At 43.6% G+C, this 243,793-nt stretch overlaps 3 protein-coding genes and 2 long non-coding RNA genes across 21 annotated transcripts; 2 read left to right on the top strand and 3 right to left on the bottom strand.

The window, feature by feature from the left end:
* The first annotated feature begins 687 nt into the window (after positions 1-687).
* LAMB4 (laminin subunit beta 4) lies at positions 688-91,408 on the top strand. Its single transcript, XM_045864899.3, is given in 34 exon segments — positions 688-721; positions 5,227-5,384; positions 8,304-8,439; positions 11,113-11,186; positions 12,269-12,457; positions 13,447-13,510; positions 13,678-13,892; positions 15,036-15,156; positions 16,786-16,974; positions 22,840-23,019; positions 25,427-25,536; positions 27,557-27,636; positions 28,211-28,306; positions 28,308-28,344; positions 42,379-42,564; positions 43,970-44,085; positions 44,881-45,001; positions 51,876-52,053; positions 53,198-53,341; positions 54,558-54,789; positions 55,192-55,349; positions 56,801-57,025; positions 57,627-57,847; positions 62,742-62,838; positions 65,618-65,993; positions 69,091-69,251; positions 70,992-71,197; positions 72,009-72,170; positions 75,657-75,801; positions 79,112-79,319; positions 81,992-82,130; positions 84,732-84,905; positions 86,192-86,345; positions 91,005-91,408. Coding segments are annotated over 34 exon segments (5,226 nt in total). The 3' UTR covers positions 91,145-91,408.
* On the bottom strand, positions 69,245-110,717 carry LOC123835708 (uncharacterized). Of its 16 annotated transcripts, none has more exons than XR_010406614.1 (8): positions 94,095-98,548; positions 84,973-90,279; positions 82,592-83,493; positions 81,352-81,430; positions 80,294-80,399; positions 70,967-72,203; positions 70,401-70,479; positions 69,245-69,953 (listed from the first exon to the last, which is right to left on the bottom strand). It is a non-coding gene; the product is annotated as an uncharacterized LOC123835708 (long non-coding RNA). The 16 variants fall into 16 exon arrangements; XR_010406615.1 differs by having other exon boundaries at positions 70,972-72,203; XR_010406612.1 differs by having other exon boundaries at positions 69,245-70,479; positions 70,967-71,036; positions 71,850-72,203.
* Positions 110,718-111,059: 342 nt separating this feature from the next.
* Positions 111,060-180,991, top strand: LAMB1 (laminin subunit beta 1). Its single transcript, XM_045864898.3, has 33 exons — positions 111,060-111,183; positions 112,308-112,483; positions 114,966-115,101; positions 118,366-118,439; positions 124,759-124,947; positions 125,036-125,099; positions 128,766-128,968; positions 131,386-131,506; positions 132,978-133,166; positions 133,415-133,594; positions 133,729-133,841; positions 135,317-135,396; positions 143,122-143,257; positions 144,556-144,714; positions 145,569-145,696; positions 145,928-146,051; positions 146,493-146,697; positions 149,249-149,392; positions 149,581-149,812; positions 152,780-152,943; positions 153,591-153,815; positions 155,087-155,301; positions 155,874-155,970; positions 165,841-166,210; positions 168,730-168,914; positions 169,785-170,026; positions 172,623-172,826; positions 173,445-173,589; positions 175,643-175,850; positions 176,060-176,201; positions 178,736-178,912; positions 180,346-180,505; positions 180,680-180,991. The coding sequence occupies exons 1-33, from the start codon at positions 111,147-111,149 to the stop codon at positions 180,814-180,816; spliced, it is 5,361 nt and encodes a 1,786-aa protein (XP_045720854.1). The 5' UTR covers positions 111,060-111,146; the 3' UTR covers positions 180,817-180,991.
* On the bottom strand, positions 167,989-169,790 carry LOC135362130 (uncharacterized). Its single transcript, XR_010406620.1, has 2 exons — positions 169,040-169,790; positions 167,989-168,526 (listed from the first exon to the last, which is right to left on the bottom strand). It is a non-coding gene; the product is annotated as an uncharacterized LOC135362130 (long non-coding RNA).
* Positions 180,992-183,782: 2,791 nt separating the features above from the next.
* DLD (dihydrolipoamide dehydrogenase) lies at positions 183,783-222,201 on the bottom strand. 2 transcript variants are annotated; one of them, XM_045864900.3, is made up of 14 exons: positions 222,046-222,201; positions 220,099-220,177; positions 203,952-204,031; positions 203,397-203,465; positions 202,767-202,836; positions 201,290-201,390; positions 200,775-200,918; positions 200,259-200,360; positions 187,351-187,541; positions 186,627-186,797; positions 186,148-186,337; positions 185,584-185,721; positions 184,610-184,699; positions 183,783-184,515 (listed from the first exon to the last, which is right to left on the bottom strand). In XM_045864900.3, the coding sequence occupies exons 1-14, from the start codon at positions 222,082-222,084 to the stop codon at positions 184,450-184,452; spliced, it is 1,530 nt and encodes a 509-aa protein (XP_045720856.1). In that variant the 5' UTR covers positions 222,085-222,201; the 3' UTR covers positions 183,783-184,449. The 2 variants fall into 2 exon arrangements, with proteins under 2 accessions (XP_045720856.1, XP_064431495.1); XM_064575425.1 differs by lacking the exon at positions 220,099-220,177 and having other exon boundaries at positions 222,046-222,179.
* Positions 222,202-243,793: the final 21,592 nt, after the last annotated feature.

Genomic DNA, 243,793 nt, shown 5'->3' with positions numbered 1-243,793 from the left:
ATCAGGCTTCCCCACACAGGGACTTGGGGGCGCCCTCCATCTAGGGGGATATAGCTGAATCTGCAAACGGGGACACAAGTTTGGTTTGTGGAAGCCCCCAGGTGATCCTGATGTCCCTCACTAGGTTGAAAAATTACTGATGTAAAATTCTATTTGCTGGTACGGAGAGATGTCTGGGATGCATTGATTGAAACAAGCATACAATATGCTATCGTTTTTGGAAAATACTTACATGGAAGGGAAGCACTATGGAAAAACATACAGCAAGATATTTACCGCTTGTCTCTGGGTGGTAGTACTACGGATAATAATTCCCTCGCTTTGCCTGTCTGATTTTTCTGTTTTTTCAATAATGAGTACATACTGATTGCATAATTAAAAAATTTTTTCTAAACAATAAGAGGACAAAAATAGGTTAAAATAAAAATATGCAAATGAAATTGTCTTTGTTTCATATAGTTCCTACAAACTATTGCATTCTTTGATTTCAAGAAAATAGAGAACAAATATTGGTAAAAATTTTATGCACTCTTACTTTTTAAGAAATTGGGCGCTGTACATATTTTGGGTCCCTAAAGAATCACTGAAAGTTGATGGCAATTATTGATTCTATCAGTGACTGACTTTAACCTCCTTTTTTTTTTTTTAACCTAGCAAAACTGAATTTAATCAGTTCCTGACAAAAGAATGCAGTTTATGCTGGGGGTTTTTTTGCACCTTGGTGAGTATTAGTTGTCAAAATTCATTTTCTGCTTTTACTGAATTGTTCTAAAATATTTAGTAAAAATGTTTTTTAAACATACCCACCTCTTTTTTTCTGTTCTATATATTATCATGGTTCTTCTGTTGTATAATTGTGTCCAGCAACTAGAAAATTCCACTCCAATATGTTTTCTATCCACACATAGCTATTTCAATCATCTTTAATGGAATATTACTATCAGCAGATAAGTAAGTTAAGATACCGAGGAAAGTAGAAATACTTTCAGATTCTTAATTTACAAGTAGAATGCATTTTAATTTTGAAATAGAGGCCTGTTTGAATGTGGCCCTTGTTCCAGTAATGAGGTCTTGTGAAGAACTTACAGGCAAAATGTCCTCTTCTGAGTAAGCCGCAGCTCCTTTCCACTAAAGGGCCAAATCCTCCATGCCTCTGCCATCTTTAATAAACTGAGAATAATTTACATTAGTCATAGAGAGGATGTTTCCAACAATTATTCTCTTTGATCCTGACTTTTCTATAACAGTCCTGCTTTTAGTTATTACGTACTGACTAAATTGCTTAGAATCTTCTCTTCAAAGATTCATGCTGAATTTCTTCATGGCAGCAAACTTTCAGAATTTCATTTTTTAATGTTGTTAGCCTCAAACCCTGAGGCAGTCTCCCAGTTAGATTTGCTGGTGGTAGAGGAAAGAAGAGCTCAAAGTAGGAAATGCTCATTTGTTCTCTGTTGAAAATTCTCTGCCTTGGAGAGGTGAGCCGCAAGTCACTGGGAGCAGAGACTCGTTACTTGCCTCCCCCAGGACAATGAAACTTAGATCTGGCCTCAGATGGCCAGAGAAGAGCTGTTTCCTTCTACATCTGCCTCAGATGCTCTCTTTGGGACTAAACTCGTGTTCAAAATCAGAAGCAACCACTGAGGATCCCTGAACCTCTGTGTAGGATAACTTCCTCACACCTTGCCAAAATTCTAAATGACAGCAAGGTTGCTCAGGGACCCCTCTTCAATCAGGAGACCTTTCTCTCAGGATGAAAGATCTTCAAAATCAAATTAGCTTGGGCAGAAAAGGACCTCAGGGCGCCTGGCTGGCTCTGTGGGTGGAGCGTGCAGCTCTTGATCTCGGGGTTGTAAGTTTGAGCCCCAAGTTGGGTATAGAGATTACTTTTTAAAAAATTTAAAGAAAAAGAAAAAGACCTCACTACAGTAGATCCTGGGTTTCCAACCGTAAGCTTACCCTGATCTAACCCAAGTCTCTAGGGTTGCCTATGGTCAAACTACCAACCAGGTTAATCCTACATATCAGCTTGGGCATTTTCTGGTTTGTAGTTCAACCACAGGTATTTATATAAAAACTGGAGCCTATTTAAGCCCTTAGACTTACCTTCTGACTAAGGAAGATTAGGAAAAATAATCCTAATATGTGTATTGGCCAGGTTTTAGGAACTACACACAATGTACAAACCCTACCTAACATGCATTCTTTATAAGTTTTCTTACCCATAATAAGTAATGTGTGTATGTTTACAGCCTCTAAACTCCAACATGATCTCTAAAGTATATGAAAACATCCCACGTGTTTAAGAAAATGAAAACAATATACAAAATGAGAGATTATATAATAACGGTTATTTCTACAAAATGATCTTTCACTTTACAGAACATTTGCCGTGCATTTTCTTTAAATGACCAGATCTCCTAACTTCGTGTTTAATCAGATCCTATCTTCAAGATGCATGTTGTTTTTGAGGAATGCATTGATTCTCTAAAGACATAAGCATCTTTATTCTCTGAATCAATTCCAGCCTGTTGCTAATGTGATAATCTGGCAGTTGAAAACTCTAACCCAAGAAGGGTATTGCTAAGGCTATCTGTGTTTGGGCATGAAGCTTTAACTGCTTATGTTGCTAGCCACTTTTTGCCAAGTATTTGAGGCCGGAAATTCATATTCTCATTTAGACTATTACATGAATAATAATAGTTCGATTTCCCTAAGTCCTCGGATACTTTTATTTCTGAAAAGTACACATCTGATCAAAACAAGTTAGGCCAAGTCAGGTTATAAAAACATGTTAAATCTCTAAGGCAGCAATTCCAATAAAAGAATTCAGGATGGAACTTGTCTAGAAGACTAAATCCCTGGAAGGGAAGTCTTAGCTAATCCACACATAGCAGCATTAGCAGAGATTTTTATACCTGACCTTGTCTTTAAAAGCCTCTGTCTTTGGGAGTCCAAACTTCTGATTGGTTATTTATCCTAGAGGTCAAGTCGAGGAAATAAAAGGAGATCTGGGTTTGGATTGTTGGGTGAATAAAAGGAAAAATCCATGTTAACCAATGTAGGATCATTTATTATACAGTGAAATGAAAGTATGCAATGGTGCTAACTTTTTTCACTTGTCTATCTTCAAGAAGGAGAAAGCACTGTTGTGCCTCTGTTTTGGAATAATAGTAATCTTTGCGATGAGAGTGAAGACAGAAAATTCCTCGTCCAAACGAGTATTTGGTAACCTGCGTAGAAGGAGACCTTATGTATCATATTCTTAGCTGTAGAACTATGATCTATGTATTAATGCCTGATAATAATCACAAAATGACCAGATGACTAGAATAGTTCATGTGGGGAATGTGGACATAAGAGAAAAAACATTGCTTTTCAATAGCTTCTATTTTTGGACAAGTTGAAGGAAAGAAATCCATTAAATGCAAAACAAGACCATAAAAAAATTCTTATTGTTTTACAATTGAGAAAGCTGGAGAGAAACCAATCTTATTCTATAGTATGGGAATAGTTTTCCATTTTATGCCCATCCCTCTCACTCCCATCTGCTGGAATCAGGGCTTGGCATAAATCTTCAAGTCTCAAGGGAAAAGTATATAAGAGCAGCTAGAGAAGGCCATGTATGTGCATATTATCTTAGAGTGTAGGGTTTACTTGATTCACCGTCCAGAGGCTGATGGGGTGATTTTGAAGGGGCAGAGGATTCTGTGGGGTTTTTTCACTTTTTATTTTGAGATTATTGCAGGTTCTCATGCAGTTGTAAGAAATAATACAGAGAGATCCCATACACCTTTCACCTAGTTTCCCCCAATGGTAACTTCTCGTGTGAAGATAGTGGGGTATCACAACCGGGCAATTGACAAGGTTATAGTCCTTGACCTTGTTCAGCTTGTATCAGTTTGACCTGTGCTCGTGTGTGTGTATTTAATTCTATGCAATTTTATTAATGTGTCCATCACCAAAGTTAAGATACCGAACAGCTCCATTACCCTCAAGGAGCCCTAGTACAACCCTTTTCTATCCACACCCTCCTTCCTACCTCCCTAATCCCTGACAACCACAAATCTGTTCTCCATCTCTATAATTCTGTCATTCAAGAAATGGAGCCATGCAGTGCATAACCTTTTAATTGGCTTTTTTCACTCAGTGTAATTTGCAAAGTTTTAATTTTGATGAGGTCCAATTTCCCGATTTTTCCTTGGACAGATCATGTTCTTGTAGTCAATCCTAAAATGTCTTCACCTAGTCTTAAGTCTCAAAGTCTTTCTCCCATGCGTTATAGGAGTATTATAGCTTTACAGTTTTATATGTGCACTGAAGTCCAGGATCCGTTTTGTGTTAATACTTGTATAAGGTGTAAGGTTTTGGTTACAGTTCATTTCCTTGCCTGTGGATGTCCAGTTCCTCCAGCCGTATTTGTTGAAAAGGCTACCCTTCCTCCATTGAACTGCCTTGGTGCCCCAAAAATCAGTTGGGCCTATTTGTGTAGGTCTGGAACTCCATCTCTCACAATATCCCAAAGGGGCATGATTTGTTCCATGGTGAATCCAAACCCAACAGTCCAGGTTATAAACGGGGTCAATTGAATTTACATGTTTTAAGAGAAAGTCGTTTCCCAAGGATTTCTTAAATTCTCCGATTGGTTTTGTACAGGTTGGAACAATAAGTATAAGAGGCTGGATTAAGATTTTCCTTCCTTGTGTCTATGCACTTTATTTGCCCTAAAATGACACATAGAGAATTTCTAGTACATACAGGCTGTCTCAAGTCAGGTTTCCTAGACGCAGAGCCTGAGACAGGGATTTGTGTGTCCGTGATTTAGTGAGGGAGGGCTCTGAGGAGTAAGAGAGTGAGGAGAGGGGAGGCAGGATGTGGTGCCAGCTGGAGGGGGGCTTCAACCTCCTCCTGTGAAAGGTTCTGAGCACAAACCACACCACAGAGTTGCTCCCAGCCTGAGGCAATGGTGCCAGCCTTTTGAACTGTGTATCCATCAGTCACTGACTACAGGCTGGCCCAGGTGGGGACATGAACGCAGATGGTATAGCCTGGCAGGCTAAGAGATTTCCATTAGGCCAAGGGCACCAACAGTATCCAATGACCAGAAAACCAGAGAACTGGTTTTGAAAATAAATGGGACTATTAACTTTCCAACTTAACCGCTTGCTTCTTTAAGCCTTCTGCTACCCTTTGACTGCCTTCTGTGCAGCCATGTCTGTTGTGTTCAAGGGTTGCTCGGTTACACGAAAGCCCAAGATGAATGCAAAAAGGGCTCCTGTCACCCCACCACCGGTGATCTCCTGGTGGGTCGCAGCGCACAGCTCACGGCTTCTTCTACCTGTGGGCTGGATGGAGCCCAGAAATACTGCATTCTCAGCTACCTCGAGGTGTGTTTGTTCTTTGTTTATTTGTTGGGACATTATTGAGTCGATGACATAGATTTTTCTAAGTGTATCGGGGGCCAGCCAGGCAACATGAAAGGAGGACACGTCACCCTTTCCTGAACGTCAGAGGCACAGGTGATATGATTCCAAGTCCAGAAGCCCTTGACTGATCAGAAAAAAGGGAAGATCTGCTTCATCTCTTTCTTTTTACCTTTAGAATTAGAAAAGCCTCCTTGGTTCAGCCTTCGAAGGGAATTACTATGCAATGTACTGTTCTATTTAACTGCATTAGTGACTCCTAGAGAGTAAATTTAATTGACCCATCAGTGAAGATTGAAGATCCCTCAGGGTCTCAAGGCCATTACACTGAATGTGAGTTCTCATTGTCCTGCCTTGGGTGGGGGGGTGGGGGGTAGAATGTTGAATTGATGGCATGCCAGCCTCACGATGCCACTTGGAAATTGTCTAATAGGCCAAAAGATCCCAATATGAACATATTTTCGTGCCTTTTTTTTTTCCCCCTTAAAGACCAGTTCTATAAAAGGACCAGCTGCTTTACGGTTTTTTCCTTCTCCACGCTCTGGGAGCAGAACAAGCATCCAAGGTCATCTGAGTATCCTACCTGCCGAGGAGCCTGGGGCAATCACGTCAACCCCTTATTTAAGAGGATGTGCAGGAAGGAAGTTGGACATAAGCCTAATGATTGCGGCCCAGGCTTTTCCATGTATTGTTCATTGAAAGCAGCTCCTGGAGGTCTCTGGGAAATGCTTTGTATTCTAATTGGTTTCTAGTAAAAGAGGATGATTATAAATAAGTGGAGACAATACCGGAGTGCTTAGCACTGTTCTAAGTTTGGGGAGGACTTGTGTCAGAAAGAAAATTCACTACCTATGCAAGGAAATGACACTGTAGAAGTTTTGTTCAGGTGGGATGGATGGCCCTTCCAGTGACTTCACTAATTCCAGGCCCTCTGGACAAAGAAATGGTTCTCAGCTCTAATCTTAGAAACTCTCCAACCCTGACATCACACATCTTGTTCTACAAACACTGACATTTTGCTTACTGTTGCCTTGGCCAACTCATGCCATACCCTGACAATAATTAGGACTTGATACTCCTATCTTTCAAAGTCACACCACCAAAAGTAGAAGTAAATCAGACTTCAAGGTTTCTTTTGTCTCGAGAATGCCAGAAATCTTAAAATCTTAGAGCTGGAAAAAAAATCTCAAAATGTCTTCAGGCTGACCAAGTATTCTGGGTGGGGCTACAAGAACTGGTCTACTTAAACATTTGTGCAGCCCAGAGGATGGTTTTTTTCCCCATCCATTGTCTAACAAATCGCTACCAAGCCAAACATTCTTCTCGGAAGCTTCAAATCAACATTGACCCATAGCGTTACCCAAGTTGGGACTCCCCCATCCGGTTCCTGCAACTAAGCATCCTGTGTAGCCAGGTCCATCAAGGGTATGCTCCTAAAATGTTTACAGAATAAGCCCCAAAGTTAAACATTTTCCCTAATAATTTCCATAGTCTTACTGGAAATCTTTTGAAGTCTTGACATCTTTTGATGGAATCATAAAGCTTCCACTCTCCTTTCAGGACAGGTCTGGGGCAAGCCTCCCCATATGCAGAATAGATCTCACTTCCATCGCTTCTTAATTTCCAAAAGGCATTTTGGTGTTTTTTGCAAGTATAAGGCTGATGGTGGCCAGTGATTCTAAAGAGATTATATGGACCTCTTGAAAGGCTGGTTTACTTTGACAGACATTAGCTGAAATAGTCATTAAAATCACCATGCAATCAGTCAACAAATTTTATTGAGCATCTACTATGTGCCAGACACTGGTGTAGGTAAGGAGGATACAACCTTATATGAAACAAAGTCCTCACCCTCATTCGGCTTAAATTCTAATGATGGAGACAGACAATAATCCAACAACTATCCAATACAGTCTCAAGTGGTGTTATAGGCTTAGAAAATATCGCAAAGCAGAGGAAGAAACAGAGAGTGGCAGAGGCCGTAAGGGTGGGGAGGTGGCGGTATTTTAGATAGAAATCTGAGAGGAGGGCAGTTAAACAGAGCCCCAGAGAAGGGAAGGAGCAAGAGATGGGGCTATTTGAGGGCTGGAGGAAAGGGGAGCAAGGAACAGCTTGTGTCAAGATTGTAAGGCGGTGGAGTTCCTGGTGAACTCCAGGAAGAGCAAGAAGTGAGTGCAGCCAGAGTTGAGGGAATCGAGGGACGACTCAATTTTTAAATGTGGCTGCTAGATGCATTAAGTTAGGCAAACTCAAAGGCCAGTCTTGGCTGTTGCAACCTTTGGAAGTCCGTTCCAAGTAAAGTAGTGCCAGTTGACTAATGAGGCCTTCTAGTCTGCAAGACAAGGGGGCAGGCCTCTCTGTTACGAGTTCAGTGAGAATCTTTTACAAAATCCACATATTACAAAATCCACAAACGTAGAGGTTTTGATCATGGAAGTTTTTCTGCCAAAAACTAAGTCTGAGAGAGAAAGGAGGATGGTTGCAGATAACTTGGTGGCCAAGTGTTTCATTAATTTCTTGCCAAATATTCGTTTTCTGACTAAAGAGAGTAATCCCTCAAGGAATGTATCCTGTTTATTTCTCTACAGTTTAACATAAGTTCCAGATCATCTGCCTCTTGTGTAAGACAAAAATTAGTTCCACATAAATTTGCATTTTTACCCCAAATATATCAATTTATCAAATTTCTGGGTCATATTTTTATTGCATTTGTCATTGTTAAGTACCTATTGATGGAAAAATTGATGTCTCGTTATTTCCTCTGCTTTTTATTTTTAGCCAGATTGAAAGATAAATATAGCAAGTACAGCTTGTTTTCAAATTCAGATCAACAATAAGTAATTCTGACTCTCTATTTTTTATCTAAATGATGGGCTTTTCCAGGGGGAGCAGAAATGCTTCATCTGCGACTCGAGATTCCCATACGACCCATACACCCAATCCCACAGCCACACCATTGAGAACATAATTACAAGTTTTGAACCAGAGAGAGAAAAGAAATGGTGGCAATCTGAAAATGGTATGATTGAGTTCCTTTCCAGTTTTTCATTTCTTTACATTTTTAATAAGCTGTCTTTCGCTCTGTATGATTATAACAATTTCACAGCAAGTAGCCCTGTTGGAATGGAACAGCCTCCACCGAGAATGTAAAACCCCGTATAAGAACAAACTTGATTTTCATTTCAGGAAAGGTTATTTTCCTCCAGAGAACTCAGTGTATTTTAAGCACCTAACTCTGGGTGCTTCACTCTTTCCATGTGCGGGAAGAAAATATCTGTGCCTTCTTTTGTTCTTTGTAAAAAAAAGAAAAAAAATAGGCCACTTACAAGGTGCTGGTGAATGAAGGCTAATATAAAACACCCTGATGTAAATGGAATTAAGGATGCCCCGGGGGAAATCTGAGAGTTATCACCACATACTTCTTCCTTCTGCAGTACATGCAGGGAGAGAGAAAAAGAACATGTCATTTCTTGCTGCAAGCCAAATATTTTCATGTAAAAATTGAATTGAAAGGATAGTTGGTACTAACTAAAGGTCTTTCCTTCTTGGATTTGTGCTTTTCTCTGTTCATGAACAACTGTGGTATTGAAGCTTATATTGGCCCTGACCATCCGTATTTCCGAGGTGCCCCTATCAGGACCCGACTGGGGTTCCTCCCGTCCCACCCCAGCCTTGGGCCTTACGTGCTTGAATGAATGTAGCTGGCTCACTCATGATGGCTCCTCTTCACCCATCTGGGACCCTCAGCCCACAAAATGATTCCATTTGCCCATCTCTATATGTTGTCCTGGGGCTACAATCCCTCTATCCTCTTCAGACGCCTAAGCCTACTTCCCACAGGGGATCCTAGACCATTAGGGGAACATGGGAATAATCATAATGTATAGGATCATAATATAAAGGGCAAGCATAATATGAGGCTGTTTTTCTCTGCTGCCCATTCGACAAGTATGTGATTGGTGTCTACTAAATGCCAGCCCATTTTGGACCCCAGTTACTCATCTCTAGTTGGGCTCTCCTTAGTGCATGGGAAGGCCTCTGCCACAGCCACCTGCCTTCACTGATGCCATTTTTGCATAACAGCTGTTTTCCTTCTTGTTTCTGTTTTTGGTTTTTTTGAGAGAGAGTGCAAGCAGGGGGAGGGCCGGAGGGAGAAGCAGACTACCTGCTGAGCAGGGAGCCCGATGTGGGGCTCGATCCCAGGACTCTGGGATCATGACCTGAACCCAACCAACTGAGCCAACCAGGTGCCCCACTTAATAGCTGTTTTAAACCACGTGCCCAGCATTTGTCCCACATCTCCTCACAGACGGAGTGCCCCTCTTCAGAGTTGTTTGCATAGAACAAGGGTTCTCAGCCAAGAACTTTCGAGAGGGGAAAGGAGATCTCCTTTCTAGAAAGGATGAGGAGCCCTTGACCCGGGAATGGGGCTGCCCTCTGAGCTGCAAACCTTCCTGAGTGGTTCACCCTCTAAGAAGACTGCTTCCCGGGCGCCTGGGTGGCTCAGTTGGTTAAGCGACTGCCTTCGGCTCAGGTCATGATCCTGGAGTCCCGGGATCGAGTCCCATATCGGGCTCCTTGCTCAGCAGGGGGTCTGCTTCTCCCTCTGACCCTCCCCCCTCTCATGTGCTCTCTCTCTCTCATTCTCTCTCTCAAATAAATAAATAAAATCTTTAAAAAAAAAAAAAGAAGAAGAAGAAGACTGCTTCCCATTTGCTGCAGCCCAGTTAGTGCTCTCAGAGCTGTTTTGTCTGGTCCCGGAGCCCCTTGCCCTGGGCACTCCTGGGCATTAACAACATGGCCGATCCAAACTGAGATGTGCTCTTGGTGTAAAACCATTCCAGATTTCTAAGACCTCGTTTGGAGAAAATGAAACATTGTTAATAGTTAAAAGAAAGCATTATTAGTTTTTTTTAAAAATGTTGACCACATGTTGAAATGAGATGCTTTTAATATATTGGGTTCAATAGATTAAAATTAGTTTCACCTGCTTATTCGTACTTTTTAAAGTGTGGCTGCTAGAAAATCTTAAATGACATGGGTGACTCCTATTCCAACTGGACAGGGCTACTCTAGAGAGATCAGGGCTTCTGTTCCGTCCAGGCTGGGGCCCATCCTCCACGTCCAGGCAGAAGGTGAATGGCCGCTCACTATCTCAGTGCAAAGTCCGGGCCGGGCTACTTCTTTCTTCTTCTCAGTCACGGAGGAGCCGCAGATCCTTACTCCAAGGGGACTATTTCAGGCTGTCTTTTATGCTAGGTGAGAATAAAACTAGTCCAAGTGATCGTTAAGCAGCTGCTGGAAGAATAGGGTGTGTCGATTTTTACCAGAATCTGGCTTGCTAGCCCACGGTTACGCACAGTCAAGAGGTGAGTTCAAGGACATGAGTCCACCTATGGGAACATCCCGGAAGTCCCTTGGTGGGACGTGATACTGCCACCCAGTGGCCGTGTGCACAGCCACCATAACATGAATGTGGGCACGGTCTGGGTAAACTCTATATTGCTCTCAAGTAGACCTTCTGCACGTGGAGTGTCATGGGAAACCACTGGACAAGACCAGGAAAGAGTGTGGATCCCCAGCCATGCGATTTCAAAGGGCTTTATTACAGACACGCCACAGGGAGGGATTAATGTGATAAATAGGGGTCTCTCGAAATCACTGATCTTCTTCTTTCTGGATTTTTCTTTAGGTCTTGACCATGTCAGCATCAGATTGGACCTAGAGGCATTATTTCAGTTCAGCCACCTCATTCTGACCTTCAAGGTACAGATGTGTGGGCTTGCCGCCCCCTCTATCTACCTACAAGATGCTGGGCTTGCCTGGGATTTCACTTCCTTTCTTCCTGGCAGAGCACAGAAGGCTTTGTAAATCTCTGCTCAAGCTTTGTCATTTGGGTTTTGGTTCCTGAGTGGAAAACAAAACAAAACAAAACAAACAAACAAAACGAACAAGAACCCCACTGCTCATTAATTAATCACTTAGATGGTCAACCAAAAAGAAAAGAAAAGAAAGACAGAAATCTTACAAGATAGAGCAGAAAGGAAAACTCCAAGCACTGGGGTGATAGGGACTGTAAGAACTAGAAAAATATTTTTAAGGAGAAAAAGGCAGGAAGTGGAAATTATTCAGGGAAATACAGAAAGGTTGCGATCAGAAGAGGCAGAAAAACGAAAGGGTCTTTACTAAGGATAGTTAGATGTCAGAGAAATCCTGTGCTGTAGTCATTCCCAAATCATTCATCAAAATTCTAATTTTGTCATCAGGCTGGAAGCTGACTTATAGTAATAAAAAATGAAAATAAAAAATGAAAAAAAGCGCCCCACAAGTGTTTGCCCTCAGAGGGCTCACCGCCTAGTAAAGGATACAAACATACATAGAGATTTAAAATCATAATACAAAATGGTAAGTGCAGGAACTGACATATGTTCAGAATGCTGGTGGGCTCCTTAAGGAGGTGAACTCTGAGGAATCAGAAAAGTTTTCTGGTAGATCTTAAAGGAGTTTGCCAGAGAAAAGTGTTCTTGTCAAAGAAAACCACATGCAAATCGCTATAAAATATCAATCACGTTGTTTTTTAAAAATTGACATGCTCTCCTTCTTCAATGAGTAATTCACACAGCCCATACACATCTTTTATACAGAACCAGATTCGAGGCAAAGTATATGTTCATGAAAGCTTGCCCACTGATTGGAAAGAGATTTCTGTGTGTTCATTATATGAGAGATTTTCAAAGATACAAATAAAGTTTGAAAAATGGAGATTAGGAAATATAAATGTTCAGTCTGAAGCGGATAATGAAATCTGCCTTTGTGAACCATTACAAGTTTACCTCTTGTTTTTCTAGACTTTTCGGCCTGCTGCGATGTTAGTTGAACGCTCTGCAGACTATGGACACACCTGGAAAGTACTCAAATATTTTGCAAAAGACTGTGCTGCTTCCTTTCCTAATATCACATCGGGCCAGGCCCAGGGAGTGGGAGACCTTGTTTGTGACTCCAAATATTCGGATATTGAACCCTCCACTGGTGGCGAGGTAGCCTTTCCTTTCTTGGATTTCTCTGATAGAAATTAAACCTTTTTTTTTTTTTTTTTGCTACTGTGGTTCATTTAAATGAAAACAATTTAGGTAGTGTTTACTGAAATAGAACTTAAGCTGTTGTTGGTTTTTTTTTAAGAATGAACATGTCTAAATTGAAATGAGTCCTGCATTCATTTTGAACTCGGATAAATAGTAAATAACTTATAGGAAATAACTGCACTGGGCACCTGGATGGCTCTATCAGTTGAGCGTCTGACTCTTGATCTCAGCTCAGGTCTGGATCTCAGAGTCATGAGTTCAAGTCCCTTGTTGGGCTCCATGCTGGGCATGGAGCCTACTTAAGAAAGAAAAGAAAAATAATTCTGCACACGAGTGCCCAGCTGAGGGTGAGCAGGGACTGAGACCCCAGGCTGGGTGCCGGGGCACAGGGCCCCCAGAGGAAGGAGCATCTGCTTCTAACCCTTGCTATAGGCTAGTGGCAGCCCTGGCTTAGCTGTGTTCTCTCCATGCTCTGTAAACCACCATCCAGCTGGAATCTGCCAGGAGCTTCCTCTGAGCAAAGCTGGTGACTGGCAGAGGGTCAGGGTAGGAGTGGGGTTGGGCGGTATTATTTTATCATGTAGAATGAAAGAATTGGCAGCAGAAGTCGGCTCTAGAATTCCCTGCCAGATCCAGATGGATGATGACCTGCTGAACTGTGACCCCATCGCTCCACCCCAACCCCAGGCAGGAGCTATCAGAGCTTCTGCCTTCACGGACCACTTGGGCATAAAGAGCCAGAATGACTGTTTAAGATCTTTCATTCATTTTCATTCTTGGGACTTTTATTCATGTGCGAACCCAAATAATAATCTGCATCCTACACCACTGAGGGAGGCAGTGACTCAGCCCTTTTGTAAGGTCAGGATCTCTTCTTTGAGACTATATTTAACAACACTGTTTTGGGTAGGATGCTTATACATTTACCTATATTTGTTTTACAGGTCGTTTTAAAAGTTCTGGATCCCAGCTTTGAAATAGAAAACCCTTACAGCCCCTACATCCAGGGTATGAGTCGCTCTCGTCTGCGCACCAATTCCTTTTCTAAAATTTCATGTTAGGAGTGTTCCTCATCACTGCAGGTCCATAGTCCATTAAGGGGATGTCAGTCCGGGAGAGCGCCTTGACCTGATGCCTCCTAAGTGTGCTTTGCTTTGCTCTTTTCCTTTCTCTAGACCTTGTGACATTAACAAACCTGAGGATAAACTTCACCAAACTCCATACCCTGGGGGATACTTTGCTGGGAAGGAGGGAAAAGGAGTCCCTTGATAACTACTACTATGCTCTGTATACGATGGTGGTGCGGGGCAGATGTTTTTGTAACGGCCACGCCAGCGAGTGCGGCCCTGTGCAGAAGGTGCGGGGAGACGCGTTCGGCCCCCCCGGAATGGTGAGTTACTGAGCAACCCCAAGGGGCACCTGGCTCCCTTACCTTTCCTGTGCCGTGCTGCTGTTGGTTGTAGACCAGACTCTCTACAGGGGGGTCCACCATCGAAGTGACAGCTTTATGTGGGGCAGGCGTCATTCAACCTGGCCTGACGGACCAGCTGGAGGAGCTGGGGGGCCGGGGGGGCTTTGATATTAATTAATGAGTAGCATTTATCATTTATGGTTTCACGGGAGCCCATCTTGCTCCCTTTTTGTTTTATTTGGCTTTTCAGGGAATGGAGCTTTGGTGGCGAGGACCCGTGGTCCCACAAAAATGCCTTGAAGGTCTCTTGTGTGAGACAGCCTGACTCCGTGCCAGGGTGTTGGACTAAAATCTGTCACTGTCAAAATGGCCACTCCAAGTAACATTCTTGCCCTGGGAACGACTGTTCCTAGCACGATCTCTTCCATGCTTTGGGACGAGGCTTCAAAGAGTGATGTAGTAGAAGAATTGTGTTTTAACGCCGAGTCCCAAGGGTGTGTCCGCGAAATAATTTTAAACTATTAGCCACAATCAGACAGGGCGGGATACTTCCCTGTCAGCCACCTCATATTTCCCTAGAAATAGAACTTCTCTCTTTGAACTTGGACATACGGGGCATTTTGTGGAAAAGCCAAGAGAATCACACATTTTTCTCCAGTTTCTTTCTGTTTTCTAATTCCCTCTTTTCCCTTACACTCCTCAACCACCCCCTGTGCGCACGCACACACACACGTACACACACGCATGTGCACACACATGCACGCACACACGTACACACGCACGTACACACATGCGCACACATGTGCATACACACACGTGCACGCGTACACACACATACACACACAGGTACACACACTCCCCATTCTGTCTGTCCTTGTGCTGCGGGCTGCAATATGTTGTTTTAAAAGTAGAACTCAGAAATGCCAAAAAATGTGTGTCCCAAACACCTTAAATTTTTTCAAAATTTTAGGGCTGGTTAAGCAATAACAAAAGCTAGTCAAGGTTGGTGCCGTCACTAGCCAGGAACCCTGAGACCCAGAGAGGCGCCCGGCCTGCTAGTTCACTTTCCACGTAACGAAGCCCAGCATCCTCCAAGCAAAGCCCCCTTTCCACACCACGCAGGTTCACGGTCGCTGCATCTGTCAGCACCATACAGACGGCCCGAACTGTGAGAGGTGCAGGGACTTCTTCTACGACGCTCCGTGGAGGCCAGGAGCAGGCCACCAGGACAGCACGTGCAGAGGTACGCGGGGAACACCCTCAGCCTGGACCCAATGTGCTCTGCACCGCCTAAAAGATCATTGAGTTCATTTCGGTGGGGCTGCAGGCGACGGGGGTGATGGACCTGTGGCTCCGGCTCCGGCATATCCTGATGTTGCCCATGACCTCCAACTTCTCAAGTCTTCACACCAAACATGAACATTAATTTACACACTGAAACAATATGCATGTCGTGTGGTCGCTTTCTGGAGGAGGGGCAGAGCCATGTCACGGTACTATCACTGGGGACAGGGCTGGTCCAGGATCTGGTGAATACCAGGTTTGGTACGGAGATCCCTACCGTTTTCCTGAATACTCATACATTCCATGACCTGGATCTTTTTTTTTTTTTTAAGATTTTATTTATTTATTTGACAGAGAGAGAGCACAAGCAGGGGGAGCAGCAGAGAGAGAGGGAGAGGGAGAAACAGACTCCCTGCTGAACAAAGATCCTGACATGGGGCTTGATCTTAGAACCCCGGGATCATGACCTGAGCAGAAGGCAGATGCTTAACCGATGCCACCCAGGCATCCCCTCATGAACTGGATCCTAAACACATATGTCAGGAGAGATGAAGATAAGGACCAAGTCTGACAGGCTATTGTATTTTTTGTAAAATATTTAGGCTAATAAAGTAGAGAGTTTTCTTGTAAGGTGTTCACGGCCTCTGAATTTTGATGAACTTCCATACAAACTTGTCACTCAGTTTCTTTTCCCAGACGGGGAGGGGGGATAGGATGTGAGGGAAGAGTTCTCATGAAAACGTCCCATCCATGAGAGTCACAGTGGGCAGACCCAGCAAAATGGAGCCTGAGATTTTGCTGTTTACAGGGAAACCCCAGCAAGGCACACAGCACAGACTTTACCACCAAGACAAACAAAGTCCTTTCCCTCTGGTGCTCTGACTGAGCCCCAGATGGGATGGGAATGACCTATAGCCGCCCTTCTGGCTCTTCTGCCCATGGAGATGGAGAAGCAGGCGGGGGCCCAGCTCGGACATCTTATCTGAGGATCCCTGAACCTGCAGAACATGGGATATAAAAATTCAAGTTTACAAAGCCTGAGTCAGTAAAAGTATTCTTTACTGGAAAACAACAAAATTGCACCCTAGGCCTTCTGGATCACCCAAATGATTTACTTTTGTTTATTTGATATAAAAAAAAACACAAATATTAAACACAGGGAGCACATTTTACAGAGAATAGGGGCAGAATCAGAGCACTAGGAAGATCCTCTGAAAGCACCTGTTTTAATCTGTGTGTACTGGGGGCGCCACTGTGGCTCAGTGCGTTAAGGGTCTGCCTTGGGCTCAGGTCACGATCCCAGGGTCCTGGGATTGAGTCCCCCATCTGGATCCTTGCTCAGGGGGGAGTCGTCTTCTCCCTCCCCCTCTGCCTCTCCCCGCAGCTTGTGCTCTCTCTAGTGCTCACTCTCAAATAAATAAATAAATACAATCTTTAAAAAAACTGATCTGTGCATACTTGGTGTATCTACAAGACGGGGTAGTGGCAGGAGATGGCGGGGCAGGAGGGCTGCGGTGATTGGCGCGGCCCAGCGGCTCGGGGTCCCCCAGACCTCGGCCAACCTCTCATAGCCCGTCTCCTTCCTCAGCTTGTCGCTGCAACAGCCACGCTGACCGCTGTCACTTCGACATAACGGCGTACGTGCGGAGCGGCGGCCGCAGCGGGGGCGTGTGCGAGGACTGCCGCCACCACACCGAGGGGCAGCACTGTGACCGCTGCAGGCCCCTCTTCTACAGGGACGCGCTCAAGGCCATGTCCGATCCTCACGCGTGCATCCGTGAGTCCCCGGCCGCGGGCCTGTCTGTCCCACGCGTGTGAGCAGAGGCTGACGGAGAGGCCTCCCTTGCGCCGCCAGCCCCCGCTCGGTTGCGCGGCATGCCCAGAGCGCCCGGGTTAGGGGCCGGGGGCGGCGGGGGGCGGGGGGGGGCTCGCCCAAGCGCTGCGGCTCTAAGAGCTTCCGTTCTCAGCGCAGTTTGGGTCGGATGATCCGGGTCCGTCCTGGTAGCCCCTGGTGAGTGGGGAACTATGCTGGGTTGAGCCAGGGGCGGGCGCGTGTTTCAGAGGAGGCTGCGGACACCGGGTGCCCTGGAGGTCGGCGGGGGCAAGCGGCCGAACGCAGTCGCCCGGCTCACCGTGGCCGGCTGGCTCCACCGTGCCGGAGCAACAGGCAGGCCGTAGAAACGTACTTGGGATTTTGAACTTGGATCTTTCCCCAGCCTAGCCGAGAGGGGACGACCCCTCTCCCATGCTGGGCGGGGCAGCTCCCAGTCAGTGGCGCTGGTCCAGAGGGTCCGCAACCAGTAAGCCGCCCACAGCCATTCTGTTCCCACACAGCCACTCTGCCACTTTCAGGACGGTAGTCAGTAAATTACACGGGCAGGCAACGCTCCGTTATACAACAGGCTGTGTGTCGGATGATTTTGCCCAACTGTCAGCCAATGTGAGTGTTGTCAGCATGCTAAGGCAGGCTAGACTAAGCCGTGATGGTTGGTCGGTTAGATGTAGTAAATATATTTTTGACTTAAGAAATTTTCGGCTTGGGGCGCCTGGGTGGCTCAGTTGGTTAAGCGACTGCCTTCGGCTCAGGTCATGATCCTGGAGTCCCGGGATCGAGTCCCGCATCGGGCTCCCTGCTCGGCAGGGAGTCTGCTTCTCCCTCTCCCACTCCCCGTTTGTGTTCCCTCTCTCGCTGTGTTTTTCTCTGTCAAATAAATAAATAAAATCTTAAAAAAAAAAAAAAAGAAAGAAATTTTCGGCTTATGATGGGTTTATCAGACAGAGCCCTGCCTTAAGTCGAGGAAGATCCATAGTGAAATTGGCTGCAACATTTCTTTGGCTGTAGACAATTCAGTTTTGCTGATAAGCTAACATTATCTTGCTGCTGCTGCAGCTTTTTAAGATTTATTTATTTACGTTAGAGAGAGAGAGAGAGAGAGCCCGAGCAAGAGGGGTGGAGGGAGAGAATCTTAAGCAGACTCCATGCTGAGCACGGAGCCTGATGCTGGGCTCAATCTCACAACCCTGAGACCATGACCTGAGCTGAAACCAAGAGTCGGTGGCTTACCTGACTGAGCCGCCCAGGCAGCCTACCTTGCTTCTTTTATTTACTTTTTTTTAATCTTTAAAAATCTTTCATTTTGTCCTTAATCTCAGCTTTTAAAAATGGAATATCTTATGCATATACAAATAATAGAGAATAATATAATAAGCAACCTTATGCCCACCAGCAGCCGTGTCAAAACATATCTATCTTATGCTATCATCTTTAGGACCTTAATAAGCACTACAGACGCTGCTGGGGACCCAGGCGCACACTTGCCCCATTTGTTACCCTCTTTCCTGGGGATAAACTCACATATTTGGCAATTATTATTGCAATGCCAGCTTTTACACTTTCATATGTTCTTGTATACAAACAATATATGTTGGCATTTTTTCAAATTTCAGATAAATGGTATCCCACTGTATGTATCCTTCATTATTTTGTCCATTATATTTTTGAAATTTGTCCATATCAGGCAGCCCTCAGTCTCCAGTTTTAATATCTGTAGGTAATATCTGTATAGAGCTCTTTCTTCCTCTAAGTGTGACAAAATCTATTTGGCCATTTTTCTTTTGATCCTTCAAAAAACATTCTTGTATATGTGGCCTTGTGCACATGCACAAATCCTGTCCCTAAGACCCATACCGAGAAGTGGAATTACTGGACCATAGGGTATGAACTTTGTCAAGCCAATTACGTGGTACTGCTTTGTTCCCTAAGTGGGGGTACCAGTTAACACCCACACCAGCAGCGTGTGAGTGTTCCCATTGCTCTGTGTCTTGGCCAACCCTGGGTTTTGTCACACTTCAATTTTTGCTAATGAAAAGTTACCTCATCATTATTTTCATTTGAATGTCCCTGCAGGAATGAGACTAGAGCGAGACAAGCCAAGCACCCAGGTCCCAATGCTTCAGGAAGGTCTCTCTGTCTCTCTCTGAGTGACGTAAACGTGGGGTTGACACCTAGCATTTGCACTAAGCTGGCAGTGAGCAGCTCCTTAAGTTTTATATGCTAGGCACCTTGCTTGTCTCACTCCAGTCCCAGCACTGCTGTCAATTACTGCATAGATAAATACTCCAACTTGATTTCCAATACCACGTGCCAGTTCCTGGGTCTGAGGTTTTACTCTACTCACAGACTGACAAGGAGCTTGTTACTGTTTCATGGATGCTGGTGGAAGACCTGAAACTCCCGGGTGAAAGACAAAGGACTTCATTACCCATGACACAGCAAGCAACAAGATGCTTGTATTGGTGTTTGTTCCCATGTCCCTAAGCCCTGAGTCCCATGGGGCAATTCAAAGGATGCCAGGTGGATCCGCATACCGAATGAGTTTATGCTACAGCCAAGAAACACTGAGCTTGGGGGATTCATTGCTTTTATAGCAAGGAGAAGCATGCCTGTTCTTTGTCCAGGGGAAGAGGTTACCTCATGCCTCAAGGTAGCTTGCTGGAAGCACAACCTTGAGAAATGGCCCTGGTGAAGAGCAGTCAGGGCCTTGCATTGTTGGCATACTCAGCAAAAAACGTTCGGAGGCCCAGAGCCCGTGGAAGTTTGCCTCTCCCAAGACCCAGAAATCCTGCTTCTTAGGTGATATCATCAATATCTTGTTATTTTGGGGGGAGGGGTTTGCTATAAAACTACAACTTCAAACTTTATATAATCATAACACATAAAATAAAGTCATATACAGAAGTAATTCATAGCCACCTGAATGTATACAACATCCTAGATTTCACTTTAAATCCTCACAATGTAGGAAAAGCATAAATGAAGTTTTTGTTCAGATTAGTGGGGGGGTGTAGAGATGGGGTAACTGGGTGATGGACATTAAGGAGGGCATGTGATGTAATGAGCATTGGATATTATATAAGACTGATGAATTACAGGCCTGTACCTCTGAAACCAATAATATATGTTAATTAATTGAATTTAAATTTAAAAATGTTTAAAAAAAGATAACTTAGTAGGTACCTGACTGCATAACATTTTCCCTTACATGACCTGTTTAAAATTGATACAAAGAACTGAATTCTTAGAAAAAACATTTCTTTAAATCAGTGTCCTAAGTGTCCTACATTTTTTTTATCAGAATCTATAATCCACCCCCACTGCCTTACACACACACACAACACACACACACGCACACACACATGCAAAATATTTTATTAATATTTTAAACCCTATTCATTTATAAAAGAAGAAGAAATTGCTCTCTTAGGTAGAATCAGAGGGAAATATAATGTTTTGAAACAGATAATCTAGGAATCTGGAAAGAGACTGGAAGTAACTAAGCCAGATAGTCACGTCAACCAAAGTCTTGTTCCTTAAAAACCACTTAGTATTGGGGCACCTGGGTGGCTCAGTCAGTTAAGCGTCTGCCTTCAGCTCAGGTCATGATCCCGGGCTCCCTGCTCAGCAGTGAGTTGGCTTCTCCCTCAGCCCCTCCCCCTGCTTGTGCTCTCTCTTACTTGCTCTTGCTCGCTCTCTCACTCAAATAAATAAATAAAATCTTTAAAAAAAAAAAACTGCTTAGAATTAATGATGGCACTTCTGAAGGAAACTAAGAAAACTAGTACCCAGACATGAAATTAAGAAGTCGTTCTTTATAAACAAGGAGCTGTTTTTTGTTTTTTTTTTAAGGAAAGGCAAATGAGGAGCTTGTAAAACAATCTCCATGAGGCTCCCCAGTTTCCCTAAACACATGTTTATGTGTGTGGGATTATGTGTGTACAAATGGCATTTATTAAGACGGACCAGCAGTCTCATAAATTTTCTCTGAATTGTCCTTGTTTGAGCCTAAATATTTACATAATCAGATTCCAGGCCTAAGGGATGACTAATTTTAAGTCTTCTGTGATTAAAACACAGTCAAATGTGATACAGGAAAACACACAAAGATTTGGTAGATTCAACCACTCATAACGTGATTTTGCTGGAGTTAAATTGTGTGATGCTGAGAAATTTTATTGCGCTTCTTCTGGTTTTCCCCAAACTAAACAGAACCAAATGCTGTTTTTCTGTAATAAGATTTTATTACCAGTCACAATCCAATAACAGTTGAAAATCGAAAGATTCTGTCAGACAAACCACATATTTGCTTCAATACCCCAAACAACTAGGTTTTTTCCATCAAACTCACTAACCTAAATGGGTGTTATATAAACATACATAACACGGCTTTAGATGGAAGGGGTTTGTTTTTATTCCTCCAAAGTAAACCTGTATAAATGTGAATATAATTATTTCATAGAATCAGGATATTCATTTTTTTCAATCTTTATTGCATTCCTTAAAAGTGGCATCCCTTGGAAACCCAGCCCCACGAGGCTACGAGAGACGCTGGTGGTCATCTGATTATCTACCTGCAGACTTGTCCTCTCTACCAAAGCCACATCAACTGCGTTTTCAAGTTCTCCTGGACACTACCCCTCAAAAATGTGGGGGTCACTGCTCTACAGGGCAGCTCTAACTGTCAGAGAGCTCTTCCTTATAGTCAAATCACTCTCTGCCTTTTATCACTTCTCCCCTCTGGAATTAGTTGTACGATCAGCATCCTTTTTCATAGCGTGCTCCTTCCTGTAGTCGTTCAAGTTTCCGCTGAACAGAAAAGGGGGTGGGGGGGGTGCTTTTGTTACTCCTTTTGCTATAGGTGACCATCTCATTTTGCAGAATCTCTTCATCCCAGCTTTTGCTGTGCCAGCAGATTTCCAAAAAGGAAACGGTGATATAAGCCCTTCTTGCTATTCTCCCCCTTTCTTTCTTGAAGGTGCTTCTTCCAGGACGAATTAAAGAGAATGCTAGCATTTATCCTTATTTTTCTGTGATGGGTAAGAGCAGACTTACTTTCTTAACCAGATTTCAGAGATTTGGTAGATATTTTATGTAATGTTTTTTTCTCTTCTTACTCTCTCACGACCCTTGATTATATATACATATATATGTATATTTGTGTATTTATATATATAAATATATTTTATATTATATATAAATAATATATGTAAATATTTGTATATATATAAATATACACGTTATATATATAAATATATATTGTGTATTTCCTTACAACATCCCATGCTTACTTGCCTCTAGACTTCATTCTCACCTTTGGAGTCTTATTTTCTTCTCTTAATCTTTCTTTCATTGAGGTGAAATTGACATAACATAAAATTAACCATTTTAAAATGAGCGACAATTTAGTAGCACAAAGTTGTACGATCAGCATCTCTACCTAGCTCCAAAATGTTTTCATCACCCTGCAAACTAATCAATGTACTCTTCACATCCAGTTTTCATAATAGCAGTCTTCCTCTGATCCTCTTACTTTAGAATCACTTAAAAGCCTTAAAATATATATATATATGTATATATATACATATATGCATACACATATGTATGTATGGAATCGTTCAACATTTTCCAGAGGCCTAGATCTGGGAGACATTTCTGAACAGCCTTCGCCCACTGGTCTAGTTGTTTAAGCGTATTTAATTATTTAAACAAAATAAAATAGTTATAACGTGAGTAAAATGCTGTGTTTATATCTCAGGTTTCCTGCAATTTGCAATTAACTAAGATAATGCGTGTCTGTGTCCCCAGCTTGTGAATGTGACCCAGATGGGACTTTATCGGGTGGCATGTGTGTGAGCCACTCTGATCCTGCTTTGGGGACTGTGGCCGGCCAGTGCTTGTGCAAGGAGAACGTGGAAGGAGCCAAGTGCGATCAGTGCAAGCCCAACCACCACGGGCTGAGCGCCGCAGACCCCGCGGGCTGTCAGCGTAAGTCAGCAGCGGCTGTCCACCAGCCCGGATGCGTTTTAAAGCTTGGGGCTGTCTCTTTCAGCCCTAAAATTCGGTCATTGTAAAACACGCAAGGTATTGACATCCTCTGGGTTTTCTAAAGTGATGCAAACAAACCTCCCACAAATTTTAGTAAATGGGTGATTTTTCTCTTGGTGGTTAGCTGAGATTATCATAAGGGACCAGCAGGGGGCGCTCACATTTCCTCACTGGGGCAAACATGGGACAATGCCAAGAAATTTAATGCCAAGTTGCGAAACCTTTAGAAAAATGGTCTGGACTTGGACTCTCTTATACAAATCCGTTAAATTAAATTATGCATTTATGCATAGATTGAGGACTTCTTAAGCAATCTTCAAGTGGTTGTTTCTTTTCTTTTTCCTTCTTTAAAATTACTTTTCCCCTTTCTTCTCATACCCCTTCTGGAATTGGTCCTATATTCTCTAATGAAGAGAAGACAAAAATTAAAGAGCCAAGGGAGAGGTTGTGGGGAAATAGGAAGAGTTTTCTGGGGCCAAATGGGGAATTTTCTGGGGCCAAATGGGGAGACCTTTGGCCCTGGGATCACAGAAATTTAGAGTTGCCTGGGGTCTCATAGAGCTGCAGATTCCCCAGGGAATCCTGGGGAAATAATTTCCCTCTGGTCACAGCATCATGCTCTATGTTTTTGCTCATATAAGGAACTATAGATTATTTGCATGTTTAGAGAACAGCATGCAGAATCCTACATTCTTCTGGAGTTTAATGGCAACATTAAATTCCAGGATCGTGAATTATATCATCAAGCCAATCCCCATCACACCCAGGTGTTTCCCCTGGTTCAGTATTGACCTGATGCCCTCCCAGAATAGGGCAAATGTTGTGGGTTTTTTTTTTTCTTTTGTAACAGCTTCAGTGAGATATAATTCATATACCATAAAATTCACCCTTTGAGGTACAATTCAGTGATTTCTAGTCTATTCAGAGTTGTGTCACCACCACTATAATCAATTTTAGAACATTTTCATTACCCCAGAAAGAAGTCCGATAGCCTACTTCTGGCTGTCTACCCAAAAGATTGGAGAGATGTGTACACTCTTGTTCATAGCAGCATTATTCACAATAGCCAAAAAGTAGAAGCGATCCAAGTGTCCATCCATGGATGAGTGGGCAAGCAGAACGTGGCATATACATACAACAGAACATTCTTCAGCCTTAAAAAGGAAGCTCTGACACATGCAACAGTATGGACGGACTTTGAGGAGGTTCAGCTCAGTGAAATAAGCCGGTGACAAAAGGACAACTACTGTATGATCAATCCACTTCCATGAGGTACCTAGAGCAGTCAAGTCCATGGAAGCACAAAGTAGTGGTTGCCAAGGGCTTGGGGGAGGGAGGAAGGGGTGGAGATGGTGTTTAAAGGGCATAGAGTTTCAGTTTTGCAAGATGACGGAAGAGTCCTGGAGATGAGTTGCAAAACAGTGTGGGTGTATTTAAAATGGTAAATTTTATGTCACATGTATTTTACCATAAGAAAAGTAAAGAAGCCCCATGGCCTTTAGCTACCATCTCCCCATCCCCCATTCCCCCAGCCCTGGGCAAGCATGAATCCACTTTCTGTCTCTGTAGATTTGCCCACTGTGGACATTTCAGGCAAATGAAATCATCCAATATGTGGTCCTTTGTGACTGGCTTCTTTCCCTTAGCATCATGTTTTCAAGGTTCGTCCATGTTGCAGTGTGTGTCAGTGTTTCGTTCCTTTTTATGGCTTAACAATATTCCATTGTGTGGATACTCCACATATGACCTATCCATTCATCATTCGATGGACATTTGGGTTGTTTCTACAAGCAGTGGTTTTTCCTGCAGGGGAAATGTGTATCTTGCTCTTAGCAAATTTCTTAGCCTCACAACAAAGGCAGAACTCAGGGATGCCTGTGCATGGCAGAGAAAGAGGAGGGAGATGATGAAAAGAAAACGTAACAAGGCAGTAAGGAGAGAGAGGAGAGAGAGAAACGTTAGATGCATCTGCCAAAAAAGGAGCCATTGCTAACAGCCACGAGCCTCAGAAACCCTTGCCCTGCGTTAAGCGAGCTGATCCCCCCGACCCCCCACCCCGTGGCATCACTCAGGGTGACTGTCCCAGCTGCGCCCTCTTGCACAACTTCTTTTCCTTTGTCTCCTCCTAAGTGCCATCCGGCAGAACTGCATGGGGCCTCTGGAAGTGTCTGGGCCTGGCTTTCCTGGGTGGGGTTGCGCGCACTACGATAATCGTGCGGACCAGACACTAGGCAGGGCTGGCGGGGGCTCTGTGTTCTTGAGACCACGCGTTTTGCTCCGTGTGAGCTCTTCAGGACAAGAGTGGGGTCAACAAAAACGAGAATAATTGTGTTTGCCGCGCTTTCAGCCTGTGACTGTAACCCCTGGGGGAGTCTGCCCCTCTCAGCCTGCGATGTGGACACGGGGCGCTGTTTGTGCCAGCCATTCGCCACGGGACCACACTGTGAAGAGTGCACCGTAGGTATTTGCCTAGGATTGCCCTCGTAGGTCGTCGGTCCGATCTCTGCTGCCATTGCCCAGAAGAGAGCCGGTCTTGTTAATTGCTTTCCTGTCCTGATGTATTTCAGGCCTCCCTGGGAAAGGTTGTATACGCTACAGAAATCCGCAAACACTAGAAATCAGCCCCCACCCTTCTAGAGAGAGCCGGCTGTTAGACATTCACCAGCACACCAACTTTTACCAAATTGGCCTGAACCCACCCAGGCACCGACGTCGGAAGTGTTAATGCGCTGTTCTCCCGAAAGTGCCAAGCAGTAGAATGTGACGATTTATCTCCGCCCCTCTCTCCGCCCACCAGATCACGGAGCCTTTTCTTCTGTCTGTCGCATACAGTCCCTTTATCACCCCTACTACTCCTTGCCTAAAAAATATTTTGGATGAGCTCATTAAAAAAAAAAAAAAATAAAACCCCCAAACCACAGGATTACATGTATTATAGATTCTTGTGGGAAATAAACTCCCGGATTTTTCACAGTCTCCTCTAAACATACGAGCACGTATGTCTAAAAATTAGTAACAGAAAACCTTTTTTTACGCCATAAGAAATGTATCATGCAGTTAGGGAGTTCAAATCCAACTCGTCCCGTGACATTTTACAAAGAAAGAAAGAAAAAAAAAAAAAGCTGAATCTAATAAAAGAACAGTGACCTTGATGTGTCTGAAGAAATGTAGCTGATAAATAAGAAACATATGCCTATTACAACATAGTTTTGTGGTAATATTTTAAGTCATTTTACTGAAAACATATGAGGATGGGGCGCAGGAGGTGGGGAAAGAAAGCCAGGAAATATGTACAAAGAGGGAGCTCTCTAAGACAGGGCAGGTGACCTAGAAATTATGAAGGAAGGTGAGCCAAGCCAACTCCAGGGCCATGTGGGGGCAACACGGAGAGGATGCAGGAAAATAACTGAGCAGGGGCCACCCTGTGGGGGCTCGTCCATTGTGGCTGAGCCCACGCATCCTGTGTCCGGTGGTGCCTGGGACCTGTGCGGAGCCCCCCACCTCCCCCCATGCCAGCACGCCCGGCCCAGGGGGAGTTTTAACAACCACATCCTGAGTGAGGCCGGTCATGGCACGTTGTTTTGCCTGAACTGAAGTTTAGTTTTGGGAAAAATATCAAAATTCCTTTCCTGTGTTTTGTAACAAGTTAGGTCAACTTTTAATGTTTAAAATAAATCTTTTTGAGTAAAATCAGGCATAAAATTTTACCAAGCTAATAAAAAAAAAGTATATTGATACTTAACAGACCTGTTTCCAACAAGAGCGCCATGCCTATTAAGACCTTAATTTTTTAATTGTCTGAGCATGTTAACTTGAGATCTGAGGGGGAAGCATTTTTTTTTTTAGCATTTTATAGTAAATGTTATCAGATTTAAGAACTAGTTGTTTGTATCTCACCAGCTGCTTATATTGAATAAAGGTCAAGATGTTGCAATGATGAAAAAAGTCTCAAACAAAGTTGACTCTCACGCAGAGTTTATTATGCCAAAACAACTTATTTATAAACAAGAGAGCCTGCTGAACTGTAATATTCAACTAAGATCTCAAAAGCAGCTTGATTGATTTTTTTTTTTTTTTTACCCCAAACATTTTAGGGTTGTGAAGGTAAAAATCCCTAGGGATTCTGTGGTAAGGGAACTTATTGGTTTTGCAAAAGCAGTTGCAAATCAGCTAAAGACCTTCTCCCCAGATTGGCCTTAGGTGACCTAGTGGGAGACGGAATTGATACTCTTAGAGAACCCAGTAGTTTCCACCACATCTGAGCTTGGAGTCATCCACAGACAACCCGCCTGTCCCCCTCATTTCAAGTCCCAGAAATGGGAGATACGTGTCCTCGAAGATCACTACCAAGTGCACAGGCAAGAAATGCTGGGTGGCTATTTGGCATGAGTCAACTGAATCATACTGGTTTTAATAGTACACTTAGAGCAGCAAATCTCTTCATAGCTGGAAGCGGCTGAGCATTTTCTCTTTGTAGGCTGGATACTGGGGACTGAAAGATCACCTCCATGGCTGTTCTCCCTGCGACTGTGATATTGGAGGTGCTTATTCCAATATGTAAGTCAATCAAATGAATGACAAAGTTCTGTGGCTATAGTCTTCACTCACGTTTCCACATAAAAGCACATTTTATTCTGATATGCTCTTAGTCATCGGCGATGGGCTTTATTCCATGACAAGAAAAGGGCGTTGAAAAGCGATGATCTTGAAACATTAACTACAGCTCAGTTGATTTATTTTGCTTGAAATATGTCTAAGGAAGAGAGAAACAGTTCTACTCCCTGGGTATCCCAGGAGGTGGTAAGATGGATGCCTCGTGTGACTTGACCTGCCTAAAACACCAACTTTTTGCCACCCTATAAAGAGAGATCCTACACTCCTGTTTGCAGTCTTTAGAGCAGAATCAGAGGAAAGAAATGGCTACTTGGGTTTCATAGATCTGGACTGGCTTTTCAAGACCAGACACGTAGAGCCCACGGCCTCCTAACCTCCTCCTCAAGACAACTGATTGATAGATTCAAAGAGTGGGTCCAAACTCAGAAGGCATTGAGCTCAGCACCCCCATGCCTTCATTTTATACCTGCCCCCCCCCATCACCACGTTTGTGCATGATGGATTTGTTTTTCCCCAGGTGCTCACCCAAGGATGGGCAGTGTGAATGCCGCCTGCACATCACGGGCCGCCGCTGCACTGAGCCAGCCCCTGGCTACTTCTTTGCTCCTTTGAAGGAAGGAAGCCACCCCATTGCAAGGACTTGCGCCTTTGGTGCGTATTTCATTTAGTTGCCTTACAGATTTGATTTGATGGCGTGTCAGTCCATTCATATAACACACCCTTGAGATCATGGGTAAGGTACCCGGAAAAGAATGGTTTTGCCCACATATGCAGATCAGAGTAGACCTTAATTTATCATAGAACTGAAGATTATAGAAATTCTTGAGGGCAGAGTCTGCATTTTATTTAATCTTTGTAGTCCAAGTCTAGTGCAGAGCCTGGCACATAAGGGGGAATTGGATTAAGTTGTGATTTCACTTTTGCTCTTTAAATGTGCCCCTCAGATAGCACGTGTTTATTGAGCATCTACTTGTCTGCCTTCCCCACGACACTACAAACCATGAGAGGGAAGAAATAGATGTGTATCCCATTCACCACTGTTGCCCTAGGGCCTACCACAGTTCCTGACCCATGGTAGGAATGTCACAGACCTCTGCTAATGAGTGAACGAATAAGGTTCCTAACAGACGAGGATGCTGTGTTCTCTGGCCTCCTGAAGCTGATCTCAGATTAGCAGTTCTCACCGAAGGCAGCCATGTTCACTGGAGTGTGTGACTGCAAACATCACTTAGCGTGCTACTTTGTCTCCTACAAGTCACAGTCCCGTGGGAGCTTTTCCCTAAACATATTTTTCTAAAAGTCTCGTTAGCGGAGCAGACACATACGTGCAGAATGGTTAGAGAAAACATGAGTTGGACTCCTGTGACATTCTCAAGCACGTGGTGCCAGCCACAGGCAGGAATGTGACAGGAAACGGTAATGTGAGGTGGACGTCTCAAGGAGAGAAAGCATGGGAAGGTCGGTTCTGAAGACAGGATTTGGATAGAAGACAGGGGAGCTCATCCAGGTTCCAGCGACGAAGTCATTTCCTGAGACCTCTTCTTTATCTGGACACTGTTGGTGGGAGGGATGAAAATGCCCCTTAGGAGGATTGGAATGTTCTCTTTTACTGACTGGAATTGGGGAAGGGGGCAGGAGGCTTTTCCTGTCCCTACTTAGACTTACAGCCGTGGTGGGTGGAATCAAATGAAACAATTCTTTTTTTTTTTTAATATTTTTTTAAAATTTATTTATTTGAGAGAGAGAATGAGAGAGAGAGTGAGCATGAGACGGGGGAGGGTCAGAGGGAGAAGCAGACTCCCCGCCGAGCAGGGAGCCCGATGCGGGACTCGATTCCGGGACTCCAGGATCATGACCTGAGCCGAAGGCAGTCGCTTAACCAGCTGAGCCACCGAGGCGCCCCTCAAATGAAACAATTCTATGTCCGCATTCTTCGCGGGTTTTAATTTTGTCTTTATGATGGAGAGTGGAAAAAAAAAAACAACTTTGGGAAAGTAATAAAGTAATATTAGTATTTATAGTTAGGCTGTAACTATTGTTAAGTAATAGAAAATGTGTATTGGCCCCGCCCCCTGGTTCTTGGTACAGAGCTCCTAAAGCCCGGGTAATTTTCTGAGTGATAAGAACACTAGGAACATCTTTTGTTCTAATATTTGGTCTTTGACCCTGGCTCGGGACACAGAGCTCCTAAATCCTTTGGAATTTCCTGGGTGATAGGAGTGTCTTTTGTTCTAATCGGTGACTCTTGATGGGCTTCTGGATGGGGGCTGGTCACCAGAAAGACCCAGCCATGATTGGAAGCTTGGAATTTTCAGTCCCACCCCTTCCCATTCTCTGGGAAGGGGAGAGGGACTAGAGATCAGGTTAATGATTGATCATGCCTATGTGATTAAAGCCTCCATAAAAATCTCCAAAAGTATGGGGTTCAGAGAGCGTCCAGGTTGGTGAGTGCATCCACATGCCAGGAGGGTGGTGCACCCCAAATCCAGGGCCCAGAAGCTCCTGCTTCCAGAACCATCCCAGTCCGGTCCATGCCCTATGTATCTCTTCATCTGGCTGTTTATCTGTATCCTTTACGGATCCTTTATTGTATAATAAACCGCTAAACATAAGTGTTCCCCTGAGTTTTGTCAGCGACTCTAGCAAGTTATCGAGCCCAAGTCCCAGTTTATAGCTGGTCGGACAGACGTACCAGTAACAACCTGGATTTTCTACTGGCTTCTGAAGTTGGGCAGGGCAGTCTGGTGGGACTGAGCTCTTAACCTGTGGCATCCGACACTAAACCCAGGGAGATGGTGTCAGGACTGAATTAAGTTGTAAGACACCCTGCTGGTGTCAGAGACTTGGTGGGTGTGGGAATAAACCCACATATTGGCGTCCGAAGTGTTGTGAACGTGGTAACTACCACTGTCACAGCGGAGGGGACACTCAGTGGTGTCTCTCCTATACAACTGTAAATATAATCGTTCCCATTGTTTTCGATAAGAAAACACAAAACAGATGTAATTGCCTAGTAGATGGACTGATACTTAACATTTACTCGCTGTGCACCACTGGTAGGTGCTGACAAGCCATTAAGTAGGATCATATCCTGTGTGGATGCGGCTCCCAACTGTGAGGAGTGTCTGACATGAAGCCCTACTCCTCTCTCTAAAGCTTTACGGGGGAAAAAAAAGTCAAGGCTATAGAACAGGCTTAAAGGATCAGGAAAATTGCTTAAAAAACTGGAAAGTCATATGTATGACAAAGGAAAGTAAATTCAAGGTGGGATTGATGTTAAACATTTAAAAAAATAACAGCATGAATAATTTCCTCTCCACTAAAAACATGCTCCTCAATTGTAGAAAGGATTTAAGTTAGACACTAATTATTTGTGCGTTCATTTAACAAATACGTATTGTGTGCTTGCTATGCTGTTGCTGTTGGTATTAATAAAACTTCCAGGGGCACTGGGCTGGCTCAGTCAGTAGAGCATGCGATTCTTGATCTTGGGGTCAGGAGTAGAGTTTACTTTAAAAAAAATTTTTTTTTTTTTTAAAGATTTTATTTATTTTTTAGAGAGCGAGCGAGAGAGAAACAGCATGAGAGGGGAGAGGGTCAGAGGGAGAAGCAGACTCCCCGCCGAGCAGGGAGCCCGATGTGGGACTCGATCCCAGGACCCTGGGATCATGACCTGAGCCGAAGGCAGACGCTTAACCATCTGAGCCACCCAGGCGCCCTAAAAAAATTTTTTTTAAACCCCACAAATTTCCACTTAGTTAGTGCCTTGTGCTTTGCCCTTTATATGCATTATCTCTTTTAACTTTCCAAACAACCTAAGTATTAGCATCTTTAATTTCCAGATGAGGGAAACATTAGAGAGGTTGTGCAACGTGCCCAAAGTCACACGGCTGGTGGGCTGTGGGCCCTGGATTGAAACCCAGGTGCATCTGGCTCCATAAGGCTGCTCTCACCCCAGCAATATGTGCCACCCAGTGCCTAACACTGACCTCTAGGCCAAGGGCAGCATTGAAAATGATTAGTTAGGGTCTCTGCCCTCCAGGAATTTTTAACTATAGCAAATACACTTCCATAGATGGCTCAGGATGGGCGCAGAGCCTTATGACAAGGAGAGTGGATACATGCAATGTGTTAAAATTTCAGAGTGAGTGATCCTTTATGAACAGGCTTAATGCACAGGTAGAATAATATGGCCTGAGACTTGAAAACAGTAAGCATTTCAGTTGGTGGCCTTGGTGAGGAGACAGTCCAGCCAGAAACGTTGTAAGTAATGGCTCAGAGGAGAGACAGTGCAAATGTATTCAGAGAACAGGAAGTTCATATAGGGAAGAAGTATTGGAAAAGAACATTAGATTCTCTTATTAAAGAGACTATATTTTATTCTCTGGGCAATGAGAACTCACTGAAGCTTTCTGAGCAAGGGACTGACCCGATGAAGACTGTCCTCGGTGTTCTGCCAGGGCAGTCTAATACAAGTGAGGCCTGGGATGGAGGGAGAGCGGTCTGCAGTAGTCTGGCAGGAATAAGGAAGGGTCTAAGTTAATGGGAAGCAGAGAGAAGAGAAAGGATGCTGGACACATGAAAGGATGTGAATCCAAGACCACAACTTATGAATTTGAGAACAAAGAAAAACAACGATTTCTTGGTGGGTCTTCAAAAGGTGTGTGTGTTTGTATGTGTGTATCTTAATTTATCCAGGTCTCTATAACAAAAGCACCATAGACTGGGTGGCTTATAAACAACATAAATTTATTTCTCACAGTCCTAGAAGCTGGGAAGTCCAAGATCAAGGTTGCAGCAGATTCATGTCTGGCAAGAGCCCACTTCCTGGTTCATTGACCGCCATCTTCTTACTGAATCCTCACATGGTTGTAGGGGCAAAGAAGCTCTCTGGGGTTTCTTTCATCAGGATGCTAATCCTATTCATGAGGATGTGCCCTCATGACCCAGTCACCTCGCAAAGGCCCCCCCCCCTTTAAATATCATCACCGTGGGGATTGGGCTTCTATATATGGATTTTTCAGGGACACAAACATTCAGTCTGTGGCAATACCCTTGCAACTCAAAACGTCTACAGACCAACAAGATTGGTACTGCCTGTGAGTTCACTGCACTTGGAGAATCTCTGACCCCACCTCACACCTATTGAATCATGTCTACCTGTTAACAAGATCCCTAGGTGATTCATAGGTGGTTTGGGAAGCACTGGTCTGTTTTCTTATAGAAATGACCTGTGGTCACAAAAAGTTAATGTTGATTGAATTTAACATAGTATAGAATTTAATACAGTATAGAATAAAGCTAATTCTATAATGTACGTCTGTATAAAATTAATAAAATAGTCTCTAATTTTGTGTTACACGAACTCAATTGGTAAGAGAAAAAGAAAAAAAAGAGGACAAATTGGCATAATCCAGGGTAGCCTGTCCATGGGTCCTCATCACAGAGGTCGGGCAGCTGGTCAGAGAGTGTGGCTGAGAATCAGAGCAGTAAACACTGGAGTAAGAGAGTTCCGGAAGCAGGCCACACAGCTGACCCTAGGGCTGTGCACTCGTGACGAACAACCAGGGCACCTGTGAAATTAAAAATCATGTTTGTAACACCAACAATGAAACATCAACCAAGGAAACACCCATGTCCAGAGTCCAGCGACAATCTGGAAACAAGCAATTGGAGATTCTGACTGGGTCACCGCTGAGGACATGGTAGCAAAGAGAAGCCTGCGAAACCAGGATTTTAAGGAAACTGGAGCTGCATGAATGCAATTCCTCTGCTTCAGTTTGACTGCTGGGATTTGGCTCTCCTGCTCGAACCTCTCATGGAAACCCAAAAGGCCAACTCCCACAAACTGTGAGAACTGCCAGGAATTGGTCTAGGGAGTGGCCAGAGTGACAATAAGCTAATAAATCTGCCTCGCCACCATGTCTGTTGTTGATTTTCTACAACTTTCTTCTTGAGATTTCACATTAAAAACATAACATTTGTGCTTTTTTTTTAATACCATAAAACTAATAGATAAAAATAAATGTTTCCCCAGTTTCAAATTTTACCGGTACACAGCATCCTCTAAAAAGAAAACCAAATACATGCTCATCGGACTACCAAAAATTTCCCATTTTCACAGAGGAACAGAAAATTATAAACTGCTTCGTAACTCCTTCCTGAGGCTATGAAATGAGGCTCGGGATTACCTTAAATTATCGGATAATCTGAAACTCTTGCCCCGTGGTATAATTGGAACTTTCGTCGGTTGCTTACACTGTCATTTCTTTTCTTGTTAAGATATCAGCCACAGCTCTGCCTACATGTGATGTGTACTTCCAGCAACAAGGGAGCGATTTCGTAGTTGACAAAGGCAATATAATACTGAAGAGCAATCAGAAGCAGAGTGTACATGCTGACGAGTGGAATGAGGTAAACCATTTCTTCGCCGTTGTCTGTCCTGCCGTAAGGGAACAACCCAGGACTGCCCTCAGAACCGTGTGGGGCCCGGGTAAGTGCTCAGGCCATGTAAGCTCCCAGTGTCCTCAAGGATGGGATAGACGAAAGGAGGACACAAGCTCAAAGTAATTAGAGCCTCTGGGCAAAACCTTAGTAGCTTTCTTTCTTTCAAGACAGAAGTTTCTGGAAAGCTGGATTCTGGAGTTCGAGAGTCAGGTATTATGAATTCACAATTTTTTGTTATTTTAGTAAGGAAAGGTACAGTGCTGAGGAATGGTTCTCCCCCTCATTGGAGGGAAAAGGACATGTGGACATCCCTGGAGATAGTGCATGGCTCTGCCCTGGAACCAGGCCGTGGGAGTCGGCCAGTGCTGGCCTGAGTGCAGGATGATGCCCCCTCCACGGGACCCCGCCTCCGATGGCTTCAGAAGGCCCAAGGAGACCTGAGGACCTTGTAGCCATCCAACTATATTAGCCAAAGTTGGGGGTATTTTAGGCCCATTCATTTGTTCGTTCATTCATACACTGGGATCTTTACTCACTGGGTGTTCCCGTGTGTGTAACGCATGATTGGCGTGTTAGAAAGCAAATGAAATCAGCCGCTCACTGTCTTGTTCACGAACCTAACACCTAAGTCAGTTCCTTCCATTTAAGAGACCTCCTTGAGTGAATGAAATGCTTGGATCAATAACAAAAATATGTAGGCATGAAGCCTGCCCTTGAGATTGTTGTTGTGGAAATGAGCCATGTATACAAACAACTAATGGTGGCTGGGTGGGGTGAGTCTCATAGAAGAGGTGCACGTAATGTGATAGGGACTCTCATCTCCAGCTGAGAGGAGCAGAGAAGGCTTCCTGGCCGGTGTTCTTCCTCCCGGATCCGTGCACACCAGTATGGCGGCCTCACTCTTTGTCTGGTTTCTGTTCCCACACCGCATGCCCATGGAGCCTTCTCTGACTCTCTGGACTTCTCATTCTGAGTCCATCTGAAAGAGAAGAGTGGGGGATGAGTGGCTCCTCCCCTCCCCTGGCTCTCTGCGGTGCAGGTCAGTGAACCTCAAATTTTACTGTGTGTCAGTATTGCCTGGGGAGTTCATTCAGAATGCAGATTCCGAGCCTTTCCCTCAAGATGCTGAATCAGGGAATCTGGGACCGGTCAGGAAATCGGCCAAGCACCCCGAGGTGATTCTGATACAGGTGGTCCCTGACTGCACTTCGAGAAACACAGCTCTGAGCTTCCACAGACTATTCTCCTGACTCTTGCCTGAAACAACCACCTCTGTATGATTGATTTGTAAAACTTCTACTCATCCCTGAAGGCCCAACGCAGATTTATCTTCCTCTGACATTCCCTACCCTGCCATCTGGACATTGTTCATTGTTTCCGTCTCTGGGGTCCCACAGATCAGTAATTTTCAAGGCGAAATCAATTGGCTGGGCCAGCTTGGTGCAACAGAATAATACAAAACAAGGGCATTTTTTTTTGTGAAAATTTTGTATCAGTTTTCTATACATGTGTATGTGTGGGCTGAGTCACTGTCTTGGGTTGGGTTCCCCCAAAACAGATATGACAGCAGAGATTCGGGTGCACGTGCTTTACTGGGGGGACGCTCATCAGGAGAAGCCTGTATGGGGAGCAAGGGCAGGAGGCAGGGAGGGGAAAGCAAGGCAAGGACGCGTCTAGGGCAGAGTCTAGCCTTGGCCTGGCCCCTGGGCAAGGTCGGAAGCATAAACGGCACAACAGAATTGTCCCCCATGGAGGCCCAAGGGCAGGCCTCTTGTGTTCATCGGTCAGTCATTGTTGTGGGCGGCCAGGGCAAGTGCAGGCGGCCTCCCTCATGGGAGCTCCCATCCAAGGACAATTCTCAAGAGAAGGGAGCTGTGTGAGACAGCAAACAACAGTCACAGCAGCTGGTAGCTGGGGAGAGCAGCCCAGCAAAGGGCAGTGCACGGAAGCATCAGCTCCTTGAGTGCTCAGACTCCCAAGCATGGCCATTTGTTCGGAAATCAGGGAAAAAGAACATTGAAGGTACTGAAATATCCAGCTTCTTAGTTTCTTATGTAGTCTCTCTTGTGACTTGTTAGTGGTTTTTTATTTGCTGTTTAATGTCACTTGAAGAAAAGGAATGTTTTTTTTTAAAATATTTTATTTATTTATTTGACAGAGAGATAGATAGCAAGAGAGGGAACACAAGCAGGGGGGAGAGGGAGAGGGAGAAGCAGGCTTCCTGTTGAGCAGGGAGCCTGATGCGGGGCTCGATCCCAGGACCCTGAGCTGAAGGCAGATGCTTAACGACTGAGCCACCTAGGTGCCCCAAAAACGAATATTAAAAAGTTAAATTATTAGCGTGAATTGGGCCATTCATCTTTATGTCATGCGATGCCAGTTTTCACTGCAAACATAAGAGCATTTGGCTCCTGTGTAATCACTGAAATTACACAGTTTGTATTTTGTAGTCACATTTGCATCTCTATCTTGTTCTTCCCAGAACAATGGAACGCTGCACAAAACTAACTCAACTTAGTTTTCGTTCCACTTCTCGGTTTGTGTCCCGCCACCGCTCCTGCCTTCAGCGTACTAATGAGTAAGGGAGGGCTGCAAAAAGGGCACCTGGGAGTCACCTTATCTTTTATTCCTCCTAGGCATCCTTCGGTGCAAGCAGCTGGCTGATACACGGAAGCCACATGAATAATGTCTTTCTTAGAATGCCTTTGCCTTCTTTCTACTTTCAAAGCAAGTTCTGGTTGGAACAGAAAGCCTGGCTTCCTGGAGCTGTCAGCACCCTGCTTACTCAGTCATAAATGTAACACATTTACCTTGTACGCACGCTTAGTCTCACTGACGCATGCGCATAGTAGATCCACTCGAATGCTATGCTCACCGGCATCATGTGAGCTATTTGCAAATGGGAGCAAGCAAGCGAGCACATGGTGGGCATATCTCTTCTGCTCACATGTGCCCTCCATTATCCCAAGAGACGTCAACTTACAAAACATCTTCAAAGATAAAATTATTATTTCAAGATGGTGACAGCAGAGCATGAAACCAAACATGGGGCCCTTCTGAGTGTGGGACCCCCTACAAGTACGCATGTTGCACGCCTATGAAGCTGACCATGCTCATTTGCTTCTTACATTAAGTTCATTCCATGCAAGCACAGGTTCTCCAGGATTCTCATTGATCACCATTCCTGGGGAGATTTACAAAAGGAGATTAGTGGGACAGACTGCAACCTTCAGCTGTGACAGTTGGTCCTAAGGTTGTAAATGATACTATCTTCCCCCTCCTTGCCACCCATTCTAGATTCCCCTCATCCTCAACTAGCACTTCTGTTGGTAGGATGACCTAGGCCCTCATCCCTCCAGGGTCTGAGCCCCTGGTTTCCATGGTTTCATCAGGCTACATGTAGGGCAGCGCCACGTGTGTCTTAGTGGGCCCCTCAGTGCCATGCATATTCCTCACGTCCTGACTGTACAGCATCAGCCCTTCCAGTTATGGTCATTTCTTCCCTGGCCTCCTGGTCTACTGGCATGAGGAGCCTGAGTGACCATGCAGCAGCCATAGCTTTAAGTTTAGTGGAGTTCTTTGTTCCTGCCCAAGAATCAAGACATCGAAACCCACAGAGCCTAAAGTTGTAAGCACAAGAAGCCCAAATTCCCATGATCACCGTCAGTGACAGTGAGCTTGGCTACTCCTACTTGATTTCCAAACCCATGTTTTCTCCCTGTTGGGGACACTGCATTACATAAGGCCTTCGCCCTAAGGAGTAAACAACCTCCAGAAGACCACTGTCCCACCTCACAGGGTGTCATTTCCAAGCTAGCTGAAGCTGATGCATCTTTGGGAGACCCCATTCCACCCCCCCATCTGAGGTTAGCGTCTTCTGGACGGTTTGGTTTGTGTAGGAGCAGGGGCTTTCAAAGTCACATGATTGCTGCTATATTTCTTTTGCTGCAAAGTGGGTCCCTTGAGCTGAGGAGGTATTCTGGTTTTCCTCACTGGTGAATCAGACACTCTGTGAGCCCTCAGACAGTGGTGCTGACCAAGGCCACAGAATGTCTGATTCTCTCTATGGGAGACCGCATAACATCGCCTTGGACTAAGGGACCCAACTTCACTATCCTTTAATATAGGAAATCAGTGTGCTATTTTGTGGAATATCTGGATGGTCCAAACCCTTTGGGGCTATACTGTCGTAGAGAGTGGGAGAATGTGAATGGCCTTGGGGCAAGACTGAATACACACTGCCGCTCACCCCAAGTCAATACAAATTGCTCTGTTCCTTCTTCTGTCCGGGGATGGAGAAGAACACATTTTGCGTTTCAGTAGCTGTATATCACATATGAAGGTGGTGTTCATCTGCTCTGGTAAAGATACTCCAGCAAGCACAACCGCTGCAAGTGGGGCTACCAGCTGGTTAGGTTTGTGTTAAGTTTGTGATGAGGATATGATGGGAACCACCACCAAGTCCTGAGAGTGGTACCTTGAGGATACTGCTGATTTGCAATATTGTTTTGTATTTACTGTATTGGCTTGGTGGGGAGAAAGTGGAGGCGGATGGGCATTTCACAAGCTTTTACTTGGCATTCCCTACTATAAGACCTCTCATGTTACCTCACAGGTCAAAGAGTCAATGTCCACTGCTAAGCAGGTCTATGGCAATTACATACTCCGGAATTGGAGGAAGTAATCAATGGGTGGTTCATAAGTGCAGTGAACGCATTGCAAAAAGAACTTAGGCCAGGACTCCATATATTACCTCTCCTTTATATGCCCCTCTTCTAACAAGGGGACCATGATGGCACTTTGGGTACCTGGTTTACACTTGCCAGGGTGTTGAAGAGTCTTTCTTCATTGGGATCTGGCCTCTTTTCAGTCACTGGGTTCTGGATCTGAGAAGTGGCTCAGATCTAGGAACTTGACAAAGCAAAATGTCTTGCCATGGGGGCAGCTGACCTCAGCCTTTTGCTAACTCATACCGGATCACTTTTGATTATATATATGAAGCAATACCTTTGTTGTCTGCTCATCTCTCTTGCTCCGAGGAACACCATGTTCTATTAATCATCTCCATTAAAGATTCCTACGGGTCAGGCCCCCTTGTCTCCTACTCCAACCTTGCTGCCCACTTTAATAATTGTACCCATCTTGCTTTTCAGAGTTAAGTGATACCCAGCCTTTGGTAGTCTGTGATTCTGTCCTCCACAGTGATACTAAGGAGCTCAGTTTTGTAATGATGTATCCTACCAGCCTACAGAGGTTACTCAACACTCAGCTTTTCAGTGATGCTGGTGCCCTTCTCACCAGCTCATTACTTACTGTCTTGATATATAGAGTGTCCTCTAGGCCTTCAAGGAACATAATCAGTTGGTGTGTTTTCTGTTCTTGCATTTTAGATCCATTCTAGCACGCCTACTACTCTGAGCCTTGAATCCCTTCCTCCACAGCCTGATACAGCTGTTCTGGAACCTCTGCTTCCTTTCCTCAGGGCCACAGCTTTTGCCAAGCTTCCAAGAGCTGTTCCAGCAATATATTGGATCCATCTCCCAAGATTCCAGGGCTCTTGCCAGGCTATTAAGTCCTACATTGCTGGTGGCCCCAAATCAACAAACTCTCTTTATCCAGTTTCATATTCTGCCTCGTTGGTCTAGCAACCTCAGGACCCAGAGTCAGCCATTCTTTCCCAGTTGCTACTGGTCTGTGTTAGCCAGGTCCCTCTCAGAGATCCAGCCCTTTCCCAGTCAGATCATGCTGAAACTTGACCCTAATTATCAGGCAAGTGGTCAGGAGGGATAGTATAGGCAGGTCCTGAGGAAGGTACACATTTTCTTCCAAGACACCTGCATCATTTGAGGTTTCTGCATTGTCCTCAAATGTGGCAGGGGTGGAGTGGAGGGGCTCTATTTTCCAGCAAGAGTGAGTGGATTACTTCTGTAGTCCGAGAGCGCTCAGGGGAACCTCAGGGTTCAAGGTTCTCGTGTGCATCACCCATGTCTTAAAAGCCCTCTTCTTCCCTGTGAGGGGCTTGACTTTGTCATAGGTGACTTACCTCGGCTGAGAACTCAGGCTTCTCTGAAGTTCCGCAAGTCTTACAACTAAGTCCTGTGCCTGGACTTCAGCTCTTCCTGCCATCTAGCTAAAGGAGAGGAGTCTGTAAATACCTCCAGGGAGGCCTCGGATTCTCACACTGGGCTTGGAATTCCTGGGTGATCGCCCTGAGCCTGTCATCTCTCATCGAAGCTTCGGTGGCATTCAACAACTACCCCCCATTTCCACAGTCCACAGTCCTTATCATTATGGCTCCCCCACATCTCTTGGTGCCAGAAATATCCAGTGGGCGCCCCCCTCCCCGCTTTATCCTGTCCCAGTTCTCCACAGGTGACAGCTTTAGCAATTGCTCTGCTAACCACGGTCCAGGGATCCTCGATACATGTTACACACGGGGATCCTCATTGCCAGCTGAACCCAAAACGATCCTCCTCCCAATTGCATCTGGGAGTCTGCTTCTGGTCGTGCATTTTAGATCCATTCTAGCACGCCTAGGGAACGTGCTAGCACATTTCTAGGGAAACGGTCTGGCGCCGACTGTCTCAGGTCAAGTGCCCTAGAAACAGAGCCCAAGACTGGATTCAGGTGCATGTGATTTATTAAGGATGTATTATTCGGGAAAATTCCATAAGAGAAAGACAGAAACAAGACAAGGGGAAAGAGTAAGATGTGGTCTCAGGTAAAACAAACTTTGGATTGATCCACGAAGGAGCTCAGAAGCATAAACCGCAGACAAAGTTGTCCTGTCGGCTGAGAAGCCAGGGTCAGCTTTTAATACCCTTGTATTAAGAAGCCATTGGCCGCAGCTACCCCGGGGGCAGGGCTGGAGGTGGGGAGGAGGTATTTAGGAGGGCAATTCTCTGGAGAAGGAGGCAACTGTGAGCCCTTAGAAGCCACACACACAGCAACTCGGGGCTGGGTGCGCCAACCAGGTAAGGGGATCCCCGAGGGGCATCTGCAGTGTCTATGGCAGTTGTGAGGGTATATAGACACGTTTACATAGATCTGTCCGTTGGGACCTAATCTGGTTGATACAGTTTCTTATTTACATTTTGGTTTCCAATGCAAGATTCTAAACTCTTCCGCAGCAAGGACTCTGTGCTATTCATCTTTGCATTCCTAACGCAGGGACTGGCAATGAGTTGTTACTAGTCAAACTCTTACCAGATAAAGAGGAACTTGGGGTCGATCACAGAGCAACTTTAACTCCAGATGAAGTAATTTGGGCGTGATTCTGTTGGCGGTTGGAAAGAGTGTGGAGCACTTACTGGCCGCAGTGGACCCTGCGCATTGGGCTAGGGAAAGGACGGGGAGAGCGGCCGAGGCACTGTTGTAGTGATGCAGGCAAGAAGCCACAAGAGGCAGAGTTCTGGTAGAGGCTGCGAGCCGAGGGAGGCAGATGCAAAAGTCATTCAAGTATTATCTACAGGATCCAGATGGCCCCAGGCTGACAGCCAGTAGAGAGACCATCAGCAAGGCTAATTAATCAAGTGTGTTACAAGTTTTATTCTTCTATGCCTGCACGCAGAAAGAAGAGCATGCCTCATATTTGCATGGAAGAAATAGCCAAAAAAATAAATCCATGTGGGTTTTCTTAGTGTCATGCATAATTAGACAAAGCCCATGAAGTAAGCATGGGAATATTTGCTTTCCCTCCATATTTTGGCCAGAGTTCCACAGTCAGATCTGAGAAAACCCAAGGTCATCAGTGTGGAATTCGTTCAATTCATTAGCACGTGGGGTACTTAAGTTTAAAGTGGTTTCCAGGGGCGCCTGGGTGGCTCAGTCGTTAAGTGTCTGCCTCCGGCGCAGGTCATGATCCCAGGGTCCTGGGATTGAGCCCCGCATTGGGCTCCCTGCTCGGCGGGTAGCCTGCTTCTCCCTCTCCCACTCCCCCTGCTTTATTCCCTCTCTCACTGTGTCTCTCTGTCAAATAAAAAAAAAAAAATCTTAAAGTGGTTTCCAGTGACATTGCTTTCAAATCAATCATTCTATACCGTAACATATGTTCTGAAAGCTGCTGATTCAGCACATTATCCTCAGCTGCATTCTGGACCGGATCCTGGCTGGGATAATTTATCTGTGACTCAGATGGATCATATACACATCAAGAAATACATACTTTTTTTTTTTTTTTCTGAGTTCTTCCAGGACTGGACTCTAGGCAAAGCTGTGTGCATTCCTCTCCAATTTTAGGGCTCAGTGACTTTTGGCCAGGTGCCTGCCCTTCACGTTGTTTTCCGAGAACCGGTTCCTGGGACCCTTGTTGCGTGGACTGGACCTGGATTTGCCAGGGTTCTCCCTGGGGCTGGCTTGAGATTTGCCGTCAACAACATTTCCTTTCCCATGAACTTCACCATTGCCCTTCGCTACGAAATTCAGGTACCCAACTTCTTTTTCAGGGGTAAAGGGCTGACTGAAGTGCATTCTCAAACTACGAGTTTCCATTCCAGTCTTGCTAGATTAGGGTCATCAGAAAATGATTTGCAAAAAGTAGAACATCTGGAGAGCATTAGAAATCAAAGAATTTCCTAGCAATATTAAAATAACACAGTGAGCCAGAGAGATACATGCTTTATTCCGTGGAGAGAAGCTGAATTTGAAGTTATATATCTAAGGTACAGGGTCTAAGGAAGTGGTGATGGAATGTTTGTATAAGAACAATGAAAAACTAAACTAACACAAATTCTGCCCTTCTGGGACTTTTTTCTAAAAATCTTCTAAAAATTTAATAAGCTAACCTATGTGCAGAGATTCAGATTCACGCAGAAGAGGCATTTATTTTGCACTTGGAATTTACCCTGAAACAAGAAAAAAACTAAAGGCAGACAGCTCCTCTTGCATCCTCCCCCTGCCTTTTGAGAAATATCTAAGGCAGAATAGAAACCAAATCAGAAAAACACTCCATCTAGAGTGATAGCCCCTAACCTTTTCTCTGCATAATCTTTTCTTTGATAATCTGAAACCCCACAGACCATTTCACCTGAAAAATACTTTATAAGGCTAAGGATGGTCTCAGAGCCCCCAGGGTTCCTCTGGGGACCACATTCTGGAAATGTTCATGTTATGTTGTATGAGCAGAACTGCTGATCCACTTTGAAACTCTTGATACGACATAATTCTCTATTGCTCACTTATAAATGAAAGCCAAGGGACTTCAGTGAACTTGGACCTGGGGAGTATGATGAATCATTAAAAATAGGATATATATTTTAATTTTTCCATAGAGAGGACACATCTGTGGCATCTTTAAAAAGCATTTCCAAATTGCATGGCTTTCAGAGTACAGCTGATTAGCATGTACTATAAATATATATGCATATTTAGACACATATAAATAGATTTAGCAATATAATCATCAAATATCACATAACAAAATCTATGTAATGATACATTTATATAATAATATTTATGCAATAGCATGAAAAAAAGGATATAAGCTTTTGTGAAGGATTCCAAATTTCCATTTTTGTTCTGTAATACAGGGACAGGTACATTAATTGACTCTCTGGGAGACAGAGGTTAAAGACGAGGCCTGTCAGGAGCGCCAGGGCTTTTCCAGCCCATGAACTAGAGCCACGGCCAGAAACAATATTCTTGGGTCTACCTGGCTCACCATTAAGACCCCAGCGAGTTAGAGCTGAGAGTGAGCCTCTCAGACTTTGCTCGTAAATTCCATTTTCCGAGAGGGCTGGGGGCTGTGGATTCGAGTCCAAGTGCTGTCCTTGAGGTGTGTGTTGTACCTGCATCCTCACAAGGACGTGCTTTTTATGTCCTGTCCATCTAGCCCGCAGCCGATTGGACTGTCCAGGTCCTGGCTAACCCCCGTGGAGGGAGTGAGCACTGTCCGCGCGAGAGTCCATGGCCACGGCCTCCGTCTTTCCCTTTACCAGCGGCTTCCAGGTATGCTTGGGACCTGTCCTCAAACATGGAAGGCTTCTTAGAATTTTGTTCATCTATCAGTAATTTGTATCAAAGAACTAAGCAGGAGAAGAGGTGACATTTATTAAGTGCTTGCTGTGGGCTACACTAAACTTCACATTTAAGATCGTATTTTATCTTGCTAACAACTCACTGAGGTAGACTTTCTCTTCATCAGGCGAGGAGGGAATTGAGAATGAGAATACTTGGAGACCTGCCCAGTCTCATAGCTAACATATTGCAGAACCAGGATTCTAGCCCGGATCTCCTGATTCTCAGTCTGGAAATTTCCTTTCCCTTTCCCCACATGGCCTGGAGAGGTGAGAAAGTGAAATGATACAAGAGTAAGAGTCAAATATTTAGCTGGCATTATCTCAACAGCTGAGAGTCTATCAGGTAAAAAAAAGCTACTAACTCTGAGGCCACTAATTTTGCATCAGAGATTTGTGGCAAAATAAAACAAAAGACCCTGTTGAGATTAACATGGTAGAAAGGACGAAGGACATTTGTTCTATCCTTTTCCCAGAGCAGTCATGACAACCCATGGCTAATAGTTCCTAAGCTTTGCTATTTGGCACAATCCTATGCAAGAGCCACAGAGAGAATCTGAGAGTGAATTTGCTGTCCACCCAACACGCCTGAACTGGTCTAGACCTGGCCTCTACCCCACGGTCAAACCCACGTCCGCGCAGGTGGGATACCACCAAATACCCTGGCCGCTTAGGTTATTTGACTGTACTTTGTCACTGAATTGTTGCTTTATTTCTCTTCATACAGAATCGTGCTGCTTCCCACACCCATCTGTTTAGAACCAGATGTACAATATTTCATAGATGTCTATTTTTCCCAGCCTTTGGAAGGAGGGTCCCACGCTTATTCGCACATCCTGGTTGATTCGGTAAGTATCCCAGAGCGACGGCATGCTGCCTTCCAAACTGAGCCCCGTTATCATTCTGCTTTTAGACTGCATGGTGCAATGTTTCTTTAGAAGTATAAATGAGTTTGTTCCTTTGGAAAAATCACTGATTCTCTATAAATGTCACCTAAGACCAATTGCAAACCTTACAGAACAGCACGCACCAGCAACAGGTTGAAGTGTTTTACCTATTCTATTGTTTAGTCTTCACGACAACTCTGAGGGAGGCACTGTTGTTGTCCCCATTTTATAGACGACAGAACTGAGGCACAGGGTCACAGAGCCAGTGAGAGAGGAGTCTGCCATCAGAGCCAGACTCCCTGATGCCAGAGCCCCCACTCTGAGCCACCACGGTGTCCTGGCATTGCAGAAAGTTGGGGGAGAAATTCTACCACTTTAATTGTCAGTGTCTTGTAAGTTCCGCTCTATACATATTGTGTTTTTATATTGCTGTGATCAGAGCACTCATACATAGACAGATATTTTTTAGTTCCCGTTATATCATAAGCATTTTCTTATGGTGCTTATGTAGTCTTCTTATCATTTTTAGGAACGATGCATAATATTTCCTCAAATGACTTCTTTCAACGCCTTTCCCCCACAAAGCTGGGCCACAGATATTCCTTCCAAACCTCTCACTCTGTACAGAACTTCAGGCCCAGGCTAGTCCCTGGGCAGAGTTTGGGCACTGAGGAAATTTAAGCCTTCACTTACCAGTATCTATTCCCTACTCGTCAAGGTTTATGGCTCTTGAAATAGCCTGTCAAATTAATTTCTGGGAAGTATCCTCCAATTAACTCTCACGATCATCAGAAATATGTGAAAGTATCGGGTTCATTCCACCTTCAGCAGAATTGTATAGAATTGTGTGGAATTTTTTTAAAGTAATTTTGTGGATAAAAATCAAATTCATTTGTTACAGCTGCATTTTTAAAATATTCATGAGAGGGGTGCCTGAGAGGCTCAGTTGGTTAAGCGTCTGCCTTCGGCCTTTGGCTCAGGTCATAATCCCGGGATCCTGGGGTCCAGCCAGCGTTGGGCTCCCTGCTTGGTGGCGAGTCTGCTTCTTCCTCTCCCTCTGCCCCTCCCCTTTGCTTATGCTCTCTCTCTCTCTCACTCACTCTCTCTTTCTCAAAATAAATAAATAAAATCTTAAAAAAAAAACAAAATAAAGTATTTGTGAGAATCTTCTAATATCATGATTTAATTGGCAAACTACTGTCCTACAAGGTTTTATTTGAACACAGCTATGGCCAGTTGTTTAAAGATTTATTTATTTTTGTGGGAGGAGGGGCAGACAGAGAGGAAGAGAGAATCCAAGAAGACTCTGCACTCAGCACAGAGCCTGACACGGGGCTCCATCTCACGACCCTGAGACCATGACCTGAGCCGGAACCAAGAGTCAGACACTTAACTGACTGAACCCCCCAGGCGCCCCTGGCCAGTTGTTTATATATTATCTACCACTGTTTTCAAGCTACAAAGGCAGAGCTGAGTACTTGCCACAGAGGCCTTATGACCCACAAAGCCAAAAATATTTACTGTCTAGCATTTTATAGGAAGCTTGACAATCCCTGCTTTAATTAGTTGTATGTCCATATTTCATGAATTGTGTCTTTTAAGGTTTAATTTTGAAGCATCGAACATTTTAAATTTATAACCTGGAACTTTGCTGTTTCATCATTTACTATAGAACTCAGTATGAGGCAGGTGTATCTTGGAATTTATTCAACAAGTTCAGGTATTGTAACATCTAGAAAAAGCCATTATATAAGATTATTTTACCAGAGATAGGATTGCGAAATTTAGAAAACAGGGAGGGAGGGAGGGAGGGAGGGAGGGAGGGAGGGAGGGAGGGAAGGAAGGAAAGAAGGAAGCAGGGAGGGAGGGGAAGAGCAAGGGAAGGAGGGAGGAAGGAAGGAAGGAAAGAAGGAGAGAAGAAACGGGACACTCAGATTTGAATATTGTATAAATATGTCCAAAATATTGCCCTCGAATGCTGCATGAGACATACTAAAAAATTATTCATTGCTTTTCCGAAATTCAGTTTCAACTGGGTGATTTGTATTTTATCTGGCAACCTTACCCAAAGGTGGTCTAAATCTTGCACCTGGAGGGCCGTCTGATATTGTGGTGAGATTCTACCATGTTACAGTAGAAATGAGGTGGAAAGTGGAAATAAACTCTTGAATGAGAGTTTAAACTATCGTGATTTCCCTACCCATGTTAAGTCCTATTCTCTGCCCAGGAACTTCAAATAGAACTGCACTCACAGACCAACACATGAGTTACAAAGAAAGAAAATCAAATCCAACAGATTTAATTTAGGGGGAAAAAGCTAAAAGTTGGAAACCCACGCAGAGTAGAGAAAGGAAAAGGAAGAAATTAAGGAATTGATACATCATGGAGAGATTTTATTATTATAATGATAGTCATGAAACTCAAATTTATAAGAGCCAAGATACTCCTCATCTTAAATCCATATCCTGAATATTTTATATTCACTATTTATAATTTTATTTATAATAGTTTATGACTTGATGCTGTATTTCATGCATCCATGCAAATTATCCATTCATCACCCATTCGCTGAGCATACATGGGCTGATATTGTGGTCCCTTCCCTCAAATAATTCTCAGTCTGATACAGAAGACGGACGTGTAAATAAAATCATTGCAGTGATATTTGGTAGATACATAATACAAATGGGTAATTTGAAATTAACTGAAAAATATTTCCATTTGATCAGTTTTCAAGCAATCATCCCTTACATATAGCTACAAAAACCATGAAACCTGAGTGAAAATTAGGACAGGAGCCTGATCTTCACGAAGTGTCAGAACCTCAGAGGAGAGGCTAGATCCCTCTTTCGGGTCAGATTCCCCAGAAGCCGGAGCAGAGACAGGGACTTAGGTCCCCCTGATTTATTGAGGGTGTGCTTGTGGGAGAAGAGGCGTGGGGGACAGGGGAAGGAACAGAGCAAGGATGTGATCTGCGCTGAAGTGTAGCTGATCCCACAGGGGGCTTGGGAACCTCCTTGTACCACCGAGCTGGCTGCACCTCGAGGCCAAGTGGTGGAGCCTGTGTGCACCCAAGTCATCCACCCCACCCGGCCCCCAGGGAGTATGTTCACTTCCGGGCAAGTTGGCTGAGTCCAAGTTTTCTGGAGAAGGGGACAGCTGTGAGACTTTAGCGCCAATACCACAGCAGCTGGTGAACGGGGCGATCCGGGCAGGGCACCTACAGTGTCCCTTTGAGTCCCTGACCCCGGATGTCCATAGGAGAAAGCCAATGCACATTTTCTGATTACAGACTAATGCAGTTATTTCCACACCACCAATATTGTGGCTCTGGGAAGATGCTTGACTGCTTGAGCCCTGGCCCTTTCAAAGTTCATTTTTCTCCTACAGCCAGATTAACATTTATATCTAAGACCAGGATGCACTACCAAGAAGCCCGGATGAAAGCTTTGGTCAACCCTGGATGCTCCGTCTGCAGAAATAGCTTTTGTTTGGCAAGCCTAGTGAGACAGTCACAAATTTCCTTCAGTCACCCTATTTCATGATATATGCTTCCATGAAAATGTGTTTAGAGTCAAAAGTATATTAGCCATTCTAGAATATAAAACTGCCATTCTTTTAAACCATGGGATGGACTACACTTGGTAAACAAAGTCTTTAGAAGTTTCTAGAAGAAGTGAGTTACAAAATCCTATAGCTTGACAGGGACTCTTACCATCTGGCCCATCAGTTTGGTGCCAGGACTGGCCTCCTTGAAACTGCCTCAGACCAGTAACTGTAGATAACGAACCCCTGGTTGGCTGCCTTCATCCCCAACCCTAGCCTGTCCGGCTTCCTTCTGCATCTCTCTTCACTTGGTATGTGTTTGGAGAACGCAGTCATTTTGGTATCAACTTGAAGAGACCACACTAGACAGGTGTGTATACGTCTTCATTGAGCAAATATTTATGAAGCAGCTACTGTGAATTAGACACTGTGGTAGGCACAGGTGTGAACGAGACAAGCACCGACATGCCGGGGCTTCCTCTCTAAAGGGGGGATAAAGACAGTTACACGGGAAATGGCAGCGTGGTCTGAGAGCTACCGGAAGCCGTGGCAGGTCACCGAACAGAAAAGCTCGGGGTGCCTGGAGCAGTGATCCTCAGCATCACCTGACCCAACCTCCTCTTTTTATTGCAAATGTTTTGTAACACTCTTTACTGATTTGAAACGCAATTCATGGGCATCATAGCCTACCTTCATACATACCTTCCAAAGAATGTTGATGTAATGTGCGAATACAAAGATACATAAAAGGAAAGTAATTTATGGAGGAACATTATGTACTTCAATATGTTTGCGCACTGGCATGAATACGCCGCAGACACAGGAGGCAGGGACATGCTCAAAGGTGTAGAATCCCTCAGTGTGAGACAGCCATGAAAGGAGGAGTGTTGCAAACATGTTGCAGTCATGTTTTTAAAACAGAGAATAAGGCTTTCTCACCTTCTAATCATAAACAAAGATTTCTCCTGCATGGGTGTTCGGTGAAACATGGGCTGATTTTCCTTTGTGTCAAAACATCAGGGATTTCTGATCCGCACCTGCTAAAAGCCAGTAACACACCTCATCTGATGGCCATGACAACCAAAACTACCCCTTGGAATTCCAAAATGCCCCTTAGGGGATGGCACCTCCCATATTGAGAACCACTGAGCCAGGAGGTTGGGGGGGAGGGGAACACGGGGGTAAGAGAAAGAAGCCACTGAAGGTTTGAAGGAGGGGTTATCTGAACAAACTGCCTTTTAAGGAATCACTGTGACTACAGGGTAGAAAACTGACGGGGGAAGGAGAAAAAGGGTGGAAGATGGGACATCTGTTGGGCTGCCACCGTGGTGATCTGGATGGCCTCCATTAGAGCAGTGACAGGGGGGTGAAGAGACATAAATGCATCCTAGACACATTTGAGAGCTTAGATGGACCAGGCTTGTGACTGACTTGATGTGTGGGGCAGTGGGCAGTGTTGATGGCGAAGAGGCAAGTATCAAAGATGACCTTCTTCAGTCTTCTACACTGAGTAGCTTGGCAGATGCTGACACTCTCCTGCCAACAGGCTCAGGGAGGAAAGCGGGTCTCAGGTGTGTTGGTTTGCAGTGCCTGTGGGATGACCAGTAAGCTTGTCTGTGCAGATCTGGAGCCCGTAACTGAGACGTGGGCAGGAGGCCTGGGTCGAGATGTCGGCAATCTATACTGACGGTAACTGAAGGCACAAGGTCGCCTAGAAGGGGGGTGTGGAGTAAGGGAGGGGCTGATGAGAGAACCCCGAGGAACCCAACACTGAGGGATGGGTGGAAGGAGAGGCGCAGCATTGGCGTGAAGAGTAAATGCAGGAGGAGGCAGTGAAGGTAGCAAGGAAACAGCGTTTCAAGAAACGTGGCTATCGAGGAGTCAAAGGGCACAGACGGGGGCAGTGGCAGGAGGAATATATGAGATCAAGGAGGTGATTTTACGGACGGGAGAGATTTCAGCACATTTAAATGCCATTTGAAAGGAAGAGATTAAAGAAAGAAAGTATAATCCACAGAGAAGTTTCCTGAGGGCAGAGGGCACGGTGGCAGACATCCCTTCCCCTGGGACACTTCTTCGTAAGCGCCGAGCCAGGGACAGGGGTGGTACCTGTGCGCCCGGAGTTTGGGAGGCAGGAAGCGGGAGGCTCCATTTCCTCTGGGAAGCCAGAGGAGGAAGGGGCAGTGAGTGAGTGGTCCATCCGGGAGGGCAGGGAGAATGAGGATAGTGGTTTGAGGCATGGAGACACTGTGAAATGGGCATCTGGGGCTGAGATTCCACCCCTGGCGTGTCAGAGGGCAAAGAGAGAAGGACCAGGGGTGTGGATGGGCGTGGGGGGAGGGGATGGTTGAAAGGGTCCTTGAAGCAAAGGACCATGGGAACAAGGTTCAGTATGGACAAAACAAGAAGGCCAGGGGAGATTTATCTGGGCCCCCTGGTTCTCTCTTTTAACTTGACCTGCTGAATTAAATCTTAATTTCAGTGCTGACCAACTTGGTGTGACCGATTCTCTTATACCAACATGTTCTCCACTGCATCAGCCATGCCACTGAAAAACATTTAAAATGGTAATAGGTTATAACATAGGTAAAATCTTCTCAAGAAATATAACTGCATGGCTTTTCTTCACATAGGTTATCAAACTGTAGATGATCCCTCTTTGAGAATAAGCTTAGAACAATGCATTTGCCCCTCTAATAGCTGTATGCTCTAAGCCAGCAATTCACAGAATACATCTGTGAGATATTGAGTTTGTGGGATGTTAGTGTTACTTGAATATAGGACCAAGTAGTTAAATAAGCATGAAAGCACTGAGTTTAAAAATATCTTTCTTGCAGGACTTCTCAGAGCTTTATATGGTAATCTACACTGTGACTCCCCAAGAGGCAGATAGTTTGATGTAGGACACTACTGTTCATATGGAATTGAAAAGGACAAAACATTTAAAAGGAGAGTTTTGTGGATTTAGAGTTCCACAATAATACTATGGAATGTGCTAAGCCATAATTCCTGAATTTATCACAAGTAGCCTAGTTAAAAGTCTTTGAAATCTAAGACAAATTTATGAGCAAGCTAAAAATATAATAAGGATGGTAAAAAAAAAAAAAAAGTCTTATTTTCTTTGTCCCAAGTCAATAAATGTAAATATTTAAAGATTTCTTAAATACGATGAAAATCCTAAAGTCTTCAGTTGTAAGCATTTTCTCATAGATCTAATTGTTTATACAACTAGAATCTTGAACAGGAGACGGTTATGAATCTGAGTCTTCTTTTTGCATTATTTCAAAAGCTTGGTCTGATTCCCCAAATCAATTCATTGGAGAACTTCTGCAGCAAGCAGGATTTAGATGAGTATCAGCTGCACAACTGTGTTGAAATTGCCTCGAAGGCAGGACCTCAGGTGCTCCCCGGGGTGTGTGAGAGGCTGATAGTCAGCATGTCCGCCAGGCTACACGATGGGGCAGTAGGTGAGTATTGGCCCAGTGGGCTCTACCAACGCACAGCTTTTTAGAATGTGAATGAATCGTTTTAATTTATTTGAGCATCTACTCCAAACAATCAATGTCAATGACAATTTCCCAGTGTTTAGATATACAACAGTGTGTTGATGTGTTGGAATCCCAATGCACAGTACGGTAAGTGTATAAAAAAGGAGCCTTGTGGTAGCATTTGGCTGCTAGGATACCGGAACTATGGTCCTAAAATACTTACTTGGAATCCTGGAATTTTAGGGCTGGAATGAACTCTAAACAACTTCTTTCATCCTCAGACTTCCATTCAGTGAACGAGACTCTTGGGGTCCAAACCCATTAGGTAACTTGTCCATTTCACTAAGCCTTAGGGCTGTGTTTCTCATCCTGCAATTTGGGGCTGAATAATGCTTTGTTGTGGGGGGCCGTCATGGGGGGCTATTCTGTGCATTATAGGAAGTTTAGCAGCATCTCTATCCTCTGCCCACCCGATGCCGTAGCACCTTCCCTCCAGCTATGACATTCAAAAATGTCTTCAAACTTTGTCATATGTTCCGGGAGGCGGGGGTTTACAAAGTCTCCCCCCAGCTGAGAACCGCTGCTATAGAGTGACAACTCCAGTGAGACCTCGGGGTTCCTGAGTTCTGGGCACAGGCTTCTCCCATTACACTGCAGGACTCCGGCTTCAGGGTGCCCACAACCCCATGAAGGAGACGGAAGAAGGGAAATCAAACGGATGGTCCAGCACCAACATAGATCATCAGGATCTGAAGGAATAATATCAGTAATACTACATGTACTAATGTATCAATTAGTACAATACTAATGTATCAGAAATACAATTTCTTTTAAGCCTTTCATTAACTTGTTAAGTAACATTTATTGCTAAGCTATGTGTATTAAGTCATGTTTATTGAGCACTTACTACCTGCCACACAGTTCTAAGTACTTCATGGGCGTTCTTGTCTTTAATCCTTATAATCCCCTGGGGTAGATCCTATATTTTTCCCATTTCACAGATGAAGGAGTCGAGGATGAGAGAAGTACCAAGCAAAAGAGAAGTGAACTAAAGCTCCCAACAGGACCGGGTGCTTCTCTGTCGCTTCCTTCACCTCTAACTGCCCTCTCTGGCTCCCCACAGCCTGCAAGTGTCACCCTCAGGGCTCGGGGGGGCCCAGCTGTAGCCGACTTGGGGGCCAGTGCCAGTGCAAGCCTCACGTGGCCGGGCGCTGCTGTGACAGGTGCTCACCAGGAAGCTACGGTTTGGGACATCATGGCTGTCACCGTACGTAGCAACAAACAGATGGGGGAAGACCGGCATGGTCACAACCTTGGCGTCTCAAAGGCAGGAAAATCAGTGTGGGTCTTTCAAAGAGGAGGGGACTGGGAATTTGACGACATGACTCAGGCTGTCTGTCTATGTAGATAAAATGTATGGGAAAATTTTTCCATCGTATTTCATTCATCCGCTCAGAGGGCGCCAAATGGATACAGAGCTCCATTAGTAATCATGAGGGATGGTGCTCGCTTCAACGGCACATATCCTAACATTGGAATGATACAGAGATTAGCGTGGCCCAGGTGCAAGGAGGGCACACAAATTTGACTTTGAGAAGTCAAAGAAGGGGACAGCTCTGCCACCCGGATATCAGCCTCTCTGATGCTGGGGCCGCAAACAGCCATGGAACTGATTTTGTAAGTGGCACATTAATATGGGCTTAGATGGGTCTTTGTCCGTACGTGGTGGCAATCCAGTCCATGACTCCCATGTTCAGGGGATATAGTTCTCTGTTCACGCTGTAAGCCATTAGTGAAAATACTGTTGCCCACAGAAACCTGTCTTTGGTGGTTATCTCCAGATAGGTTAATTCTTTCAGGTAAAGGAACAACATATCTTTTTAGTCATGATTCAGAGAGATGGCATACCTTCCTGGTTATTGTCAACCCAGCACACAGTGCTTAGGTCCATGATCATTTTTGTGTCCCTTTCTTAAAAAAAGAAAAAAGAATGAAGTGCTTGAGATTCACAAAGGGGTATACACAAAGGAGCAAGCCTATCTTCCGCCTCCCACCTTTGTGTAGGGCAGATTGCCTCCAAGGATTCAACAATTTTCTAGAGAAGGATTGAGCCTCTATGATCTCACTGAGGAAAAAGAAAAATCCAACCACCCTGAGAGGGGTTTTTATATTTTTTTAGAATCTTGAAGTTTGACTTGATAATTAGAAGTTCGAGTCACTAAGAACACGCTACTTGTTCAGGTCCTGTGTATAAACAACGCTTATAAGCCCCGATGGCTCACAGCGTATTGTTTATTGGGTGAATGAGGGAATTGTGTGACAAACGTTGACCCAGTACTCAGTGCATGCCAGCTTCTCAGACTCACTTTATGTACCTGATCGGGATGCAACAGTAAGTTCAGCTGCTACAAAATCAGGACCGTCACTCATTCCCCCAGCACACCACTTGCCCCCCACTCAGCATGTCCTCTTTCTTTGTCTAGAATGTCACTGTCACCCTCAAGGCTCAAAGAGCCCCATATGTGACCAAATAACGGGACAGTGCTCCTGCCAGGGGGAGGTGGCCGGCCGCCGTTGTGATCGGTGCCTGCAAGGCTACTTTGGATTCCCCAGCTGCCGCCCTTGCCTTTGTAATGGGTTCACCGAACTTTGTGATCCAGAGACAGGCTTGTGTTTCAATTGCGGGGGTTTTACAACTGGAAGACACTGTGAAAGGTACAGAATCCACACGTAGTTTAATTTTGTTTCTTTTGTTCCGATGTCACAACACTCTCTGAAGGACCACTGAGTAGAAACTCAATGGTATTTCAGTGTAAAATGATTGCTATGTCCTTCAAGATCTTGTGATGAGCCAGACCATGTCTGATTAATTGGCCTGGCACCTTGCTTTTTATGTCCCTGAAATATGACATGTAAATTCACTGCTACTATATTGAGTGTAATGACTATACACCTTGGGACTTTCAATGTAAAGCAAAAAATTACTTCACAGAGTAAGCGAGCATCTTCTAAAATACGGAGTTTTGAGAGTTGCACTGTCCTCAAGCATAGCAAATCCACATTGGCTAATGTGAGCTTTTCCTGGGAACGTTTGGTAAAAAGAAATTGTCTTGCCAGATGCATCGACGGTTACTATGGGAATCCTCCTTCAGGACGGTCCTGCCGCCCTTGCCGATGTCCAGACGTTCCCTCAAGTAGCCAATATTTTGCCCATGCCTGTTATCAGCATCCTTGGAGCTCAGATGTGATCTGCAATTGTCTTCAAGGTTATGCAGGTACGCCGTCTAGTTCATGATGCCTTTTTGCTCCTATCCCATAGTGCTATCTAAAAAATGATCCCATGTTCATAATTTATCTGCTCTGAACAATTGAGTGGTCCTGAATAGAAGTTAATGGTAAGAAGACACAATCTGGTACCTTGCTGCTTTACTGAACAAAGGATTTGAATGATTGAGAAACCAATGACAATGAAGAGCTCATTCCTCAGAGCTATTACTGTTTTTAAATAGTTCTGGAAAACTAACGGACCAAATGAGTTCAAATCAAAATAATTTATTTAAAATAAAACCATCACATGTTAAGTAAGATACATAGGTGATTAAGTAATATGTATGTCTTATGTAACATATAACATAAGCAATTTAAAGTAAAAAATTTTAATCAAATGCTTTCTTCATATAATCCCAACCAGTCAATTTGACTGATATTTAATAAATACAACTTATTTTTTCAGATGTCTTGAAGCACTGATTTGGGCCTCATACAGACACCATAGAAGTCAATTCAATATTTGTGTCTGTCGCTCTACCAAAAATGTTATTTTGAAGAGTTTAAGCATGAGTGTAAACATATAAGGCAAACAGGAAACAACATGAATTCACCTTGATTTAATCATATTTTGAAAATATGGTGCTGCTGTTTTCTTCAATGATAGTTACCATCATGATAATAAATGACATGGCTAATTTTTTCTTTTTTGCTACCTATGTCTCTACTTCATTCTGATGTCTTCCCATGTCCACTCTGGCTTGGTTGGTCAGTGTTTAATAACTGAGACCATGATTGGCTGACGAGAGCATTCCTAAATGGGATGAACCAAAATGTGGGGGGTAGACCCACAGTTTGAGCACCTAGCTGACCACCGTTCCCCGGTGGTTGGAAGGATAGCAGGTGGAGGCGTGAAGGGATGGTTTCTCCACACCGTGCTTGATAAAAACACTCTCCAGGCTGCGCACATCAAGAAAACCACTATCACCATCTTCACTGCTAGACCCCCATCTCAGGGTGCTGCTGGTTCGCCTCCAGAACCAGGTGAGGGTGGGGGTACCCCAGAGAGAACTGGGGCTGAGATCGGCTTTGGGTCCTGAGGCACACTTGGGTGACCCCAGTTATAGAAAGTTCCAGAATCCTGTGCCTACCACTCTGTAGTTTTTTTTAAGGACTAGAATGCATTCCTCACCAAGGGCTTTTTAGTTCTGAATAATCGTTGTATTCTCTGACTGGATAATAAATTAAAATGAATGTTTTAATTCAGAACATTTTTTCCTTCTTCATCCCCAGTATGTGACATCTCATTATCTCTTGAAGATCCTAATTATTCTCTGTATCCGTCTCCATTCCCTGCTCCCCCAACACCCATCCCCCCACCACACACAGACACAGAGACAGACAGACACACACACACATACTTCTCATCTCTTTCCCATGTCCTCTCCCCTCCATTCAGGTAAGCAGTGTGGAGAATGCTCCGCGGGTTTCTACGGAAATCCCAGAATTTTGGGAGCGTCTTGCCAGCCATGTGCCTGCAACAAGAACACGGATGTGACGGACCCCGAGTCCTGCAGCCGGCTGACAGGGGAGTGCCTGAAGTGTTTGCACAACACACAGGGGCCCCACTGCCAGTTCTGCAAACCGGGTTACTTTGGATCGGCCGTCAATCAGACCTGCAGGAGTAAGTCTGCCTGGCCCCCGGCGGGGAAAGTGGCGGCAGAGCGAGGCCCTGTGTGCATGTGCCCGGATTGCCTGCGGATAGGGCTGGGATATTAACAGGCCGATTCCTAGACTATACCTCCGACCCACTGAGTGCAATCTCCAGGAATTTGGGACCAGTTCATCCAGTGTCTTTAATGTATCAGTTGGGGAACCACTGATGCAGGAGAGGGCAAGGGGTTGAGTCTATGATCTTAAAAAAAAAAAAGGAGGAGGAGTAAACTGCTCATTTTTAGGAGATATTTAACTATTTCAGTTGACTCAAGTCAACGTAGTAAACTGTTTTCAGACTGTGAGTGGCAGGGGGAAAACGTGAGGCTTTCAGTCACCCTCATTGTGAGCTCTCGGAACATAGTCGGCAGAACCACATGAAATCGCTATGTGAGGCGATCAGAAAGAGTTGAATGTGTTCAACCTACTTAGATTCTTTGATGAGTCTGAAATATCGTAAGGTGTCTCTTCCTTGAGCCCTTTGGAGAAGCGATTCATACAATGTTTGTGTGGTTTGTGGAATGCCAGGGTCGTCCCTGAATTTACCTGCAGCAATGGCTCTGTTATCCCAGGGTGCTCCTGCCATCCTTCCGGGGTGAATCCTGCTGAGTGTCCCCCTGGACGGGGAGCTTGCCTCTGTGACCCTGACACTGGAACATGCCCTTGTCTGCCCAATGTCACGGGCCAGGCCTGTGACCGTTGTGCAGACGGATACTGGAACCTGGTCCCCGGCAGAGGATGCCAGCCATGTGACTGTGAGCCCCGGACCTCTCACGGCAGCCACTGTGACCAGGCAAGATGCTCTGAGCTTACCTAGGGCGCTAGAGTGGGAAGGGAGGGGGAGACGTGGTTTCCAAATTTGTAAATAATGTCTTCTTTATGTACTGTTGTTAATTAGTGTTTTTGGACAGGATTGGCCTCATACAGGGATGGAGTCTGCATTTATAAGGAATGAAAAGCACTAAAAAAGAAAACGAGGGTCTCAAGGTCAAGTTTGTCCTCCTTCGGCTTTCTCCAAGCTTCTCTGTGACTGGGGAAGTCAGAATTCATGCATAGCGAAACAGAGACAACTTCTCTTTCCCTACCCTGTATGTATGATCACAGGCAAGCTCCAAGAAATTGATCATTAATCAGAATTGATGATTAACCAAAACGAAAATCAATGGGTGCATGCAGAACCCACAGTTCCATTTTTTTTAAAAGATTTTATTTATTTATTTGAGACAGAGAGAATGAGAGAAAGAGAGCATGAGAGGGAGGAGGGTCGGAGGGAGAAGCAGACTCCCCGCCGAGCAGGGAGCCCGATGCGGGACTTGATCCCGGGACTCTAGGATCACGACCTGAGCCGAAGGCAGTCGCTTAACCAACTGAGCCACCCAGGCACCCCCACAGTTCCATTTTCAGAAATTGAGCTGTCATTCCCTACAGCTCACCAATCGCTTTACGTATGGGCAAAATAAGATGTCCCTTTACTTGCCAGACCAGCATCAGTGGTTTCTAAAGGATGCAGTGTAGTGTACCAGGAGCAAATCTGCATTGTGTAATATACAGTTAATGCTACCTCACTGCACATGCGATTTTTAGTCAATAAAATAACGAGCATGGAATTTTTGAAACGAATATAATAACATCTATATGAAAAAAATCTATTCATGTCATGATCAGGGTATTTGGCTTAATAAATATATTCTTTGAAACACTTTCCACGTTAATAGAGATTGGAGGGAAGGGTAAAACAATGACAAGAAATTTTAGAGTCAGTCCATACTACAGGGACCAGGGTTTAATTGGAATCAAAATGCTAATTTAAGAAGCTGGGCTTTTCCCAACTACTACTAATAATAAGCATGGCTCACCTCCAATTTCAGCTCCACTATTCAACTGATTCAAAGGTCAAATCTTATGCAAGTCAACTTTTGAAGGTAGTTCTCATATACTGAATGTGTTTTCCTTTCTCCTTTTTTTCTTTTTCTTTCTCTCCAACCCTCCTGCTCCAACACACACACACACACACACAAACACACACTCACTACACCCTTTTTTCCCTTAATAAATTTTTTATTTTGGAATAGATTTCCAGAAAAGTTGTGAAGATAGTACAGAGAAGATGAACCCCACACCCAGCTTCCTCTGCTTTCAACATCTTACATTAATATGGTAGATTTGTCACATTTAATGAACAAATATTGATACATTATCACTAACTAATGTCCATAATTTTTTCAGATTTCCTTAGTTGTTTACCTGTTGTCCTTTTTCCATTACAAGACCCCATCCAAGACGCCACCTTACATTTAGTGATCTTGTCTCTTTAGGTTCTTCTTCGTTGTAACGTTTCTCAGACTTCTCTTATTTTTGATGACTTTAACAATTCTGAGGAGGATTTTGGAAAATGTCCCCTGATTCAAATTTGTCTGACATTTTCTCCTGATTGGACTTGGACTATGGGTTTGAGGAAGAAGCCCGCAGAGGGAAAGTGCTGTTCTCATCACATCATGTCAAGGCTACACACTATTTACATGACTTATCACTGTTGACACTAATCCCAATCACCTGGCTGAGGTAGTGTTTGTCATGGTTCTGTTTTGTAAAGTTACTTTTTTTCCTCCTTTCCATACCGTGCTCCTTGGAAGAAAGTCACTATGCACAATCTATACTTGAGGAGTGGGGAGTTTCACACTTCTTCCTTGAGGGCAGAGTAGCCCCATAAATTATTTGGAATTCTTCCGCACTGGAGATTTATCTGTTGTCCCCCATGTCTTCATTTATTAAGCATTTTTTAATACCTATACGGAGTCATGGGTATTTATATTATACTTTAAGTTATAATCTGATACTACTTTATTTTGCTGTTCAAGTTAGTCCAGCTTTGGTCATTGGGAGCTATTTCAGTGGGTTTCAATACCTCATTATTGTTGGGTTTTGGGGTTTTTTTAAGCACTTTCTGCATGACAAGATATTCTAAGCTCATCTGGTGTATTTCCTGCCCCTATCCTAAGCCTAGGAAAAGCCATTTTCTTTTTCTTTCTTACTTTTCTTTTTTTTTTCTTTTTTTTTGTGAGAGAGAAGTGGGAGGAGGGGCAGAGGGAAAGGAAGAAAGAGAATCTTAAGCAGACTCCACGCCCAGCACGTAGCCTGATGCAGGGCTTGATCCCATGACGCTGAGATCATGACTGAGCCAAAATCAAGAGTCAGACACTTAACCAACTGAGCCACCCAGGAGCCCTGAATCAGCCATTTCTTTATGGAGCACTGGTTCCTTTTACTGGAGAATGGTTTCTGAGCACTAGATGACCATACCTGTCTTATATCCCCCCATCCACTCCTCGTACCTGTTGCCACTGACCATGGAACAAATGGTAGATCTCCACATGACTGCTTGGCTTCCTAATTCAAGAGGAACTCCCAAGGTTCATGACATCACTGTCTGGCATGCTTCTTAGACCTGTTAGCTTCTTCTTCTTCTTCTTCTTCTTCTTCTTCTTTTTTTTTAAGTAGGCTCCACACCCAGTATGGAGCCAAACACAGGGCTTGAATTCACAACCCTGAGATTAAGACCTGAGCTGAGATCAAGAGTTGGCTCTTTAGCCAACTGAGTCACCCAGGTGCCCAGTAGACCTTTTACGAAGCATATTTGTAGCAGGACTCAACAAAGACCACAGTCCAGTCATGGAGGCAAAGGGAAGCCTATGAAGCTAACAGTCAGATGGCATTGGTTTAACCAGAGAGCCCCCTGATGACAAGGGTATTTGGGGTGGTCTGGTCCACTGGGGATTCCTTGGGGAAGATTGATCTTTAAAATCAGGTAACACTTTCGGGGCGCCTGGGTGGCTCAGTCATTAAGCGTCTGCCTTCGGCTCAGGTCCTGGGATCGAGCCCCGCATCGGGCTCCCGGCTCGGCGGGAAGCCTGCTTCTCTCTCCCACTTTCCCTGCTCGTGTTCTCTCTCTGGCTGTCTCTCCCTGTCAAATAAATAAATAAAATCTTTTAAAAAAAAAATCAGGTAACACTTTCATTGGAGTATAGAAGAGACAGGTGGATATTTAGATTCCCAGCTGTTTAAACCACCACTGGTAAGTGTCTCTGTGTCAGCCAGTTGGCCATCCCTGGTGCATTATTACAGAGAGGTCCAAATGTGCCATCCAATATTTTCATCAACATTTGAGATGGAGGTGGAGAAACATGCTTCCCAAATATCAAATTTGCACATACGGCAAAGTTGTAAGCTCCTGGGATAAAGACAGAACAAGAGACAAGATATCCCAACAGCCTGTCCTGTTGGCTGGAAAGAAGAATGTGAAATGTTACCAGGATAAAAGTGAAAGTTTTGCAATTGGGTTTTTAAAATCCATTGCATCAATACAGGGTAGGAGTAATAACCTGCACCGGCTCGTGTGAAAAACATCTGCGGATTTTCGCTGTGTGTTTCCAGGGAGCCAGCAGTGGTTGCCAGGCTGCCAAAGACCCAGTGTCCGTTCAGGCTGGACTAGTGGGAATGCCATGCTCGGGTTCAGGCCAGTCACCATCCCATGGTCCTCTGTACTGGTCAGACAGCTGTAGGAGCATTGTTGTTATTTCTGAGTACCACCTTTTAAACATTATATTGACAAACTAGTATGTGTCTAAAGGAAGACAATCAGGAGAGTGGGCAGAACCATCGCTATTCTGTGATGAAGGCTTGAAGGAATTAAAGGTGATCAGCCCAAAGAAAAGAAACAAATGCAAATTGAGAATGGTCATCTCTAGTTGGGAGAGGGACTGTCCGAGGGAAGGAGGAGGCTGCCTGTTTTGTGCAACAGGGCTCAGAACAACAGGAACAAGTTACAAAGGAGCAGACTCTGCACCCATGGAAGAAAAGATTGTGTGACAGTTAAGGACAACCAGCAGTGTGCCAGGCCTCAGGGACAGCCCGCTCCCCACAACTCCTTATGTGTGAGCAGAAGCTAATGCAAACGCCAAAGATGGGCAGAAGCTGCATAGATCCAGTCATTTTATAAATCAAGCTACTTATGGAGCTGCTGTTTAAGCAGATTTGGTCATGTATAACCTAGGACCATGAAAATAATGATTTGCTTCTGTATTTTTCTCCTGTGAATTTTCTAACCTCCCCAGGTTTCAGAAAAGTTGGTCAAGGATCCAGTTGGGAGGATGCACAAAAGATCAGCCCTCTCCCCCAAAACACAGTTAAATAACTGTCATTAAATGATTAAGCTTCAACTGCAAAAAAAAAAAAAAAAAAAATGTTGTTTTCTTGAGTAAAATTGGGAGAAACTCCATTGTATGTTCCATAATGGAAACATTATTTTCCAAATCAGTTGATGAATATTCGTTCAGGTCTTTGGCTGTGTCATGCATTAAATCCAATAACTGTAGAGGAAAAGAATGTGGCCCATTTCCCATGATGTGTTTTGTTTTCATTTACATCTGTGTATATTTCCCAGTTTGGGGCCACCTGTCCTCGAACAGCAGGAAGCAGGTGGTATATTCAGGGGCCCTAAGCCAAAACACATTAGCTCCTGAGCCTTGGTCTTGCCAAGGGTGTTTGCTGGCCGTGGGAATCATCTTTCCTCTGCCTTTGCACAGCTGTATGTTCTAAACCACTGGAGGGAAGACTGTTTTGTATTAAGATGCATTGTTTGTTTTAGATCATAAATCTTGTCAATTTGTCACCCGTGACTGTTCTTACAGCTTACAGGCCAGTGTCTGTGTAAATTCGGCTATGATGGGAAACACTGCAGAGGGTGCAAGGAAAATTATTACGGTGATCCACTGGGGCGATGCATTCGTAAGTATTGCTAATTCTAAAAACCTGAGGACCGTCCACCTGCTCCGACCATGAGCATGCTATGAGCCAGCTGAATTTTAAATTCCTCTATTTGATAGAAAATTCACAATGTGTAATCTTAGTTTTGAAAACAATATTTTTTATAGCCTTATAAAAAGATTTGTGTCAAACTTTAGGCTATATTAGATGTGTTGAAGCCTGGTTTGCAATTCCTCAAAGTCTCTAAAGTGGAACAAACGTCTGAGGTCATGACTTGTAGCCAGTTTTCTGCTATTTGGAAGCATGTTGACAAAAACAGCTTCTAGAAGGAGGTACAGGCTGGGAGATGGTTCATAGGAAGCCAGCAGAGGGGATGTTTCCTCACCTTGGAGCTCATAACTCTGGATCTTTCAGATACTCACTGATTCATTTATTTTAAGATATTCATAGTGTGCCTACTGGATAAGCTAGGTCATGAGCAAATAAGGCAAGGCCCCTAATCCCATGGAGTTCGTGGTCTAGTGCCTTTCGCCCCATGTCTTGGCACTGATTGCTGGATTTAGAGCAGCACTATCCAACAGAACTTTCTGCAGAGATGGAAACTGTCTGATCGGCACCACTGGGATGCAGGGGTCACTGGCCTGGGAGCTGATGAGCACTTGTAATGTGGCCAGGGCAGATGAGGAAAAGAATGTATGTTCAATTCATTTAAATTTCAGTAGCCCTGGATGGTTAAGTGGCTACTTACCATGTCCATATTGGACAGCACAGATTGAGAATCTGGGTTAGTTCTAGGAGGAGGGATTTTTGAATCCCTATAGTCCGCTGCCAAAAGAAGTCAATCCAAAAAAATATCAGATGTGGTGGGCTTATTATGGTCACCTCTACGTAGCCACACATGGTAACTCTTCTCCTCTCTATTCCTTTCTAAATGTGCTTTTGTGGCTAAAATAAATGGCCTTCATTTCCTTGCCCCACTCAAATCCATATCCTCAATGGTTTCCCTGGTCCCACTTAGTTTTCTAAGTGAAATTGCTACATTAAAAACCAGGGTTATCTTTTGGTAAGCTAAAAAAAAAAAAAAAAAAACAGGGAGCAATTTTGGCTCCTGGAAAATCTGTCTGAGCCTCTTTCCTCTGTGCCCTTCTCATATTTCAATAATCTCATTTTCTGAAATGCTTTCATCTTTGATAGAAAAAACTTTGCAAATGATCAACTCAGGCCACAGACCCCCTCTAACGCTCCTGGAAAAGAGCAATTAATAAGCTGGTGACTTGACATAGTGCTGCCCCTGAGGGGTTCCTGCTGAGGCCTCTGTGCCAAAGCCAATGTGCTGGACAGATGGTATCTAGCTGAGGAGCCTAGCGTGTTAATCAGTTTTTATTTGTAATCAGCATTTTTACTCAAGCTGTAAAATGCATTTTTAAATCACTCTTTCCTTGCAGTTAGTCCAGTGACGTAGGCTAATGATTCCCTGACCTTCTGGAAATTGCTGTAACTTCCATAGCTCTGTCCGTCCTCCATCCTCAGCCTTAATCAAAAACCTACTCAACTGAATTACATGTAGCATCTGTTCGTTTGTTTTTTTAACTAAGACAAAATTAATTTAATTGTCTCCCTTTTTAAAAGGACTTGATTTTTTAGAGCAGTTTTAGGTTCACAGCAAAACTGAGAGGAAGGTACAGAGATTTCCTATATATCCCCACAGCCCACACATGCATGGCCAGCCCCATTATCCACACCTCCAAGAAAGTGGCACGTTTTTTACAACTGAGGAATCCACACTGACACACCATAACCACCAAAGTCCGCAGTTCACATTATGGTTCACTCTTGGTATTTTCCATTCTGTGGGTTTGGACAAATGTATAAGGACACGTATCCACCATGACGGTATCATACAGAATATTTTCACTGCCCTAAAAATCCTCTGTGCTCCACCTGTCCCTCTCTGTTCACCCCTCACCCCACAGCCTGTGCCAACCACTCATCTTTTTACTGTCTCCGTAGTTTTGCCTTTTCCAGAATGTCTGATAGTTGGAATCCTACAGTACATAGCGTTTTCAGTTTGATTTAGTTCACTAGGTGATATGCATGTAAGGTCCCTCCGTGTCTTTTCATGGCTTGATAGCTCATTTCTTCTTAGCCCTGAAAAATATTCCTTGTACCACAGTTTATCTATTCACCTACTGTGGGACTTCTTGGTTGTTTCCAGGTTTGGGCAATCATAAATACAGCTGCTATAAAGATCCGTTGCAGGTTTTTGCATAGAGACGTAAGTTTTCAACTCCTTTGGGTAAATATGATGGAGTGATTCCCCCCCTTTTTTGAGGATGGACTGATTCTCCTTATATAATGGAAAACAGCATGGGTCAGCAGCCCCCAGGCTGGGTTTTGTTGAGACAGAGTGTGGTCACGAGAATTCTTAGAGGGTCGCCGGCATGCCTGAGTCACCTACGGGGGCAGTGGCCCCAGACACTAGGGTGTCGTCCACCACTAGGTCCAGGTTACTCACTCGTATAGGCAAAGGAGCCCACATGTGAACACTCACACAGTAAAGACGACACCTAGTATTTTCCTTCTGGAAACCATGAACTGATTTGTTCGTGGAACGCAAAGAAGAGTGCTGTATGTAATGGCCATTGCCCAGGTCTCTGTAATTATACCGGTTTTTAAACGTTCACCTTAAAAACGGGCGTCGGGGAGTCTCAGGGGAGAGGAGTGGGCTTGATTCTTGAGCGAGCCAGAAGCAAAAGGCCAAGTGACTGACATTCTCGGCTCCCTCTGTCTTCCACTTTAGCATGTGACTGCAACAGGGAAGGTGCCCAGAAGCCCCCCTGTGACCAGGACACGGGCATGTGCCGCTGCCGGGAGGGGGTGAGCGGCCCGAGATGCGATCGCTGCGCCCGGGGTCACGGCCAGGAATTCCCTGCCTGTCTGCGGTGTCACGGCTGCTTTGATCGCTGGGACCACACAGTGTCTGCCCTCTCCAAAGCCGTGCAAGGGTTAATGAAGCTGGCTGCTGACACGCAAGATAAAAGAGGGCCCGTGCTGGTCTGCAAGGCCAACTTCAAAGGCCTCAGAGAGAACATGTCTGAAATAGAAAGGATTCTGAAACATCCTGTTTTCTCATCGGGGGAATTCTTAACCGTCAAGGATTATCAGGACTCTGTTTGGTAAGATTTGTGCTCCAGCAATAGATTGCAAGTTCCTGATCTGCCTTGACTCCTGTGGAGCTTTATAAAGCAGACTTCAATTTCAAAATGTACCTATGTGGACGTTAGGGAAATAATTTTTCAGTCAGCGTCCAGGCTGGGGATCATGACTGTCTGTCTCTTTTTTACCTACTTAGGATTACATGGGATCTTTCCAGATGCCATCGATTAGAACAAAAAGGCAATCATTAAGAGCCTGATTTTGGAAAGCCCAAACCCAGCAGAGCTGAAAGATACAAAATTAGAAAAAGGGTTGTTTATCATACAGATATTTTTTTTTCCAACCAGGCACTCAGGGAGATTTGCTAAATCTTCCCAAATTCTTCAGTTGTTTGGAAAAGCCTGTACATTAATGTGAAGTCATATAGCAAGCGTGAGAAGTTCCTCAAAATGCACTGTCATTTTTATTATATGTTATATATATTTATATAACATTCATCAAACATTTCTGGACATTATGTTGGTTGGTCTGGACCAGGGCTCATCAGACCACAGGCAAAATCCCACACGCCACCTAGTTTTGTAAATCAGGTTTCACTGGTACAGCCCCGCCTATTTATGTACCTGTCCTCTGTGGCTGCCTTCTCGGGACAAGGGCAGAGTGGGGTAGTTGTGACAGGACTATGGCCCCCAAGGCCTGAAATATTTACTATCTGACCCTTTGCAGAAAAAGTTTGCCAACTGCTCTGGGCAAAAACCAGGATGCATGGGATACAGTTTTCCGTCCTTCTATGAGCACGTAGTCTACTGAGAAACCAAAGAGATTGTGATTATGTAGAAGAATATCCCCTGCTCCGCCCCCAGTCAAAGGTCCTGGATTAAGGAATAATTGAAGCTGTAGAGTTTTGTGTTATACAAAACACCAATGTCAATATAAAGCCATTTATTTTCATCAGGCAAAAGTCGCAGAGGTACATGGTAATAGCTTCAAAGTTACACAAGGAGATGGAGTCCACCGCCGTAGTTCAGAGGAAGGGCCATGCCCCTACAGGGCCCAGGGGGGTCACGTGGCCAGGACAGGCTGGCGACTGAAAGCAGGCACATCCACCACCTTGTAAAGACTATTGTCCTGCAGGATTTGGGCCCTGTGTCCCCAGGTCTTCCCACTTTTCCAGAGATGTCAGGCCTCCAGGTTTTTATGGAAATGTCCCCACTTTAAAATATAGCCAGCTGGGGCGCCTGGGTGGCTTAGTCATTAAGCATCTGCCTTCGGTTCAGGTCATGATCCCAGGGTCCTGGGATCGGGCCCCGCATCAGGCTCCTAGCTCCGCGGGAAGCCTGCTTCTCCCTCTCCCACTCTCCCTGCTTGTGTTCCCTCTCTCGCTGTATCTAGCTCTGTCAAATGAATAAATAAAATCTTTAAAAATAAATAAATAAATAAATAAATAAATTAATTAATTAATTAAAATATAGCCAGCTAATCCAATAATGCTCTTAAAAAGCACCGGACAGGCCAAATAAATGTGTCTGAGAATGAGCTTTGGCCCATGGACCACGGGTTTGTAGTTCTAGAATATGGCAAACAAAGTGGACCTGTCAGAAAGAAAGCAGAATGAGCCAGTCCACAGTGGTCACTCTAAACAGAGACCACAGGACCTCAGAGCAGAAAGACAGCAAGAGAAGCAGTAGTCCCAGGGCCAGGCCTGAAGCGATGAGGAAAGCAGTGAGTACTGGGCCTCTTCTGCCGGAAACCAGCATGCCTGTCCCTTCCCGGTCCACCTACTGAGCTCCTGTTCCTCCTTAGCAACCACCAAAACACCACCTCCTCTCTGACACCTTCCATGACCTCCTCAGAAAAAGACATGTCCTTCCTTCTCCATTTTCCCCCTTCCCTGTGCTTCCTGGGTCATCGCCTTACTGAGGGACCCCTGAGGACAGAGGGTACCTTCTCCAGGCTCGGTTCAGTCACATAACAAACGTTTGCTGGGTAAATTACCAATGAAAGGGGAGGCGGAGGGCAAGGAAGCCAGGATATCACGAGTACAGATTCCGTGACTGAAGTCCACTTATTGCTGTATGGCCTCAGGCAGGTTATTTAGCTTCTCCAAGCACCTGTTTCTTCATCCAAAAGGGGGGTCGAGTCTCTATTTCATAGGTTTCTTGTGAGAATTACTCAGACAAGCCTCTGAGCATGGTGTCTGGTGCATTGTAGGGCTTCGAGAGTACCAATTATAATAAGAGCAATTACTATCATTGTTATTATTATTATTAACCTGATGAATTATGGTCCTGACAGTTGGCGCCGGAAGGAAAAGTCTGTAGATTAGAAGGGAGAGTTAGAGTAGAAAATGCTAGGAAGCATTAGTTAATGCTTTGCATTTCTGCCAAGATAAATGAGTCCCATAGATTCATATTGTAATTTTCCTCAACCGTACTCTTCATGATTTGCACCGAATTTCCTTATCATGAAGGATATTACTAATTATTTCCTTGAACCCACTGTGGGTGCTGAACCCAGCAAATTGAAGCGGGACAGAGATAGGCATCATGGAGAAGAAGGTGAGGAGAATGAACACAGCCCAGGCCTGGGTACTCTCACCAACAAGGAAACCTCCTTGTCACTCATGGGAATGACAAGTTAAGACCCGGTATAGCAGTAGCTCTAGAAGGATCCTTGCTGCAGGCAGATTTATTCTCAGTAAAGAACTGGTTTTTGCCCTAGGCTGGGTGAGGACTTCCGTGTTAAAAGCTGAATATAGGTTGGATCTCATGGATTTAAATGAACAGTGTCTGAATGTGTGTTTTTGAAAACCCAAAGCAAAGGGAGACAGAAAGAGTCTAAATAGTTGAAATTGAAAGATTCAAAGCCTTTCTTCCACTAGACCTTGTATGCGGATTGTATTTTAAGTGAGTGCTAAAACGTTCCAGGAAGCTGAATTAACAAGAAAGAGAGGAACCATAAACAGAACTATAAACTGTCAAACACAACATCGAGGAAGAAGGATCCATTCTAATTATGAGGGTGCCTGATCACGAGGGCAATGTTGGTGTGTTTTTTTTTCACTGATTTATCAACAGGAATACAAGCTTCGCTACATTTACTCTCTTTTCCCTCCAGGGAACAAATCATGCAGCTAAGTGTGCAACTGAAAGAAGTGCATGAGTTTCCAGGTCTGAAAGAAAGGATAGGAGGAATGGGGAATGAAGCAGACCTCTTACGTGAAGATCTTCAGCGAGAAATCAATTTGCGCTTCCGCCCCCGTAATGCAAGCATCATGGGTAAGAGAGAAAATGCACTTGGATGGTCCGTTGATGGACAAAGGTTGCTGCCATCCATCGTTTATTCCATTAGCGCGGCACCCTGTGCTCGTTGCCACAGAGCCTGAGCACTTTAGGACTGAAAACACACCCATTAAGGTATTATTTGTACATGAATATTTCAACTTTTTAAGCAGTGCAGAGCTTGGGTAGCATCTGTTGAAAATAATGAATACAGCTAACTGTCTGATACTAAATAGATACTTAGTGACAGCCAGGGTATTATCCTAATGCCAAAGCATGCAAGGGGTCTTGTGTAACTGGCTTTGGACCGGGACCATGATGTTCCCAAACCTTGTCCCTCCGCGGAATGATGCCCAGAAAGGTCCCCGCCTTGGCTCTCCCCTCAGAGTCAAAGAAACACAGAGGGACACTCGGAGAAAGGACATCCGACCACTGCTGTCTAGGTTGCCACTTCAAAATGGTTCACAGCATGAAAGATTTGGACCGCCAACTCGAGCACGGGAACAGAATTCTTCCTGGGTTTACTGGGAAAGGCTCTGGGAAGTAGGTGACATTTGACTTGGACTTCACAAAATGAGGATAAAATTTGCCAGATAAATAAAGGCCAAAATCATCCCAAGCAATAGGAAGGTGTGGTTGTCTCATGCCCAACTTCTGGTTGCGTAGGGAGTAAAGATCAGGACCCTGGGCCTCTGGTTCCTAAAATACAGAGTTACCGTTGAAAGTCCTGCAACACTATCATTTGCAGTAAAATGAACTGTATTACCTTCATGATTTTGTATTTTACTAAAAATATGGAAAATATAGAGCAGTGCTGAAGAACATAGTTTCCAGAATCAAACCGCCGGCCTTGAAATCTTGTCTTGATCCCTTGCTGTCCGTGAGACCTCAGGCAAATAACTTACCTCTGGAGAGCCTTGTTTTCTCACCTGTAAAATGGGGGTGATCACGCTAACACGCACCTCGCGGTGTTTTGTGAAGATTCAGGAAGAAAACTGACAAGCGGGGCAGGCACAGAGAAAGCGCTGCACAATTGTGACCCGTTGTCATCAGCCTCCACATCACAAGTCAGCACACTATAGTCCACCCGCCACTTTTACCCGGAGCCGGTTTTTTTAAAGGGGTTTCACTAGGAGACAGACTCACCCGTTCGTTGACATTGCTTGCAGCTGCTCTCACTCTCCAGAGTTGAGAAGCTGTGCTGGACCCGCCGTGGCCGGCAAGCCTAGAACATTTATTCTCTGGCCCTTTCCAGAACAAATTTGTCAACCCCTGCCGCTCCATCTAGTTAGGTAAACTCGGCTGGTGTGTCGCGTTAGGGTTCGTACGGGTAGTCGTCATTAATACCAATGAATACATAATTAATACACCTGTGGAACACTTTACAGAGCATTCTCGTATTATTTCACTTAGTCCTCACAAATTACAGAGAAGCAAACACAATCTAAGAGATTAACTGGTTTGCTCAAGGACTTAGGCAGACAGCAAAGGGGAAAGCCAACACTCAAACCCATGTCTGCAGACTTAAATCTCAAGGCTCTGTACCTACTGATATCTGTTTCACTCCATCCGATCCTTCCCCATTAAGTGTAAATTCAACGAAGAGGATGATGAATTTTTGTTTTGGTCATTGAGACCAAGACATTGGTCACACTGTGGGATGATTGTCTTGATAACCAATATATAATTTCATTTGTTCTCACAAAACTTACCTTACCTCAATTTGCATTAATGTAGATTACTCAGAGAACATCAAGAAGCATTATCAGAGATCATCATCTGCTGAAAAGAAAAGTAGCGAAACCACTTCTATCATAAAAAACTCTGAAAAAAACAGGAATGACTTACTTACCATCTTTGATACCCTAACCTCAAAACAAAACTTGTCACTGGAAAAATTAAAGCAAATTACAGTACCAGATATCCAAATACTGAACGAAAAGGTAAATATTCACGATGGTGTAGTAAAAGTATTTGTGATTTCTGCTTGGTATACAAATCTCTTCAATTATATTTCCTGCCTTGCATTTTAATTTTTTATTTATACTTTATAAATGTATAAATATCATAATATATATAGATATGCTCTATTATTTAAGATATAAATAATATAAATATACTTCTATTTTATTTTTTTTATTTTCCAAGTCAAAGTTTGAGAAAATTCAGAGTAAGACTGTGGCTTGATTTTATTATCTTACATTTATTTATATAATTTGCTATTTCCACAATGGTACAGATTATAGACATTCACTCCTCTTGCTTTCTTATAAATAAAAGGTAATTTTTATTTAAAATGGCATCTGCCTTTGACTCAGGTCATGATCCCAGGGTTCTGGGGTCGAGCCCCGCATCGGGCTCCCTGCTCAGGGAGAAGCCTGCTTCTCCCTCTCCAGCTCCCCCTGCTTCTGTTCCCTCTCTCGCTGTGTCGCTCTCTGTCAAATAAATAAATAAAATCTTTTTCAAAAATTTAAAAAATGAAATTAACACACAAGAAATGCTAGATATTTGACTGTTTTCTCCAAAAACTCTTAAGCATAAAAATGGCATCAATTGACACAACGCTGACAACAAAAAATTCAGGTATTTAGTTACCTGGAAACATTTCACGGGGCTGCATCCTTGCGCTAAGCATGAACCACTGTGGAAGAAACACACATGCATAGAGCAGTGCTTTGCCTCAGTGAACCTGGATGGCATTAGCAAAACTCTGCCCACACGTTGCTTTTCAACATGAATCCTTTCTCCTGTGAGGTATGTGGAGAACCAGGGGACATGCCGTGCGTGCTCTCGTCCTGTGATGGCCTCAGCTGTCGTGGCTCCCTGCCCCTCTCGAGCGATGCCCTCCAGCAAGCTCAGGAAGCAGAGTTTGTGATTCATAATTTGAGCGACCAGGTTCAGGGTTGGAAGCTCCAGGTAAATATGTCTTCTCTTGTTTTATTTATAAAGCTGTAGCAATAGGAAGAAAAAAGCAAACTGTCTGAAATGTTTAAAACTGCCATTTAGCTTTGAGGCGAAAGGACAGGTTCTAGATATTACGTGTTCTTATGCTTGGAAACGTAGGATTAAAAATACAGATGTGGATGTAAATGTACATTTAGAAGTACATGTGAATATTGACATTTTCTATTATATATGTATCACATATATGTGTGTAAATGTATATTTGTGTGTGTGTGTGTGGAGAGAGAGAAAGAAATCAAAGTTTGTGTTTGTAGGACATAGACTCATGTAGATGTTTCTTTTATAGCAAACACTACATAGAAATGGGAGACTATTAGCCTTAAAGGTTTGAAAACTTTAGATTTCTCAAAGTAAAGACTAATTTGTACAAATTCAAGAGTATATTTGAAATTCTACTAAATATACAAATTCTAATGTTAAAATTTAATGTTAGAAAATATTTTAATAGGAATACACCCTTAGGTCTTGTACTCCTTCCTGTGTTTTTAGACATGAGACAGTGGTTTTAATATTTAAGTACCTGATGATTGAGTCTCTAATAACTTGAAATGTTTTCATTTATTTTTCTGATCATGTTGATAAATGAGAATAATTTTTAATTGCCTAGTTTTCCTTAGGGTTTTTTTTGTGTGTGTGAATACATTATATATTCACCTGGAAAAGATGAATACAATTTTAGGTATTCTGTGAATACACTGAATTCATCTTGTATACAAGATGATGATGTGTGCCCTAGTTTGCTCCATTTTTGACAATATACATAGAGTCTTTGATGAAGAAGAAAAATCTCTTAAAAAGCTAAATTTCTTTACCAATAATACGAGCACCAGGTGTTATATAAGACTGATGAATCACAGGCCTATACCTCTGAAACCATTAATACATTATATGTTAATTAATTGAATTTAAGTAAAAATTATTTAAATGAAAATATATCTACACACAAAAAATATATGTTAAATATTATAGCAGGGAGCATTCCTGTTTGTAAGCAACAGAAACCAACTCCTGAAAAAAACAGTCTCAGAATCAACAGGAGGATAGAAGGTCAAGCTTGGGAATGGGCTGAGAACCACAGCTAAGATATGGTGCATATCTCAAGCACACACACACACACACACACGTGCACACACGAGCTTGCATGCACAATGCACACACACAGAACAGCAGTTTCCTCCTTGAGCCTCCTGCATGAGCCTGAGCCCCAGCTGGTCCCAAGCCCTTGCTCCACATGCTCCCAAATCCAAGTTCTGGGGCAAGCCTCTGATTAGCCCAGCTGGTGGATATCCCTATACATCCTGAATGTTGAAAATTTTTATTTACGTAGTCATAATTCTGCATTGCTACCTAGTTTTCACTTGTATGTTATTCTTCCTTCTTTGAACAAATATTCATTGAGTGCCTACTATGTGCAAGACATTTATCTAGATGTTGGGGAGCCAGCGGTGAACATAACAAAGACAAATCCTGGTCCTGCATCCCGGTGGTTAAAATAATCCTGAATTGTTCAACATAATTTTATTTTATTTTATTTTAAAGATTTTACTTATTTATTTGAGAGAGAGAGAATGAGAGAGCACATGAGAGGGGGGAGGGTCAGAGGGAGAAGCGGGATTCGATCCCGGGACTCCAGGATCATGACCTGAGCCGAAGGCAGTCGCTTAACCAACTGAGCCACCCAGGCGCCCTGTTCAACATAATTTCAAACAATTACACCTTACTGCCCCTTCTCAAAAAAACCAGAAACCTCACACCATTTAAAGAAGCCCTGTGTTAAGCTTTTACTTTTAAAAGATAGTCCCTGACATATGTTCTAGCAGAATTTGGCTTCATCAGCACGTAAATGAACAACTGGAAAGGGTGGGGGCGGGGTTTTTCATGTTGATAAAATGGTGTGCTATTTCCCTCTTGATTAGATGGGGGGAAGAGTGCCAGAAAAGATTGTGAGAGAATTCTCAGGAGCCAGTGGTGACAGAGGATGGATTGCAGAGAGATGTTTTAAGAGTGAAGTAATTTAGCAATCTCTTTCTCTCTGAACACAGCATTGACTAATCAACACAGATTTCATCTCTATAATTTTGTGTTTTCCTGTCCAGAGTATTTATTTCTGGAATTCTCATTTTACTTCCACGTGTTCTTACTTACTGCTAACCATTTTATTCTTTTTATTTGGGAGAGATATAATTAACATAGAACATTTTATTAGTTTCAGGCATACATAATTTGGTAGATGTATATATTGCAAAATGATTAGCACAAGAAGTTTGGTTAACATCCATCACCTCACCTAGTTATATTTTTTTGTCATGGGAACTTTGAAGATCTCTCTCAGCAACTGCTCACCATTTTAAGGTTTTCAAAGTTCTAGAAAATTAAGGGACAACTCTCCAAAAAATGAAGATACATATTTTTAATCATGTAAATATTTCTTTTTCATTTCATCATTTGCCAATGAGTGCAATTGAATCCTTTTCCACAAAATCCGTATAGCTCACATTAAGCTGGCTCCTTTTGTGGGGAAATAAGGGGAGATTTTTTTTTCCTAATTGTGTTTGATCCTAATTAGCCCTACTTCTGTCACAATTAATTTATTCCATACAGCTCAACTTGGTGATATTACCCTATTGCTTTCTGAGTTTTTTTTTTTCTTTCTTTTTCTCTAATTTGTTAGAATCTCAAGAAAAGCCCATGAATTTTTCTCAAATCACATAATTAAGAATTTGCACTTCTAGAGGGCAAGTTTTAGACCTATCATTCCTCCACCAAGTGTACAAGATGTTTGGAATTTATCTTTGTAGCTTGCTCCGAGTTCAAACTCGTTTATTAAAAGGAGGAATGCTTTCTTTTTAGCTTTCAGAAAAAGTACATTATTTGAATTTGAGGAATGTCAAGAAGAGTAATTATTTTAACTTACATAAAAGAAAATGCTCTTAACTTATTAAACATAATGACCACTCTACGTAGTCCCAAGTAATTTGCTGATGTGATAGGAATGCTAAAGTCTCATTAAAACAGAATTTGTGTTTTACATTTGTATAAGGAAAAGTCATTAGCACTAGGTCAAAACTGTTTTCAAATAATACTTTTGGTCACTAATAATGGTTTTAAGAGATAAAGTCACATTATTTTTTAAAAGATTTTATTTTTTAAGTAATCTCTACACCCAACATGGGGCTCAAACTCACAACCCTGAGATCAAGAGTCACCTGCTGCACCGACTGAGCCAGCCAGGCACCACAAGATAAATTCACATTAAGCAAAAATGATAATGAAAACAAATAATATCACCTCATAAATGAATCCCTTAAAATTATCTTTTAATTCTCTATAGTCCTATTTTGTTTTTAGTGAGTTTCATTTGGTCCAGCTAAGTAAGTAAACATCACACAATGTGCCTCATTGTGTTTTTTCCTCATTGTTATTTTTTTCTTATTCCAGCTCAAAAATGTAAGTAAACTGGCAGAAGTCTCCAAAAACAATGCCTTACAGCTAAGTGAGAAACTGAGGAATATGAAAAATCAAAGTGAATCTGAAGAAGAGAAGATGAGTCTTTTAATCAAAAAGCTGAAAATGTTTTTGTCAGGTAATTAGAAAAATATATTGAAACTAGTTTTGTTTCTTTTTCTTTGCTTTTTTTTTAAAGTATACTCAAACAGCATAACCAATTTCAAATTACATAAGTGGAAATGAAATGCCTAAATCAGAAACATGATGTACCCCTTGATTTAAAATTTCTTTTTTTTTTTTTTTTTTTTTAAGATTTTATTTGTTTGCGAGAGAGAGAATGAGAGACAGAGAGCATGAGAGGGAGGAGGGCCAGAGGGAGAAGCAGACTCCCCGCCGAGCAGGGAGCCCGATGCGGGACTCGATCCCGGGACTCCAGGATCATGACCTGAGCCGAAGGCAGTCGCCCAACCAACTGAGCCACCCAGGCGCCCCTGATTTAAAATTTCTTAATGAAAATAATCCCCAAATATTAACTCTGTACGAAAAAAAAATATATATGTATATATGGCTATCTGTATAAGATAAATTTAGTAAAAAGTCCTAGAATTTAGTTAAAATTTCAAACAAATGAACTTGGTGCTTAAAGTTATGTGGTTTTTTTAAGAAAAAAGTCTAACATGATGATTCTATCAGATTTCCTAATGTTATGATTCCATGATTTTCTCTGCTGACAGACTGTGTGAGATCAAGGCATGCCAGATTTGGTTAGTATACCAAATACTATAGTGAGGTGGTATCTAAAATATCGGTTATTAACTATTATGGACTATTTTCCAAGTTTCATATTGGTTCTCTGTGATTGGCCAAAAGGTACAATTTGATCCATTTATTATTATAATTATGATGTTATTATCCCTCATTGTACCTTATTATGGGAGAAGTTCACTTTGATTTTATTTTTTTAGAAGTTTATTTTAAACTACAGAGAATTATTAGTTGAAGATAAAAATCAAGTAGTACAGCTGGAAATTGACCTGAAAACTCACTCTGTGTAAATAACGCAGCTTGGGTACATTATATGGAATTAATCTTAAGAGGCTTTCTTCTCCATCACCGTCTTCCAGATTCAGTAACTTAATACTCCTCACATGAATCAGCTGACAATTGGGATGTCTGTTACCATCGTTGCAACCACTTTGTGAACCTGTTTAATATTTGTAACAGACCCCTATGGCCAATTGTTTTTTCCACCTCCATATCTCTAGATACTGTATGAACAGTACTAGTCTTGATTTTCAAAATAAGAACAAAATGAGGCAGTACAAATAACCAATAAAAATGACCAAAATAATCAGTAAAAATGAATGAGGTGGGATCTGTCTACTGGATGTTTTGTTTGTTCAAAAGCCAGTTTTCAGTGAGTTAGCATTGATTAGACACAGATCCAGGAACTGGTTGGATTAAGGAACACCTTAGCTATTTCTGCAGATACAGGTCGATTCAGGCACCAAGACCAAACCAAAACCAAACTGCCAGACCAGTTGTGCGAAATGGCGTGATACACTTCTGGGCCCCAGCGATGGCTCAGAAGGCAAGTTCTACTGCTTTCCACCTCATTCACTGGGTTATAGAGCCTATTCCCTTACTGGTCTCATTTCTCATTGCTGCTGAATACATCTCTAATAATAAAGTTTAATTACCCCAAGGAGTTAAAAAAAAAACAACAAAAACTGTGTCCATTATTACAACAAAAATTAGACTAGGCAAAGGGAAAAATCCTATTCTATAAAAGAAACATCTCTGATCTGGGCCCCAAGATCCTTGGCACCAGGAAGCAGTACCCTTCACTCACCAATTTCTTTTCCTCTATCCTTTCCATAAAGCCCAAATAAAAGTATTATTAAATTGTATGGTGGCTACACTACTCCACTCTTCTTCACCTTATTAATATTTTCCTTGGGGTCTGAATTCCCCATTAACAAAGTATGTGTCACTTCTCCTGAAAGTCCCATAGAAAAATTTTGAATTTATGATCTCATAACAAATGCCAATAAATGTTCAATGACAAATATATGGCTAAATTAAATTCACTTTTTATTAGAACCCTTTTTATAAAATGAAATACCATTTCTTTCAAAAGTCAACTTCCAAGAATAGTACATTCTGTTTCAAGTATGATTTTGATTTACTCACAAAAAATCTTGTTACTTTTTTTTTTCAAAAACATGACAGGAAGTAAAATACTCCTTTTATTTTAAACAAGACAGCTAGAGCGAAAATGATCACCAAAGGATATATACTCATGTCATGTCCGTCAAATGCTAAAAGGTGTCTGTGGTGCCCACCGCCTCCTGAAGAAGAAGCCAAGGTCCTTGGCCTCACATTTAGAGGCTCCTGTGCTCTGCTCCCAGCCTTTCGGGACTTGCACCCCCCGCCCCCGCATTTAGACTCGACTCTCTCACCAACACTGATCCGAGGACTGCTTCATGCTGCACCCAAGCTTTGGCATCTGTGGGTCGCTCAGTTTAGAATGCCTTTACCCCTGCCTTCACCCCACATTTCCACAGGTATAACCTCTGCTGTCCTCCAGGCTCAGTTTATGTGCCTTTTTGAGGTTCTTCCTGAAATATTTTCTCCTCCCTCTGGATCCCATATCATTTCGTCTTCTATTTATCATTTCTATTCTCATGTGATCAGTATTCATATGGAATGGCTTATACTCCCCCACTGGATGGTCAGCACTTCAACTGCCCACACGGGCTTTAGCATTATGCCTCAGTAAGGAGCCAGAGATCACAGAGTGTTAGCACCCCGGACCCGAACAGTCCATCTTCCGCTTCAGTTCTCAGGAAGGCCGATTTTATTTTCCTGAAAAGCAGGGCATGGGTGTATTTAACAGTTTCCTGGTAACACGTTATTCATCCAGTACTTTACACTCTATTGTCAAATTCCCTTCTCAAAATAGGACTTTGAGTGGTAGCATCAGGTAGAGTTGCCCTGTTACACAGATGAGCAACCACTGTGAGCCTTTTGATGTCACGGAGGATTAGAATCAAGTGTTGTTGAGTCCAAACCTGGCGCTTCCCCAGTGTCTCATTCACTGTATTCAAATCTTCGTAACAGGCATCTAACCATTTTAATTGCTTTTTGACTTAACTGGTTCTTAGGAGGACGTTTCGCAGAATATATACAATATTCCAAGTCTGTAGTTTTTCAGTTTTCCAGCAAGCATTTGTGTAGCCTGTATTCAACACTACACGAACAGTGTTTCTTTCAGAGAGAAGGGATGAAGAAGAATCTACGGACGTAGACAGTCTAATCCTGGTGTCCTAGGGACACATAATCAGTTGCACGTACTTATGACTTAGAGTTTGTTGTGGTTGTATTTACTAGATACAGTGTTTACTAAGGAGACACAATGACCTAAAACCACCTTCTTATTTAAGAGGAAAACGTGCCTCCAGAGGACATAGAGAAGGTTGCAAATCGTGTACTTGACATCCACCTACCAATGACATCACCGAATTTAACCCATGAACTTGACAAAATACGGAAGCTGATGCAGCTCTATGAGGACTATGGAACAGATGAGGACAGGCTATGTAAAGCAGCAGAGGAAGCCCAAAAGGTTTTGGTGAAGGCAAAAGATGCTGAGTAAGTACAGTATTAATATTCTCATCTTGCTCGCCCAGGCCAATTCCTAAAAGGCCATCTGAAAAATATCTGGGTGAGGAGCTATTGAATGTTCGAATGAAATTACCCTCCAGTAGCTCAGTGCCCAGGGTGAGGGCTAAGCTATTTGCAGGAGCCTCAGGAAGCTGGGGGATTGGGAGGCAGGGGGCAGGAATGCTTGTTTCCCATTTGCTATAGACTTGGAATGCCTTTCCAGTGACCTGTTACTCTTTATACCAATTAATGCCATATATTAGCTGTATGCTAATATCTTAACAGGTGGTGGGAATATCGGTGTCTTTTCCCTTTCTTGCTTCCCTTCCCTTTCTGCTACTTCCTAAATGTACCATAATAGACAGTACTTTGAAGATCTAAATTTTTTTAAGAAAGACTACACTAATGGGGAGCCTGGGTGCCTCAGTCAGTTAAGTGTCTGCCTTCGGCTCAGGTCATGATCCCAGGGTCCCAGGATCGAGTCCCACATCAGGCTCCCTGTTCAGCAGGAAGTCTGCTTCTCCTTCTGACCCTCACCCCTTTTGTGCTCTCTCGGTCTCTCTCTCTCTCTCTCTCAAATAAATGAATAAGCTCTTAAAAAAAAAAAAAAAAGACTACACTAAAAAGATATGATGGTGAGGAGTAAAAGAAATGAACACTAGTGCCCTAGGAATAACACGGGAGTAAAACTACAGATATGGTACCCAGAGTTCATTAACTCGTGCTTCCTTTTGCCCTTGTTGACTTAGCCAAGCAAATGGGAAGAGGCGTGTTGGTGTTTTTAGGAGCATGGAGTGCTGTGGGTCAGCGTTGTGGGCTCGGTTGGATGGTGGCAATACCATCACGTCAGGACGCCCAGCAGTTGAGACCTGAGCTTTCTTTGCCGTCTCCCCAGCCACTTGCATAAATGAAGTGCACCAGACTCCCCTGTGGGCCCAACCCCTTCCGGTTTTAATACTTACAACCAGGAAGACGAAGTAACTGCAGTAAGATCACACAGCTGTCAGAAATGATGCTGAGGAAGGATTCTTTATAACATGCAGGGATTCTTCGAGCGTAATGTTAATGCTTTAAAAAAAAAAAAAGGTAACATTATATATAGAAGAGGATCTCCATCATGGAAAGAAAATATTTTGTAGGACAAAGATGCTAGAATATGCTGGTATCTTAAAAAGATTAGTGGTAAATTTTTCCCTTCCTGATAGGTTTTTTTCTCTTTTTGTGTGTGTTGCTGCCTCCTCCTCTCCCTCCTCCTCTCCCTCCTCCTCCTTCTCTTCTTCTTCCTCTTCTTCTATTTTTAGGTATTTTCCCAATTTACTCTAAAAGCAGTTACATTGAAAATTTAAAGGAAAAAGAATAAATACAAAGATATGGGGGGGTGTTATGAGAAGGGAAGCCTCCTGAACCCCTTCTGTAACTGTAGGGAAAGAAGTAAAGAAAGGGAAGCCTACTTATTATATGGTTCAACCATGGGATATTCTGGAAAAGGCAAAACCGTGGAGACAGTAAAAAAGATCAGTAGTTGCCGGGGGTTGAGGGGAGGGATGAATAGGTGGAGCAGAGAGAACTTTTAGGGCAGTAAAAATACTCCGTGTGATTCTAGAATGATGAATACATGTCATTATACATTTGTCCCAAGTCACCAAGTGAACACCACCAAGAGTGAACCCTACTGTACACTCTGGACTTTGGTGTCTCTAATGTGTTGATGTAGACTCATCCTCTGGCGGGGAGGTTGGCTAACGAATGTCCCAGTCTGGCGGGGAGGTTGATAACTGGGGAGGCTCTGCGTGTGTGGACACGGCGGGTATAGGGAACTCTCCGCACCTTCTGCTTTTTGCTATGAATCTAAAACAGCTCTTTAAAAAAATAGCCTTTTTAAAAAGTGAGAGAGAGACTCCACTGGGAGGAGAAGTAGGGTTGCGTGGGGCAGGGGATGTTTTGCAGTTTAGCTAGTTTTGCTCTTCCACATGCATTTCAAATGATGCTTCTGCAAAGGTCTATCTGATAGTTCACTCACTTGGTATATTCTTCCAAAGGTGGTTTTGAGCCCACAGATCCAAGTATCTGGTGAGTGTTGACTTGAGGTGAGCTTATTTCTGTAAAATAGACAATCAGTTGGAATGCTTGTGATTTTAACCTCTGACGGGGCCCCTGGCAGCTAGAATGTCAGTGGAGCTTAAATAAATCTGAATAAACACAGCCTGGAAACGGAGGACTTTTAGTTCTCTTTGCTGTCTGTGGGGCCCCTTCACTCTCCCACCCCTGCTCCGGTGAGGATTTAGAGTGTGGCTGAAGTGGGAGAAATTAGGGAACTGGAATTGGCCGAGGATTGTTATTTTGTTCAAAGCTTGCCAGTGACGGTCCTCATGCCTCTCTGGTTAGGACAAATTAAGAATAAACAAGACCTGTATCTTTGATTTGCATACCTGGCGAAATCTGTATCTACTTGATATGCATATATATGCGTTGTTATTGGCATTTCAACCTACCTATTTCTCAAAATAAAGATTACCGCACTTGGCCTTGCTTAAGAGCAATTTAAATTTACTTTATAAATAATTCAGTCAAGCTTTTCGTGGAGTCGAATGGACTCCCAAGGTGAAACAAATGAATAATTGTGTATTTATCTAATCTGACACGTTAATATCCTACCTTAGAAAAGCAGCAAATGTTCTATTAAATCCTGACAAAATGCTGAATAAATGGCAACGAGTTCAAGTCACCCGAGGACGGGTAAATTCTACCATCACACAGCTGACGGCAGAGATAACAAAAATTAAAAAGAATGTACTGCAGGTATTTATCTTCTTGGAAACTAAGCTGAAAAAGATTTTGAATGTGGAGACAGCCTGGTGTTGATGTGTGCCAATGTCATACTTGCCTGACCTGCCTGATGGGTTGATTGTAGGATAAAATGAAACAGTGGTGCTATGATACGTTTAATTGATGTTCTACAGAGTTCCCACGGCATCACTTCATCATTGCCGACCCCTCCTGGGGGACGAAGCAGGTGCTACCACCAGCTTGTAAATGAGGAAATTGAGGCTCAGGGAGGTTAAGTGACTTGCCTAAGGTCACACAGCTAATTAAAGGTAGATTTGAGGTGGGAATTTATCCCTTCTGATTCCAGGGAAAGTAATAGACTCGTTAAAGCTCACAAGGCAAAGAAATAAAGTTCGTTGTTGCCAGGTTTTTGTAACTGCCAGGTTTGGCATGAAATCTCATCAGAGTACCTTAGGACTAAAAGGATATCTTACCTGAAAGAAAGTGTTCCATCCGGAGCTCGGTGGGAGCCCGGCCATGGTTTAACCCCCTTCATGGATCCGGGAGAGGAAGTCTGGCAGTTGGCGGACAGGACAGGACCTAGTCCCAAGCCGTGTGCAGTATCTTCCTCCAAGGCTCCATCCTCCAGCCCATCCCCTTCTCCACAGAATGCCTGCTCCCCAGTCTCTGTTCTTCAGCCAGGTTGTATAGATCCAAACGCAAGACGCATTTTGAAAAGAAAAGCAGAAAGAGAGAGAACAGGAAGTAGTGCACCAGGAAATGAAAAGCTTAGATGTGAACAGGTTTCAAATACAGGGTAGCAAAAAAAACCAAAGAAGGCCTCCAGGTTTTCCCCTTTGAGGCATATACGCTAGACCCGGGGATGGCCAAATATAGCGCATGGGCCAAATGGGCGCACTGTTTGTTTTCTTTTTAATCTAAAATCACAAAGTTTTATTGGAGTCCAGCCACGTATTGTCTGTGGCTGCTTTTGTGCCACGGCGGCAGAGAGTTGAGGGTTGTAATAGAGACTTCATGGGCCACGGAATATAAAACATTTACTGTCTGGTCCTTTACAGAAAATGCCTGTAGATTTGTGCTCTAGAAAAAACATGTCCAAGGGCACAAGAAGGTTTTTGGTTTTGTTTTGTTTTTTACAAATACGGTAGACCAGGGCTCTCACGGAACCCTCCTGGTAGAAAAAAAACCCAAATGTTGGCTGGGATATTTTTTTAAAAATTGTAATACATAGCTGAATTAATAAGACATGGAGGAAATCTTCGGAGGCCAACAGTGACGGGGAAGTACAAATTCAGAGAGGTAATAAAGCATGAACCTGACGGCAGGCAGAGGATGTCCGCCAGTCGCTGGTGTAGGAGAGCTGTTGGCTTTAATGCTGGCCATGCATAAGAGACAGAAAACAAAGGAGAGAATATGAGCCCTGCATGGAAAGGCAAAATCCTCAGTGAAGTGTTCAACTACTACTACCTGCTACTGCCTGCCCACCGCACGCATGTATGTGCACACAACCACACACACACACACACACACACACACACACGGAGGGGCAGTGCCAGCAAAGACTCTTGCTGTGGGGGAGGAAGGTCTTCACTAAGCATTGCTAACCGTAAGCTGGCTCTTACACGAGTTCGAGGTTAGAATCACACTACCCGTATGGCCCTGATAACCCAAGCTAAAAAATGTCACTTAAAGTGATTGTGGGCTGAGAGTGCCCTCAGAGGCCTGACAGAGGCCAGCAGAAATCCCCTCCCAAGGAATGCACCTTAAAAAGCCTCAAAAATGTCTCTCAAAACACATAAAAGAACAAATTGCCTCAAGCAAGAGGCACCAGAAAGAGTAGACAAGAGACTGTGGATTATGTCGGTTACTGGATGTAGAAATACAAAATCAGAATGTTCATTATGCTTACAAGAATCAAAAAAGGTATAAAAGTATGACCCAAGAACAAGATATAAGAGATAACAGATGACTAGTCAGCTTTGACTTCTAGATGGGACAAATGGAGCCACAGAAATAAGAAACAAATATTAAGATGTTCCTTATTGTTTGTAAGGAGGAAAAATGAGAAGCCACCTGCATCAGCTGGAGAATAAAAATATAAATTGTATGTTCAAACAATGCAATGCTTTAAATTGCTAAAACTGAATAAACAAGAGCTATGCAAATTTGTCAGGAAGAACTGTACAAGCATAATTTTGAATTAAAATTCAAGTAGCATATATTTGTATAAAGTTAAAAAAAATACTGCATATGTTAGATCACATAGGATATAGGAAAAAGCGGGTAGAAGTATGTGGAATGACAAATATTAGATTCAGGATAGTGGTTACCTTTATGGGGAGGGAGGGGGTGTGAGGAGAGCCTTAGCTGAGGTGCTTTACTCTTAAACTGGCCGCTGAGTGCATGGATACATGTCATAGTTGCTTTTATAACCATGTGGATGTCTGAAATATTTATTACAACGTTGTTTTCAATGGAACTGAAAAAATTGACGGAATGATTCACTTTCCCTTCCCACCTAGCTTATTTTCTGAGGGGTAATTATATCATTTGTTTTCTTGTTGTTTTTACATAAAAAGACCTTCTCCTCTCTGCTCTTTAAATCAACAACAGGCTGAAAATGAAGCCAAGGACACTAAGAATGAGCTGGACTTAGCAAAGCAGCGGTCAGTGCTGGAGGACGGGCTTTCCCGGCTGCAGACCAAGTTGCAAAGGAATCGAGAGCAAGCCACCCGTGTGACAGCTCAGGCCACATTGGCCCAACGCCAGGCTGGGGGCCTTGAGCAGGTCATTAGCCCCACCAGTGCCACCAAGAGCAGACAGACAGAGCCTCTTTGAAGGATAATCCTCTAACCTCAGCTCCTTGTGCCGTTTATCAGCGGTTCCCTTAGTGCTGGACCGTGCTCAGTGGCATGTTACGTAGTAGTGATCCCGACAGGCATGAAGCCTCTTCTGTAGTGGAGGACTGTCTCCAGGGAAGACAGAAGTCCTTTGACCAAATTAGGATGGGGTGTTTCCTCCCCGAATCTCCTCCTCCTAGGACTACTAGTGGTGTCCTCGTCAAATGTTTCCTTTCTTCCAAACGTTCACACTTTGTGCCATGGGTCTATCTTGGGTGTACTTACCCTTTACTCTAATACAATCACATAACCTATCATGAAAACAAAGAAGTGAAAGTCACCTGCCAAAGAGAATAGGTCAAGTTAAAAAAGTCAGAGTTAATTAAACAGTTGTGGAAAATACCCTATTCATCTAGGTTGGTGAAAGAAACTATCAACTCATTTTCTCAGCAGGGTATCTCTGGTTGGTTGCATTAATAGAGTCACTTAAACACAAGAAAAATGTGAAAGTGTTTTTACAATTGGTCCATTCTCTTGCTTTTCATTCCTGATAGCTGGGTAATTTCCCACAGACTTGGGAGTTGAGCACATTTTCTATGGAAGGGAGGTTGGGAGAGGTACTTCTGGTCCATCCTATCCCCATTTCCCTTCCTGGGCATCACCTAGCTGTTCCACATTCTAGACTGTCAGCCACCCAGGCTGACCCCCTAGGTTTCCATTCGAATGCCGAGGGAGCTCTTCATGCTAACACGTGTACTTCCCTTCCTGCCTCACGGCTCTCTTACCTTCTTGCCCGCCAAAGAACGCATCCTTGCTTCTAAAGCTTCACGGCTCCCTCTGCCCTTCACCCTGCACTGGCCGCTGACCCACCCAGCTGACCCAGAGGTTTGTCACAGGCAGGATTGCGTCCCTCCTGTCCTCTGTATCTCTCACCTTAAGTCTTTTAGGACAAACGATTGGTGCCCCATAAATAACTGCCTTCGCACAGAATCATGATTGCTACTTTATAACAAAGCAATTTTATTTTTAATTAACTAAAGCTGAGAATTTTTTCAGCCTGCAAAGAAAAAAAAATGCAAATAAAAGCCTGGAAATATCAGGGTGACTCAAGCATATTGACTGGATCATGGTTTTCCTCTTCCTCCTTTTATGAACAGTATCAGGCAAATATCATGCATGGGTACATGCTTTGTAAATATTTTCTGGTGATGGGAAGGTGTTGCTCTGTTATAGGCGTTTGCAGAGCTGAAAAACCAATATGCTGTTCTTCAACATAAGACCAGCGCTACAGGACCGACAAAGGTGACATTAGAAAAAGTGGAGCAGCTAAAAGATGTGGCAGAAAAACTGGCCATAGATACAGAGGACAAGATAAGAAGAATAGCAGGTATCACTTCTTTTCTTCCAGCTTTATCGAGGTCTAGGTGACAGGTGAAATTGTATATATTTAAAGTGTACAACGTGACAATATACGTTGTGTTATGATTACCATGATTAAGTTAATCAACACATCCATCTGCTCACATAGTTACTGTTTTCTTTTTATGGTGAGAATGCTTAAGATCGACTCATATACACAATGCAATACAACATTGTTAACTAGTCAGCCCACACTGAGCATTCAATCCCCAGAAACTTTTCTTCTTAAAACTGGAAGTCTGTACCTTTGCTCAACCTCTCCCCATTTCCCCCACCTGCTGGACCCTGGCAGCCACCGTTCTTCTCTCTGCTTCTATGAGTTCTAGGTTTGGGTTTTTTTGTTTCTTTTTCTTTTTTTTTTTTTAGATTCCATATGCAAGTGAGATCATATTGTATTTGTCTTTCTCTGGCTTATTTTCACTTAGCGTAACATCCTCCGGGTTCACCTATGTTGTTGCAAATGGCAGGATTTCCTTCTTTTTTTTTTTTTTAAAGATTTTATTTATTTATTTGAGAGAGACAATGAGATAGAGAGAGCATGAGGGGGGGAGGGTCAGAGGGAGAAGCAGACTCCCTGCCGAGCAGGGAGCCCGATGCGGGACTCCAGGATCATGACCTGAGCCGAGGGCAGTCGCTTAACCAACTGAGCCACCCAGGCGCCCCGATTTCCTTCTTTTTTTATGGTTGAATTTTATACACCCCCCCACACACACATTTTCTTTATCCATTGATGGGCACTCAGGTTATTTCCATATCTTGTTTATTGTGAATGCTGCAATGAACATAGAACACAGATATTTCTTCGAGATATGGATTTCATTTCCTTCAGATATATACCCAGAGTGGGGACTGCTGGATATTATGGGAGTTCTATCGATTCTATTACACACTCCACCAATTTGACAATAGCTTAATACTTCACCTTCCTGGTAGTATTTATACCAACTTATCACTGGCACAGTTCAGCTACCTATGAGCCCACGGAGTCGAAGAAGTAGGAATTGGGTCAGTGCCTTTGGGACTGCAATATAACAAGCCACTTGCATGGTTTTACTTCAAAGGGTATCAGGGAGTCTCCACTCTGCCTTCATCAGAACAAACTCCCATTGCCTTCAGTCAACTGGAAAAGCCCTTTTCCTAACCCCCTGGTTCTCAACCAGGGGTGATTTTATCTCCTTCCCTGGGGACAAAAGTGTCTGAAGACATTTCGTCTTGTCACAACTAGGGGGTACAGCTAGCATCGAGTGGATGGGGGCCAGGGACGCTAGTAAACATTCTATAATACACAGGACAGTCCCATGATGAACAGTTGTTTTGCCCAGGGCACTAAGGGTGTGGATGTTGAGAAATTTGAGAAACCCCGTCCTAACCTATGCTGCTTATTATCTCCTCCCGAGCAGATAACTGTTTTGGAGTCACTATGATCTAGACTCTCTAAGGCACTCGTCATCTTGTATAGATCTGTAGGTAGCATTCCAGAAGGATCCGTAGTCTGGATCAGCATTTTGATCAAAAGTGGAAATTTTGATGCGCACCAAGTGTAGTAAACATGGAATACACACAGTCAGAAAGTTAATTAGAATCTTTTTTCCCCACAACGGGTGCTCATGATTTTTCTGGGTAATCATCATGCCCTTAGCAACTACCTCTAAATCATCAAGAAATATCCAATGATGAATGGTCTAGTTCTACTTTTGGTTGCATTTATTGTCTCCAAAACTTTAAAGTTAGTCATACTCATTTGGAATATAAGTAATTCTCAAGGTATTAAAACAACCAAGCCTCCTCATTTATAATGCTTCTTTGTTATAAAATGAGTCTTTGCCTTAGAACCATTCATATCACCACTATGACATGAAAAAAAATGAAAATGCAACATTGGTGTGGGCCAAAGTCAGGAAAAATACATACCAAACTGTTAATATTCTGTATCTCTGGGGAGGGGGAGAGTGAAGAGGAAAACACTGCTTTTTGCATTTATATAATTGTATAATTTACATCCTTTACATTTACATACATATAATTTACATTACTGTCATTTTAAGTATTTTCCTAATACTTTTAAAAAGGAATTACTAGGAAAGATTCAAAAAGACAGAATGTTGTTGTTTGTTTGTTTACTCTCCATAGGTAATAATAGTGAAAATCAGTTGCTGTAACTATAGGAGCAGAAACATGGGGAGAATATTTTCTGTCTTGTGTTTTATGTCAAGGCCCAAATTGTTTCCACTTATTCCCATAGACTAGAACTTCCACAGTTTTTGAAATTAGGTCAGAAGAGAAGTTAGAGGCCTTCCTTCTAAGCGAGGTCTAAAATCATGCTCTCCACTTTTTTGGCTCTCTTTTTAAAGCCGTTTTCATAGTTCAGCAAGGTAGGAAAATAAGATATTGGCTTGGCCACCTTCCTAACTCTGCCACTTGAGAAGGGTCTGACCCACAAGGGCTGCGCTCTAGTTCTACCTGGTAGGAAGAAGTGCCCAGGGGACTCCAGAAAGGAGCCCTTCCTTACCTTGGCAGGGTCAAAGTGGAGAGAGTGGAGAAATGTCCCCAGTCTGCCGCCAGGGTCCCTCCACAGAACTTTGTACCAGTCAGGGTCCCAGCGAGAACCAGGCAGCATGCTTGGAGATAATTCTGGATCACATAGTTACAGCCAGAGTTGGCTCGGTTATCTATTCATTGCGCAACAAAGCACTCCCCATATTTGGGGGTTAGAACAACAACCATGCATGATTTTTCTGTGGGTTGCCTGGGTGGTTCTTCTGCAGGTCTGTGCCGCTCCCAGCTGATGGGTCAACTGGCTGGGGCGCCTGGAGCCGGCCTTGACTGAGATGCTGGCCCTCTTTCTACGGGCTCTTCCAGCCCAGGCTGCTTTACAGCTCGCCTGCATCTTGGTTCCCCGCAATGAGTGGAGTAAGGCCCTTGAGGTCCTGCGCACTGATTTCTCTTACTTTCTGTTGGTCAACACAACAGGCCCAGCTGGACCTGGTTTGAGGGGAGAGGGCAAATAGCCTCTGCTTCTTGATGCGAGGAACTCTTAAAAATGCACAGGAGTTCTGAGAGCCCGCTGAGGGTGTGGACGTATTGCGTGACTGGCCGCGGTGAGAAGCCATCAGCATCCCTGGGCCCTAAGGAGCAGGGGCCGCGGGAGGGCCGGTGCTCTGAGGGCACTCTCGGAATGCTGGAGCCAAAGGCAAGAGGCCACCTTGCAGGCTGAGGGGAGAGTTGTAAGAACTGCCAGAACCCTTCAGCTCCACAGGGACAGCCTGTTCACTCTCTCCACCCCGCCCCCGCCCCTGGTCACTTCTCTGAACGGTGCAGTGGCCAAGTGTGAACGAGCTCCAGAGATCCTGGGAGCCAGATGATGTCATCCACTGAGGCTGGCTTTCCAGGACAGAGCAGGACGGAGGATGGATGTGGGCAGGCAAACGAAGAGGGACCAGCACAGCCTCATTAACTGCTAAGGAAGAAGCGCAGGGGTCTTTTTTCTTGTTAGTACAAATACACTTCCAGTGCTGAGTCTCCTTTTCAGTCCCAAATGATCTATATTTAAGTTTCCAGAGACGGAATGCTCACCACCTCCCATAGCAGCTCTTTCTTTGAACAGCTGTGACTGCTAGAAAGTTCTTTATAATCAGACAAAGTCTTCCTTCATGGAGGTTTCACCTGCTGGTTTTAGTCTATTTCCTCAGGATGACAAAACACATTTCCTCTGCTTTCATAGGCACTTGAAAATAACTACAGGACATGCCCTGAATCTTCTTCTTTCTCTATATAAAACATCATCAGTTAATTCATCTTTTGTTCACTGGATAGTTTCATATTTCTTCAGCAATCCGATTCCTTCCTCTAAACATACGCTCCAGGCTGGTTTGACAACTCCCTCCTGATGATCCAGGTGTGACCTGTCCAGGTGAAGTGGGACATTTACCTTCCTTCTTTAAGAAGTTCCGCTTCAACCTAAGGGCAGTTTCTTTTTCTAAAGGCCACTTCACACTGTTAACTGTGGCCCTCTCTACCTCTTCTATCCACTACTCTATGGGCTCCTTGCTGGGGTTTACTATAATTCCCAGGTATTTTTTGAATGAAGTATGGATAAATGGATGGATGCATGGATGGTTGGAAGGAAGGACAGAAGGAAGGAAGGATGGATGGGTAAGAGTGAAAGGCATCACTTTGCTTTTCCTGTTCAGGGGCTTGAATATCAGCAGAGCAGAATGAAGAAATGAAAATGTCAGGTTTTTTTTTACTGAAAGACTGAGGACCCCTAAAGTGATGAACACATGTTAAAAAGTGAAGTTAAAACAGCAAGAGCAAACCTGTGGAAATATTCACCAAGTCCAATCAAGGCTCATCATCCATCTTTTCATTTCTAACAAACTCTAACTAGCTTTCAACTGGCATTGATAAATGCCACTAGATACATAATACTTTTTAGACAAAAACATCAGTTTGCTCTGGTTTGTGTGAAAACCTTGAGGAGCCTGGTAACAATGAATGTTTTGTCTGTTGAATCAAAACACAAAGCTAAATATGTCTTTAAGAGGCACAGAAATCCCTGTATAAGGTGGGTATCCAGGAAGAATCCACCAAAACCAAATCTATCCTTTTCTTCATTTTCTTGTTTCAGATTTAGAAAAGAAAATACAAGATCTGAATCTGAGTAGACAAGAAAAAGCTGACCAACTGAAACAATTGGAAGATCAAGTTGTTGCCATTAAAAGCGAGATTGATGAGCAAGAAAATAAATCTGCTACTTGCTATACTTAGGAAGAGGTAAAGTGCAAAGTCACCCATGCCTTCTTTTCTGACGAGGAAGCCTGAGGAGCTGTGCTGAACTTGGGAAACAGAAATGGTCAGCACCACCTCCTCCGCCTCCAGAGCTCACTCCTAGCCAAAGATCTGAGCTGGGCCAAGGAAATGCTGTTCCACGTGGAATAGAAAGGGGGAAGTAGAGACATCGTCTCTCGCTTCAGAAACCTTTCCTCTTGCCTTCCTTTCCCTTTCCCATAAAAAAAAAGTGTTACATATGGTAAGTACAAAATAAATAGTATTCTGTTTACTAATCATCACTTCAATCAAGTGAACCTAAGTGTGAAATCAGTTGCCAGTGGGGGGGGGGGGGCGGGTTGCAGGGCGGAAATGTATTACTAATTGATGGGCATAAAGTTCCGGTGAAGCGAAATGAATAAATTCTAGAGTTCTGCTATAGATTGTATGTAAGTCAACAAGTGTGTTCAGAAAGTAGATCTCATCTTAAATGTTCTTATCACAATAAAACAAAATAAAAATAAATTTAAAGAAATTAAGCTAAAATATATCAATGTCTCTAACACTATGATGGAATAAGTCTGGATGGCATGTGCTAGATTGTCCTGTGTTTTATTTTTATTTGGATTTGCTTTATCTATAAAACAATTATTCTGAATAAAATGCATACAATTCAAAATGTAACTTGTTTTTACACCCACTTCCCTCTATATTCATTCTCTCAACCAAAGGATTCTGTTTGCCCCAAACGGCACTGGAACAATATTCAAAAAGTAAATATTGAAGTACTTTTCCTAAACTGTCTGTAAGCAGTTTTGCTGTAAAATGTGCTACTCATTTTTGAAAGACCAGCAATTCCGCTGTTATTGTTTAGTGTGAAAGATCAGATTGTCTCACTTCAAAATGGGTCTATGATTTCACATCAACTTTTTTTGCATGTATGATATATAACCGAGCACCATTGCTTCTGTTTGTGAAAGCCATCCTTCAAAGGGATTATTTTAAGGAAATTCTGCCCCACATTTTTGAATAAGAAATAATAGACACCAACACTGATGTATGAAAGAGGAAAGCTGCTGGAGCCATCTCCTTTAAGGACTGACTCGTAAAAAATGAGTCTAAAAATTCAACGAAGGGGCTTTAGGATTACACATAAATATGAAATTTCTTAAAACATACGTTGTTTAGGAAAATTGCAGTTTCCCCGGAGATCCTGAAGAATGAAATGAAATTTTTCTACCAGAGAGCCCATCAGAAATCTCTCCTGAAATGCATGATTGCAATGCTCTCTCTATCCGGCACTTAAGACACCTGGAAACTTCTACCAACAAATGACACACAAACTGAACCAGAGTTGAAACATAGACTGTCACAAAATCTAAGTTGTGTACTCCAATGTAGAGGGTAGAAGACTCTCCCAGCCTTCCCACCAGGATATTGACTTCCACTCATGCACAGTTGATAAACTTACCTCGACGAGCATGATTATCTGTTTGCAATAGCAACATTCAACTGTTCTAGCCTTGCAGTGGTAGGAGACTATACAAGTAACAGCCAGAGAGTGTGGAAAGGGTTAAACGGGGAGAAGTTTCTGTCCTCTGACCAGGAGGCTGTTGAGGTCCCCAGGGGTAGAAAAATTCCCCAGCCCCTAAGGAAAGGGCAGTAATCTGGAGAGTCATGTCCAAGGGCGAGATAAACCCGTCATCTCCTTTGGGCCTCGGGGATCGCAGTTTGATGAGGACAGGCAGGATGTGATGCACTTTGGAAAGATTGTCATTAAGAAGTGGTTATGCTTTCTAAACTTTGGTGTATAAAATGATACGCTTTGGGTGTCTTTAAAAAATGCACCTATGTGAAAAATCTTCTCCCTCAGATAAATCATTTCTAACTTCTATTACTTGCTGTATCCGTTGTTCAAGATGTGACCAAGGCAAAGATTTGGTGAAACAGTATCTTTTATACATTGCAAAGTCTTCTGAAAATGTGTAGCAAGATCTATCCTGAGACCCAGTTGAACCTGTATATTAAGAAAATAATCTTAAATGCAGGGGGAGAAAAGCTTTGTGGCAAATTCATTGCAGCACTGCTTATATTAAAAATGCAAATAATCTAAATAATAAAAAACCAATTAAATATTATGGTTTTACCAGTCTGGTTCTTGGATGCAAACACTGACATATGCAAACAATAACAGCTTATTATGCAGGAAAGGATTTCTTTAAAGGTAATCTCATAGCACATAAAGCTGAAGAAATGACTGGGGAAAATGTAACCCAGGACAGTTATGCATCTGGGAATATATCCAAGATCCCACCCCAGGAGCACTCAGGTGAGGATGCTAATGCTCATCCTGTTGGACCACCCAGTTAACTCTCAACTGTCTTGCATCTCGTGTCCCTCTCCCATGACTCGAAAATCCCCGGGAGAAATATCCAACTGCCTGACCTCTTCATGTGCCCTGGCTGCCAGAGAGAAGACAGGACATCTGCCCCCTTTAGCTTTGGTAGTGGGAGCAGAGTTTTGTCTCCACCTATCTTTGGAATCTTCCAAGGTGGGAAGTGTTTTGATGGCAAGCGTCAAAAAATTACAAATTTCCATCATAGTCCACCTTTTCCTGATATCATACGTTCATCCCACATCTGGTTCTAAAACAAAAACAAACCCTTCCACCAAACACAGTGTTGCATCCACTCAGCCTTCTGGAAGCACATCCACTCTGTCTTCAAGGAAACCAACCCAGAGTCCCATCACTCGCTGATGGCATCCAGCTGTGCTCTCTCCCTTTTCCATTTCTGTTATGATTCAGTCTCCGATGTCCCGCAACTTACGATCCAAATGATAAAGTTTACCACCAACACACATCGAGTATAGAGTCGTGGGGGAAAGAAGGGAACTAAAAAGGAAATTAAATATATTTTTATATTTTATAATAAAAAATACAAATACGTACAAAACATCACACGAGGAACATAGATTGGGATCGCAGGCTTCATTTCTGTTAACTCTTCAAGAGGCTGCATTGGGATTAATGATCTTGTTTTCCTAGTCATTCCACCTTCCCTCCGCCTTCAGCAAGCATCTCCTTACTAGCTAGAGTGACCCAAACCTTCTTTCCTGGGGATTCTGTCTTTGAAGGTCCTGCAAGTACAGAGGCAGAGTACGCTTACATTACATTTTGTGCTTGGACTTGGCAGGACCGGATTGTCTAGACTGCAGTCATACCCCTCCCTGCGGCCACTGTGTAACAAAAGCTCTATTTCTCTTTTTTAAGAGTTGAGATCAATTACTCCAATCAAAATGATACTGCCTCCCCACTTTCTTTGGCCTGTTTATCCGTTAGCATGAGGACTCTGAAAGAGCTGGGTATTGGTATGTATTCCAATTCAGTGGTGCGACTAATGTGTCATCTAGTAAAAACCTACTTCCTTAGACACCGGAGCCCAAAGTCAGGTATAGGAAGTACAATTTTGCCTCTGAGGCATTTGGATATAATTGTGAACAGTGTCAGAGATTTTCCCTCTCTCTTGGTTTTAGATCCACGTAGTCTGCATCGAGAAGGCTCCATCAGTTTTCACAGAAGAACGCACAGCTCTGCCTTGCATCAACATGAATACATTTTCTTTGCTTCTAATTATTCTAACAGTTTCCTAAACTTGAGTTGAGTGAACACTCCATCTGCCCGGCGCTGGGAAGTCTCTTGAGGTGTGTGAGGGACCAACATAGAGAAGTCTAGACTGAACTCCATGCGTCTCAGAGCAGCGGTTGAGTGAAGGGCAGCAGATAGAGAGCCAAGGTTGAGACCGAGAGTGGTGGCCAGGCTTATAGCAACTGACACAGGTGACACTCAGTAACAGGTCAGCAGACGGGACCTATGACTGTGACCGTGGAAGAGCAAGATGGTGGACAGCGCGCCAGTAAATGTGAGGGAGCCCTGTTACCAGAGGTCAGATGGAGACACCGGCAAACCAGCTGGTCTCATCAGAAAATCATTATGAAGATCAGGAAACATCATTGTGAGGTAGCCAGTGTGGTCCATTAAGGAAACAATTCTATCTTCTCCTAAGTTAGAAACCAATCTCAGGTGAAGGGCAGCTCGGGGCTCGGAGTTAAGTGCCATTAGCCCACAGCACCAAGGTGGCAAGATGAAGGGGAACCAAAAGAATTGCTGTCCAGTATCTACTTTCTTCCTTCTGTCTTTTGGGAATAGAATTCCTCCATGTTCTAAACAGGCACGTGGCTGCCTAGTTGGAGAAACTATTTCTCAAATTCGCTTGCAGTTCAGTGTGACCATGTGACTGAATTCTGGCCGGGAGGATATTCGTGAGAGTGTTGTGTGCAACTTCAAGGACACAACTTTAAAAGGAAGCTGTTCAACCTCCGTGGGAGGCAAGAATAATGGCCCTCAGAGATATCCATGTCCTAACCTCCATAGCCTGTGACTATGTTATGTTACATGGCAAAGGGAAATTAAGGTTGCGGATAGAATTACTGTTTGAATCAGCTTAACTTGAAATGGGGCAATTAGCCCGAACTATCCAGGTGGGTCCAATGTAATGTAAGAGTCCTTAAAAGTGGAAGAGAAAGGAGCACCTGGGTGGCTCAGTTGTTAAGCATCTGCCTTTGGCTCGGGTAATGATCCCAGGGTCCTGGGATCGAACTCCGCATCGGGCTCCCTGCTCCGCAGGAAGCCTGCTTCTCCCTCTCCCACTCCCCTGCTTGTGTTCCCTCTCTCACTGTGTCTCTCTCTGTCAAATAAATAAAATCTTTAAAAAAAAGTGAAAGAGGAAGGCAGAAGAGAGAGAGAGGGAGAAAGTCAGCGAGGTACTGGCAAGAGAAGGATTTGGTTTGATGTTCCTGGCTTTTAATATAGAGAAAAACGTAAATGGATCCCAGAAACTGGAAAAAGCAAAGAAAGGGATTATTTTCCACCGCCTCCAGAAAAGAACACAGCCATGCGGCACCTTGATTTTAGCCGAGTGAGTCCTTTCTCGGACTTCTAACCTACAAAACTGTAAGCTAAAGATGTGTCCTCTTAAGCTACTATGTTTATGGTGATTGGTTATAGCAGCAATAGAAAACTAAGACACTCTCCATTTGTCCTTTTCCCCTTCAAGTGAGCCAGAATGTGGCGAGTCAGGTATAACCATGTAGAGGAGGATAAGACTGGTGAAGCAAGGCCAAAGAAACCGAAATCCCTAGTTGGCTACCAGTCAGGGTCCTGGCAGGACGCAGAAGGTACAAGCTGGAACCGTTTAATAAGGGGACGGCAGAGAAAGATGTGGTCAGGGTGAAGGAAAGCTATAAAGGATAGGGCAGCACGAGACAGGGGGTCCTCACCACGCCTGGCCACCCTGCTTGGCCGAGGAGAGCGGGTGACAACCGGGAATCGAAGGGAGTGTGTAGGAAGGCCACTTACCAGGACCTGTGGTCACTGGCGGGGAACGCACCAGCTGTGACAAAGCTGCAGAGGCTCTAGGGGCAGGGACACGCCGGCGCTGCTCTCCCCGGTCCCCGCCAGTCTCTGGTGAGCACGTCCCATTCCTTGAACCAAGACCCCAGACTGATGCTGCCACGTAGACCAGCCTCCTGGGGCTTAGAGGCCGCGCGGGGACTGTGTGGATTAAAGCTGTCCACGTCTGGTTTCCTGGGCTGCCTGCCGGCTTGAACTTGCACGGGACAGAAAAGCAAACGTCTGGTGTGATGTCACTGGGACATCAGTCTCCTTTAAAACCGCCGAACCAACGGCCCCTGTATATCTCTGGGGCACTAATGGCATCCAAGCCCTCTCCAGACTGCTACAACAGTCCCTCTCTGTCCCACAGCGTGGGCACAGTGGCACCAAGGGTCAGGTGACAAGTGCAAATTCTGGCTTGTCCCCTACATGACCTCGCGCGGTTCACAGTCTCTGAATTTCATGTCCTTCCTTTCCTTCAGCTGTGAAATGCTAAGGACTAGGCCTGGTCTACCGCCCAGGCTCACTCCCAGGTGGAAGGGCTAGGAGAAGCGTAAGGTATTCCTGAAATCCTTCGAGACCCGCTTCCTAGCAGTCACCTTGTGTTACAGCCGCACTTCCCATGTGCGCAGGCGCTCCGGCCGCGTTGCCGGCCTTAAAAGCCTCATTCCTGTCTCTCCACCAAGTCTGACTTTTCCTTAGGAAAACCTCCCTTCCTCCGAAGTCATGTCTGTCCGGCTTAGCTGCACTTTCTCTGAAGTCTTCTCTTATGTCGCCAGTTTGCTGATAAGCCTTATCTAACCAGATAGTAACAAACGAGAGGATGTAGAACACATGTTCAGCCACTTCCATATTCCTTTATAGAACTTAGCACCGTGCGGAACATTCTAAATATTTGTTCACTAACATATTAGTTCCATAAATCGACTCCAAATTGTTGCCACTCAGACAGTCCTGGGACCATCCCTGAATGAAAAAGTTTTCCACTGTAACATGAAACCAGCTCGCCATATGGGTTGGCCCCTCTAAAAAATGTAATTGAGAACAATGCAAGTCTTTAACTCCATATGTAGAGGAAACCATGTCAAATGGGAATCCAATCCAAGCACAGGACAAAAGAAATCCTTTTCCCCATCTCCCCCCCCAGCTCTCTGTAACCACCACCCTATAGCAGCTACTGAAAATCATCCCTCTGGAAACTTCTCGGCTGTAAAAACTCCCCAAACCAAGCTCCCTGCTCTTTCCTCTCAAATCTGGTTCTTCCCTTTACCCTTGGTCACTCTCTCTTTTCCTCGCCGCCGTGGATGTTTGTTTACAAGGTTGTTGATGTTTTCCAAGCCCCTGGGCTATAAATTAGGGTGTGCCACTCCCAAACCAAGGTCATGGCCTCGCAGGCAACAGCTACACTTCCCAGGCAGAGTTCACTGAGCCAAAGTGAAGGAGTTCTTTGCTTTGCATTCAATTAGGCTTTGCATAGAGAAAGCAGTTGCATTAAGTGGCTAAGCAAAAAACCTTAAAGAACACATGTGAAAAACATTTTTATATATAAATATAAAGGCTTATATATTTACATATAAGATTTATGCAAAATTTATGTAAATACAGCTATGATTTTTAGGTTCCTCAGTAATCCTTAGCCATTCAACAAACTAATCAAACTCTCCTGCATGCAAATCCCCACACACACATACCTACCTATTTGTCTCTTCTTACCACCAATCCCCCCAAACAAGCCTGAGTAGAACTTTTTTCATTCACTTAATGCTTCTAACTAAAAGTTCTTTGCCAGCCCTGATTCTTACGCTTCAGAAAAATGACAAAGTTTGGTGACCAAAGTTTTCACAGGCTTTTTCCATTTATAAGCTTTTAAGGCTTTTAGGAATAGAGGTGCCAGCTTACACTTTACTAGAGGACAGTCCCCTGTTTGTTCTCTCCTGTTTCCTGCCCTCAACCCTTGAGAGAGCATTCCCACTCCCCCCCGCCCCCGCCTCCAACATAAAGCAGACGAAGCATGATTTCTCTTAACACCAGCTTATCCATCAGCATCTAGCTTTTCTCTACTGGGAAATAGCTTGAAACTACATATAATCTTTAGCTTTACTCATTAAATGCTTTGGCCATTCTAGAAGGCTGCTTCTGCCCTACCAGTCCACCTCTGACTCACCCTGCTGACTGAACAAGCTTTGTTAGGCAAAGCAAGCTTACCACAATCTATATTAAACATATTAATCAGAATGTACAGGATTTTGGAGTACAGTGTTTTCTTCCTGTTCATATGGATTATGTTTTTTTAAAGGTTGTGTTTGCTTCATAGCCATATTGACATCGTTCCATGCACAACCATGGTTCTTTGATGACAAACACCAAAGTCTGGGAAACAGAAGGCTGGCCATGTTTTATCTTCTATTCTCCAGGTGGTAACAGATGAAGTTTACTGCATTCAAAGCCCTCTGGTCCTCCCTACGTGGCACCAAGAATTAAAATCTAATCTTTAGTACTGGTACTTGCTCGCAGGGAAGATTTTGAAATAGCCCACAGAACGTTCATAGTAAAAAAAAAAAAGAAAAAGAAATAAATAGATTTATTTATTTATTTATTTGTCAGTGGAAGATAGTCCCTCTAATGGGAAAAGCTATAAAATGACTATCTGAAAAGTTCTAGAAAGAACTAGGCAAACCCTTAGAGAGCTGGCTGCAGGCATCTCTCTGGAGCTTTTGTGCATGCTCTTCTCCCCGATCTTGACTCTCCTTCATGAAAGAGGTTTAAGAAATCCAAAGTGCAAGAGATTTAAAGAATTCCCTCACCCCCCCATTTTCAGAAGAGCACGGAGATGACCTTAGCCAGGCTCACACAGCTCATTGGCAGAAATGCCAAGGTGGGGGTGATAGAAAACCTCTCCCAGGACAATACTTGTTCTATTGAACCCTATCTTCCAAGACCACTTGCTTCTTTAACTGGTCTTAGGCTCTATTAAACTGTCCATCAAATACAGGAGAACATTTTCTTACAATTGACTAACCTATTTTTTATGTAAATGGCCTATCTTAGAAAGGATTTCACAGAAAGTAATTCTGCTTGAGAAAAAACAAAGATCAAAGTGTCTCACCAAATAGAAATATTTTATCCTTAATGTTAGTGAACAAACATGTCTAATCTTGTGGGACTAGGAGGTCTTTTAAGAATAGCCAACTAAGTGAGCATATAGTCTTCATCAAACACAATCAGCAGAATTTTCAGTCCTCAAAGCTTTCCATGTAGTTCTTAAAAACAAAGCAACAGTGTAACAAATAACAAAGGTAGGCCAAATTTAAAATGTTAAGTTCCATTATCTAAAACTATTACAATATATGTGTATTGCTTTACATTCATTTGCTTTAGTAGTTAGGTTTATTTTGTTTTCCTACATGAACAACTATTTGGTTGGGTACAGTGGTTCTATAAGATACACAACCAATTTCTAGGACTCCGTAATAACTGCTATCTAGATTATTAGCTCTGTTAAAGTGAATATTTAAATTAATCCAAGTTTTTTTTTTCTTGGTTCTCAACTGAGCCTATTAAAAGCATCACTATACTGTGAACTTTCTAGAAAGGAGTAGGAATGGAAGTTAAATGGGGCCTGAAAATCTAACAGCCGAACTAGTGTTTGAGGATTCCAGAGATTCGTACCATGGGAAGAAGCTCAAAGCTTGGAAAGGCTGTATAAACATCCCATATCTAAAGACAAACACTCGGGGATCTTTATGACATTCAGGTTTAGCTTTGTGTTGGCCATACTGCATTATGATTCATCTAGGGAAGCAAAATACTAATGGAAAAGGTCAAATATTCGGGATTAAAAGAACCATTGCTTTCATTTGGGAAGCGGTCTAAACTTTCTTACAAACCAATGTAAAAAAGTTAATCTATTCAGATAGGATAGGCTTCAAGTTGCAATTTTCGTTTAAAATCCCAGTTCTGTCCAACTCTTCAGACCATCACCATACATTCTACACACCAGATATATAGAGATTTGTATTCTAAAATTTCTCCTTAAACTCCATTTTTGCTTCCATCCACTTTGGGGGCTAACTCTAATATACAGACAGTGTGAAAGATTTAAACACTGATAAACACGTTCCTTTGTAAGAAAAAAATCAACTTTCCACTGTGAATACAGCTAACTATATTTTGACTGGAACATAAAAGCAAAGGAAGTGGTTACAGAAAATTAATCATGGCTACTCAACATTGTATTCAGACCTAAATAGACCGCAACAGTTCCTACTGGAACTCAAGTTTCTATGAAATACCCACATACTTTAGGGATATCAGCAAGCTTGATCTGTTTTCCTTGACTTTGACTGGGCAGAAGACACTCTTTGCTCAGGGATGTGAACGTGGCAATACTTCCACCTAGGTTACAGAGTTTATTAAAGTGACTTCATTTCTGAACATCAAAGGTCACTTTGGAGAATGCAATCACAGGAAATTATCTTAATGTAAAAATTTTTAGAACAAGGGCTATACATGTTCATTATGGAAAAAATCATAAAATAAGGGGAAACAATGATTTAATATTTTGGGCTAAAATGTAGGCAATTCCTGGGTGGTCTCCTTTTTTAATCCCTCAAGAAATATGATATACATCTACATATTTTTTTTCACAATTGGAGCTTACTTTCCCCCAGTTATATCCTAAAAATAGGCCCCCATCTTTTTAGGCAACTGTCTAGTATTCTGTTACAGGGGTCTAGCATAATTACTTAAACGATCATTAATAAGGAATCAATCAGTCATTTCCAGTTTTTCTCTTATTTAAAAATGATAGTGTAAACCTCTTTATCTGCATAATTTGGCATATTTTCCCACAAAGTTATGTGTAATTTAAATTTTAATATTTCAGATTGCCCTCCAGAAAGGCACACAGTACCTTCATAGCAATTAGTTATGTTAGTGCCCTTATGGACCTCATTACGGAGGACACCGGAAGACATGGGAACCTTGACTTACCATTAGATCATCATCACCCTGCAGCTTCTCACATGACGGTGAAAGTATGGTTGCTTCTTGGTAAACCTCGTGTGGATTTACACTCTCCACAGCACGGTGTAGAGCAGTGGCTGAGCAAGTTTATGCTGAGTTAACATTATGTATTCTCATTAATACTTCACAGAACACTCCTCGCTTATATTTCCCATGGAATAAAATGTAATGTGCTATAAATACATAGTACTAATGTATATTGGGTATGACTCATTCTGGCTAAAGAATTACCTGTGAATTATTTCTCCCCAGAAAGCACAATGGGCATAGTTCCAGGCATTCATTGAATGAACACATTCAGTAAGTATCTGATGAGTTCTGTGCTCAGTGCTGGGGAAATTAGGTTGCTCTCAGAGCACTTGAAATTGAGCAAACACAGAAAATATACTCCTACACTAACAATCTGTTTGGTGGGCATTCATTATATACCAACGATGTATTCTGTGTTGGTGTTAGGGATATGGCAGTGAGGGCGAGAGATGAAGTGCCTGGCCTTGTGTGTGGCACAGCTGGTCTAGAACAATCCAGAAAGATCTCTTCCAATAGGCGTATGTCCAAGTAATGGACCTGGGCTGTGGAATTGAGAAGTTTCCACACGTGAACGTAAGTAGAAGCTGTCTTGGCAGAGAAGAGCGAAGCGTGAGAAGGCATTCCAGGCAGAAGGAACTGGATGAGCCAAAAACCAGGGTTTAGGTTTTGAGAACAGTGAGTCTATGCAGGCAAGAGCTTGGAGGGAGTGGAGGTTGACAGCTGAGAATGCAGAGGTGAGAGTAATCACATAGGCGCCAGATTTCCAAGAGCCTATAGAGTGTGCTAAGACACCTGGTCTTTGTACTTGTTTCACAGATGAGATTGAGGAGCCCTGTCATGTCATTTAGTAAAGTCATTGGTGACTAGAAATAATGAATTTTAATTTCCTAGCTCCTTGAATTTGGATTTTAAGGTAAAAACCCAGACTCAGCCAACATTTATCATATGCTTTATACAAAGTATAACAAACACTGATACCTAAAAAAAAACAACTTTGGATTACAATTTTTTGCTAATTATACCAGTTACAGACAAATAGATAGTCATTAAAAAAAACCTCATCCCATCCCAAACATAATCACTGTACCCTCCCCAAGAGTACCCACCATCATCTGTTTGCTCTCCCTCTTTCTAGAATTTTATCATTGTCTAATCCTGTATGTATGTGTATATATGTTTATAGAAATAGAGCATTGTAATGTTCCTCCTTCATCTTCAACTTTAACCCTTGTGGGTCTCCTTACCAATAGCATATCCATGTCAAGACAACCCTGGACTTCTCTCCATGTAGAACATATCCCATTAGTACATAGCAGTGATTGGCACATAGAAAACACTCAAGAAATGTTAAAGAATGAGAGAGGTTGCTGCTAAGGCTTAAGGTACTAATTAGGTAGATAACTGGAGCTGCCAAAGTCCAAGGCCATCAACTAGTGGTCAGTACTTTGATTAAAAAGTCCTGAGCAGATGGAGGAATCGTCAGCTCCACATTCCATGCTTTCCAGACATCATCTAGTCAGAGGGGTTAATAGCAACATTCCATTAGCCATCTTGGAAAGGGCAAACACATCCTATGACTTCTTTGTCTGGCGAACAGCCCAATATGTGAAATAACACCTACTCCTGGAGTGAAGCCTAGTGCCGACTTGTTCATGATGTGATAAAAACGCAGTCACTCGGCTCTGGGTGGGCTGGCCTTCCCAAATCTGATCACCAGCCGTGGCAGCCACAGGCGCAACAGCCTTGATAAAATAAATGCTCTTTCCAGAAGAGCAGGCTTATTCTTCTAGAGGAGTTGCAGTTGTAGAGTTAATGCTCCTAGAAGGCCCACAGCACTGTGGCTGCGGATGATGAGGCAGGACTGTGGTTTTTAGAGAGGGGATGCCTTTTAACTAGCCTTTCCGTCACTTCTGAAAGGTGCTCAGATCAAAAACTGCATCTACCCAGGGTAAAAATACTGGACCGGAAATTAGGATCTACTCAAGTACAAGCCATGAGTAGTAGTGGAGTGTTTAACTTGCTAACTGAACCTAGTGTCCTGGATCACCCTAGGTAATAATTAATAACCCAGATCTATGAGCTAGGTTTGCAGCAAGAGAGTAGTTGACACCATCATTTCAAGCCTCTGGTACAAAGATACTGCCTGAACCTTACTACACTCAAAATAGAAGTTAAATAAATTCTTTTTTTTTTTTTTAAGATTTATTTATTTTAGAGAGAGCAAGCACATGGGCGAAAGCTGGGTGGGGAGGGGGAGACAGCGAGAGCAAGAGCAAGAAAGAGAGAGAAAGAATCTTAAGCAGGCTCCACACCCTGCACGGAGCCGGACGTGGGACTTGATTTCACGACCCTGAGATCATGACCTGAGCCAAAATCAAGAGCCCAACACTTAACTGACAGAGCCACCCAGGCGCCCCAATAAATGCTTTCTCATTCAATAAGCATATCCTAAGGACCTATCATGTGCCGGGCATGGGACTGGGAACTCATGGGGAAATGTGGTGAGGACTTTTGGGGCTCACTGGGAACTGAACCGGACATTTCAAATGGAGAAAGACAGAATCTAGATTTAAAAAAGAGTAAAGGAAGAGTGAAAAAGTTAAAATATTGGCATACAGAAAGTCCTTTTCTCCTCCTCTGGCTATTACCAAATTTCAGCATCATTACAAAGCCAAGGGCAGTAACACCATCAACTGAAATAAAAATTTCAAAATCTTTAAAATACAATTTTAGGTAGATTGCTATAAGAGGTGAACAGAGTTTAATTAAAAGTTTTTCTAAAACTTAACTATCAGATAGTTAATCAGATGTTGGTGATTTTCAAGCACCAGTTTTAAAACAAAAAGCAGGCCTCAAATTTTAGATGCCAATGTATTTTATCCAAGCACATAGCTCATATAAAAAAATACTTTTTAAGTATTTCTAAAGTAAGTAGCTGTAATAATTTCTTAAACTTCCAGTTCTACAGATGTTTGTGAAGGTAACTATCAAAGTTGCCAAAAGCTGACCAGAGAGACAAAAACCCTTACTTTTAAAGGTCTTAAATTTTATTATATGTGAACTGGCAAGAATCTGTGTTTTTTACATTCTTACTGCCCCTCCTCTCGGTAGGGCACTCATGAACGAAGGTAAATATAGGATATGCCAGAAAAATGAAACTAGTTTATGACGAATAATCAAGTCTTAAAATGTTTAATTGACTACACTTAGGTTAATCCTGCTACGAATCTAATTAAATAAAAAAATTAAGAGCTTTGCTAAGGCTCTTGAGTCTTACCTCAACCATTAATCTCTCTCCTACTCATTTTTAAAGCGCCGGGTTAGCAACCAGATGCTAAAATCCATAAACAAAGAATAAACAGTGAGCCGAAAATGTGTCCCAGTTAGACTGTTTCTATGGCATTCTTGTTAAATATAGATAAGAAGTTTTTAAAGAGGTTTGGAATTCACGGGCATAGATGGGTACAAAGTGTCACCCTACCTCCAGCAGGATCTAAAGAATCCTCTTGCCACCTTTGTGGGAGGTGAAATTCGATGGGTATACAGCATTTCAGAAAGCCTATGAAGAGCATGGATGTGACCACCTTATACCACTTTAGTGACCATCTTAAAACATTCAAATACAGACTTGGGTCCTCACTTGTGACCTTTCTTTTGACATACTTAATAGACAGATGACTGTTTTTAAGACACTAATGCTAAAGACCTGCTTGAATCATGATAAACTAGGTCATGTTGCAGTTTAAAACAACACCCCCCCCCCCACCCACCCCCACCCCACCCCCCTGCCAAATCTCAGGCTACAAACAGCAAAGGTTTATAACTCTCATGCTGCGTATCCAGATAAATGTCTTGGCTTGGGTAATGTCTGCTGGCTTCAGGCATAGCTGGATCAAGATATTCCAAGAAGGTCCTTAAGGATCTGCCCTTTTGCTTCCCTCTGTTCAGCCTTCCTCTGTGGTTAGCCCTGGTCTCAAGCAGCCTCTACCAGTTCCATCCATATAACTCTAAGTCCAGGGGGAAAGAGATTTTCTCTCCCACAAAAAAATCCCAGAAGTTACCTAACTGCAAATTTGAATTGTACACTCATCCCTAAACCAAATACTGGGAAGAAGGAGATGAAAATGCACTGAATTATGAGCCTGGAGCCCATGGAGGGAGTTGCCCCACCCAAATTATGTGGGCTGACAATGTCAGGGGACTAGTCCCCTCAAAAAATCTCTGGGTGCTGTTACCAGACAAAGGGATGTTAAGATAAGCCCACATAGCAGTTTCTATTTATAGTCCAAGATTGAAAATGCCAGGACTCCCTGCTTGATTCAGGCTTTCCATAATCTAGGTGACAGCACCCCTATGTGCTCTCTTAATGGTTATAAGAAAGGGTTATTCAATTTTTGTTATTTATCCAGCAAGCAGATTTTGAGTGTATTCCGTACACCAAAAACTCTGCCATTGGAGGGGAATCCAAATTCCAATAAAATACAGTGCCTGCCCTCAAAGAGCTCCTAAGGGCAAGGATATTTAATACAAGATTACAAATTCCTGTCCCACATACTATAAAAGGGACATGTAGAAAGTGCTATGTGACTTTTGTTCTGAATTTTCCTGGTCATTGAACATTCTTTTTTAGCTCACTTCCGAATCTCACAAAGTACATTTAAATCTAATTTCCACAGCAAATGAGAACGATGTTACGTAAACAGTCAGGTTTTAGAACCTAAAGGTCAAAGTCTAGAATGTGCCATCCTTGTTTTACATCAATCCAGGATTTAAAATGAGACACATGGGCGCCTGGGTGGCTCAGTTGGTTAAGCAACTGCCTTTGGCTCAGGTCATGATCCTGGAGTCCCGGGATCGAGTCCCACATCAGGCTCCCTACTCAGCAGGGAGTCTGCTTCTCCCTCTGACCCTCCTCCCTCTCATGCTCTCTGTCTCTCATTCTCTCTCTCGCAAATAAATAAAAATCTTAAAAAAAAATAAAAAAATTTAAAAAAATAAAATAAAATGAGACACATAAGTGGCATTCTACAACTATGAAGGTGACCTTGAAAGCAGTTTTTTTTTTCCTTCAAACAAATAATGCCTCAGACAAATGTTACATATTCTTTGTAACAGAACAGCCAACAATTTGCAGTCCCACCTGCCATTCAAAATGCTGCAGAACTTTCCAGTAAAGACTGCCTTCTGCTGAAGCAGGTTGTGCCACGTGATGACACGTGTGGAATGGATAAGAAGGTAAGGGTCATGTCAGCAGGAGTAAAGCTTCGACGAGCTCCACTAACAAAAGTGATTCATTCCTCCTAAATTTGTAACATCTTCAGAAACCAGAGGAAGTCGTATGAAATAGAACAGAGAGGAAGAATTTTTTGATGAGTGAAATTTGGAAGTATTCCGAAACTGAACTCAAGGCTGGTGATATTTTTTTCTACTTGACTAGAAATACATGTTAGGTAGAAAGTGGACATTTAAGATTTAAAGAAGTGTTTAGAACATGGAGACCAGTCTTTATTTAGTTGCATTCAAGAAACATTTATTGAGCACCTACAATGTGCCCATGTCACATTAGGCAATGTTTAGGCACAAATCAATGTTGCACAATACTTGGCCTTGTCTTACTGTCTATCAGAGATAAGGCATAAACAAATAGTTACAGCATTATGTCATTTACGCTGGAACAGGCTTTTACAAGGTGCTGGTGGACAGAGTTGGGGGTGGAGAGAGGGAAGAGAGGAACTCTGTTTAAGTGGAAGCTTTAAAGATGCATGGTAGTTCACTAAGGTGATGAGTCCAATGAGGGTCCATGGAGGAGAGGGCAAAAGTATAAAGTATGTCCTCTACAGGCAACTTCAAGAAGCTCATATAGGCGGGCGCCTGGGTGGCTCAGATGGTTAAAGCGTCTGCCTTCGGCTCAGGTCATGATCCCAGCGTCCTGGGATCGAGTCCCGCATCGGGCTCCCTGCTCCTTGGGAGTCTGCTTCTCCCTCTGCCTCTCTCTCTCTCTCTCTCTGTCTCTCATGAATAAATAAATAAAATCTTAAAAAAAAAAAAAAAGAAGCTCATATAGGCAGAGGGAAGCCATTGAAGGCTTTGGAACAAGAGAATGACTTAATCAAAGGTGTGCCTCAGAAATCCTTCTAGTGATGTTAGGGAGGATTGGACAAGGAGAAGGGGAGAGTTTGGAATAGACATGGCAGCCGGGGCAGGAGGGGCGGGGAGGCTCCTGCAAGGGTTCAGACCAGACTTGAGGACAGACTGAACTAAGGGTGATGATATTGGAGCAGTGGGAACATGGTGGCCAGCTGCTAGTAAAGTAGAAAGGACAGGAGCTAGTTTTGGAAAAGGTAAGGAGAGGGAAATGGCCAACACAAGTCCCAGGTGGGGCCGGCTTTAAGGATGTGGGATCTGTAGAGTCTCAGAAGGGTCCCAGGCTTGGTTTAATGCTCTGTCAACATCTTGAAACCATTAATTTTTGAACAAAGGGCCCACATGCTCATTTTCATTGTGCACTGGGCCCTGCAAATCCTACAGCTAGTCTTGCTCCCAGGCTTGTCCTGAGCTCAGAGGTGGATCACCTTGCCAATAATAGAAATTGGAAACAGAAGAACACATTTTGTTCTAAGAGGGATGGGTGGGGAGAAGTCAGTTTTGCAACGCATGTACTTATGGGCCATCAAAGTAGACCTATTCAATAGGCGTTAGAAATTGGATGTAAATTCCACGCAAGTTACACGCTTGAGTTATAGATGTAGGGAGTACCAAGCCTAAGGTGGTGGAGAGGTTGGGTATGGATGAGTGTTCAGAGGGAAAAATAGCTGGAGACAGAACCTTTGGGAGCACCTACGTTTAAGGGAAAGGGAGGGGAAAGAGAAACGGGAGAGGGGGAGTTAGAGTTCTAAGGGAAAATGTTGGAACTGTGTCCTGGAAGTCAAGGAAAAAAGTCTCAAGAAGGGAGTGACCGTGTGAGATAAGCCACAAAGAGATCCAGTGGGGAAAACGGCCATTGCACTTGACAGTAAGAGGGTCCATGGTGAGACCAGTGGTGGAGATGGAGGTCCTATTATAATGGAATCACTGAGACCAGTGGTGGAGATGGAGGTCCTATTATAATGGAATGAAGGAGCAACCAAGAGGAAACAAATAAGAGCAGACCATCCTTTCAAATACTTGGGCTAGGAAATCAAAAGGAGGAAAGGAGTTGAGAGTGTAGAGAATAGAGAAGCGTTTTGGTTTTTTTTCTTAAGATGGGGAAATTGAGCAGATATGCACGTGAGAGCCTTATCCTTAGCAGGTCAGAGGAGGGCACATACTTCCGGGACAAAAGTACATTCTGGAATGGGGAATGGAGACCAACAAATTCCCAGATGGAATGGTCAGAGGGTGAATGCGTATTCTATACATTATTCCGTGCATGTATGTGTTAAAAAGAGAGAGGAAAAAAAAAAGCCCTCAACAAATCTCTTAATTTTCTCAGTAATGTAAGTTTACTCCTGAGAGTGAGGTGGTCAGGGTACAGCGCTTTAGAACAGTGCTGAGGCGACTCTTTGCAATCTATGAGAAGACACTGACCAGGGAGAAATATCACTGCTGAGTAGCAGAGAGGGCTCAGTGGCTCTCCAAGCAGAAGCCAGTCTCATGAAAGAGTCAGAACTGAATGATGCTTGTCATGTGTATGGATGAAAAACTAAGAGGCAACTTTAGCCCAGGGTATTAAGAGCTCAACAAGGGGAAAAGCATTTGCCTCTGAATATTTTTTAATTAAGCTCTGAAGACCCTCCATTGCAATAATAAACCCTCACAACAGCACCTGCTTTCTTTGTGTTGCTGGGGCTGCCCAGCCAGCACCAAGGATCCTGGGCATTGGCTGGAGGCGAACCACTCTGGAGGCTGCAACAGGGCAAGTGCTGATTTAGTGAATAATTAATGCATCACCAAGACCTGAGGCTCCTGCCTCCCTCAGCAGAAAGGAAGTTTATAAACCCATAAAGCAGCTTTACTTTGTGGTCTAATGATTAAACTTTCCCTGGGCCCTATTTCATTGCAGCTCAGTTAAAAGCTGACCAACTAGCCGCTTACACCCTTCTCCCTGGGGTAATTAAAAACAAGCAAAATCTCCGGGCTGGACTAGCAAATAACTGTACCCCCTCGTGCAGGGCACTTCTGCGGAAAACCCCAACTTTGACTCCATCCATTGCGCTAAGGCAGCAGAATTGGGCTAGTTCACTGGAAGGGTGGCGGTCCCGCCGCCAGCCTCACTTACCTCCCCAACCCCCAGGAGATGGGTGAGCTGCTTCTGTTCACCCCTGATCTAACCAGACAGGTCGCACACGGTGCCATTAGAAGCCCTCCCCTTCCCCCCACCTCACCATTTGTGTACCATGGAGTTCCTCTCTAGAATTGCCGAGGTGGCGCTTTGTGGAGACGGTGAAGTGTGTCTCATTCGTGGTTGAACCAACCCTGTCACTGTGAGATGGGGAAAAGCCTCACCAACAATAGTGTCATTCGAGAAATTACCTGAATTAGAGCCATCGTCTGGATTTAGGTAAGAAGTAGATTTTATAAAAACCATTAAATGGGTAATTCAATGCCGTGGCCACCTGGATGGCAGGGACGAAAGGCAGGTCCCGAATAAATGTGCGCGCCCAGGGAGCCAAGTGAGCAGCAGTTCCCTGGCTTCGCGTGGACACCTCCGAGATGTCGAGTCTAGCCCAAGCTCAGTGATACCGGATTCCCTTCCCTCCCCGCAACAAACCTGACAGGTCGACCCTCTTTCTAAGGGTTAACCCGCCTTCCCTCCCCCGCCTCCCCCGGTGCCCGGGGCGGGAGTCTGTGGCCCCGGGTACCCTTCCGTGACTCACTGCTTGCAAATGTAAACGCCCGAGCGCGCGGTAGGTCCCGCCGGGCCCCCTCGCGCCGCGATCCCCACACCTACCTCCGCGACCAGCCCAGACGCCGCCCGTCCCCCGCGCGCCGCCAGCGCCGCGCCCCCGGGGGCGGCCCCGCAGCCCCGCCGGGACCCGGGAGAGCCCGAAGCCCGCGGCGACCGCAGGCGCGGCCTTAAAACAAAAGAGGCGCCCCGGGAGGGTGGGACCCGGACCTCACCCCCTCCTCGCCCTGCGGTGGCCGCCCGCCCCCTCAGCCCCTGCTCTCCGTGTGCGCATGAGCGGAGGCGCCTCCCCCGGTTCCTCCCAAGGCTAAACTTTCTAATTCCCTTCTTTGGGCTCGGGGCTGCCGGCGGCGGGGAGAGCGCTCGCACCGCTCGGTGAGGAGGACAAAGTGGCTGCGCGATTTTTTCCCCCTCCCGACCCTCCAGCTCCCCGCTTCCGTGGGAGCGGCAGGAAATGGAAGGGCCCCTCTCTTCTCTATGAACATTAGCTTTTTTTTTTTTTTTCTCTACTTCTCCAGAAAGGAAGACGGGGGAAAAAAGGGGCAGGCGGCTCGGCGGGTGCGTGCTCCCCTCCTCTGCAAGGACTGTCCCCTCGGCTACAGGGACTGGCCATGGGGCTGCTCCAGGTGTTCGCTTTCAGTTTCTTAGGTAATTCCGCGGACGCGGTGGGGGTGGGGTGGTGGAGGGTGGGAGGAGGAGTGGGCTTGGATGGGGAAGAAGACCGCGAAGGCTTTTGACCCGGCTTCGAGGGAGCCCGGAGGATCCGCAGAGGGACTGGGGTGGGAATCGTGCCCTGGGATTAAACGCCAGCGCCCTTGGTGGCGGCTGGGGAGTGCGCGCGAGGATCGCCGCGGACCCGCAACCCGGGGGCTCTGTGCGCAGAACTGGGGATCCCCGGCCCCTGCTCCGGGCTTTGCACCTTGGGCCGGTTCACTGTGGGTCTCTCCACTGCGGGGGCAGGCTGCTTGGGTGGGCTGGGGGCTTGCCGCGGAGGGCTCCCCTGGAGCCCATTTCCCAGCGAAGTGTTCTAGCTGAGCGCAGGCTTAGTCCTGGGAACAGACTGGAGCCATGTGGCTTCGATTAACCATCGCTGTTTGCCCCCGGATGGCGCCAGAAACAGCTGGACCGGGTGCTTCCCTGGAATGACGAAGCGTTGAAGCCACTCCAAAGCCGCAGGGACTTGTCCACTCGCCCCTTGCTTGGGAAGGCGGCGCCCCCTGCGAGTCCTGCTGCCTCGCCCCCAGAGAAGCGCCCGGGACCTCCCAGCATGCACGCACAAACACTCGCAACCCCACACTCACACATTTCCACGCGCGCGCACACACAGGGTTTCACACTGAGGATGCACAGGCTGCCGCGTGCACGGAGGTTCATACACTCACCCACCTACCGGCGCGCGCATGGGTGTTTGGCCTCTCGCGTCCCTGCGCTCAGGTCCAGGCACAGGCACGTGGAAGTGGCTGGTCTGCACATCTACCTTTTGTGGCTGGAGCTGCTTCCCCAAGGCAGATCTGGGGGGGCTTGAGTGTCTATGGGTTTCCCGGGAATGATGTCCTGGGCTGCCGGACCAACGTGATCTCGTGTCTCTTTCCGAACCCTCTCCACATCCCGGCCTCTCCCTTCGCTCGTCTTTCCACTATGCCTCTTTTCTGTGCGTTCTGCTTTCTTCTGAACCTACTCTGTTCCCGCCCCTGCTTGTTTTCCTTTTGCTTGGGCTCGCTCCCTGCTTGTGCCCTCCTCCCCACCTCCCCGGTCGCCTGCCCTTTCCACAGCCCTGTGCGGAGCCCAAGTGCGCGCTCAAGAACCCGAATTCAGCTACGGCTGCGCGGAGGGCAGCTGCTATCCCGCCACGGGCGACCTTCTCATCGGCCGGGCACAGAAGCTCTCGGTGACCTCGACGTGCGGGCTGCACAAGCCTGAGCCGTACTGTATTGTCAGCCACCTCCAGGTGAGGGCGGAGATCCCAGCTCCCGGCTCTGCGCGCGCCTCCTCCGGTCCAGACCTAGGGGCCAGGCCCTGGGGACTCCACATCCTGCCAGCGATAGGAAGCGCGGCCAGTCGGGGAGTCCCGGGATTGGACTGGTTGCTCACCCTTTTTTGCTCCATCTCGGTTTTCACAGTTGTATCCGCCAAACATTTCCTGCCGCCTCCACCGCCAGCACAGTCCGTACGGAAAGGCAGGGCTGCGGGCAGACCTGGTCCCTGCCCCGGATCCTGACCCGGAGCCTTCAAAAGTCCCGAGTGTTTTAGGTTTTGTTTTTATTTTAAATCTGTCCTCCTTGGAAATGTGTATAAAAGATAGTTTATGCTCTTTTTCTTATACTGAGTAGTGATCTTTGGTTTTTCCCGTTTCACTTGGATAAAGGGTATGGCAGCACTGACGGATACCTTGCAAGGTCGCTGTAATCACTGAACCTGATTTTCTCTCCTGTGGTGCTGTTCCCCATCTACCTCCATTAGATACTTTTTTCAAAATGCCCTGGTTGCCATGGTACCCTGATAGCGAAGGACCAAAATGAAATTTCAGGGTGCTGCTTCTAACAGTGGGCCAGGATCTTAGATTTCAAAGGTCACGTTTTTACAAAGTCAAAACTAATTTTTATTTTATTATTTTTAAAAGATTGTATTTATTTTTCAGGGGGGGGGGTACAAGCAGGGGGAGTGCCAGGCAGAGCAGGCAGAGGGAGAAGCAGGCTCCCCGCTGAGCAAGGTGCCCCATGTGGGGCCCAGGACCCCCAGGATCATGACCTGAGCCCAAGGCAGACGCTTAACCTGACTGAGCCACCCAGGCGTCCTAAAACTAATTTTTTTTTAAAAAAGACCCAAAACCAACTACCTAGAATCAGAAGGCTTTTGCTTGATTTTTTTTTTTTCTTAAGTAGACTGATATTTCTGACCTCTAAAGCAAGCAAAAGGCAGCTGGGCCAGAGCCAACTGCTTCCATTTTGGTCCCTTCACCTATCTGTATACCTGCCCTTTGGGAGGAGGTCCATGCTGTGCAGTTTGCACGGTGGAGGCCTTAAAATGGATTCATTTTTACAAAGCCAAGAGAGTGCCCATCCTGGAGACCTGATAAATTAAACCAAAGGAATGCGGTAAAGTGGATTCTGCTCATTTGCTTCCAGGTTTATACAGAGATGTCTAGACTGCTTCCTCCTGCTTAGAAGGGTGGCTGTAATTAAACTTTTTTTTAAGTTCTGGTAATTGTTCTTCAGTATTAGTTTCCTTGACTACAAGTTAATGAAGGCAGTCGATGGTACCTTTTCTAATATTAGCATGTAAATTTTACCTAAAATATTGTGTTAACATTTACCTCAGAGGCGAGGACATCCTGTAAATGAATCACTAGATTCTGAAACTGGCTTTGACCAGAATGAGAATTGAATTGTCTTCAAAGCCAAGTCGAGGCAAACTCACTGGTTTACGTGATTAGCCATGAAAGTGTGGAGTGCTCTTTACAGATATCAGAGCCTAAAGAAAGGGACTGGGTGTGCGCTTTTCTCAAACATTTAATGGGTCTGAAAATTGAGGCAGGAATCTTAAGTATTTTGTCCAGGGTCCCACTGCATTCCTGACTTCTGTTCTCTCTCTTTTTCTTAGTATATTTTGCTAGTCCCTAAACCCTTTTGAGAGGAAGGGGATAACTAATAGCTAAATAAATACAAACATAAGAGTACAGCCTGTTGGTACTGTCCTTATCAGAATATTACCACTGCTTGAATGTTGTTCGATGTATGTGGATCTCTGTAGATGCCATCTCAGCTTCATTAGGGTCCATGTTGGCGTTCTTTGAGTTAGTCTCAGGATACAGTGCTTTCAACAAAGCAGCACAGCATGATACCCACTTCCCAGATATTCTGTGCGGTTTCTAGGTTAGCCTGCAAGCTGCCACCATGAGTTCACTGCTTGGGCAGACCAGAAGCTGAGAAAACTGGTTCTGTATTTCCCAAAGCTGCTTAAATACATCTGCCTAATACTTGGCCTCTGTCTTGTGAGGTTTTAGAAAATCAGGCTGAATGAATATTTTTTTCCTTTCATTTTTCAGTTTGCTTTATGTCAGCAGAAATTCTCTAATACCTCTTCTGCATTTTACTGGAAGAGTAAGCTTCTCTAGCTATTCATTGAGATGAAGGCTTATGCCTAGAAATTTCATTTTGATTAAATTAATAGTTTGTGGAGACAATGCCGCCTTTTACTTTTGACCTTGAATTTACAAGAGTGGAGGAAATTTTCAGGAGTAATTCATATCCCATAAGTTAAAAAGCAGAAGGCATATTATGTGTCACGTAAGTAATTTTGGCACATGCATTTTTCTTGAAGCAAGTAGATTTGATTTCTGTATTGTGGGCTTAATTTTTGGTGTGTGCGTGTGTGTCTGTCTGTCTGTGTGTAATTGCTTCCTAGACTCATGAAACTAACTTTCCTTTCAGGAGGACAAAAAATGCTTCATCTGCAATTCACAAGATCCTTATCATGAGACCCTCAATCCTGACAGTCATCTCATTGAAAATGTGGTCACTACATTTGCTCCAAACCGCCTTAAGATTTGGTGGCAATCCGAAAATGGTATGTGGTTGGTGTGGGAACAAGTTCCACGGTGCGTGATTGGTCACCTGGAAGGAGTTTATAGACTCCTGAGTATTTGTAATCTTGATTGGTTTCTCTGCCCGGTAATTATGGCCTTTGGCAGATTTACTGCCTAGCACTAACTTTTCTTGGTAAAATCTGATCTTTTTTCCGGAAGCATGCACTTTCTATAAGAAAGCAGTCTTTGATGCTGGACCAAAGGGGTATTTCGTAGTCCTCATGTGAGGAAGTCTGCGGGGATGGGGTATATCTGTTGGGGGTGTGGGAAGACCCTGCACAGCCCTGAATCTTCCACAAAATACAGCATCTTTCATTTTGATCAACCCCAAAGGAAAGGGCAGAAGCAGCCCCCACCTCTACCATCGCTGTCCTTCCCTCTAGAGAAAATTCAGTAACAGTACTATGAATTAGCACTAGATGTTAATTTTTCAAGACTCTGTCAACCTAGATATGACCCCAACTCAGTTTCTCTAGTGAGTATGTGAACCCAGCCCCCTTTTCCTTTATTTGCCTTGGGATTTGGGTTTAGTAAATTCATCAAATTTGTTGTTACTTCACTGGGAAAGTAAGCCCCAGTTAGTTTGGCATTTTTTTCAAACTTGAATGCTGAACTTTGGGAAATAAAGGTAGAGTTATTGTGTCTCTTAATTAACAAGGTATCATTAGATGTTCCAAAAAATTATGAGAATTCTGGCTCTCAAAGAAGTGAACCTAGGCTTGGCCATAGAGAGCATGGATTCGATTAGATCTCTCTATTATATATGCCCTATCTCTGGGAAGCTTTCAGAGGCTTGCTGTCATTTAATAATCTATAAAGAGGAGCTCCCTTACTAGACTTCCTTGTCATTGACTATGAAATTATACTTGCTTTCCAGAAGACTGTTGGTTTCTGGGGGAGGGTTGATTGATTTTTCATTGGTCAGCCTTGGGACTGCACTGTTTACCAGATTGAGACAGACTGGTCCTCAAAAAAGCATGTGTCCATTAGAGCCTTATCAATTCTTATAGGTGGTTATCTTGGCTGATAGTTAAGTGTGAAAGAGAGGTTTCTGTAAGTCTGTACTCAAATCCCAAAGGACTTCTGAAATAGCATAGAGCTGCTTACAAACAGGAGCATGTCCCGACTGCCCACATTCTTCCAGTGACATGAAAAGACCATTAGAAGGACGTCTCAACTTTAGTATCAAGTTGATAGACAGTCAAATTGTTCATCCTGTGCTGTAGTTCCAGGGGAGGGTTTTTCTTGGTTACATCTGGAGTTCATCAATTTCTGCAACTTTGAATTTGTGGAGCAAAAGAGGCCAAATGCCAGAAAGACAGATTTTCATGTAGAGGGGCTTGCATTCTCTGTCACGAGAGATTAGATGAGGTTAGGCTGAAGCCTAGTCTTCAGAAAGTCAGACTGATGGTTACTGCCCCGTCCTCTCCTTGATGTCCAACAGCTCATCATTAAAGACGTTCTTTATGGATGTGATGTTATCCATTTTCCGTGGGTTTCGTCCAAGTTGACCTTTAGATGGCGGCATTAAATTATCGGTGTTCAGGCATCGAAACGGGCTCGGAGGGTGCAGCTACTTTTCACTTACCCTTCCTAATGATCTATCCTTAGGTCCGACAGAAATCAAATATGCCATAAAGGAATCATCTTGTTTCTTTTCTCTGTGGATTTTTCTTCCCTTATTAAAAAAAAACAACAACTGTAATGCCTTATCAGGTTCTAAATCTAAATGGAATGTGCTTTTAGGGCGCACATTGCAGCCTATGTTCTTATGTTACAGAAAGGGTACTGGTCTTGTTTGTACTTTACGTTATTTTGTTATCTCTTCATTTTGAACAAACATTGTAGGCTTTTAAAAAGCCTGGGAGAGAAGAGACACATGGTGGCTGAGCTAGCATTTCACTCTGAAATGTCCAGAGTCAGTTTATAATATGCTCTTTTTAATAAGTTAGATAAGGTTGGTTAGTGTGATTATAATGTTTTTCTTTAACATTCCAACTAACTCATATCCGTTTCAGTGACCACCCCCCACCCCCTACAATTGGCTTGGCGGTTTTCCAGTGGGAGAGTTTATTTCAAAAGTCCTACTGATTTCCTGAAAATACACCAGCCTGTGACATGATTCATTCTGACACATTCCTGTCTTCCTGTCCTTAAGACTTCTTTTGCTCTAGAAGGTGGACCCCCAGAGCTCTCTCGAGCCCAGGAAACAGGGAGGGGTCTCCTTTAGTAAACAGGCAGGCTGGAGGGCCCGAGGTATTGGAGGGGAGGGAGCTACTTTCCATCCCTAGAATTCCAGTGGCCTTTTTAGTGTGTTAACGTGGGACTAACCGACCCTCGGGGCATGGTGCAAATGCCCATTTGTTTGTTCAGGCTTCCCCCTGAAAGGGAAGATGTTAGTATTTGTTCTGGGCCGGTTCATTTATTTGACCCATTCTTTGTGTCTCTGGCATTGTTTTTCGGTTGTGGTGATGCATCCAAAGGCTTCCCCATCAGGGACAGGTCTTTCTAAACGGGAGCATAACTAACATGCGTGGTAGACTCTTATTTATTTTCTTTGCTGCTGCATTAAAAAAAGGAATACTTGTGATTTGCCTGGAGGAGGATTAGGTCCCCTGCTTTAGGCTGCAAGCTGAACCCCTACTGTGCACAGGAAGTGACCCCATCCTTCCCCTCTGAGAGTCACTGGGCTTAGAGGATTGGGAAGATGTTTTACTTTCTCCTAAGCCAAAGCTGCCTTTCTCTTTTTTTAAGGTTTTATTTATTTGACAGAGAGAAACACAGCTAGAGAGGGAACACGAGCAGGGGGAGTGGGAGAGGGAGAAGCAGGCTTCCCTTGGAGCAGGGAGCCCGATGTGGGGCTCGATGTGGGGCTTGATCCCAGGACCCTGGGATCATGACCCTGAGCCGAAGGCAGACACTTAACAACTGAGCCACCCAGGTGCCCCCAAAAGCTGCCTTTCTTGACAGCAACTAGAGGCATTCTGCAGAGGCCTTTTCCACCAAGCAGATGCAGTATGTCGAACTCCCGGAACGATTTGTGGAAAACTGGAGAATCCTTCTGATTGGTGCCTTACCTCCTACCCCGAGGCAGGTTTCTTGTCTTCGGCTTCACTTTCAGATAGAATGCAAAGAGGATTTCTATGAGGGGCATAAAGAGAATTTAAGACAACAGTCCCAACTCTTCACAGATGGCCCTGTTTACCTTACTATTTCCTTTCTTCTTTCTAAACAATCTCCTATAGGCGTGGAAAATGTAACGATCCAACTGGATTTGGAAGCAGAATTCCATTTTACTCATCTCATAATGACTTTCAAGGTAAGGAATTCGTCATTTTTCCCACAAATGACACGTTGAGAGCGCTGTGTCATTCCCTTTTCTGTATGGATGTCTGTTGTGAGTTGGCCTAAATGGGAACTTAAATATTCTTGTTGCCATAAATTGGGATCATCGAGCAGCTTTTAAAGATGGGCATGAATAACTATGTTTAACAAATACTCTATCTTCGTGGCAAGCAGGAGAGAGCGAGCCTGTATTCTAAGGTAATTCAACTGTAAACTTTTAATTAGATGTCTTTTTATTTCCCCACGGAGAGAGGCAGCTTTGACTTTCCCAAACCACAATGAAACATCTGGAAAATAAATCCCTGATCCCTTGTGTTGATGTTTTAATGCTGAGCTTGGTAACTGCAAAGGAAGTGTATTATCTTTAGTTTTCAAGGGTTTGCAAAATTTGTGGGAACAGTTTTGCGGTTCCTTAAGAAATGCGTATGCCTTCTTAAATGTGGATTTTCTCATCCTTTTTCTTTTAGAGATGTAAAATGACTCCAGGGCTAGGGAATTTCTCTGGACAAAGTCCCTTTGTTTCCTCATAAGCAGCTGCCTGGAAATGACAGACTTCGCATGGCTTAAAGTACACGTTGATGCACATAAAACCCATAATTTACCTCTGTCTTCTCAGATTAAAATCGCTTTGGGTAGTTTTTGGTTGGAGTCAGGGGCCTTAACTGCACCCTCTCAGGTTAGGAAGAGGTGCCAGGGAGAGATTGACCCACGTGTGTGGGTAGCCGAGAAAGTCTTACCGTGCCTGGAACCAAAGCCTGGGAGGCCAAGGAGCATGGAAGTCAGAACATGACTAGGAGGGATGGTGGACTGCTGGCTCCCAGGCCTGAGCCCCTACCCCCTGCCAACCCTCCCCACCCCCCCACCCCAGAGGTGCTGTTGCTGCTAGAGAGGAAGGCTCCCACTGTGACACCTGACACTGGGGGAAGCAGGGGCTTTTACTAAGCAACTCAACACTGTGCCTCCTCCCTTCATTAACCGCGGCCAAGCTCAGCCTGGCCATTAGAAGTGAAACTCAGCCATGCATGAGGATGTTGCCTTTCTGTTATGTGACACCTAAAAATATACAAAAATATCATTATTCATGTTGATGGCCCTATCTTTTACTTCGGAAAGGGCATCTGTGTGCCTACATGGGTCATTCTGAGTTTGCGTCCATCCAGAGGTCCTTTGGGTACATATTCTGTAGTTAAATACTCATTCAAGTGAATACCGTGGGCCAAAGGGGAAACTGTGCATACAAGTGAGGAAGGTCAAAGAGGCAGTGACTGAACAGGGACATGAAGAATGGGTACAGGCGGTCAGACTGTAGTTGGTGAGAGAGACCTCATCCTGCAGGTTCTAGCTCCCATGTGAAAAGCAGTATCTATGGGGTTGGACAGGCTTGGGTATAAATCCCCACTCTGCCCCTTCTTGGCACGTGTGGCCCGAGCCTCGGCTTCTTCTCGGGAAGGAAGAATGAGAACACCTGCGTTCTAGGGTTGTGCGACCTAGCCCTCTGCTGCGGGAATAGGCATCATCTTGCTACCTGGCATCTAATGGGAATGCGATCATTTCTATCTATGCTGATGCTTGGCAGGTAGTGATTGCTCTACAAGTATTTCCTGACTGAATAAGTAGATCGAGGAATTCAGCCATCTTCTTCTGTAAGAAACTGCCCTAGGCCTTGCGGGAGATTTTAAAGATACCACGGTTGCTTTTCTGCGGGACCTTCCCACCTATACTAGGGGTGCGGGGGAAACACAGACTTGCAAATAACTTATGTCACGGGGTGCTGAGTGCTCCAGCAGAAGGTCGGATGGTGCACTTTCTGAGCACGGAGGAGGGTGAGAGTAGTCTTAGCCTGGGCCGAAGCAGGAAGCTTCGTGAAGAGAGATCTGGGACTGCATTTGACCTGGGCCGGGAACGGTGAGCAGGATCTCCGTGGGAGGAGGTGCAAGAAAAGCCATTCTTGGCAGACGACACCGTCTGAGAGCAAAGCGCTGGTGGGGGACAGTTCAGGCAGGGTTTGCCTCGAGCACGGGGCTGTGAGGGGCAGAAGGAAGGAAGATGACAGTCAGGAGGACCGGGACTCCTGGCCGAGGGGTGCAAACTGTATAGGAAGTGGGGAGCCGTTGACAGGGAAATGAGACTATTTCAGGAAGGTCGCCGAGAGGCAACAGAGGAGGGCCCGGGACAGTGAGAACCGAGGGCTCGTGGGGAGGCCCCCGTTGAGGCCTGTGTTAATGGGGGGCTCACCTAGGAGACTACTGGTGTGCATGCAGAGACGGGCTGACTCTTGCGTAGGAGGGAGCTGCCCCTGCCTTCCAGGGAGTCCTGGATGTATTGCCAGCAAAGCTTTTTCAAATCACACACGTCCCCTTGCTGCCATACTCTTAGCCTCCACACTCTTAGCATCCACTGCTACTGCCTTTGAGAATCAGCACTCACTTTCTATGGGAGGCCTTGGTTGGACCCTTTGTAATCAGAGGTTCAGCCGTGAATTGGAGAAGGATGAGAAGCAGAACGACAGAAGGGAGGGCAAGGAGAGGGATGAAGCAAAGATCTCTAGGCTGTCCAAGCTGAGTAAGCAGGAGCGTGGCAGTGGGGTGACAGGAGCGCGGATAGGAGTGGGTGGTGGTGAAGAACACGTGTTTGCCATGGAGATAGCTGCTTGCTAAGGGGAGTGGGTTTTTGTGGGCCAGCGAAACTCCTGTAATCTATACATGGTGTGTTTTGGTCGATAGCCAGGTGTTTCCAAAATCATAGCTCTTTTATGGAGTAGAAATTCAGAGGTGGCCGTGCCTTGGTGTGAGCCCTGAGCAGGTTGTTGAGTAAGCAGACTGTGGAAGGGCCTCCCTTCTGAACATACCAGTATTGTCCTGGGTTCCAGCAGCCTCCTAAGTCCACAGGAAATCGGAGAACTCTGTCAGTGGCCCTTTGGGACTCGGAAGCTTCCAGAAAGGAGGGAGAAAGGAGCACAGCCAGCACTGGCTGTAAGGCGTTTCCTCTCTGCTCCCCTGTGACGCGGAGACATCAGGCTGCTCTGTCCCTAGAGGTCGCCACCCAGGAGGCAGGTCTCCTGGGGAGCTTGTCTTGGCTGAGGTAGTTATTGGGGTTTTCCCCCCTTACTTTAAAATCCTTCATCACATACTCTTGAGTTTAATAAAGTACCATTTTCTTATATTCCTGAATAGGTAAAAAAAAAAGGTAAAACCCCAAGCAACTAGTAAGTGAATAAGCCAAAGCATCTGTCAAAATGTGACCTTCCATTTTCTGATCCTTGTCTCCTTTGATCTGTGCAAAAGACCATCAGGATTATTAAGAAGACAGAAGGAGGTCTCGGAATGCACTCGTCTCACCATTAGTGGTCACCCAGATTTCTCCCAAGCATTGGTTTTAATTCAGAAGGGAGGGTCTGTTCAGGTTCTGTTGGCTGGGCTGGCTCAATTGTCCTGTTGTTCTTCCTGCAACAGAACGTGCCTTCCGTTTCCCAAATGTCCGTACCCCCTCCTCGGGCACGGAGGCCTGGGCCCCCTGGTAGAGCTCATCCTGCTTCGTCTCTTCTTTCCAGTGCACCCTGCCCACCACACCCTCCCAAATCTCTGTCCTGCCTCAGTTTCCAAGAGTCTGGCCTTTGTACTCCATCCTCTGTGACGTCCGTTTGCTGGTCTGCTATGACGCCATCAGCCAGGGAGGCAGAAAGTTGGGTTTGGGCCTCATTCAGCCTGGGTTTGAATCTAAGCTCTGCCTCTAGCTAGCGAGTCAGTGAATGTGTCTGAGCCTCAAGTTCTCACGAGTAAGAAGAGGGTGTCATGAGGGTGTGTTAGCTTCCTGGGGCCGCCATAACGAGGTACCCCGCACTGGGGGGCTTAAACCACAGAGGTGTGTTGTCTCACAGCTCTGGAGGCTTGACGTGCAAGATTGAAGTGTGGGCCGAGTTGGCTCCTCCTGCGGCCTCTTTGTTTCCTTTGGAGATGGCGGTCTTTCCTCTCTCTCCCCTTGGTCTTCCCTTGGACACACCCATACCCTAGTTGTTGCTGCTTATAAAGAACGCCAGTCCGTGGGATTAGGGCCACTGTAAGACCGCCTTCTTTAATCACCCACGTAAATATCTGATCTCCAAATACAGTCACATTCCGAGGGACGAGGGCTTAGGTCTTCAACATAAGAATTTGGGGAGGACACCATTCGGCCCATAACAGGAGGTTAGGAAATGATGAATTAAAGTGCCTGGCACCACTCTCTTTCCTTCTTTGGCTAGCCCTGTGTTGATGCATTTTCTGGAGCAGTGGCTTCGGCTCTTTTATCTTGCCCTTTGCTTTTTGGGCAGAAATCGTACCTTTGGAGGTTTCAAATATCGTATGCCCACAGTGATTCCCAGATCCACGGTCCAGGCTCCGTTGGCGCGGCTGGGTGCCAGACCGCTGCTTCTGGTTGTCTAGTGGGTGTCGCTTGTGGATGCCTCACGTGTTACTAGTCCAGAACCAAACACCTTCCTTCTCTTCTGTGGCTTTGCTCTTAGCACGGTTGTCCCCCACCATCCAAGCTCAAGTGCCCGCGTTTCTCTCCTTCCCTCCCTTTCCACTGAAACCTAACGGATCACCAAGTGCAGTTCAATATATTTTACTAAATTCATTAAGTTTTCAGAACAATTGCATCCTTTCTCTCTGACCATACTGTAATGCATCTTTTTTTCTCTCAGTTGGTTTCCTTGTCACTTGTTTTTTTTTCTTTTTTTTTTTTTTTAAGATTTTATTTATTTGACAGAGAGACAGAGACCGAGAGAGGGAACACAAGCAGGGGGAGGGGGAGAAGGAGAAGCAGGCTTCCCACGGAGCAGGGAGCCTGATGTGGGGCTCGATCCCAGGACCCTGGGACTGTGACCTGAGCCAAAGGCAGACACTTAATGACTGAGCCACCCACGCGCCTCTGTCACTTGGTTTTTTTTGCTTACTGTTTTATCCATGTCCGATAACAGTGCCCCAGGATTATTTTTGTAAAGTGCAATCTGATCATTTCATTCTGTCCACTTAAGTCTTTCGGTATTCCCCTTTTGTGGCATAAAAATAAAGGAAACCCCTTCGCATGGCCAACAAATTCCTTCCTCCCCTGCCCTAGTCAACCTCTTCTGCCGCCTGGAAGACCCCACCCTTTTAGGATCCAGTTTGAGGCCATCTTGTCTCTGAAGCATTCCCTAGCTTGTGTGTGTGTGTGTGTGTGTGTGTGTGTGTGGTAAAATACACATAACACAAAATTTGCCATTATAACCCTTTTTAAATATACAATTCAGTAGCATTAGGTGTCTTCACAATGTTGCACAACCATCACCACTATCTATTTCCAGAGCTTTTTCATCACCCGAAATATAAACTCTACCCATGAAGCAATAACTCCTCATTGCCCCCTCCCCCCAGCCCCTGGAAACCTCTAATTTACTTCTGTCTCGGTGTACTTGCCTATTCAAGACATTTCCTATCAGTGGAATCCTACAATATCTGCCCTTTTGTGTCTGGCTTCTTTCACTGAGTAGAAGGTTTTCAGGGTTTATCCATGACGTAGGAAGTATCTGAGTTTCTTCTTTATGGCTGAATAATATCCTGTTGTATGTATATACCGTGTTTGGTTTAACCATTCGTCTTTGATGGATACTTGGGTGGTTTCTGCCTTTTGGCCATTGTGAACTGTGCCCCTGTGAACATTCACGTGCGAGCATCTGTCTGAGTCCCTGTTTTCCGTTCTTTGGGGAGGGGGATGGCTAGGAGTGGAATTGTGGGATTCCGCAGCTGCTCGAGTTAGTCATTCCTTCCTCTCGCTCTCCTGGAGCGCACTGTAGGAGACTCTGCTGTGGTGTTCTGTATCCTAGATGAGTTCTGTCTGTGCTTCCTGGGGCCGTCTGCAGCCTGCAGACCGTGTCCGTACCGAGCACGGTCAGCACACAGCTGCCGAATGGTTACATGAATGAATGACGAGCAAGCAGGCAACCTACCCAGTCCTATTATGGATGGTGACTGACTCTACCAAAGAGTGTTTGCTGTGAAGTCCCGCTTATAATCAGCTTCTAAAGAGAAACAGCTTACTAATCTCCGCTGGGGTGGGAGAAAGTGCACCATTGCGAGGCTTAGACACTTGCCTGTAAGAGGAGGCTCTGTGCAGTAGCCTGAAGGATTTGAAATCCAGCCACAGTCCACAGTACCAACCACATGCCGGCAAGGCTTGTGCCACATGGCTGAGTGATGTGTTCGTCTGAGATTAAAAAAAAAAATACAGATCACCGATAAAAAACATCAAATGAGCCTTTTCTACCCCGCCGTTAGACATTCCGTCCGGCTGCTATGCTGATAGAACGATCGTCTGACTTCGGGAAAACCTGGGGCGTGTACCGATACTTTGCCTATGACTGCGAGAGCTCATTTCCAGGCATTTCTGCTGGTCCCATGAAGAAAGTGGATGATATAATCTGTGATTCCCGCTATTCTGACATTGAACCCTCAACGGAAGGAGAGGTTTGTTTGCTTTTCTTGTTTCACATTCTACTTATAAATCCTTTTTGATCATTGCAAAAATACCCATTACTCTTGTATCTATTTTTAGGTGATATTTCGTGCTTTAGATCCTGCTTTCAGAATAGAAGATCCTTATAGTCCAAGGATACAGAGTAAGCTTGTTTTCGAATAACAGCTTTGATGGAAAACAGCAATCATGGAAGAACTCTTACCCAGAACACTGCTACCCCGAATCTAAGCATTCAGTGCTAAATCCATCCTCTTTATTTCCTTTTATCTCCACAATACCCAATCAGAGGTCCTTGAAATTGGCAGCAATCAAAGTCCACCCTGACTGGGAATACATTTTGATTAGAGTAAAAGATTTATGTCATAAGTACTCAAACAGTTATGCTGGTCATAATACCTTATTTTATTGCTCAGTATAATATATGTGTATATAAATATATATAAATATATGTTACATATAACATATATATAACATATAACATGTTATATAACATGTATTATATAACATATAATTTGTGTATATTATATAACATGTATATATAAATTAGGGTACAGATTAAGCTGTTGTAACAAAGGGTCCCAAAAAATACAGTGACTCAAATAAAACAGAAGTTTATTTCTCTCTTATGAAATCATCCAGAGAAGAAAGGTAGCTCAGTTGCTACAAGTAGGATTACCAGATAAAATAAAGGCTGACGCCCAGTTAAATCTGAATTGGAGATCAATAGCAAGTTATTTTTTTTAGTATAACTATATCCCATGGAATATTTGTGACTAGTACAAGGATATCCCATGCAATATTTGTGGTTGGTGTGACTATGTCCATGTAATATTTGAGACAGACTTTACTGAAAAAAATACTGTTTATCTGAATTTCAAATATAACTGAGCAACTTGTATTTTTATTGCTACATCTGGCAACCCTAGCCATTAGGCCACCCAGGTCCCTTCTGTCTTGTAGTCTTTATCTGCATGGTTGGAGCTGGACCAACGCTACCATGTCGTTGTCCCAACCTATGGGATGGGAGGAAGAGAAGGGCAGATGACATGGAAGCTGTACGTCCCCTCTGTTCACATCCCATTGGCCAAAATTAGTCACATGGCCAACCTCAAGACACACTGAGAAACCTCTAGCTAGGTGGCCATGTGCCCTCTCACACTCTTGCCTGGGGCTCTTCTTGTCAGAGGAAGAAAAGAAGAAAGAGTACTGGGGAGAAATCTGAAGTGTCAGCCATGTTCAATATGCTCAGTCAGATGAGGATTGTATTCCCATTTAACAGATGAGGAAACTGAGGCTCAGAGAGTTGGAGTAATGTGCATAAGGGGACAGTCAGATCCTGAACCCCTATGTTATGATTCTAAATCTAAATTTAGAATCTTTCTAGCATGTAACAACCATGCCTCAGTTATTACAGAATTACATTTTGATCATCTTGGAAGGCAAAATATGCACTAATTAAAAGAACGAGGTTTGGAGTCTGACAGACCTGGGTTTAAATCCCAGTTCCAGCAGATCATAGTTCTGTGACCTGGGGCAAGTAATCTGCTTAAACCTGTTTTTTCTAGGCTCTGTTTTTTCATCTGTATGTAGAGATAGTAATATTGACTTGAACATCATTATGGAGGGAAAATGAGTTCTAGAAACGACCTTCCGACGTGCCTGACCCACAGAAAGTGTTCAGTGGATTGAAGCAGCTGCTGTTCTTGATGTTGCCACGAGCCATGGCCTGGGTCTTGCGTGGACCTGGTCCCCATGCCTCGGAGAGAGGGGATGAGACTCCCTCTCCTGCTACTAAGGTGTAGTCGGCTGAGCAGAGGCAGGGCTGATTCTTGCTGGTCGTTCCCAGCTGCGGATAGCCCTGTTTGAAGCTAAGGCACCATAGACCCTCCCAGCGTGAAGCATGGAAAAGTAAAACGGAAAGCATCCAGGAAATATTGCCAGAAGAGTGATGTTTCCCCACTTAAATTAATTTTACACGCGGCCCAGACTATCTCTGGTCTGTAATTTACTCATTCATTCTATTATAAAACAAATACTGATGGCGCATCCAGCCCTAGGCCATTTCTGAGTGAGCTCTGTGAGGCGTGCCCTCTCTGCTCTCAAAATCCAGTTGGGAGAAATGTCCACCTGGGCTCCACAACAGACACTTCGTGGGGTCCTAAAAGGACTCACGGTCTGCTCCTTCTTGGGTGACATTTGCAGGACTTGGGGAATGTGTCGCCATTATAATTCTCTTACCTTTTTTTGTTAAATGGCCTCAGAAAAATCTTGTCTGTATTCGAGAGGCATCCGTTTTAACTGATGATGCTTTTGATTGACTTTGTCCTCCAGGTAACAACTCAAGTCTCTTTAGTTGGCCCTGGTGTTGAGACCTCGGCGCCTCACTTCAAAAGTGAGTTTTGCCTCACACCAGCAGCCCATGGACAAGGCTTGGTTGTTGTTAACTGTGCTAGGAGAGAGGGGAAGAGCATATTTGCTCTTCTGCGGGCTCCCACAAAGATCGGTTCAAGGGCTCCTAAACACTCCCGCTGTTCTTCCGCTTTGCCGTCTGGCCGCTCGTCAGTAGGGGCTTGTGCTCGCTCTGTGTGCAGGAGGAAATGTTGGCATTCACAAATTCCATTCAGCTAAGTAGTACCACGCTTTCTCTGTTTACTTTTTGATTTTACAAAGAGCCTAAGTTCAATGCATGGGCTCATGGACTGTCCCTTTCAACCCACAGCTATTTCTATAGTCTTCATTGTAAGCTGTGCATATATTATAAGCCGTTAAAATTGTATTTGGGCTTTGAAAGTTTCTGATGCCCTGGGCCAACGCCCTGTTGTCCTGTGTGGCAGATGGGCATGCATCAGCACCACTGAGGGTAAAGCTTAGGAGCAGTTTCCGGCTACGCAGGACATGGGAGGACTGATGGACTAATGAGTCTTTCGGGGTCCACTTCAGCAAGAGCAACTCAGCCATTGATGGAAACACTGGTGGAGAAGGATGAATGGCTGGCTCTTGGTTTACCAAGTTACTATGGAATATAATTGATGGCCCCACTTCTGTAATAAGCATAGATCTATAGACCCAGGAGAGAGAAGAAAAGATAAGAGAAATTGATTCTTAATAACCTAACTTAATATTTAGGAAAAAACAACTTGCCCCCCAACCTCCTAATACTGAGCTCCTTTATCCTTATGTCACACTATGGATGACAAACTAGGACAAAAAAGTGGGAGACTGTGATATGTCAAAATTTGGTGGAGATCTTCTGTCCCTGGAGAGCGGTTATTCCATAGTGTTCGATCTGTTTTAGTAACTTGGATTTCATCTGTGCGGTGGGAAATTTCAGATAGTATTTTTTTTCCTCCAAAAATAAACACAAAAATGTTCCGTCCTAACTACCTTGTAATAAGAGAACTGGAGTGTGTTGATAACCCCTTTCCCACCTGCATGGAATTCTCTGGTTTTGAGACTGACGCTCATTGCTGTGGGCACTGGATGATATTGCAATCGTTCAGATTACTGTGTGCTAGAGGATTCTGGCAGCCGTGCAACTGCGTTCTTAAATTTCTCTGCTTTCATGCTTCTTCCTGAAACAGTCAGATGCTCTTTCTAAACTGGTGAGGAGAGAGCAACTCTTCTCTTTTCTAGACGCTGTCCCGTTATGTCGAGCTTCACTAGGATGGCCATTGAGACCCTACAAGCGGGTAGCCTTTACTTAAGCCATTTTTATTTGTTGTGCCTTTCTATAGAGAGATGTTGTATAATTGCAAATGAAGTCTTGCGTGTTTGATCAGACTTTCCGTCTTCTTGGTGACCTTCGTAGATCTATTAAAAATCACCAATTTGAGAATCAAGTTTGTGAAGCTACACACTTTGGGCGATAACCTTTTGGATTCCAGAATGGAAATCAGAGAGAAGTATTACTATGCAGTGTATGATATGGTGGTTCGAGGAAATTGCTTCTGTTACGGCCATGCCAGCGAATGTGCGCCTGTGGATGGATTCAATGAAGAAGTAGAAGGAATGGTAAGCAAGCACTCTGGGGGGCTTTCTCCTTTTTTTTTTCTTTTAAGATTTATTTATTTATTTGAGAGACGGAGAGTACAGAGGAAGAGGGAGAAGCAGACTGCCCACTGAACAGGGAGCCCGACTCGGGACTTGATCCCAGGACCCTGAGATCATGACCTGAGCTGAAGGCAGATGCTTCACCGACTGAGGCACCCAGGCGTCCCATGCACTCTCCTTTATTTATTTATTTATTTATTTATTTATTTATTTATTTATTTATTTATTTATTTATTTATAAAGATTTTATTTATTTATTTGACAGAGACAGCAAGAGAGAGAACACAAGCAGGGGGAGTGGGAGAGGGAGAAGCAGGCTTCCTGCCGAGCAGGGAGCCCGATGCGGGGCTCGATCCCAGGACCCTGGGATCATGACCTGAGCCAAAGGCAGACACTTAACAACTGGGCCACCCAGGTGCCTCGAGGCTCTCTCCTTTAGACAGATGATCCCAAAAAGCAATTTGAAGCTAGTTTTACCTTAAACCTTTCACAATTTCTTGGGGTTTTATTTTTCCAGACTGACTTAGCTCTTTCCACCATACTGGTGGTTGATGGTTGGTTTTCTCTTTGCTAAATTTCTGGGGCTATGAGAATATAAGGGCTAATTATGTCAGAGACAAAGAATTAATTTTTGGAAGTTATTGCAGCAGGGTGCTGCGACAGTATATATTTTTTGAGTCAATAAGGATTAAGAAGTTTTCTAAATTGCCATTACATCTTCCTTTTCTTTAGGGAAGCTTAGACACCACAAGCATGAAGTGATCTCAGCCCAGAAAACTGGGGCATTTGAACCTGGAACCATAGAATATGATTTAGGAATCCAATGGGCTTTGTTCCTTTATATGTTTTTTGTAGTTTCATTCTTTTCCCACCTTTATGCTGTGTTGTCAATTCATGTATTTCTAAAAATTGGGGATTTGGGTGATTGCCAAACGGATAAAGTTAGGGTATTTTACCTGTTTCTAAGTGAACTTTACAGAACCGTAGGATTTTAGAGCTCAATGGGATTTACTCAACCAACTATCCTTATTAGAAGGGAGCAGAGATTAAATAGCACACCAGAGGGCCCTAAGTCAGCAGCAGATGGAAATTCATGCCTAGCTCGTCCTGTTCTGCCCCAGGGTTACTTCTGTCATTAGACTCTGGGCCTCCCTTGATGAATTGTGCCTTCCTTACTTGCTGTTTGCTTTGCCAAGATTGTTAGTCCTCATCTCAGAAGGTCCAGGATTGCATGCATTCAACTGGCTGAAATTTCTGCTCTCCATTTGTTCCACTTAGAACACTTGCCCTGTAGATAAAGTTGCATTTTTTAGCAGACCCTAAAGGGAGGACATGTCCTTGTAATCTCGTTGCTACATCTTTTAGAGAATGCTAGGTACGTAGTATTTACTTTTCAGCATAGCAAATCTGGTGTGCAGCTCATGTCCTGTAGTCCTGTCACTATCAGGGGTCTCAGTACCATGTGCTGTTGGTTTAGACACTGTAGAGTCCTGTGGTGTGTGCTTTGGAACTGTTTTTTTATTCTGTGTAAAACTAGCTTATAAGGAGACGATTTTACTCTTTTGCTCACTTGCGCTCCTGTCAAGGTGAGTCCAGGACAGACCTGTCTGTCCTGTTCCTGAATTCCATTCTGTAGAAACTAGTGTTAAGGTGAGGTGCCCATGCACACGCGTATTTGGTAGATTGAAAGAATTTATCTTTTACGTGCCTCAGGGGCTTCCAGCATAGCTTGCTGGAGACACAATGCAAAAGAGCACATCCTGGGCCCTTCCTCAAGCAAAATAATTTGTATTTTTTTCCTGAGATTTTATGTTTCCTTTCTTAAAGAAAAAAAAGGTAAATGTGAATGTAGTAAATGATTAATATTGTGAATCTCATTTTGGTTTGGAAAAACAATGAAGTTCTGTGCCTGAAGTCAAAAACAAAAGAAGCAAAAAACCCATTCTTTCATGTGGCATAGTGGTAAAACGTGCCGCAATGTGAGTTGGTTTCCAGGTGGTGTATATTATAACTTTTGTTGATTTATCTTAAAATAGGTTTCTTTTGGGCATAGATTTTTTTCTAAACTCTTAAGTAACTAGGTTTTTTGGTTTTTTTTTTAAATTCTTAAGTGACTGATGCTGTGCATCTGGGTTCTTTTCATTGATACTTCGATAAAATATTTCGTGAGTATCTATTGTATAATAGGAACTATTCCTAGAGATGGGAGTGGAGCCATCAGAAAGACAGAACTCAGTGTGGATAGGGACAAAATAAAAACAAACCCTCATTTTGGTGAGCTGGAGATGAGGATGTTTATACCTTCCATTGGTTGTGGAGAAAATCAGGCCATCGGTCTGCCTCTTACTTTGCTCTTTCCTGTTTCTCTAACTTCCAAGGTTCACGGGCACTGCATGTGCAGGCATAATACCAGGGGCTTGAATTGTGAACAGTGCATGCATTTCTACCACGATTTACCTTGGAGACCCGCTGAAGGTCGAAACAGTAATGCCTGTAAAAGTAAGTCTCTATTGGAGGGGCATTTTGAATCCACTCAGACTCCAGTATCTTCTGATTAGAGCCACTTAATAGTACATTGGTTTGCGAATGGAAGAAAAGTGACTACCCTTTGGCCAGCTTTACCCAGATACTCTTCGGAAACCAACATCCACTCAGTTTAAAGAATGCATGAGTTTGCTGAATAGCAGCCGTGTGTTTGGCAAATTTCGTAGACGATGGAGATGGTGTCCCTGCTATTGTACCTGTCTTGAAGGCAAGATGACCGTGAGAGAGAAATGAAAGGAAAATATGGCCTGGTAGATCCCTGAGGTCTAAGAGATACAGAACAGAGTTTCTGGCCTGTTTCTGTGCCAGCCCGCCCGGCGGTATTCTCTGGGCAGAGGTGTAGTTTGAAACCCGCCCCCACTGCCCCCCACAGTGATTCTGATATGCTCTCCTCCCCTCAAGGAGGAGCAGTGTGCCTGCCCCTTCCCCCACTGAGGACTGTTCTAGAAGTTCAGAAACCAGTGAGGGCTGGAGTGATCAAGGCTTGTTAGTACGCACAACCCAGCAGCCTTTGATGATAGCTAAGATTGTTTAGGTAAGAAGAAGAAAGAGAGCTAGGGGGAAAGTAGGAGGGAAAGAAAAGTTCAGATAAGGAGAACAGCACAGAGCACAAGGCCCCAAGGACGTTCTTGTGACCAACACAAAGTCCACACTGGGGAAATGATTCCAAGGTTTAATTCAACCAGTGTGTCACGGGTAGTTCTCTGCTAGGCATGAGGAGGGTCACTGGTTGTGACATAGCCCCTCCCTATAGGAGGTTATGTTGCAGGGGGAGACAGAGGAGGCCAGAGTGTAGAGCCCCAGGAGGGCCAAGCCGAGCTAAGCTCCATTTCGAGAAGACCAGAGTCCGTGTGGGTCACTGAGCAGGGAGTGAGAGGATATTAAAGCCGGGTTGGACCAAGGGGACTGCCCAGTGGGCCTGCAGAGGGTCAGCGTGTGCTCAGAAGGCCGGCCAGATGGCTCTTCAGGAGACCTTAATTCTCCCTGAAGAGCCTGGTTGAGTGTGCTGGTGGGAATGGGGGAGAAGGGAACCAGGCCTTCATACCCCGTTCCTTAAAGCCGGCAGCCCGAACAGGCTTTCCCAGGAAGTATCGCCTAGGAGATCCTCTGGGGTGGTGCGTTCTGGTCCCACCCCGTCCTCCACCTGGTGGCCACCTCCTCCTGTTGATAAGCCACCAAGGGGACTTTCCCCAAAGGTTTTTACTTTTCTCTCCAAAGAGGGCAGATTCCTATTTGAGAAAGCTCACACTTGGAGGGTTTCCAGAGTGTCAGATGGATGTGTCCTTTGTCATGGGTGCCTGATTGTTAATTGCCATTTTGCCTGAACTTCATCCCTAGTTTCCAGAACGTGCTGCCTCCCAGTAACCCATCCTCCATTGGTAAGTCGACTTCAAAGTCTTTTCTTGATGTGGGTCTTGTCGCGCAGAGTGTAACTGCAACGAACATTCGAGCTCATGCCACTTTGACATGGCGGTGTACTTGGCCACTGGAAACGTCACCGGAGGGGTGTGTGATGAGTGTCAGCACAACACGATGGGACGCAACTGTGAGCAGTGCAAGCCATTTTACTTCCAGCACCCAGAGAGAGACATCCGAGACCCTAACCTCTGCGAACGTACGTGGGGAAACGGCATGACATAGGGCCTCTCAATTTGAATGGCCAGGGGGTCACCATCCTCCTGGGACTCCTGGTGTGAGTCAGACTCTGCTGTATTTGAACTGTGGTGGAGGATGCTGGAAGCAGAAGCTACCTGGCAGTCCTGCCTTCTTTAGTCTATTTCTGTGACGTTTGGAGGGTGGAAGGGAACACATGTGTTGATACAAACACACACGTTGTTACCGGGTGCTCTTTGTTCTTCTTAGGATGCACCTGTGACCCAGCCGGATCTCAGAACGGGGGAATCTGTGACAGTTATACGGATTTTTCCGCTGGCCTCATTGCTGGTCAGTGCCGGTGTAAATTACACGTGGAAGGAGAACACTGTGAAATTTGCAAAGAAGGCTTCTATGGTTTAAGTGCTGAAGATCCATTTGGTTGTAAATGTAAGTATGTTTGTGAAAAAGTCTGAGAGTTCTCATGTATGCAATTCCCGTTTTACTTTGCAGCTCTAAATCCAGACTGCCCCTTGGTACTCACTTGGTTTGTATTTCTTTACTTCATTTTATCTCTAATAAAGCTTGTGCTTGCAATCCTCTGGGAACGATCCCTGGCAGGAATCCTTGTGATTCTGAGACCGGTTACTGCTACTGTAAGCGTCTGGTGACAGGACAGCATTGTGACCAGTGTCTGGTAGGTGAATCCTAAGTACTTGGGATGGGTGGTTTGTGCACGTGACATGGTTCGCCTTTGTAGAGTCCACCGTCACCCTTCTATATAAATATTAGAAGACGCAAACAATTCACAAAAAAATTACTCATGAATAATTTTGACAAGATAGTCACCATCACTGTTAGAATTGTAAAATAAAACCACAGCGAGATACCATTTTCATAGACAAAAGTAACAAGTTTTTAAAAATGGGGTTGCTAACTCTTAGGACCTAATGAAGGGCTGGTCGTCTAAGCTGCTGATGGAAATGCACATTGGTTCATAGTTGGCAAGAAAAGCATTTGGAAGTAAGTAGCCTGTAGAAATGGGCATACCCTTTGACCCAGTAATCCCACTTCTGGGTATCTTTCCTAATGAAATAAGCAGAAAATTGGACAGAGGTGTATTCACCAGAAGACTCATTGCATCTCATACTAATCATAGCCAAAAAACTTGGAAGCAACGGTGGGGAAAATAGTTAAGTAAATTTGGGGGCTTCTGTACAGAGTGATATTTGGTTGCCTTTGGAAATGACAATAGCATGAGGAAATGCTTATGCTGGTATTAAAAAAAAAAAAACACAGGATGTGAGTAGTATCTTAATTGTGCAGGAAAAAATTACATCAAGAAAAACAAAATCTGGAAGGAAATACACCAGAAAATTCACTGTAGTGATTCTGGGTAGAGTGATTACAAGAGTAATTTTTTAAATTACCCTCTATCTTTTATAACATTCTTGTGATTTCCTTTATATTTGTGAGAGGGGGTCCACTGACCCTAAATTATGTTTATGACCAGTAAATATGTATATTTGCATATATCCAGATAGATTCTTAACATAAATTTCTGAAAGTCTGCTTTAAATGAGTGCACCTGGCTTTTGGCTTTTATCTGCTCATTAGGAAATGCATTTTTGTCAAGGTACAGAGAGATCTTCTCCCCTGTGTAGATTCTGTCTTTCTTCTTTTTATTTCCATCTCCAGTGTGCTCAGAATTCAGTGACCTCCTCACCTTTCACTTGTGAAAATACTTGCTTTATGCTGTTTGGGAATAGGTAAATCCTTTGAAGAGCTTTGCTTATGGAGTTTCTGACGGGCTGAACTCAGGGAAAATGTAAAGGCCTGCCAAATATTTGCCAAAACTCTCTTACTGCCAGAGTACTTTTAATGAGGAAAATTGGTATCTTAGCTGCTTGCTCGGATTTACTCTCGGACAAAGGCTATTTGCTCGGGAGAGAAACTCCTCTGCTCTGGTGTTAGGTGGTTATGACCCCGGTGACCTGCAGCCTGGGTTTTAGTTCAGAGTGCTCATGCTTATTCCTCTTGAAGGCTTTCTGCTTGCACAGCATGAAAGAACATTTGGTAGAACAAGCAAGACACGCCATAACTTGTTTCTTGTTGAGTCTATTGTGTAATGACAGGAACCCACCTTTAGATGTTAAATCTTTTGTTGTGCAGCCAGAGCACTGGGGCTTAAGCAATGATCTGGATGGATGTCGACCTTGTGATTGTGACCTTGGAGGGGCCTTAAACAACAGGTGAGTGAAGCCACACATACACCCGTGTTTGTGCTCGGTCTCCCCAGAGAGCCCTCCTGATCTCTAGGAACAACATGACACTCAGTGTCTCTGAAGAAGAGGTGCAAAGGATAGGCACCTTTAGTTTACCTGGGATCTTCATGTTTTCAAAGATTTAGTCATTCCAAGAGTTAGCTTTGAAGACTCCAAGTATGTTTATGTTTCTTGGTTTTTAATAGTGTTGTTATAATTTATGGTATGTTTTAAATTATGGAAACAACGTATGCCCATTAAAAAAAAAAAATCCTTGTGCCTGGGTGGCTCAGTCGGTTGGGCATCTGCCTTCAGCTCAGGTCATGATCCCGGGGTCCTGGGATCGAGTCCAGCATCGGGCTGTGCTCAGCGGGGAGTCTGCTTCTTCCTCTGCCCCTTCCCCTGCTTGTAATCTCTCTCTCTTTCACCCTCTCACCCTCTCTCTCTCAAATAAATAAATATTTTTTTAAAAATTAAAAAATCTCAGGCGCCTGGGTGGCTCAGTTGGTTAAGCGACTGCCTTCGGCTCAGGTCATGATCCTGGAGTCCCAGGATCGAGTCCTGCATCGGGCTCTCTGCTCGGCGGGAAGCCTGCTTCTCCCTCTCCCCCTCCCTCTGCTTGTGTTCCCTCTCTCGCTGTGTTTCTCTCTGTCAAATAAATAAAATCTTTAAAAAAAGAAAAAAAAAGAAATTACTAAAAAAAAATTAAGAGGGGTACCTGGGTGGCTCAGTCGGTTAAGCGTCGCCTTCAGCTCAGATCATGATCCCAGGGTCCTAGGACCAAGTCCCGTGTTGGGCTCCCTGCTCAGCAAGGAGTCTGCTTTTCCCTCTGCCCCTCCTCATGTTCTCACTCTCGTGATTGCTCTCTCCCAAATAAATAAATAAATAAATAAATATTTAAAAAATAAAAAAGTTGGAAAATGAACTCACATTTTGATTGTGTTAAGAAATCTCATTTTCTTCTTCTTTCTGGTTTTATTTTTTTTTTAACTTGAAAGTTTATTGGTGAAAATTGCATGTGATCATTTTTAGTTATTGAAACACGTTGGTGTCCCTTGAAGAGATGAGACGTGAGGCTCTACCAGAGATCAATCCCGGTATGCATTTGGCAAAGATGTTAGATTTGTGGGAGTGAAATTAACCACCTCTGAGTCAAAGAGAATTTCTGTCTCTGTTTGTAACTGGGTTAGACTGCGAACATCTGGTAGAGAGTGTAAGTGACTGCCGAGGGGATAGGCAGATGTTTCCTTGTGGCCTGACTCTCCCCTGAGACAGCAAGCTGAATTCATCAAGTGAGCTCCATGTACTAAAAAACCCCGACTCTCCCAAGATTATTTCCCGACACCGTAGCGGTCTGTGAGAAGGAACGGGATTTTAGGCAGCAAAAATATCTTCTCTTTGGCCTCCGTATTTGGGTTTGTTCCCTGCCAGATGCTGAGGTAACTCGCTACAGCATGTAACCTCTGGAACTCCAGGGTGAACTTCTGTTCTTAGAAAACCTCCAGAGGGGAGGAAGCAAGGACAATTCCATAAAAGCAGGGAAGACAAACTGCTGGTCTGCTTCTGGAATCATTTCTCCAACTTTGCTTTGTGACTACCAGAACATCTGCTGGCTTCCTTTAGTCATTGCTTGCTTAATGCAAAGCTGTCCTCATTCCTAAAATCCTTGACTAGATGAAAGGGGCATACACGGTTCTTCACATGATTTCATAAACTCAGGAGTGTCCTTTGTGCCTTTACCCTAAGTGGTTTCTGTTCCTCACACTCCCTTCCTCTGTTTCTCCATTCCACACATGCTTCCTGTCTTTAAATCCACCCACACAGAGCCCCTGGCCTGTCCCTCATTTCTCCTGCCAGAATTTATAGAAATCACAGTGTGCTAATCAGGAGAGTTGGCGAAGTAAAAAATTTTAGTGAAGATTTGAAGCATGGAATTTGATCTTCCTAGCATGATTGATGACATGCCCTATCTTTTCACATCACTGATGGGGAAAAGAAAGAACCTTTACAGATTTCTCTACTCCTGTGACTCTGCAGTGTTTGGTAGTGATCCTCTTCAGTTTCCCCCCACGAGGACCTTCTTTAGGAGTCCCGTAGGGTAATAGAGGCTCTAACTAAGTCTTCCGAAGCACTGATTCTCCTAGGAGGCACTTGCTGAATGATTGATTTGTTGCAACCATACATAAATATCTTCTACCTTTGCTCTGCCTTGGGTACATAGTAGGTATGGAATAAATGTTGATCAAGTAAAAGAATTTGAGAAACAAGATATTTACGATGTAAAAACAAAACATGCACTCCGAATCTCTAGATGCAATCCCAGACGTTCCTTAGGTACTTCGGCCAGGGACAGCATTCAGTGTCAGAACCACGTGAAGTGGAATAAGTTTAAAAATGTTTTGTGTAATGGGCCGAATGGATTTTTGTAGAATAAGAGCTTAGTAATCCATGTCTATTATGTTGACAGGTGATCTGAACTTCGGGATATTTTAGTGAAGTAAGCCCTAATTTAAATAATGTGATTTACTCCAGGCGACTGAAGCTTTGCCTAGTAGATAACCGACTTTAATAAATAAATCAGAATGGTTGCTAGGTAAATGCTACTTGTTAGTGTTTGGAAACTATAAACAATTTTATAGCATCCTTCAAAATTACTGCATTACATTTAGAACTTTGGTGTTTGGCTTCAAGCCCAGCACTCTGTTGAAGACTCCTCCCTGGACTGAAGTCCCCAGCCCTCCTTTGAGCTTTCAGCACCACATTGCTTCTCACCTCTTTTAGTACTTACTTTATGCTGCTCTGTGTTATCGCTGTCAGTATTTTAAAAGGTCTTCGGACCGGGATTGTGTCGTCTTTGTTTTTGCATCTCTCTTCGTACTCAGCATTGTGGGCTTTGTAGGTGCTCAATAAATGAGATTTATTATACTTGGGAACCAGAGCAGAAGTTAATCTGTATTTTCACCAGTGTATTGAATGATAATGGTATCTTACCCATTGTTAATTACTGTGATGGCCGGATATAAAGAGATGATAGAACACATTTAAGAAAATATCCTAATTGGTTGGGGGGTTGGGAGGGAAGCTACTCTGGCAAAACAGATGACATTGACTGCTGATCAATGTGGAACCAGTGCTTATTTGTAATCAGAATTATGGAAGAGATACCAGTGCTGACCAGAGTGTGGTTCTCATGAATGATTGTTTTTTCCCTTTTTTGTGCCAATGTCTTAGTGATAGAGAAAAGTTGAAACTATACAGTATTTTCTCTGCTTATCACTATTTAAATAAAATAGAATTTCCCTTCCAATAGAGTTTTCATAAATAAGTGGCTAATTTCTACATTTATGAGAAACCTGTGTTCTTAGTATTATCTTGGCCTTCACCCATGGAGAAAAAAAAATAGGGCTTGTATTAGTCTTCTATTGCTGGCATAGTAAATTACTGCAATTTAGTGGCCTGAAACAACATAAGGTTATTATCTTACATTCTGTATGTCAGACATGGCTGGGCTCACTGGAATAAAATCAAGGTGTTGGTAGGGCTGTGTTTCTATCGCAGGGCCCTCGGGGAGAATCGCTTTCCTGCTCATTGGACTCGTTGGCAGAATTGGCAGAACTCAGTTTTTGTCGGTTGTAGGATGAGGTTCCTGACATCCCCCCTGGCTGTCAGCTAGGGGCCGTTCCCAGCTTCTAGAGGCTACCCACATCCCTTGACTCATAGCTTCCATGTTCAAAGCCAACCACAGTGGGTCAGATCCTCCTCAAGTCACATCTCTCTGCCCTACTTCTCTGCCTGCCTTTTCTACTTCTAAGAAATCCTGAGATTAGATTGAGCAACCCTGGATAATCTCTCCATTTTGAGGTCCTTAACCTCAATCCCATCAGCAAACCCCCTGGTGCTGTGTGAAGTAACATATCCACAGATCTGGTGGGAGTGAGGATGTGGACCTCTTTGGGGGCCATTATTCTGCCTGCCCCAGGGCCTGACTTACTTTGTCTTATGTCATTATTCTACCTTACTGATCCAACAGTTGGAATCTGTATCTAGTTACAGAAAAATTTGTTGGTACAGGGGTTGGGGGAGGACATATAAACTTGACAAGTGTACCATTTCTATGTGATAGGATTTTTACTTGAACGCAGGAAGGATAATTACATGTAATCTTTTGTCTCACTATGGAGGAGGTAGGATTTGAACTTCATTTTTGAAAGCTGAGAGAAGTTTGGGAGGTGTGATGGGGGGCAGGAGGGCCTTCTAGCTGGGAGGAGGGTGAAGGCCCAGAGATGGAGTGAGTGTGGCACATGGTCAAGACCTGGTCTGACCGTGACCAGCTCTGCTCACATTCCTCCATGACCCTTCTTTGCGCCTGTCATTCCTGTCCTCTCTCTGCCTGTCATGATCCTCTGCCACCTTTGGAACATGGCCTCCTCAGTCCCCTCCTCAGTCCCCCAAGCCGGTGAACGGTGGTTCCTCTGCTGCCTGAAAACTTCGCTTGTGGCCCTGTTTCGGCACTCGCTGCACTTTGCTTTGTTGTCGTGGTCAGTTGCTCGACTGTTTATCTCCCCAGTTAGACGGTAAGCTCTTTGGGGCAGGGACTATTTTCCCCCCCATTTTTCTTTCCGCATATCCTTTCAAAATAATGGAGTTACCAAAGAAGGTAAGGATTGAGTCAGAGGAAAATTGACGACGGACTAACACGTGAGCCTACGGACAGCAGGAAGCACAGGTCCCAGGGCCAGCGTTGGCTCGGTCAATATTTGCGAAGGAGGGCGAGCAGTGTGGCTCATCGGAAAGCAAAGGGCGGGCACCAGAAAGAGTAGCTGTGGTTTTCAGAGGATGGGTTGTCGAGGCTGCTGGCAACCAGGCAGAGGCATCACCACTTGATAAAAGCAGAGAAGTCGTTGTGGGTTTTGAGGAAATGCTGAAGGCAGCGCTGGGGGAAGGTTGGGTTGGCGGTGGCTGGCGGGATGGACGGGGCAGCGGGGAGAAGAGTGTAAGAGGCCCACACTGCCATGTGGGAGGCCACCAGAGTGACAGGCCACCATGATAGTGGCAGTGACAACAAGAGGACACTGCTGAGAAGAGAGACATCGTGAAACAAGACTTGGGTATCGAGGATGAAGGGCAGGGAAGGTCTCACCCCAAATCAGAGAATTTCAAATCTGACAGAAATAGCAGAGCTGAAGGAATGTCAGTGTGAGAGGCTACAAGCAGTTGGGGATGAAGGTGAGGCAGAGAGGACAAGCGGGCCAGCCAGGGGAATGTCCCCTTGGTGGCTAGAAACGCACAGGCAGGGCCCAGCTGGGGCAGGGCCAGAGCTTCTGTGCCCAGGGCCGGGGAAGCCACAGGAACGCGTTCGCTACAGGAGTCGCTGTCGAGTGGAGCCGGGCCTGTGGGAGACAACCCTTCACACTGTGGACACAGAGAGGTGCAGGATCGCCAGGGCAGGTGTGGCGGGACCTCCTTTCACGTGATTGGGTTCTCGTGAGTTGTTTCATCTTCAGAATTAGGAATCAGGCGTCTCCTCACCTTCATTTACTTGCTCTCTAGTGATGGCCTGTGAAGAATCTAGTTGTTTTCTTCTTTGGTGGCTCGTGTTTTTACTCATGTGTTCCCTCAGGAAACGTCTGCTGGGGAGGGAAGAAGGGTTTTCTCTTGTCCGTAGGATGAGATGTCCGATGCCTGAGTTTCCGAAAATGGCTTTTGTGGGTGAACTGTGCCAAAGAGGGCTAGCTCCCACTTGAAACGAGGGTTCCTCCTCTGGGAATTGGCTATGGGATGTTAAGCACTCATATTCCTGTATGGTAGGAACCGTTCACGTGATCTGCGGGGAGAAGACTTGGACGGGACCGTGGGAGGGCTGTGGGGGACGTTGGTAATGAACCTCGGAGCATTCCATCTTCCTAGGAGTTGTAACTTGCCTTGGATACTTGGTTCAAAATGAACTTTGGGATGAGGAAAAAATTTAAACTCTGGGAATGGGTTTAAAGTAACAATTCCAAACCCCATCTTGACTTGAATGAAGTAAGAATGGGTGTGTATAATTTGGTTTCACCTTGTACCCAAGGAAAAAGAGACATAGGCTAAGAACAAAATGAATACATTATAGGCTATCCAGAGGCCTTTATTACCTGAAACCGTATGTTTAATTAAAAAAAAAAAAGTTTTATCTTTTACATGAAATCCCCTATTTTTCTTTTTTTATCTTTTTTATTCAGAATGCGTATCCTTCACGCATTTATTTGTTCAGCCAGTGTTTGAGTGTGCTGTGTGTGCAGGGCACTGGGCCAGGTCCTGTGAGGGGGAACGGGCATGATTGAGGTGAAGGAGGCGTCCAAACTTTTAAGCAATTTGCTGTCTAGCAGGGGGTCAGATGGGTCTGTCAGGAGTTACACTACAAGAAAGAAAGCGATAAATGTCTGAACAATACAGATAAAGAACAGCGGAGGCCTCAGAAGGCGCCACTTGAGAATAGCAGGAACCAAAGGGGAGTCCACGAGAGGGAGGAACGTTGGACTGGACTTGGAAAGACCAGTAGGATTTGAAAACCTAGCGCCTCAGCTTTCCTGAGCAGCTGCTACATGACAGGCTGTGTTGTACATGTTGTGACTACATCGTTTCTCCTGCAAGGAGGTGGTGGCGGGAAAGAGAAGGCGGCTCATCCTGTGGGGTGGAGAGTGTAGTCTGGAGATGCCACAGCAGGAGTCCTTTGTGAGCCGACTCTTGAGAGAACAGGCAGCTCTTTGCTGGGTGAACAGGGGGCAAGGGTAGTCAGGCCTGCAGGAACGGCCTAAGCCATGGAAAGGGGTCTGCAATCACCCTGCGCATTGGAGAAACTGTAACCATTCCATGTGGTTGGAGAAGTGAGGGGAGAGGTAGAGCTAGAAAGGTAGAGAAGGGCAAGACTGTGGCAGCCTAGTGCACCTGCTCAAGGCCAGGAAGTGATACGGTGGATGCATCTTAGGAAGGTCATTTGGGCAGCTAGCTGTGTGGGCCGTGATGGTCTAGGTTGGAAAGTTGGAAGACCAGCCACCAGAACACCGATGAGGCGGCTGAAACCGATTTTACTGTGAGTGAGGGAGAGAAGAAAGGCATGACATAGCCTGTGGAGGAGAAGCACCAGAGGCTAGGCCGTGAAGTCACAGAATCGGGTTGCTGATTGGACATGAAAGACTCAAGAGAACAACTTGTAGGTTTCTGACCTGGTCGACTTAGTGGCTGGCAGTGTCCTGTCCCCAGCAGAGAACAAGGGAGGGATTGAGTGTTGCCCTTTGGGATCTGTCCTTAATCTCGGGGACCGCTAAGTCGGATCCAACCTTCTAGAAGTTGGATCTTTGGGTCTGAGGCCCAGGAAAGAGATTGCCGTTGGAAATCAGGCGGAAGATGTAAAAGATCGAAGCAAGAATGTTGGTAGTATCCACAGAAAACCTCAGTATGGTGTGGATGGAGCATAGTGAAGAAAGACAAGGAAGACGAAACCAAAAAGACCAGGTCATGGGGAGCTTTCAGCCCTAGAGTTTGCGATTAAGTCATAGGCAGGATTTTTCCCCCACATACTTATTTCCTGAAAGAAATAAGAAACCCTACCTGAATATAGCAGCCATTTGATGCTTAGTAGAAAATGTAGAATTGTGTCAAGTGGGTTCATTTACAAGTGCGGTGTCCCAGCTGACTCGGCTTGTGCGCGCCTTCCCCCCCCCCCCCCCCCCCCAGCTGCTCGGCGGAGTCCGGCCAGTGCGTGTGCCGACCCCACGTGATTGGGCGTCAGTGCAACGAGGTGGAATCCGGGTACTACTTTACCACCTTGGATCACTACATCTATGAAGCAGAAGAAGCCAACTTTGGGCCTGTAAGTAGGGGGGTGCTGGGTGGATGGGAAAAGCCGGGTCTGGGGGGGCAGTCATGGGATATGCACCTTTACAAAAGTGCATTTCGGTGGTGCATTTTTACCGCTCTTGTCAGTGACAGGATCAGGACCGTGCCTTCTTGAGAGCAGTCCTATTTAAAGCTAAGTAGATCTATAACTCACAAAAAGACTTCGGAAGGTTCACTAATGAGGCTTTTAGCGGGGTTTTTTTTTTGGTGGTGGGGGTGGTAATTTGTTTTTCGTTCTTCCATTCCTCTACTTATGCTCCAAAGTTATCATTGATCTCGTATAGTAAATACTCAGACAGGACCTTGTTTCAGTTTTCTATTGCTGTGTAAGCAGTTATCCCAAAACGTAGTGACTTCAGAAGTACCTCTAGCACATCAGCTGGGGTGGCTGAAACAGGTGGAGGTGGGCTGGGCATTTTTCCTCCACGTGCCCCCACCCCTACACCCCCCCACCCCCCCCACCCCCCAAGCAACCGCCTTGAGTTTCCTCACAGCGCAGTGGAGTCAGGACAGTGAGACTTCTACACGGCATCTGGCTTCCAAGAAGGAGGCGAGAGAAACTGCCAGGCCCATTAAAGCCTGGGCTCAGAAGTTTCAGAAGGTCATTTTCTCATGTTTTGTTGGTCAGAAGTCACAAGGCCAGACCAGATCTGAGGGCAGGGTAATGCAGGTTTTACCTCTTGAAGGGTAGAGCCAGATGCCCATATGTATAGAGAATGAAGGACTTGGTCTTTGGAAGCGACTGATTGCGGTGGTTATCTGTGATCCTGTGAACAAACTCGTGCTTGAGTTAACTGAAATTGATCTATCTTTGGTCTCCGTGACCATCAGAATCAATGCCTCACCAGTGAGCACTCATGATGGTATGACATTTCTTCACTTGTACTTGGAGTTTGAAATGAATGCCAGGGAGAAAGGCAAACACATCCACTAGATACTGGACTAGCCTTATAGAAGATCTAGGAAATAGCTCGTCACTCCTCGCCTTGCTTATTCCTTTATGCTCATTCCTGGTTCTATCATAGACGGTGTCTCCTAAGCCTTTGGATCCCATCTCCAATGTCCCAAGACTACCCCAATGACAAAACCAAAAAGAAACCAACTCCTCTTTATACATCAAAAACTTGTACCCTCTACCGAGAAAATGTGACTGCAAAAGATAGGTAGAATGCCTGTAGTTTGGACCTTTGGGTGACTTCAGATTTCTTTAGCTGTTACATTTCCTTGAAATCCATTTCAAGTAAAGCTAGCTACTGTCCCCCTTGTTCTCAGGGGGTCAGCATAGTGGAGCGGCAGTATATCCAGGACCGGATTCCTTCCTGGACCGGAGCGGGCTTCGTCCGAGTGCCTGAAGGGGCTTATTTGGAGTTTTTCATTGACAACATACCATATTCCATGGAGTATGACATCTTAATTCGCTACGAACCACAGGTAAACCTTCCATGGACTACCGGGGGTGGTAGAAATAATCTTATAACAATGGATACGGGTTTTGTGAAATTTGGAGGTTGTATTAGAATAGAGGAGCCTCTCTGACTTTCTATTCCCAGTGGAGGCAAAAATGGACATTTTTCTCGAATTCAGTTTTGCAAATCTTTAGTGATCCCTCATTAGGCTCTCCGCCTTGCTGAGACCTAAGGTGGTGATGAGAATGTGTCAGACCCTCTGATTGACCTCATGGCCTGCATGGCCCAGGCTCGGACGCACACCCCACCTTTAATAAAAGGCTGAAGGTGGAAAGGGCAAGGGCAGAGATGTAGACAGTCCTGCATCTTACGCCAGCCCAGATGCACCAGCTGCTGCCAAAATGTCCCATAAAGAATGAGTTCTAGGTCTTACAACAGAGATGGAATTTTGACACCAAAGGAAGTGAGGAACGGCGTGAGCAGAGGGATAGTGTTTTGAGAGTGCTTCCTCGTAGCTAGATAAGGGCATCATTGGAGATGCTGTTGGTAAGAATGCTGGGATCAGCACATGAGCCTGGACGCTGTATTATAGGGTTTTGGGTAGGGGATTGTCCTGATCAGAGCTGTGTTGCCTGATGGTCAGAAAGGGGATTGGGAGAGAGGCAAGGAGGGCAGGGAGGCTGTTCGGTGTCCAGGTGAGATGAGATTAGGGCTGGAGCGGAGACCAGAGCAAAGGAAATGGGAAAGAGGGAAGGGAAATGCAAGTGAGTGTTTTTCATTTAAACTTGGCAAAGGACCTATTGGGAGAGGTTTTTATAAACAGACGGGCAGCAGCGGGCCAGTGTGGATGCTCCTTTGATGGTTTGTTTCTTACTCTAGCTCCCCGACCACTGGGAAAAAGCTGTCATCACAGTGCAGCGACCTGGAAAGATCCCAACCAGCAGCCGATGTGGTAACACTATTCCTGATGATGACAACCAGGTGGTGTCCTTCTCACCTGGCTTGAGGTCAGTGTGACATGGTTTGCAACTCACAGAACCAGTAGGCAGATTATTATATTTTTTCTGGTACGTGGCCTTGCAAGTCGTCCAGTTACCATTTCAGAGCCGGAGCCAGACATAGACTCTTGCCTTTCTTCTTTTGCCATGATCTACGTAGAGCTCGGATGGATGGATGGATGGATTGGATACCTAAACGTTGACTTTGCTTTGGTATTTTTCCCTCTCGTTTGGGGGCAGGTATGTGGTCCTTCCACGCCCCGTGTGCTTCGAGAAGGGTGTGAACTACACAGTGAGGCTGGAGCTGCCCCAGTACACCTCCTCCGATAGCGATGTCGAGAGTCCCTACACGCTCATCGATTCCGTAAGTGGAAGGTCACTTCTGAAGTGAAGGTCATGGGGCAAAGGCTGGGCAGAGAGTGTTCATCTGCTTCCCCAGGGGGTTTTATGGAGGGGGTAACTTGGAGAGGTTAGGCATAATCATTTTCTCTTGCTTCCGAAGCCACGTGGCTTATTTTAATAAAAATTCTATCCTCTGAAAAGGATTTACTCAAGCGGATTGTTTGTGAAAATAAAAAGAATCTTAGAACTGGCATTCCAAAAGCCATCAGATGATGTAAGGTATATCTAAACTTTTTCTGGCAAGAGTATTTAAGAATGGAAAGGATTTCACTGTATTGAATGAGTTGAATTTTTTTCTTTTCCAGAGTCAAAGTAGCGTTTGGGGTTTTGATGAGTTAACTTGCTTTAGTTGATGACACAGACCCCACCGTAAGAGCTCTTTGCTGTTCTTGATTCTTCACAGCTTGTTCTCATGCCGTTCTGTAAATCACTGGACATCTTCACTGTGGGAGGATCGGGGGATGGGTTGGTCACCAACAGCGCCTGGGAAACCTTTCAGAGATACAGATGTCTGGAGAACAGCAGAAGCGTTGTGAAAACACCAATGACCGATGTATGCAGAAACATAATCTTCAGCATTTCTGCCCTGTTACACCAGACAGGCCTGGGTAGGTATCCCCGACCCTTCTTTCTTGGGGCCAAGAGTACTTGGCATCACGAGGTACACTGGAAGTCATGCCCTGTAGTTCTGTGTGAGGCAGTCAGCAAACGAAGTTTGTGTTTTTTGTTTTTAAAGAATATTTTAGTGATAGAGCACCACTGAAAATGCAATCACATAGGGGAAGGGAAGGAAAAATAAGATGGAACCAGAGAGGGAGGCAAACCATAAGAGACTCTTAACTGTAGGAAACAAACGAGGGGTGCTGGAGGGGCAGTGGGTGGGGGAATGGGGTAATTGGGTGATGGATATTAAGGAGGGCATTTGTTGTGATGAGCACTGGGTGTTGTATGCAACTGATGAATTCTACCTCTGAAACTAATGATACAGTATATGTTAACTAAATTGAATTTAAATAAAATTAAAAAAAATGCAATCACAACAGTGACTAGGGGCAAAGCCAGAAGGATGCAGCATTTCCAGAGGCAGGTGGGGAGTTGGGGTGGAATCAGGGAGCATCAAATACAACTGAAATTTGCTTTTCTTCTTGAAAGGTTAGACCACTTCCAAAGGTCACTGGGCTTTTTTCTAAGGTCCTGTGCTAGTTGAGCTTTGAAGGCAAGGGTAGAAAACCTTAATGACCTTCAGAGAAAAACTGCTTTTATCTGCCGACTCCCATCTCCTCTTGCTTCCCTCCCATTCATCATAAGGATGACATTGTTTTATCTTTTTAGTTTTATTTTTTTAATTTAAATTCAATTAATTAACATGTCTTATTGGTTTCAGAGGTACAGGTCTGTGGTTCATCAGTCTTACACCCAGTGCTCATTACATTAAATGCCCTCCTTAATGTCCATCACCCAGTTACCCCATCCTCCCACCTCCTTCCTCTCCAGCAACCCTCAGTTTGTTTCCTATGATTAAGAGTCTCATGATTTATCTCCCTCTCTGGTTTCGTCTTGTTTATTTTTTTCCTCTCTTTCTCTATGATCCTCTGTTTTGTTTCTTAAATTCCACATATCAGTGAGATCATATGATAATTGTCTTTCTCTGATTGACTTATTTCACTTAGCATAATATCCTCTAGTTCCATCCACATCATTGCAAATGGCAAGATTTCAATTTTTTTGATGGCTGCGTAATATTCCATTGTATATATATACACCACATCTTTTTTATCCATTCATCTGTTGATGGACATCTTGACTCTTTCCATAGTTTGGCTATTGTGGACATTGCTGCTATAAACATTGGGGTGCACGTGCCCCTTCGGATCACTACGTTTGTATCTTTGGGGTAAATACCCAGTAGTGCAATTGCTGGGTCATAGGGTAGCTCTATTTTCAATTTTCTGAGGAACGTCCGAACAGTTTTCCAGAGTGGTTGCACCAGCTTGCATTCCCACCAACGGTGTAGGAGGCTTCCCCTTTCTCCGCATGCTCACCAACATCTGGCGTTTCCTGACTTGTTAATTTTAGCCATTCTGACTGGTGTGAGGTGATATCTCATTGAGGTTTTGATTTGGATTTCCCTGCTGCCGAGTGATGTTGAGCACTTTTTCATGTGTCTGTTGGCCATTTGGATGTCTTCTTTGCAGAAATATCTGTTCATGTCTTCTGCCCATTTCTTGATTGGATCATTTGTTCTTTAGGTGTTGAGTTTGATGAGTTCTTTATAGATTTTGGATACTAGCCCTTTATCTGATACGTCATTTGCAAATATCTTCTCTCATTCTGTCAGTTGTCTTTTGGTTTTGTTGACTGTTTCCTTTGCTGTGCAAAAGCTTTTTATCTTGATGAAGTCCCAATAGTTCATTTTTGCCCTTGCTTCCCTTGTCTTTGGAGACGTGTCTGGCGGCCAAGGTCACAGAGATTGCTGTCCATGTTCTCTACGATTTTGATGGATTCCTGTTTCACTTCCATCCATTTTGAGTCTATTTTTGTGTATGGTTTAAGGAAATGGTCCAGTTTCATTCTTCTGCATGTGGCTGTTCAGTTTTCTCAACACCATTTGTTGAAGAGACTGTCTTTTTTCCATTGGACATTCTTCTCTGCCTTGTCAAAGATTAGTTGACCATAGAGTTGAGGGTCCGTTTCTGGGTTCTCTATTCTGTTCCACTGATCTATGTGTCTGTTTTTGTGCCAGTACCATACTGTCCTGATGATTACAGCTTTGTCATAGAGCTTGAAGTCCGGAATTGTATGCCACCAGCTTCGCTTTTCTTTTTTCAACCTTCCTTTGGTTCTTTGGGGTCTTTTCTGTGAAAATGTTGATGGCATTTTGATAGGGATTGCACTGAATGTGTAGATTGCTCTGGGCAGCATAGACATTTTAACAGTATTTGTTCTTCTAATCCATGAGCACGGAATGTTTTTCTGTTTCTTTATGGAGATGACGTTGTTTTAAACAGGAAGAATGAGCCAAGGTAGTAAAGAGGAGGGATCGGGGCGAGCCCGAGGAAAGAGGTGGTCTGGTTCAGAGCCCGAGTGACTTGCTTCGCTCCTCTCTCTCCCGGGATCGTCTCCTCCGTGTCATGGGTTCTGGCCTCTCTCTCCCTACAGCTTGTGAATGTGACCCCCAGGGCTCATTGAGTTCCGTCTGCGACCCCAATGGAGGCCAGTGCCAGTGCCGGCCAAATGTGGTTGGAAGAACCTGTGACAGATGTGCTCCTGGCACCTTTGGCTTTGGCCCCAGTGGATGCAAACGTAAGTTAATCAGAACTGTAATGTATTCACTGAGGTGAATCTGAGAAATACCGGTGTGGGTTCCGTGGCTCCGGAAGGTGGGGCATCGCTCCACAAACTGATCACCTGAGCACGGGGTGCTTCTCTCTGGGGTGGGTTTGCATTGAAGGAGTTTCTCAAGGTGGTTCCCCCGTTGCCTCTGTCTTCAGCTTGTGAGTGCCACCTGCAAGGATCTGTCAACGCCTTCTGCCACCCCATCACTGGCCAGTGCCAGTGTTTCCAGGGTGTGTACACTCGGCAGTGTGACCAGTGCCTACCCGGGTACTGGGGCTTCCCGAGCTGCCAGCCCTGCCAGTGTAACGGCCACGCTGATGACTGCGACTCAGCGACGGGGGCCTGCCTGGGCTGCCAGGACTACACCACGGGGCACAACTGTGAAAGGTACGTGCTCACCTCCTCTCCAAAGTAAAGAGAAGGAGATGGTTTTGGGCTGAGCGGACAGCATCTTAGACAAACACAAGGCAGAATGTCTACCAGATTCCAGAAGGCTCGTTCATTTCTGACCAGCTCCGTATTTCCTAGGAACTCATTCCATTACTGGGTGCACCTTTAGTTGATACCTTCTGTGTGCCGGGCGCCATGTTGGTGCTGGGATACGGCAGAGAAAAACATGAGCTGCCCCCCCTTGGAGCGCCATCCGGAGGTCAGCCTAGATCTGGACAGAAATCCTCGGTCTCAGCAGATTCTCACCTAGGATGAGCGTTCTGAAATGTGAATGCCTCATTTGGGTCAAAATAGAAACCACATCCAAATAGAATTTGGCATTTTAGACAGCTCTATTTTTTGAAACACTTTCATGCAGCTCCAGCTTCCAGGAGGCCGCATAAAATGTGCAAAAGTAGACCTGTTTTCCAGTTAGCAAATTAACTGAATAATTATTACAGATGTAAAGCGCACTACGCTAGATACAGCAAAAGAGGACCTAGAATGTGCCCCTAATAACATTACAGCCAAGCTCAGTAGATAATAATCCACATGATGAAATTACATGCCGACTTAGACTGTTCATTCCTAATGAAAGATCTGCGACGAGAACTGCTTTTTTTGGAGTAATGGTCTCCACCTTTCATCTCAGTTAACATGCATCCACTCTATCTGGGACTTCTGTTTTTAAGATGTCAGCAAATGCCTCAATGCAAAAATTGTTCATCAGATGAAAGAGAAATTGCCAGTGGAAATTGAATATAGGATCAACTTATGTTGGGAAGACATGCGTGGAAGCAAATATGGGGTTTTCAGCTTTGTGCTAGAGTGCTGTTCAAGAATTTAGAGGTTCCAAGGGTGCCTGGGTGGCTCGGTCCATTAGGCCTCTGCCTTCGGCTCAGGTCTGATCTCAGGGTCCTGGGATCGAGCCCTGTCTCGGGCTCCGGGCTCAGCGGGGAGTCTGCTTCTCCCTCTCCCTCTCCCTCTGGGTGCTTTCTCTCTCTCTCTCTCAAATAAATAAATAAATCTTAAAAAAAAGAATTTGGAGGTTCCAGTAACTACTCCTTTGAATGAACGTTATCCCTTCCAAGCACAAAATTGCCTTGTAAGAAAATAAGGAAGCAGTTATTAATATATTAATGTCATCTCTTTTTTTCTGCATTAAGATTTTCATTATTGTTCTTTGGGAGATGGAGAATGAGTTCAAAAGAGACAGACAGATAAGAAAATGAGATTAAAAAGAACAAGAGGGTGAGGCAGGGAACACAGGTGGTCGTCCACCACGCGGGTGTGAAATCCAGCACGGGCAGTGGGGGGAGCGGGGGTGGGCAATGTGGCATGACCAGCATCCCATGCGAAGAGCTGGCTTGATATTTGTGACTGTTTGGATTTTATTTGTAAAGCGTTTTGTTTCTTGTAGGAAAATGTGAAAGGGTGTGGGAGGGGAAAAGCGTTTAGTCCTACATTTGGATGACAAAAAGTATCTGGGATTCTGTGAGGCAACTTCTCGTCATTCTTTTCTTCATTGCAAGATGATCAGAGTTTCAGTCCTGTGAATTCAAGCAGCCGCTCTGGGCTCAGCTCATTCCCAAGGGGGGAATGGAGGGAGAGGCAGGAAATGAACACTCAGTTTCCTTTCATGAGGTATTTGGATTTATTTCACCTAGAAAAGCCTTCTAGAAAACTTTCTCAGAACCCGTTGTACAAACTTGCTTCATCTCTGCTGACTTTCCCAGCACATAATTGGAGGACGTGTTCTTGTATCCTGTCTGTGTCTAATTAAATAGAACGTTAATCTCCTCTGAACAGCTTTCCCTTCTCTTTCTTCATCTCATTCCCCTCTCCCCATTTAAAAAAATATTACCCATTTCAAAAGAAAAAAGGCAAAAATATCCCCCCCCAAAAAAACCCCAAATAACAAAAACCATGACAAACAAAATGAATTGGAAATCCTCAGACCTCAGGTTCAGTTCTGCTTCTAGGTATAGCCCTGGGTGAGTTAGCTCACCTCTCCGAGTGTCCAGCCATCTGCTGATAGAATAGGTTGGATTAGATGATCTCCAAAGTTCCTTCACCCTTTGTTACAGGAAGAAAAAGTAACCCCAAATCAACCAGTCATGTTGAGAAATGTTGAAAAGCAGCATCCCATAGTAAAAGAATGCCTTGCTACAAGTCAGGAGGCTGAATTCAAATCCTGGCTCATTACATACTGGCTGTGTGAGCCTTGCAGGTCATTTAACCTCCGTGGGTTCCTGATCTGTAAGGAGAGGAGGTGGGAGTCGGTAAATGACCTCCCTCTTGCCTCTCCTAGTTTGTAACCACCTGACAGACACAGGAGTCCTGCAGCTGCAGAGCGTCCTTATCAGCTTTGTCACTGGTGAGGGCTGGAATGCGGAACAAGCCCCCATGGGCTTGCTAACTCATCACCCCTCCCAGGCAGGGGCAGACAGACAGACAACCACACACTGCCTTCCCGCACCGCCCCCCCCGCCACGCCCACCTCCTTCCCCAGACTCTTTAATGTAAGGCAGAATGCTCAGGGCAGGCGGGCAGGCAGCTGATAGGACAACAGGGGGCACGTGAGGAGATGTACCTCTTCTTCTGGGGAGGAGTGAGTGAGGGTCCTAATGCAGTGCCCCTGCACGTGTGATCCCCAGACGAGCAGCATCAGCGTCACACGGGAGTGACTAAGTCAGAAATGGAGGGATGAGCCCGGCAGCCTGTTTTAACAAGCCCTCCAAGGGATTCTGATTGGAGCGAACATTGGAGAACCACCGCCCTCATGGAAAATCTTCCAAGTGGAAATAGGAGGAATGGGGGGGGTGAATGCTCGTAAGCAGAGAACACGGTTTCTTGGACTCTTTCTTGTAACAGGTTTCTTACAATGGTGGTTCATGGGCCCTCTCTCCTCTGGGCCTGATGCAGGTGCTTAGCCGGTTACTATGGTGATCCCATCATCGGGTCGGGAGATCACTGCCGCCCTTGTCCTTGCCCAGACGGTCCCGACAGCGGACGCCAGTTCGCCAACAGCTGTTATCAGGACCCCGTGACTTTGCAGCTGGCTTGTGTCTGTAATCCTGGGCACATCGGTAAGTAAGGTCCAGACTTCCGGAGGAAAGGACATGTCTTTCTGAGTTTTAGTTGTGCATGAAGGAAAAAGATGAAGAGTGCGACAATTTATTATCGTGTTTACCAACCTTAATTAAAACCGAAGGGAACGTGACGTACAAAAGATGCTCTTTTTCCCTGTTTGGTACATGGAGTAAATTCTTGAGCGTCGGCGATGATGCTCTAAGAGCAGGAGAGCAAGCGCACTTGAATCCCTGAGTGAGTCCCCTTCCCCAGCTCCCGGCAGAAGAGGCTCAACGTGGTGAAGTGGCCACACAGTGGGCAGAAGGAAGAGCAGAACTTCATCCCCAGACACCTGCGTTAGCCAAACTTGATACGCTCTTTGTTGTCGGTTATACGCCCGGGCTCTGCCGAGCCTCACGGATTGGACTTAACTTGTGATCACTCCCTTTCATTTCCTCCTCGATGCCACGGTTTCAGACATTAGTGATGCCTCGCCGTAGTTCAGAAGCACTGGCCCAGATTTCAGGTCCTCTTTCCCGCGAATGACATGGTCACCCCGGGCTTGGCCAGGAACCCAGCACCTCCTGGGCCGGCGCTCTCGGCGGGGTGTCGGGGGGCGGGACGCGTCAGGCAGCGAGCCGAACGGCTTGTGCTTGGTCCCTAGGCTCCAGGTGTGACGACTGTGCCCCAGGCTTCTTCGGCAGTCCCTCGGACGTGGGGGGCGCCTGTCAGTCTTGCCAGTGTCACCACAACATCGACACAACCGACCCGGAAGCCTGCGACAAGGAGACGGGGAGGTGCCTCAAGTGCTTGTACCACACGGAGGGGGAGCAGTGCCAGGTCTGCCGGTCCGGGTACTACGGGGACGCCCTCCGGCAGGACTGTCGAAGTAAGCGCGCTTCCCTTCGCCCGCCTCTCGATGATTTCCGCCGCCTTCTTTGCTGTCGGGGGGATGTTCTTCTTCGGGTGTCTGTTTCCTCTGGGAAAACCCCTGACAAGCTTTTGCTTGGACAAAAGAAGGATGAGATTGGCCCTTTCTTTTTGTTACATCCTCGTTTTCTGGCAGGACTGAAGTCTCAAGATGCGGCTCAGTGCCGGAGGGAGGGAACCCAAGGGAAACTGTGCAGCTGTGTCAGAAATCAGTGCCGCCCAGTAGAGTGCGTTGATTTTACGTTCTGCCCGTGAACTTGCTGCCGGGCGGGGACATGGAGGTCCTAAGTACCCACTCTGGTCGGCACCTTTCCTCCTGCCATCGGTGGGTGGAGCCTTCCTGCCTGAGGGGGAGAAGGAAGGAACATCTCTCCAGTGTCTCCTGCAGAACTCCTTTCTCTCTTAGCAGGAGATCAGTCAGCATCTCCTCCTGCGGAGGCCGCGCCCCTAGGCCCCCCTGTTTATACAGACACGTGGGGAATGTGGAGGGTCAGCAGGACTGGTCCTTACCCGCTCGCGGGGCCTCCACCTGCCTTGTCTGACACATCCATTACTGCTGCTCCCTGCCGAGGGTTTGAAGTCCTGACATCCCAAGTCCCACGGCATATTTTGTTGTTGTTATTTCCAGTTAAGTCCTCAATTTTAACATGATTCGCCAGCAGCTTATTAAAACTCTGAGTATTTCAGAAATGCTGGTAGGCAAAATGTGTCCTGATCTGCCTGGGAAACGTCAGAACTGTCTACGTTGTAAGAATTTCTGAAGAACAGCAGTTTTAGTGGGGTTTTTCTGGTTTTGTTGTTTTGGTTTTTTGTGTGTTTTTGTTTTGTTTTTAGTTTTGGGTTTTTTTTTTTAAATCATTTCCATTCCTTTCCCTCCTTTTTTTTTTAAGATTTTATTTATTTATTTGACAGAGAGAGAGACAGAGAGCACAAGCAGGGGGAGCTACAGAAGGAGAGGGAGAAGCAGGCTCCCCGCTGAGCAGGGAGCCCGATGCGGGGCTCGATCCCAGGACCCTGGGATCCTGACCTGAGCCGAAGGCAGACGCTTAACCGACTGAGCCACCCAGGCGCCCCCGTTGCTTTCCCTCTTGTTTGCATCCCCAGGCCAAAACCTGGGGAGGGCCGATCTTAGCCATTAGAACGTAGCTAACTTGCGTATCATCTGCGTATTTCACGGATTCTAGGAGCTTGTTGAGTGTAAGTAAATGGGATCGCACCGTTCGTTTCCAGAGTGTGTCTGCAATACCCTGGGCACGGGGCAGGAGCACTGCAACGGCTCCGACTGCCGGTGTGACAGAACCACGGGCCAGTGCCTGTGTCTTCCCAATGTGCTCGGGCAGAACTGCGACCGCTGTGCGCCCGACACCTGGCGGCTGGCCAGCGGGACCGGCTGTGACCCGTGTGGCTGCGATCCCGCTCATTCCTTCGGGCCGTCGTGCAACGAGGTGAGGCGCTGTGGCCGGGGGCGAGGCCATGTGGCGTGAGGACTCCCCTTTAGGAGTCCAGGGTGGGGGGTGGCGAGCCCATTCGGTGGCTTTGCCCCAGTTAGAGGAGGGCCCCCCACCTCCTCGCGGCCAGGGCGCGCAACCTGGCTACCACAACACCGACTGGGGGTCAGGCCCCCCATCAGGATGCACAGGTGTGTGCTGTTTTTCATCCACACCTGGCTGCTGCCGAACCAGACTCCCTGCTTAGCGATACAGCCTGAAAGGAAGCACGTGGCCCTATCGGCACGGTAAGTTGTGCTCTTGCTTCCTGACACACCCTGAGAGCGACGTGTGCCCATGGCAGGCGTGTCGCAGGAGGCCTAGGCTCACTGGCGGCGTGTGAAGAAACCCGCAGATGAAGCGTAACGTGCTCTGGCCCTTTCCACCGCTCGTTGCTGGAGAGCAGTCAGAGGCCGGCAGGGGCCCTGGGCACCCGGGGGGCAGCGCGGACGTCAGAGCCCGAGGGGGCTTCTCTGCTTGAGTCCCGCGCCCGCCGGCCCGTGTGACCGGGCTGTGTCTTGTGGCCGCAGTTCACGGGACAGTGTCAGTGCATGCCCGGCTTCGGAGGCCGCACCTGCAGCGAGTGCCAGGAGCTCTTCTGGGGAGACCCCAACGTGGAGTGCCGAGGTGAGCCGCGGGTGTTCTCGGGGGGCGCCGGGCGGGCCCGAGGCGACACACGTGTGCCACAGCTCTTTGTACCGGGGAGTTGGTTTGTAGGTCTCGTGACAAAAGCAGTTCGAGCTCATTGTTCAGAGAACAATCTAACAGATCCTGCCCCATGGAAGGGCAGGTCGTGAAGGGCGAGCTGCTGACTTCCAGCTCCATCCCCCGGGGGAGGGGGGTAGGGGAGTCTTTGTCTCTGCACAAGGGCATGCACGTACCATGAAGACACACGGAACGGCTTTTTCACACGCTTTTGACCCAAATGGGCTCATCTTAATGACCTCGTTCTGCAAACTGATTTCTCCCCCTCCCGTGAACAGTACCTTGTGGCCGGCTTCCTTGTCAGCACACGCAGAGTTAAACGTGGTTCTGGTCGGCTCGTGTGGTTCCAGTGTGTCCAGTAGACTCTGCTGATAGTTAAGGCCCTCGGCGCATGTGCGGTAGCATGCTGTCCCCACCGGTGGGAACCGGAGGGCCATATCCCAGCATCTCTCTGCACCACAGAGGAGGAGGTGACAGGAGCCCCAAGTCTGTTAAATGTGAATAAAAGCCAGATTTTCACTTAGGCTTATGACAAACAGGAGTATGAGGGAAAACTTGATGACTTCTTCAGAAGAAAAACTTGTTAAAATCATGTGGATCGTAAGGATTGCTTAATTCTCGTGCTGTTGCAGTTTTGGTTTTGACCTGCCAGGTATTTTTTGGACCTTAAAGCAAAAGCATTTGTAGGAAGGATTTTCATAGACTGCTTCTATTCTGGTGTACTAGTCTTTCTTTCCTGCTTGGGTTGTCTTCCCCACTTTTCAAGCTTATAAGTACAGATAACTAGCTTTGCAGTTTTTTAACCGTTCTTCCATGTATTTTCCTTGTGACACATCTGAAATTATCAGTCCCTATTGGACTCTAAATAAAAAGTGACCTTTTTCTTTTTTGGAGACAGCTGTGACAAGAAATGATACAGAGCTTCAAGCTAGTGGTTCACTGAGCATCTCCTATCAAAGATGAGAAACCGAGATACTATGTGTTCCTTCAGAGTCCACCCGTCTGTTCCTTAACAGGGGGGCAAACTTCAGTGGACAAGGCCTGAATACAAGGCATATGATCTGTTATTTCCGTGAAGGCTTAGCCAGAAGGGTTTGTACCAACATCTCAGGTTAAGGTTTGTTCCACAGAAATGATTACAGTGTGGATGAGCAGGTGCTCCTTCCTTCATCGGCCATTAGTCCAGATGCTGGTTTCTCATGGGATCTCATTTTCTCATTTCCGCGAGAAGGTCTGCGACATTCAATGGGATGCCTGCTCCAGCTGTCTCCCGCAAGTAACATCCTGTTTAAAATAGGGTTTCTCCGGGGCTCCAATCACTCTCCTGGCAGATTCCTCCATCTTGTAATGCCCCAAGGGCTTCACTTGCTCCAGATAATGGTTCTATCATCGCTTATAGCCCGATTCCAGCAGCATGTGTCATTGGCAAAATAGCTTTGACCACCAAAGCTTGCTGACCTTTTGTTCCATCTCAGCTTTGTGAGCATGAAAAGCCCGTTCCCCGAGTTAGTCAATCAGAGAATTGTTCATTTAGTGCTCAGAACTTTACCCCTCACCCTTTTATCCTCAAACTTTCAGCTCTAAATCTGCTAGAGCAATTGCGGCTTATAGGAACAGTATCAGCTTGTTCTGGTCAAAAGTTAGATCATGTTTTAGCAACTTTGCAAAGAGGGAAATCCATGGCATCCGTGTCCACCAACTACTTTGTGGTATCCAGAAAAAATGTCAGCCTGTTACATAAGAAACTGTTGGGACCCAAGTGTTTTTGACGACCTGGGTGAACTGGAGAAAGCTCCTAACCTGCAAAGTTTCCAGAGACAGAGTCGGGACTTAGCCATGGGGAGGTCATGGCCGCCACTGGGCCTTGTGTGAACAGGATGGCAGCGAGGCAGGGCTAGTATGATCGGATGAGGCAGGGCCAAAATGCAGCAGCACATGGAGATCAGGGCCCTGGATGAACTGGAATATGGTCACAAATGGAAATGGGGGGACAGGGTCCGACTATGAGCAGGGACGAGAATAGGTGTCATCCAAAATCAGATGCAACCATGGGGAAAGAATAGGACTACTTTTCTTAAGAATAGGTAATTAATTGCCCAATGGTCTTCAATGTCAAATCTTCCAGGGCACAGATTGAGACTTTCTGGTGTCATTTGGTAAACAGCATGCTTCCAGGAAGGCTTAAGGTCAAAGCGAAGTTTTCTCCTTATGGAAAAAAATGTAGTTGTGTGAAAGACAAATGAGTGGAGCCTCAGACTTATGACTTGTTGAATGTTCCTATTGTCCAGGAGGGTTGGGGCTCTTGGCCAGTCATCCAAGTCTGAACAAGCCCACCACTGTGTGGGGATGGAGAGAATCCCATCCACCCACCAGTGAACGTGCCGGAGAAAACCTCAGCTCCAAGCTCTCCATTGTGCTCTTTGGGAGTCAAAGGGTCACACGAGGAATCTTTCTGTTGATTCATAGATAGCAAAGGGAGGGCCTCTGGCTGTTGGAAAAGGCCAGTGTCTCTTAAATCAGCGCAAATGGGAAATGTGGGCCATAGGTGAGAGGCCCATCATGCTTATTTCTCATTTCAAATTGTTTTTAATAGAGAAATGAAGTGCATTCCTTTGCTCAGACTTGAATTTTTAAGACACTTGTATTCTTTTCTCAGGCTGGGATTCGTTTACCGCTACCCACCTTATTCTTTATTTGCAGCATGACTTGGGAAATCAGATTTAATTTGATTCTTTAGAGAGCCACAAATACTCTTGTTAGTAGAGGGAAGGCTTATCTTACATGATCCTAATCACAGCACGTGTGTCCCCTGCAGGGCAGTCCGGGCCAGGCCAGGGGCGGGCAAACCCAGCCCACCGCCTGTGCGGTGCGTTTGTGTCTGATCCTTGGCCCGCTAAGCCTAACTATGTCCTATCCAGGCCTTTATAGAGAAAGTTTGATGAGCCAGGGAGCTCATCTCTGCAAGTGAAATCATTACTTCCCACCTTTCGTCCCCAGACCGAAGTTAGCAAGGCCAAAGAAATAAATAAATAAAATGGTGGGCCTGAAGAGGTAGAGAATTTAAAGCAAAATCACATTCCTTTTTTAAAGATTTTATTTATTTATTTGAGAGAGAGAGAGAGAGAGAGCATGAGCAGGGGGAGGGGCAAAGGGAGAGGGAGAAGCAGGCTCCTCTCCGAGCAGGGATCCCAATGCGGGGCTCAATCCCAGGACCCTGGGATCGTGACCTGAGCCAAAGGCAGATGCTTAACCAACTGAGCCACCCAGGTGCCCCCAAAATCACATTTAAATATTGAAAAGAAGAGCCGTATGCACCCCAATGTTCATAGCAGCAATGTCCACAGTAGCCAAACTGTGGAAAGAGCCGAGATGCCCTTCAACTGATGACTGGATAAAGATATGGTCCATATATACAATGGAATACTACTCAGCCATCAGAAAGGATGAATACCCAACTTTTACATCAACATGGATGGGACTGGAGGAGATTATGCTAAGCGAAATAAGTCAAGCAGAGAAAGACAATTATATGGTTTCACTTATTTGTGGAACATAAGGAATAACATGGAGGACATTAGGAGAAAGAAGGGAAAAATGAAGGGGGGATATCGGAGGGGAAGACGAACCATGAGACACTATGGACTCTGAGAAACAAACTGAGGGTTCTAGAAGGAAGGGGGGTGGGGGGATGGGTTAGCCTGGTGATGGGTGTTAAGGAGGGCACGTACTGCATGGAGCACTGGGTGTTATACGCAAACAATGAATCCTGGAACACTACATCAAAAACTAATGATGTATGGTGACTAACATAACATAATAAAATTAAATTTTAAAAATCACATTTAAGAGACTAGAAAATTTAAATTTCCCTTACAGTAAAGTAGAACTGCCTAGGTAGAGGATCCGTGAAACTTTGGGCAGTAGAGCTAATCCTGGAGTCCCTACTCTGAGGCAGGGTCCATGATAGAATAACCCTGTTACCTGATTGTAGGACATAGTACTTTCTCCAGGCAGGCTGGATACCAGCACAGAGCTGAGCGTGCACTCAGCCTCATGGGGTGGGGACCCAGCAAAGAAGCACGGCCCCTTGGGCGCCAGGCTCCGGCAGGCCCCGTGAGGAAATGGCGCACGTAGGGTAACCTGATGGCAAGAAGCAGGAAGAGAGTGGTATAGACCTTTCCAACTGTCCCAGGAGGGCCAGACCCATAGGAACTGGAGTCATGCAGCAAGGTTGAATGGAAAAGGTTAGCTGTAGGGGCCGTTTGCACTTGTGTGTGTGCTGAGCACTTGTAGGGATGTTAAATACATATTCTTGCTTTTATCCTTACAACTAATCATCTATGAGGATAAATATAACCTCTGCTTCACAGCTGAGAAATCTTAGGCTCAGAGAAGTTAAGTGACTTGCCCAAAAACCGCAGGTGAGGGCTGAGCTGGGAAGCCAGGCCTGTGTGGCCCAATGTCCCTGTTCTTTCCACAGGCCTGGCAGGTCCTTGATGACAGGTTTTTATTTTTTTTAAAGATTTTTTTATTCAGGGGCGCCTGGGTGGCTCAGTCAGTTAAGCGTCTGCCTCCGGCTCAGGTCATGATCCCCGGGTCCTGGGATCAAGCCCCACATTGGGCTCCCTGCTCCATGGAAAGCCTGCTTCTCCCTCTCCCACTCCCCCTGCTTATGTTCCCTCTCTTGCTGTGTCTCTCTCTGTCAAATAAATAAATTAAAAAAAAAAAAGATTTTCTTTATTCATTTGGCAGAGAGAGCAAATACAAGTAGGCAGAACCAGAGAGAGAGGGAGAAGCAGGCTTCCCGCAGAGCAGGGAGCCCGATGCGGGGCTCGATCCCAGGACCCTGGGATCATGACCTGAGCCAGAGGCAGATGCTTAACCAACGGAGACCCCCAGGCGCCCCAGATGACAGGTTTTTAGAGAGGAATTCTTGCCCTGGCTAGAGGTCAATAAGGGCAACATGCAGCGTGACTTGGGAAATCAGATTTAATTAGATTCTCTAGAGGGCCACAAATACTCTTGTTAGTAGTGGGGGGCGGGGGCGCCCTCAGGAAACCATGTACTGGGGACCCATGGGGGCAATTCGGTTTCACTAGACTATGGAAGCCTTGACTGCCAGGCCTTCAGTTGTTGGAGGGGCCTGGAGGAGGAGCGGGACGGATGGAAAGAAAGCAGGAAGTTAAACCTACTGATTAAGAGGCACACAGGCTAATGTTTCCTGTTCTGGGATTGACTTGCTAGTGTTTTCTTCTAGGCCTCAATATCTGTAAATTGGGTGCATTATTCATGTACTAGCTCTTAGAGATCATGTTTTTAAACGATGAGAAAATTTAGTAGAAACAAAGGAAACCTACTGACCACATAGCCGAGAATGTATGTACAGGTGAAGGTGGAATTCTTAATGGCTCATTACAGTCATTACGGGTTCATTTTTAAAATGCTAGTCTTCATCTTCATGACTTGTTCATCTTAAAGACCAGGCCACAACTTTCGCTAAATACTTTCTTCTTTTCAAGAGAAAGTTTTCGATCCTCTGCCAGAGAATCCCATTTCTTAAAGCAGGCTGAGCTGTCGGTCCACTTAGACCCCTAGCCCTTCCTCTGAAGAGAGGAGAACAACCACTGGCCTCGTCAGAGACCATGGGCATAGTTTGTAAGTTTTAGATCCCAGCGAATGTGAGCTGGGATTGGAGGGTCTCCTTCATAATTTCAGTGTCCATGACGTTGTCAGTTGTCAGGTGAGAGCCAACCTTTCTGCTTCAGCGGGAAGTACTTTTGTGGGGGGTGTCTTTGTACAAAGTGGTACACGTGGGCCTTCCCATGTTTGCGTCCCAGGCGTCCCCAGGAGAGGTGCAGTTCTGGAAGCACGTGTCCACAGGAGCTTAGCGGTTTCCCCCACTTCAGTTTGAAAACCTGATACAGCGTAGTCCTTTGGTGACCTTCCAGAGAAGGTTCAGGCTGGAAGTGTTCAGTGATGAAACTGCAGTCCAGCCATCTGTGAAATTTGACTCTTTACTTTTTCAGTTAGAGGAAAGGGGTGTTGGTCAGCTTAGCTAACCCAGTCCTGTCTTCTGGAGAGAGCCGGAGCTCTGCCTGCCCTTGGAGCGCTGGCCCGGACTTCTCTCCACAGAGGAGAAAGCCTTCACGGGAGTGCACCTGCCATTTAAATCCTACAGCTTGGGGCCCGTGTTCACCCCCTCAAAGATGCCCCTGACAGAATGAGAGCAAGAAAATGAAAAATTATTAGAGAAATTAAAAAATATATGGACCCATCTCTTGCCCCAAGTATGAATCCAGTGGGAACCTTTTTAGGACTGAATTAATGTGTGCCTTTGCATTATCTATGGGAAAGAAAGAATTTTCTAACCAAACTAAATGTGCCCCATCTGCCTCAGTTGTCCCAAACCTAGGAGAGAGAGTCAAGTAGGCACAGGTCTCCTGGGCCACCTAGGCCCCACATGGCTCTGCTCACTGGGGCCAGCAGGGCGGAAGCAGACTGAGCAAGCCCATCGTTTACAAATGGCATCATGCATTCCTCTTCTTACATAGGTCATTAGGTTCGTGCATCAGCCTGCACTGGCCTACTCCCAAAGTCATGACTGCTGCAGCTCCACTCTTTGAAGGATGAACACCCGCACATTCTCCACCTACCCCCCCCCGCCCCCTCCTTCCCTTCCCCATTTTCACCCTCCCCCCCTTCTCTCTCACCCCTACAAGCACACATTAACATACAAAAGGAAGGCTAGAACAGCTGGGGAACTAACAGAGGGTCAGCAAGCACTTGGCAGCTGTTAGAAATGCAAATTCTCAAGTCCCACCCAGACCTACGGACTCGGATTCGAATGTGGGGGGACGGGAGGAGGGAAGCAGTCTGTGTTTAGTGGACCCTCCAGGTGATCCCGATGTACGCCCAAGTGTGACAGGCTAGGACCTAGATGACCCACGTAACTTGTAGCTTTCTGAAAGATGACCGAATTTTACCAAACGACATCGGCAATCCATTCCTAAAGTGTAAACAATGTAAACTCTTAATCATCAAATTTCTTACTCTTCTTCTGATCCTCAGAAACTGTTGAAAGCAGCAGCTTCTGACACCTTTCCCCTTATTTCTCTTGGGTGTCTCCCGCTATTCCACTGGGGAAAGAGTCTGTGGTCAAATGAGTTTGGATACAGCTGGGTAAAAACGGCACGAAATGAGGTTTCTCCTGCCGAACTCCTCTGAGCCTTCAATGTGCTGATGTTTGTTTGGAATCTTCCAGAGGAGAATGTCTTTCCTGAACTTACTGATCACAGAACCCTTCTCTCCAGGAACATGCCCTAGAAATAACGGTGCAGGGAACACGCTTGAAGTGATTCACAGCTCGCTCAAGCTGCTCCCTGACTCGTAAGAATGACCCCAAAAGCATAGGAAAAATCAAACTGCCAGAGGTGCCTGGAAAGAAACAATATACATAAGGAAAAAAAAGTTTAGTTTTGAAAACCCAAGGCATGAAGGGAATGCTATGTTTTCAGCCCAAAAGTTGAAGACTGGAATATTCCATAGTTGAAATCTTTGAAAAAAATCATGATGTTATTGGCAAGTATACAAAGATACATAAGGCCATGACAGCTTTTTGTTTCCCAGTGGAAATGTGGTCAGGCTTCACTCTGGGCAGCAAACTACCAGACCCTTGCCTGACTGAAAGTCATGATGATGAAACTGTCCGTTGAGCGCTCACTATGAACTGGACATTCCTCTAAGCACTTTGGAATTAAGCTATTCCATATCCTGAAAGCGAGCCTATGGGGTAGATATAGTTATTACCCCATCTTACAGATGTGAAGTCAGTGACTCGGTTTCCTCAGTGCACAGCTCAGGGTTGCATAGCTGGGGGGTGGGGAAGGCAGGATGGGCAGCCGCCAGGCAGCTGGAGCCTTCTCACCCCACCGCTGCACTCCTCAGACCTGCTGCCTGGGAACGGGGAGGCCAGTGGCCAACGAAGGCAATGAGGGATTAAACTAGCAATAAAAGGCAGGCTGTGGCAAGGGTCACACGAATGGACGACAAGCGCATCTCTCTGGGTTTAGAGGGTAGAGGCTAGTGAGCAAATCTCAGGACCATCAGTGAAACTGGTTCTGGAAGATGTTTCCTTAGAAAGACTTTCGGAGACCAAGAGCAGCTGTTGACCCAAGACGGTTTTACAACACTATCTGAGAGCATGAATGTGTTGTGTTTTGCCACAGTCAAAATTACGTTTTTAGGAGGATGATTTTTTTTTTTAAGTTTTTTTTATTAACATATAATGTATTATTTGTTTCAGAGGTACAGGTCTGTGATTCAACAGTCTTACACACTTCACAGCGCTCACCATAGCACATACCCTCCCCGATGTCCATCACCCAGCCACCCATCCCTCCCAGCCCCCACCACTCCGGCAACCCTCAGTTTGTTTCCTGAGACTAAGAGTAGGAAGATGATTTTGTTTTAGTGGGGTATGTAAATGTCCCTTGCGTGCCTGTACTGAAAATGAAGTTAGAACCTCAGTTGGCAAAGCCCGTTGAGCACCAGTGAACCCTGTGCTTGGTGCTGAGAATGGAAACCGTGGTTTCAGATAGACTCCTACCCTTGGAATCCTCAGGGGAATAATGTATTTGTTGGGGGGGGGGCTTTTTGTATATTTTTTATATCCCCCACCTTTCCCCCGAAAGGATTTAAGGCCAGAGATGTTTGTACGGGCCTTTTGTTTTTCAGACACTATACAAATACTGTGAAATATCAAGTGTTGATATAAAAATAAGTTAATCCTGGGGCGCCTGGGTGGCTCAGTGGGTTAAGCGTCCGACTCTTGACTTGGGCCCACGTCAGGATCTCAGGGTTGTGACACTGAGCCCGGTGACCGGCTCCACACTCGGCCAGTCGGCTTGAGGTTCTCCCTCTCCCTGTGCCCCTCCCCCCCCAAAATAAATCAATCAATCCTTAAAAAAAATCAGTTCATCCCCTGCAATGTGGGGCTCTAAGCCAGGATTCAATGGCACAGACTGTGTGATAAGGAATGTGAGCCAAGGTCCTTTACCAGTTGGTTCTGGCTAAGATGCCAGCCCGTTTGGGCCAGTGAGAAGTTGGGGCCGACCGGCTCCCGGGTTCCTTCTCTCGCTTCTGACACTTCCTGAGCCTGTGCTCATAGTGCTGGGGCTGGTTTTCGCAGTGGCAGATACCCACACGCTGTACTTTGTTGAAAGCCTTTAAACTAGATACTTAGAATGCCTGTGACTTCATGGTCACTGAGTTTTCTTTTTATCAAGTTTGTTGCATTTCAGCAAGTATTCGCCATTCTGTTTGGTGACCAGGTCGGGTGAGGGATGTTAGGAGTTGTCCCTTGGTGCCGTCAGATGTCACCTGAGTTGTCTGCACTGACAACATCTGTGGGGAAGTCAAAGTCAAAGGGAGGCAGAGGTGGGCCAGAGTTTAAGAGCACAGACTGGAGTTGCAACAGGCTGAACTTGAATCCTGGCCCAGCCATTTCCTGGCTGTAAGACTTGGGGCAAGCCACCTATCCCATAGGGTTCAGTGACACGGTGCATGTAAACCATTTCTGCAATGCCAGGCACGATAAGTGTCACCCTAAAAAAATTACTAGTGTTACCGTTACTAAGCGGTTATCGAGTGGCCGGGTAATGCCTGGACTGGAGGACGCCACCGCTCTAGTCTCTCCCAGAGCCTTTGGTAGACACGTGACTGCGGCTTCTGCATGCCGAGTCTTGTCGCGGAGGTCTGTGATCTGGTGGATCACCAGTGCTGTTTCCCTTCCAGCCTGCGACTGTGACCCCAGGGGCATTGAGACACCACAGTGTGACCAGTCCACTGGCCAGTGCATCTGCGTCGAGGGGGTCGAGGGTCCACGCTGTGACAAGTGCACGCGCGGGTACTCGGGGGTCTTCCCCGACTGCACTCCCTGCCACCAGTGCTTTGCTCTCTGGGACGTGATCATCGCCGAGTTGACCAATCGGACCCAGAAGTTCCTGGAGAAAGCCAAGGCCTTGAAGATCAGTGGTGTGATCGGGCCATACCGGGAGACGGTGGACTCGGTGGAGAAAAAAATCAACGAGATCAGAGACATCCTGGCCCAGAGCCCTGCCGCGGAGCCGCTGAAAAACATTGGGGATCTCTTTGAGGAAGCGGAGTAAGTAGTCCCTGAGCCAGGGAAGGTGCTCACAGTATTGTTTCAACCTGTCGAGAGATGCCCAGGCGTGGCGCCTCCATCAGAAGGCGTGGTGTGCCCTGTGAGTGAACTCGGATGCCGCGTCATTGGCTTTCCAGCAGTCTTCACTCTGGGCATTTGGGCGAGTGAACACTGACCAAATTGCAGAGGCTGCAGAATAGACTGTGTGCGGGTCCCGTTCAGCACTCCTCTTTGCGAACGGTGCTCTGAGCTAGTAGAATGGCAAGGACATTGGCTTCGGAGACAGAGGCTCCGTAAATGAGCCGTAGCTTGGTTAGTTGCTAGGCTTGAGAATTTGAATGACTCACTTAGGCCGCGTCTCTCTCTTCCCTCCTCCGGAGGAGGGGAAGGCAGTATTTACCTTTACCTTACAGAGCAGCAGAAGGATTGATCTGTGAAAGGACAGTGTAATTGCCAAAAACACGATGAATAGAAGTCGTCGTTACTACGCTTTGCTCCTAACCAGGAAATCCATTCTCACAGCAAGACCCCTGCTTCCAAGTCCTTTCTGCAGCTCTGCTGCTGGTTGGCTAGAGCGGTGCTCCCCTCTGTAATTATAACAAATTCTCCTCAGTGAAAAATTCTCCTCGTAGCCCTTCTCCGGGTTATCCTCTCTGCCTGGTATCTATTTTGCCAGTGAAAGCAGAGAGAACTGAGCTCTGAGTGATGCTCAACTTCTCGGGGCTCATTTTTTGACCATTTCTCCAGCTCCCAAACACCCCCACTCCCTTCCCACATTTTCTGTGTGAAGGGACGGGAATCAGCCTCTCTGGGAAGCCCGATGGACTTTTCATCTCTGCACTGTGAGCAGCAAGCTGCAAGGGATCAGCTGACATGCGCTTAGGCACCTTGTGGGAGGCCCTTCCTGGACCTTCTAGATTTCAAGTAGCTGGTCCCTTGGTTTCAGGCCAGAGGTTTCATGTCCAAGACCATGGGGTGGACCAGAGTGCTGGGAAATGTCTGATGTGGCGACAGTGCATTTAATGAGGAATCTTAGCTCATTAGAGTTCTGGACGGTGGACAGCTCAGTCTCCTAACACGTAGCGATAACAAGTTCTGGAAGGCTGTGGTCCAAGGACAAGCCCATTTAGGACCTGATTCTTGGCCTTGGTCTCACACACCCAAGGGAGAAAGTCAAGCTGGGTGTCCTTTGAGAGCCTGCCGGAGGAGGGATCACATTCCCGAAATGGCTCTGTTGCTCCCCTCACTAGTCCTCTAATTGGAGAGATTGTAATCATCCCAGGGAAACTGGTTTCATTAATCTTTTTTCAACACAACATCCGAAGATGGGTGTCTTAGGATCCAAAGTGGCATTACTAAAAAAATACACAGTGTTAGATTTGATTTCTTTAAAAATCATTTAACATTGTAGGAGAGCTGAGAAGAAAACCAAAGCCTTCTGTGAATCAGCAGGTGAACAGAAGAAAGCACTGAAAAAAGAAACTATATTATAATTGTCTCAGGAAAAAGTGGTGGGGTTTATAAAATGTAATTTAACCTACAAATCCTTTGAAGTACTTTTTGAGTTGGATCATGGTTTTATCTCGGCCTTAAATGGCATTTTTCAAATGGCCCCCAGCCTTTTAGCCCCCACTATGTTCTCCCAGTGTTTTTTTATACTGACTAGTATTTCCCTGAGACGACAATGAATTAGGTGACCCAGTAAAGCCCAGAGCTGAGGTCTTCTCAAATATTGTTTTCTTTGTTATAATATATACATATACACACACACATACGTGCATACACACACACTGTATTTATAAGTAATGTACAAATAGATGCTTAAAATACAGCTTTGGGGATGTGAAATACAGAAGAAAATGCAGTTGGGTTTAGATTCCAAATGAAATATTGTGAAAGCTAACTGCGTATCCAAGTCCATCCTGGTAGATACTACCTCCTTTCTTATGAGAAATAAAAGGGTTGCTTGTTGGTGGAAGGAGGAGGGTCCTTGGATGGGACCTTGCCACCGGGGGAAGTATATGAAAAGCTGTGGGCGGGTCCCGGGGGTCCTGGTGGCTGTGAGATTTCCTTTCTGCATGTCCCATCTTGACGGTGATCCCTGAGGTTCAGGTAAGAGCATTTCTCGGCAGGTGGCCGGGAAGTACAATTCTACACTGGAGTCCTTTATGTCTTCTGAGTTGTGGGACTGTCTGACGCTGCTTACATTCAGAGCTGGAGCTCCATGCCCTGGACCTTTGCTCAGGTGCTCAGAATCCCTTCAGGAACTTCCGCCACAACACAGCTGATTGGCGCTTCTGTGTTTTTCTTCAAAGTCTTGGAAGAAAGGAAAATTGTTAGATTTGACACAGTCTCTTAATGATGAAGAGAATAAAACCAGGACTTGGAAATAGTTAGAAAGTACGGAATTGGTTTGAAAACACAGAGTAAGGGGTACAGGATTTGTAGAAAATAGAAAAACGAGACTTCAGAACTCCCCTTTGGTTTATTGTACTTAGGCGAACTTCTCCCCTTTACAGGAAATTAACCAAAGACGTTTCGGAAAAGATGGCTCAAGTAGAAGTGAGATTGTCTGACACAGCTTCACAAAGCAACAGCACAGCCAGAGAACTAGATGCTCTGCAGGCAGAAGCGGAAAGCCTAGACAACACCGTGAAAGAGCTTGCTGAGCAATTGGAATTTATCAAAAACTCAGATATTCGGGGTGAGCATTTTTTTGTGCAAACACGCAGTCCCGGACAATGGATTCAACACACTGTCTGACCCTCTAGTACGGCACTTTCAGAATAAAATTTAGTGCTTTCTAATAATCCTAGAGCTTTTTCTCACCAAGTGTCTGGCACAAGTAAGGATTAAGGCCCCCGGTCACAAATGTGCGACCTGGGACTCGGAGAGCCTAAGACCCGGGAGAGGTTCCGTGGAGTGAGCAGCGGAATGGCATCCGGTTCCTGATTTGTTTTCAGTGGATGGTTTAACCTCCTTGGTATTTCTTGGAAATGCGCTCTTGTGAATAGTTCAGAAGTCACATTGATATTTCAGCAAATTCTTTTATATTCAAGAATGTTGCCTGGTCAGGGAAGAATTTTTGCAGCATCAGATCCCGCTAACCATCCTATTCTACGCACAACCCTTTATTTTTCTGGCTAGGTCCTCAAAGCCACAGTATGCCATGCTGTTTTATGTATGTCATACTAGCCATTTGAGTGGCTCTGAATAGTTAAATGAGTAGGAAAAGAGAAGAAAAAATATCTGGGTATGTAATCTGCGGGCTGCCTGATGCTGTTGGCTGTTGACTGAGAACTGGAAGATCGCCTGTTTGCAGAAACATCTGCATGACTGAGTTAATTTTGCATCCAGATGTTTGGCATCCTCCAGAGCCAGAATAGCTGCTAATGGGACACAGTGTAGCCATTGCTCATGAGGGGAAAGTTATGTTTCTTCCTAAAGATTTTAGTCCTTGAATTTTAGAGCAAAATCATACAGTCAATTTTGGGGCAGACACCAGATACGGCCATCGCTTCCTGAGACTGAGCACAAGAGGTTTCACTGTGGGCGATTCCATTTTGTGCCCTAGGTGCCTTGGATAGCATTACCAAGTACTTCCAGATGTCTCTAGCGGCAGAGGAGAGGGTGAACGCCTCCACCACAGACCCCAACAGCACCGTGGAGCAGTCGGCGCTCACCCGGGACCGAGTCGAAGACTTGATGATGGAGCGAGAAGCCCAGTTCAGAGAAAAACAAGAGGAACAGGCCCGCCTTCTGGATGAACTGGCAGGCAAACTACAAAGTCTGGACCTTTCAGCGGCTGCTGAAATGGTAAGGTTTTTGAGGGTTTGGCCCCAAGGCTAGGATGCAATAGGAAGAGAAACGACCCTGTTTTGTCTATAATCCTGTTCACTTTGCAAATGAACCAGCGGGAGTGAAACCGGTCTCTAGTCTCTGGACCACCTATGGGTGACCACCTATGGGTACCCACCATCCAGCCAGATCAAAACAACATCTGCCTTTCCACACACCCCCTCCTTCCCCCACAAACCCCTACCCCCACCCCCGGGTTCCAGAGGTTTCTCTGTGATACAAAGAATCAGGACTACTTTCCCAGACTGTTACACTGACTTGCTGATTTCCTATTCAAATTTGAACCCTTTAGACTGTGGACATTTCTTTTTTTACATAGTTCTAATTTGAAGTGCAAACTCCCTTTTCCGTGGAGCAGTTTCAGGAACCATTCTGGGAGGGACTTGAAAAAATTAAGGGAGCAAAAGAATTTTTCCCTTGGTGTAAATTCGAATGTTCCTTTGTTCCAGTAACTTTACCTGGTGAAGATTAACCCTGAGACCAACCGCGAAAGTAGATTCATTTCCCAGAAGCTTTTAAAGAGTAACTCTGGAGCCAAACGAAATTGAGTAGTGAGTTTAATGAAGATCCGGCAGAAGGCCAAAAAAAGCCAAACTCTGCCTGTTTTGTCCTCTTGTTTCCTTATTGTTTTTCAGGGAAGGACACCTACTGAGAGAATTTGGAGGGTATTGTTTATAGAATAAGGCTTGTGGTCTCTTAGCTTAGGAACACAGAGGAACAGTAATGGCAAGAGGCAGGTGGATGCAGAAAGGCCAAGGGGACAGTGCAGGCTTCCTTTGGATTTTGTCTTTAGTGAAAAGCCCCCTCCCCTCCCTCCCTGCCTCCTTACCTTGCCCATCTCGCGTTCTCTGCAGTTGGCAAAAACACACTGTCGCTGCTACTGTATTGTGCCAAACGTAATTGCTGCCTACAGGGTTATAGATTCTCTTATCACACGTTATAGCATGTAGTGGGACTAGGGAGTAAGGTAGATCTCCTGTCATGGTTTAATAGAAACACGGGGGCCCAGAGCAATGTGCCCACTGTGCTTTGTAGGGCACAAAGTAACTATATACAGGCGTGGGATGACAGCTCTCTCAGTCTTTCCTTTCGGGATTGATTCCTTAGAAATTCCAATAAAAACCAGTAATCACAAACAAAATCCACGCACTAAAGCGAAAGCAGCTGAGTGTGCTGAAGGATGTTTGCTTTGCAACAGAGGGTAGTGAGGGAGTGGGGGGCCGTGTGAATGGGTGCCCTTTCCCTGTGGTTGCTTGTCCATCGGGTGAGCTAACCTTGGGGTTGGCCAGCTTCTGGTTGCTCATTGGATGTATGCAATTCTCCTCTGCGAGCTCTCTTTACGGGTTCCATACTGACAGTTCTTGGATAGAGAGGTTTTTGTCCCTTTGTGTTTTTCAGGTACCTTCAGTTCTTTGTTTTGTGTATATTTAGATAGACCCATGCCATTTTTTTCATGCCTGTGGCTGAAATAAAACAGATCTCCTCATGTGTTGTCAGAGTGTTTTTAGAAAGCATCCCTGAGCCCTTATGCTTCCCTTAAGGCCCCCGTTCTTCTAGAGCACGCAGAATAAACTTTCTTCTCTGAAGCTTTTTATATGCTATAAACCAGATACATGAAAGTCCATTATTTTGAGACACACTGGAATTATAATTATCATAAAACTATTAGTCTAAGGAGTTGACTATTTATTCAAAAACTACTTTTTCCTTGTCGGGGAGCATTACCTGCTTTTCACTATCTCTGTTCAACGTGAGAGGACAGCTCCACAGTTTTCTCCCTGCTCAGCCTTTTCCATCATATAGCAAACTTATCATTTATCCGTTTGCATGTGTATGCCATGGCCAGGCTCAGATCTTTGGAAGTTTCTGATAGGTAAGGAAGAGGAGTATGGGGAGGGAGAACTGGGGGGGGGGGGGGGGGATTGCTCTGGTTCCCTTTCACATCTGGAATGTTCTCCCACTTCCCTGCTCAAATCCCACCAGCCAGCTCATCCTTCCCCGATGACTACAAGCCTCCATGGTCTCTCTCCTTTGTCTGCTTTCCTTCCTACTTACAGCACGTGACCTCTTCTTGGCTGTTTTACCCAGAGTGAGCCTGTCTTCCTCACTAGATCTGAAGGTACTGAAAGGCCAGACAGGAGCCTTCTAGGTCACTCTATGGACCAGGACAGTTTCTCAATACCTTTTTTTTTTTTTTTTAGTCCAGTGATTTAGGATAAAGGGGAAGCATTCTTTTGCTCTCCTGTTGGCAGATTTCAGCCTCACAGCAGATCAGTTTGCACCCCACACAGCACCCAGATGGCATTCCAGTTCATCGGGGCAGAGGGCACTGGTGAAGCGTCGTAAACTCTGTTTCCTTGGCAGTGAGTAGGTTAGCTTATTCCTAAGCTCTGTGCTCCTCTCCCCGCTCCCCCGCCCCGCCCGAGCACTGTGCTCCCTGGAGCACCCTTGCCAAGGACCACCTACACGCTCTCTGGGGCCACCCAGGCCCTGCACAGCTGTGCTGAGCTTCAGACTCCCTCTGAAGACCAGGGCCTGCTCCCCCTTGTTGCAGACCTGCGGGACGCCCCCAGGGGCCTCGTGTTCCGAGACGGAGTGTGGCGGCCCCAGCTGCAGAACAGACGAAGGCGAGAAGAAGTGTGGGGGACCCGGCTGCGGGGGCCTGGTCACGGTGGCACACGGAGCCTGGCAGAAAGCCATGGACTTCGACCGAGACGTCCTGAGCGCGCTGGCCGAGGTGGAGCAGCTCTCCAAGATGGTAATTCGGGGGCAGCCTCGCTTTGTGGTGTTGGCTCTCAGTGACAGGCTAGAGGATCTGGAAGGGAGAGATCGATGTTCCATGGTGAAATGAAAGGGACATGGCAAGGACACGTCAAGTGTCAAAGTGCCGGTTGTTGTGAAGTCAGCAAAAAAAATACACAGGGAGGTTTTCTTCACAGAATATTTAAGAATTTGCTCTCTTCTCATGACAGTGATTTGAGATCATTTGTTACTTATCATGGGTCCAGGGATATGAATACATTGAGCTGTGCTATAAAAATTTCATGCTGAGCAGCTGAGCATTTATTTTTCTAAAGCGACCATGTTAACATCCTGTTTTATAGGCCACCAAATGGTTCGGAGGAGTTAGAAACAATTAGAAAAAAATGTTTATATGCTAGCCCGATCTGTATGAGAAATTGTGTGGCCAGCTCTAGACGGAGTACTTTCTGTCCATAGAGGAACACAGTACAGTTGAATGAGAGACATTTGTTTCTAAAACCCATGGTTCCAAATGCATAGCTTTTCAGCGTCACTTTCCGGGCCATTTATAGTATTCTGGTCTGCCGTAGAAAGAGTGAAGTTGTTCCCTGGGTCATTTATTCCTCATATTTAGGTCTCTGAAGCAAAACTGAGGGCAGATGAGGCAAAACAGAATGCTCAGGATGTTCTGCTGAAAACCAATGCTACCAAAGAAAAAGTGGACAAGAGCAACGAGGACCTGAGGAATCTGATCAAGCAAATCAGAAACTTTCTGACCCGTAAGTTGTTTCCATTTGACTTTTAGACATTGCTTCTTCTTGTCGAATATAAAAAATGTTTTGTAAGAATCTGTGTTTGAGAGACCAGAATTCAAGTCTGCATTTTAGAGAAAATCCATTTCTGGCTGGGAATAAAGTCACATTTCAAAAGAAAAAGTCCATGTTAAGAAATGTTGGCATTTCTTAAGCTACGTGTACGTAAGTCATCTTCTCTGATGTTATGCAGACACAGATGGGATACCCAAGTGGGAATCAAGTCAAACACACGCTGTGAGAACGAATTTGGAATCTGTTAGAGATTACATAGAACGTCCTTCGATCCTCAAAGCAGTAGCTTATTTGGACGCTGCCTGCAAAGCTTTGGAATCCTCTTATTTACAGGACACCATACTTATGGTTAGCTCCATCCCTTCCTGTTCTGTAGAGAAAGAGAAAATCTCCAGTTTGTGGTCCAGCTAAGTGTTTCTGGTCACAGTCTGAGTGTCGTCAGTAAAGGATGGTGTTGGCTTCAAGTTACACAAAACTTTCAACTGAAATGGGCTCAATCAAAAAAGATGCATACTGTATCACATAGCAAGAGGTTCTGGGGCTCATGTAGTAAAGGTCATCTGCTTTGTTCTCGGGCCAGCTCCTGGTTACAAGGTGGCTGCCCAAAGTTTCAGACTTCACACAAAGCCTCGACAATCCCTCGTGAAAGAAGAGACGACCTGTTTCCCTACTGTATCTTTTCTAAAGGAAGGAAATCTTCCTCCAGACGCCTGGAGCAGTCATCCCGATAAATCTCACGGGCCAGGAAAGCATCCCATCCCATGCATAAATGTCAAATGGAATGGGATTACCATCGTTGACAGACTAATCAGCATTTAACTCTTGAGTTGCTAAGTTTACCTTCTCTTAGTGGTGGGCGCCTGAACAAAATAGTACTCTGTTAGCAAGGAAAATGGGGAGTAAGAAAGGAGCCAATGGTATTCCTATGGCTATCTTACGAAATATCCTGTGGAAGCCATCACATGATCAAATATTTTCCCGTGCTTAAACCCTTAGGGGTCCATTTTTATGTTAATAGTTAAAAAGTAAAACAAAAAACCTTAAATCAATGACATGTTTGAAGCTTAACCTCTTGGGCATTTTTCTGACCAATTTTCACATTAGACATTTGAAATTCCTTAGCTTCTGTGATAATATGCTATCAGATTCTCTTGCTTCTCTGCCTGGATTTTCTCCCTTCCTGTAACTTCCAGAATCCAGATAATTTATGTAAGAAATATCAGCTCTTTATCTCTGCATTTGCAGTAGTCTAGCTATTCTTCCAACGTCAATTAAAAGCGCTACTTGGGCATCTGGGTGGCTCAGTTAAGCCTCTGACTCTTGGTTTCGGCTCAGGTCATGATCTCAGGGTCGTGTGACTGAGCCCCGTGTCAGGCTCTGTGCTCACCGCAGCGTCTGCTGGAGATTCCCTCTCCCTCTGCCCCTCCCCCATTTGCTGCTCTTCTGTAATCTGAACCATTCACTCTGCTGGACTTTGACGGGATATGCTTGGCCCATACAGTCTCTCCATCCAGAGATGTCCATCTTCTTCCCTTCAAATCCCATTATCCTTCAAAATCTTATCAGTTCTTCATCCTCCACAAAAGCCTTCCTGGACTTTCCCAGTCTACAGCAAATTCCAGTAGTTACTTTCTCCACACGTAACTACTCAACTAGACTATAAATTCTTTTTTTTTTTTTAAAGATTTTATTTATTTGACAGGAAGAGACACAGCAAAAGAGGGAACACAAGCAGGGGGAGTGGGAGAGGAAGAGGCAGGCTTCCTGCGGAGCAGGGAGCCCGATGTGGGGTTCGATCCCAAGACCCTGGGATCATGACCTGAGCCGAAGGCAGACGCTTAGCGACTGAGCCACCCAGGCGCCCCTAGACTATAAATTCTTAAATAGGAAGTGGCTGTCTTGGTGTCACCCCCAGAAGGCAGTTCACCTGGTGGGTGACGAGAAGTGACAAAGTTAGCCATCTGTGACTCTGGCCTCTCTGTGGGGACATCTTTGCTTTTCACAGAGGACAGTGCGGACCTGGACAGCATCGAAGCAGTGGCTAACGAAGTACTGAAGATGGAGATGCCTAGCACCCCACAGCAGTTACAGAACTTGACAGAAGATATTCGGGAACGAGTTGAAAGCCTTTCTCAAGTTGAGGTTATTCTACAGCAAAGCGCTGCTGACGTTGCCAGAGCAGAGATGTTGCTGGAAGAAGCTAAGAGAGCCAGGTATCTGAAGACGTTGTGGCATTTAGGGGGCTTCTGTTTTGTGTCTAGCAGGGAGCAAAAAGGCTTTCTTTAACCAGGGAGATTTCTAAGACTGACCTGTAGGAGTCCCTCTGGGTCATTCCAAGAGGCTGTTCTTTAAATTTTTTTTAATGTTCTGAGAGGAAGTAACATTTTCATGTTCACATAGATCGTCTCCTTCTTTCACCCAGCAAAAGCGCAACTGATGTTAAAGTCACCGCAGACATGGTGAAGGAAGCGCTGGAGGAAGCAGAAAAGGCCCAGATTGCCGCAGAGAAAGCCATAAAGCAAGCAGATGAAGACATCCAGGGAACCCAGAACCTGCTCACTTCGGTAAGATAGTGGGGGGAGAGAACACTCACAGAAACTCTACCTGCAAAGCAAGTGCCTTTGACAGTGACGTGCACTCTCACAGCTGAGCATGGAAGGGCTGCCCTAATTTCAGGAAAAGCCAGACGACTGCGTGAGCGCGGGTGCTAAAGGACCCTGAAGACACTGGATCTTAGTTAAGCCCCCTTCACTTTCATAGTGTATGTGTTTCTATCTCCCTTTTCCTTCAAGGACTCACACAGACACTCTTTAGCAGTAGGAAGGATAGTATTAATTTCAAAATTTAGTTTTAGGAAACTTCTGCTGTATCTCAAAACTTAGGAGGTAAGCATTCACAAAATTTTACTGTAAATTTTAAAAACCGCTGGAGAGCAATGAAGGTCAAAATGCTTCCAGTCCCCAATTCTAGACAAACCTGATAGGGATCTTATAGCTAAACAATCTGTTTTGCTCAGAATGCATTAAGTAAACTCAATGCCCAATGTGGGGCTCGAATTCACGACCCCAAGATCAAGGGGCACATGCTCTACTGACTGAGCCAGCCAGGGGCCCCAAAAACTTACCATAAGCAGAATGCTCTTGACTCAGGGACTACAAGATATTAAAAAGTATACATGAAGGGGCGCCTGGGTGGCTCAGTTGGTTAAAAAGTATACATGAAGAGTTTTTCACATGGACTTAGTGCTTTATTCTAAAAATCCTATCACTTAAAAGTAATGCAAGTATAACTGTCATTTTTCAAAAGGCAGTCCTATAAGCAAATCTTTCCATCCAAGTTTAGGAAAGTTCATTTGTTTTATAAAAATGGATGGGAAATAAAATGGACTCCTATGATCCCTACCCACTTCTCAGAATATACTCTGAAATTAGATACCATTAGTCTGCACTGTCACGCTTCCCAGGCCAACAGCCCCTAATGTTTAAAACCTGAGAGGTGGTCTTTCAACCTGCTTTTCCTACCATTGGTTGATAGAAACCTGTCTTCCCCTATTCTGTCGTGCTCAATAAATGAGACTCGACCGTTCCTCGGCCACTTTTCCTTCTTAAATTTTGAGTTAAGGCCCTTTCTTGTTCAAGTATAGAAAAATTACATTTTCCCACTAGAATATGTTCTAACCCTTTGATTATTCTGATTTTATATCTCCAAGGTCTTGCAAATTTCTCAATGTGCTGTTAACATTTTAACGAACTTTATCTATTTAGCTGACTTTATAAAAATTACTAAGTTTTGGGGCACCTGGGTGATGCAGTCGGTTAAGCCTCTGACTCTTGGTTTCGGCTTAGGTCATGTTCTCAGTGTTGGGAGATCAAGCCCGGAGTCAGGCTCCACGATCGGCTCAGGGGTCTGCTTGAGATTCTCTAAAATAAATCTTTCTAAAAAATTACTAAGTTTTGAAAAGCAAAATGGAAAATATAAGATTTAATCAAATTATAGGTAACATTATTTGGCTTGATGATGTAAGTGAATGATAGTTTTTTTCAGGGACCCTAGGGGACAGGAAACATTTAAGCAGCAAAAAGAAAGTCTTAAGCAAAAATAACTTCTAAACTATGCTATTAATGAAAGCTTGTCAAAATTGATTCACTCATTTATAAAGCTTATCTTCTAAGAATTAAAACTACTAAGAATATTTTTCTATGTTGATGGGTGAACTTAACAATCATTTGGTTTGAAATACTTACAAATTTTGCCATGTCTGTATTGATTTACTAGTTTCATTATGACATTATTGTTACTCAGACTTAATTCTATGGAATAGACCCATCCTAAAAGGGAATTTATTTAAAAAAAACTAGGTGCTCAGTGAAACTGGTTCTTCTGTCATGGGTCAGGCTGCTTACTTGGGCTTGCTTTTCAAAATCAATGTTTACTGATTATTCTTTGAAAAGAGATATCTGGATCCTCACCCAGATATTTTTTTCCCAAATGACTTTGAGTGTTTATGGGTTCCACCCATCACTTCCCCAGACGACATGCCATCTCACAGTCCTAGAGTGACTTTTCTGAGTTTTCAAGAACATTTCTGGTCTGCCTTTAGTAATTAGCTGAGAATACTCAACTTTCCAGATAGTTTCTGAAGACCCATAACCTCCACTAGAGTTTAACATTTAACATTTAGAGTTGACAGGAAAAACTAAAGGTGACTTGGGAGTTACCATTTTCCCACCCACATGAATTTGGAAATTTCTGTGGAAATCCTTCCTCTCACATCTGCTTATTTGTGACCATTGTTTAGCCAAAGCTTGCAGGTGTCCTTAAAATGGCTTTCTCAACCCATCAAGCTGTCTGGGGGTGGTTCAGTAAGAAGTTTACATGAATTTCCAGCCGAGACCATCAGAATTACGAAAAGAATAAAGTTAGGCACTTTATATAAGCTTTCCTGAAATTTTATTTTCCTTTTGGTAATTTTCTCTTTGGGTCCAGAGCAAAACAGCAAAGCAGCCTTTTAGTCTTCCTCTAAATTTGTATTCCTAGCACGCCCAACTACTTGTTGTTCAATTAATGGCTGGCTCGGTGACTGACATTATACTTGCAGATTGAGTCTGAAACCGCTGCTTCTGAGGAGACTTTGCTCAACGCCTCTCAGCGCATCAGCGAGCTAGAGAGGAACGTGGAAGAACTGAAGCGGAAGGCAGCCCAGAACTCTGGGGAGGCAGAATATATTGAAAAAGTGGTGTACACGGTGAAACAAAGCGCAGATGACGTTAAAAAGGTAAGAAAGCTTTGTAACTTCACAACTGTGTTCATAAAGGAGCAACGGTCTCCTCGTTGCCTTCCTTGGAACCAGTAAGGGACACGGACCCAACAGCTATTCATCAGAAATATCCCCAGTGACCCGTTTTGAAATAGCAGTCATTAGAGACCCAGATGGAAAAGAGTGGGAGTGGAAAGGAAGGTGTCCAAGAAGCGTGACCTAAGCCCTCATAGCCAGACTTGGAGAAGGAGGCAAAAAATGAAATTAGGGGCGGAAGTCTTAAAACAAATACACAGAGCTTATACTTTGCTAATTCAATTAGGAAGGCCTTTATGGCATACGGTAATTACTTGGCCATTTGAGAAGTCTTGAAAAGCAGGGTAGAAAAAGCTTAAGGCGTCTGTCACAGAACCGCTAGCAGGAACTAAATCTCACATCTTCTACACTCACTCTGAATTAACCACCCCTTCCTTCTCACTGGAAGGTACTATGTTTTGCAGAGAAAATCTCATACAACCCAAATTTTTCACTAGAAGCCACGTAATCATTAAAACATATGTTCAGCGGGCAAATGTTTATCTCCAAAGAAACCTTTTTACACTTTTGAGGGGAATGTGTCAACTGTTAAATGAACAGTAGGGAGTTATAAATGGAAATTTAGTCAAGATTTTTCCTTGAGGTTAATGTAGCTTTTAGGCATTACAGAAGGGTGACCTCCTTCCACCTCTGGTTGGGGAAGAGAACAAAACGGGAAGAAAAGTGCACTACCCTGTCCGTTTTTTCTGTTGTGGTTTTTTCTTTCTCGTGGTTCTGAGAGCATACGTCGCCCAAGTAGTCTTTTTACAGAGCATTTTTTCCCAAAAACACATCATTTGATTACAGTAAGATGAACAAGACCCTGACCTTGAAATCCCTCTATCAATGGCTACTGTTTGAGCAGTGTTTCTCGAAAGCACCTGCAAGAAGCACCTTGTCAAACCCACACCAATTTCTCATCTCCTCACCATCCCTGCATATGCTACCATCTCCTCTTTCTTTTCTTCCTTCCCTTAAATCTCTACACATCCTACACTAGTCACAATCCAGATGGTCCTCCTGTTTGGCTCTTCAAATGGGCCTTTTCTGATATCTAAAGGTTTGGATCACAGCAAACTTACTTTACAGAAAACCTACTTTTTTACCTCTGTATAATTATCTTGTGACGTCTCCAGAGAAAAGTGCTGAAAAGATAAAGGCTTAGCCCTGGAGACCTGCTACAACTCCCAAAATGTCTTTCAAATCCTTCATTTAAAAAAAACTCGTATGTCAGTGTTGTATTTAATTCCACTGTTTCAGAATATTTAATTATTATTTACACCGAATGGTTTAACGCCCGAGTACCCTTCTGAGCTTGCCACAAGGACACTCTTAGTGTCAGAGATTACATGTGTCCTCTCTACTTGGAACTACAGGCTCTGGACGGTGAAGTTGATGAGAAGTATAAGAAGGTAGAAAAATTAATTGCCAAAAAAACCGAAGAATCAGCAGATGCCAGAAGGAAAGCTGAAATGCTACAAAATGAAGCAAAAACACTTCTGGCTCAAGCAAACAGCAAGCTGCAACTCCTGAAAGGTGGGTCTTAGGCTCGTGCTTTCATAAGGTATTTTAAAATTAAGACCTCCGTGGAGTTTATTTAAAAGGTTGAAAATCTGTTCACTTTGTCTTGGGCCTTATAGGCAGAAAGGATCAGTAGGAGATGGAGATCCTAGTATAATTTGCTCAGACTTTTTTTTTTATCTCCCACAGATTTAGAAAGAACATATGAGGACAATCAAAAATATTTAGAAGATAAAGCTCAAGAATTAGTAAGACTGGAAGGAGAGGTGCGTTCGCTCCTAAAGGATATAAGCCAGAAAGTTGCTGTTTATAGCACCTGCTTGTAACGGAGGAGGAGGAGGAGGAAGGGCTCGAAGGTGGCCAAGGTGACCAAAGTAACAGAGCTCCATTTAAAAAACTGACTTCATGATCTTCAAAATACAGCTCCTTACCTATTTAATGTTTTTAATCACCACATTTTGTACGGAGTTAAATAAAGTACAGTCCTTTTGTAAAAATTTATATTTAGGATAATTCTTTTTTTTTTCTTTTTTTAAAGATTTTATTTATTTATTTGACAGAGACACAGCTAGAGAGGGAACACAGCAGGGGGAGTGGGAGAGGGAGAAGCAGGCTTCCCGCCGAGCAGAGAGCCCGATATGGGGCTCGATCCCAGGACTCCAGGATCATGACCTGAGCCGAAGGCAGACGCTTAACGACTGAGCCACCCAGGCGCCCCTAGGATAATTCTTAAATTTTACTTTTATTCAGTGTTTGTGAATCCCTTGAAGCTAGGATCTTTTCAATGTAAAATGGTTTTATAAACAAACTGCCTTCACGGGACCCTGATTTCTGTTTTGTCTATAAACAAGCGATCATCTTTTTGCTAGGTCAGTATCCTCCACACATCTGCCCCCCGGACCACCTCCCAGTGGGGTGCCCAGGCAGAGGGGAGGGGAAGTCATACAGCCTGAACCCCCTTCACCATTTCAGTGGCAGCTCAGTTGCTCCAATCTCCAAAACTCCTCTAAATACTCCTTGCTCTGAGAAAGAGAACAAAAAGCAATTTTTAGAAAATCAGGCGGGTAAACTGACTTTTAAGTGTGAGCAATCCTGGCCCTATGCTGGGTGGTGGGGGGGAGGGGGGAGGTTGAAATGAAATCCAGCCGGAGTTTAGGAACACTGCTCCTGCCAACTAAGCAGTGCCAATCACAGTATAAAGTGCTGTAACTTCTCAGTGTTTCCATTGTACTTTATTAGATTTCACAAACTAAAAGATTCTCTGCTACAGTCTGTATGCGAGGCCAAAACAATCACAGAACAATCACTTATTCCACAGGATAAAGAAAACAGTTGAATTCCAACTGCCAAACCCATGTCAACCTCAGAGCTGAGCTGGAGAACAGGCCAAGCAAGGCCTAAGTGGTCTTTTCACAAATTCCTATTAGAGCAAGACAAGTTCTGTGTAGCACTGAACCATCATCCACACCTACAACACAGCTGCATTTGAAGCTGGGCCTGAACCGAAGTTATGTAAACAGATGTAATATAAACAATAAGGCAACCTCCCTCTCCTTCAAGGCAATTACTTGTCACTTTTATTTAGGTAGAGAGCCTACTGCCCAGCAAATTGGTTTTACCTCATCATCTGCTACAGCAACTAATTTTTTTCCCTTAATCTTAAGTATTTCACTTAAAATAGAAATCCTTACCTGTACCCACTCCTTTTTAGCTAAACAACTCAAGATGTCACTTTGAAATCACTCATTTTCATCAGCTCAGGGAACTGGACAGCTAATTCCCACCCTTCACAAGCCAAGAAAATACTAAGAACTTAGTAAATAAGTAAACATTTAAATCTGTTTTATACCCACAACTTCATTCCCACCTAGACAGAACTATTTTGTGTGTTTCTATAGCCAGGACTTCATATTAAACTCTATTTCTCACTATTTTTTTTTCCCTAGAGTAGGGGACATGTCTGGAGTTTAAATAAGCTAGCACTTCACAGAATATCGGGATTTCAGATTTTAAAACACAGAGGTCATTTCCAATAATGGCCAAGTAGCACATGTCAGGCCAGCCCTCCTGCTAATAACTACTGCAAACTGAACAAAATAGATATTTTTTAAAGTAAAGGTCCTGGAGAGGGGAGTTGACAGAGAACAGCACTGGGTGAAACTTCCATTGTTAATGGCTTTTCACCTGAGGGCAGGTCCCAGCCAAGTATGACATCGGGGGGAAGCCAAGTTTTACTGGTTAAGGAATTGAAGGACTGAGTCAGGGGCAACTGGAATAACTAATACATGGGGGGGGGGGGGGGCTCCCAACTCTGCTATCATTTGCCCAGTGTCCGGCTGAGCTATGCACTACACACGCACGGGACAGACGCAACGCAGCCGAGGTAGAGCTCAAACAACGGGGTAGATGTTTCAGCTGCTGCCCCCCAGCAAAGACAATGCAGTTGGGGTTCAGCCAAGTTAACTGCCCACTGAAACAGAAAGTCCCTATTTTTCAGAGGTAGGTAAGAAAATCCAGAGTCTTTACAATGGATCATTCATAATAACTATAGTAGAGTCCAAGACTACTGGACATAGAAGAAGTTGCAATCAAGTGAGTATCTAGTTTGCATATTTCTAGTACTTTAAGTTTTTCCTTTTTAGAATATGCTATCCTAAATCTGATTCTTAAATTTAGTTAAAAAACGCAAAAGCCTATTTTAACATTTAATACTTTGTTACTGAAGTGTTCCAAGAGCTGGCCATTTTAAATATTAATCAACAGGGCGCCTGGGTGGCTCAGTTGGTTAAGCGACTGCCTTCGGCTCAGGTCATGATCCTGGAGTCCCGGGATCGAGTCCCGCATCGGGCTCCCTGCTCAGCAGGGAGTCTGCTTCTCCCTCTGACCCTCCCCTCTCTCATGCTCTATCTCATTCTCTCTCAAATAAATAAATAAATAAAACCTTTTTAAAAAAAATAATAAATAAATAAATAAATATTAATCAACAAATATGATTTTATAGCACTCTTTAAAGAAATAGTCATTTACCCAGCCACAGATACACTGGAAATCCAAAGACAGCAGATTAAATTTTCCCATATGCTGTGTCTCCAAAAGTGTATGCTCCAGTTAGTTGGTAATACTAAAACAGATGAAAGGGTAATGACCTTTTAAATGCCTTAACGTTGTCCCCCAGTGTGGTAAAAAGATAGATCCAGGCCTAGAAGAGGAATAATAAACAGAAATAAGAATATACACTATAGGTAGTCATAAAAGAACTAGGACCATCTTGACATCCACTCAAAACAACCAGTACATGAATATTTAGGACTGTTTATTTCTGTATTTTCATTCCCCGCTGTAATACATTTACATCTTCATTTAATATTTGAATTTCACAGATACACCTCCTTAATTTGGTTAACTGTAGACCTCAATGGGTCCTTAAAAATTTAAACATAAATTCTACCTCTAAACTGCAAGAATTTGGGGATTAAATAAGTGAGAGATCATCGTTGTATTTACATCAGTTTGGTTTATACATATTTTAATCTTAATTCTAATGACTGTTTCCAATATGAAAACCAAGTTTAAAATAACTTGATCACCTTGCTTCAAACACAGCTGGCTCACATACCTACGCCAGCTCCATCCATGTAAGTAAATCAACTTTACAATAGCAGAGATAAAAGCTAAGAAACATAAATTTAGTGAAGTCGAATCTTTCAGAAACTGCATGAAAAATTTTCCTGGATGCTACTATAAAAGTAGCTTTTTTCTGCAATATTAATGCACTGAAACAAAGTATTAAATTTATTTAAAATAGACGAGATTATTCCATTCTGTCCGAACCTATTAAAACCTTCCAAAAGTTTCATAATTCAGTCCTAGAAATTCTTGGAGCTGTGAGCATTTCCTGTTCAGAAATGTGACCTCCACAAAAGCTCCCAGGAAATTTCAGAAAAATATAATCTTCTAATTTAAAAGTTGATTGATTTGCCGAATGATGCAGCCAGGTTTGCTTCTCTAAAAGCTTCTGATAAGGTCTGTAAGGGAAGAAATTTAAAATTAGAAACCAAATATTTGTGGGTGAGAAGAAACCTGAGGTAACCATTAATTCTGTATGCTGTCGATAATTACCGGATGCGCATGGCAGACTCTGGCTATATCTTCACAGGATGCTCCGTACTCCAGCGCGAGAGCGGCTTCATTCACCATTTCACCAGCACCCTTTAAATAACAGACCAAGAAGTCATTTTCTTCCCATGGCAAAAACTACAAGCTAACAGGATTCGCTGTTAGAGCAGTTAACTAACTGCCTCCAGTCAGGAAAAGCTTAACAGGAAAGGTGGCACAGAAGACAAGAGCTTAGGCTCTGGAGCCAGCTGGCCTGGATTCAAATCCTACTGCGGAGTCCCTCTGAGCACTCACTTTGTGTGAGTCATTCCATTTAGTCACTTCAAAAATGGGCAGAGCAACTCCTGCCCCCCAGAATTGTGAACATTAAGTTACTGCATGTATACAGAAAAATGTATTACAGACTAAGGACTCCAGTGTTTCATCATCATCATTACAGCAGATTCCGAGGGGAAGTGTGTACTTCAGGGTCAGTGGTAGGAAGGGCTTCTCTTAGGAGGTAACATCTGAGCTGAGACCTCACAGGAGCCAGTCATGCAAACACCTGGAGGCACAGCATTCCAAGCTACGGGTTCCACAAGCACAAAGGCTCTAAAATGGGAACACTGGCCTGTTAGGAAACTGAGAGAAGGCCCATGAGACAGGGAATTAACGAGTGAAAGGGAAGGGTGGGAAGACATGAGGTCAGGAAGGCAGACAGGCCCAGAGTTAGCGGGGCCTTGTACCTAACAGCCCGAGGCGGAAAAGGGCCACTGCCGAGTTTTCAGCAGGCCCAGGGCCCGGGGCCCAGGGCAGGTCTCAAGAGGATACTGTCAGTTGCGGTGCGGAAAGCAGATGATGTGACAGGCCAGAGTGTGAGAGTGTCGCCGGTCGCTGTCAGAAACAGCACACAAGCTGCTGGTAATTAATAACCTCGGCATGTAAACAGCAGCGCTTTCCAGAAATCGTAATGGGATTTGGGATTTGGGGATACTCACTGGTCCTAGAATATGTGCTCCCAACACCCTGTCTGTTGATTTCTGTCCCAGAATCTTCACCATGCCATCTGTGTCCGCATTTGTCTTAGCTCTGCTGTTAGCAGCAAAGGGGAATTTCCCAACCTTGTACTCAATACCCTGCGAGAGACAGAAAATGAGAGCCTACATAAACTCTGAAAAAATGCATTCCTGTTGGCGCAGTCATCTACCACTGGTTCAGAAAATAAACCCCAAGAAGGCAATTCTTCGGAGTCTACTGAGGGCAAGACCAGAACTGACTGTCTGCTAATGAAATACATTTTGGGTACAAGCACAAGCAAATGCAAATGTCAGTCTATCTGGGTACATTTCAAAGAAAAATGTAAGAGCTCTGGAATTACTAGTTTGAAGGCAGGCAAGTGAATGATCTCCTCTATGCCACCAACAAAGGAAAAAATATATAAACTATAATGTTCTACATAATCTCCAAATGCATTAATACGATAAGAAAAGGATTCTCAACCACCAGTGTCATTAACTCAATTCACACGATGGCATTAAAACTACCCCCACATTCAGAATTACCTCTTCTTTCAACTGCTCTTCTGATTTGCCGACCCAAGCAACTTCCGGGTGTGTGTAGATCACGGACGGTACACAGTTGTAGTCAATGTGCACAGCGCCCCCGGCCATTCCTTCAACACAGATAATGCCTTCGTCCTCTGCTTTATGAGCCAGCATTGGACCGGCAACCACGTCACCGATCGCGTAGATACTGCCACAGAGATCAAAGAACAGTCAGCTTCTGCCACCACATCTGCTCCTCTTCATTAGGCCATGGTGACAGAAGTTTCTAGTTACTAAGTAACCAAAAAATATATGAAGTACACATCTGTGAGTTCAGGGTCTCGTCTCTGGGTAATGGAAACATTCAATTATTTTTGTTTTTACATATGAGTTTACTCTTCTTCCCCAAAGCCAGTGCATTTTTTAAGCATGACAAAGGTCTTATTTTTAAAATAAATTTTTAAACTTTTGAAAATGCAAATAATTATCCAACTTACTTTGGAATTTTAGTCTGGAATCTGGTATTGACTGGAATTCTACCTCTAGGATCTAATTCGATTCCAAGCTCTTCCAGTCCCAAGTTCTGAGTAAAGGGTCGTCGTCCAATACAAACCAAGAGTACATCACACGTGATAACTTCGGCTTTCCCACCAGAAGCACCTTCAACACTAGAGGACAAGCAGTGTGTGACTGTTAAACACACATCGACAGAAACAGCTGAGACTGAGAAATGGAAGACCAGATGTTTCTCGAGTGCTGCTGACACTTCTAACAAACCGGAGTCAGGCAACGAAAACATGTACAAATCCTCTAGAGGTCTATTGTTCAAACTGCACACAAACAGGTAGGAGAGCACAGGGTGAGAACATAGGACTTAGAGTCAGAAAGATCAAGTAATGGCTCCAAAGTGCCAGGCACACAGTAAGCAATCTAATATTATTACTGATTTCCCCAGATATATCTAAAAATACTGAGTTTTACTGAACGTTGAGAGTTTAAGTATTTCTGAACGTACACTATGAGAAAGCCCATTAGAGTGAGAACAGTGGATTAAGTTTCCTAGCATCAACTTAATCATGAATTTCATTGGACCAATTTAATAAGCAATACGGAGTTACATTAAGCAATAAAATGGCCCTAAATCTGATTCTGAAAAAAGGAGTGTTTTCCTTAAGCACACAGATAAAGATATGATATCAACACCAAATGGAGCATACTTACGAAACATCAATTTTTCCATCTGACTTCTTGGTAGCACCAGTAACTTTTGTATTCAATTTAAATTTAAATCCTTGTTTTTGAAGGATGCGTTGAAAGTTCTTAGATATCTCCATATCAATTCCAACTCCACCAACATGACCTAAAAACTCAACTGCTGTCACATCTGCACCAAGTCTTTGCCAAACTGAACCCTGTAGATAATTTTTAAAAATCACAAAAATAAAAACAGATGTTTCTAGAGCAAATCTTTACTGAAGCATCGTAAATAATCTCTTGTCAGATACTCTCTTTTGTTAGTATGTCCCTATCAGAAGCTCTAAAGTTTAAAATGAACACCCTGGCAAATAAATACATTTCATGTATTTCACATATTAATCTGTTCATTCCTTCAACATTTATTGAGCACCTACTACATGCCAGACACACATCAGCGAACAAAATGCTGCCCCCAGGGAGCTTATATTCTGGTAGAGGAGGCAGATTAAGTAAAATTCACACAGAGGACAGTAAAGTGCTCTGAGGAAAATAAATCAGGAAGCAGAACCAGGACTGCTGGAAGGAGTAAGGCTGTAATTTTAAAGAGCATGGTCATCAGGGAAAGCTTCACTGGACTGACATGTGCACAACCAGAGGGAATGAGCTACACGGGAATTGGTCCAGGAAGAGGGGAACAAGGGGGAAAGAAGGTCCTGAAGGAGAAGGAGAAGGTCCTCGGACTCCTACTAATTACTGGTATTTGTAAAATATTAAACTGGCTTCATATTTTATTTTCTCAACAGAAAATAAAATGTTTACTTTTTTATTCAAATTAAAATTTAAACTGAATGCTGGTTTTTAACAATATTTTAAACAATTAAAATGTTTGGATGCCTATTTATGAGATAGGTAAGATGAATATAATTTTACAGCATTAAATAAAATATGAAAAACAGTGAACATATCCTTTTCAAGAATTTGTATTAAAATCATCTGGTAATTTAAAATAAAAGGTTTACCTTTCCAATTAGGGTTATGCATTCATTTTTAAAATTTCCAGAATTTTTGGAATGAGAGCGGAGTTAACTAAAGGCAATACAGTGACACTAAAAATCCAATCACAAGCTTATGCAAAAATTAACTCAAAACGAATGACGGACCTTATTGTAAAACCCAAGACTATAAAACTTACGGACAAAAACATAGGAAAGAACCTTTGTGACCCTGGGTTAGGGTCACACAACACCAGAAGCACACCCATGAAAGAAAAAAAAAAAAAATGAGACTACATCAAAATTAAAAACTTCTCTTCTAAAGCTAATATTAAGAATAGAGACAGAGAAGCCACAGACGGCGAAAAAAATACTTGCAAAACATCTTTATGATAAAGGATTTATATCCTTTGCACAAAGATCTCTCAAAATTAAATAGCAAATCCAATAAAAAATCAGACAAAATAGTTAAAGAGGTACGTCACAAAAGACAATGCAGAGATGGAAAATAAGCACATTAAGAAGATGCTCCACATTACAAGTCACTAGAGAAACACAAATTAAAACACCCAGGAGCTACGTCTACACACCTGTGAAAATGGCTCAAATCAAAGCACCACTGCTACTCGTGGGAGGACACACAGAGCTCCTCAAAAGGAGAACTACCATTTGCCCCAACAATTCCACTCCTAGGTTCACACACAAGGGAAAAGAAAACAGATGTCCAGACAGAAACCTGTACACAAACGTTCACAGCAGTGTTGTTCATAAGAGTCCCAAAGTGGAAACCAGCCAAGTGTCCATCAACGGATGAATGGAGAAACAAAATGTACTCTAGCCACAGAATGGAGTATTTGGCCCTGAAGAGTTACGAAGCATACGTGAACCCTGAGAATATGATGCCAAGTGAAGAAGCCAGAGACATAAAGGCCACATATTGTATGAATCCCGCGTATGTGAAAAGTCCAAAATAGGCAATTCCACCATCCCAGAAAGTAGGTTAGTGGTTTCCAGGGCCTGGGAGAAGGGAGGAATGTAGAGTCACTGCCAGTGGACGTGGGGTTTCTTTCCGAGATGACGAAAATGCTCTGGAAAGAGGATCGTGCTGACAACTGCACAACTCTGTGAACATACTAAAAAAACATCACTGGACTGTACACTTTATTTAAATGGATGAAGGATATAGGAACTGCATCTCAATGAAGGTGTTAAAAATACACTCCTCTGAACCTAAATTACAAAGTAATAAATAGTAAGAGTATATCAAGTCAACATTGTACGCCTGAAACTAATAATATATTCAACTATACTTCAACAAAAAAAAAGAATAAAAAAAGAACATGTGGTATACATACACAGGAATATTATTCAGCCACAAAAAAGAACAAAATCATGACATTTTCAACAACAACAAAAAGAAATAGTAAGAAAGTGGGAAATGGTAAGAAGCATCATCTTGAATTCAAAGGAGGGAATAATGAACACAGAGAGCTGGACAAATGCCTTCCTCTTAGGAAAACGGATTTCAAAATCCTAAGAAATAGGAAAACTCTAATAGTACCTACCAGATATTAGACGTCAGGCACTGTGTTAGAGCTTATTAGCTGCCAGACACTGGGTTAAGTGTTTTATCTATATTACCTTACTAAATCTCAACAATAGTCCTATAAGGCAGTTCCTCTTATTAAAATGGGGACTTTTATGATGAATCAACTAGTTCAGAGAAGCTCATTCATTTAACAACAAGCACATAAGTCATTAAGAAGCAGAGCTGAAATTCAAATTTGAAACCTGATTCTAAAACCTATATTCTTAAGCACTACATTAAACTGGAATGGAAAAAGGTAAACTATGAAAAAATAAAAAGTCACATGAATAATCTTTATGAGAAATTTAAGAGAGAAGTATGACTACCTGGTAAGTTATCTCTAATAAGTTTAAATTTTTTTTTTTCCAAAGATTTTTTTATTGATTCATTTGAGACACAGAGATACAAAGAGAGAGCATGAGCAGAGGGAGAGAGAGAAGCAGTCTCCCCGCTGAGCAGGGAGCCCGATGCGGGGCTCGATCCCAGGACGCTGGGATCATGACCTGAGCCGAAGGCAGATGCTTAACCATCTGAGCCACCCAGGCGCCCCTAATAAGTTTAAATTTTTAAAAAGACATTTGTAAAAACATTCAATATAGAAAGAGACACCTAAAATATTAAAACGTTTAAAATGACCCAATGCTTATAAAAATACCCTAAGGCAAAAGTGCTGAAATGAAAGAAAGAGAATTATTGCTTCAGGTTATTATTATTATACTTACCAACAGAAGAAAGTAAATCTATGTTATTCCTTTTTCTTGCTCATTTTATCCACCCATGAGAACAACTTTCAAAGTGGAATGAATGGAGGAAATATTAAGCAAGATAAGAAAACTAGTCATTTTTGATAAGTTAACTCTCCAATCTAACAAATCTGATCATAATTTGATGATAGAGACACTGTCAGTCAGTGAATTCTGGGAACTTAATTAGCATAAGGGAACTGTCAAATGGTGCCAGACAGACAATAAATATATTGCCTAAAATTTTCAAAAGTGAAAAGAACAGATTCTGGAAAATTGATTTTGAAACGTGGAACAGAGGTCAAGCCCTGCTAAATACGTGAAGAGATGATTAAACAGCTGGTTTGGTAATCATCAGATACTACAAGTATTCCAAATAAGTCATGTAAACTGATCTTTTCTGGACTGGACAATAATGTAGGATCTTTTTATTATCAGCAAAGTCTTCAAAAAAAAAAAAAGAAAATTTCACATCCCTTAGATGTGATACATCAGTGGAGATTCAAATACATTTTATAAACAGGTTAAAGACTGTAGAGTCAGATAGCTTTCAATACTTCATACTGCTGTGAAGGACACCAGAGACCGTTTCATTAATCGATTTAGGTAAGATCAGATGATAGGCCACATGCCTTAGTTTAACATGCTTCCCAGATTTGTGAATTACACATGGCAAGAAAAAGCAGTTAAGTGTAAGGATGGCCGAATCAAGACAAAGGAAAAGCATGGAATAACAGGTATAAGTGAGCATCAGATTAAAGCAAGGATAAAGGTTCAAAATCCTTTATTTAGGTTTATTTATTTAAATTTAGGCTTAAAAACTCAAAATTCCTCAAGCAAAAGATGTGAATTTTTCAACTGACTATAAACTCGATACGTGCTTTGAAGAAGAAAAAATAATTAAATTGATCCTAAGGAATTATATTAAACGAAGTAGATTACATATCAAAAACAAGTTCTCTCAATTATCCAGAGTATCATGCTTAGTTCTGAACACCATTTCCAAGTGATCCTGATAGACGAGACCAGGATCAGAAGGATGACGACAAAGTAACGATCCGGGATCTACAAGCCCTGTGTAAGCAGCATTAAGGAAAGCAACAGAAATTCGAATATGAATGACACTCAGTCCTTGCCTTCAAGGAGCTTATGGTCCTGTAGGAAAGGCAGACATAAACAAATGCAATATACTATTAACTAACAGGCGATACAAAGATGCAGACGTATCATACTCAAGACTCAAAGAAAGACTTGTACCTTCTCAGAAAAAAAGAAGTCTGGGCTAAAAAAGTAACTTCTAAGCTGACTTCTGAAAGGTATTAACACGTTTACTCGGCAGTAATAATAAAAGCTAACACGTGACTACTTGTTATGTATCAGCCACCGTGCTATGTGCTAAAGATGCACAGTCGATGAAACAGCCATGACCTCTGACCTCAGGCAGTGGATGATTTAATGAAAGAGAGACAAGTGAACAAGAAAGATCAGTAAAATGAGATAAATACTGTAGCAAGTTACAGGTGCAATGGGACACTCAGCAAGAGTACCTAAGGGCATGTAGGGTTGTCAGGGAAGGCTCTGAGAGTAGCAACTAGGAGAGGGAAGCATGTTCCAAACAGAAGGCCTACAGATAAGAGAAAGAATGCAGCTTGTTCGGAAACTGGTATTTCACTGTACCTGGAACGTAGTTTGAGAGGGAGAAGGGCTAGAAATGAGGCTGGAGATTTGAGCCAGGGCCACATCATGCTGGCCTTTCAACAACATTGAAGATTTTGAATTTATCCACTAGTTATTGAAGGATTTTTAGCAGGGAAGGGACAGGATTACATTCTTGTTATAGGAGAGGACTTCAGCCACTCTGGGGAGATTAGATTAGAAAAAGATGAAAAAAGTCAGAGACTTAGGGTAAGAAATGACACTGGCCTGAACTGGGATCTAAGTAGATGCGTGTAAAAAGGAGGCCATATTCGTGAGATGTGTGTCTTGTAGCATCACGTTAGGACCCACTGTCGGACTCAGCAGGAGGCACGATGGCATGACATAAGTCAAGTACAATTCCCAAACTTCCTGCTTAAGCCTCTAGATGTAGGGTGGTACACTGAGATGAGAAATATTACAAAAGAAACGGGTTTGGGTTTTGTTTATTTGGGGGTGAGAGAGGGATGAGGGAGAGAAAAAGGTTAAGTCACAAATTCACTGAATTCAGCGTCTGTGAGAAAGGTAAGTAGAGATGCTAATAGGTGCTTAGATATAAAAGCCCAGAAGTGTCCAAGATGGCAGCATAGGAAGACCCTGAATTCACCTCCCACAGATAGATGGAATCTATACCTCCATATACAGCAATTCCTCTAGAAGAGCTGAGGAATGACTGAACGCTTCCGTACAAGGATAGCGGGACCATGAACAGGCGGAGAGCCTGAGACATGGTAACAATGGGAACATGACCCCCAACATTACCAACTGCAAGAGGGAGGGACAGCACTGAGGAGCTACGAGCAGATTTGCCCACCCTGGGGCACAGCAAAAAAGCACAATCCTTTAAAGAGCCAAAAGACTATATAGTGAAGAAAACGCATTTACTAACCCTATAGCATAGGCTAAATGGAGGGGAAACTGCTGGAAATCTCTCCAGAGCTGGAGAGGCTAACAAGTGCCATTGATGACGTTCCCTCTCCACCTTGATAGCGCAGACAGGAGCAGGGCCCAGGTGCCCTAAATGGCCTGCCGCCTCAGTGAGCCCTGGGCCCCTAGCCCACATCAGCTCAAGGCCAAGGCACCCCCAGCTCTAGCCCGCTTCAATGAGTACAATTACAAATTAAAAAAAAAAAAGTTAAGGGGACTCAATTAAAAAATGTAAAATATAATAACAAGTACATAAAACATGGAAGATGGGGGAATATAAACGAAGTCCTTTTAGATGTTCAAATTTAAGTGACCATCAACTTAATACAAACTCCTATATACATAGGATGTTATATAGAACCACATGATAGCCACACAAAAAAACCTATAACTGATACACAAAAAATAAAGAGAAAAAGCCAAGCACAACACTAAAGTCACCAATCACAAGGAAAAAGAGCAAAAGAAAGGAACAGAGAAAAACTACAAAAACAATGAGGAAACAATGAACAAAAAGGCACTAAGTATATAGCTATCAATAATTACTTTAAGCGTAGTCTAAATACTCCAACAAAAAATATAGGCTGATGGAATGGACAAAAAAACAACACCCATCTATCTGCGGCCTACAACAGACTCATTTCAGACCTAAAGACACCTGTAGACTGAAAGGGAAAGGATGGAAAACGATATTCCATGCAAACAGAAGCCAAAAAAAAAGCCGGGGTATCAAAACTTAACATTAGACAGAATAGACTTTAAACTAGACTGTAGAAGAGAGAAATGTTATATTAAAAAAAAGATGCCTTAAGCAGTACCTTTTGGTTTGGAATTTTGTAGAAAGTATTTTGGTTAAAAAAAAAAAAAGGATCCTGTCTGATACAGAGTTCTGGGCATGGAACTGTTTTTTGGCAAATCCAGCCAGAGCTCTTACTGCTGTATGTAGAAGACATGACCTGTAGGAGCTGGAAGGTATCAGTGTTTCTCACATTGTAAAGCACTGCCCTAGGAAGGTGAAACAGTTGTCTTTTTGAAGGATTTTTTTTTTTCCTTCTAGTTCTTTGGGTTTTGATTTGCTATTTTAAGCTCCCTGGTTGAGTGTGTTGTCTTTGTTTTTGAGATCTACTGTATGTGTTGAGTAACAAGCTATTTCCATTGTACTGTACATTTTCTCATTTAATTGTTTGCTTTTAATATTCATACAATGTTAAATATGAAGTGACCGTACAATAGTTAGGAATTTCTTTACTTACAAAAATCACTGGAAATGATTAAATCGCTTTTCCCGTTCAAAAAGTAAAAATAGGGGTGCCTGGGTGGCTCAGTCGTTAGGCAGCTGCCTTCAGCTCAGGTCATGATCCCAGGGTCCTGGGATTGAGCCCCGCATCGGGCTCCCTGCTCTGCGGGAAGCCTGCTTCTCCCTCTCCTGCTCCCCCTGCTTGTGTTCCCTCTCTGGCTGTCTCTCTCTCTGTCAAATAAATAAAATCTTAAAAAAAAAAGAAAAAAGAAAAAAGACTGTAACAAGAGACAACGGCATTGCATAATGATAAAGGGATCAATCCAGCAAGAGGATATAACAATTGTAAATATCTATGCACCCAACAGTGGAGGACCTAAATACATAAAACAAATATTAACAGACATAAAGGGAGAAACTGACACTAACAGTAGGGGATAGCCAACTTTCTCAATGGAGAAAATCAGTAAGAAAATCGTGTCTTTGAACAAGACACTGAACTAGATGAACCTAACAGATATATATAGAACATCTGATCCCAAAACAACAAAATACATTCTTTTCAAGTGCACATGGAACATTCTCCAGGACAGATCACATGTTAGGCCACAAAACAGGTCTCACCAAATTTAAAAGTATTTCGGGGCAGGGCACCTGGGTGGCTCAGTCGTTAAGCATCTGCCTTCAGCTCAGGTCATGATCTCAGGGCCCTGGGATCAAGCCCCGCATCGGGCTCCCCGCTCCGCGGGAAGCCTGCTTCTCCCTCTCTTGCTCCCCCTGCTTGTGTTCCCTCTCTCGCTGTCTCTCTCTCTGTCAAATAAAAAAAAAAAAAAAAAGCATTTCGGGGCACTTGGGTGGCTCAGTCGGTTAAGTGTCTGCCTTTGGCTCAGGTCATGATCACAGGGTCCTGGGATCGAGCCCTGTGTTGGACTCCCTGCTCAGAAGGGAGTCTGCTTCTCTGTCTCCACTCTGCCCCTATCCCCTGCTTGTGCTCAATCTCTCTCTCTCGCTCTCAAATAAATAAAATCTTAAAAAAAAAAAAAAAAAAAAAAAAAACCAACAACCAACCAATGGCTCAACAAAGAAAGCAAAAAGAAAATTAAAAAAATACATGGAGACAAGTAAAAACTAAAACACAATGGTCCAAAAGCTTTGGCACAAAGAGGAAGCAGTTCTAAGATGGAAATTGATAGCAATACAACCAAAAAACAAGAATAATCTCAAACAATCCAACCTTACAAAAGAAACTAGGAAAAAAAAAAAGCAAAGCCCAAAGTTTGTAAAAAGAAGGAAAAAACTCAGAGCAGAAATAAATGAGACTAAAAAATAATAAAAATCAATGAAACTAAGAGCTTTCTTTGAAAAGATAAATGAAATTGACAAACCTTTAGCCAGACTCATCAAGAAAAAAAGTGAGGGCCCAAATAAATGAAATGAGAAATTAAAGAGATGTAAAAACCAACACACAGAATTACAAAGGATTATAAGAGACTACAACGAAAAATTACATGCCAACAAATTGGACAACACAGAAGAAACCATTAAATTCCTAGAAACGTACAATCTTCCAAAACTAAATCAGGAAGAAACAGAACACCTGAAGAGACCAATTACTAGTAACAAAACTGAATCTGTAATCAAAAGGAAGCTTCAGAAACTAGGCAATATACTCTCAGGTTGAGGTATGAAATAAACTGTTCTTCCTCCAAAAATCAAAGACAAAACAAAAATCTCCCAACAAACAAAAGTCCAGGACCAGATGGAGTTACAGGTAAATTGTACGGAACATTTAAAAAAGAGTTAAAGCCTATCCAAACTATCAAGCTATTCCAAAAAAAACAGAATAGGAGGAAAGCTTCCAAATACATTCTACAAGACCAGCATTACTCTGATAACCAAACCAGACAAAGACACTTAGGAAAAAAAAAGAAAACTACAGGACAACATCCCTATGAACACAGATGCAAAAATCCAAAACAAATGCTTGCAACCAAATTCAACAATACATTAGAAGAATGATTCACCATGATGAAATCAGATTTATTCTGGGGATGGTTCGATATCCTAATCAATCAATACACCACAATAACAAAATGAAGGATAAAAATCATATGATCATCTCAATAGATGTAGAAAAAACATCTGACAAAATTCAACATCTGTTCATGATGAAAACTCTCAACAAAGTAAGTTTAGAGGGAACATACCTCAACATAATAAAGGTCATATATGACAAACCCACAGATAACATCATACTCAAGGGTAAAAAACGGAGAGCTTTTCCACTAAGACTGGAATAAGACAAGGATGTCCCATCTCACCACTTCATTCAACACAGCACTGGAAATCCCAGCCACAGAAATCAGACAAGAAATAAAAGGCATCCAAATTGATAAGAAGTAAAACCGTCACTATTTGCAGATGACATGACATTACACAAAGAAAACCCTAGACTCCACCAAGAAGTTATCAGAAGTGATAAAAGGATTCAGTGAAGTTGCAGTATACAAAAATCAATATACACAAATTGGTTGCATTTCTATACACTAATAACAAAGTGGCAGAAAGAGAAATTCAGAAAACAATTCCATTCACAATTGCACCAAAAAGAATAAAATACCTAGGAATAAACTTAACCAAGGAGGTAAAAGACCTATACTCTGAAAATTTTAAAACACTGATGAAAGACATACCATGCTTATGGACCAGAAGAATTAATATTGTTAAAATGTCCTTACTCCCCAAAGCAATCCACAGACTGAATGCAATCAATCCCTATCAAAATACCAACAGTAATTTTCACAGAACTAAAACAAATAATCCTAAAATTTGTGTGGAACCAAAAAAGACCCATAATAGCCAAAACAATCTTGAGAAATAGAAATAAAGGTTGAGGTAACATAATCCTCAAGATATACTACAGATTTCAAGATATACTACAAAACTGTAATAATCAAAAAAGTAAATTAATGGCACAGAAGAGACACAGATCAATGGGACAAACTAGAAAGCCCAGAAATAAACCTATGTTTATGTGGTCAATTAATCTATGATAAAGGAAGCAAGAATATGCAATGGGGAAAAGACAATCTCTTCAATAGTGTTGGGAAAACTGGAAAGCCACACACCAAAGAATCAAACTGGAGCACTTTCTTACGCTGCACATAAAAATAAACTCAAAATAGACTAAAGAACTAATGTAAGACTGGAAACCATAAAATTCCTAGTAGAAAACATAGCTAGTAATCTCTCTGACATTAAGTGTTAGCAACATTTTTCTAGATTTGTCTCCTCAGACAAAGGAAACAAAAACAAAAATAAACTGGGACTACACCAAGATAAAAAAGCTTTTGCACAGCAAAGGAAACCATGAAAAAACAAAAAGGCAACTTACTGAATGGAGGAAGAAATTTACAAATGATATATCCTATAAGGAATTAATATCCAAAATATATAAAGAACATATACAACTCAACATCAAAAATACAAATAATCCAGTTAAAAATCAGACAGAGGACCTGAACAGACACTTTTCCAAAGACGTACAGATGGCCAACAGACACATGAAAGATGCTCAACATTACTAGCCATCAGGAAAATGCAAATCAAAACCACAATGAGATACCACCTTACACCTATCAGAATGGGTATTGAAAAGTGAGAAATATTAAGTGTGAGCAAAGATGTGGAGAAAAAGGAACCCTCATGCACTGCTGATGGGAATGCAAATTGGTGCAGCCACTGTGGAAGACAGTTTGGAGGTTCCTAAAAAAATTAAAAACAGAAATACCATACGATCCAGTAAGCTGCTACTGAGTATTTACCCAAAGAAAAGGAAAACACTAATTCGAAAAGATACATATATGCACCCCTACGTTTTAATGCAGCACAATAGCCTAGATATGGAAGCAACCCAAGTGTCCTCTGATAAATGAAGATGTACTTTTATACACAATGGAATATTATTCAGCCATAAAAAAGAATGGATTTTTCCGATCTGTAACAACATGGATGGACATAGAGGGTATTATGCTAAGTGAAGTAAGTCAGACAGAGACAAATACCATATGACTTCACTTATATGTGGAATCTAAAAAAAACAAAACAAACAAACAACTGAACAAAAAAAGCAGAAACAGACCTGTAAATATACAGAATAAACTGGTGGTTGCCAGAGGGGAGGGGAGTGGGAGAATTGGCAAAATGGGTCAAAGGGAGTGGGAGGTAGAGGCTTCCAGTTACAAAATGAGTAAGTCATGGGGATAAATGGTACAGCATAGGAAATAATATAGTCAATAGTATTTTAACAGTGTTACATAGTGACAGATGGCAGCCACATTTGTGGTGAGCACAGCATAATATATAGAGTTATGGAATCACCATGCTGTATACCTGAAACTAATATAACACTATTATGTCAACTATACTTCATTTAAAAAAAGAGAGAGAGAGGGCGCCTGGGTGGCTCAGTTGGTTAAGCGACTGCCTTCGGCTCAGGTCATGATCCTGGAGTCCCGGGATCGAGTCCCACATCGGGCTCCCTGCTCGGCAGGGAGTCTGCTTCTCCCTCTGACCCTCCTCCCTCTCAGGCTCTCTGTCTCTCATTCTCTCTCGCAAATAAATACAATCTTAAAAAAAAAAAGAGAGAGAGAGAGTAGACAGCTAAATTTAATCAGGACTACAGTTTTGTCAAGCAGGTATGATGATGGCCAAGGAGGTAAGGGACTCAAGAAGAGCAGCTACAGTGATGGACTATGGAATCTAAGCAGATCAGGAAAGTAGTCAAGACAGGAAATGGAGGGAGCAAAAACATAGAGGGACCTAGGGACTAGGGCACCTGGGTGGCTCAGTCGGTTGGGCATCTGACTCCTGATTTCAGCTCATGTCAAGATCTCAGGGTTCTGAGATCGAGCCCCACATCGGGCTCCGTGCCCAGTGCAGTCTGCCTGTCCCTCTCCATCCCCCCAACTGCTCTTTCTCTCTCGCAAATAAAATAAATAAAATCTTTTTTGAGGGGCGCCTGGGTGGTTCAGTCAGTTGGGCGGCTGCCTTCGGCTCAGGTCATGATCCCAGGGTCCTGGGATCGAGCCCCACATCGGGCTCCCTGCTCCGCAGGAAGCCTGCTTCTCCCTCTGCCAACTCCCCCTGCTTGTGTTCCCTCTCTCGCTGTGTCTCTCTCTGTCAAATAAATAAAATCTTCAAAAAATAAAATAAAATAAAATCTTTTTTGAAAAAAAAAATGGAGAGGTCACTGGTAATACAGGAAAGTCGCCTGATGGACAGGAAAGGAGAACACGGTAGGCAGAAAGCATAAAATGGCAAGGTAGTCAGAGAGTTGCAAGCAGTCTGACAAAACATAACAGGGATCAAGATGAGGATGGAGAGAGAGGGAAGAGCCACAGAAGTTTTATCTAAAATGCAGTTTGTTCAGAATGAGAACTATCTTCTGAAGGACTGACGGGCCGTCAGATTTGAGTATCTGCAGGGCTATCAGACTTTTAAAAAGTCAATTCAGTTCTAGGGAACCAGAAAGGTGGCAGATACAGGGAAGCAGATTTCAAAATAAAAGAGAATGTCCTAATGACCAATGATTACATAAATAAATTGTCTTGAAAACTCTTTATGACTCAAGTGTTTAAGCAAAATTCCATGTTGCTCTGCTTGCAAGGCTGTACAAAGAATCAAACAGGGGACCACGAAGTCCCTTGCAACTCTGTGAAGGCAATAAGAGAAGAAAAAGCATTACTTACCAACTCTACACCTATTACTCCTGCACCAATGACAACCATCTTTTCTGGAACTTTTTTTAAGGATAAAGCACCTGTAGATGACACTATTGTATCTTCATCAATCTGTAATAAAATATATAAAATCAAAATTATTTGGAAAAACCTACTGTTTTATAAACTGACCTCACAAAAAATACTAAGACATTTATTTGTTTTGAGGTATCTATGACTTCTATCCATACACTCAATTTTATTAAATCCCATTAAAAATGCTCACTTAAAACTTCCATCATTTGGCATTTTAAAACAAAATGGTCAGTTTTAACTTCATCATGGATTCAAGTTCATCTTAATATGAAGTGTTCTATTTCTGGTCAAAATCACTGCAGAATAAAGACAGTCAGCTTCCCAAAGCTGAATGACTGTCAACATATAGTATTTCAGTTAGAAATTTCTCAAAGTTCATAAATAGCCTGAATAAAGTAGTTTATAAAAGGTCTTTTTGAAGGGAGATTGTACCAGTTGTAAAAAGCATACCGTGATTCCAGGAAAAGGAGTAACTTCTGAGCCTGTAGCTATAAGAATGTTCTTTGTATCAATAACTTGAGTGCTGCCGTCAGCTTTCGTAGCAGTGACCTGATTTTTGCCAGTTATCTTTCCATAACCATTTACGTGGACAACCTTTATAAAATAATGTTTATAGATTTACAAAGTTTGAAATGATTTTCGTGATTTAAAAAAACATGATTAATAGGAAAAAAGTACTCTATTAAATAACACATCCAATACAAAATGCTTCCTTACTTAGTAAGGCTACGCATGGAGCAGCAAAAAGTTCTGTATGTCAGAGAAATCTATTTCAGGTTAGCATACAATTTTTAATTAAATAAATACCCCCAGGAAAAAAACAAAACAAAACAAAACAAACAAAACCCAAAACCAAAACAAAACAAAAAAACCCCAGCAGCCAAGTTCTAACAGAATCGCTCTATCAGCATAATGTTTAATGTGTATGTAAAATAAAGCAGACGTCTGCACGTTAAATCACTGACCTTATTCTGTTTGAATAAGTGGGCAATTCCACCAGTTAAAGCTTTTACTGCTGTACTCTTCTGCTCCATCATCTTCTCCAAATTCAAGCGAACTTCAGACACTGTGGTTTGTTAAAGAAATCTTTAGTCCTTAGCTAAATTCTTGAAGCAAGAGGCTATTTTTCACTAATCAAGGTCTGGAAAATTTCAGCCTAATGCTTACAGAACTGTATAAAAGGCAGTATTAAAACTTCTTAGTAACTGATACAATAATCGTAGTTGGCAAAAAGGCCAACAGCATCATACCTCAATAAACAGAACCTTTCAAACACTGTAAAAAGTCCACCTTTGGGAAAAATTCAGTCCAAAATAGACATTATATCCCACTGTGGCAACATATTCTCCAAACACCTTATGATGATAGGTCTGGATGAGATTTAAATAGAAATGGCAAAGTAAAACACCTGAAATTTTAAGTAAAAAGAACACTGTTTCATGAAACAAAAACTAACAAAAATAATCATCTGAAAACTTTAAATATAAAAACTTAATATAAAAGAATTTAATAAACTGGATTTAATCACTCATTTAACTCAGAACTCTGAAGCAACAGTATAATAAGACTCAACACAACTTCAGAAAAGGGATATCTCAGCAATCAGCTCATGCAAGCAACACATATCTCAGAGATGAGGAAACAGAGACCCTGAGAGATTGGACTGACCTGGGGCCAAAGGGCTACAATAGGAAGCTTTGCCTACCATGCAGGTTCTCTTGACTAACCCCGTCTCTTCTTTCCTGAGTAAGGAAAGTACGTGTTCACTCTACCTTTCATCTACTTTGATCTATTTGCTTTAGTGTTCACATCTATACCCACTGGACTGCGTACTCCAGCCCATTCTTTCAGAAGCCTACTGCTACAAACAAATGAAGGAAAAACTATTACCCCTCCCCGCCCTCTGGTATGTTTAAGCTCTCCCTAGAACCCCAACCCTTCTGGATGTATCTGTCAACAACTGAAGAGAAAGGATGAAATGAAAACCGCCCAAAAAGAATGGTAGGATACAAGATACACAAACTTAAAATGGAATGGCCTCCTTTTACACTGTGCTGCACCCCACCCCTTCTTTGTTCTTCCCCCTACCAACTTAGGTAGACCAACCTACCTACCTACTAACCTTCCTTCCTTCTCTGCCCATAGCACTCAGGAATCCAGGGCCAGCTCCCCACCCCAATATCTCCAGGTTTCAGGGAAATTAAAACTGACTCTTCACACACATACAGCAGACTTCACGCCAAAGTTGTCAAAGGAACATAAGACGTCACAGTAAAAATCTGGATTTAAGCCCTCCTAAGTAAATCTCTCTACATTTTTAAGATCTTCTTTTACTCTTTACTCAGTAAAATATGTTACACACTCAGACATACATAAGGCTGTAGCCAAAAGAGTCAAGTCAAACATGGCTGGTAAACTGCTACATATGAAAAGTATACTTACTTTCAATTCCCCTAGATGCAAAATCTTTTCCATGGGCCATATGGTAATAATGAGAGTTATTTAATAAAGCCTAAATAGATAAAATCATCAGTGTTGATAATAAGACTATATACAATCAAAAAGCACTTAAGAAATGACATTCTCTACATGGAATAATACAAAGGACTACAACAATTCAGTTTCTGTTCTTATTAACCTGAGCCAAATAATAATGACATAAAAAACGTTCAACCAGCAGGAATGAAAAACAAAACACCTTTACTTTCTTTAAAATCAAAGGAATAAGTATACTCTTCAGGGTGGCAGGTGAAAAAGGCAGTCATGTCTACATACATAAAACACCTAAGGGAAGAATTTACTACCTGTTATCTGTTTCACTGGTAAAGGAAAGCAGAAGAAAAAAAAATGGAACATCAGAGCCTGTTTGAATGGAAAGGCTGGGTATTCTAAGAAGCAATTTCAGGAATGTATGGCAGACTGGTACAGCACCGTTTAAGCTTTACCGAGGAAAACATGGTTTTAATCAATCATAGCTAATAACTCTACTAGCCTCATGTTCTAGTCCTAATACATCCTTCTAATCGGTGGCTAATGAAAAACACCACTGCACTGTACAAAACACATGCTCACCTTAGAAGGAATGCAACCAACATTCAAGCACGTTCCCCCAAGTGTTTCATTTTTCTCAACGCAGACTGTCTACAACCAAAGAAAACATCATTTAACTGGATATATGTCTCAGTTCACTAAAATTCCCACATCTGTCTTAATTCTTCTACAGAACAAGTTACTGAAGCTGTGTTTCTGAGAATGAAACAGAGAGTCCTTTAAAATGTATCATTTCAGAAATAATGCTAAATGCAGGCTAACTCAAAAGTGAATTATGCTGAGACATTTTTGTTTGTTTAACATTATCAAACACATGCTCATAGTCCTATTACCGTAGCTTCCAAAGTGGAATTAGAAGCCAAATGTACAAAGTATTGGGGGAAGGAGGGAATAATGGACTTCACTATTTCATGAGAGCACCGCAACTGAGTAACATTCTTCATTCATCTCAGCCTATATACAATTTATAGAATAACCAAAAATTTACTATTACCATTAATGCGGGAAGTATTTTGTGAATACGGTCAACTCTTCCCAAGTAAAACTGTATCAAACCTAGTTTGGTCTAAACCTTACCTTGAAGCCCAGCTGGGCAGCTTTGATAGCAGCAACATATCCTCCAGGACCAGAACCTATCACTGTTACATCAGCATCGACTATAATAAAAGCAAATTGATATGAACAGTAAATTGCTTAATACTGACCAAAAACAGTGTATTAAAAAAAAAACAAAAAATCTGGTGTTTTAAACCTCCAAGAAAGTACAAAATAACCAGCATTTTCTACACAGTACTATTTCATTCCTAGACACCTGACGTTCTTTGACATAACTGAAAATGGCACAGATTTTTAAATTTCATTTTCTATTTGTTCATTAAGGCATATGGAAATACAACTCAGTTCTTCTTTTTATAAGATTTATTTGAGAGTGCACACACACGTGCATGCGACTAGGGGGAGGGGCAGAGGGAGAGAGAATCTTCAGCAGACTCACTGCCGAGTGCAGAGCCTAATGCAGGGATCGGATCCCACAACCATGACCTGAGCCGAAACCAAGAGTCGGACCCTCAAGAGACTAAGCCGCCCAGGTGCCCGACATCTGAGTTCTATATCCACTGTATCCACTGACCTTCCTAAATTCCACACTGTTTTACTTAAAAATAACAAGACAGGTTTTTAGTGACACTGAAAGACATGATCTGTATGAGGGAAAGAGCTTTGTTTTTTGTTTTTAATTTTATTTATCTGAGAGAGAGACAGAGTGCAATAGAGAGAACACAAGCAGGGGGAGCTGGAGAGGGAGAAGCAGGTTCTGTGCTGAGCAGGGAGCCCAATGCTGAAGCTCAATCCCAGGACCCTGGGATCATGACCCGAGCCAAAGGCAGACGCTTAACCAACTGAGCCACCCAGGCGCCCCAGGAAAGAGCTTTGGAATCTGACATACTTGGCTTCAAATCTCAGCTCTGCCATTTATTAGTTGTATGACCAAAAGACTTAATTTTTCTGTCATAAAGGAACAGTAACATTGCCTTAAATGATTTATTTAATGTTAGGATTAAGACAATTATCTGTACAATACCTTAGTACTGCCAATAAATTTAAGACTGATTACAAACCCCTTTCAGGTACTTCCGAGATACAGAGAGAAAAATCAGCTTCCCTGTAACAGACGGTAAACATGTTTTGAACTTTATTTGAATCCTGATAAATTTTGTATAGTTTATGATAACAGGCTAACCAGAACAGTAAATGAACTATTCTGGACATTCACCATATAAAGATACAAAATTTAAACTGAATTTTGAATCAACAACCTTAGGAATGTAATAATTATGTACTGTAATAATTATAACATAAATGGAAAAGTCCAATTATTCCCATTGTTCTCAAGCCAACTTCAAATAAAGCTTAAGAGTTAGGAGACAGTCTCCCTTCCATCTCCTCCCCCTCCACTGTCCTTACAACCCCAGGCATTTAGCAGTCTATAATGCATTTTCACATTTATTATCCTGTTTGATTCTTGGAACTTCCTAGGAGGAGGAATGCCTTCTAACTGACATTTCACAGATAAGACACCTAGGTTCAGAGAGGCCAATTAACTTGTCCAAGGTCACCTAGCAAGTGAGTGGCAGAGACAAAATTAAGCTTTTGTCTTTACTTCCAGTGGTCATTCCATTATTCAACAGTATTCTATTCTCAAATTTAAACTGCTGTAAACTAAAACCCTGAGAGCAATAATCAAGTGTTACAATTACTAGCTATCTGACCTGAGGAGAGTAGTTTAACCAATTTTACTTTCAGTTGCCCTATCTGCAAAATAAAGAGACCACAATAAAACCCTCCTTCATAGGGTGGTAATACAGAATAAAATAGCATATATAAATAGCTTAGCATAGTACCTGGAACATTCATAAGTATTTGCTATATGGTAGCTATATTATGACCTATGAAGATGGCAATTTTAATTTCTGGTCACCCCCCCCCCCCAACAGAGCACCCATCCCCCAGGGGATGGGAGTGCTAGTATCATGAAAAAATCTTTGCTGGCCTGTAAAGAATCACAGAACCTCAGCGTAGGAAGTTATCTAATAAGAAGTTATCCAACTGACAAAATCTAAGAATTCTTCCTCCTGAATAAATAAAAGGAGTGATTCTCTTTGGTTATATCACATAATAATTAGGATTACTCAGTACATGAAAAAAAAATGTATAGCTGGTCCAATACATGAAAAAAGTATTGCTTCAATTTTCACTGATCATTTGTGCTCTTTGGCTACACTGCTTGGTTCCCTGATTCATGTTCAGAATTAAGCATATAATAAAGTGTATATCTATTTTCAAGTTTTGAACCAAACGATGGCCTAAATTTGGGTTCTAATTTTCAATGCACAGTAATGAAACACAAGTTACACAATTTTTTTTGTTGAATTTTTAACATCTTTTCTGATTAAAATGTTTATTGAGTAAATTTAAATACAGAAAAGCCAAAAATGTTTTCATTTCCCAATGTGATCTTAAATTTTTTTTTCCTTAACTATACAAAATAGCAGAAATTCAGAACTATTCACCTCTCACTGCAGATATTAAATGTACCATTCCGTAAGAACACCACTAACGTGCTATGGAGCACAAAAAAAGAAGGGAAAAAAGTAAAGTCTTTATCTAAAGATCGATCAGCTGAGAATATAGGAGGGTTTGATTCTGTGATAAACAATCAAAAGCAAACCAGCACTTAGGGGATATCTCCAATATACTTGGAAATGTATCAAAAGAGGTGGACTGATGGATACACGGATGAACAGATCTGTGATAACTCAAGTACAATAAAATGTTAGTGGAAGAATCTATGAGTATTCACTGTAAAATTCTTAGAAGTTTTCTAAATGTTTGCAATTTTTCACAATAAAATGCTGGGAAAACCAACCAGTTGGCTCTCACCTGTACCAAAAGCTGCATGCAAGTGAAAATGAGGATACAGACAAATTGTTCAATGAAACAGATCAAAGAATACTTGATGGAAAATTTTACAAAATTAGCATTAGCCTTTCAGAGTGAAAAAGAAAAACTGAACAAGATACATAAACTGGTATCATGAGAGAAAGATGACTAAGTTAGAAATATGGCAGAAGACATTTGGATAGCAATCTTCATTTTAGGAGGCAGTGAACTATCCGGAGAAAGCTAACAGGTCAATACTTTAAAAAAATGCTGGGGTCCAATTAGGGGTGATTGACTTCAACAGACATGGCAGTTAATGCCATGAAATGAACTGAAGGAGAAAAAGCAAGAAAAGGTATTCTACAAATGTTACTTACTATAACATTGTGAGGAAAATAAGCATACCATGTTATCAAGGCTACCACTGAAATCAAGGTGTCAAATTACAAATCAATTACAGTCATCAACAAATTGCAAGATGTATACTAAGAAGTCAGTCTGAGATAATAGCTACCATATGGGTAATTTACTCTGTACCAGACAGTGAGCTAAATGTTTCATGCTGTCTTATTTAAGCCTCCTTATGTCTCTATGACACAATTATTAAACCTCCATTTGACAGGGAGAAAATAAGGCTAAGAGTAACTAAATAACCTGCATTAGGCTGCCCAACTAGTAAAGGATGTAGCCAGGTTTCAAAGCAGGTTCCTTATATTCAGAAGCCTTTGCTCCAATACCTTTCTGCTCTAATGCCATCAAAAACACTCAGATGATCCTATAATCTCCAGGGCAATCAGGAACTCCAACTAAAATGACAAGAAGCTCCTTCATTATCATAATGAAAATAACAAATATTTGTGAATACCTACCTTTTGTGGAAATCACTGCCTTCAATAACCTGACATTATAGTTAGGGAAAACAGGGACGTGTCAAAATGCAGATAAATCAAGCTTACTTTTAAAAAATAAAAAAAGGAATAAGAAAAGAGGTATCTTTGGAGGAGCAAGATGGCGGAGGAGTAGGAGACCTAAATTTCGTCTCCTCCCAGGAATTCAGCTAGATAGGGATCAAACCATTCTGAACACCTACAAATTCAACAGGAGATCCAAGAAAAGAATAGAAGCAACTCTCTGAACAGAAAAGCGACCACTTTCTGGAAGGTAGGACGTGCGGAGAAGTGAATCCAAGGCGATATTGGGGAGGATAGACCGCAGGGGAGGGGGCCTCTGTGGGCCGCTTCTGGCAAGTGATAGAGCCCCGGAGCACAAAATCGGAACCTTTAGAAGTCGGCTCCACTGAGGGAGTCGCTCCAGTGGCTAAGCGGGGGGGAACCCTCGCGGGACAGTGTGGTCTCAGGACCCTCGGGGTCACAGAAAGACCGGGGGTGCCTGAGTGCAGCAGAGCTCCCAGGTATCGGCGGGGAAGCCGGCTGCAGAGACGGAGCTGAGGAGCGGGCTCTCAGCCCGGGGTGGCCATAAACCGTGATCCGCGGCACAGTCGGGCCACTGCTCCTCCAGCAGGGACCCAACAAGCAGCAGATGCGGGGAGACTCACCTTCCTCCCCGGGGAGGAGAGGTTCGGGAGCACACCGCAGGGATCTGTTGGGTTTGGAGACTCTACACAGAGATAGAAACGCTCGGGTCACAGGCCGGGTGAGCATGGAGTGCGGCCAGAGACCGGGGAGACGGGAGTAATTGACTACTTTTCTTTGGGGCTCACTGAGGAGTGGGGCCCTGAGTTCTGGGCTCCTCCATGGCGGAGATTGGGAGGCCGCCATTTTCACTCTCATCCTCCAAAACTGCACAGAAAGCTTGCAAGGAAAAAAAGCTCCTGAGGGGGTGCCTGGGTGGCTCAGTCAGTTAAGCATCTGCCTTCGGCTCAGGTCATGATCCCGGGGTCTTGGGATCGAGCCCCACACCGGGCTCTCTGCTCGGCGGGAAGCCTGCTTCTCCTCTCCCTCTGTCTCCAGCTCTGCCTACTTGTGCTCTCTCTATCAAATACATGAGTGAAATCTTTAAAAAAAAAAAAAAAAAAAAAAAAAAAAAAGCGCTCCTGAGAGCAAACCCGAGCAGATTACTTAATCCAGACCCGACAAGGGCGGGGCAATTCCGCCTCCGGCAAAGACATTTGGGAACCACGGCAACAGGCCCCTCCCCCAGAAGATCAGCGAGAACAGCCAGCCAAGACCAAGTTTACCCATCAATGAGAACGGCAGAACTCCAATACTAGGGGAATACAGCACATAGAATTCATGGCTTTTTTAGCATGATTCTTTAGTCTTTCAAAGTTAATTTTTTTAATTTTCTTTTTAACTTTTTCCCTTTTTCAACCAACATCTTATCAATCCCTTTTTAAAAAAATCTTTCTTATTTTTCATTTTTAGAGTCATAGTCTATCCCTTCATAGTAGTTAACCTTATTTTTGGTATATATATAAGTTGTTCTCTCTTTAAAATTTTGGGATACAGTTTCTTCTAACAGACCAAAATATACCCTAAATCTCTCGTGTATGGCTTTGTTCTAGTCTCCTGCCTGATCACATTCTCTCCCCCTTTTTTTTTAAATCCTCTTCTTTCTTTTTTCAACCAGCTTATCAATTCCTTTTATAAAATCTTTTATAAACTTTCATCTTAACAGTCATATTCCATCCCTTCATTATATTTACCCTTATTTTTGTACATATATAAGTTTTTCTTTAAAATTTTGGGAGGCACTTTCTTCTTCTTTTTTTTTTTTTTTTTAAAGATTTTATTTATTTATTTGACAGAGAGAGAGATAGCGAGAGCAGGAACACAAGCAGGGGGAGTGGGAGAGCGAGAAGCAGGCTTCCTGCCGAGCAGGGAGCCCGATGTGGGACTCGATCCCAGGACTCTGGGATCATGACCTGAGCCGAAGGCAGACGCTTAACGACTGAGCCACCCAGGCACTTTCTTCTAACAGACCAAAATATGCCCAAAATCCAGTGTGTGGCACTGATTTATGCACCAGCCTGATCATATTTGATCATATTCTGTTGTTTGTTTAGCCTTTTTTTTTTTCTTTCTTTCTTTCCCTTTCTTTTCCCCTGGTTTCAGGTCTCTTCTGATTTCTCTCATGTATATTTTTCTGGGGTCGTCGTTACCGTTAGCATTTTGTTCTCTCATTCATCTAGTCTCCTCTGGACAAAATGACAAGATGGAAAAAATCACCTCAACAAAAAGAACAAGAGGCAGTACCGACTGCCAAGGAACTAATACAGACATTAGTAAGATGTCGGAACTAGAGTTCAGAATGACGATTTTAAAGATACTAGCTGGGCTTGAAAAAAGCATAGAAGATACTAGAGAATCCCGTTCTGGAGAAATAAAAGAACTAAAATCTAACCAAGTTGAAATCAAAAAGACTATTAATGAGGTGCAATCAAAAATGGAGGCTCTAACTGCTAGGATAAATGAGGCAGAAGAATTAGTTATATAGAAGACCAAAGGATGGAGAATAAATAAGCTGAGAAAAACAGAACTAACTACTGGATCACAAGGGGCAAATTCGAGAGATAAGTGCCACCATAAAGTGAAACAACATTAGAATAATTGGGATCCCAGAAGAAGAAAGAGAGAGAGGGGCAGAAGGTATCTTGGAGCAAATTATAGCAGAGAACTTCCCTAATTTGGGGAAGGAAACAGGCATCAAAATCCAGGAGGCACAGAGAACCCCCCTCAAAAGCAATAAAAATAGGTCAACACCCCGACATCTAATAGTAAAACTTACGAGTCTCAGAGACAAAGAGAAAATCCTGAAAGCAGCTGGGGAGAACAAATATGTAACCTACAATGGTAGAAACATTAGACTGGCAACAGACCTATCCACAGACACGTGGCAGGCCAGAAAGGACTAGCAGGATATATTCAGAGCACTAAATGAGAAAAATATGCAGCCAAGGCTGCAGCTAGGCTGTCACTGAAAATAGAAGGAGAGATAAAAAGCTTCCAGGACAAACAAAAACTAAAGGAATTTGCAAACACGAAACCAGCCCTATAGGAAATCTTGAAAGGGATCCTCTAAGCAAAGAGAGAGCCTAAAAGCAACATAGACCAGAAAGGAACACAGACAATATACAGTAACAGTCACCTTACAGGCAATACAATGGCACTAAATTCATATCTTTCAATAGTTACCCTGAATGTAAATGGGCTAAATGCCCCAATCAAAAGACACAGGCTATCAGATTGGATAAAAAAACAAGACCCATCAATATGCTGTCTGCAAGAGATTCATTTTAGACCCAAAGACACCCCCCAGATTGAAAGTGAAGGGGTGGAAAACCATTTACCATGCTAATGGACACCAAAAGAAAGCTGGTGTGGCAATCCTTATATCAGACAAATTAGATTTTAAACCAAAGACTGTAATAAGAGATGAGGAAGGACACTATATCCTACTTAAAAGGTCTATCCAACAAGAAGATCTAACAATTTTAAATATCTATGCCCCTAACATGAGAGCAGCCAATTACATAAGCCAATTAATAACAAAATCAAAGAAACACATCAACAACAATACAGTAATAGTGGGGGACTTTTAACACCCCCCCTCACTGAAATGAACAGATCATCTAAGCAAACGATCAACAAGGAAATAAAGACTTTAAATGACACACTGGAGCAGATGGACTTCACAGATATATTCAGAACATTCCATCCCAAAGCAACAGAATACACATTCTTCTCTAGAATGCCCATGGAACATTCTCCAGAATAGATCACATCCTAGGTCACAAATCAGGTCTCAACTGGTACCAAAAGATTGGGATCATTCCCTGCCTATTTTCAGACCACAATGCTTTGAAACTAGAACTCAATCACAAGAAGAAAGTCGGAAAGAACTCAAATACATGGAGGCTAAAGAGCATCCTAATAAAGAATGAATGGGTCAACCAGGAAATTAAAGAATAAAAAAAATTCATGGAAACAAATGAAAATGAAAATACAACTGTTCAAAATCTTTGGGATGCAGCAAAGGCAGTCCTAAGAGGAAAGTATATAGGAATACAAGACTTTCTCAAGAAACAAGAAAGGTCTCAAATACACAACCTATATGCCAGCAAATTAGATAACCTGGAAGAAATGGATGCATTCCTAGAGATGTATCAACTACCAAAACTGAACCAGGAAGGAATAAAAACCTGAACAGACCTATAACCACTAAGGAAACTGAAGCGGTAATCAAAAATCTCCCAACAAACAAAAGCCCAAGGCCAGATGGCTTCTCAGGGGAATTCAACCAAAGATTTCAAGAAGAATTAATACCTATTCTTCTGAAACTGTTCCAAAAAATAGAAATGGAAGGAAAACTTCCAAACTCGTTTTATGAGGCCACCATTACCTTGATCCCAAAACCAGACAAAGACCCCATCAAAAAGAATTACAGACCAATATCCTTGATAAACATGGATGCAAAAATTCTCACCAAAATACTAGCCAATAGGATCCAACACTACATTAAAAGGATTATTCACCACGACCAAGTGGGATTTATCCCTGGGCTGCAAGGTTGGTTCAACATCTACAAATCAACCAGCGTGATACAATATATTAACAAAAGAAAGAACAAGAACCATATGATCCTCTCAATAGATGCAGAAAAAGCTTTTGACAAAGTACAGCATCCTTTCTTGATCAAAACTCTTCAGGGTATAGGGATAGAGGGTACATACCTCAATATCATAAAAGCCATCTATGAAAAGCCCACAGCGAATATCATTCTCAATGGGGAAAAACTGAGAGCTTTCCCCCTAAGGTCAGGGACACGGCAGGGATGTCCACTATCACCACTGCTATTCAACATAGTATTAGAAGTCCTAGCCACAGGGCGCCTGGGTGGCTCAGTTGGTTAAGCGACTGCCTTCGGCTCAGGTCATGATCCTGGAGTCCCTGGATTGAGTCCCGCATCGAGCTCCCTGCTCGGCAGGGAGTCTGCTTTGCCCTCTGACCCTATCCCTTCTCATGTGTTCTCTCTCATTCTCTCTCTCTCAAATAAATAAAATCTTTAAAAAAAAAAAAGAAGTCCTAGCCACAGAATCAGACGACAAAAAGAAATAAAAGGTATCCGAATCGGCAAAGAGGAAGTCAAACTCTCACTGTTTGCAGATGATATGATACTTTATGTGGAAAACCCAAAAGACTCCACCCCAAAACTGCTAGAACTCATACAGGAATTCAGTAAAGTGGCAGGGTATAAAATCAATGCACAGAAATCAGGGGCATTCCTACACACCAACAACAAGACAGAAGAAAGGGAAATTAAGGAGTCGATCCCATTTACAACTGCACCCAAAACCATAAGATACCTAGGAATAAATCTAACCAAAGAGGCAAAGAATCTATACTCAGAAAACTATACAATACTCATGAAAGAAATTGAGAAAGACACAAAGAAATGGAAAAACGTTCCATGCTCATGGATTGGAAGAACAAATATTGTGAGGATGTCAATGCTACCTAGAGCAATCTACACATTTAATGCAATCCCTATCAAAATACCATCCACTTTTTTCAAAGAAATGGAACAAATAATTCTAAAATTTGTATGGAACCAGAAAAGACCCCTAATAGCCAGAGGAATGTTAAAAAAGAAAAGCAAAGCTGGCGGCATCACAATTCCAGACTTTAAGCTCTATTACAAAGCTGTCATCATCAAGACAGTATGGTACTGGCACAAAAACAGACACATAGATCAATGGAACAGAATAGAGAGCCCAGAAATGGACCCTCAACCCTATGGTCAACTAATCTTCGACAAAGCAGGAAAGAATGTCCAATGGAAAAAAGACAGTCTCTTCAACAAATGGTATTGGGAAAATTGGACAGCCACATGCAGAAGAATGAAACTGGACCATTTCCTTACACCACATATAAAAAGACTCCAAATGGTTGAAAGACCTCAATGTGAGACAGGAGTCCATCAAAATCCTAAAGGAGAACACAGGCAGCAACCTCTTAGACCTCAGACGCAACTTCTTCCTAGAAACATCGCCAAAGGCAAGGGAAGCAAGGGCAAAAATGAACTATTGGGACTTCATCAAGATAAAAAGCTTTTGCACAGCAAAGGAAACAGTCAACAAAACCAAAAGACAACCAACAGAATGGGAGAAGATATTTGCAAATGACGTATCAGATAAAGGGCTAGTATCCAAAATCTATAAAGAACTTCTCAAACTCAACACCCAAAGAACAAATGATCCAATCAAGAAATGGGCAGAAGACGTGAACAGACATTTCTGCAAAGACATCCAAATGGCCAACAGACACATGAAAAAGTGCTCAACATCGCTCAGCAGCAGGGAAATCCAAATCAAAACCTCAATGAGATACCACCTCACACCAGTCAGAATGGCTAAAATTAACAAGTCAGGAAACGACAGATGTTGGCGGGGATGCAGAGAAAGGGGAACGCTCCTACACTGTTGGTGGGAATGCAAGCTGGTGCAACCACTCTGGAAAACAGTATGGAGGGTCCTCAAAAAGTTGAAAATAGAGCTGCCCTATGACCCAGCAATTGCACTACTGGGTATTTACCCCAAAGATACAAATGTAGGGATCTGAAGAGGCATGTGCACCCCGATGTTTATAGCAGCAATGTCCACAATAGCCAAACTATGTAAAGAGCCAAGATGTCCATCAACAGATGAATGGATAAAGAAGATGTGGTATATATATACAACGGAATATCATGCAGCCATCAAAAGAAATGAAATCTTGCCATTTGCAACGACGTGGATGGAACTGGAGGGTATTATATGCTGAGCGAAATAAGTCAATCAGAGAAAGATATGTATCATATGATCTCACTGATATGAGGAATTCTTAATCTCAGGAAACAAACTGAGGGTTGCTGGAGTGGTGGGGGGTAGGAGGGATGGGGTGGCTGGGTGATCGACATTGGGGAGGGTATGTGCAATGGTGAGTGCTGTGAATTGTGTAAGACTGTTGAATCACAGACCTGTACCTCTGAAACAAATACATTATATGTTAAAAAAAAAAAAAGAAAGAAGATAGTAGGAAGGGAGAAATGAAGGGAGGGAAATCAGAGGGGGAGACGAACCATGAGAGACTATGGACTCTGAGAAACAAACTGAGGGTTCTAGAGGGGATGGGGGTGGGGGGATGGGTTGGCCTGGTGATGGGCATTAAAGAGGGCACGTACTGACTGGAGCACTGGGTGTTATACACAATGAATCATGGAACACTACACCAAAAACTAATGATGTAATGTATGGTGATTAACATAAATAATTTAAAAAAAAGAAATATCATAAGGCAGTAATCATTAATGACCAAATTCACTACATAATTACAAGAGCTACTTGGTAAGGTTTATTTATTGTTGGGGGCAAGGGGGCTGTTTTTAAATTACCAATGGCCTTAATCTCCAGTCTATTTCAGTGACCCTCTTATAGTCATACCCTATACTTGTCATCACCCAAAACTGCTCAGCTTCTAAAATCTTGAATTCTAATACTTTACTTTCTGATGATAACCCTACAACCTCCCTAATCCATAAAGGAGAAATATACTAAAAGAAAAAAGGATTTGAAGTTTAAAAAAAGAAAAACTGAAGTTCAAATATGTGCTCTACCTCTTCCTAAATTCTTGGGCAAATTATTTAATCTCTTTGGCTTTGATGTAACATAGGAATAACAGTGACAGTAATACCTACATCCCAGGGTTGTGAGGTCAGACATAACGTCTGTCAAGACCCTGGGAGGAGGCAGGTGCACATGAGACACTCAATAAATGATTCTTCCCTCCCCAGATGCACCTCCCAATCTCGCAGCCTCCAATCTCATTCCACCCTACACACTGCTACCCCAGTGTTATCTCTCACTAAAATCCAACTCAGACTTTACTCTCTCCTCCTTCATTGGTTTCCTTTTTTTTTTTTTTCATTCAAAAACATTTATCGAGCACCAACAACTGTGCCAGGTGCTAAGGAAGGTTTCCCTGTCTCTTGTTGGATAAAATCCAAGTTCCTAAATATAACCTCCAAATCTCTTCTCTAGCCTCATCCCCACCACATTGTGCTTATGCGCCAATACCATGCAGTTTAAGTAATTCACCAACAGTGAATTACTGTTAGCTTACACCCACAGAAGTACACTGGTCTACCTATGTACATTCTGTTCCATCTACCTAGAAATAAATGCTGACAGCATGCATTTCACATTAGACACTACTCTAAGGTCTAGGGATATCTATAAATGACAGCCCTGGTTCTTACAGTCTAATGAGAGAGAAAGAAAAAGCATTACAATAAAAACTCCAATCTGTAACCAGAATGTAACAAATTATGATCATGCCTCTGCTTAAATCATTACAATGGCTTCTAACTGCCCTTAAAATAAAGAGTTAGGGTCTTTCATTATCTACAGAGGTCGTCAACTCCATCTTCAACACACCTCAGCCACAATGGCCCCTTTCAAGCTCCTCAAGGGCACTATGCTCTTTTTCGCATCAAAATACTCCCAACATGCTGTTCCTTCTACCTGGAACACCTCCTCCCAGGCCCACTCCCATTCCCAATCCACGTACAGATTTTATAGCTCCCTATGCTTAGCCTGTGGAGTCTTTATCACAATTATTTATTAGATGTTTGTCTTCCCCAAATGGACTATAAACTCTATAAAAGCTGCATCTTGTCTGACTTGTTCACTGCTATATCCCAGCAACCAGCCCAATAACTAGCACATAGTATATATTCCATATTTGTTGAACTAATGAATGAATGAATATAGCAAATATGAGTGATGAAGTGCTAGGAGTCCATTCCTGTCATGAAATGGAAGGTCCTATCCATAATACACATTACTCTTCAAATTTTGATGAACTTCGTTCATACAGATAATCAAACATCTTCCAGATGTTTTATTTTTAAGATTTTATTTGAGAGAGAGCGTGAGCAAGAGTGCACAAGACAGAGCATGGGCGGGGGGGGGGGGAAGCAGGTTCCCCGCTGAGCAAGAAGCCCATCGCTGGACTTGAATCCCAGACCCCGGGATCATGACCTGAGCCAAAGGCAGACGCTTTAACCGACTGAGCCACCCAGGTGCCCCCTTCCAGATGTTTTAACAGGGAATGTTCTATATATAGTAAGCTTTGAACTCCTCAAGCTGGTCTGATCAACCAATACTCACTGGAAGCAGACTAAACAGAACAGAGATTAAGAGTGTAGGTTCTAGGGGTGCCTGGGTGGCTCAGTTAAGCGTCTGCCTTCGGCTCAGGTCATGATCCCAGGGTCCTGGGATTGAGTCCCACATCAGGCTCCCTACTCAAGTGGAGAGCCTGCTTCTCCCTCTCCCTCTGCCGCTCCCCCTGCTTGTGCTCTCTTGCTGTCTCCGTCAAATAAATAAATAACATCTTAAAAAAAAAAAAAGTGTAGGCTCTAGAGTCAGAAGAATTTTCCCAGTTCTATCACTTCCTAGCTGGACCTCTCTTGACTCAGCACCTCCACTTATAAAATGGGGGAAATAGCAGCACACATCTTGTAAGATGGCAACAAGGATTAAAGACTGCCTGAGACAGAGTAAGCTCTCAGGGCATCAGTTATTATTACTGTTGTTGCTGCTGGGGACTTACTTTGTACCAGGCACCATACTGAATGCTTGGGATAAAGCAGTAACTAAACCAGACATGGTCCCTTTTCTCATATTTATTCAATAAATATGCACTGAGTATCTACTGTACCACTATAGTCACTAAACAATCACAGTCCCTGCCCTAATGAACTGTAAATCCTTGAGAAAAAGACAGCCATTTAATAAATACCTCGGGGGCACCTGAGGTTAAGTGTTCGACTCTTGGTTTCGGCTCAGGTCATGATCTCAGGGTTGTGAGTTCAAGCCCCTTATCCGGCTCCACACTGAGCACGGAGTCTGCTTGTCCCTCTCTCGCCCCCCACTTGCGCACATATACACATGTTCTCTCTCGACTCTCCAAAATAAATAAAATCTTTAAAAAAATAATAAGTAAACAGCTCAAATAAATATAAATATGAACATACAATGCTTGTTACTCCACCCAACCAAAGACTTTACACACTGTATTAATGTGGGTGCTAAGGGATTTATAATTTATTCAATGTCAAGGAATCACTGAACAATTTGATTCACGAGCACTCAGTTACCCTCATTCCACTAAAATCTAAGATCCTGCTCAAAGACTACCTGGCAAATAGAAGGCACTGAATAAATCTTTGTTGATAAATTCCACAGGTGAAGAATTAGCCACAACGTCTTTAATTGCCTGCTCTGGAAATGAAAATCTAACATTTCTCCTGTTGCTTGAGTTAAGAACAAGTACTATTCCCATTTAACAAAGACAACTGATACATGCCAAGTATATCCCAATAAAACTGGAAGAAATAAAAAGGAACAAAGGGCATAATGGGGGGTGGCCTGGATGGTTCAGTCAGTTAGGCCTGGAGACTGCTGGTTTCAACTCAGGTCACAATCTTGTAGTCGTGGGATTGAGCCCCATGTTGGGCTCTGTGCTCAGTGCAGAGCCTACTTCAGATTCTCTCTCCCTCTCCCTCAAATAAATAAAATCTTTAAAAAAATATATTCCTTTGTAAACAAATATGAAACATTTCTTTTTTTTTTTTTTTAAAGATTTTATTTATTTATTTGACGGAGAGAGACACAGCGAGAGAGGGAACACAAGCAGGGGGAGTAGGAGAGGGAGAAGCAGGCCTCCCTGCGGGGCAGGGAGCCCGATGCGGGGCTCGATCCCAGGGTCCCGGACCACGACCTGAGCCGAAGGCAGACGCCCAACGACTGAGCCACCCAGGCGCCCCTGAAACATTTCTTAAAAAAGGTTATAATGGGTACAACTTTTTCCCCCACCATCAAATTAGTATTTTTTAAAGGATTTCTTGCCCTTTTCAAAGCGAGGTAAATCATTCACTGTTGGTCATTGGTGATGGAATCCTCCCACTACTCTTTCTTCCAGAAATAAAGTATCTCAGATGATACTAGTTTGGCAGCAATTAAGGTACAGGATAAAATTATTTCAGAGAATGCAGGGACACAAGAGGTCACAGTTCCCCCCAGCGAATGGTTTCTACAAAGAAGTTTCAATGCAACTTTACTTATATCATATGGGTGATTCCAGTAAATGTCAAAACAGATTATTTCAAATAATTAATACCCTTGGTACTGGGAGGCCAAAATACCTTACTACAAGCCCATTAACTTCCTGTTTTAAAAAACAAAATATTATCCTTTATAGAAACTTCAAAAATATTTTCAAAAAAAAAAACAAGAAGAAAATACCCAAATTCCATAGGTTCCTCTCAGAGTATATCCTTCCAATCTTTAAAATATGTCTTTGACAAGCCCATCAGAATTTTCAATCGGGATGTCAAAAAAGTCATCTCACCATCCTACACAGTGTCAAACCACCAACTCACTTCTCACCCAGTGGACAGAATTAACTTTTTAAATGTAAACATTAAAAATCACTCCTCTGCTCAAAACCCTTCGGCGGTTTTCCAACACTCTTGGAGTAAAATCCAAACTCCTTCACTTGACTTTCCAGGCCCTCCATGATCTGATCCCTGCCTACCTCTCTGATGTCACATCCTATGGGTCTCTGCTCCAGCTACACCAGCATTCCTGCGATGCCTTAAACCTCACAATCTAATTCTTACCTCAGACTCTTCTCACTGCTGTTTCCCTCTGCCTGAAATAACCACTCCCTCTCTTCACTCAGACGTCATCTCCTTAGAAAAGCCCTGACACCCTAACTAAAATAGGCTTTTTTACTCCCAATTACCTTTAATTTTCAATCACTAGCCAAAATATTTACCTGTTACGTGAGTATTGTTTTTTACCAGCAGACCATCAGTTTCAAAAGAGCAGGGCTTTGCCTAGTTCACCACCTAGACACACTAGGTGCTCAATAAACACTTAAGTGAATAAATACATGAACAAATGAATTCTATGATAGATTAGTTTATAATTAGTCTAACATTCACTTGCTTTTGCATTTATTTTTTTTTTTAAGATTTTACTTATTTGAGAGAGAATAAGATAGAGAGAGAGCATGAGAGGGGGGAGGGTCAGAGGGAGAAGCAGACTCCCCGCTGAGCAGGGAGCCCGATGCGGGACTCGATCCCGGGACTCCAGGATCATGACCTGAGCCGAAGGCAGTCGCTTAACCAACTGAGCCACCCAGGCACCCCTGGCTTTTGCATTTAAACACAAAGGAACTATGAGCTAATCTGAGGAAAAACTGTTTTACTAAGTACTTACTTGGTTGATCTGCATAAGTTCTCAGAGGCACTGCAGAAACTCCCTGTAAGCCATGAGATATTCGACTGAAATGGCCTCTCTGGAAAAAAGAAAGAAAATGTTGTTTTATGTAAAATATGAATTCAAAATAGAACTACTGAAGGTCAATGAAAACGTAATGACTTGGAGCAAATGTGTCAAGCACTTATTATTTATATATCTTCCATTGCCAAACTGAGGTTACGTATCAATTTCTCCTCTTTCGTAACAAGAATTACTTAAACTTTACAACCTCAGCTCACCATACTATCTTTTCATTATGAATAGTCAATAAACCATTTCATATAAATATGGACTAAAGTCCAATTAAAAAAAAAGTGTTATTCAGTGGTTTTACGTGTTACTAAATTTTCAGAAAGCATGGCTAATTTCTGGTGCCAGTGATCAATTTAATGTCACAATTAAGGCTCTTAAAGTTCTAGGGGCACCTGGGTGGCTCACTCGGTTAAGTGTCTGCCTTCAGCTCAGATCTCGATCCCTCTCCCTCTCCCCCCAGCTCATGCTCTCTCTCTCTCACTCTGTCTCTCAAATAAATAAATATCTTTTTTTAAAGGGCTCTTAAAGTTCTAACTTAAGTAGTCCGTAATCTTTATTATTACAATCCTCTACTTGTAATTATTGTTTCCTAACTCAAACTACCATATACAATCTGTGAAGATGCTCCTGAACAGTTAATTAGAAACAGAAAATTAGACAAGATAACGTAGGAAAATGCGTTATTACTGACACTCAAGAGCTACTACAATTTCACAAAGTGCACCATAATCCCCACAACAATCTCTATGAATGTCTACTCTTTCCTAAAAACAATGAAGCACAAAGAAACAATGCAAATAGCTCTTCTCATAGCAGGCAAATGGGAGGCAGTGAAGAAACCCACATTCATGTAGCAATGTTCTCTACTCCAAGGCAATTCAAGACACCTGAGATCAGCACAGCAGACCAGAAGAGCGGACCAAACATCAGTCCTAACTTCTAGTCCCAGTTCTGCCTGGGACTAATATGACTCCTAGCATATTACATTAACTCTCAGGAGCATAGATTACTCGTCTTAGAAACAAAGGAGTCTGATTACTATACTATTTTTAAGGTATCCGTCAACCTAGTACCCAGCCACGATCCCACATATGTACAATCTGGCTGTATTCCGCACGTGGATGAAAAGGGAAAGCTAGCTGTCCTAACGATAAGCAGCTGCAATTAAAAATACAAGCCTCAGGGCGCCTGGGTGGCTCAGTTGGTTAAGCGACTGCCTTCGGCTCAGGTCATGATCCTGGAGTCCCGGGATCGAGTCCCGCATCGGGCTCCCTGCTCGGCGGGGGGTCTGCTTCTCCCTCTGACTCTCTTCCCTCTCGTGCTGTCTCTCATTCTCTCTCTCAAATAAATAAAATCTTAAAAAAAAAAAATACAAGCCTCTAGGAGAAGGCAGTGAACACTAGCTTAAAGCGGCAAACAAGAGGCCTTTGAGGAATTCCTAGGGCTACCTGTCGGGGCTGACTGCGGCTGGGTGTTTCAAGGAGTGGCCCCAAGGTTACCTGCCCATTGCCACTCAGGGGCTGGGATTAGGACGAGTAAAAGGTAGAGGATATGAAAAGACCAGACGGGTAGAGTGCGATTTGTACTTTCTCTGCCAAGGTGGAGAGGCCTGTGTGTCGTGACCCGCATGCCCCAGAGCCCAGACTTGCGAGCGGACCGCAGGCCGTCGCACAACAGGCGGGGCCTCTCCACCGCCCCGGTCCCGGCTCCGACCGCGACCCGGCCAGAGCCGCTCAGGGGCGGGGCCCGGGTGGTCCCCGCCAGAGTGCCGGCCTCTCTCGCCCCGACCAGTTAGGCCGCCGCGTCCCGGACCCCGTCAGCGGGCCCTTCTGCGCCTCTGGCTCGGCACGACCCCACCCCGTCGGCCCTCACCTTGGCCAAAGAGCAGTACACACGACTCCAGCTCTGCATCTTGCCGCTCAACTTTCGTTCGGCCAATGCTTTCCCGTCCGCTAAGCTCCTCCGCCGCCTCGCCAAGGTCTCCCCGCCCTGCGCATGCACAGGCACAGCTTACGTCATGAGTCGGGAGCAGCGCGATTGGCCCGCAAGGTCAGGGCCCACGGGACTAGGCGTGTCTGTCAGGCGCGGAGTCGTGCGCTGTCGTAAGAAGCGTAGTGCTTTCTGGCAGCGAGGGATTGCGGTACCATTTTACCGGTGGTATGAGGACGTGCGGAGTTGTAGTGTCATCTTATACTTGGGGGACGAAATAAATACACAAGACTATCGTTTGCTTCGTGCACGCTGCAGAAAGTCAGGCTTGACAGGTTCTTGATTGTACTAAGCTGAGGAATCTCAGCACTTTCCAGGCATCGTCTCCACAGCAGCACATGAAGGATTACGAGCATTACCAGTTAATTGGATGAGGCCCTGAGAGGTTAATACCCCCGAGGTCGCGCAGAGGAAAGAGGACTGCTTTATAACCTCTCCTCTCAAAGCAAATACTATATAAGGGATGGGGCTACAGACTTTGCATCACCAACATCCTACTCTAAGTAAGCTAAATGGCAAAACATAGAAAACACTATCTTCCCCTGTCTTCTCTTCGAGCAAATTAGAATCGGTGGGGTAATGGATGAGATTTTAGGTTTTCATGAGGGACCAAGAAAAACATTGTCTTCAAGATTGAGCATAGAGGTTTAAGGTCTGATTCTTGTTTTGTGATAACTGTATAGTGTGAATAAAACTTAATTGTGCATTTCTTGACGTTTACTGCCCAGGCACCGTGCTGGGCTCTGTGGATTTAGACACTAGTTAGAAATGACTCCTTACCTAGCTATGCTCAGTCTTAGGGGAGAAGGTAGGAATGATGTTTAGTGTTTGTTATAGATTCTCCCTGTCCATCCTTCTATACATAGCATTTTGGCCATCTTAATCATTTTCATGGCTTTAGCACCTGCCTACATACACTGATAACTCCTAGATCCTTGTCTCCAGTCTGTACTTTTCTCCCAATCTCTAATTTCATATTTCCAGTTGTCTACTGAACACGTCCAACCGGGTGATCCTGCCAGCACCTCAGTTATTATATCTTATTTAAAGATACATATTTTCTCCCTTATATCTATGATTAATGATACCTCCAAACAGCCAATCATCCCTAGTAAAAATTGTGTAGCCATTCTCCTGACTTTAGTCCATTATCTAATGGATCACTGTTTTAGTTGACTACCCCTATAAGGAGGCCCAGAGATAAGCATTTGAGTGCAGTGAGTTTGTTTGAGAGATGATCCAAGCAAACATCGATAGGGGATGAAAAAGGGGTGGTAACTATTTCAGATATGTTAATGAGTAGAGTACCACTGTGCACAACCGGTGCTCAGACTCGAGACCTCTGGGAGATAGCATAAAACATGCTTCAGAGTTGTCCTACTCAAAATACATCCATCAACTTCCATCAGTCATTAACTGAGGACTCCTCCCAGGGACTTTAACTCCCTGGCACTCTGGCTTGCCCCATAATGTGGTCTGAGTGAGCACCAGCAGCCAGAGAAGTCTCTCAGGCAGAATCTCTGGTGCTTGCAATAAGGAGGCTTGTGGGAGAGCATGTAGAGGAAAAGTGAGTGCTAAAAAGGTACAGGTGAGTCACCAATGAGGTTGGCTATAATCACCAAGTTCTATCAACTCTGAACATAAGGAGAGTGAGAGAAACTTCGAGAATGGCTCCAAAATTTCTAGCTTCGATGCCTGGGTGGGTAGTGAAACCGATACAGAAATAGGCAACATGGAAAAAAGAATGGCTTTGGGGAGAAGATAATGAGTCAAGTTCTTTGAATTTGAGATGCCAGCTAGACAACCCACTTGAGGTCTTCAATAGTTACTGAAAACACAAGTCTAGAACTTAGAAACTCTAGGCATGGTTTTGAAAGTTTGCTGGCATATGGATGGTGATTGACACTTTTAGGAATAGATGCATTCTCAAAGGACAACACTTTAAAGGGAGCTTCTGACGGATAGTGAGAAGGAGCTGTCATAGAGACTGTACACTTAACACAGCACCCAGCATGAAGCAAGTCCCAATTACTATTGCCCCACATACTGCCACTCTCCTCCAAATTGCCTCAGACAAAGGCAGAACTGGTGATGAATTCACAGCGGGATTTAAGGGGTCCTTAGCTGGCCCTTCCCTTAAAATATTTCTACACCACCCAACCACTACCCTAATTCCTGGCCTGAAAGCTTCCCATTAAGGGATGCACTCTTCTTGTTCCTTTTCCAAACATTCTCTATTAGAGTAAGCTATCAGTTGCTGGCTACAGTTCTCCCCTTAGGAAAAAGAGAGTAAGGGAATCAATATCTGTTGAGCAGATGTTCTAAGACCCTGTGCTGGAGGCTTTCCATCATTTCTCCACTTGATTCTCACCCCAGCCCTGTGAAGTGGCTTATCAGTGGATCTTCTGAATGGTTGGCAAAAGAAATGAGATCCTCAAGTGGGTGGAGGCATTATTCTGGAACCTTCCACTACTGGGCAGACCTGGGATGGGGGGGTTGGGGAGGGATAGAGCAGAGTGGATGACAAGTGAATATGAGGTGAAGGGCATAGGCAGAAAGAGAAGAGGAGCCCAAATGGATGAGAAGTCAAAGACTTCCACCTGACATTCGTAGTATGAGCAGTAACCCCTGCAATATGAAGTAACAACTCTAATAATAATCTGAATTGTCCTTATGGTCCACAGGCTCTTTATCCATTCACTTCTTCACTGATCCAATAATCACTGAGGGTCCGCTGCATGCTGGGTGCTGTGCTAAAAGCTGGGGAAGCAGCCCGGAACAAAACCCAGAACCAGTCCTTGCCCTCCTGTAGTTTACATCCTAGTGGGGATAGTTTACATCCTAATGGGGATATAGCAGCCACTAGACACCTTCATTATAAAACAGAGAAGTGCTATGGTGATCTCAGAGGGGATTTGAACTAGTTGGACAAGTTGGAGACAGAAGTCTCCCCTAATAAACTGATGCTTGAGCTAAGATCCAAACAATGAGAAGTGTTCCCGGAAGTAAGCCTTACCACCATGCTCATTTGACAGATGGGAAAGAATGTTGTGAGGGGAACTGGACTGACAATTAGGGCACCTAAGTTCTAGATGTAACTGCATAATTACTCTTCACTTTCTGCATAATTCAGCATAGGTCATCTCTTGGGACCTTGGTTTCCCAAACTTTAAAATGGGGGCTACAAGATCCCTTCCAGCTGTAAAGCTGTTCCACGGAGTTGCTAAGGGTTGGCTTGTAGAGAACCGCGTAAAAGTCACAGCGACTCTCAGTAGTAGAGGTTTCTTCCTTCGGGGCTGTTGTTTATTGGAATCCCCTTTTTATGTTTGAGGGATCGCTGCCGTGTGAGACCAGACTCCACTAGGAAGCCCAAGTGGCTTGGAACCCAGAATCATGACTGGGAAACTACCCTGTATTGAAAACTACTGTGTGCCAGACACTTTAAATGAACTATTAAAAAAAAAAAATCTCATAACACTGCAAGACTGGTATTATTAACCTTAGTTTTTAGGGAAGGTAACAGAAGCTCAGAGCGTTTATATAATGAAGCTAAGGTCCTGCAGTCACTAAGTGACAAACCCCAGTATGCCCTTGCTCACCCCACATTTACACTACATCCATTCATTCCGGAGACCGTACTAATTGGTAGGGAACAGAGTTCCTCCGCGCTTTCTTTTTTCTTTCCCCATCTATTGTGAAACTAACCAGCTCAAGTGGTCTCAGAGTTACTGCCATACAGCCCTCTCTTTTGGAGGTTTTGTGGTTTTATTGAGGAAATAACTGTCCCGTATTTCTTAATCATCTCCTTTTTTTCCTGGGTAATTTTATTTATTTAGATGATGCTTAAACAGCAACAACAAAATTGTATCAAACTGCTAACCTAAGCACTCCTGGGTGATTGAGTAGGAAATAGTCAGTTAAACAGTGTAGTTAACAGTGGGTAGGTAAAGGGAAAATCATTTAAGAGTCAAAAGCTGCTAGTACCACCTGCCCAGAAGGGGGCAGTGTTCTCCCATTATGTCCTTAACTCCTGCCTCACTTCTGACAAAGCAGGAATCTCCACAAAGGAAATGTATATGGCGGGGTAGAAAGGGAGGGATTGACCGTTAATGCTTCAAAATGATCCTACATACGAAGATATTAGGCCACTGGTGTGTGGAATCAATAAATCAACGAGCGCCACGCGTTGTTTATTGTGCACCTAAGAAGGTACAGAATTTTGTGCAGGACACTGAAAGAAAGGCAGACACGTTATCACAAATCTCCCTGATCTCAGAAAGCTCACAATCTAGTTGAGGAGATCAGGCAATGTCTTTACTCAAAACTTTCACTTTCTTGGCAAAGTCTGTCCTGACACCCTAATAAACACCAGCTCTGCCTTTCACCCTCCTTCTCCTCCTCCCAACTTCATTTTGTTCCATGGCACTGCCCATCTTCTAGCCCACTCTTAGAGATTATTTTGTTTATTTTGTTTTGCTCCCTGAGGGCTAAGATTCCTGTCTGTTTTGTTCGCTGATAGGTCCCAAAGCCTAGTACATTGACTTGCACATAACACAGGCACTCCAAAAGCATTACTGAATGCATGAAAGTAAGCAGAAAAGATAAGAGCTACAGGAATTTGGAGGCGGAATGATCACAACGGGTTAGGCCCCTAGGGAAGTCTTCATGCAAGATCTAATTGCTTCAACTGGTCTTTGAAGGTAGGTAGGATTTTGACTGAGAGGAGAGGAAAACCAAGTAGAATATGATTTCTTTTTTTTTTTTTAAGATTTTATTTATTTATTTGAGACAGAGAGAATGAGAGAGACAGAGAGCACATGAGAGGGGGGAGGGTCAGAGGGAGAAGCAGGCTCCCTGCCGAGCAGTGGGCCCGATGCGGGACTCCAGGATCATGACCTGAGCTGAAGGCAGTCGCTTAACCAACTGAGCCATCCAGGCGCCCTAGAATATGATTTCTTAGGCATGGAGGAATAAGGAGCAAAAAAGCATAGTAATCTACGGTGTGGTGGAGGGAAAGGGCATAAGCTTTCAGGTCATGAATCCTTCTATAATTCATTTTGCTTGTGCCCTCAGACAAATTTGCTAATCTCTCTAAATTGTTTCCTCATCTGTAAATAGAATAATGTTACATTGAAGATGGTTAAAGGGATTTTTTAAAACTTTAATAATGCACCTGGCACATAGTAGGTCCTTAGAATGGGAAATTATCAAACTACTATCACATGCTGGGATACGTATCAAGCAGGTTCATTGAATTCATGTTCAAAACTTGACTTGAGTTTCTGCAGGTCCATTTTCCACGAGAGGGATTAAGGTGTTCACGAAGCTTTAAGGATCTCTAAGAGTGGCTACGTGACTGGCATTTTATGGTTTATGAGATTCTGTCACACACACTCTGGCTCTGGTCCACATAGCAACCCTGACATTGGTAACATTAGCGTCATCATTTCAGAATAGAAGGAGGAGAAGGAGGGGGAGGAGGAGGAGAAGGAGGAAGAAGAAGAAGAAGAAGGAGGAGGAGGAGGAGGAGGAGAAGAAGAAAGAAGAAGGAGGAGAAGGAGGAGGAGGAGAGGAGAAGGAGGAGGAGGAGGAGGAGAAGAAGAAGAAATCCTTGCTTCAGAGTGATGAAATTACTTAAGCCCAGAGATCTACAAAGTGATTAAAGCAGGACTCATATCCAGCATTCCTGATTCCAAGCCCATTACTCTTTTCATTAAGTGATTCTCTACTTCTAACCCTTGCTATGGATTTGAGCCACACAATTATAGTTGATCTGTTCAACCAATTGAAAATTCCTGATGTTTCTCCACTCTGTAGCTGCCTAGACATCATCCTCTCTCCCTCTCCCGCTCTCCCTCTCTCTGTGGCTCTCTCTGTCTCTTTCCCTGTTTCTCTCTCACTGAGACTAATATAAGAGCAATTGAGGACCTGGAGTGTGTCTCTCAAGGCCACTTTCTGCCAGCTTATGGAGGATTTCCTCTTCACAGACTTCGTTCTCACAGAATTTAAACCCCTTCAAGTGGAAATGGTACTTGAAGGGAGATGAGTTGGAAATACCCTTTGCTTTATCTCATTCAACATATTTCACTGTATGTTTCCAGTTAAGGAGTTCATCCTAGCCATTAAGAAATTGAAAGAAAAATAATCCAAATGACCAAACACTTAGGATACGGGAATAAATACATGTTGAGGTGAGGTTTTGCTATATCCAAGGATTAACAGAGCTAAAAATAATGTAGGAGAAAATTGTGGTGGCGTGATAGAAAATGTATTAAGCAGGGAACTGGACCTTGTTCTTGACATGACGGGATGTGAGGAGGGACAGAGGGGCGGGTCACTGAATGAACTTGATATAATGGGATTAGATGAACAGTGCCAGTGGGAGATGTAACTACTGTGGAAATATAGCTATCCCTGTGATTAAGCAGGTTTTCTGATAAACTGTACTAAAGAACATAATCATCATCTGCACAAATTAGGCATTTTTTTGATTACTGTCCACAGGCCAAATAGATATTTTCTTCATTTATATACTAGACCCAAGAAGATGCTCAGTCATCTCTGCCATTCATTATTTCTTCCTCTCTTAAAGAATTGCAAAATTTCCCTGGGCTGATGGTGTTATACTTTATCATTATTTTTCTGATAAAATGAGTCTTACTCGGTAAGCCAAAACATACTCCCCTCTAACATTTTTCTGGAAACATGTACAGCCAATTCTTTTAAGTTCATCTTTTAAAAAGACAGTAAATTTCTCCTAAAAACGCCAAAATTCTATCCCATGGTAGCAATTAATCGACAAATCAGGTGGTAGCCACAGGATGTCCAACTCTGTATACAATGCTGTGAGAAACAGAAAATCTTGTTATTCTTTTCTATTTAATTTCCATGAACAATTTCAAACACACACAAATAGACAGAATTCTATAATGAATTCTATATATCCATCCAGCTTCAACAATTATCAGCTCATCATCAATATTTTTTCACATATATCACCACCCACTTCCCTTCTGTTTCATTTTATTTATTTATTTGAGAGAGAGAATGTGTGTGCATGATCAGGAGGAGAGACAGAAGGGGAGGGAGAGAGAGAATCTCAAGTAGACTCCATGCTCAGCACGGAGCCGGACACGGGGCTCAATCTCACGACGCCAAGAGCATGACCTGAGCCAAAATCAAGAGTCCGGCACTTAACCAACTGAGCCAACCCAGGCGCCCCTCGCCTGTTTCATTTTAAAGCAAAACCCAGTAGTCACGTCATTTCATTCTGTAACTATTTCAATATGTGTCTCCAAAAAATAAGGACTTTTTATATGGATAACAAGGGCTTTAATAAGGGAGAAATCTGTGTGCCACAGTAGACAGAAAAAAAAATCAACCTGGTAAATGTAAGTCTGAGAATCCATAATACAAACTAGTAAGACTTTCCATGCTCTGGCATGAATGGGAATTCTAAAGGAAAGTCATCTCAAGATACAGCTGAGGGGGTGTGTTGCCTAAAATGTCAAGGGCTCACAAACCACCAAAACCTGTCCTGTTGTTTATGTGGCTGCAATATGTGTTATGACCAACAGGTGGCAGCAACACACACTAGTGTTAAAGCATCAAGTCTAACCTTGATCTAACAAGTAACATTGCCTTCAATTTTCAATTGCTAAAATATATTTCAGGACATCACCCAGTACTCCCACCACTGTAAATGTGATTTGGAGGACACAGAAGAAAGAAAAGAGCCTATAGGACAGTGTTTCTCAAAATTCGTTTCAGAGCTGTCTCCCCCCGCCCCCCCCCCCCCCCCCCACACACAATCATCACTTGGAAGCCTTGCTAAAATGCTAATTTTAAAGACACAGTGTAAGGGCGCCTGGGTGGCTCAGTTGGTTAAGCGACTGCCTTTGGCTCAGGTCATGATCCTGGGGTCCCGGGATCGAGTCCCGCATCGGGCTCCCTGCTCAGCGGGGAGTCTGCTTCTCCCTCTGACCCTCCTCCCTCTCGTGCTCTCTGTCTCTCATTCTCTTGCAAATAAATAAATAAGATCTTTAAAAAAAAAAATAAAATAAAATAAAGACACAGTGTAAGAAAAGTATGTAAAACATTTCATTAGTAATATTTTATATTGATTAAATGATAATAGTTTGGATATCCTAGGTTAAATAAAATAAATTAAGTTTCATTTCTTCTGTTTCTTTTGACTTTTAAAAGTGTAGCTACTGGGGCGCCTGGGTGGCTCAGTTGTTAAGCTTCGGCTCAGGTCATGATCCCCGGGTCCTGGGATCAAGCCCGGTGCTGGGCTCCCTGCTCAGTGGGGAGTCTGCTTCTCCCTCTCCCACTCCCCCGTTCCCTCTCTCATTGTGTCTCTCTCTGTCAAATAAATAAATAAAATCTTAAAAAAAAAAAAGTGTAGCTACTAACATTTAAGATTACATATGTGGCTTACATCTGTGTTTTACATTTGTGACTCCTATTATATATTTTTTGGACATCTCTGCCCCAAAGGCTAGAAATGCAGCGTGTGACTCAAACCTGGCCAATTCCATGGGAATATGTCCCACTGATTGGAACCACAGTGATTGGTTCAGAGACCTAGGGCACAATTAGAAAGTGAAACACACTCTTGTCCCATCTAAATGTCCAATCAGGTAGATACAAGAACTGGAGACATTGCAACTGTTTTGCTCCCATGCATGGCCCTAAGATGAAGCCAACACCAGGGACTTATAGCCAATAAAAGGAAAAAAATGACATCTTGCTGGGGTTGTTTGGTTTTTTTTGAGTCTTGGATGAAGCCATGCCTGTACTTAGTTCAAGGGACTTCTCAGTTATAAGAGTTAATACATTCCCTTTTTTGCTTATGCCAGTTTAGGTTGGAAGTTCTATCACTTGCAACAGAAAAGATTCCTAATTGTTACACCTTTGTATTTGACATTGATAATCTTTAACAGCAAATTTCAGCCAAAGAGAGGTGGAAATGATAATTCAAAAATTGAAAACTGAGTGGTAAGGAAATGTAGGCAAAAAATGTAAACATGATGTTTTGTGGTAAAAAGAAAGAAAGGTCAGGGTCTACTCAAAAGAGCAATGGGTGAAGGAGAGTAAATTTTCTGTTTGCTTGGGGTCTATTTTATTTGTTTTGGTTTGAGAACTGGAATATGCTCACTTTTCTTTGTTTCCCTGGCTTTGGGGTCAACAAGAACAAGGAGATTTCTCCCATCCCTCTCTCGCCTTAAAAATCTTGGCTTTCCTCACCCTAGAAGACTTCTTAAAGTAACCCAAGCAACAACTGGTGCATGCCTGAGGTGGAGAGGAAAAAAAGAGATTGAGGAAATTGTAAGAATACACAACCTAAGGGCTAGTGGTTGACTAGAGGTAAGGGGTAAAAAAGAGAGGAAGATAACAATGACCTTCAGTTTCCTGACGTGGAACAGTTGGTGGTTTGTGGTGATGGCTAGACCTGCTCACTGGTCTGAGTGCTCTCCAAGAACCACAGAAAATGGGGATGAGACTGGCACCCAACCTTTTTTTCCCCAGTCATACTATACCACAGTCCCTTCTGGTCCTGCCCAAAGGACTACTCCAAAGAGTCCTCTGCCTTTGGAGATCTGCAGACAAGAATTAGACACCAGTCTCCGTGACACAGAAAATCCCTTGCCCTCAGGGGACACTCATCAAGCTCTCCGTAGAATGCTCAGCTGCCTGTCCACCCATAGCAGCACCAGAGCGGACCGCATGTGTGACTGGCTGCCCAGCTAGTATCCAGCCAGGGATCAAGAGGTGGGTCTCTCCTTCTCGTGGGACCTCCAGTCTCTGTGAGTGATTCTCTGAGACCCACAACACATTGCTTAGGGTGAGGTGGGGAAGAATCTTCCCGATAGATAGAAGGATAAACTCACCACCAAAAGGCTAAGACCTCTTGACTCCTACTCCTCCATGAATTCGCTTCTCCAGCCCTTTCCTTATTTAGAGGGCGGCTAGTAAAGGGGTGGTAGTCGATGCCAAGAGGTGCTGTTTAGTTTGTCTCTGATCACACTTATATAAAATCATATGCATGTATCTATAAATATGTATTTATGTATTAAAAGATATTTACCAAAATGCTAACAGTGATAATACCCCTATATCACTCTTTTTTTTTTTTTTTTTTTTTTGAGAGACAGAGAGAGAGACAGTGCAAGCGGGGAGGGCAAAGGGAGAGAGAGAATCTTAAGCAGTCTCCACGCCCAGTGCATGGAGCCGGATCCCTGGAGTCCATCTCGGGGCTTGATCTCTTAACCCTGAGATCATGACCTGAGGCAAAATCAAGAGTCAGGCACTTAACCAACTGAGCCACCCAGGCGCCCCCTTATATCACCCTTTTAAAAAAAAATCCCTTAGAACAAAGATTTAGATATAAAAATGTAAAAAATATTAGAAGAAATATAGTGTAATATGTGAAAGTATTTTTATGCTTTGTATGATTAAGAAACTAAAATAGTACAAGAATAGATTGAATACGTGAACCTTTGAAATTTCTAAACAGGATAAGTGCCATAAACACCATTGAAAGGCAAATTAAAAGCTAGGAAAAATATTTGCAATGCCCATGACAAAGTTTTAATATTTATAACATTCAAAGGGAAGTCAGAAAACAATTAAAAAACAGATCATTCCAGTGGAAAAATTGGTGAACAGCAACAGTAACAAAAAAGGTAATTCACAAAGGACAGAACAAGCTGATTATTTTGTGTTATTATTTATTGTTATTTATATTCATTATCATTATCTGTATTGTTATTTTCCCATTTTATACACCACAGACTGAGGCTCAGAGAGGTGGACTCACTTACCTGAGGTCCCATGGGTAGTGAGTGATGGATCAGGGATTTGAATCCAGATAGTCTTGTTCTAGATTTCATCCCTTAATGGCACAATATATTTAAGTACAGATCACCAAGCAACATCTAATAATACTGCTTACCTCTCCATGCTCATCTCGTTCCACTATTCCCCAGTTCCATTTTTTCCAGACACAATGGCTTTCTTTCTGATTCACAGCATGCTAAGATCTTTTTCACTGTGGGATCTTTGCATTGTTTTTCCTTCTGTCTTGAAGACTCTTTTCCAGGTCTACTTAGGTTGCTTGCTTCAGTCATTGATTCATTCTTACATTCATTCATAATAACATTTAAACCTTCTGCCAGGCACTGTTCTGGGGAGTGGGGCTACAACAGCAAACAAAGCAGAAGAAAATCCTGGTTTCTTCTCATCCTTTAGGTCTCAGTCCAAACGCTATCTTTTAGAGAAGCCTTCCTTGATCACCACTCTAGAGAGGCACTATGGATGAGGTCATGAGGACAGAACCTTCCTGATGGGATTAGTGCGCGTATAAGAACACCAGAGAGCTCACTCTAGAGAGAAACTGGCCATCTACAAGTCAGGCAGAGAGTTCTCAGCAGGACGCAATCACACTGGAAACTTGATCTTGGACTTCTAGCCATTAGAATTATGAGAAAATAAATTTCCGTTGTTTAAGCCACCCAGTCTATGGTATTCTGTTATGGCAGCCCAAGCTAATACAGATTTTGGTACCAAGAGTAGGGTGCTATTGTAACAAATATGGAAGCAGTTTTGGAATTGGGCAATGGGTAGAGGCTGGAAGAGTTTTAAGGCACGTGCTAGAACATGTGGGCATTAAGAACATTTCTGGAGAGGTCTCAGACAGAAATGAAGAACATGTTATTGGAACCTGGAGCAAAGGCAGTCCTCGTGCCTTTGCAAAGCACTTGGCTGATATGTGCTCTAGTGTTTTGTGGAGGCTGATATTTGTGAGTGATGAAATTGGATAGTTAGCTGAGGAGATTTCTAAGCAAAGTGTTGAAGGCGCAGCTTGGTTCTTCCTGACTGCTCATAGTAAGATGAAGGAGAAAGATGAATTGAAGAAGGATGTTGTGACTTCGTTTAATTAACATTTGGTAAGTAGAGTCCTTGGCTGCCAGAAGGTGAGCTACAATTAAACTGAACACTGCAAGGGAAAGCAAATTAGGGAAGTTTATTGCTCACAGGTCCTGGAGGAGGTAGACAGAACCCCTTGAGGGGCCACATGGAGAGGTTAAGGCAGCATACAGGTAGAACACAGCAGGACTTGAGACACATGCCTTTATTAGGGTCCTCTGGTGGAGTGCTTTGAAGTTCCTGGGCTAAGACCAGATTGATCAATTCATACCAAAAATAGCTAGGTCTTGGTAAGCTTGGGGGGGTGGGCAGGATCTTATCTAAGGTGTGCATGAGGGTAAGGCCGGAGAGGGCTTACTACAAGGTCATTGGGGAAGTCCTATCAGGAACCTCCATTTACTTGTGACTCTGCAGGCTGTTATCTAGGACATGTGCTCAAGGGAGGGGCTCCGTGTTAGTAAAAGCCCCTGCAGTTGGCTTGGACACACAGAATGGATGTCAAAGAGCAATATTACAGAGTGGTTTAGCTAAATTCTTGTTAAGCGAAAAGGAACCTGAACTTGAAGATTTGGAAGATTCTCAGCCTATCCATGTTGCAGAGAAATGACAAAGCTTGTTCTTTAAAAAAAAAAATGCTAGGGATATGGCTGAAGAACCATTTGATAAGAAGATTAGCATGAACATTAACCATGAATCTAATTATCCATTTCAGCAGAAGCTAGGAATAGAGATGGAATCGTTCCAGCGGAAACTCTGCCAGGTGAGACTAAAGGACACTGAGAAAACCAGATGGAGCAAAGGAGGGCTGCAAACTTGTGTCATTCTTCAAGAAAAGAGAGGAATAAAACCAAAGGTGATTCAGAGATCATCTGAGCTGCCACTCCCACCATGGGCCCAGGGATGAGGCTGCTTCCTCCTTTCAGAGGGTGAGGCTCTGGCAGAGAGCCCAGCGGAGATCCCTGCTGGGCTGAAGGGATAGGGCAGGGCTACAGAGCCATGGGGATGATGAGAGGACGGAACAGTGAACCAAAGAGGATTGTTCTTGAGCCTTAAGATCTAAGGAATTTGCTTTAAGTTTCAGACTTGCTTGAGATCCATCACCCCTTCCTTCTTTCCTGTTTCTCCCTTTGGAAATGGGAATGTCTATCCTATGCCTGTCCCACCATTGTATTTTGGAAGCACATAACTTGTCAGTTTCACAGATTCACAGCCGGAGAGGAATTTTACCTCAGGATGAATTGTACCTAGAATCTCACCCATATTTGATCTAGATGCTATTAAGATGAGACTTTGAACTTCAGACTTTAGAGTTAATGCTGGAACAAGTTAAGACTCTAGGGGCTGTTTGGATGAAATGAATGTATTTTGCATGTGAGATGGACATGAATTTTGGGAAGCCAAGCGTGGAATACTATATATTGAATTGTGTCCCATCCCCCCACCCCATAATCACATGTTGAAACTTAAATCCCAATATGATGGTGTTTGGAGATGGCGCTTTAGGGAGATAATTAGGTTTAGATGAGGTCATGAGGGTGAGACCCTCATGATGGGATTGGTGCTTTTATAGGAAGAGACACTAAAGCCTACTCTCTCATTCTCTTTCCACACATGTGGACACTGTGAGAAGGTGGCTACCTTCAAGTCAGAAAGAAAGCACTCACCAGAACTCAACCATGCTGGCCCCCTGATCTTGGACCTCCAGCCTCCAGGACTGCGAGGAAATAAACATTTCTGTTGTTTAAGGTACCTAGTCTATGGTATTTTGCTGATGGTAGCCTGAGATGACAAAGACAAGGGGCCTCCTCACTTTCTCCTTGACACACCCCTGTTTCTCAAGTCACTAATCACTCTGCAATTTTGTCACTTATTTCTTTTTACTTTGTCATCATCAACTCCACTAGGATGGAAGCTGTATGAGAGCAGGGACTTTGTCTGCTCTATTGCCAGAGCCTAGAACTGTGCCTGATATATAACAGATAATCAATAGATATTTATTAAATAAGTAAGCAATGAGATATAAGACCTAAATCTCTTGCATCTTTAGTTTTTCAGAAATAGCTTTCTCGATTTCATTAAGTTGTAGACCCCACCCCCATCCTTACTGTTTCCACTTATTCTCCTTTCTCCCATTCCTTCCTCTTCTGCTTTCAAGAAAAGAATTGATATCGTACTAATTTGGAGTGGTTGCAACTGGGAGACAAGAGTAAACAGAAGTGACATCCAGAATCACTTCTACCCCTTTATGTTTATGCTTGATTTTATTTAATTAGGGGGAAAAAAATCCAGTTCTGCAAGAAGAGTACAAAAGCCAAGAGTCAGGAAAAGGCCAAAGATTATAAGTTACGTAAGATATAACACAATGCAGTTTTATGTTTACTATAAAGTTCGTGTTTCCTTAAAACAGGACCAATAAACATTCACCCAACAGTGTAATTCTCCTATTATTCTCCTCATATACACCTAAATAAACAAAGGCTTATTATAGAAAATACAATGATGCTTTTCAAAGAAGCAAGAGTCCTAAACTTTTCTTTCTTCTGAGTCAATCTTGGCCAAACGGTATCTAAAACAAATGAGAAACTTCTGTACTTTTTCCAGCGAAAGCTCAAGAATGGGCTTAGAACACAGATGAGCCAAACTGGTAGCCCTTGGTCCACACCCAGCCCATAATCCCCAAATCCAAATTTTGAGATTCCTTTCCATCCGCGTTTCTAATGACAACAATTGGCTGGAGCTATGTAGTTACTGTCCTTTGTGGGTGACTTTTTTTTTTTTTTAAGATTTTATTTATTTTATTTGAGAGAGAGAGAATGAGAGACAGAGAGCACGAGAGGGAAGAGGGTCAGAGGGAGAAGCAGACTCCCTGCCGAGCAGGGAGCCCGATGCGGGACTCGATCCCGGGACTCCAGGATCATGACCTGAGCCGAAGGCAGTCGCTTAACCAACTGAGCCACCCAGGCGCCCCTGTGGGTGACTTTTGAGCTTTAAAGTCTGACCAGATCTCACCAGTTGGTATTTGCCTTACACTCAGCCCCCTTCCCTTATATCTATCATTTGCTTGGTTTTTAGAAGTTTTCAAGTTTGAAGTCCAGGCCTTAAAATAGAAATCAACAGGTTCTTGTTTAACACCATGCTAAAGTCAGGCCAGCATCCAGCCAGGACACAATAGCAAGGTTCTATTCATTGTGTTTGCCCAGCAATCTTCCCGATTGGTTAGGACCCACACAGTACCGATTAAGTATTTTGAAGATAAATATTTGGCCTAAAATTCTTCTGGAGAAAACACTTTTAAGTTGGAAATACATATTTTTTTTTATGTTTACAGTTGTTTGAGTTGGTATTATGAATTTTCAAGTCAATGAAATATTTTATTATGTATTGGAAGCAAAGAAATTAGATGTACAGGAAAGAGTTTAAACCTTGTTAGATTTGGCCTAAAGAAAAAAAATCAAACTGTGGATGAGTAGAAAAATATTAAGTGGAAGGAAATCCAGTAACATGCTAAAGTAATCTTTTAGGTTTAACCTGTTCATGCTTATCAAGGTAATAAAAACATTACCGTTTAAGTGCAACTGATAACTCAATATTGAAATTAAATCTCATAATCACAAAATATTTGCAGTGCTACCCAGGAGTTACACCTGCTTGGCTGGGTTTCATTATTGTGATAAATCCCTTAAGAATCAATAAACTTGTGCATAAGGAAATTTTACCATGGTAAATAGACTCTTTCAGAAAAGGTCTGTATTTCACTCAAAGATTTCATGTCACTTTCCTGCCAACTCACTTGAAGGCATTTCTTTCATTATAGGATCCTCTGCTTCAACGTTGAGACTGAAGACTTTTGGGGAGATTTAGGAGGACTCTCCACATATGTACGCTGTGGTATGCGTAGTATAGTAGGAGGAGAAAAAGGGCTGGTTGGCTGTGGTCGGCATGAACTATGCAGAGGGGTAGCTAACAAATCACTTGTTCCCTTTTCTTGAATTCTTCACGTCTCTGACCTCACCTGTTATCTAGAATTCTTGCCCTGGCCTCTCTCCCAAGTCCTAGATTCAGGTCATTTATCATCAGCTAGACATTTCTACTTGCACAAGCATATTAAGAAACCAAAGTGCCCAGCAGTCCTTAAACCATGACCTACCGTTGTCCCCATCAAAGTATATCCTACCTATTTAACCCTTCCAGTGGGATGGCCCCAAAACACCTCATAAGGAACTTTCACTTTTACTCCCTATCTGAGGTGCTCCACCTCAGCTCTGCTGTTTCTCCTGTAAATCTCGGCTGTCTCAGTGAATGGCCATATGAGCCTTCCGATTTCTTGAGCCCCACACCAGAGATTGTCTTGATCCCTTATTTCCCCTCCTACCTTCATTCCTTTAGAAAGCCTTGATGAATGTGTCTTCAACTCTAATTCCAATTCACCCACCAACCAGCCCCATAGTAAGCCATGCCACCTCACCTCTCACCTGGAATACTGGAAAAATTTTCTAAATGTTTTCTCTGCTCCCATTCTTCTGACTTTTCTCAAACACAAATTAGATCGGGATATTCCTTGGCATAAAAATCCTGCCCTGGCTTCCCATTATGCTTAGAATAAAATTAGGGTCAAGCCGTCTACCATGGCCCTGAATGACGTCACCACAAACTCCCCAAACTGCATTCAAGCCTCTCTTCCATTCACTCACAACTCCCTGACTCTGGCTTCCTCTCATTTCTTCGACACGCCAGGCTCATGCCTGCCCAGTGCCTTTGCATAGGCTGTGGCCTCTGCCTGGAACTCTCTTTCCCTCCACTATTACCAGGGCTGCCTCCTTCTCTATGAGTCTTGGCTTAAATGACACTTTCTCAAAGGAACTTTCTCTGACTCACCCTTTTTAAAGTATGGTCCTCTATTGCCCTCTATCTCAATACCAGTTTTCTTGATAGAATTTGTGACAATTTATAATTATCTTATTTGTGGGGTTTGTTTTCTATCTTACTAAAGTGTAAGTTCCAGGAAGTCTGAGACCTTGACCATCTTATTCATCTTTTTATCTCTACCTCCTTGGTACCTGGCCCATAGGAATCACTTATTACGTATGTTTTAAATGGTGAATGAATGAAAGCCTATTTAATTCTCTGAATCCCCTCCCTTCCCAGGAGATTATAAACTCTGTGAGGGTGGCAACTCTATCTGGTTATCAACACTTCTTTCCCAGAGCCTAGGACTGTGTCTGGCACACAGTGAATAGCCAGTAGATATTTGCTGAATTAAAATGAAATGTGGCAGACTTTGGAAGGCGTATGCACTGGAGGTCCTGGAGAATGAATTAGGAAGGCGGAAGGGGATGAAGGTCATCACTTGTTACTAGGAAGACAGTTCTGTTGGCTTTGTCTTTCCTAGGCGCTATTATGTACTACCTTACAAGTATTCCCAGACCCACACAAAACAGCAGAAAAACAGAACTCAGGGGAGGCTCCATGGACATTTATTGCAGGTAACCTATTCTTTTTTTTTTTTTTTTCCGTGGGGGTGGGAAAGGGTAGAAGGAGAGGGAGAGAGAGCATCTTAAGCAGGCTCCACACCCAGCACGGAGCCTGATGTGGGGCTCAATTGGCTCGATCTCACGACCCTAAGGTCATGACCTGTGCCAAAATCAAGAGTCAGACATCTAACCAACTAAGCCACCTAGGCACCCCTGCAGGTAACCTATTCTAGAATTTTCTTTTTTTTACAAAGATCTCAGTGAAAGGATTATCCTGCAGAGCTAAAACTGGTGCCGATTCCAGAACCCAGATGCCTACAGCACCATATTGAATGGAATAGGGGAAGCACAAATTTTTCTTGGTAACTGTGACAATTATTTCTTTAACTTTATGGCCCTGTGATGTTTACCTTCATTTTGTAGACCTGGGAACTCCGCCTAGGCAGGAACAAGTTACAACGTCCCACTCCTCCCACCCCCATACAATTCATCTCTTTAGGCCGGGACAGGTCCCTGAATATCTTTACCTGTTTTCCACAAGTGCACAAAGATGAACATTCAAGGCTATTCTCTGTAGTGTTGCATATAATAGTAACCCTCCAAATGTCCGCAGCGGGGCTGGTGCGTCCATAGCATGCAATGTTAAGCCGATGTGGTAAATCTCTGTTGAAGATGCATGCTGATTTGAGGGCTGCTAGGACATGCTAGTAAGTAAAAACAGCAAGATGAAGAACAACGGTCTTATTTCTATAGGAACAGAATTTGTTCCTAGTTCCACAATTTAAAGTATATGTCTATCTACACGTACATATAGAAAATGTCAAGATACTCAAGACACTATTAATTTCCTCTAGGGAAGAAGACAGGGGTTGGAAGATGTAAGGAAGATATATCTACATTTTAATAGATACTCTCATATTATTCAAAGTGTTTTTTTTACCGTCTGTCATGTATTACTGTTTTTTCAACAAAAACCAGTAGTTATTTTTTTAACTGATAAATATTGTCTTATGAATTGTAGAAGGCAATTCTTGATGAAGCTAGAGTAATCAACTCATCAGATATTATTCCCTCATGATTAATTATAATAATAATAATAATGTAGTACTTTTCAATTTCCAGAGCACCTTCACATGCATATCTCATAACAACTTACTGAAGAATATATTAGCAGTAGTGGTATTAACCACATTTTATAAATGAAAAAACACATTCAAAGTAAGCAGTAAGTTGTGGATTCAGGGACGCCTTTGAACATCAAATGCTGTGATCTTTCCTCTCAACCACTTCTCCTCTGTTCACCAAATCATTTCCCAAAGGACAACTTTAACCTCAACTTCAAATTATAACGAGTTATAACTTAATTATGGGGGGTTTTGGCTATCTCTTTAAAATGCTATTAGTAGTTTCGGGTTTCTTGTTATCCATCGAACAGCCCGAGTATGAATTATCCTATTGCTGATTGATGCTGTTCTTTTTTTATGTAAGAAAAATATATGAGGAAGTTCAGATTTTTTTGCCCTCTAATATGTATCGATCTCTTACCAACATTTTATTTCATAGGCAGGAATTAAGTGCTATGGTGCACGATCCTGACATTGATCCCAGAAAATTGCTACTTCTTAAGAGCCTTTGTCACAGCCCCACCAGGACCACAGTAGCAAGAATGGACATTCAATAGCATTCCGATCCTAATGAGAAATTTTGGGAAGATAATCCTGGAAGCAGCAAGGTGGTAGATTTATTTAAGAAGCACATATGGTAGGAGCGCTTGGGTGGCTCAGTCGGTTAAGTGGCTAACTCTTGGTTTCAGCTCTGGTCATGATCTCAGGGTCCTGGGATCGAGCCCTGCATGGGGCTCTGCACTCAGGGTGGAGTCTGCTTCAGGATTCTCTCTCCCCTCTGCCCCTCCCCCCACTCACTCATGTCCTTTCTCTCTCTTTAAAATAAATAAATCTTGAAGAAGAAGAAGAAGAAGCGTGTATTGTAAAGCACGCCCCACAACCCGAGCACTTCCTAAGTGCTCACATAGAGTTAATTTAATCCCTATGACAACTTTCTGAGGTAGGAACTATTACCATTCCCAGTTTACACATGAGGAAACAGGCACACAGAGATTATGCAACTCAACTGAGGCTGTATGACTACTAAGGAACAACATCAAGATTTAGACCCAGACAGTTTGGCCCCAGAGTCCATGCACGGTACCATCATGCTAGACTGCCTTGGGGAGTGTGGGGAGGGAGGCAGGTGGACCAGTAGAAGGCTGACGTAATAGTCCAGAAGAAATGGATGGCCTATATTTAGGAGGTGAAACCAATAGAACAGACTGAAGCTCACTCCCTGATTTTGAGCTTGGGGACCTAGGTAAATTATTAAGCTTTCTGAGTTTAGGAATACTAGAGTTACAAGTTGCAGATATATAGGTCAAAAGGAAAAGGGAAAGAGAAAATTTATAAAACAACATTTATGTTCTAAGCACTCTAAATTTTCATTAGATGAGCTATTTTGTTTATTCTTATAACTCTGAGAGGTAGGTAGGAATTAAATATGAGAGAACGGAGGTTCAGAGGGGTTTAGTAAGGTGACACAAGATACTGGATATTTCTCAGGGCTGCCTGGACTCGTAAGAACACCTGGTTCTCTTTGGGGTGGATCGCATTTCTCCCACTGCAAGGAGTCTTGGTGGGAGCCTAATTCCAGGTACCTGCCTCCCAACAAGAGCTGAGAAGCTATGTCATTTCTCTTTCTGGCAGTTGGTGTAGTCAGGGGTGGACAGTTTTGGTTACTTGCAACTAAGAAGTCCTAACCGAAACACACAGTAATTATTGTGTTGTTTTGGCAAAGCCAAAACTCAAACTGAAATCCATCTAATGCATAGCTCATGTCCATCTAATGTTTTCCATCACACCCTGCTGCTCCCAAGGGTTTCATAGGCAGGATGTGTGCACATGGTGATTTTTCACCACACGTTCAATATGAGAGCCTTTCTGCCAACCATTAAATGCTTATTCCATGCAAACTGGAGCAGCCACTATGGAAAACAGTATGGGGGTGCCTCAAAAAATTAAAAACAGGGGCATTGGGGTGGCTCAGTCGGTTAAGCGTCTGACTCTTGGTTTCAGCTCAGGTCATGATCTCAGGGTCTTGAGATCGAGCCCCATGTGGGGGGCTCTGTGCTCAGCGTGGAGTCTACTTGTCCCTCTCCCTCTGCTACTCTCCCCTAACATGCTCTCTCTCATAAATAAATAAATAAAATCTTTAAAAAAAAACTAAAAAGAGAACTCTCATAGGATCCAGCAATTCCCCTTTTGGAATTGAAGAACATGAAAACGCTAATTGGAAGAGATATCTGCACCTCCATGTTCATCATGGCATTATTTACAGTAGCCAAGATATGGAAACAACTTGTGTCCATCAGTGGATGAGTGGATCAAGTAGATGTGGCAGGTACACACACACACACACACACACAGGAATATTACTGAGCCATAAAAGAATGAAATCTTTCCATTTGCAACAACATGGATGGACCTCAAGGGCATTACACTAAATGAAATAAGTCAAACAGAGAAAGACAAATACCATATGATCTCATTTATATATGAAATCCAAAAGCAAAAAACAAAGCTCATAGATAAAGAGCATGACTGGTATTTGCCAGAGTGTGGAGGTGGGCAAAATGGGTAAGGGAAGGGAAAGGGTACAAACCTCCAGTTATAAGATGAATAAGTCATGTACATGTAATGTACCTATATGTAATGCATAGCATGGTGACTATAATTCATACTGTACTGCGTATTTGAAAGCTGTTAAGAGAGTAAATCTTAAAACTTCTCATCACAAGAAAAAGAATTTTGGGGGGCGCCTGGGTGGCTCAGTTGGTTAAGCGACTGCCTTTGGCTCAGGTCATGATCCTGGAGTCCCGGGATCGAGTCCTGCATCGGGCTCCCTGCTCAGCAGGGAGTCTGCTTCTCCCTTTGACCCTCCCCCTGTCTCGTGCTCTCTCTCTTTCTCATTCTCTCTCTCAAATAAATAAATAAAATCTTTGAAGAAAAAAAAGACACAGAGCTTCCTTGTTCCCTTTGTAGTCAACCCCTGCCACCACGACCCCAACCCCTGGTAAGCACTGATCTTTTTTTTTTTTTTTAATCCCTATCACCTCCCCTGTTCCAGAATGCCATGTAAGTGGAATTTTACAGTATGTAGACTTTTGAGTCTGGCTCCTT

The sequence above is a fragment of the Mirounga angustirostris genome, unplaced genomic scaffold (assembly GCF_029215605.1).
Source record: "Mirounga angustirostris isolate CCGP_5_RB_7025 unplaced genomic scaffold, mMirAng1.0.hap1 SCAF_12, whole genome shotgun sequence".
Classification (NCBI taxonomy): domain Eukaryota; kingdom Metazoa; phylum Chordata; class Mammalia; order Carnivora; family Phocidae; genus Mirounga; species Mirounga angustirostris.
The sequence above is the reverse complement of the archived record's forward strand: the minus strand, read 5'-3'. Positions and strand labels throughout refer to the sequence as shown.

Coding starts and splice junctions, on each gene's coding strand:
- LAMB1 (XM_045864898.3), top strand. CDS start 111,147: ATGGGGCTGCTCCAGGTGTTCGCTTTCAGTTTCTTAG. Junction 133,595..133,728: donor AGATCCATTTGGTTGTAAAT/GTAAGTATGTTT, acceptor TCTCTAATAAAG/CTTGTGCTTGCAATCCTCTG. Junction 175,851..176,059: donor GAAGAAGCTAAGAGAGCCAG/GTATCTGAAGAC, acceptor TCTTTCACCCAG/CAAAAGCGCAACTGATGTTA.
- DLD (XM_045864900.3), bottom strand. CDS start 222,084: ATGCAGAGCTGGAGTCGTGTGTACTGCTCTTTGGCCAAG. Junction 220,178..222,045: donor TGTACTGCTCTTTGGCCAAG/GTGAGGGCCGAC, acceptor TCTTTTTTCCAG/AGAGGCCATTTCAGTCGAAT. Junction 187,542..200,258: donor GAGTAATAGGTGTAGAGTTG/GTAAGTAATGCT, acceptor AATTATCTACAG/GGTTCAGTTTGGCAAAGACT.